Below are 288358 nucleotides of genomic sequence, written 5' to 3'. Positions count from 1 at the left end.
ATTACAGCACCGCCTTAATACCCCTCGTTCCAAATTTTAAGAAAAGTATTCAGAGAGGAAAGATGGCAATGCAGGCAATGCAATGCGTCATGAACCCCGAGGTATTCGTGGTCGCAGCAACCAGCAGTAGAGTAGGACAGTGTCCGGTTTGGGAAGAGGAAATCAGAAAGTACCTCAAAGGGAAAGGATGGCCCCTTTGGAGCGAATTCTGTAACAATGAGGAAACAGGACCCGGGAGTATAGGACATACTTGGTGGGAGAACCTGTCAGAAATTCATAGGAAAAGCTTGGGAAAACTCGCAAGCCGATGGCAATCGTGTCCTGTCTGACACAATTGCGAGGCATAGACGAGGTCATTCGGACGCTCCGCAGAGAGATAGAGGAGGCACATCGAATGAGTAAGGTCGATGTAAGCGAGATAAAAAAAGAGAACGTAGAACTAAGAAGGAGGTTAGCAGCAAAGGACGGAGAAGTGGATGATGCCAAGCGGGCACACCAGTCTTGTCTGGCGCATTTAAGCAGCTTCCAGACACTGTACGAATAGGCATATCAGGACACGCAATGTGCAGTCCTGGTAAGAGAGGAAACAGAGAAACAGGTAGAGGCATTGCAAAGGCAGTGTAGCGACCTGAAAGCAGCATTACAAGCACTCCATGCTACCACCATGGAGCACAGACAAAGCTCATTAGATCACGAAAAGTGCCGGAAGCAGATTGCAGAACTGCAGTCTCTACTTTCAGTTCAGAATGGATTCCAGAGCACCTTTGGATCCAAATTAGATGAGGAAGACGGCCCGGATTGGGAACAATTAAATGAGACCGTGCATAGATATGTTCAGGGAACATGTGCACAACGAAATCCCCAGAAGAGAAAAGCGCCCCAACCCCCCACAGAGCAGATAGTTCAGGCACCAATGAACCCAGTAACCACCCACCGCACCGTCACATCGGACGGAGACGCGGAATTGCTGTACACGACCCCCTTAACCGTGTCCCAATTACGGGATGCGTGCGAGAAAATCACACTGTTCCTCCCCACCTCAGACCCCCACCACTTCTTTGCGAGAGTAAAGCAGCAGGCGACCATGTATGGCCTGGATGAGCGTGAGAACATGAAGCTCACAGTTTTGAGTTTAGGCCCTTCAGTCGCAGCAGCCCTTCCCGACCCACAGAATGTAGGAGGAGGCACCCTTGCAGAAATGCATGCAGCGATCCAAGACGCGATCGGCTACAACAGAGGTGACCCCGTAGAAGGCCTGAATAAGTGCAGGCAGAAAAAGACGGAACACCCCACAGTGTTTGCTGGATGCCTGTGGATCCATTTCACAGCAGTTTTTAGCAGTTTAGAACGTGCCCATTTGTCCCAAGATGGTATGGCCAAATGGACCCGCACCCTTATCTCCCATGCCACAGAGGCAGGACAAAAAGCCTGTACGAATTATGATCCCTCAGAGGAAGCCCACAATGAGAAATGGGTTTTTAAAAGATTGTCCCGCGCCTGGGAGCAGTCTGTACAAAACAAACCCACAGTTAGGAAACCAGAAGAACAGCAGGAAGAGCATGCATCCAATTAGGACGCACCAGAACCTCGCATGGGTAAATGAGGGAAATAGCCCACAGCAGCCTAAATCCCAGGAATGCTACAATTGTGGACAGTTAGGACATCACGCACGAGAATGTCAAGCCCCCCTGAAACAGCAACGGAGTCAGCCCACAAATGCCCACCGAACCAGCAAAGACGCCAACAGCCCCCCCCCCCCCCCCCAGGGAACCATACCCAAGGGAACAATACACCAGAGAGCCTGCTCCACCTTATGTGCCCCAGGGGTCATGTTACAAGTATGGGCAGTCAGGACACTTCACCCGAGATTGCAGGAGACCCCCACCAGCTAGACTTGCCCCCAGATATGAAAGTGAACACCACCCACAGCAGCTACAGGGTCCCAGCTGCCCCATGCAAACTGTGAGCGCATACCCACCACTTCTTATGACAGCATTACCTCAGCAAGGCCACTTCATTTTTGTTTCGCTCCTCCTTCCACTCTTCTTCGGTCATGCTGAACTCCCTCCATATGCTAGTTACACCCCAGTCCAAATGTGATTTACGATATCCTGTATTCTGATGGAACCTGCACCATGTTTGATGTATGTTTGTTTGTTTAATGTACATGTTAAAAATTTTGTTTGTGAATTTAAAAGTTTTCATGGCCCCACGCCACACTCTTTTAATGCCCACTGGCTGTTAAAGGTACAAGTTTGTCCCAGAAAATAGTTCAGAGGAACCAGTCTGTTGGCTGACAACAATCATAACTACTCTCCTGATTCGAAAGTAATCACGAGAGGCAGCCCCCACGATGACCAATTCTTACCCGTCGCGGCCCATACGCACCTCATTTTGGCACACTTAGTTCAAAAAGTTTTGTTTTATTTTCAGGCAACACTTAGGTTGCCATCCCTATGCTATTTACATCCTCAAACATTTGGATGGTAAACCGCACAGCCTGTGAGACGGCTCGCACATGTTTCAGTATTTTTAAGTGTTTCTTGTCCTGAATATATGATTTTTTTAAAATGAGGGAGTCACACATGGTGACAAATTATAAAGGGAGAATTGGCACTAAAGGACAGACATACTAACAGACGAGATATTAAACCAAGATACTAACAGACACTATGCTTGATCCCACAGAACTCCAGAAGCCCCAGGAAAAGAAGAGAAGAGAAGGAAGAACAATGAGGACATCCTCCGTGTTGATCACCACCATTATAATATGTATCTGGTTGCACGCGAACGCGAGACCCCTGGTCCCCAACCCCTCCTAGCCGTTAATGATTCACTTCCCCATAGCACCCAGAGCCCAGTAACAAGTGACATCACACCATCTTGGTGTGACAGGTTTATAACCTGGTACTCCCTGTCCTACTTAATAGAATCCCTATTAGTGTTGGCGATACTCTGCAGCATCGTGCAGACTATCTGCATGAGGAAATGGAGAAGGAGAGCCTACCGCACTCGCAACCCGGTATATAGGATAAGATCCCCTATTTTCGGGTATGACCAGACCCCCGATCCCCGCGATCTATCATGAAGGACATTCGTTTGCGTTCCTTTTGTGAATAAAGAAATGTGTTTCATGAGCGATTGCACAATCCTGAGCTTGACTGCCAAGCAAGGAAAAATGTGAATAATGCTGCCATGTTTTTGTGTGTATTGTTTAAGCAGTTAGGATGATTGAATGTTTAGTAAGTGTACTTTATTGAGGATAGTTAGAGGTACCGTTTTTTAATTTTGTAATGCATGTCCCTGTTTTGACATAGCGCCACTTAGAATGTTAGTTAAACATTTTCTTGCATAGCTATGGGCAGTGTAGAGGCCACAGAAGAGTGCTCGCCGGGTCAGGGAATGAAGACAATGCAGTTATGTGATCCTTCACGATTCGCGTGAGGATCACAAGGAGGGTGTGTAGACACCTGAGTTGACCACTTCCCGACTTAAAATGGAGAACCTCAAAGGCTGAAGGGAAATTCAGCCAACACCCAGGCAAAGACTCGCAAATACATAAGTCATGTGCATTGACACCTGTAAGGAACCAGAACACCATAAGACCATAAGACATAGGAGTGGAAGTAAGGCCATTCGGCCCATCGAGTCCACTCCACCATTCAATCATGGCTGATTTCAACTCCATTTACCCGCTCTCTCTCCATAGCCCTTAATTCCTCGAGAAATCAAGAATTTATCAACTTCTGTCTTAAAGACACTCAACGTCCCGGCCTCCACCGCCCTCTGTGGCAATGAATTCCACAGACCCACCACTCTCTGGCTGAAGAAATTTCTCCTCATTTCTGCTCTAAAGTGACTCCCTTTTATTCTAAGGTTGTGTCCCCGGGTCCTAGTCTCCCCTGCCAATGGAAACAACTTCCCTACATCCACCCTATCTAAGCCATTCATTATTTTGTAAGTTTCTATTAAATCTCCCCTCAACCTCCTAAACTCCAATGAATATAATCCCAGGATCCTCAGACGTTCAACATGTGTTAGGCCTACCATTCCTGGGATCATCCGTGTGAATCTCCGCTGGACCCGCTCCAGTGCCAGTATGTCCTTCCTGAGGCGTGGGGCCCAAAATTGCTCACAGTATTCTAAATGGGGCCTAACTAATGCTTGAAAAGCTTCAGAAGTACATCCCTGCTTTATATTCCAAGCCTCTTGAGATTAATGACAACATTGCATTTGCTTTCTTAATTACGGACTCAACCTGCAAGTTTTCCTTTAGAGAGTCCTGGACTAGGACTCCCAAGTCCCTTTGCACTTCAGCATGATGAATTTTGTCACCGTTTAGAAAATAGTCCATGCCTCTATTCTTTTTTCCAAAGTGCAAGACCTCGCACTTGCCCACATTAAATTTCATGAGCCATTTCTTGGACCACTCTCCTAAACTGTCTAAATCTTTCTGCAGCCTCCCCACCTCCTCCATACTACCTGCCCCTCCACCTATCTTTGTATCATCGGCAAACTTAGCCAGAATGCCCCCAGTCCCGTCATCTAGATCGTTAATATATAAAGAGAACAGCTGTGGCCCAAACACTGAACCCTGCGGGACACCACTCGTCACCGGTTGCCATTCCGAAAAGAACCTTTTCCTTGTTCCCTTCTTGAACAGGGGGGTTACAACAGCGATTTTCCAATCCTCTGGGACTTTCCCTGACTCCAGTGACTTTTGAAAGGTCATAACTAACGCCTCCACTATTTCTTCAGCTATCTCCTTTAGAACTCAAGGATGTAGCCCATCTGGGTCCGGAGATTTATCAATTTTTAGACCTCTTAGTTTCTCTAGCACTTTCTCTTTTGTGATGGCTACCATATTCAACTCTGCCCCCTGACTCTCCGGAATTGTTGGGATGTTATTCATGTCTTCTACTGTGAAGGCTGACGCAAAGTACTTATTTAGTTCCTCAGCTATTTCCTTGTCTCCCATCACAAAATTACCAGCGTCATTTTGGAGCGGCCCAATGTCAACTTTTGCCTCCCGTTTGTTTTTAATGTATTTAAAGAAACTTTTACTATCATTCCTAATGTTACTGGCTAGCCTACCTTCATATTTGATCCTCTCTTTCCTTATTTCTCTCTTTGTTATCCTCTGTTTGTTTTTGTAGCCTTCCCAATCTTCTGACTTCCCACTACTCTTTGCCACATTATAGGCTTTCTCTTTTGCTTTGATGCATTCCCGAACTTCCTTTGTCAGCCATGGCTGCCTAATCCCCCCTCTGATAACCTTTCTTTTCTTTGGGATGAACCTCTGTACTGTGTCCTCAATTACTCCCAGAAACTCCTGCCATTGCTGTTCTACTATCTTTCCCACTAGGCTCTGCTCCCAGTCGATTTTCGTCAGTTCCTCCCTCATGCCCCTGTAGTTACCTTTATTTAACTGTACCACCTTTACATCTGATTCTACCTTCTTTCTTTCAAATTGGAGATTGAATACTACCATATTATGATCACTGCCTCCTAAGTGCTCCCTTACTTTAAGGTCTTTAATCAAGCCTGGCTCATTACATAACACTAAGTCCAGAATGGCCTGTTCCCTCGTGGGCTCCATCACAAGCTGTTCCAAAAAGCCCTCCTGTAAACATTCAATGAATTCCCTTTCCTTGGGTCCACTGGCATCATTATTTACCCAGTCCACCTGCATATTGAAGTCCCCCATGATCACTGTGACCTTGCCTTTCTGACATGCACTTTCTATTTCGTGGTGCATTTTGTGCCTCCGGTCCTGACCACTGTTAGGAGGCCTGTACATAACTCCCATTATGGTTTCAAGATACCTGGCGACTCTAGAGCAAAGGATATAAAACAGAGCCAATTGAACCAACCAAAAGTTAGCAACAGGTTGGCTCTTAATTTGTTGCCCGTTGTGTCTTCACTTAATTTGCTCTGTTTCTATCACCTTTGCTCTAGAGTCGCCAGGTATCTTTATGATACCGCCATGAGGTTCAAGTTCAAGTACTGATCAATAACTCAACACACCAATTAGCAAGATTCTAATCAAAACACATTTATTATACACAGTAAATCACTACTCATGCATATAACTCTACTTTCTAGACGTTCTCTATCGCTAAAAGGCCTATACTTTGCTTCGGAACTGGCCCACCAGGTCAGGGGAACAAATGGCCTTTCGTTCGATTCTGAGTCTGCAGGATTCAAACGCTGGTATGGACTGGTAGCTCGGAGCGCCTATCTCGTAGCGAGCGTTGACTGGAGACTTACTTGGTTGTTGCAGCAGCTAGGCAGGTCACTGTCAAGGGTTGGTTCGCGCTGCTGAGTGATCGTGCCAAGAAGATTTTAACCTGGGGGCTCTACTTTATCGTCCCCAGGGACTTCGCGCCATTCGGGGCGGACCCAATACCTGGTTCCAAGTGATTGGACTATGTTCCGATCACTTGGATCGATTTCTCCAATACTGGAGCCGTTCCCTGATTGCTGGGCGGTCCCTGAGTGTCCGTTGGCGTCCCTTTGTCTTGGCTCCTGCTGGCGCCGAGGAGTCTGGCTTTGCCTTATTCACCTTACATGTTTCAATTGTTCCCGGGGATCGCCCATTAGTATGCAGATGGCTATGAGTTTCAGTGCTGTCTGGGCTTCAGCAAGTTCTAATACACAGGAGACTTTGCACTTGCTAGTTTTTCCTGGCTTGGCTGAATTTCCTTGCATTCTTTACGGATCTCCATTTTAAGTCGGGAAGTGGCCAACCGAGGTGGCTACACACCCTCCTTGTGATCCCGAACGCGAAGCGTGAAGGATCACATGACTGTGTTGTCTTCACTTCCTGACCCAGCGAGCACTCTTTCCATGGCCTCTACACTGACCATAACTATGTATGAAATTTTTTTAACTAACAATTCTAAGTGGCACTATGTCTCAACAGGGACATGCATTACAACATAAAAAACCAGTACCTCTAACTATCCTCAATAAACCATCAAAAATAATCTACAACACTTTAAATGTACAAATAGCAGCAACACACGTTTGTCTGGCTTGGCAGTCAAGCACAGAGGTTTACATTCTTTATTGAACAAAAACAAACACCCATAAAGCGGATGCACTTTAATTCACGCGAGGGGTTGGGGGCCGAAAATAGGGGACCTAAACGTGTATACCGGGGTGTGAGAGCGGGAGGCTCTCCTTCGCCATTTTCTGAGTCTAAGTGTCTGCACGACACTGCAGATTATCGCCAGTACTAAGAGTGATTTTACAATGTACGATAGTGAATTCCAGGTTAGAAACTTGTCACACCAGGTCGGGGTGTCGGTAACTATCTTGGGGTTAACCATGTCAGGGTGTAGTGTATGGTAGGGGTGGGAATCATTCACGGCCAGTGTGGTAGGGTCAGGGGGGTAGCATCCTCGTGCAACTGAAGGGATCCTGCTAAGATCCAGGTGAGCATGAAGGTTGTCTTCACCTTTCCGTCTTTCTGTCTTCTTCTTTTTCTTCCTCTGGAGTTCCTGAGGTTCCGTAGTTCTATGGACACAAGCATAATATCTGTTACTATCTTGTGTAATATCTTGAATGTTAGCATGTCTATCTTTTAGTGCCAATTTCCCTTTATAATTGATCACCATGTGTGACTCCGTAATTTTTTGTAAAACAGAATATTCGGACAAGACATCTAAGAACATACTGCTGTACTGCGAGCCGTCTCGTAGCCTGTGTCATTTACCATCCTAGCATTTTAGGATGTAAATAGCAGAGGAAAGAAACCATTGGTTGCCAAAACCAAACAAAAGAATTTTGAACATAATGAGCCAGAAATGTGGTGCTTTTGGGCCACGGCGGGTAAGATTTGGATGGAATCCCTGGGTAGGACGGTGATCAATGCCGTATGTGCTCTACACGAGCATAGTTGACCAGAGGGGGGGTCCTCAGGCAGGGCGGGGACCAATGCCGTTTCTCCACTGCCTGAGCAACCGGCAAGAACGGGCAAAAATGTAGTCATCGTGGTGGGTTGCTGTAAAGGTTCTACCATCGAACCAGAAGAGCAGTTATGAACGGGGGCTGGCAAGCTCTCAGCCGTTTCTGCCGATAAGCGTGCTGGCACGTTTTCACAGGTTTCTGCCGAAAAATATGGCGTGTTGCTGTGGAACTTCCGAGTTTACAAACAACACTTAACAATAATACTAACAGACAAATGCTGCAGGTTCCATCAGAAAGGACACCCGTTTCTCCCAAACGGTTCCTTTTTAAAACTTCATCTGGACACCTCAGTTATCAGTTGCGAACAGGGTCGCAAAGGGGTTCTCGTTTTGGGAGTCAGACTCAAAGTCACCCTCTTCTCCCTGATGCCATACTCTGGAATGGATGAGGGTTGATGAAGCTGCAAGTGACTTAGGGTCTATCTCGTTGTTTCGGACGAGCCTGTATGAATTGGCACGGTGCCAAAAAGTAGTATCTAATTCTGTGGGGTTGGAGTCGTCATCGTAGGGCAGTAGTCTTTGGTGGGGTTTGTTGAGGAATGTGATCAGGAAGGGATCACTCGAATCGTGTTCAGATTTTTTTTTTTTTTTTTTTTTTTTTGGATTTCGGCGGCAGCGGTGCGCAGGGGTCTTCTTGGAGGTGAGTAGTGAATTTAAAACCACTTACCTTTACAGGAGCAGCCCTTTGGATTTCGGCGGCAGTGGTGCGCAGGGGCCTTCTTGGAGGTGAGTAGTGAATTTAAAACCACTTACCTTTACAGGAGCAGCCCTTTGGATTTCGGCGGCAGCGGTGCGCAGGGGCCTTCTTGGAGGTGAGTAGTGAATTTAAAACCACTTACCTTTACAGGAGCAGCCCTTTGGATTTCGGCGGCAGCGGTGCGCAGGGGCCCTCTGGGAGGTGAGTAGTGTATTTAAAAACCTTACCTTTACAGGAGCAGCCCTTTGGATTTCGGCGGGAACCGGAAGTTCGACCTCTGGCAAGTCCCCCCCCCCCCCCCCCCCCCCAACCAATAAATTCTGGTGGAGAGGAAACCCGAGACACTACACGTGTAGTGTCTCCCACCCGCCCTCCTCCTCTAACCTAATAATAAGACCCATTGGTGTAAGGTAAGTGCCATATTATATTATTATATTATTAGCATTGTGCAGGTCAAGGATTGGAGGTGGAGGAGCAGTCTCTGTCAGCGAGAGAACCTGAGAACATCTCAGAAGGTAAGTAAGTGATTTTTACTTTTATACCTGTTTTTCAAATTGTGTGTGTCGGGGGCAAACTGAAGTGACATCACAGAAAAGCTGTGACCTGAGTGGCTGGTTGGGATTCTAACCTAAATTTTTTTGAGTATTTGGGAACTAATTAAACATAATAACTTAATTATAATTTAGAGGATATCTAAGCCAGAGATCGGAGAATATTATAGTTAGCTATCGCATTTCTATTAGAAATCTAGTGCTAGGAAACAGATAGTTGACAGTAACTTTGAAATTTAAAAAAAAGTATTTAAAAAAAAAAAAAAAGACAAATTTTAATTTTAATTAATTGACGCAATGTCAGTTAGAGGGGTGCTGTGCTCTGACTGTGAGATGTGGCAGGTTCGGGAGGCTTCCAGCATCCCGGATGGCTTCATCTGCAGAAAGTGCACCCAACTGCAGCTCCTCACAGACCGCATGGTTCGGTTGGAGCAGCAATTGGATGCACTTAGGAGCATGCAGGTGGCGGAAAGCGTCATAGATTGCAGTTATGTAAGTGTGGTCACACCCAAGGTGCAGGCAGAGAAATGGGTGACCACCAGAAAGGGCAGGCAGTCAGTGCAGGAATCCCCTGTGGTTGTCCCCCTCTCGAACAGATATACCCCTTTGGATACTGTCGGGGGGGATAGCCTATCAGGGGAAAACAGCAGCAGCCAGAGCAGTGGCACCACGGCTGGCTCTGATGTTCAGAAGGGAGGGTCAAAGCGCAGAAGAGTAATAGTTATAGGGGACTCTATAGTCAGGGGCACAGATAGGCGCTTCTGTGGACGTGAAAGAGACTCCAGGATGGTATGTTGCCTCCCTGGTGCCAGGGTCCAGGATGTCTCCGAACGGGTAGAGGGAATCCTGAAGGGGGAGGGCAAACAGGCAGAGGTCGTTGTACATATTGGTACTAACGACATAGGCAGGAAGGGGCTTGAGGTCCTGCAGCAGGAGTTTAGGGAGCTAGGCAGAAAGTTAAAAGACAGGACCTCGAGGGTTGTAATCTCGGGATTACACCCTGTGCCACGTGCCAGTGAGGCTAGAAATAGGAAGATAGAGCAGACAAACACGTGGCTAAACAGCTGGTGTAGGAGGGAGGGTTTCTGTTATCTGGACCACTGGGAGCTCTTCCGGGGCAGGTGTGACCTGTATAAGATGGACGGGTTGCATCTAAACCGGAGAGGCATAAATATCCTGGCCGCGAGGTTTGCTAGTGTCACACGGGAGGGTTTAAACTAGTATGGCAGGGGGGTGGGCACGGGAGCAATAGGTCAGAAGGTGAGAGCATTGAGGGAGAACTAGGGAATAGGGACAGTGTGGCTCTGAGGCAGAGCAGACGGGGAGAAGTTGCTGAACACAGCGGGTCTGGTGGCCTGAAGTGCATATGTTTTAATGCAAGGAGCATTACGGGTAAGGCAGATGAACTTAGAGCTTGGATTACTACTTGGAACTATGATGTTGTTGCCATTACAGAGACCTGGTTGAGGGAAGGGCAGGATTGGCAGCTAAACGTTCCAGGATTTAGATGTTTCAGGCGGGATAGAGGGGGGTGTAAAAGGGGAGGCGGAGTTGCGCTACTTGTTCAGGAGAGTATCACAGCTATACAGCGAGAGGACACCTCAGAGGGCAGTGAGGCTATATGGGTAGAGATCAGGAATAAGAAGGGTGCAGTCACAATGTTGGGGGTATACTACAGGCCTCCCAACAGCCAGCGGGAGATAGAGGAGCAGATAGGTAGACAGATTTTGGAAAAGAGTAAAAACAACAGGGTTGTGGTGATGGGAGACTTCAACTTCCCCAATATTGACTGGGACTCACTTAGTGCCAGGGGCTTAGACGGGGCAGAGTTTGTAAGGAGCATCCAGGAGGGCTTCTTAAAACAATATGTAAACAGTCCAACTAGGGAAGGGGCGGTACTGGACCTGGTATTGGGGAATGAACCCGGCCAGGTGGTAGATGTTTCAGTAGGGGAGCATTTCGGTAACAGTGACCACAATTCAGTAAGTTTTAAAGTACTGGTGGACAAGGATAAGAGTGGTCCGAGGATGAATGTGCTAAATTGGGGGAAGGCTAATTATAACAATATTAGGCGGGAACTGAAGAACATAGATTGGGGGCGGATGTTTGAGGGCAAATCAACATCTGACATGTGGGAGGCTTTCAAGTGTCAGTTGAAAGGAATACAGGACAGGCATGTTCCTGTGAGGAAGAAAGATAAATACGGCAATTTTCGGGAACCTTGGATGACGAGTGATATTGTAGGCCTCGTCAAAAAGAAAAAGGAGGCATTTGTCAGGGCTAAAAGGCTGGGAACAGACGAAGCCTGTGTGGCATATAAGGAAAGTAGGAAGGAACTTAAGCAAGGAGTCAGGAGGGCTAGAAGGGGTCATGAAAAGTCATTGGCAAATAGGGTTAAGGAAAATCCCAAGGCTTTTTACACTTACATAAAAAGCAAGAGGGTAGCCAGGGAAAGGGTTGGCCCACTGAAGGATAGGCAAGGGAATCTATGTGTGGAGCCAGAGGAAATGGGCGAGGTACTAAATGAATACTTTGCATCAGTATTCACCAAAGAGAAGGAATTGGTAGATGTTGAGTCTGGAGAAGGGGGTGTAGATACCCTGGGTCACATTGTGATCCAAAAAGACGAGGTGTTGGGTGTCTTAAAAAATATTAAGGTAGATAAGTCCCCAGGGCCGGATGGGATCTACCCCAGAATACTGAAGGAGGCTGGAGAGGAAATTGCTGAGGCCTTGACAGAAATCTTTGGATCCTCGCTGTCTTCAGGGGATGTCCCGGAGGACTGGAGAATAGCCAATGTTGTTCCTCTGTTTAAGAAGGGTGGCAGGGATAATCCCGGGAACTACAGGCCGGTGAGCCTTACTTCAGTGGTAGGGAAATTACTGGAGAGAATTCTTCGAGACAGGATCTACTCCCATTTGGAAGCAAATGGACGTATTAGTGAGAGGCAGCACGGTTTTGTGAAGGGGAGGTCGTGTCTCACTAACTTGATAGAGTTTTTCGAGGAGGTCACTAAGATGATTGATGCAGGTAGGGCAGTAGATGTTGTCTATATGGACTTCAGTAAGGCCTTTGACAAGGTCCCTCATGGTAGACTAGTACAAAAGGTGAAGTCACACGGGATCAGGGGTGAACTGGCAAGGTGGATACAGAACTGGCTAGGCCATAGAAGGCAGAGGGTAGCAATGGAGGGATGCTTTTCTAATTGGAGGGCTGTGACCAGTGGTGTTCCACAGGGATCAGTGCTGGGACCTTTGCTCTTTGTAGTATATATAAATTATTTGGAGGAAAATGTAACTGGTCTGATTAGTAAGTTTGCAGACGACACAAAGGTTGGTGGAATTGCGGATAGCGATGAGGACTGTCTGAGGATACAGCAGGATTTGGATTGTCTGGAGACTTGGGCGGAGAGATGGCAGATGGAGTTTAACCTGGACAAATGTGAGGTAATGCATTTTGGAAGGGCTAATGCAGGTAGGGAATATACAGTGAATGGTAGAACCCTCAAGAGTATTGAAAGTCAAAGAGATCTAGGAGTACAGGTCCACAGATCACTGAAAGGGGCTACACAGGTGGAGAAGGTAGTCAAGAAGGCATACGGCATGCTTGCCTTCATTGGCCGGGGCATTGAGTATAAGAATTGGCAAGTCATGTTGCAGCTGTATAGAACCTTAGTTAGGCCACACTTGGAGTATAGTGTTCAATTCTGGTCGCCACACTACCAGAAGGATGTGGAGGCTTTAGAGAGGGTGCAGAAGAGATTTACCAGAATGTTGCCTGGTATGGAGGGCATAAGCTATGAGGAGCGATTGAATAAACTCGTTTTGTTCTCACTGGAACGAAGGAGGTTGAGGGGCGACCTGATAGAGGTATACAAAATTATGAGGGGCATAGACAGAGTGGATAGTCAGAGGCTTTTCCCCAGGGTAGAGGGGTCGATTACTAGGGGGCATAGGTTTAAGGTGAGAGGGGCAAAGTTTAGAGTAGATGTACGAGGCAAGTTTTTTATGCAGAGGGTAGTGGGTGCCTGGAACTCACTACCGGAGGAGGTAGTGGAGGCAGGGACGATAGGGACATTTAAGGGGCATCTTGACAAATATATGAATAGGATGGGAATAGAAGGATACGGACCCAGGAAGTGTAGAAGATTGTAGTTTAGCCGGGCAGTATGGTCGGCACGGGCTTGGAGGGCCGAAGGGCCTGTTCCTGTGCTGTACATTTCTTTGTTCTTTGTTCTTTGTTCGCTGGGTGTGGGTCCTATTGCATGGGGATAGTAGGGAGTGGTGCTGTGGCTATTGTCTGTGTCACAGTCGCTGTCTCTGCTGCTGCTGTCTGTGGGCGTTCCGGGGCGGAGTCTAGAGTTCGGTGATGGAGCCGAGGTCAAGTCTGTGGATGGGGTGGACGTGTTGGGGAAGGGTAGGGATACGTTGGCTGTGGGCGGGGTTTGGTCTGCTATGTCGAGCATGACGTGGTGTGTGTGGTTAGACTGCGAGCCATATGCCTTGAGCTGGTTAATATGGAACCACGCAGTCTTCCAGTTGGGGTACTTAATTTTATACATGGGCTTACTTTGTCCGCAACGGAGTACGGACCCGAATACCTTGGTGACAGGAACGTGCTGGGGTCGTAAATGGAGAGCATGACCTGCTGTCCTACATCAAACTCAGTCGCGTGCACTGTCTTGTCGAAACAGGCCTTGCTCTGTTTCCTCCTGGTGCCTAATCTTACTGCGGCTGCTAGCTGAGCAGTTTTTACATTATCAACTAGTTGTTTTACTGCGTTCACGTGTGTGAGGGCCGTCACTTCGGGGCTGGTCAAGTCAAGTCCTAATAAAAATTCTGTGCCTTTCATGGGGCGTCCGGTCATGAGATTGTGTGGGGTGTATCCTGTGGATGTTGAAACGGTGTTACGTAAAAACATTAATGCAAAAGGGAGGACTGAATCCCAAGTGGTGCTGTTTTGTTGGACCATTTTTGTGAGGGTTGCCTTTAGGGTCCGATTCATTCGCTCTACGATACCACTGGACTGGGGGTGGTATGCAATGTGGAATTTTGGGGTAGTGCCAAATATTGTGAGGACGTTCTTCATGACATGTCCCGTAAAATGGGAACCTTGGTCGGATTCAATGCTGCGGGAGAGTCCCCATCTTGTGAAGATGTAGTGGGTTAAAATCTTTGCGGTAGTCTTTGCCGTATTAGTCCTAGATGGGAATGCTTCTACCCATTTTGTAAATGTGTCTATCACAACTAACACGTACTTGTGACCATCCTGTTACAGGGCAATGGTCCTATAAAATCAATCTGGAGGTTAGTCCAGGGGCCATTTACGGGATGGGTGTGGCTGAGCTGAGCTTTCTTTGCATATGTGTCCGGATTGTATTGGGCACAGATAAGGCAATTTTCAACGTAGTGCGTGACGTCGTCCTTTAAATTCGGCCACCAACAGAGCTGCCTGAGGTGGGATGTAGTGGGGTCGATTCCCTGATGCCCATGACTATTATGGAACAATCAAATAAGCTGATTCCTGACCTGTTCAGGAACCACATAAAGGGTGACTTTTAGGATCACACCGTCATGTGTGGTCAGTGCATTTTTAAACCTCTCGTATGGGGCTGGAAAGCTTGTTTTAAAATCTTCCTGAGATTACTGTCTTGCTTCTGGGCCTGCACTAAATCCTCGATATCAGTCTGTGAGACCTGAACTGCATTCCCTGGGGCGCTTTCAGTGGGGGGTTCCAAAACTGTCCATGTCTGGAACCTGCTTTAGCCAGTGCATCGGCTTTTACATTTCCAGGTGGGGAGGAACGGTGGTGACTTCGGACTTTAACAATGCCGAATATCCTGTCCTGTGCTTTGTTTAAAATGTGCCGGAGCAATGGGGCTGAAGGGAGGTGTTTTCCGTCCGTGGAAACAAATACTCTTGCTTTCCACAGGGGTAGGAATTCTGTGAGGCTGTTACAGACATAGAGGCTGTCCGAGCATATGTCTGCTGGGCTAGGGAAGGAATCTGGGTGATCAAGGTGTACACAATGGCTGCCAGTTCTGCCGCCTGCGCGCCTAAGTGCCCTGGTAGTTTTAAGGAGATTTCTTCGAGGGCGCATCCCTGCGCATCCTCAACATAGATGCCGCAGCCTGTAATGCGCTTCCCATCCAATAAAGTGGAAGAACCATCCACATATATACTCAAAGGTGCGCACGTGTCTGTGTTCTGGGGGCTCTACCTTTCTTTTTGGGGGGTGTTTTTGCGATAAAGGGGCCTGTGTTGTGGTGCGGTGGGATGATTTCACATTCGTGGGGGGTGCCTGGGTACTGAAGGTTGTCGGCTAGGAAAGTGTGGGATTTGGTCCTTTTAAAAGTGATGTCCCGTCCCTGCAAAAGAAGAGTCCAGCTGGCTGCTCTAATCTAGCTTACTGTACCGTCCTTAAGTCATCCGTCTAGTAAAATTTGGGTGGGGGTGTGTTCCGTGAAGATTGTGATGGGGTTTAGTCCGGTGATGTTCGAAAAGTGTTGGATTGCCCAGAAAACTGCGAGCAGGTGCCTTTCACAGGCCGAAAATCCCTGCTCCACAGGATCTAAAACTCTGGAGGCGTAAGCCATACCTGTTCGTAACTGTTCGTGCCGTTCCTGGAGGAGTACGGCCGAAAGGGTGCGGTCTGTACTAGCTATCTCTATAGCATAGGGGGAAAGCAGGTCTGGAACCTGTAGTGCGGGGGCTGCAATGAGTGCGCGCTTTAAAACATCTACAGCATCCATTTGCTGTGGAAGCCATTCCCAAGGGGCTCCTTTCTTTCGGAGGTCTGAGAGGGGTGCTGCCTTGGTGGCGAAGCCGTCAATGTGGTTTTGGCAGCAGCCAACCAATTCTAAAAATGACCGGAGGGCTGAAACATTCTGAGGAAGGGGCAATTTGACAATCGAGTCAATTCTTTTATGCTCGATCTCACATTTACCATGCGTGATAATTGTTCCCAAATATACCACTTTGTCTTCCAGAATTTGGGCCTTCTTGGGGTTTACTTTGCATCCAATTTGCTGTAGGAGTTTCAGGAGTTCGGACAGAAGCTCGATGTGCTCTGCCTTGGTGTCTGTCTGCAGTAATAGGTCGTCCACATACTGGACCAGACATTCGGGGCAAGAAAATGTTGATAATCTATTTGCCAGCTGTCGGTGAAAAATGGAGGGGGAGTTGTGGAATCCTTGTGGAAGGCATGTCCACGTGTACTGCTGACTTTTAAAAGTGAAGGCAAATTTGTATTGGCACGCTTTTGCCAATGGAATGGACCAGAGTCCGTTACTGACAACCAAAACCGTAAAATATTGTGAGTTGTAAAATATTGTTTGAGCATGGTCTCGGGACTTGTGGCTACCGTGGGTGCTGCTGCGGGGGTGACTTTGTTGAGTTCCCGGTAATCGATGGTCAGGCGCCATGATCCATCGGGCTTTCTCACTGGCCAAATCGGGGCATTATTAGCAGAGGCTACCGATCTCAGTACGCCTTGTTCTAATAAGCTGTCAATAACCTTTGAGATTGCTCCCTCTGCCTCTTGGGGAAATCCGTATTGCTTCTGGGGTCTAGGGTCAGGTCCTATTATTTGAACCGAACCAGCCATCCTGCCAAAGTCATGTTTATGACTTGCAAATGCGGTCCTGTTCTTCTGTAGAACTGCCCTAACCTGTTTGTCTGCACTCATCGTGGTCGGGTCAAACAACAAAATCGCCGCCTGCGCTAATCTTGTTTGCATACTCACCTACTGTGAGCGTTGCAGGGGCTCTTGCTGACTTTGTCATTTTCCAGACACATTGATTAACTGGGTCAAATGAAAGGTTGTGGGAGTTCATGAAATCAATGCCCAAAATGTGTTCTGCTGTGTGGTCCAGATCGACCAGAACTATGGGGTGTTTTGTCGTAATGGTGCCAATTTCAATGGGTGCAGGGGCTGTGATGTGTCCCTGCTGTGAGATGCCTGTGATGTCACTGAGGGTGATTGTGGCTGTAGTGGGCCACGTGTGTTTTTGGAACATGGTGGAGGAATTAATTGTGGTGCGGGACCCTCCTGTGTCCCAGAGAAATTCGATGGGCTGACCCCGTATTTTCGCTGCAACGACTGGTCAGCCGGACCTATCCCAAAGGGTGTCACAGACCCAACTGGGGGAGCCCGAACACCGTCAGTCAGTTCCATTCAGGTGTGTCTGGTCTGAACGGGTGCTTACACTATGTATGGGCTTTGTCTTGTTATTATTCAGAGTGCCTGCCTGCTGGGCTCTCTGTGGCTTTCGTGGGGCATTGCACTCTCGTGCAAAATGTCCTAATTGTCCACAGTTGTAATGCTCCTGTGGTTTCTGTGGGGGCTGTTCCTGCCTCATTCACCCATGCGGGGTTCTGCTGCGCTTTAACTGCTTGGATATCTGCCTCTGCCTGCTGCTCTGCGGGTTTCCTAATTGCGGGTTTGTTTTGGACAGATTGCTCCCAGGTGCGGGACAACCTCTTTAAAACCCATTTTTCATTGTGTGCTTCTTCTGAGGGGTCATAATTGGTACAGGCTTTTTGTCCTTCCTCTGTGGCATGGGAGATAAGGGTGTGTCCCTATCTCTATCGCCTATACTTAAAGGCCTATACTTAGCTTCGGAACTGGGCCACCAGGTCAAGGGAACAAATGGCCTTTTGTTCGATTCTGAGTCTGCAGGATTCAAAAGCTGGTAAGGACTGGTAGCTAGGAGCGCCTATCTCGTAGCGTGCGTTGACTGGAGACTTACTTGGTTGATGCAGCAACTTCGGCAGTTCACTGTCAAGGGTTGGTTCGCGCTGCTGAGTGACGCTGCCAAGAAGACCGATTTGAACTTGGGGGATCTACTTTATTGTTCCCAGGGGCTTCGCGCCGTTCGGGGTGGACCCCGTATCTGGTTCCAAGTGATTGGACTATGTTCCGATCACTTGCATCGATTTCTCCAAAACTGGAGCCGTTCCCTGATCGCTGGGCGGTCCCTGAGTGTCCATTGCCCTTCCTTTGTCTTGGCTCCTGCTGGCGCCGAGGAGTCTGGCTTGGTGTTATTCACTTTACATGTTTCAATTGTTCCCGGTGATCGCTCATTAATATGCAGATGGCTGTTGGTTTCAGTGCTGTCTGGGTTTCTGCAAGTTCTAATACACAGGGGACTTTGCACTTGCTAGTTTTTCCTGGCTTGGCTGAATTTCCCTGCATTCTTTGTGGATTTCCATTTTAAGTCGGGAAGTGGCCAACCCAGGTGGCTACAGTATATATATATATAAGGATTCTGTGGTTTATCAAACACGCCCTGAGTAAAGATCAGTTACACATAACATTCATTACCAAGAACTTTACCCTGATTAACAAAACCTCTCCCACCATAATCTGAGGCCGAATGTCACACTGTTGCATTTAAATTGAATATGCGTGATGACAGTGATGCTGTAAGTAATCAACTATTTAATTATTTGTATGGTAACAATTGATACATTTTCCCAATTCTGCCATCTCCTTTTAAAGACGGAACAGAAATAGTAGATACTATAAATGGTGCAAGTTCCCGGACAGCAATTCCATTTTATTGCCCACCACGAATAAACTGTTATCAAGCAATATCAAGCAAAGAATGTTGTTTGGTTATGAAATGAACTGGCAGAGTGAAGCACCTGTTCACTCGGAACCATGACCTCATGATTCTTATCAGTACCATTCTTTCAGTCATTAACTAGTCTTGCTGTGGACCTTGATTCTGCATAGCTAAATATATATTTTGATAAGAGCTCGGAATCAAATATTTATCCGTGATCTGGATTGACATGGAGTCACATGACAATTATAATATATATATTATATATCGAAAAGACGATATATAAATGGATGAAAGATAACTTTATTTACAGGAGAAAGTACTTTGCCTATAAATCTGAATTAAAGAAGACAGACAGCTGTTTGTTCAAATACAAACATAATCCCAAAGCCGGCCTGTTGCAGTACTGCTCCCACAAAATTGGTACAGGTCAGTATAGCATCATAGAATTTACAGTGCAGAAGGAGGCCATTCGGCCCATTGAATTAACACCGGCCCCTGAAAGACCACCCTACCGAAGTTCATACCTCCATCCTATCCCCATAACCCAACAACCCCATCAAACCTTTGGACACTACAATGCAATTTAGCAAGACCAATCCACCAAACCCGCACATCTTTGGACTGTGGGAGGGAACAGGAGCACCCGGAGGAAACGCAAGGAGACACGGGACGAACGTGCAGACTACGCACAGACAGTGACCCAAAGCGGGAATTGATCCCGGGTCCCGGCGCTGTGAATCAACAGTGCTAACTACTGTGCCGCATCTCCTTGGAGCATATACCAGCATGTTTTTAAAAATAATTTTTTAAAAAATTTAGGTTACCCAATTATTTTTTCCAATTTAGCGTGGCCAATCCACCTACTCTGCACATTTTTGGGTTGTGGGGGCGAAACCCACGCAGACACGGGGAAAATGTACAAATTCCACACATACAGTGACCCAGAGCCGGGATCGAACCTGGGACCTCAGCGGCGTGAGGCAGTTGTGCTAACCAGAACAACAAAGAACAAAGAAATGTACAGCACAGGAACAGGCCCTTCGGCCCTCCAAGCCCGTGCCGACCATACTGCCCGACTAAACTACAATCTTCTACACTTCCTGGGTCCGTATCCTTCTATTCCCATCCTATTCATATATTTGTCAAGATGCCCCTTAAATGTCCCTATCGTCCCTGCTTCCACTACCTCCTCCGGTAGTGAGTTCCAGGCACCCACTACCCTCTGCGTAAAAAACTTGCCTCGTACATCTACTCTAAACCTTGCCCCTCTCACCTTAAACCTATGCCCCCTAGTAATTGACCCCTCTACCCAGGGGAAAAGCCTCTGACTATCCACTCTGTCTATGCCCCTCATAATTTTGTTTACCTCTATCAGGTCGCCCCTCAACCTCCTTCGTTCCAGTGAGAACAAACCGAGTTTATTCAATCGCTCCTCATAGCTTATGCCCTCCATACCAGGCAACATTCTGGTAAATCTCTTCTGCACCCTCTCTAAAGCCTCCACATCCTTCTGGTAGTGTGGCGACCAGAATTGAACACTATACTCCAAGTGTGGCCTAACTAAGGTTCTATACAGCTGCAACATGACTTGCCAATTCTTATACTCAATGCCCCGGCCAATGAAGGCAAGCATGCCGTATGCCTTCTTGACTACCTTCTCCACCTGTGTTGCCCCTTTCAATGACCTGTGGACCTGTACTCCTAGATCTCTTTGACTTTCAATACTCTTGAGGGTTCTACCATTCACTGTATATTCCCTACCTGCATTAGCCCTTCCAAAATGCATAACCTCACATTTGTCCAGATTAAACTCCATCTGCCATCTCTCCGCCCAAGTCTCCAGACAATCTAAATCCTGCTGTATCCTCAGACAGTCCTCATCGCTATCCGCAATTCCACCAACCTTTGTGTCGTCTGCAAACTTACTAATCAGACCAGTTACATTTTCCTCCAAATCATTTATATATACTACAAACAGCAAAGGTCCCAACACTGATCCCTGTGGAACACCACTGGTCACAGCCCTCCAATTAGAAAAGCATCCCTCCATTGCTACCCTCTGCCTTCTATAGCCTAGCCAGTTCTGTATCCACCTTGCCAGTTCACCCCTGATCCCGTGTGACTTCACCTTTTGTACTAGTCTACCATGAGGGACCTTGTCAAAGGCCTTACTGAAGTCCATATAGACAACATCTACTGCCCTACCTGCATCAATCATCTTAGTGACCTCCTCGAAAAACTCTATCAAGTTAGTGAGACACGACCTCCCCTTCACAAAACCGTGCTGCCTCTCACTAATATGTCCATTTGCTTCCAAATGGGAGTAGATCCTGTCTCGAAGAATTCTCTCCAGTAATTTCCCTACCACTGAAGTAAGGCTCACCGGCCTGTAGTTCCCGGGATTATCCTTGCTACCCTTCTTAAACAGAGGAACAACATTGGCTATTCTCCAGTCCTCCGAGACATCCCCTGAAGACAGCGAGGATCCAAAGATTTCTGTCAAGGCCTCAGCAATTTCCTCTCCAGCCTCCTTCAGTATTCTGGGGTAGATCCCATCAGGCCCTGGGGACTTATCTACCTTAATATTTTTTAAGACACCCAACACCTCGTCTTTTTGGATCACAATGTGACCCAGGCTATCTACACCCCCTTCTCCAGACTCAACATCTGCCAATTCCTTCTCTTTGGTGAATACTGATGCAAAGTATTCATTGAGTACCTCGCCCATTTCCTCTGGCTCCACACATAGATTCCCTTGCCTATCGTTCAGTGGGCCAACCCTTTCCCTGGCTACCCTCTTGCTTTTTATGTACGTGTAAAAAGCCTTGGGATTTTCCTTAACCCTATTTGCCAATGACTTTTCATGACCCCTTCTAGCCCTCCTGACTCCTTGCTTAAGTTCCTTCCCACTTTCCTTATATGCCACACAGGCTTCGTCTGTTCCCAGCCTTTTAGCCCTGACAAATGCCTCCTTTTTCTTTTTGACGAGGCCTACAATATCACTCGTCATCCAAGGTTCCCGAAAATTGCCGTATTTATCTTTCTTCCTCACAGGAACATGCCTGTCCTGTATTCCTTTCAACTGACACTTGAAAGCCTCCCACATGTCAGATGTTGATTTGCCCTCAAACATCCGCCCCCAATCTATGTTCTTCAGTTCCCGCCTAATATTGTTATAATTAGCCTTCCCCCAATTTAGCACATTCATCCTCGGACCACTCTTATCCTTGTCCACCAGTACTTTAAAACTTACTGAATTGTGGTCACTGTTACCGAAATGCTCCCCTACTGAAACATCTACCACCTGGCCGGGCTCATTCCCCAATACCAGGTCCAGTACCGCCCCTTCCCTAGTTGGACTGTTTACATATTGTTTTAAGAAGCCCTCCTGGATGCTCCTTACAAACTCCGCCCCGTCTAAGCCCCTGGCACTAAGTGAGTCCCAGTCAATATTGGGGAAGTTGAAGTCTCCCATCACCACAACCCTGTTGTTTTTACTCTTTTCCAAAATCTGTCTACCTATCTGCTCCTCTATCTCCCGCTGGCTGTTGGGAGGCCTGTAGTATACCCCCAACATTGTGACTGCACCCTTCTTATTCCTGATCTCTACCCATATAGCCTCACTGCCCTCTGAGGTGTCCTCTCGCAGTATAGCTGTGATATTCTCCCGAACAAGTAGCGCAACTCCGCCTCCCCTTTTACATCCCCCTCTATCCCGCCTGAAACATCTAAATCCTGGAACGTTTAGCTGCCAATCCTGCCCTTCCCTCAACCAGGTCTCTGTAATGGCAACAACATCATAGTTCCAAGTACTAATCCAAGCTCTAAGTTCATCTGCCTTACCCGTAATGCTCCTTGCATTAAAACATATGCACTTCAGGCCACCAGACCCGCTGTGTTCAGCAACTTCTCCCCGTCTGCTCTGCCTCAGAGCCACACTGTCCCTATTCCCTAGTTCTCCCTCAATGCTCTGACCTTCTGACCTATTGCTCCCGTGCCCACCCCCCTGCCATACTAGTTTAAACCCTCCCGTGTGACACTAGCAAACCTCGCGGCCAGGATATTTATGCCTCTCCGGTTTAGATGCAACCCGTCCATCTTATACAGGTCACACCTGCCCCGGAAGAGCTCCCAGTGGTCCAGATAACGGAAACCATCCCTCCTACACCAGCTGTTTAGCCACGTCTTTGTCTGCTCTATCTTCCTATTTCTAGCCTCACTGGCACGTGGCACAGGGAGTAATCCCGAGATTACAACCCTCGAGGTCCTGTCTTTTAACTTTCTGCCTAGCTCCCTGAACTCCTGCTGCAGGACCTCATGCCCCTTCCTGCCTATGTCGTTAGTACCAATATGTACAACGACCTCTGCCTGTTTGCCCTCCCCCTTCAGGATTCCCTCTACCCGTTCGGAGACATCCTGGACCCTGGCACCAGGGAGGCAACATACCATCCTGGAGTCTCTTTCACGTCCACAGAAGCGCCTATCTGTGCCCCTGACTATAGAGTCCCCTATTACTATTACTCTTCTGCGCTTTGACCCTCCCTTATGAACATCAGAGCCAGCCGTGGTGCCACTGCTCTGGCTGCTGCTGTTTTCTCCTGATAGGCTATCCCCCCCGACAGTATCCAAAGGGGTATATCTGTTCGAGAGGGGGACAACCACAGGGGATTCCTGCACTGACTGCCTGCCCTTTCTGGTGGTCACCCATTTCTCTGCCTGCACCTTGGGTGTGACCACATTTACATAACTGCGATCTATGACGCTTTCCGCCACCTGCATGCTCCTAAGTGCATCCAATTGCTGCTCCAACCGAACCATGCGGTCTGTGAGGAGCTGCAGTTGGGTGCACTTTCTGCAGATGAAGCCATCCGGGACGCTGGAAGCCTCCCGGACCTGCCACATCTCACAGTCAGAGCACAGCACCCCTCTAACTGACATTGCGTCAATTAATTAAAATTAAAATTTGTCTTTTTTTTTTTAATACTTTTTTTTTTAAATTGCAAAGTTACTGTCAACTATCTGTTTCCTAGCACTAGATTTCTAATAGAAATGCGATAGCTAACTATAATACTCTCCGATCTCTGGCTTAGATATCCTCTAAATTATAATTAAGTTATGATGTTTAATTAGTTCCCAAATACTCAAATTTTTTTAAAGTTTAGGTTAGAATCCCAACCAGCCACTCTGGCCACAGCTTTTCTGTGATGTCACTTCAGTTTCCCCCCGACACACACAATTTGAAAAAAGGTATAAAAGTAAAAATAAGTAAAAATCACTTACTTACCTTCTGAGTGTCTGAGATGTTCTCAGGTTCTCTCGCTGACAGAGACTGCTCCTCCACCTCCGAACCTTGACCTGCACAATGCTAATAATATAATATGGCACTTACCTTACACCAATGGGTCTTATTATTAGGTTAGAGGAGGAGGGCGGGTGGGAGACACTACACGTGTAGTGTCGCGGGTTTCCTCTCCACCAGAATTTATTGGTTGGGGGGGGGGGGCGGGGGGACTTGCCAGAGGTCGAACTTCCGGTTCCCGCCTTATATAAAAACAAATAAAACAGAAAAGAAGAACAGACACGGGACCAGGCAAGGCTTTTTAAATACACTACTCACCTCCAAGAAGGCCCCTGCGCACCGCTGCCGCCGAAATCCAAAGGGCTGCTCCTGTAAAGGTAAGGTTTTTAAATACACTACTCACCTCCCAGAAGGCCCCTGCGCACCGCTGCCGCCGAAATCCAAAGGGCTGCTCCTGTAAAGGTAAGGTTTTTAAATACACTACTCACCTCCCAGAAGGCCCCTGCGCACCGCTGCCGCCGAAACCCAAAGGGCTGCTCCTGTAAAGGTAAGGTTTTTAAATACACTACTCACCTCTCAGAAGGCCTCTCCACCAGAATTTATTGGTTGGGGGGGGGGGGCGGGGGGACTTGCCAGAGGTCGAACTTCCGGTTCCCGCCTTATATAAAAACAAATAAAACAGAAAAGAAGAACAGACACGGGACCAGGCAAGGCTTTTTAAATACACTACTCACCTCCAAGAAGGCCCCTGCGCACCGCTGCCGCCGAAATCCAAAGGGCTGCTCCTGTAAAGGTAAGGTTTTTAAATACACTACTCACCTCCCAGAAGGCCCCTGCGCACCGCTGCCGCCGAAATCCAAAGGGCTGCTCCTGTAAAGGTAAGGTTTTTAAATACACTACTCACCTCCCAGAAGGCCCCTGCGCACCGCTGCCGCCGAAACCCAAAGGGCTGCTCCTGTAAAGGTAAGGTTTTTAAATACACTACTCACCTCTCAGAAGGCCTCTCCACCAGAATTTATTGGTTGGGGGGGGGGCGGGGGGACTTGCCAGAGGTCGAACTTCCGGTTCCCGCCTTATATAAAAACAAATAAAACAGAAAAGAAGAACAGACACGGGACCAGGCAAGGCTTTTTAAATACACTACTCCCCTCCAAGAAGGCCCCTGCGCACCGCTGCCGCCGAAATCCAAAGGGCTGCTCCTGTAAAGGTAAGGTTTTTAAATACACTACTCACCTCCCAGAAGGCCCCTGCGCACCGCTGCCGCCGAAATCCAAAGGGCTGCTCCTGTAAAGGTAAGGTTTTTAAATACACTACTCACCTCCCAGAAGGCCCCTGCGCACCGCTGCCGCCGAAATCCAAAGGGCTGCTCCTGTAAAGGTAAGGTTTTTAAATACACTACTCACCTCCCAGAAGGCCCCTGCGCACCGCTGCCGCCGAAACCCAAAGGGCTGCTCCTGTAAAGGTAAGGTTTTTAAATACACTACTCACCTCTCAGAAGGCCTCTCCACCAGAATTTATTGGTTGGGGGGGGGGGCGGGGGGACTTGCCAGAGGTCGAACTTCCGGTTCCCGCCTTATATAAAAACAAATAAAACAGAAAAGAAGAACAGACACGGGACCAGGCAAGGCTTTTTAAATACACTACTCCCCTCCAAGAAGGCCCCTGCGCACCGCTGCCGCCGAAATCCAAAGGGCTGCTCCTGTAAAGGTAAGGTTTTTAAATACACTACTCACCTCCCAGAAGGCCCCTGCGCACCGCTGCCGCCGAAATCCAAAGGGCTGCTCCTGTAAAGGTAAGGTTTTTAAATACACTACTCACCTCCCAGAAGGCCCCTGCGCACCGCTGCCGCCGAAATCCAAAGGGCTGCTCCTGTAAAGGTAAGGTTTTTAAATACACTACTCACCTCCCAGAAGGCCTCTCCACCAGAATTTATTGGTTGGGGGGGGGGGGCGGGGGGACTTGCCAGAGGTCGAACTTCCGGTTCCCGCCTTATATAAAAACAAATAAAACAGAAAAGAAGAACAGACACGGGACCAGGCAAGGCTTTTTAAATACACTACTCCCCTCCAAGAAGGCCCCTGCGCACCGCTGCCGCCGAAATCCAAAGGGCTGCTCCTGTAAAGGTAAGGTTTTTAAATACACTACTCACCTCCCAGAAGGCCCCTGCGCACCGCTGCCGCCGAAATCCAAAGGGCTGCTCCTGTAAAGGTAAGGTTTTTAAATACACTACTCACCTCCCAGAAGGCCCCTGCGCACCGCTGCCGCCGAAATCCAAAGGGCTGCTCCTGTAAAGGTAAGGTTTTTAAATACACTACTCACCTCCCAGAAGGCCTCTCCACCAGAATTTATTGGTTGGGGGGGGGGGGCGGGGGGACTTGCCAGAGGTCGAACTTCCGGTTCCCGCCTTATATAAAAACAAATAAAACAGAAAAGAAGAACAGACACGGGACCAGGCAAGGCTTTTTAAATACACTACTCACCTCCAAGAAGGCCCCTGCGCACCGCTGCCGCCGAAATCCAAAGGGCTGCTCCTGTAAAGGTAAGGTTTTTAAATACACTACTCACCTCCCAGAAGGCCCCTGCGCACCGCTGCCGCCGAAATCCAAAGGGCTGCTCCTGTAAAGGTAAGGTTTTTAAATACACTACTCACCTCCCAGAAGGCCCCTGCGCACCGCTGCCGCCGAAACCCAAAGGGCTGCTCCTGTAAAGGTAAGGTTTTTAAATACACTACTCACCTCTCAGAAGGCCTCTCCACCAGAATTTATTGGTTGGGGGGGGGGCGGGGGGACTTGCCAGAGGTCGAACTTCCGGTTCCCGCCTTATATAAAAACAAATAAAACAGAAAAGAAGAACAGACACGGGACCAGGCAAGGCTTTTTAAATACACTACTCCCCTCCAAGAAGGCCCCTGCGCACCGCTGCCGCCGAAATCCAAAGGGCTGCTCCTGTAAAGGTAAGGTTTTTAAATACACTACTCACCTCCCAGAAGGCCCCTGCGCACCGCTGCCGCCGAAATCCAAAGGGCTGCTCCTGTAAAGGTAAGGTTTTTAAATACACTACTCACCTCCCAGAAGGCCCCTGCGCACCGCTGCCGCCGAAATCCAAAGGGCTGCTCCTGTAAAGGTAAGGTTTTTAAATACACTACTCACCTCCCAGAAGGCCTCTCCACCAGAATTTATTGGTTGGGGGGGGGGGGGCGGGGGGACTTGCCAGAGGTCGAACTTCCGGTTCCCGCCTTATATAAAAACAAATAAAACAGAAAAGAAGAACAGACACGGGACCAGGCAAGGCTTTTTAAATACACTACTCACCTCCAAGAAGGCCCCTGCGCACCGCTGCCGCCGAAATCCAAAGGGCTGCTCCTGTAAAGGTAAGGTTTTTAAATACACTACTCACCTCCCAGAAGGCCCCTGCGCACCGCTGCCGCCGAAATCCAAAGGGCTGCTCCTGTAAAGGTAAGGTTTTTTAATACACTACTCACCTCCCAGAAGGCCCCTGCGCACCGCTGCCGCCGAAATCCAACGGGCTGCTCCTGTAAAGGTAAGGTTTTTAAATACACTACTCACCTCCCAGAAGGCCCCTGCGCACCGCTGCCGCCGAAACCCAAAGGGCTGCTCCTGTAAAGGTAAGGTTTTTAAATACACTACTCACCTCTCAGAAGGCCTCTCCACCAGAATTTATTGGTTGGGGGGGGGCGGGGGGACTTGCCAGAGGTCGAACTTCCGGTTCCCGCCTTATATAAAAACAAATAAAACAGAAAAGAAGAACAGACACGGGACCAGGCAAGGCTTTTTAAATACACTACTCCCCTCCAAGAAGGCCCCTGCGCACCGCTGCCGCCGAAATCCAAAGGGCTGCTCCTGTAAAGGTAAGGTTTTTAAATACACTACTCACCTCCCAGAAGGCCCCTGCGCACCGCTGCCGCCGAAATCCAAAGGGCTGCTCCTGTAAAGGTAAGGTTTTTAAATACACTACTCACCTCCCAGAAGGCCTCTCCACCAGAATTTATTGGTTGGGGGGGGGGGGGCGGGGGGACTTGCCAGAGGTCGAACTTCCGGTTCCCGCCTTATATAAAAACAAATAAAACAGAAAAGAAGAACAGACACGGGACCAGGCAAGGCTTTTTAAATACACTACTCACCTCCAAGAAGGCCCCTGCGCACCGCTGCCGCCGAAATCCAAAGGGCTGCTCCTGTAAAGGTAAGGTTTTTAAATACACTACTCACCTCCCAGAAGGCCCCTGCGCACCGCTGCCGCCGAAATCCAAAGGGCTGCTCCTGTAAAGGTAAGGTTTTTTAATACACTACTCACCTCCCAGAAGGCCCCTGCGCACCGCTGCCGCCGAAATCCAACGGGCTGCTCCTGTAAAGGTAAGGTTTTTAAATACACTACTCACCACCCAGAAGGCCCCTGCGCACCGCTGCCGCCGAAATCCAAAGGGCTGCTCCTGTAAAGGTAAGGTTTTTAAATACACTACTCACCTCCCAGAAGGCCCCTGCGCACCGCTGCCGCCGAAATCCAAAGGGCTGCTCCTGTAAAGGTAAGGTTTTTAAATACACTACTCACCTCCCAGAAGGCCCCTGCGCACCGCTGCCGCCGAAATCCAAAGGGCTGCTCCTGTAAAGGTAAGGTTTTTAAATACACTACTCACCTCCCAGAAGGCCTCTCCACCAGAATTTATTGGTTGGGGGGGGGGGGGGCGGGGGGACTTGCCAGAGGTCGAACTTCCGGTTCCCGCCTTATATAAAAACAAATAAAACAGAAAAGAAGAACAGACACGGGACCAGGCAAGGCTTTTTAAATACACTACTCACCTCCAAGAAGGCCCCTGCGCACCGCTGCCGCCGAAATCCAAAGGGCTGCTCCTGTAAAGGTAAGGTTTTTAAATACACTACTCACCTCCCAGAAGGCCCCTGCGCACCGCTGCCGCCGAAATCCAAAGGGCTGCTCCTGTAAAGGTAAGGTTTTTTAATACACTACTCACCTCCCAGAAGGCCCCTGCGCACCGCTGCCGCCGAAATCCAACGGGCTGCTCCTGTAAAGGTAAGGTTTTTAAATACACTACTCACCTCCCAGAAGGCCCCTGCGCACCGCTGCCGCCGAAACCCAAAGGGCTGCTCCTGTAAAGGTAAGGTTTTTAAATACACTACTCACCTCTCAGAAGGCCTCTCCACCAGAATTTATTGGTTGGGGGGGGGGCGGGGGGACTTGCCAGAGGTCGAACTTCCGGTTCCCGCCTTATATAAAAACAAATAAAACAGAAAAGAAGAACAGACACGGGACCAGGCAAGGCTTTTTAAATACACTACTCCCCTCCAAGAAGGCCCCTGCGCACCGCTGCCGCCGAAATCCAAAGGGCTGCTCCTGTAAAGGTAAGGTTTTTAAATACACTACTCACCTCCCAGAAGGCCCCTGCGCACCGCTGCCGCCGAAATCCAAAGGGCTGCTCCTGTAAAGGTAAGGTTTTTAAATACACTACTCACCTCCCAGAAGGCCCCTGCGCACCGCTGCCGCCGAAATCCAAAGGGCTGCTCCTGTAAAGGTAAGGTTTTTAAATACACTACTCACCTCCCAGAAGGCCTCTCCACCAGAATTTATTGGTTGGGGGGGGGGGGGGCGGGGGGACTTGCCAGAGGTCGAACTTCCGGTTCCCGCCTTATATAAAAACAAATAAAACAGAAAAGAAGAACAGACACGGGACCAGGCAAGGCTTTTTAAATACACTACTCACCTCCAAGAAGGCCCCTGCGCACCGCTGCCGCCGAAATCCAAAGGGCTGCTCCTGTAAAGGTAAGGTTTTTAAATACACTACTCACCTCCCAGAAGGCCCCTGCGCACCGCTGCCGCCGAAATCCAAAGGGCTGCTCCTGTAAAGGTAAGGTTTTTTAATACACTACTCACCTCCCAGAAGGCCCCTGCGCACCGCTGCCGCCGAAATCCAACGGGCTGCTCCTGTAAAGGTAAGGTTTTTAAATACACTACTCACCACCCAGAAGGCCCCTGCGCACCGCTGCCGCCGAAATCCAAAGGGCTGCTCCTGTAAAGGTAAGGTTTTTAAATACACTACTCACCTCCCAGAAGGCCCCTGCGCACCGCTGCCGCCGAAATCCAAAGGGCTGCTCCTGTAAAGGTAAGGTTTTTAAATACACTACTCACCTCCCAGAAGGCCCCTGCGCACCGCTGCCGCCGAAATCCAAAGGGCTGCTCCTGTAAAGGTAAGGTTTTTAAATACACTACTCACCTCCCAGAAGGCCCCTGCGCACCGCTGCCGCCGAAATCCAAAGGGCTGCTCCTGTAAAGGTAAGGTTTTTAAATACACTACTCACCTCCAAGAAGGCCACCGTGCTGCCCATAGTTAATGAGTAACCCCAACAAGTTGCTATTATGGTCAGTCAACTGCTTCTGGCTCCGCCGACTGTACGTTGATGAAATTTCTACCTTGGCAGCAGGAATGAGCCGAAAGGAGCAATGGCTAGTAATGCTAGATTTATGGCTCTGTTCTCCCCTCTTGATCTTAATGTGCAGATTTCTCCCGAACAATTATACACTCTTATTAGTTCTTCTCGAGCTTATAAGCAGACTGCACAGTTTACATACCTTTTGATGGTATTTTGCCATCTACCATCAATCGGCTGGTCTGTGCATCAATCTGACGCTCTAGGTAACCACGCTAGATAGGATCACTCAGCTACTTGTTCTGCAGTTCAAGGATCACAGAATGCCGAAGGACAGTACCGCTGGTGAAGGGAAAAAGAACTCATTTTAATACTCCAGCTTGAGAAGCAGAAAATCAAAAGCTTAGCCAAAATATCAGCTGTGCGGCCTTTAAAAATAATGTTGCGTTCACTGTTGCAGCCGTCACCGCGTCGCCGCCCGCGGATTCCCCGGCGACGTGGGCTGATTTCAATGCGACGTCCCATTGACCAGTGTCTGTAGTAGTGAATCCGCCGCCAGGGACGGGTGAGCCGCCGAGAAACACGGGGCTGGGAGACAGGATAATCCAGCCAAATATCTAGGAAAACAGTTCATCATTGATTAGGCCAGCACGGTAGCACAAGTGGATAGCACTGTGGCTTCACAATGGTAGGGTCCCAGGTTCAATTCCCCACTGGGTCACTGTCTGTGCGGGGTCTGCACGTTCTCCCCGTGTGTGCATGGGTTTCCTCCAGGTCCTCTGGTTTCCTTCCACAGTCTAAAGATGTGCAGGTTAGGTGGATTGGCCATGCTAAATTTCCCTTAGGTTAGATGGGGTTGCAGGGTTATGGGGGTGGTTAAGTGGGGTGCTCTTTCCAAGAGCCAGTGCAGACTCGATGGGCTGAATGGCCTCCTTCTGCATTGTAAATTCTATGAAATTTACTCAAGGGACCTGGGGTGGATGGTGATGCTCACAGCAGTACCGTCCAATCATCGCCTGCACTGCTTTGTGGACTCCCTAGAATCCTGCCATTTTTGTGGTCTGGTGGGGTATGTGAGCCATGTCTGTGTTGAGTGTCCTTGCCTGCACTCCCTTTTCAGTTTCTTAACAAGTTGTTAAAGTTCTGTTTGCACTTCAGCCCCACGATCCTGATCTATGGTCACCCGGTGCGGAGAGAAGCGGGGAACTTGGCGGACCTCCTCGTGATCATGCTCCTGGGCCTGGGGAAACTTGCCATTAACAGTTTCAGGCAGCGGGCAACCGAGGGGACCCGACTGCCTGCCCTTCTTCCACAACTTCATTCACGGCAAGCTGTCCCTGGAGAGGGAGTGTCTGGTGTCCATGGGCAAACCCAAGGCCTTCTGTGCCTGGTGAGCACCGCAGGGGCTGGATTGCTTTATCGGGCCCTCATTACATTTTGATTTAATGTTTTTAAGTTTACGTTTCTTTGTTATTTTTGGGTAGTGGCCCCTTTTAATTTGTCCTTCAGTTAATTTGTGTCCTTCTAATAAACCCTAGAATACGACATGGGAGAACTAATTGTCCCCAGCCAATAGGAATCAGGCAGGCTATCTAAGTGGGAGAATATATTCGAGCTCTGGAAACTTCTACAAATCATAGCACCTTTAAGAACAATTTTTTACCTTGTTTTGCGGGATGTGGGTGTAGCTGGTTAAGCCCCCAGTTATTGCCCATCCCTTGTTACCCTTGAAATCATAGATTATCATAGAATTTACAGTGCAGAAGGAGGCCATTCAGCCCATCAAGTCTGCACCGGCTCTTGGAAAGAGCACCCTACCCAAGGTCAACACCTCCACCCTATCCCCATAACCCAGTAACCCCACCCAACACTAAGGGCAATTTTGGACACTAAGGGCAATTTATCATGGCCAATCCACCTAACCTGCACATCTTTGGACTGTGGGAGGAAACCGGAGCACCAGGAGGAAACCCATCACACACGGGGAGGATGTGCAGACTGCACACAGACAGTGACCCAAGCCGGAATCGAACCTGGGACCCTGGAGCTGTGAAGCTATTGTGCTATCCACAATGCTACCGTGCTGCCCCAAAATGGAGGTTGTGTGCTGCATTCGTGAACTGCTGGACTTCCTGTACTGTAGGTAGACCCACAGTGTTGTTCGGGGTGGAATTCCAGAATTTTAATCCAACTACAGTGAAGGAACGATGATATTTTTCGAAGTCAGGATATGGTGAGCGAACCTTTGTAAACTTGTAAAGTAAACTAAGAGAGTAAACTTTAAAAGGAGCAGTACAGCGAGGGCCAGAGGCAGAGTGCACTGGAGGCCAGGGAGAGAGGTCGAACCTGGTGGGGAGCAGCTGATCCAAGTGGCGGAAAAACATTTTATAAAGAATCCTGGGGTGTCATAAGGTTCCAATAAGTGACGGAGGCAAGAGGGAGCAGCTGATTGGGTCAGTGATGGCTGGCGTGTGAGAGGCAGGAGAGTTGGGGCACAAGTTGCAGTAGCACTGCAGTATCATCACCATAGTCCTGTTGTGAATAATGCCAGCCAGTACAGGCATTGGACACACGCTGTTGACCTTGCTTTGCATCATGAACCAGCTGTCCAGCCACCTGGGCTAACACACATTCAATTCCGTACCAGCTGAGGTTTCCATGTACCCTTCTCAACCTTCCCTCTCGCCTGAGGTATGGTGACCCTCAGGTTAAATCACCACCTGTCAGTTCTCCTCCTCAAAGGGAAAAGCAGCTGATGGTCACCTGGGTCTATGGCGACTTTCAGAATTGCAGGATAGAGTGACTATTTCCATGTGACGTCGCAGGTAAGTGACTGGCATGTGAGTATTTCCCTCATCGGGCAGCACGGTCGCATTGTGGTTAGCATAATTTCTTCACAGCTCCAGGGTCCCAGGTTCGAGTCACGGCTTGGATCACTGTCTGTGCGGAGTCTGCACATTCTCCCCGTGTGTGCGTGGGTTTCCTCCGGGTGCTCCGGTTTCCTCCCACAGTCCAAAGATGTGCAGGTTAGGTGGATTGGCCATGTTAAATTGTCCGTAGTGTCCAAACTTTGGCCTTAGTGTTGGGTGGGATTACTGGGTTATGGGGATAGGCTGGAAGTGTGGACCTTCGGTAGGGTGCTCTTTCCAAGAGCTGGTGAAGACTCGATGGGCCGAATGGCCTCCTTCTGCACTGTAAATTCTATCTACATTTCTGACTTTGGAAGTGAAGGTTAGGTCGGGAAACATAAATTGTGGGGTGCAAACACATGTTCCAAAAGCAAAAACTAGGTGAAATTCTAAATTAAATTAATTCTAATTAATTAAAATAGGCATGCAGGACCAGGCGATCTATTGTAGCTGCAACATGTGGGAACTGGCGGACCCCACTGTGGTTCAGAACGACCATGCCTGTCACAAATGTTGGTTGCTCCGGCGCAGAGTTGGTGAGCTGGAGTTTGAGCATTGGACATTGCGACACAGTTACCTGGATACAGTGTTTCAGGAGGCAGTCACACCCGATGGATTAACTGCCTTAAATGTTGTCAATGGCCAGGGACAAATGGGTATTACTGCAAATCAGCCAGGTGGAGGGATGCAAGAGCCTCAGCCCTTGTTCCCTGTCCAACATGTACGAGATAATTGCTCCCTGTGTGGACGAGAGAGGGGAATGCAGGGAGGATGAGCAAACTGACCACAGCACCGTGGTTCAGGGAGCCAGTCTAGTGGGGGGAGAAAAGACATATGTAGCCGTACTTGGGTTGGTATAGTCAGGGTAATAGACACTGTTCTCTGTAGCCAGGACCGAGAGTCTCAAAGGATGTGCTGCCTTCCCGATGCCAGGGTTTGGGACATCTGCTCTAGGCTGGAGAGGGATCTGTGATGGGAGGGGGAGGATCCAGTGATCACAGTCTATTTCGGCACCAACGGGGTATGTAGAATGAGGAAGGTGTTTCTGTGTTGGCAGTTTGTGGAATTAGGCACTAAATTAAAGAACAGAACTTCCAACGTTAAAATCTCTGGATTATTACCTGAGCCACATGCAAATTGGCAAAGGATACATAAAATTAGAGAGGTGGATTGGTGTCTCAAAGACAAGTGGCTTTCGGTTCGTGAGGCATTACTGGGGAATGCAGGTGTTCTACTGCTGGGGCGGCTACACCTGAATCATACTGGGGCCAGTGTACTTGTTGACTATAAAACTAGGGAAGTAGAGAGGTCTTTAAACTCAAGAGGGTGTTCACCCTCAAACTGTATCCAAAAATCTATCATGTTGTGGTTACTACTGAAAAAAATCATGCGAGATTTAATCCTGCATACTGATTGGACAAATAAAACCGACAATGGTAGCGTCGAAGAAGAATTTGTGAAGTACATCGGATTATTTTTTAAAGCAGTATATTGTGGAACCTCCCCACAAACGTGCTATTGTAGATTTGGTTTTGTGTAATGAAGAAGGATCAAAAAGGGATCTTGAGGGGCAGCATGGTGGCGCAGTGGTTAGCATTGCTGCCTCAAGGCGCTGAGGTCCCAGGTACGATCCCGGCTCTGGGTCACTGTCCGTGTGGAGTTTGCACATTCTCCCTGTGTTTGCGTGAGTTTCGCCCCCCACAACCCAAAGACGTGCAGGTTAGGTGGATTGAACATGCTAAATTGCCCCTTAATTGGAAAAAATGAATTAGGTACTCTAAATTTATTTTAAAGAATGGGATCTTGTAGTCGCCACATTACGATAGATTTCCAGATGCAGTTTGAGGGCCAACGCCATAAGTCCATAACAGTGACTTCAACTTAAATAAGGGCAATTATAATGGTATGAAGGATGAGTTGTTTAAGGTGAACTGGATAAACAAGCTAAGATACAGGTTAGTAGATTAGTAGTGGCAGATATTCAAGCAGCTGTTCCATAATGCTCAGCAGCAGTTTATCCCAATCAAAAAGAGGGATTCTCCGAGAAAGAGGCAAACGCCATGGTTAACAAAAGAGATCAAGAATAAATTGAAAAGCAGGGTATACAAAGTGGGAAGGGATAGTGGTAGACCAAAGGATAGTGAAGTTTTTAGGTGGAGAAGGAACAATCGATTTAACCTCAGATTCGTCCAGCAGATTCTTCAAATGCATCAATATCAAAAGGTTTATACTTGGCAGTACAGAGCAACGTCAAAGTTAAAATCAATGCAAACTGTTGTAAACACAATGAAATGGAAAAATGAATTAAAACCCCAGACAGAAATATAAATGGAAAAGCTAAATGGGAACCTGGAGTGAATCAGCCATCTGCATGTGCAAAGTGGTGTATTTGTTTCTCCAAACCCAGACCGAGGTCGGACCACAGCAAAGCCCCACAAAGTCCGAGGTCCAATCTCACCCCACCCTCCACAGGAAATGTAGTCACCCCAAACCCCACCAAGAGTTCACACTCCCCTCCCCCCAACAAAGGTGTTAACGCCCCCCCCCCCCACTCACCCAGTCTTTTAAACCCCATCTTTGTGACTTCTTGCCACAGAGAGCTGTGAGAACAGAGTCTGGTGTGTATTTAAAACTGAGATAGATAGTTTCTGGATCAGTAAGGGAATCCAGGGTTACGGGGAATGGGCAGGAACGTGGACTTGAGCAATGTCGTCGGAACAGCCACTTTGATTCACAGAAAATAAAGATATGGTAGCCCTTCGGCCCAGGGAGTCTGCACCGACACATGGAAAACAACTGGCCACCTACCTAATCCCATTTGTCAGCATTTGACCCATTGCCTTGAATGTTATGATCTGAAAAGTGCTCATCCAGGTACATTTTAATGAATGTGAGGCAGCCCACCCCAACACCTTCCTAGGCAATGTATTGCAGACCGTGACCACGATCTGGGCAAAAACATCGCATCAACATAAACCTCCTGCCTCTCACCTTGAACTTGTGTCCTCTCGCGACTGACCGTTCAACTAAGGGGAACTTCTACTCCTTGTCCAACCTGTCCATGCCCCTCATAATGTTGTATACCTTGATCAGGTTGTCCCTCCGTCTTATTCATCCAGCGAAAATACCCCAAGTCTATCCAATCTCTCTTCATAACTTAGATGTTCCATCTCAGGCAACATGCTGGTGAATCTCCTCTACACTCCCTCCACTGGAGTCAGATCCTTCCTATAATGTGGCAACTAGAATTGCACACAGTACTCCAGCTGTGGCCTCACCAAAGTTCTATACAACTCCAACATGACCTTCCTGCTTTTGTAACCTATGCCTCGATCGATGACGACAAGTGTCCCATATGCCTTTGTCACCACATTATTAACCTACCCTCCCACCTTCAGAGATCTGTGGACAAACATGACAAGGTCCCTTTTTTCTCAGAACTTCCCAGTGTCATGCCATTCATTTGACAGCATCAGGTTCAAGGGCCCGAGCGGCCTACTTCTGTTCCTATTTCTTATGGTCTCACCCATGCCCACCTTAGGTCCATTCCTAGTGCCATGTAAAGGGGCCTCTCCCGCTTCAAATCGACAAAACTAGACCTCAACTCTAAGCCTCAGTATGAGCTGCAATGTCATGAGATCTCCCCACATGAGTCAAAATTGAATAAAAAATCGACTAGGTAATAAGGCCTGGAGTGACAACCGACGCTTATTACCCCTCTGAGGAAGTTACAACCAAATGAGTCCACAAACAGACAATGGCTGTCCTGTAGGTGTGAAAACCTGAGCCTGATTTGAACACAGTAATTGATACAGATTCGTTGGATTTTTCAATAGTATTGCCACTCGCCTGAATTTGAAGATGACTTGGCATGAAATAAAACAGTGTCCACCTTTGCTCGCTACTAAAGGTATGGCAAGCAACTCTAAACACTGGGAATGGAACACCAGGATGGTCTCTGAGTAGCAGGATCAAAGCGGGTCTTTTAAAAATATGGGTGGATGGATGGACGGACGGAGGGGCGGACGGACGGATCGTCGGTTATGTCTCAGGGTTTAGAAAACTCCAATGTACATCATGGAGTTCACCTGACCTACAACTGTTTATGGAATTTAGTTCTGATGAGCACAAGGGACTGCTTTCATGTGTTATACCTTAAGTACTTTTAATCAAAAACAATCTTTATTCTACAAATTTAGTTAATATTTATCTAAACACACACATTAAGCATTTTTATCAACTAACGAGATAAATACCCCACACAGCTACGAAAATCTATGTATAACGCTTAATAAATTCCCCCCTTTAACTGTTCCAATTTATTCCCCCTTTAACTGTTCCAATTTAATAACAAGATCCCATAAACCAGTGCCCCCTTTCAAAGGTGTGTCCCAGCACACAACACTGAAGACCTGGTATGGATACTCCTGCTTCCTTTCCAAAACAGCAGGCTTGAATTCCGTCCAGAAAACAGTTATTTCTTTTCAAGTTATCAAGCACTCTGGAACATCAGCTTTTAAAATGAAGATAGAGAGACAGGACAAGACTTCTCTTTCTGAGTACAGCAGCCAAATGTGAAAACGAAAGCAAAAATTCAGAGCCACAAACAAGCCCCAAATGAAAGCGAAAGTAAAACCAATACCCAGAGTCACAGCCCATCTCCACCCACACAATGACGTCACTGAAGCCATGTGATAAGACAAAAACATTTCTTAAATGGGCACTCCCATGACTAAGACCCCTAGTTCTGAACTCCCCCGCCATTGGGAACATTCTTCCTGAATCTACCCTGTCTAATCCTGTTAGAATTTTATAAGATTCCCTGAGATCCCCTCTCACTCTTCTAAACTCAAATGAATACAATCCTAACCAACTTTGTCTCTCCTGATATGACAGTCCCACCATCCCTGGAATCAGCCTGGTAAACCTTTGCTGCACACCCTCCATAGCAAGAACATGCTTCCTCAGATAAGAACACCAAACTGCACACAATACTCCAGATGTGGTCTCACCAATGCCCTATATAATTGTAGTAAAGCATGCCTGTTCCTATACTCAAATCCTCTCACTATGAAGATCAATATGGCACTTGCCTCCTTTACAGCATGCTGTGCCTGCACGGTTACTTTCAGTGACTGATGCTCGAGGACACCAAGGTCTCTCTGAATATCTACCTCTCTCAATTTACACCCAATCAAATAATGATCTGCCTTCCTATTTTTGCTATCAAAGCGGATAACCTCACACTTATCCACATTATACTGCATCAGCCATGCATATGACCACTCACTCAGCGTGCCCAAGTCCCACTGAATCATCTCTGCATCTTCCTCACAGCTCACCCTCCCACCCAACTTTGTATCATCTGCCAATTTGGAGATAATACATTTAGTTCCCTCGACCAAATCATTAACATATACTTTGTCGTCCCGATATTCAGGACGACAAAGCATGTAATGAGGCAGTGGGGAAGGGAACACTGACAAAGGAGAGTATTTGCAGGCACGGAGATGGGTTGAAGTGTGTATACTTCAACGCAAGAAGCATCAGGAATAAGGTGGGTGAACTTAAGGCATGGATCGGTACTTGGGACTACGATGTGGTGGTCATCACGGAAACTTGGATAGAAGAGGGGCAGAAATGGTTGTTGGAGGTCCCTGGTTATAGATGTTTCAATAAGATTAGGGAGGGTGGTAAAAGAGGTGGGGGGGGTGGCATTATTAATTAAAGATAGTATAACAGCTGAAGAAAGGCAGTTCGAGGAGTATCAGCCTATTGAGGGAGTATGGATTGAAGTCAGAAATAGGAAAGGAGCAGTCACCTTGTTAGGAGTTTTCCATAGGCCCCCCAATAGTAGCAGAGATGTGGAGGAACAGATTGGGAAACAGATTTTGGAAAGGTGCAGAAGTCATAGGGTAGTAGTCATGGGCGACTTTAACTTCCCAAATATTGAGTGGAAACTCTTTAGATCAAATAGTTTGGATGGGGTGGTGTTTGTGCAGTGTGTCCAGGAAGCTTTTCTAACACAGTATGTAGATTGTCCAACCAGAGGAGGGGCAATATTGGATTTAGTACTGGGTAATGAACCAGGGCAAGTGATAGATTTGTTAGTGGGGGAGCATTTTGGAGATAGTGACCACAATTCTGTGACTTTCACTTTAGTAATGGAGAGGGATAGGTACGTGCAACAGGGCAAGGTTTACAATTGGGGGAAGGGTAAATACGATGTTGTCAGACAAGAATTGAAGTGCATAAGTTGGGAACATAGGCTGGCAGGGAAGGACACAAGTGAAATGTGGAACTTGTTCAAGGAACAGGTGCTACGTGTCCTTGATATGTATGTCCCTGTCAGGCAGGGAAGAGATGGTCGAGTGAGGGAACCATGGTTGACAAGAGAGGTTCAATGTCTTGTTAAGAGCAAAAAGGTGACTTATGTAAGGCTGAGGAAACAAGGTTCAGACAGGGCATTGGAGGGATACAAGATAGCCAGGAGGGAACTGAAGAAAGGGATTAGGAGAGCTAAGAGAGGGCATGAACAATCTTTGGCGGGTAGGATCAAGGAAAACCCCAAGGCCTTTTACACATATGTGAGAAATATGAGAATGACTAGAGCGAGGGTAGGTCCGATCAAGGACAGTAGCGGGAGATTGTGTATTGAGTCTGAAGAGATAGGCGAGGTCTTGAATGAGTACTTTTCTTCTGTATTTACAAATGAGAGGGGCGATATTGTTGGAGAGGACAGTGTGAAACAGATTGGTAAGCTCGAGGAAATACTTGTTAGGAAGGAAGATGTGTTGGGCATTTTGAAAAAATTGAGGATAGACAAGTCCCCCGGGCCTGACGGGATATATCCAAGGATTCTATGGGAAGCAAGAGATGAAATTGCAGAGCCGTTGGCAATTATGTTTTCGTCCTCACTGTCAACAGGGGTGGTACCAGGGGATTGGAGAGTGGCGAATGTCGTGCCCCTGTTCAAAAAAGGAACTAGGGATAACCCTGGGAATTACAGGCCAGTTAATCTTACTTCGGTGGTAGGCAAAGTAATGGAAAGGGTACTGAAGGATAGGATTTCTGAGCATCTGGAAAGACACTGCTTGATTAGGGATAGTCAGCACGGATTTTTGAGGACTAGGTCTTGCCTTACAAATCTTATTGAATTCTTTGAGGAGGTGACCAAGCATGTGGATGAAGGTAAAGCAGTGGATGTAGTGTACATGGATTTTAGTAAGGCATTTGATAAAGTTCCCCATGGTAGGCTTCTGCACAAAGTAAGGAGGCATGGGATAGTGGGAAATTTGGCCAGTTGGATAACGAACTGGCTAACCGATAGAAGTCAGAGAGTGGTGGTGGATGGCAAATATTCAGCCTGGATCCCAGTTACCAGTGGTGTACCGCAGGGATCAGTTCTGGGTCCTCTGCTGTTTGTGATTTTCATTAATGACTTGGATGAGGGAGTTGAAGGGTGGGTCAGTAAATTTGCAGACGATACGAAGATTGGTGGAGTTGTGGATAGTAAGGAGGGCTGTTGTCGGCTGCAAAGAGACATAGATAGGATGCAGAGCTGGGCTGAGAAGTGGCAGATGGAGTTTAACCCTGAAAAGTGTGAGGTTGTCCATTTTGGAAGGACAAATATGAATACGGAATACAGGGTTAACGGTAGAGTTCTTGGCATTGTGGAGGAGCAGAGAGACCTTGGGGTCTATGTTCATACATCTTTGAAAGTTGCCACTCAAGTGGATAGAGCTGTGAAGAAGGTCTCTGGTGTGCTCGCGTTCATTAACAGAGGGATTGAATTTAAGAGCCGTGAGGTGATGATGCAGCTGTACAAAACTTTGGTAAGGCCACATTTGGAGTACTGTGTACAGTTCTGGTCGCCTCATTTTAGGAAGGATGCGGAAGCTCTGGAAAAGGTGCAAAGAAGATTTACCAGGATGTTGCCTGGAATGGAGAGTAGGTCTTACGAGGAAAGGTTGAGGGTGCTAGGCCTTTTCTCATTAGAGCGGAGAAGGATGAGGGGCGACTTGATAGAGGTTTATAAGATGATCAGGGGAATAGATAGAGTAGACAGTCAGAGACTTTTTCCCCAGGTGGAACACACCATTACAAGGGGACATAAATTTAAGGTGAAAGGTGGAAGATATAGGAGGGATATCAGAGGTAGGTTCTTTACCCAGAGAGTAGTGGGGGCATGGAATGCACTGCCTGTGGAAGCAGTTGAGTCGGAAACATTAGTGACCTTCAAGCAGCTGTTGGATAGGTACATGGATTACGGGAAAATGATATAGTGTAGATTTATTTGTTCTTAAGGGCAGCACGGTAGCATTGTGGATAGCACAATTGCTTCACAGATCCATGGTCCCAGGTTCGATTTCGGCTTGGGTCATTGTCTGTGCGGAGTCTGCACGTCCTCCCCGTGTCTGCGTGGGTTTCCTCCGGGTGCTCCGGTTTCCTCCCACAGTCCAAAGATGTGCGGGTTAGGTGAATTGGCCAATGATAAATTGCCCTTAATGTCCAAATTGCCCTTGGTGTTGGGTGGAGGTGTTGAGTTTGGGTAGGGTGCTCTTTCCAAGAGCTGGTGCAGACTCAGGGGGCCGAATGGCCTCCTTCTGCACTGTAGATTCAATGATAATCTATGATTAATCTAGGACAAAGGTTCGGCACAACATCGTGGGCCGAAGGGTCTGTTCTGTGCTGTATTTTCTATGTTCTATGTTCTATATAATGTGAACAGCTGGGGTCCGAGCACAGATCCCTGTGGTACCCCACTGGTCACTGTCTGCTGTGGCGATATGCACATATGCATATCTGCATGAAACTATATAATTGTACCAATGAATAAAGTTGATCAGCAAAACATGTAGTGACAGTTATGGCCTCCTGCCAGTAGGTGGCGCCAGACACACATGGAGCCATCAGGTAACTGACAAGACGCAGGCAGTCGGCAGCAGAACGGACAATGGGACACTGGCATTTCACCGTAGCTCTCCAGTAACTAAGATAGAATTGTCTGTACATAGATTTGTTGGTTACCTGTGCACCTGTTTAATAATAAATACTTGTTATAGCTAAATACAAAAGTTCTATGCATGTCTTCATGATCAGGGGAGCCAAAGAACTGAGGGTAACTGCAGACAAGGCATTTCACGCTGAAGAATAGAAGAATGTGAACAAATGACTTCTCGACAACCTAGTGAACTACGGATTTGCGAGTTAACGCAACTCAATGGTGAAGTGTGAGATGGATGGTTTGAAGGCACCCTACCAACATCTTGTCTAAGGTAATCTGGACACAAATTGGCATGGTTTTAACAGCAGTTTGAACTCTATCTTTTGATCCGAGGCCAGCAGGCACTGCCTGATGCAAGGCATGTTGCATTGTTGCTATCGATAGCATGTCCTCAGGCACTTGAACTGTGTAGTTCCTTCAGTTTTGACAACAAAGAAGAGAGTTAGGATGAGGTGATTCAGCACTTTGATCCACATTGTTCTCCCAGAAAAAAATTAGAATTTTGATCGATACTTGGTCTGTTCCCGTGCCAAAAAACATAAGGAATCATTCGATAACTTTTGCGACACATTTAAGATTAAAGGCCAAGTCGTGCAATTTTGGACAGTTTCAGTCTTCAATGATCCGTGACCAAATTGTTTTTGGGATTTCGGATGTTGCTCTACGAGAACGATTGTTGAGGGAAGACAACCTGTTGAGAGAACATGGTTGGACGCCACCATCAGAATATGCCAGGCAAGTGAGTTATCTGAGCTGTGGATCAGCGCAGCCTTCTGTTCAGAAAATGTTGGGGCCAATCCTGCAAATGATGCTGGTGCCATAAGTGTTGTGACACAGTTTGAAAAGAAACATGACCTCAGTGCGGGTGGCCATTTTGAGTGCACCATTACACAGCTGCACAAAGAACATGGTCTCGGTATGTGTGGCTATTTTGAGCGCACCGCTACCCAACATCAAAAGAAATGTGGTCTCGATGCGGGTGGCCATTTTGGTCAACAAGCACCATCCGCCATTTTGTGCCACAAAATATGGCGGCAGACACTTGCCGCGGCGATGTACTGCTTTCAGAAAACATTTTCACAAATGTGGCAGAACGGGTCACTTTTCCTGCTGATGCACAGTTGTCCAGAGAAAAAGGAAGAGTCTAACCAAGGACAAAGGAGACAACAACTGGGCCGATGGGAATATTGTTTTGAACAGTGACTCAAACAGTTCAACCGGCTGAAACATGGAAGTGACGCTTCCAGTCTGCAGTCGCCATGAGGCGACTGCAGGGACTATTGAGGACAGATGGATGATACCCTTAATCCTCAATGGAATGTCCATCAATTGCAAACTCAATACGGGAGCAAGGGCCAACATAATCCTGTTCTCGGCGGGGCAGCGGCTAAAGGTCAAACCTCAAATCACTCCTGCAGAAATGCTTCTGAAAGACTACAATCGTCATCGGATCCCAACTTTGGGAGGATGCGAGCTTCATATCACCACCAAGGAGGCAATGTGCAGAATAATGTTCTCTGTAGTGGAGACAGAGCGTTAATCGCTCATTGGGATACAGGCATTTGAAGTGCTCGGGCTCATCAACAGGGTGTATACCGCAGCTTTCTTGGCACCCCCTGACATATCTTGGTGGAGTAGATCCTAAAGGCACATCGGGAGATATTTCAAGGGTTTGGCATGCTGCCCTTCACTTACCGCATACAGCTAAGAGAGGATGCAAGACGGGTAGTGCCTGCGCGACGGGTGCCTTCTCCACTGAGGGAGAAGCTTAGAGCTGCACCTTGGGTGCCATTAGGCACATAGAAGAGCCCACTGGCTGGGCCTACTCCATGGTATGCATCAAGAAACAGAATGGAGACCTGACAATTTCCATGGACCCCAAGGATCTTAACATGAACATGAAAAGTAGCACTACCACATCCCAAAGAGGGAGGAAATTGCATGCGAAATGGCTGGAGAAACATGCTTCAGCAAGCTGGATGCGTTGCAGGGTTTCTGGCAGCTCAAGCTCGATGAGGCGAGCACTTGACTGTGCACCTTTCACACTCCCTTCAGCCACTACTCCTTCCAGTGGATGCCGTCGGCATAATGCCTACGTCAGAAATCTTTCATCGAGCCATGCACCACATAGTGGAAGGACTGCCGGGTGTCCGTGTCTATGTCGACGACACTATGATCTAGGGGTGCACATGTGAGTAGCAAGGCTGTTTCAAGTCCTCCAAAGAGTCAGCAAGAATGGCCTCAAACTCAATCAGGTGAAATGCCAAGTCAGCATTGACACTATTACCTTTCTAGGAGATAGGCTATCATGAAAAGTTGTGCAACCGGATGATGAAAAAATGAAGGCGGACTTCCGGTTGCGGCGATGACCAGCTAAGCCGCACGTTTCGGCGGCTCCAGCTCCAACGGACCTTCGGGCTCTTTTAAGAGCCCCAACGGGAAATGTTTGGGCGACGAAACCCGGTGTGGGGTGAGTGAATAGGGAGTCCCCCCCAAACGAAAGAGGAAAATATTGGCGGCGGCGGCTGCAGCGCGAGGAATATTCGACGAAATGGACAGAAAGGGAGAAGACACAAGATAGTGGCGGAGAAAGCCCAGGCGACATGGGGGCCCGAGCAAGACGAATTCCTGAGACGGTGTGTGGAGCTACTAAAGAGGGAGGTGCTGACCCCGATGCTACAGGCAATTGAGGGGCTCAAGGAGGCACAAAGGACCCAGGAGACAGAGCTCCGCGTGGTGGAGCAGAAGGTGATGGATAATGAGGACGAGATGCTGGGCCTGGCGGTCAAAACACAGACGCACGAGGCACTCCATAAAAAGTGCATTGAAAGGATTGAGGCCCTAGAAAACAGAGTGCGAAGGAAGAACCTTCGGATGCTGGGTCTCCCTGAGGGAGTGGAAGGAGCGGACTGTGGAGCTTATGTAAGTACGATGCTAAGCTCATTGATGGGAGCTGAGGCCCCTACGGGCCCCTTGGAGGTGGAGTGGGCACATCGGATCCCGGCGAGAAGACCAAAAGCGGGAGAACCACCTCGGGCGACAATCGTGCGATTTCACCGCCTTAAAGATAGAGAAGAGGCCCTGAGATGGGCTAAAAAGGTGCGGAGTAGCAGATGGGAGAATGCAGTGGTACGGGTGTACCAGGATTGGAGTGCGGAGGTGGTGAGAAGGAGGGCGAGTTTTAACCAAGCCAAGGAGGTGTTACATAAAAAGAAGGTGAAGTTCAGGATGCTGCAGTCGGCACGACTATGGGTTACGTACCAGGAGAGACACCATTATTTTGATATGGCGGAAGAAGCATGGACCTTTATTAAAGAGGAGAAATTGGATCGGAACTGAGGGACTGATACTGTAGGGAATGTTATTGTTATTGTTATGGTTGATGTAAATAGAGAAGTAAATTGGGATGGGGGGAGACACTAGGAAATATGGGCGCCGGTGAGGGGGGAAAGAAGAGATGTAGGCGGAGAATGAGAAATGGGAGGGGGAGAGGAAAGGGAGCTGCGCCACAAGAGGCGGGTCAGATAAAGGGATGTTCCCGCGCCAGAAAGATTATGGCGGGAAGACAGGCGCAAGGCGGATGGGAGTTCCCCACACGGGGGGGGGTCAAGGAGTGAGCAGGAGTAGCCGGGGTCAGTTGAAGTCAGCTGACTTGCGGAAGTAATATGGGGGGAGCAATCACGCTAGAAAGGGATCTAGCGGGGGGGGGGGGGGGGGGATGAGGGGGGGGGACAACTGGGTTGCTGCTGCGGAAATCAAAAAGGAAATGGTTAAAGAGTGGGTGGACAGGGATTGAATGCGACGCCTGGGGAGCGAGTGGGAGCGCGGAGGCGGGGTACGGGACTGGCCTAGAGAAGGTGATGGCTAGTCGACACGGGAGGGGGGCAGGTAGCCCCCTAGTGAGGCTGATCACGTGGAACCTGAGAGGCCTGAATGGACCGATTAAAAGGGCCCGAGTGCTCGCGCACTTGAAAGGACTAAGGGCAGACGTGGCTATGCTCCAAGAGACGCACCTGAAGGTGGCGGACCAAGTTAGGTTAAGGAAAGGATGGGTGGGACAGGTGTTCCACTCAGGACTAGTTGCAAAGAATAGAGGGGTGGCCATACTGGTGGGGAAACGAGTAGCATTTGACGCAAAGAACATCGTAGCAGATAGCGGAGGTAGATATGTAATGGTGAGTGGCAGGCTGGAGGGAATGGAGGTCGTGTTGGTTAATGTATATGCCCCGAATTGGGACGATGCGGGATTTATGAGACGGATGTTGGGTCGTATACCGGACCTGGAGGTAGGAAACTTGATATTGGGAGGGGACTTCAACACCGTGCAGGGTTGGATAGATCCAGATCAAAGACCGGAAGAAGGCCGGCAGCGGCCAAGGTGCTCAAGGGGTTTATGGACCAAATGGGCGGAGTGGATCCATGGCGATTTCTTAGACCGAGGGCCAGGGAGTTCTCCTTCTTCTCCCATGTCCATAAAGTGTACTCCCGGATAGATTTTTTTGTTCTGGGAAGGTCGCTGATCTCAAGGGTGGAAGAAGCTGAGTATTCAGCCATAGCGGTTTCGGACCATGCCCCACACTGGGTGGACCTGGAACTAGGAGAGGAAAGGGAGCAGAGAGCACTCTGGCGATTAGATGTGGGATTGATGGCGGACGAGGGAGTGTGTGGAAGAGTGCGGGGGTGTATTGAGAGGTACCTGGAGGCCAATGACGACGGGGAGGTCCGTGTGGGAGTGGTATGGGAAGCAGTAAAAGCGGTGGTCAGAGGAGAGCTGATCTCCATTGGGGCCCACAAAGGGAAAACAGAGACCAAGGAAAGGGAAAGATTACTGGGGGAGATTTTAAGGGTGGACAGGGAATTTGCAGAGACCCCGGAGGAGGGACTGTACAGGGAGAGGAGACGACTCCAGACGGAGTTTGAGCTCTTGACCACCAGAAAGGCGGAGGTGCTGTGGAGGAAGGCACAGGGGAGGAGGTATGAATATGGGGAAAAGGCTAGTCGCCTGCTGGCTCATCAGTTGCGAAAGAGGACAGCGGCGAGGGAGATAGGGGAATTAGAGACGAAAAGGGAGCCACGATGCGAAGAGCAGGGAAGATAAACGAGGTGTTCAAGCCCTTTTATGAGGGACCGTATAGGTCCCAACCCCCAGAGGGAGAGGAGGGGATGCGGCAGTTCCTGGATCAATTGAGGTTCCCGAGGGTGGAGGAGCAGGAGGTGGAAGGCCTGGGGGCACCGATTGGGGTGGACGAGGTTATTAAGGGGCTGGGGAACATGCAAGCAGGGAAGGCTCCGGGACCAGACGGGTTCCCGGTGGAATTTGATAGAAAATGTGGACGTGTTGGCCCCGTTGTTGGTGAGGACGTTCAATGAGGCCAGGGAAGGAGGGACTTTACCCCCGACAATGTCGGAGGCGACGATATCGCTAATTCTGAAGAGGGATAAAGATCCGTTGCAGTGCGGGTCCGATAGACCTATTTCATTATTGAATGTGGACGCCAAATTGCTGGCAAAGGTACTGGCATCGAGGATAGAGGACTGTGTCCCGGGGGTGGTGCACGAAGACCAGACAATGTTCGTAAAGGGGAGACAACTGAATGTTAACGTGCAACGACTATTAGTGGTGATAATGATGCCCCCAGTGGAGGGGGAGGCAGAGATAGTGGCGGCAATGGATGCAGAGAAGGCATTTGATAGGGTGAAGTGGGAGTACCGATGGGAGGTGTTAAGGAGGTTTGGGTTCCGGAACGGGTTTATTAGCTGGGTCAAACTTCTTTATGGGGCCCCAATGGCAAGTGTAGTCACGGGTCGGCAAAGATCGGAGTATTTCCGACTATATAGGGGAACAAGACAGGGATGCCCGCTATCTCCACTGTTGTTCGTGTTGGCAATTGAACCTCTGGCCATGGCGTTGAGAGACTCCAGGAAATGGAGAGGGGTGATTAGAGGGGGAGAAGAACACCGAGTCTCACTATATGCGGATGACCTACTGTTGTATGTGTCGGACCCAGCGGGGGGGATGATAGAGGTCATGCAGATATTGAGGGAGTTCGGAGATTTCTCGGGATATAGGCTTCACATGGGGAAGAGTGAACTATTCGTGATACACCCAGGGGACCAGAGTAGAGAGATAGAAGGCCTGCCTCTAAGGAAAGGGGAAAGAAACTTCCGATACCTGGGGATTCAGATCGCTAGGAGCTGGGGAACCTTACACAGACTTAACCTGACACGATTGGTAGAACAAATGGAGGAGGACTTCAAGAGGTGGGACATGCAGCCTCTGTCGTTGGTGGGCAGAGTGCAGGCAATTAAGATGATGGTCCTCCCGAGGTTCTTATTTGTATTTCAATGTCTCCCTATACTAATCACTAAGACCTTTTTTTAAAAAATAGACAGGAGCATCACGAGCTTCGTGTGGGCAGGGAAAGTCCCGAGGGTGACGAATATGAGATAAAATAGTTACTTTCGAGATATTAGTTAATGTAATGTAGAAATAAGCCACTTTGATTCTGGTTAGTTCAGAGACAAAGGATGTTAGACCGCATGGGGAAAGCAGGAAGAGGTGTGTCTACGAGAGTGATGCTGGATTGATAGGGGCCAGAGGAAGGGATTGGAAGTGAGCCAATCAGAATAGATCAAACAGGTCAGGAGGGATATAGGCTGACCTATGGGCGTCGAGTATGTGAAACTTGATACCATTTGAATTGATTTGCAGAGATCCCTTTGTCTCTTTGTTCATTCGCTTTCTGGGATGTAGGAGACTGGATGTCTCTTATGTTTCTGTGAAATGAATCAAGCTTGCAAGCTGAATAAAATAACTAATGCTATACCTGCAAATCCATCTCGACTTTTATTGAGGCCAGACTGACGGATAAAGAAATTTGGGATTCAACATTTGGTGCCGAAAACCGGGATTTCTCAGGGCGATCCTGGTCCAACTGCGAAATCAGAATTAGACTGATTATGAACAGGAGGATGGGGAACAAGGGCCCTCAATGTAGAACTGGAAAATGACCGCGCATTGATTGTTCCCCTCTTCTTATCGTCTGATTAGTCTGGTCACTCCCGGTTGGCACAGAAAGACCGCCTCGACGAAATCACAGGTCAGTCTGGGGATTAGCATTTTAATTGATGGGATTTCATATTGTTAATTCGGCTGGGGTAGGCTATGTTGTTGATGGGGACATTTAAAACTATAAATGGTTCAACTTCATTTGTGAGTTAATTCGGCTGGGGTAGGCTATGTTGTTGATGGGGACATTTAAAACTATAAATGGTTCAACTTCATTTGTGAGTTAATTCGGTTGGGTTAGGTTATGGGAGGTCGGTGCGACATTTGAAATTGAAAATGGTTCACCTCCATGTGTGTGTGTGTTAAAAATATAGTTGATTAAGCTAAAATTGTCTCCTTGGACTGTAGTGGCGAAAAACGCAGTTCCGAGGACTAGTTGAGATTGTGGGGAATGCTGCATATTGGTTGAAGCAGAAGTCTCTCAAAGGGTTAACAGCAGCAGGCAAAATCAAAAGACAGACAGTGCTTCTCACTCAGGCTTTGAGATAACAGCAGCAGCCTGTAGTGTAATCGGATACCTTTCCTTTGAGTCAGTGAACACCAGCAAAGTTACGCTTTGAATTCATTAAAGGAAACCAGTGGGTTTCTCCACCTCTTTGATAAAAGTTATTATTTTCGAAAGCAATTGATTGAAATTGCCAGAATCTTAAGTTTTATTTACTTGAAATAATGTTTATCTCATTTTATCAGGAGATTAATAGAAACTTAAAGGAGGTCACGGACAGCATTTTTTTAAAAAAGTGTAAATCTGGAGATGATAGTTGATTTTGCCAACACTTATGTGAATGTAAAAGAAAAAAAAACTTGTTAAAAGAAAAATTGTTAAGATAAAGAAATAATTAAGTTGTAAATGTTCTACAAGTTTGTGTTAAGCAAATTGTAAATTTAGTTCTGAGTTGAGATCAGAGCTAAGCTTGCAAGTTGCAGTAATTCAATTTGAATTTTCAAACATTTTTAAGTTTAAAAAAAAAAGCGCAAGTAGAGACAGGAAAGACGCGGGTCAAACAAGAGATGAGCTACGTAGTTCAATGGCTGGCCTTGAATTGACAGAAAAAGAAAAATTCAATAATTTGGAAAAGTCATTACAAGTTCCGTCTGCACCTGTAGCAAGGTCTGCGCTCATTCCAGAACCACCAGCGTACAATAATATATACCCAGTCATTGCTCCCCAGATTCCAAATATGCCAGTAACTCAAGCCCTTTTGGGTGATAGTGTGGGTCCTGATTTACCAACTTCACGACCAGAAGAACAAAAGGAGCTCTGTCCCACAAGCCCAGTTAGCTCTAGGACAAGATCTCGGACAGCGAGAGAGGGGCTTGACCCTCACCAGAAACAATTAAGCATATCACCTAAGTCTCTCCAAACTAAGCAGAAACCACAAGGTTCGGGAACAAAGGAAGCTGAAACAGATTCTTTTGAAGAGAAAGAACTCCCCCTAGTGACAGGGAGAGACGTTGAAGTCTTGGAACAACCAGGGGAAATAGCTAGAGTGTCCCCTGGTGACATTCGGAGACAGTTACCGATTAGGAAGATGCGAAACCCTGACGCAGTGACTGTGGGAGCGAACCCCACGATAGACGTTTACTTCCCATGGACACCCAGTGAGATGATGGCTATTATGTCTACAATCCCAGATAGAAAAAATCTCCTGCTGCCTTCATGGATTCCTTGAGAACTACCATCTCAATTTATCAAGCTGATTTAAGGGACCTCTGGGCCCTAGTCCAGCAGATTTTAACCCCAGCAGAGTACTGCAATTATCTCAACCACCTGAATTATGCTAGTCATGCTGTACTTCAGCAGGCCTATGCGTTAGGCGACGATAGAAGGACACAGATCCTGAATGCGTTGAATAGCACATTTCAAAGGCCCATAAATCTTTCTGTTATCTTAGACCTAAAACCTAAGAAGACTGAAGAGCCAGAGGAAGTTCTGGAGCGTTTTAATGAAATCTACTGGGGGCAGTCAGGCGATTTGCTGTATCAAAATGGTCAGAATTCCCCTCAATATTGTGCTATGTTAATGCATTGCCTACCACCTTCTGTGGTTACTGCTGTGAAATGTAATAACATGAAGTGGACAGAGAACGGCCCTTCCCAGATGGCAAGGGCAGTCAGATTTTATTGGAAGGAGGGTGTAGGCCAAGAAGGAGGCTCAGTTACAAAGGTTAAGACTGAGTATGTAATGAAAAAGGATGATTGGCGATCCCAACAAGCGGCAGAAATGGTAGTTTACCAGCAGGAGCCCCAATATAGTGACTTTGGGTGGGTGGATCAGCGAAGAGGAGGATACCAAACCCACCCAAAGGGACCCTCACCCCCTTTTTATGGCCCACCAGAACTTATTGGTTGGGGGGGGGGGGGGGGGGGGGGGACTTGCCAGAGGTCGAACTTCCGGTTCCCGCCTTATATAAAAAAAAAATAAAACAGAAAAGAAGAACAGACACGGGACCAGGCAAGGGTTTTTAAATACACTACTCACCTCCCAGAAGGCCCCTGCGCACCGCTGCCGCCGAAATCCAAAGGGCAGCTCCTGTAAAGGTAAGGTTTTTAAATACACTACTCACCTCCCAGAAGGCCCCTGCGCACCGCTGCCGCCGAAATCCAAAGGGCTGCTCCTGTAAAGGTAAGGTTTTTAAATACACTACTCACCTCCCAGAAGGCCCCTGCGCACCGCTGCCGCCGAAATCCAAAGGGCTGCTCCTGTAAAGGTAAGGTTTTTAAATACACTACTCACCTCCCAGAAGGCCCCTGCGCACCGCTGCCGCCGAAATCCAAAGGGCTGCTCCTGTAAAGGTAAGGTTTTTAAATACACTACTCACCTCCCAGAAAGCCCCTGCGCACCGCTGCCGCCGAAATCCAAAGGGCTGCTCCTGTAAAGGTAAGGTTTTTAAATACACTACTAACCTCCCAGAAGGCCCCTGCGCACCGCTGCCGCCGAAATCCAAAGGGCTGCTCCTGTAAAGGTAAGGTTTTTAAATACACTACTCACCTCCCAGAAGGCCCCTGCGCACCGCTGCCGCCGAAATCCAAAGGGCTGCTCCTGTAAAGGTAAGGTTTTTAAATACACTACTCACCTCCCAGAAGGCCCCTGCGCACCGCTGCCGCCGAAATCCAAAGGGCTGCTCCTGTAAAGGTAAGGTTTTTAAATACACTACTCGCCTCCGAGAAGGCCCCTGCGCACCGCTGCCGCCGAAATCCAAAGGGCTGCTCCTGTAAAGGTAAGGTTTTTAAATACACTACTCACCTCCCAGAAGGCCCCTGCGCACCGCTGCCGCCGAAATCCAAAGGGCTGCTCCTGCAAAGGTAAGGTTTTTAAATACACTACTCACCTCCCAGAAGGCCCCTGCGCACCGCTGCCGCCGAAATCCAAAGGGCTGCTCCTGTAAAGGTAAGGTTTTTAAATACACTACTCACCTCCCAGAAGGCCCCTGCGCACCGCTGCCGCCGAAATCCAAAGGGCTGCTCCTGTAAAGGTAAGGTTTTTAAATACACTACTCACCTCCCAGAAGGCCCCTGCGCACCGCTGCCGCCGAAATCCAAAGGGCTGCTCCTGTAAAGGTAAGGTTTTTAAATACACTACTCACCTCCCAGAAGGCCCCTGCGCACCGCTGCCGCCGAAATCCAAAGGGCTGCTCCTGTAAAGGTAAGGTTTTTAAATACACTACTCACCTCCCAGAAGGCCCCTGCGCACCGCTGCCGCCGAAATCCAAAGAGCTGCTCCTGTAAAGGTAAGGTTTTTAAATACACTACTCACCTCCCAGAAGGCCCCTGCGCACCGCTTCCTACTGACCTCCTAACAGCCAGAGGGAGATAGGGGAGCAGATATGCAGACAGATGTTGGAAAGATGCATAAACGATAGGGTTGTTGTGGTGGATTATTTTACCCTTCCCTATATTGACTGGGACATAGTTACTGCGAGAGGCATGGATGGAGCAGAATTTGCAAGGAGAGTCCTGGAGGGTTTCCTGAAACAACATGTACATCACCCAACACGGGAATGGGCTATATTAGACCTGGGGCTCATAGATGAGCCCGGCCAGGTGATCGACGTTTCAAAGAACAACGAACAATGAAAATGACAGCACAGTAACAGGCCCTGCGCCCTCCCAGCCTGCGCCGATCCAGATCCTTTATCTAAACCTGTCACCTATTTTCCAAGAATCTGCTTCCCTCTGTTCCCCGCCCGTTCACATAACTGTCTAGATACATCTTAAATGATGCTATTGTGCCCGCCTCTACCAACTCCGCTGGCAAAGCGTTCCAGGCACCCATCACCCTCTGCGTAAAAAACTTTCCACGCACATCTCCCTTAAACTTCCCCCCTTTCACCTTGAAATCGTGACCCCTTCTAATTGACACCCCCACTCTTGGAAAAAGCGTGTTGCTATCCACCCTGACCATACCTCTCATAGTTTTGTCCCTCAATCAGGTCCCCCCTCAATCTCCGTCTTTCCAACGAAATCAATCCAAATCTACTCAACCTTTCTTCGTAGCTAGCTCCCTCCACACCAGGGAACATCCTGGTGAACCTCTCTGCACCCTCTCTAAAGCATCCACATCCTTCTGGTAATGTGGCCACCAGAACTGCACGCAGTATTCCAAATGTGGCCTAACCAAAGTCCAACACAACTGTAACATGACCTGCCGACTCATGTACTCAATACCCCGTCCGATGAAGGCAAGCATGCTGTATGCCTTCTTGACCACTCTATCGACCTTCGTTGCCACCTTCAGGGTACAATGGACCTGAACTCACAGATCTCTCTGTACATCAATTTTTTTCCCCAGGACTCTTCCATTGACCGTATAGTCCGCTCTTGAATTAGATCTTCCAAAATGCATTACCTCGCATTTGCCTGGATTGAACTCCATCTGCCATTTCTCTGCCCAACTCTCCAATCTATCTATATTTTGCTGTATTCTCTGACAGTCCTCCTCGCTATTTGCAACTACACCAATCTTAGTATCATCTGCAAACTTGATAATCAGATCACCTATACGTTCGTCCAGATCATTTATGTATATCACAAACAACAGTGGTCCGAGTACGGACCCTGTGGAACACCACTAGTCACCTTTCTCCATTTTGAGACACTCCCTTCCACCACTACTCTCTGTCTCCTGTTGCCCAGCCAGTTCTTTATCCATCGAGCTAGTACACCCTGAACCCCATACGACTTCAATTTTTGCATCAACGTGCCATGGGAAACTTTATCGAACGCCTTAGTGAAGTCCATGTATATGGCATATACAGCCCTTCCCTCATCAATTATCGTTGTCACTTCCTCAAAGAATCTATTAGGTTTGCAAAACATGACCTACCCTGCACAAAACCCTGCTGCCTATCACTGATAAGTCTATTTTCTTCCAAATGTGAATAGATCCTATCACTCAGTATCTTCTCCAACAGTTTGCCTACCACTGACGTCAAGCTCACAGGTCTATAATTCCCTGGATTATCCCTGCTACCCTTCTTAAACAAAGGGACAACATTAACAATTCTCCAGTCCTCTGGGACCTCACCCGTGCTCAAGGATGCTGCAACGATATCTATTAATACCCCAGCTTTTTCTTCCCTCGCATCCCTCAGTAACCTGGGATAGATCCCATCCGGACCTGGGGACTTGTCCACCTTAATGCCTTTTAGAATACCCAAAACTTCCCCCTTCCTTATGCCGACTTGACCTAGAGTATTTAAACATTCATCTTTAGCCTCAACATCCGTCATTTCCTTCTCCTTGGTGAATACCGATCCAAAGTACTCATTGAGAATCTCATCCATTTCCTCTGACTCCACGCATAAATTCCCTCTTTTGTCTTTGAGTGGGCCAATCCTTTCTCTAGTTACCCTCTTGCTCTTTATATACGAATAAAAGGCTTTGGGATGTTCCTTAACCCTGTTAGCCAAAGATATTTCATGACCCCTTTTAGACCTCTTTATTGCGCGTTTGAGATTTGTCCTACTTTCCCGATATTCTTCCAAAGCTTCATCAGATTTAAGTCGCCTAGATCTTATGTATGCTTCCCTTTTCATCTTAGCTAGTCTCACAATTCCACCCGTCATCCATGGTTCCCTAATCTTGCCGTTTCTATCCCTCATTTTCACAGGGACATGTCTGTCCTGCACTCTAATCAACCTTTCCTTAAATGACTCCCACATTTCAAATGTGGATTTACCCTTAAAGAGCTGCTCCCAATCCACATTCGCTAGCTCCTGCCGAATTTTGTTCTACTTAGCCTTTCCCTAATTTAGCACTCTTTCTTTAGGACCACTCTCGTCTTTGTCCATGAGTATTCTAAAACTTACGGAATTGTGATCGCTATTCCAAGAGTAATCACCGACTAAAACTTTAACCAGCTGGCCTGGATCATTCCCCAATACCAGGTCCAGTATGGCCCCTTCCCGAGTTGGACTATTTACTATTTCAGTCGGAGATCATTTCGGGAACAGTGATCATAAATTTAAGTTCTAAGCTGCTCATGGGAAAGGACCAGAGTGGTCCTTAGGTGAAGGTGTTAGACTAGAGGAACATTAAGGGCAGCACGGTAGGACAGTGGTTAGCATAATTGCTTCACAGCTCAAGGGTTCCAAGTTCGATTCCCAGCTCGGCTCACTGTCTGTGCGGAGTCTGCACTTCTACCTGCGTCTGCGTCGGTTTCCTCTAGGTGCTCCGGGTTCCTCCCATAGTCCAAAGATGTGTAGGTTAGGTGGATTGGCTATGCTAAATTACACTTAGTGTCCAAAAAGGTGGGTTGGGTGGGGTTAATGGGTTATAGGGATAGGTTGGAGGGGTGGCCTTGGGGAGTGCTGGTGCAGAATCGTTGGGCCGAATGGTCTTCTTCTGCACTGTAAATTCTATGATTATATAACGCTAATTACAACAGCTTTAGCCACGATCTGGAGAGTGTTGACTGGGCGAGGCTGTTTGAGGGTACATCAACATCCGACATGTGGGAGGCTTTCAAATGTCGGTTCATTAGAATTCAGGATCGGCATGTACCTCTGAGGATGAAAGATAAGGGTGGCAAGTGCAAGGAACCTTAGATTACAAGGGAGATTATGACACTTATAAAAAAGAAAAAGGAAGCATTTGTAAAGTCTAAAAGGCTAAGGACAGATGAAACCCTTGCAGAATAGGAGGGAACTTAAGGTGGGAATTAGGAATGCTTAAAGGGGTCATGAAATGTCGTTGGCAACAGGATTAAGGGAAATCCAAAGGCGTTTTATACATATGTAAAGAGCAAGAGGGTAGCCAGAGAAAGGGTTGATCCATTCAAGAATATTAACGGGAATCAATGCATGGAATGAAAAGAAATCAGAGAGATACTAAATTAATACTTTGCCTCAGTATCACCAAAGAGAAGGACTCGGTAGATGAGGAGTATAGTGTAGAATGTGTCGTTATTCTGAGTCGTGTTGTTATTAATAAAGAGGAGGTTTGGGACATCTTAATACGCATTAAAGTAGGTAAGTCCACCACAATAAGTCTCATTCTGATGGGACTGACCCCAGAAAACGGAAGGAGGCAAGGGAGTAAATTCTGGGGCCTTGGCAGTAATCTTTGTAACTTCATTGGCTACAGAGGAAGTTTCAGAGGACTGGAGTGTAGCCAATCTTGTTCCATTGTTTAAGAAGGGCAGCAGGGATAATGCAGGAAGTTACGTCAGTGGTCGGGAAATGTTTGGAAAAGTTTCTAAGAAATAGGATTTACTCATATTTGGAAAAAAATGGACTTATTAGTGATAGACAGCATGGTTTTGTGAAGGGGGATCGTGCCTCACTAATTTGATCGTTTTTTTCGTGAAAGCGATAAAGATGATAGATGAGGACAGGCGGTAGATGTTGTATACATGTTCAGTAACGACTTTTACAAGCCACCTCATGGTAGACTGGTACAAAAGGTGAAGTATCATGGATCAGAGGAGAGCTGGAAAGTTGGATACAGAACCGGCTTGGGCACAGCAGACAGAGGGTAACAGTAGTCGGGTGTTTTTCTGAATGGAAGGCTGTGACTAGCGGCGTTCAAACGGGATCAGTTTTTGGGCCTTTGCTGTTCGTGGTGCATAAAATGATTTTGAAGAAAATGGAGCTGGTCTGATTAGTGAATTCGCAGATGACACATAAATTGTTGTAGTTGCGGATAGTGAAGAGGATTGTCAGAGGATACAGCAGAGAGAAACTGGTTGGACTCTTGGGCGGAGAAATGGCAGGTGGGATTTAATCCGGACAACTGTGATGCAATGCACTCTGGAAGGTCCAATGCACGTAGGAATTACACAATAAATGGTAGAACTCTTTCGAAAACTGACTGGCAGAGGGATCTGGGCATACAAATCCATCGATTACTGAAAGTGGCAATGCATGTGGACAAGGTGGTCAAGAAGGCATGCGGCATGCTTGCCTTCATCAGGTGGGACATTGAATATAAAAATTGGCAATTCATGTTGCAGCTGTACAGGATCTTAGTTAGGCCTCATTTGGAATATTGTACACAATTCTCGTCGCCACAAGGCCAGAAGGATGTCGATGCTTTGTAGACGGTAAAAAAAACAGTTTACTAGGATGTTGCCTGGTATGACGAGCATTATCTAAGAGGAGAGGTTAGATAAACTCGGTCTGTTCTCAATGGAACGATGGATGTTGAGAGGCGACCTGATGCAGATCTACAAGATTGTGTGGCATGAACAGAATGGATAGCCATATGCTCTTTCCTAGGGTAGGAGAGTCAAGTACTAGGGGACACAGGTTAAAAGTGCGTGGGGAAAAGTTTAGAACTGATGTGCGAGGCAAGTGTTTTACACAGAGGGGGTAAATATATGGAGCACACTGCCTGGGGCGATGGTGGGAGCTGGTACGACAGCAGCATTTAAGGATGATCAAGCAAATATATGAATAGTATAGGAATGGAAGCATACGTATTCTGTAAGTGCATACGGTTTTAGTTTAGACAGGTACCATGGCACATTCTTGGAAGGCCGAAGGGCCTGCTCCTGTTCTGTATTGCTCGTTGTTCCTTTTTTTAACAAACATTTAATTGAGGCATTTATCGTTTTATAACAAAATATACAAAAACAAATGTAATCATAATTCAGTGCTTAACACACTCCTCCATCTGCCACTGTTCCCGCCTAAGCTAGACAAAAATACCCTAATTTACCCTACTCTGCCTTACTCCCTACCCGCCCCCCCTCCCCTCCCGCTTAATTGAATCTGCCAACAGTTTAATTTTCCACGAAGAAGTCGATAAATGGCTATCACCTCCGAACGAACCCTAACATTGACCCTCTCAGGACAAACTTAATGTTCTCAAGCCTGAGAAACCCTCCCATGTCACTAACCCATACGCCTGATTTCATGGGTTTCGCGTCCCTCCAGGTTGGTATTATCCGTCTCCGGGATACCAAGGAGGCAAAGGACAAAACGCCGGCCCCTCTCACCCCCTGGACTCCCGGGTCTTCTGACACTCCAAAAATCGCTACCGGTAGTCTCGGCACCACCCTTGCTTTTAGTATGTTTACATGACATGCACAAATCCCTGCCAGAATCCCCTGAGCTTCGGACATGCCCAAAACATGTGGACATGATTTGTGGGCCCTACTGCACTCCTCACATACCTGTCGTCCTCCCCAAAACATCTGCTCATCCGGGCCACCGTCATGTGTAGCCTGTGAATGAGCTTGAATTATATCAGGCTGAGCCTGGCACATGATGAGGTTGCGTTGACTCTGCTCAGCGCATCGTCCCATTGACCCGCCTCTAACTCCTTTCGCAGCTCATTTTCCCATTTAGGTTTTAGCTCACCGAGCTGGGTTTCCTCCCAATCCATAAGTTCTTTATAGATTTCCGATACCTCTCCCACTGCCATTCTAGAAACTAACTTGTCCTGTGTTGCCTGCGGCCATAGAAGCGGAAATGTCGAAATCTGCCTTCGCCCAAAATCCCTCACCTGCAGATACCGAATCCATTCCCTCCCGGTAATTCAAACTCCTCTTCCAGATCCTGCAAACAGGGAAAGCTACCATCAATAAACAGATCTCCCAGCCTCTCAATCCCTGCTCTCTGCCACCTCTGAAACCCCCCATCCATCCTCCCCAGAACAAACCGGTGATTACCACAAATTGGTCCCACACCGACGCTCCCTCCACTCCCATGTGCTTCCTCCACTGCTTCCAGACTCTCGGCCATCACTACCACTGGTATTGTGGAGTACCTGGCCGGCGAGAATGGCAGAGGTGCCGTTACCAATGCCCCCAAACATATGCCCTTACATGAGGCCGCCTTCACCCCCTGCCACACCAACCCCTCCCCCACTACCCATTTCCTAATTATGGCTATATTTGCCGCGCAGCAGCGGTTCCTATACCTCCCCCTCCTTGGCCCCGCTCCAACAGCACTTTCTTAACTCGCGGGTTCTTAACCGCCCACACAAACCCAGAGATCACCAAATTCACCCGCTTAACAAAGGCCTTTGGTACAAAAACAGGGAGGCACTGGAAAATAAACAAAAATCTCTGGAGAACAGTTATTTTTTTGGTCTGTACCCTTGCCGCCAGTGACAACGGGAGCATGGCCCACCTCCGAAAGTGCTCTTTAATTTATTCAACTAACCGGGCCAAATTTAAATTATGTAACTGCTCCCATCACGTAGAACCTGAATACCCAAGTCATCAAACCTCCCTCCCACCACTTTATGCAGCAACTCCCCCAGTCTTCTCTCCTGCCCTCTCGCCTAGATTACAAAAAATGCGTTCTTACCCATATTGAATGTGTACCCCAAGAACCGTCCAAATTCAACTAAAATCCGCATAATCTCCCACACCCTCCTAACGGTCAGAGATATACAGGTGTTGTTCGTCAACAGATAACTAGACACGGTGTTCCACCCCACCCACCCCACCCACCCCCAGTCTTGCCCCCTCTAAGCGCCATCCCCAATGGCTTTATAGTTGAGGCAAGCAAGTGGGGAGAGGGGACACCCGTGCCTTGTTCCCCGGTGCAGACTAATGTTATCCGAAATCACCCGGTTCGTCCACACGATCGCCACTGGTGCCTGGTACAATGATCAAATCCAGTCAATAAAGCTCTGCCCAAACCCAAACCGTCCCACAAATAATTCCATTCCTCTCTGTCAAAGGCATTTTCAACGTCCATAGTGACCACCACCTCCTCCTCCATCCCATCGGATGGCATCATGATTACATTCAAGAGCTTTCTAAAATTGGCCGTTAGCTGCCTGCCTTTAACAAACCCTGTCTGGTCTTCCCCTATCACCCCCGGAACACAATCCTTTATCCTCGAGACCAGAATTTTGGCCAGAAATTTGGCATCGACATTCAGTAGGGAGATTATTCTGTATGACCCACATTGCTCTCGGTTCTTCTTCCACTTCAGGACCAATGAGATCGAAGCCTGTGACATTGTTGGGGGAAGGACCTCCCACTCCCTAGCCTCATTAAATGCCCTCACCAGCAGTGGGCCCATCATCCCAGAAGAATTCTTGTAAAATTCCACTGGGTAGCCATCCAGTCCCGGGGCCTTACCCGACTGCATGGCTTACAATCCCTCTACGACTTCTACAATCCCGATCGGTGCTCCCAACCCCTTCAACAACCTTTCCTCCACCTTCGGAAACATCAACCCTTCCAAAAGCTGCCTCATCCCCTCCAGCCCAGCTGGGGGCTCTGACTCATACAGCAGACTGTAAAACACTTTGAACACCCCAGGCTCTCCCATGCTGGGTCCAAGACTATTTTGCTTCCTTTGCTGCGGCTGGCACCCTTCCTGTCTTTGAACTCGACCGATCCAACCTCGGATCAATGACCGTATTAAAGTCCCCCGATTCGTGTCCAGGTCCGGAGTCTTCCCCAACACCTGCATCATAAACTCCACATCGTCCCAGTTTGGTGCATAAATAGGACCATAAGACCATAAGACATAGGAGCAGAATTAGGCCACTCGGCCCATCGACATCCAGTAATACCACAGGCACCATCTCCAGCTTCCACCTCACCATAACATACCTACTCCGGGCAGCACGGTGGCGCAGTGGTAGCACTGCAGTCTCCCTGCACCGAGGTCCCAGGTTCGATCCCGGCCCGAGTCACTGTCCGTGTGGAGTTTGCACATTCTCCCCGTGTTTGCATGGGTTTCGCCACCACAACGCAAATATGTGCAAGGTAGGTGGATTGCACAGGCTAAATTGCCGCTTAGTTGGAAAAAATGTATTGGGTACTCTAAATTGAAATAAAAACATACCTACCCCGAGTCCGCCACTATATTCCCGACCGCAAATAACACCCGCTTATTGATCATTATTGCATCACCCCTAGTTTTAGAGTTCTGCCCTCTGTCCACTATTTCCCTGGCCGCCACCCTTTTCCTGAGCTGGTGTGCTAGCATCCTACTGGCCTTATCACCAGACTCATGTGTCGCCCTTCTCGCCTTCCTCAACTACCCCACCGCCTTCCTTCTGGATATCAGACCAAACTCCATCTGCAGCTTCTGCCGCTCCCCTTTCGGGTTTCAGAATACCTTCTGTCCACCTGGAGTATATCCCTAACCGGCCTATCCATGTCTGCCCGCTCCACCTTCTCCTTAAGGGCTTGAATCGAAATTAGCTCCCCCCCCCCCCCCCCCCCAAACCACTGCCTTCAGCACCTCCCACATCGTTGCTACCGACCCCCCCCCCCCCCCCTGTCATTTATCTCCAAATAATTCTTGAAGGCCTTCCTTCCCGCCGGCAACCCCCCCCCCCCCCCACCCCCCGACCCCCCCCCCCCCTCATCCGTTCACAGTCCTATATCCAATCTCCATTTCGGGTGCTGACCCCACTCCTTGCTCACACGTAATTCCTCCCAGTGTGGATATAGCCAAACAGATCAATCGCCGAATTTTCGGCATCTACCATCCCCGCCAACAAAGCCTGTTCAAAATGAAAAAAATCTATCCGAGAGTACACTTTCTGAACAAGGGGGAAAAACGAAAACTGCTTCACTCTTGATCGTCCGAACCTCCAAGGATCTACCCCTCCCAACTGATCCATAAACCATTTTAGTTCCTTCGCGGCAGCTGGCACCCTCCCTATCTTTCAACTCGACCGATCTAACCTCGGAAGAATGACCCTATTAAAGTCCAGCTATGCAAATCCAGGAATGGAGACTTCCCCAACACCTGCATCATAAAGTCCATATCGTCCCAGTTTGGTGCATAAATAAGACCATTAGACATAGGAGCAGAATTAGGCCACTCGGCCCACCGATATTCAGTAATACCACGGGCACCCTCTCCAGCTTCCAACTCACCATAACATACCTACCTCCGACCTCAAATCACACCCGCTTGTTGATCAATATCGCAAGCCCCCTTGTTGTACAGTCTAGCCACGAATGAAATCCCTTCCCAAGTTACCCCTTCCTCAGTCCAGTCTGATCCACTACCCTCAGGTGTGTCTCCTGTAGCGTTGCCACGTCCGCCTTCAAACCCTTCAAATGCACAAACGTGAGCGATCTTGACCGGCCCATTCAGCCCTCTCACGTTTCATGCCATCCGCTTGGTAGGGGGACACCCCCGCAACGCCCCCCCCCCCCCCAACACCTGACGATCAGCCATCATCCATTTTAGGCCAGCCTCCAGCCCACATCCTGCGACTCCTCAGGCCAGCCTTCGGGTGTATACAGTCATCGACCTTCAATTTGTCGCCAAGGGCGATTCCCTCCCCTGTCAGGAGAACAATATCCCCCTCCCCCCATAACAGCAAATTAACAATCCCAACCCCCCATAACAAACTGATCACCTGCTCATCCACCACTGCGCTTCCGTGAGAGAGACCCCCAGCTAGCCTGGTAGCCCCCGCCCACGGTGCCAAGCATCCTACTGATCTCCCTCTCCCCTCGCTCGAACATCCATATGCAAAACATAATAATTCCCAACAAACACAAAGAAGAAAATTCCACACACCATGCTCCATTTAGAATAAAGTTCACCCGCATACAAAACTGACAAATGGTCCAAATATTGGTGCAAAACAATACATGCAAAATCCAAAGGGGAAAGAAATTTAGCAGCATAGGTACTATTACGTATTACTCGCCCCAAGTTCAATGTCCGCCATCATCTGCCAGTCCCCTGTCCGTAGCAAAGTTCATCACCTCATTCGTCGATCCGAAATAAAGTACTTGACCTTCGTAAATTACCCACAAACGATAGAACATGCCGAACTTCACCCCTTCTTAAAGGGGGCCGATTTGACTTTATTGAAGCTCGCCCACTTTTGGCCAGTTCCGTACCCATGTCCTGGTAAATGGATAGCTCCTTATATTCCAATTTGCAGCTCCTCGTCTCCCTGACCCACCTCAAGAGCTGTTCCTTGTCCAGGAGCTGATACATTCGTACCACCATCTCCTTCAGTGGTGCATTCACACGCGGCTTCCTCATCAGCGCTCTGTGCACCCTCCAAGGGTCGAGTAAACGCACCTTCCCCCAGCAGATTCTCGAACATATGCACCACCGATCCCTCGCTGCCCTCCGGAAGGCCGAAGGTCCACAGGTTCTGCCTGCACGACCTGTTGTCCAAAGCCTCCAATTTCTCGCAGCCTTTTATGGTGGTCCCTCGTCAGCCACTTCTCCGCCGCCATCGCGGTTAGCTGGTCCTTGTGCTCAGCCACCGCCTCTTTCACCTTCTGGATCGACTGGCCCTGGGTGTCCAGTCTTTGCTCAACCCGGTCAATCCCCGTCTTAATCGGGTCCAGGTACTCTTGTCTCTGCTTGGAAAAGCTGCTCATTGACCACTGGGCCGGCATTCCCAGTCGCCGAGCCTCTGCCGTGTTTTTCTGTGCTGCAGACTCCACTCCCTTCTTTGCCGAACGATCTCTACTTTTCAGATCACTTCTTCTCCACGAAACCATACACTGATGGGTGATTCTTCTCCTCTCCCTCGCCAATCTCCTATTTTGCCGATCAAACCCCCCATAAGTCGGGTCAAAGGTCCCAAATGTCCACCACGAGCGGGAGTTACCAAATAAGCGACCACTCACTCCGTGGCCTCCACAGGACGCCTTGTTCTTTGTTGATTGTTCTTTGAGTTTCAACTGAGAAAGCTGGAGACTGTAGTAATTGGGAAGCGAAGGGCAAAGGAATCATGATTCTGAAGAAGAATTATTGGGTAATTCAATTGTGTTGTGTCTCTGGTACATGCGGGGATGGAATTTACCTCGAACCTGCCCAGAGTGACGTAAAATAATTAGTTTTCTGCACAATGGTAACAACGCGAAAGTTGATAGGTGAGTGATACAGTGATGGTAATGCGTCCGAATAGGCGTTGGCTGGATTCACTCCAGTTGGTCTTGGGCATTGCCTGGTATTTCTGTAGCCCGAATGTTGCTTGTTATTTGTCCGCTCAAGACTGAATATCGTCTAGTTCGTGCATTTGGGCATGTAATGCTTCAGTATCTATGGAGTCGCGCACAATGCTGAACATTGTGGAACCACCACCTCATATCCACACTTCTGACCTAATTGAGCAAGGAACATGATTGCTAAAGCAGCCGAAGGTGGTTGGCCCTAGGATATTACCCTGAGGAACAACTGTAATGATGTACTGGAACTGAGTTGATTGACCTTCAAACATCTGTGACTCCAACCAGCGAATGGTATTGCCTCTGATGACCAATGATTCCACTTTTGGTAGTGCTCTTTGTTGCCATACGTGGTCCAATTTGCATTTATATCAAAACAGCTACTCTTAATTTACCTCTGGATTTTAACTTTCTGTTCTTGTTTGCACCAAGGCTGAGCTGACTGAATCTGGCAGAGCCCAATGTTTTTTTAAGATTTGGGGTACCAAATTCATCTTTTCCAATTCAAGGGCAATTTAATGTGGCCAGCCCACCTACCCTGCTCAACTTTGGGTTGTAGGGGCGAAAACCACGCAAACACGGGGAGAATGTGCAAACTCCACACTGATAGTGACCCAGAGCCGGGATCGAAGCTGGGACCTCGGCGCCGTGAGGCAGCATTGTTACTCACTGCGTCACCGTTCTGCCCCTGGCAGAGCCCAACTTGAGCGTTCGTGAGTAGTGGCATGATGAAACTGTTAGTAACTCCTTCAATCAATTGCATGATGATCTGGAGTTCAAGATAGTGTGATAAAATGTTGGTTATGTTTTGTCGTTTTTTGTGTAGAGTATATGCAAGGGCAATTGCCCACTTTGTCCATTGGATGTCAATGATGTAGCTGTACTGGAAGAACTTGGCTTTCGCGTGGCACGTTCGGGTCACCCGTCTTCAGCATTATCGCAGGAGTATTGTCAGATGCAAAGCCTCTCCAGTATATTGTGGCCAGGGCCGTTTCTTGATATCAAGAGGGATGAATCAAACTCGTTGAAGACTGGCATCTGTGAAGCTGGGAGAATGCGGAATCGAAATGAATCATCAATTCAGAACATCTCTCTGATGATTGTTATGAATAGGTCGGCAACATGATTTTTGTTGCACTGATGTGCTGTGCTCCTCCACAATTCAAGTTCGGATATTTGTTGAGCTTCCTCCTCCAGTGAGTTGTTATTGCGACCACCACCATTCGCAGCTGTATGTGGCATGGTTGCAGAGTTTTGATCCGGTTCACCGGTTGTGGAAATGCTTGACTTTGTCTACTAATTTCTTGTTCGGCTGTTTGGTCTGCAAGAGTGTTGTCGCTTCACTGGGGTGACACCTTTTTTTCAGTCATGCCTGGTGTGTCTCCTTGCATGGCCTCCTGCACCTTTCACTCAATCATTGTTGATCCCCTAGCGTGGTGGTCATGGTAGAGTGAGGAATTAGTCAGGCCATGAGTCTACAGATTTTAGATGAGTGCAGTTATGTTGCTGCGGGCCCACAGCATCCTGTTGATACCCAGACTTGAACTGATAGATGTGTGCGAAGGCTACCCAACTTACCCTGGTGATAGGGCCACACGATACGATGGAGTGTATCATTGTTGTGAAGTCGAAACCTTGTCTCCAATGGGACACTGTAGTGTTTACTGTATGGGGATTGTCATGGAATTATCCATCTGCAGCACGAAGTTTGTGGAGGATGATGTCAAGTATGTTTTGGCCATTTGTTGGCTCCCTCAACACCTGCTGCAGTCGCAGTCCAGGCAGATGTCCTGCAGGAATCGGTTAGCTGGATCTGTTGTGGCACGTTCTAACCTCTCTTTGTGAATGGTATTGAAGTCCTCCACCCCGTGTACATGCCGTGTCACTGCCACAATCAGTTATTTCTCCAAATTGTGTTCAAGGTGGACCAGTACTGGTTAATCAGCAGAGGGACGACCACAGGGTTTCAAAATGCCCCTGAATCTCCAGCCGTATGTACACCTCTGTGGCGCGATGGCTGCTGGGTCTGTCCTGAGGTGGGGACAGTTAATACCAAGGTATGGTGAAGGTGGTGTCTGAGAGATTATCGGTACGGTATGATTGCGCGAGAGTGATTACAACAGGCTGTTGCTTGACTAGCCCGTAAGCAATCTCTCAATTTGTGCAGAAAATCCCAGATGTTACACGCGTCGACATTCATGGTCGACATGGCTGGGTATACTGTAATGGTTTCCGGTGCCTCTGTTGATGTTGGATGGTCCGCCCTGTGTCCAACCTTTTTGGATTCTTCCTCGCGATTGGTATAACGGTGTTGGATACAATTGATTGGCTTGCTAGTTCTGTCCTGAGGGCATTTAAGATCTGAACACATCGCTGTGTGTCTGGAATCATGCGTCGCTCAGACAAGGTAACGGCGGCAGGTTTCCTGACGTAAAGGATATTATTGAAGTGGAAGATCTTTTTACGAAAATCGACAATAGTTTAATTGTCATCATTAGATGTTTCATTAAGTTTAAAATCCACCACCTGCTGTAGTGGGATTCGAACCCAGATGCTCAGTGCAATATCAGTGGGATACCACGTTGTTACCGCCTCCCCAGAGTTAGCATTGGTTAAATGGGCTTTCGCAAACTTATAAATAGCAGTCTAAGGCAAGCCAATGTGATAAACAAATCGCCAGTGCCTTGTTTTACCTATCTGACATCTCTGCTGACGTTGACATTGTTTATCGCACCAATCTCCCGCAACGTCTCTCCACTGTCGATCAGACGATGATCAAAACATAAGCTCCTCATGCTAACGTGTTATCACAGATCCTGTTGAAATACGATAGTTCAATTTCAAGCAGCGGAAGGTTGAAGTACGTGCAGAAACCTTCGCCAAGATATGCCGGCTGGATGATCAACCTCCTTCAGAGCTGCCTAGCATCGCAGATGCCAGCTTTCAGTCAATTCCATTATCTACATGTGATATCAAAAGATGACTGAAGGCATTGAATCGTGAAGAAGCTGTTGATTATGAAAACATTCCGCCATTGGTATGATGGTGCATGGAAAATACGGAGACCATGTTGAGCCTTTGGCTAATAAGTGAAACGTACCATTCGCGCCATGCACGTGGAATCAATGATGAACAAGTGAAAAACCGACATGTGAGAACACAGCCACACCTCTTGACATTCAATGGCATGATCATTGCTGAATTCTGCCACTGTCAATTTCTCAAAATTTATCTCCCTCCGCTAAGCTTTTGTCCAACTTTCAGTCATTGCAACTCCTTCCCCTACGATCTTTCCATGCAAACACAATAGTTGCAAAACCTGTTGTTGATGGCATGGGCTGCTCGCCTTGCGGTCGTTTGCAGATATATTGCAAGACTGCCCTGAGCTAAGGAGAAGTTTAAAGTCCTGTGCAGTGATCTTCGCTGTCGTGGAATAGCACTTTTGAAATTCGGTATGCAGACCACCAGAAACATTTTTGTATGCGGCGGATCGCAGTGCGCTCAGATTTTGGACTGTATAAGTACAGATTTTCGAGGGCGTTACGGTGTTCTCCACCAGAACACCTGTCGACGGTCACAGAATCCGTGTGTACTTTTCCGCTAGACGTTTGCGTACCATGCATTTGAACATCAATTAATTCAAAGGACATAGAGTATTTCGTATGTCTGGCTTAAGACTAAGCTGGTCAATGCAAATTAAACAATGTAGTGGGATATGCAGAGAGCTATAGTTTTTATTCTGATATGGGATATTCAAAATGTGAGCCGCATTTGGGTTTTTGTGCCCGAGTAACTGGGTTTAAGGCACCAACTATTTCAGTTGGCGGGTGCGTGGTCAGACGCATGGCATCAGCTTCATTTTGATTGCAGCTGAAGTACTTTTGGGGTATCTATCTTCTCGGTACTCTTTGTTCTAACGCAAGACTACCCGTCAATCGAAACAAAAATCAAGAAAGTGACTCTGTGTACAGCATCACAAAAACACAAGAAACAGAAAAAATATATATCCTATATGACAGGTCGAAAGTGATCCGCAATTCTTTACCGCCTTGGCTGCTTCGGGGCTTCAATTCTCCTTCACGCCCCATAGCCATTTTCCTGAATACCCTGAGAGGTCTTGCGTCGTATCTGTTCAAGGCGTCAATATATTCCAAAGTTGGATCATTCAGTGCATCCACAGGTCCGGAATTCCAAGCTTTCACATCCGTTTTACTGAATTATTTTCTCTTAATGTAAGTGATTTGTCATTCATCCTGAAACTGCATTCCGCTTCCACCATCCCTACTTTGGAGTCCGCAGCAAGCAGTTATAATCTCTCAGCGTCTATCCAATCAAGATCGTTCAGCAAAGTGCAGGCTTGTTTCATGGAATAATAGAGTTTCATATAATCTCTACTGTGCAGCAAGAGGATATTTGGCCCATAGAGTCTACATCAACCCTCTGAAAGGGCACTTTGACTAGTGTCAGGCCCTCACCCAATCCCCAGTACCGCCACCTAACCGTTTGTATCGACAGGGGCAATTTTGCATGGGCAATCCATCTAACCTGCGCATCTTTGGGCTGTGAATGAAACTGGAGCATCCGGAGGAAACATAGGCAGACATGGGTAAAAAAGTGCAAACTGGACACCGACAGCCACCCGAGGCCGGAATTGACCTCGGCTCCCCAGCGCTGTGAGACAGTAGTGCTTATCACTTTGCCTCTCTGAAATCGCTTTCCGTTCTTCTAAACTAGGTTACATGCGCCAAATTTACCTAGCCTCACGTCATAGACCAATGAATTCATCACAGAAAACAATCTAATGAACCTTTGCTATAGAGCCTCCAATGCACCTACTTCCTTCCCGAGACATTGAGACCATAACCGCGCACAGCAAATGATGTAACACTTTAAGTAGGATTACTAGATTCGAGACATATTTCCTATTGTAGTTAATTCATCTTTCGAGCAATAAATTATTTGGTCGTGGGGCCTACATAACAGCCTTAAACATCTTAGGCACCTTATGTAGGCCCTTGATCATATTCACATGGCCTAAATATGATATATTTGAAAGAAGTGATAGGTACTGTTCCTGGCACGAAGATCATCCATCTGAATGTGTTTCAATACAGCGTCTATGTTATGCTCCTGTTCCTTGTTAACACTAATCAGTATATGATCAAGGTAACATTGAACCCCTGCAGGCCGCAAAGAATCTGGTCCATAGATCTTTGAAATAGCGTGCTTGATAAGGTTATTACAAGAGGCAATATTTCATAGTAGAATATCTCTTTTTCTGTTATTATGGTGAGCAGTCGTTCAGATTCATCTGCAGCCAAGCCTGCAATAGGTCGATAATGCTGAACCTCTGTCCTCCTGCTAAGCCTCGTTATCTATCTGCGCATAGATTTGAATTGAAGTGTGTTTTGAAATCTCCACAGATGCACATTGTTCCGTCCTCCTTCATTAAAGGCACAACCGTGGTTGTCTACTTATTACTAGGAGTAAGTTATAAAACACATGTATGTGCAAGTTTCATTTGCTCAGATAGTAACATTGAAAGCATCGCGTAGCATACTGCTCAAGCCTTTAAACTCCGTTGCATGATACATAATTAAACAGAATGATTGAATTACAGTGAGACGAAGGCCATTCTGTCCATCGAGTTTGCACCAACCTCTGAAAGAGCACTCTACCTAGGCCCACACACCCGCCTTATTCCCATAAACGGACCTAACCTTTACATCTCTGGACACAAAGGGGGAATTTATACATTGGACATTCACTTATCCTAGGGCTGCATGTTCGGTCTCACACACGCAATCCAAAGAAGTGCAACGTGGGTTGACTAGCCTCTCTAAATTTAAAAGTATATATATTGAGCAAATGCACGTCTTTGGACTTTGGGAGGAAACCGAAACACCTGGTGGAAACCCATGCAGACACAGGGAGAAAATCCAAACTGCACAGAGACAGTGATGCAAGGCCGGAATTGAACCCGCGTTGTTTGTTCTGTGAGGAAGCAGGCTTCGTTTATATTGTGAGGCAGCAGTGCTAACTACCATGCTACTATACCAACATGCCGCCCCGTACACTTGTATTTCTTTCATTGACAACATTGAATTCTTTACCCGTCAGTCTGGCCTCAATAAAACTCGAGATGTATTTTGTACGTATAGTATTATTTATTTCTAACCAACTTGAAAGGCTGACTCGCTTCACAGAGACTTAGAACATAAAAGCTGTCTCCTGCACCCCTCGGAAACGAATGAGGTCGGAGACAAAGAGATCTCTGCAAATACATTCAAATGGTATCATGTTTCACATCAACGATTCCCATAGGTCATCCTATACCTCTCCTGACCTGGCATACATCCTGATTGGCTCACCTCGCATTCCTTAAACCTGGGCCTCTTGTTACCCAGCATCCTTTTCCCCATCTTCCTTGCCATGCTTTTTGAATTCTGAATCCCTTTGTCCTTTGTCCTCTTTGAACTCACCACTATTCGATTGGCCCACATCTACATTACTGTAACTAATATTTGAACTAAGTATTTTATATCACACTCGTTTGTTCAGTTCCTCATTCCCTCCTTTTATCATTTCATGATAACCTATCAGTCCAACCCTTAGCTATGGCCGCTCGTTTAAGAGGATTCGTCGCTGCATTTCCAATTCCTGTTGCAGCACTCCGTCATCCGCTGCACCCTCGTGGATCCTAACAGCCAAGATTCTAGGGGCGTCTATCCGTTCTAGTGCACCCTTCATTTTACCCATCACGCATTTAAAGATGGCCAGGCCCACAAAGATGCAGCCGAGTGCCACTCCTAAATACATGGCCGTATTTATCAACCAGTCCTTCCTACCCCCCGAATCCCCAGTTACCCCAACAGCCAGGGTCCTGCATACCGTCCAGGTGATCCCGTATGCAATCCATAAATTTAGTGATGTTAGCGGTTAGGTCTTGAACTCCCATGATACACTTGCCCTGCACTATGGCGCATACCCCACCCTCACGGGCCAGTAGATAGTCAAGAGCATACCGGTTCTGCATTGCAAACAACCACAGCTGAGACAATTCCTTGGTTACTGCCCCGAGGGTTCCCAAGGTTTCGTATTCTTATCGCTGACCGCCAAGGAACCTCCCACACCTCTCAGTGTCAAGACGCTCAGAATTCCCCACCCGGCTGAGTGGCCCCGGTTGGGTGCGAGAACCTGCGTTTTTTTCCAGTTCTCGCATAATTCGGCTGAGACTGCTCGGCGTGCCAACTGATTGTGCAGCATCCACGCCGAGGGGCAGGGGACTGTGGTAGGGACTAGAGTCCCGATAGCATTTTGGCGGGGAAATGCGGGTGACAAAACTTTGGTCGCTATGCCATTAAAAAAAGTAGTATCCTTGCTCCGTGTACAGGCTCGCATCACAATCAGTATATCGGTTGGGTAGGGATCCCCCAGTAGCCCGGTTTATCCAACTTCGGAATGCCCATTCGGGCCTCCCAGCAATGCGGAAAACCCGAGTCCCAGCAGTGATGTGAGAGACATTCGCCCAACCACAAAGGAGCTGGAGGCCGGTGTTCAATGGAACGCAGGTGGTGTTGTAACAGCACAAATGGCCGGATGCCTGCGTGATATGACACCTCCTGTCCGTACAGGTGGGGTACAGACATGTATAGTCGTTTCTACCACTACCCGCAAACAGCCGTACATGTCACTGCTGAAACAATTCTCGTACGACCGGGAGTCGCTATTGGGAGTGGTGGGTATGTATGTACGTCCCCGCACCGTTGTAGCCTATCATACTGTGAGTGGGAATTATCCGAGGAAGGGAAAGGCAAATAGCCGATGGTACGGAACCTCGATGATAAGGAAGAATGACTTGCTCGGACAGTGTCTCGGTACGCTGACAATGAACCAGCAGCGGTGAAACAGAAAATAACCTAGACACCAATGCGGGTTTCGGGTAGCAGACAACCCGTCCCTGACCATACAAGCGGTGGTAGATCTGGTAGAAGAGATTCATACTACCCAGGTTTCCCTCATTCTGCGTCCTAAATGAATTTAGTATATCGCCTGATAATCCACATTCTAGTTGTACTCCCCTTCTCACACGCTCCTTCCTCTTTCTAGTCCCCCTCTCTCTCTCACAACCCCTTCCTACCCTCTCCGCACAGTCTAACTTTACCTTTGTGGCACCAATCTTAACACATCCAAAATCAAATTTACATGCACTCCAAAAACAAGGCAATGTCCATGCAATGTTCCCTTCCCATCGTCTGGACTGGGGCAATTGCTTCATGAGTCCTGCATTGTCCGTTAATCTGATGACCTTCCACGAGTCCATACCCTGTCCTCTTATATGGGGGCAGCGAAGGACGTCACCTCGGCATAAGTGAAATGTCCGTGTAGTTTGGGTAGGGTTACAGATGTAGATGATATTTTCATTTTCCATTTCCGCCGCCAATGTCACTCCAAATGAGGCGAGGCCGAAGATAACACAGGCGGCGCGTAGCCACCCCATCATGCTCCACACCTGTAAAACAGCGCTGGGGAAGGGAGGCAAGTTAATCTGTCCAAGAAAATGAGGTCCGTTATCAGAACTCGACTGAGCTGGTATGCCGTACCGGGGAATGACTTCCCGCATCAGAACTATAACCACAGTGGCAGCTTTATTATCGGTAGTCGGATACGCCTCAAGCCATCTGCTGAACACACCCACAATAACCAAAACATATTTGTAACATTGACAACATTGGTACCTTTCCAACTCAATGTAATCCATTTGGAGCGTCTCAAAAGGGACTACTGGGCAACGGGGTTTGCCTCATACCACAAGGGATACCTTTGCCGGTGTTATATTGCTGACAAATCAAACACCGATTACTGATACTCTGGGCCAGCCCCTGCATTTTAGGGTGCCATCAAGTGTCCAGCAACAAATCACTAATCCCCCGAGACCCACAATGAGTTGCAAAGTATACACATTCGATGACCCATAAACCCAGTACCTCAGACATACAAGTCAGATGTGCTGGCGTGGTCCATAAAGAATAAACAGAATCATATGTACAACCTAACCGTTTCCACATTTGTTTATCACTCTCAGGAGCGGCCTCCTGTAACCTTATGACGTCTTGGATGGTTGGCATTGGCTTGTCAGAGGCAGACCTATTTATAGTAGATCGTTTAGTCTGACTTAACATTTTAGGCATCATCACTTGCTAAATTTGCGCGGCTGTCCGCGCTGCACAATCTGCTCGTTCATTACCAAAGTCAACTGGGGTCTTACCGTTTGTATGGGCAGTGCATTTAATGACGGAAATCTGCGCAGGCATAAGGAGGGCCTGCAGTTGGTCATTAACTAAACCCCGGTGGGATATTCCTGCGCCGGCCGAGGTAAGGAATCCCCTATTCTTCCAGAGCTGTGGGTTGGCTGAAGTCGAGTGTTAATCGTTTCAGGGACCTCAAAATATTTTATGGAAGTGCCATCTGGCATGACTTGAAGTGCGTACTCTGTTGGATCTGGCTGATCCACTGCCCTCCTTACCATGGCCCCAGATCCTTGGCATGGTACTGGTCGTGGACCTGACGTGTAATATGAGGGCCTACAGAAGCTGACTGTGGCTATAAATGTGGTGGTATTGTAACAAAATCGGCTGTACCTTCTTTTCCCGTGACTGTGGCTGTAATCATGACTGGCCATTCGGTCCCAATTAACGGCCGGTATTTGTCCTCCATCTCCCTGTTATATCCGGTTCTGCATAGGCCAGGGTAACGTGGTGCAGTGAATGTTCAATGTATAACGTCCACCACTAGGGTGTGATAAAAATATAGCACTGTTGTCTCATCCTCCATGATTGGACCGTTACCCCTTCGTCTCCGTACTCTAACTGTAGCTGGAAGATACACAGTAAATCTCGGTCCGACAAGTTACAGTCCAATCCAGTAGTCACCTCAAACTGATGATCTGTAGACGCATTCTCATAAGTGACTGTCACAGGTTCAGTAGGGTAGGGTACTCACACACCTGTCCTTGGAACCCCGACAAATGTTGGGTGTGGTCGGATAGTGGTATTCGAAGTTCTGATTGCACCGAAGACATGGCTGCGCGAGTGTCGATTACAAATGGGTAATGTTAATCTCCTGTCTGCAGAGAGATAATAGGTTCCTTGTCCGATTGGAGAGTCCTTTTGACTAAATTAGTTCTTTCCGGAGAGAACACGTGCATAATTGACATGATTAATCTGCCTTAGGTTTTGAGAGGATAGCGATGACGAAGAAAGAGGAAGTTATAAAGCTGCTAAACGATAAAACGATAAAATGATTTTGGACAAACGGCAAAGAAAGTTAATGATTTAAGTCAGGAAATAATTCTTTTTAGCCAGATTCCCCGCAAATGGTGAATAAAAAGGAGATTTGTCAGAAAGAAAATCATGACCATTAGGTTGAACATACAAAAGGAAACCTAAGTATATAACCTGTATAGAACCTTAGTTAGGGCAGACTTGGAGTATAGTGTTCAATTCTGTTCGCCACACTACCAGAAGGATGTGGAGGCTTTAGAGAGGGTGGGGAAGAGATTTACCAGGATGTTACTGGTATGGCGGGCATTGAGGTATGGCATATGAGGAGAGGTTGCATAAACTCGGTTTGTTCTCACTGGAACGACGGAGGTTGTGGGGCGACCTGATAGAGGTCTGCAAAAGTATGAGGGGCATAGCCAGAGTGGATAGTCAGAGACTTCTTCCCAGGGTAGAGGGGTCAATTACTCGGGGGCATAGGTTTATGGCGCGAGGGGCAAGGTTTAGAGGAGATGTACGAGGCATTTTTTTTCCACAGAGGGTAGTGAGTGCCTGGAACTCGTTGCCTGAGGAGGTGGTGAAAGCAGGGATGATAGTGACGTTTAAGGGGCATCTTGACAAATAGATTAATAGCATGGGAATAGAGGGATACGGACCCCGGAAGTGTAGACGTTTTTAGTTCAGACGGGCAGCGTGGTCGGCACAGTGTTGGAGGGCCGATGGGGCTGTCCTGTGCTGTACGTTTCTTTGTTCTTTGTGCTTAAATGGAGAAAAGGGTTTGTTTGGAAGCTGCTCAACTCAGTGTTGAGTCAACAATCGTCTAAAATGCAGAGATTTAGATTTATTGCCACGTGTACATAGGTAGAATAAAAAGTATTCTGCGTAGAGTCCAGGCAGATCAGATCGTCCCATGCATGAAAAAAGAAACATAGGAAATCTGGTCAATACACAATGTAAACACATAGACATAGACATTGGGTGAACCATACGGAGTATAGTGCTGCAACAGTACAGAAGCTGCGTAGAGATCAGTTCAGTCGATAAGAGGGTTATTCAGGAGTCTTGTAACAACTGAAAATCAGCTGTTTCTTTATCTGTTAGTGCGTGTTCTCAGACTTTTCTATCTTATGCCCGATGGAAGAAGTTGGTAGAGAGAATAAGCCGGGGGAGAGGGGCATTAGATTATGCTGCCCACTTTCCAAAGCAGCGGAATGTGTCGACAAAGTCAATGGCTGGCAGGCGGATTCACAAGATGGACTAGTTTGCATTGTTCATTCTGATGTTCAAATTGACATTGAAGACTTTAAAACGTTCGTATCACTTAACTATCGACTATTCAACATTATTTCAAACAATACTTTTTCATTACTGGATGATACCAATTTGCAAGTCAAATTATTAACAGTTTTGTTATGATCGTATATGAACATTAAATCAAAAAAAAGGCCCAGAAGAACATAACCTAACCGCTAAATTAGCTCCCCTTCAGTTAATGACTTGGCATTCGTGGTAACATTCTTCTCTCTGAATCATCATTTGCTGAGTAACAATAGTTGACGCAGTAAGCAGAAATCTAAATTCCGTTGATGGACGCTGTGACAATAGTACACATTATATTTTGCTGCAATATAATTGTAAATTACCGAACTTGCTGCATAAACAGAAACAAATTGTCTTAATTCCATTTTGCTGCAGAAGATTTCAAAGGACCGAATATGAATATCTGCTGTTGCCCATAGAGCATTGATTTGACTACAGAGGCTTCAGTGACAGATGAAATATAAATCTGGTTATGAATGGAGTGCAATGAAGGGACCATGTAAAATCGCAAAACAGTGACAGAATCGGCACAGTCCGCGTGGATTTTCGGAAGTTAAATGGTGCTTGGCAAATTTGCAGGAATTCTGCGAGAATATAGCAATCTTATTTGATGGGGTAGAGCCGATGGATGTGGTTCATTTGGACTCTCAATCGTTTTAAACTACGTTAGATTGGAGGTTAGCATGTAAAATTGTGTTAGTGTGTTGTGATGGATAGACAAGAAGCGACGAATGGGACAAGACCAGTATTATCCGTATGACGGGCAGTGACCTAAGGGGTACCCCAGATATCTTTGCTTAGACCCCCATCAATACACAAGATATATATGTTTTTACTTCATCGGAGTTACAAAGCCAGAGCTCAGAGTGTGGGTCAGGGGCAAACCCCTAATCCAGCTCATTGTCTGCTCCAAAAAACAATTCAAATTGAATCCAATTCATGGCCCCCCCACAAGAGAGAGATACACGATCCATGCATTACACCTGGCCGCACGTTCATCTTAGCCAATAGGCCAAGATGCGATCTATTCACAATCTATGCTAATATTTTAGATCCTGCTAAATGCAATATCTCCAGATTTGCAGACAACATAAACTGGGTGGGAGGGTGAGCTGTGAGGAATTTGAAGACACGTTTCAGTTTTATTTGGTCAAGTTTAGTGAGCGAGAAACTACATGATGGATGCAGTATAATGTGCATAGATGCGAGGCTACCATTTTGCTCGCAAACACAGTAAGGCAGACTGTTCTCTCAATGCTACAAATTAAGAGAGGGTAACATTCAACTAGACCTGAGGGCCTTGTACGAAAGTCGTTGAAGGTGAACATATAGGTGGAGCAGGCCTTAAAGGAGGCAAATGGTCTGCTAGCCTTCATAGCGAGAGGATTGAAGTGCAGGAGCAGGGCAGTCTTGCTGAAATGATACAAGGCCATGGTGAGGCCACACCAGGAATATTGTATGGAGTTTTGGTCTCCTTATGTGAGGAAGCATATTCCTGCAATGGAGCTAGTGCAGAGAATGTTTACCAGACGGATTTTCGGGATAGTGGGACTGACGTGTGAAGGCAGATTACGTCGGTTAGGATTTTATTTGCTCAAGTTCAAAATAATTACGTAATTATCTCACAGAAACCTATAAAGTTCTAACAGAACTAGGCAGGGTAGACACAAAATGTTCCCGCTGGTGGGAGTGTCCCGAACCGTATTCTAAGGATTAGCGGTGAACATATTAGGACTGCGTGAAAGAGCAATGTATTCACCCAGATATTGGTACGTCTGTGGATTTCGCTACGATATGAAACAGTTACATTCAAAAGATTTTATGCTTACCTGACGGAGGTAGTTATGGACTTTCGGCTAAAGGGACCAAAGAATTTTTGGACAAAGTGGGAACCTGTTACTGAAATGGATGGTCAGCCTGATCTAATTTCACGTGGAACCGGCTCGCTGGGCCAAATGACCCAGATTTGCTCCGAGTTTCTGTTTCCGCATTATAAAACATGTCCACGTTTTATACCTTCAATGTTATGTTCATTAAACAGAATTTCGGCAATTCTGCACTCTTAATTGCCGAATATGAAGGAGACTGAACACCAAATAGCGAAAGCATGATTTTAATAACGAAGTCGCATTTACTTTATTCAATTGCAGATGAAATACTGTTCCGCATTTCACGAATGTATTCGGATCTATACACGTTTAATCAAGAAAGTAAATGTGTGGACGTTACGTGTAATACGCCTCTGAACCTGTATTTATTCCCCTATAGCACATCCCAACAATTAGTTCAGCAAATCTTCTGATTCTACTAAGTAATATCAACAAAATAAAATTAAAGCATTTTCTTAAAACACATTAAAAGTCATTCATTTTGTAATTATAGTCTAAACATCCGTTGGATACAGCGAATTAAGACTCCTCTTTCCATCTGTCGAAAATTGATTGTGCATCCACCTGGAATAAAAATGGTATCACCTTCAATCGTGAATCTTGAACGAGTCTATTCTACCATTTATTCCATTGTAACAATGTTCTATTCACCACGATTAGTCAAAGCCCACTGTGTATTACACTTCGCATACAGGAGACGGACGAAGCTGACAAGACAGGTTTTTTGCTGGTCGAATATAAACCTTTTCCTGAACAACTGCCGTCCATATGGTGTCGTGAATTCCAAGATCTGTGGTGTTGAGAAGATGGCGGTAAGCAGTCTTCTCAAGCACTGCATCAAACTTCTTGAAATATCACCAACACTGTTGTTCATAGATTTTGATGTTGCCTCCGTGAACGAACAGCGATACATTCAATGTTATGATGGTTTGTGATTTGGGGTGCATACCGACGACGATGATGTTCCCAGGCATTTGCTGCCCTTGTCCTTAACAGCACAAAATCAAGTTGGAACAAACTAAGGTAGAAAGGGGAGTGGATAAGGGCAGCTGTCCGAAGGAATTTTGACATGTAGATTAGCATACCTGTGAGGAAAGCAAATGTTTACCTATGTGATTTGGAGAAACCAATCGGATATAGAAGAGATAACCGCAAGTGGAGAGATAAGGACGTTGACAAATGAACCCGAAGCCTTGTCCGCATGGCGGGTAATATCAAAAGAATAGGGTACATTTATAGCCACAACAATAACCGGGGAAAGGGCATAGTAACAACTAAAATCCAAACGACAACTTACTGCGGAATCAAGCTCAGTGGGCATTCAGTTCATATCCAGAAGTCGTAAAAGATGAAAAAGCCTCCTCTGAAATTTTACCAAACGTGGTTAGATAACCTGTGCGTAATAACTATCTACTCGACTGAGCTCATGGAGTTATGTAATATTGCATGTTGTTTGGAACAAACGTGCTCCTCAGAGTTCAGGAAACGTAGGCAATTGGGATTCAAGGGGTGACTTCATGTAATACTCTGTGTATACAGTCATCGATTTAATTAAGTGCTGTAATATAGAATTGTCCTTCTTGTTTCTCGGTAACGTTGACAAATATGCTTTATCAATTGATCACACAACGACTGGATGATTCCTCACTGTTTTGCATATCTTCACTCACAGTACACCAAATTGAATATATCCACCACTATGAACCAATTATCCAAATAAATGCCCTTCGTGGATGTGGGACAATGTCGCATTTGACAGCAGTAGGGTTTTAACATAGAGTAGTTGGTTTGGAAGGTGTTGGCGAAGGACATACACACACATTCAATTTCGCAACAAAATGTTGTTTTAAAATTTCCTCTTGAGCTCATTAGGCCAAATTTGCAAGAATATAATATAAAAAGGAACTAACAATTTGTGAAGACGAAGCTGTTTCTTATGCAAGATGATTACGATTTATCGTCGTGATGCCATGGAACAGTTATGTGGCAAACCAAGTTCAAATTGAAATCAGGCAAGTCAAACGTAATTCGTAACAACCTTTGTGAATGACTCACTCAATGGTTGCCACCGAGCCTCTCTTTAATTGACAAAGGCGCAATCCCTCGAAATTCTTTTCTCTTTGAAAGTGCAGGGCACTGTTCCCAAATGCATGTTACTTATAGCACGCACACCGGAAGCTGAACGAATAGAATTAAATTCTATGTCAGTGTAATTTTAGAACACTAGGGATTTTTTACGTGTGATGTCAGATCAAGGAATCCCGTCTCATTTTGGGCACTATCTTATGATTTGCGTAAGCAGGGCAGTCTAAATACAATCAGTAGTTTGCCTTTTGCAAACGGCCGAATGAATGTGCTGTTTGAGAGGATGGAACCGTCCTTGGAATGTCTAGCATAACACGTATCACGCCAGCACTGTTAATCATCTGCCACATTATTCATTTATGTGATGGTAAAGCGACATTTTGGCTTCCACGTTAACTTCCGTTTAGATGGGGATAACATTCATGTCCCAATTACATAGTTACATAGTTACATTCAATCTATTGATGTGTTTTTCGAGAGACGTCAGCTATCCAGTGTAATCTGAGCTATTCTGTTGATTTTCTGAATTAAATAGCCAGTCATGCATTCGTCCGATGTATACTGTGAAAAGTGAAGCTCAGCCTCGACTTTCCGAGTTGCAAATCCGCAACTTCTCTGTAACTGCCATATTACATAAACATGAGGATGTCAAAAAACTCACCCGTACTTATGGCGGAACAACATATGTAGTCAGTGGAACTGCCGCGCACTATAGCAGCACAGCCTTGCTCGAACATAAGTTACAAAAAAGTTTGCGACCCTTCAAAAAGAAACCAACTCACTTCTTCTGGATATAATATGTTCGATCCTCACGGTTTTATGTCTCCACGTACACACGGACTGCGAGAAACACTGCAACCTACTCCGTTTTAATTACTACATTATCTGTGACTGGGTTTTCACAAGGTGAACTGGCCCAATGGTTATTTTATTTGCAACAACTGGTTCTGTTCAGATGTTCCACATACATGGCGACAGACGGTTTCACCTTTGCGAAGAGCAAACAGGTTCTGCATCTCGGTCGTAATGAAGTATCCATGTTTTCGTTTGAATATGGAATCTTACGCACGAATGCACGATTTAAGGATGACATCGAAATTTGCACTTATTTGGACGGGACATAATTGTTTGAATCTGTGCTGGTTTAAATTATGATTGCCAGTGTGAACAAAGATGTCCAGGCAATGCACAGATTTCAACAAAATCAATATTTGGAGTGCACCCTTTGCCATGTTCACTTCCTTCGGCAACACCTTCAGCAATTAGCCGACCTACCGAGATTGAATTGAGAAAAATAGCTTGGCAGCTAACTGTTTCCTTGATCATTCTCCACACAATGCCTCTACAAATCAGAATAGTTCCCAGCCAATCCTTTCTCTCGCATTATAAATTGTGGTTCGCTTTAGATTTCGCGGTTTTGTGTATCTCCACAGAATAATGCAAGACGAGATGATTGGCAGTATACAGACTTTTTATGGGCCGATTTCACATTCTATATTCATTTCTGGGTGTCTTGCTTATTATTCTGATGACAATAGAAAATCTATCCTGGAAATGCGACGTATTGTATCTGTTTCCATCCTATCAACGATTTACATAATTTTCAAAATCTTGATTAGTTCGTACTACGTTCGTTATTTTCATGTACAGGTAGCTTTTACAACACATGAGTCTGATCTACAGGCGTTCTGTAAATGTCGAAAAGCGAGTTTTTTACGTGTTAGATATATCTTCCCTACTTTCCAATAAACTTGGGAATATATGGCGAAAACCTTAGGGATTTTTGCCTTAGGATAAGAAGATATATTCTTTATCTATACCCACCTAGACAAATTAAGTGAAAACCATGTGACTCCCCGCCATCGTTCCTGTAAAAAAACACATTAATATCTTTGTGATGAGACCCTCCGATTGTGGTTCAGTGATTTTCAGCTGCAGCTGAGAGCCGACAGCATCTGAAGACTTCCATGTTTTGAACTGCTAGATCTGCTCTGAATTCTTCCCTTATTGTACGTTGAGACTAACACACAGTGCAAACAAAAGGTTCCATAAGGCGTGGACAAGCTGTTCCAGCTGGTCACTTCTAAAAACAAAGTGTGTCATGGGAGCATGCAACTTCCACAGATAGATTAATAAGCACTAGGTTATTCATTTTTCATATTTTGTTGCTTCCTGTCCACTTGTTAAACGTCAGACTGGGAAATATGACCTTCAGAATTAAGCCAGTGGCGCTGCTCCTTCACTACGGTCATGTCCGACATGGACGTCTCCTGCTCAGAAGAATGTCTGTGATTTCATGCGAGAAATCTCGTTCTAAGAGTTGTTAAACAGGCTGGAGAACGAACAATATGTAATTGGAGGCAGTAGTGGAGTGGTTAGGTTATTCGACGAGTTGTCTAGAAGCCCAGCATAATGCTTTGGGAGCGTGGCCTCAAATTTCACGATGTTGCACCTTAAATTCAATTAGTAAATCTGGAATTGAAAGGATCTCTTTCACGTTGACGAGAAAACTAAAGGCGTTTTTGGTAAAAATCCACGTAGTTCGCTGAGGTCTGTAAGAGAAGGAAATCTGTCTCCTTACCTAATTTCGCCTTTACGTGACATCCAATCTTCAGTACAGTGGTTCACTCTTAAGTGCCCTCAGAAAAGTCCGACAATGCACTTCTATTTAAGGGCAATCAGAAATGGACAACAAATTCTGGCATTGTCAGTGGCTCCCAAATCGGAGGAAACATTTTGTTTTTAAATCGCATGAAGACGTTCCAGAGCTGGTAATCAGCAGAACCTTTCGTCTCTGGTGTCTAACCTGGTAACGGGAGATTTCCTGGTGTCCAGAACCAATTTTTACCATTTGCCACGCTACTGTTATTGCTCTCCAATCATTTATGTTTGGTCTGGAGTGCATACGGCAGGGGGCATAACACCCAATTAAAACGGAGGACGTTTGTACATTAACTGCAAGATATGTTTCCTGAGATGGCTGTCATTTGCTTCTCGAACAGCATGGAGATCAGTGAGGATTGCCTTGATGACCATTTTAGATAATGATATCAATTGTGGTACAGTTGCTCTGACGTAAACAAAGAGGAATGTGCTGTGCCTTTTGACGTTTCACCTGTCAGTTTGCCTTTTGGATGTTGAGGGAACAAAATGCTTGGCCAGGTCAATTCAGTTTGTCGCCAGACCATAATTCAAGATTGGAAATTTGATTAAGTAAAGAGATGTTCAGACTCAAGCCAAAACAAAAAGTACACAATATAATGAAAAATAGCAGATGTGTCCAACGACAAAACCTAGTGTGGTAAACCATATTAAGGTCATAGATGAAAGATTGCCACTTCGCAGATGAAACGGTGAATAGATAGTTGGAACTTGACAAACGCAGATATGTACAAACCTTTATTTGACAAAGTCACAAGTGGATGTGATATACAGCTACGTGCAGAAGTGCAGGTGGACAGTTAGACTCATGAAACACAGAAAAGTAGAAGAAAGGCCATGGAGAAGTCGGAATGAGCGACAACCCTGCGACGTTACGGGAACAAACAAGGCAGAACAAGGAAGATGCCGAGCTTGAGGCTAGGAGAAAGGCAAAGCTTGAATCCGAACCTTGTTCACGCCCCATCAACGTGGTTGGGTGGTGATCCCTCCACTCAGGTTTACTAGAAAGGTATCATCTGTCTGTTTCATTCTTGAAGACGTACATTACTCTTGAAGCATGTTATCAGTGGTGTTTTCTGTTATCTATCTATACAGTGTGAAAATACATTATTCTTGTCATAGTAGCATTGGACGTTCAAATTGATTGATAAAGTGGTGATTTGATTTGAAGCAAGAAAGTTGTTGTGTGTCATTTGACTTGATGGTGTCTCGATCAACAAGTTGAATTGAGATTCAAATATATAACGATCAGTTTCGAACCACATGTAGTCGCGACGTTGTCACGAGGACAAAGTTACTTCCGTAAAGGACAGTTTTTTCCAATTTCGAGGAACATGAGTTGGACAGGTTTTATATTTTTCTTTTGTTTTGAGCAATCTGCTTTCTCATTTAAATTATTCCAATTTTTGGTAGCATTGTATGTTACGTGTTTGGAAAGTTAATGATCAGTTGAGCAACATTGCCCCGATGGATCCGTTCGTGTGAACCAAATCACCACAAAATAATAAACTTTCCAATCAAAATGATGGTATGATTAGTTAACATGACGACACTTACTTTTGTCAGCATTGAATTAACAAATGGTTAATGCATACTCACCGAAGTTCTTTCAGATTCACGTCATTCCGACTGAGTTGCTTCAAGGCAGGAATAGATATGTCAGTCAGCTTGTTAGCCTGCTCGCCATTCGGGCCATCGTTACTCAGGTCCAGTTGCATCAATGAACGATTTACTCTGAGAGCATCGACCAGATGTTCCACGCAATCATCTGTAAGACTGTTAGATTTCAACCTGTTGTGAAGAAAAATATATTCTGTCATTGTATGAACGACGGGCCTCCTACAAATTACATATTTTTACCAATTAATTCCTTCGAAATTCAAAAGCCGCAGGGCTAACCTGCACACGCGCATAATTCATTTTGTTTTGTGTCTAAATATTTGCCATCACACTCGTAATTAAAACTGATTCTTATTAATTCTTACTGTGGTGTTGTTAAATAAATCTTACAGAGTCCGCACTCTCGATCCGCTATCGAATACTAAAAAGGAACAACTACTCACTCCAATATTTGTATCTTACAATCCTTTTTCTTCAGAACATCAGACAGCCGTATCGCTCCCACATCTCCGATTCTATTTTCATTCAGTCTAATCATAAATAAACATAATCAACGTTTTTGGTCTGGAAAATTGGAAAGCACCTTGCTTTCTTAATGGAGAAAGAGCAGAAATTACTTCTGTCAATTGATTTTTAAACCGTCGAATTCAGTAACATAGATTGCGGCGGATTCCGGGACATTGAGTAAATCTGAGGAGGAGATAGACAGATGTTTAAATAATAATCAGTTGAGAAGGGGCAGGGAAGTAGATTTGATGCCGGGATGAGATTATCCATGGTCGTATTGAATGGTCGAGCAGATCGATGCAGCTGAATTGCCCAATCCTGCTCCGAGTTCTCATGTTCTTAACATGGAGTAATGCATAACCAGAGAATCTTCGGAGGTAAGTAGCATGTATAACTGTAGGCCCATTGCTCGCCTGTAAGCCAATATAGTACCTGTCATTTCTCACATTAAATAATTAACCTGATATTGGTCGACGGGATACATCACACGATGTGAATCAGATGATTCTGAAAAACTATATTGGACAGATAAATGATGCAGACAGCTGTAACAATTGTACTTAAACCAATATTCGATCACTTCCCTCCCCCTTTCCCACCACCGTCCTCACTTTTTATAGTAACTTTCTGCAAAATTGCACTGAAAGAAAATATTTACTGATTTGAAACCGCACATGGGAATCCATACCTAACAGTTCTAGTTGAAAATATTCAGCTTAACACCGTAGTTATCAGTTCATTAAATGCGTTTTGATGGTGTTGGGGTGGGGGTGAGGGGGCGGGCGGGCGGTGGACTAGGGAGTGATTGCGATTTATTTGAAATGACACATGGAGTAATCCAGAAACCCAACCTCGTTCGCTGGGGATAAGCGTTCAAATCTCATCACAGCAGCTTGCCGAAATTAGATTGAATGTCATGATTCTGCATTATTAAGCAGTAATGGATATCATGAAATTTCCATCAGATGTCTTGAAAACGCCCATCGACTTCACTGATGCACTTTAGAGATTGAAATCTAGGGGCTTCCCCTTCCACAGTAACATGGTTGATTTCAAAAATCCCTTCGTTACAAATGAAATTAGGGATGGCAACCAAATTCTGGCCTTGCCAGCGATGCATACGTCTCTTGAATAAAGAATGTCAAATAGTATAACAACATGCATTTTTTGTTTAATATTCTAGTAAAAAACGCATAAGTTTAAGTAGCTGAGGTATAATACATTAACTCGGGGAATTCGGTTAGAGGTGCAAATGAAATCTGTTAGGGGTTGTTGCTGATTGGCTCTTGTTCAAAACAGGGTGATGTCCGAATGGGTGAGCAAATACGAGAACTGTCAGGAGAAAGACGGGGAGGTGAATCAAAGTGGGGGGCGGGGGGGGGGGGGACAGAGCTGCCAATGTTTTAATAATAGTGAGGAGTTATAACCAAGGATAATCGTTGGTAATTGATAGGCCATATTGTGAGTTCTTACTTTCCTCTCGAAACTCGTACCATGGTTCAAGTTGGAACCCAAGAAATATAAATTGGCAAAACAAATATGAAGCTTACTTTAATAAATGGAAGTTAATTTGGGGTAATGTAAAATGTCAAAAGTCATTATGACGATTCACATAGAACACATCTAGAGACATTATTAAAAATGAATGGTACATTCGAGGTTCCCAGTCAATTTTCTCAGAAGATAACAAAATTGCTTCTTAGATAATAACTAGCTGTAAAGTGTTGTTCCTTGTTTTGGATTCAAGATGGCGCCGGAGCGAGGCGTCGTTTTGCAAGCTGTGCCCAGAATACCCTCTAATTATGTCTTTTACTCTCGTTCTACGCTTCTAAAACTTCATTCTAACTCTTTTAAACTCTCTAAAAATTTTCTTATTCAATTACTCACAGACTTTAGGACTCTGAAGACATCTGAAACTGACGATCTGAAATTGACTTGGAGCAGCCGACCACGTGTGAGCAGCTGCCGGATCTGCAGTCCCAGGCTTGGGAATCCCACGGCAGCGGCTGCCAGAGACCAGGAAAATGCCCAAGAAGCCAGGCCCTTCACTCTACAAGCTTCCAGAGACTGGAAAACACCACAGAAGCGGAGACCTCCACTCTGGTGCTCTCCAACGACCAGACCAGCATCGCAGCAGCTGCAGACCTCCGCCGCCCCCCTCCCCACCCCAAGCTCCCAACCCCTCTGACACGGAGAGCTTCAACCTCCCGCAGGCCCCAAGCCCTCCTTCCATCTCCCCTCTACATTCGCCCCACACTCCTAAAACTCACACCCGCAGCCTAACAATCACTAATACTGCTCTTTTAAATTGACTTCCAGGTCTCGAGATCCTCCGTCCTCTGAAGGAAGACCGCGATCTGGAAAGGACGCTGCGGACGCCAACACACGGACCCAGCCATCGCCTCACCCGTAACCGCGATCCCAGAGATGTCATCCACTTACCGACCTTCACCCCATCCACGCCGGAGCGTGGCCTGGACATCCACTGACCTGTGAAGACGAACCGCAGCCTGACAGCACCCCGGAACGCTCGACCGCGCAGACCCACCTACCGACGCAGGAACAGCAAGCAAGGTAACAAATCCTTCATCCACACACCGACCACACGTTTTCCTGGTCTCTGGCAGCCGCTGTCATGGGATCCCCAGGCGTGGGACCTCACTGAATTCAACTATTCCCTTAACACTGCATACTCTCACCGTGGCCTAGGTTCGACAAGAAGCAGTCACTCCAGGAAACATGGAAAACGTGCAGGCCTGCAGGTGAGAGTGAAACAACGCGGCCCCAAAGCCCCTCTGCCTAGCTTACTCCTAGCTAATGTCCAATCTCTAGAAAACAAGCTAGACGAACTTAAAGCCAGACTCACTTTTCAAAGAGAACTAAGGGACTGCTGTGTGCTCTGCTTCACGGAGACATGGCTCACTCCTGCTTCAGCGGACTGTGCCCTACAACCAGAGGGCTTCACAATCCACCGAATCGACCATAGGGCGGCCTCAGGCAAGATAAGGGGAGGTTGGGTCTCCCCCCTAATCAACACCTCCGGGTGCCGAGATGCAGCAACACTGGCGAGTTTCTGCTCACCGGACGTGGATTACCTCACGCTAAAATGCCATCACTTCTACCTTCCGCGGGAGTTCAGCTCCGTTATCCTGACGGCCGTTTACATCCCACCCCATGCGAATGTGAAAATCGCAATGGCCGGAATATTCAACACCACAAATAGCCTTGAAACTAAACATCCCGAGGACTTGTTCATTGTAGCTGGGGACGTCAATCAGATAAAGCTCAAGAGCATACTACCAAGTTACCACCAACACGTCACCTGCTCCACCAGAGGCCCAAACACCCTGGACCACTGCTACATAAATATCAAACATGCCTACCGCTCTATCGCCCGCCCAACCTTTGGCAAATCTAACCACAAGGCTGTGCTCCTGCTGATAAGCAAAATCTGAAGTGGGAGAATCCGTCGAAGAAAGTTGTGCATTGTTGCTCTGAGGAATCGGATGATCTCCTACGGGACTGCTTAGAGTCAGTGGACTGGTCAGTATTTAAAACTCTGTGAGTAGCCTGAACGTGTACGCCACTACAGCAACTGACTTCATTATTAAGTGTGTAGAAGACTGTGTGCCAAAGAAGCAAATCCACGAGTTTCCCAACTAGAAACACTGGATGAACAGTGATACCCACTGCTTACTGAAGTCTAGGTCTGAGGCGTTCAAGTCAGGCGACCCTGACCACTGCAAGAAAGCCAGATCAGATCGAAAGACATCCACCAAAGAGGCCAAAAGACAGTACTGGACAAAGCTCGAGTCCCAGGCTAGCCACATGAATCCCCGCCATCGATGGCAAGGTCTGCAAGACATAACATGCTACAAGGTGAAGGTGTGCAAAATTGTCGGCTCCAACGCACACCTCCCTGATGAGCTCAACGCATTCTATGGCCGCTTTGAGCAAGATGTCAGAAGAGCGAGCCCTCCACCCCAGAAGCCGTGGATGAACCTGTATCTGAGATCACCACTGCAGACGTCACAGCAACCTTCTCGAAGATCAACCCACGGAAAGCCATTGGCCAGGAAGGGGTACCCGGACGAGTACTCAGGTCTTGCGTGAATCAGCTAGCGGGGGTATTCGCCGACATCTTCAACCTCTCTCTACAACAATCTGAGGTCCCTATCTGCTTCAAGAAGACGACCATCATCCCTGTACCAAAAAAAATGTCAAGCAGTGTGCCTTAATGACTATCATCCAGTGGCTCTGGCAACCATCATCATGAAGTGCTTCTAAAGGTTAGTCGTGGCACAAATCAACTCCAGCCTCCCAGATTGCCTTGATCCACGACAGTTTGCCGACCGCCACAACAGGTTCACAGTAGATGCCATCTCACTGGCCCTGCACTCTACCCTGGAACACCTAGATAACAAAGACACCTATGTCAGACTCTTATTTATCGACTACAGCTCAGCAGTCAACACCATCATTCCGACAAAACTCATCTCCAAACTCCGTGGCCTTGGCCTCGGCTCCTCCCTCTGCGACTGGATCCTGATCTTTCTAACCCACAGACCACAGTCAATAAAGATAGGCAACAACACCTCCTCCACGATCATCCTCAACACCGGTGCCCCACAAGGCTGTGTCCTCAGCCCCCTACTATACTCCTTATACACTTATGACTGTGTGGCCAAATTCCCCTCCAACTCGATCTTCAAATTTGCTGATGAAACCACCTTAGTGGGTCGGATTTCAAACAATGATGAGACAGAGTATATGAATGAGATAGAGAATTTGGTGAACTGATGCGACGACAATAATCTCTCCCTCAATGTCAACAAAACGAAGGAGATTATCATCTACTTTGGGAAGTGTAGTGCAGAACATGCCCCTGTCTAAATCAATGGGAACGAAGTAGAAAGTTTCGAGAGCTTCAAGTGTTTAGGTGTACAGGTCACCAACAGCCTGTCTTGCTCCCCCCATGCCGACACTATAGTGAAGAAAGCCCACCAACGACTGTACTTTCTCACAAGACTGAGGAAATTTGGCATGTCAGCTACGACCCTCACCAACATCTACAGATGCACCATAGAAAGCATTCTTTCTGGTTGTATCACAGCTTGGTGTGGAGCCTCCTCGCGCCAAGACCGCAGGAAACTACAAAAGGTCGTGAATGTAGCCCAGTCAATCACGCAAACCAGCCTCCCATCCATTGACTCTATCTGTAATTCCCGCTGCCTCAGAAAGGCAGCCAGCATAATTAAGGACCCCACGCACCCCGGACATATTCTCTTCCACCTCCTTTCGTCAGGAAAAAGATACCAAAGTTTGAGGTCACGTACCAACCGACTCAAGAACAGCTTCATCCCTACTGCCATCAGACTTTTGAATGGACCTACCTCGTATTAAGTTGATCTTTACTCTACACCTTGCTATAACTGTAACATTATATTCTGCAGTATCTCCTTCCTTCCTTATGTACGGTATGCATTGTTTGTACAGCATGCAAGAAACAATACTTTTCACTGTATACCAATACACGTGACAACAATAAATCAAATAAAATAAAATAAAATCCTTTAAATTAATTCTGCCTGTCGGGACGTCACATCAAGGTGTGTAAGGTAGAATACTCGCAATAAGCAAGAGACTGCTCAAATATGAGTATGTCCAACCGAGGCGGGTTAAAGTGCATGGGTGTCGGAGAGTGCAATGAAAACAACCACAATGCAAGCTTGACACAAAATGTCTCATATGGGAAAACGTACCATTGAATCCGTGAGCTTGAATGGCCAAGAGTGTAGTACTATCACAGGCCGGGGTTTATGGACCCCAAAGTATATCATGGAGTTCACCTGACCTACAACTTTAAATAGATTTTGCTTATGGGGAGCACACGGGCCCACTCTACAGGTGTGATGCAACAGAGTTCTAAAGTACATTTCAAACAATACAATGTTTAGTCTATGGATCCAGTTAGCATTTTATAAACACACAGTAAACATCTTAGCAACTATCAACTCAAATATTCCCCCAAAGAATACAGTAATCTCTAAGTAACCTTTAATATTTCCCAGCAACATCCATAAGGCAAATGCCCGCTTTAACAAAGACAGCAGATTTAAATCCTCTGCTGAGAGCAGTTATCACGTTTTAATTAGCAAGTGATCTGGAGACATTCTTTTCATACAGAGAGCGATCAAAATTGCACCTTGTTTGGCTGGATGCAGCTCCAACTGTGAAAATGGAAACTAAACACAGACAGTAGCTGCCAGCTCAAAAACGAAAGTAAAAACAGACAGACAACCCAGCTCCACCCACACTCTGGCATCACTGTAGCTATTTGATAAACACCCATTTCTTAAAGGTACTCTCACATGACAGTTCCTATCTACGGCCACTTCTCGCACACTATATCCCAATTCGAGGAATAATTTTCGTGCTTCAGATAGAATGATAATAACCTCATGACAGATTTCTGAAGTTGTCACATCATCGACAGTAAGCTTTGTGACCATGTGTTGCCGGACATCTGAAACAGCAGAAACCGGCTGATCGTGCAAGAATCTTCGGGGTGTGATCAATTCTCAAGGTGGTAATCAGATCTGGAGACTGCAATCATTGCGTAGTTTAGAACAGTATGGCAGTGAGCGAGGGACAGCCGTGATACGAAACACTCGACAGGAGACGTTTGATGGAGCAGGAGATGATGGATGGTGCAGAATAAAGAGCGAAAATTCAGTCATTCTGCTCGTAGTTTCATACTGGAACAAAGTACCATTTCTGATTCAGTCATCATGAAAACGGCATGAACTGTTATCTCATGGTACCAGGCTGGAGATCGTCAAATAGATGGCGCAAAACATTCTTGAGGGGCGAGAGTGGCGGGGAAGGGTGAGGCAAAATCAATTGTGCACAGTAATTGTGCACTACATCATGAAACCGTTGATATTAAAGTCCAACGCCATTTTTTAAGGAGCTAGCTAGCAATGTAAAAAACAAGATTTAATAATGACTTGGAATTTTCTGGATTGCTTTCCTTTCACAAGTAAATGGCAGACTTGAGACATGGCGCAGCAGTGAGGTATCCGACATTTTTGTATCACTGGGATCCAATCTTATGAAACAGTCATGGCATGCACCGAAATAATATTCGGACCGAGGCACTCACAGTGGAGACGATTAATATCCATTGGGAAACTTTGGACTGAATTTGCATCGGGAAGAGCACCGTCACATAGAAGTGAAAGAGAGGAAACAATGGAGTAAAGGTACCAGATTGTTGCAGTGTACTAAGTAAGGAAAAGGGATGCACAGGCAAAACTATCAGAAACACGAAGGCAGTTTCACAATGCGTGTATACTAACACACACAAATTGTTATTGTTCAATTCGAGCAACAAGAAACTACGTGGAAATATTATGCACTGACAATGCTGGTAATAGTGGCCAAACATATGATGAATATAGCAATAAATATTGGTTGGATGTTCACTCACGTTACAGACGCCAATAAAGTGGTGGGGTAATAGCATGGATCTCAGAAGCCATGTGGTTCTGTGTTGCGAAAAGAGGAAATTTGGGACCTACGTTCCGACGCACCAAAAAGTATCGCTCGACTGAAGGTATTATCAAGAATACCAAGAACAGTACAGCAAACGAACAGGCCCGTCGGTCCTCCAAGCCTGGGCAGAGCATGATATCTGTCTAAAGTAAAACCCTCTGCACTTCCAGGCTCAGTATCCCTCCATTCCCATTCTATTCGTCTGTTTGCAAGACGCCTCTTAAACATTACTGTGCTGTCAGCTTCCACAGCCTCCCTCGGAAGTGTGTTCAGGGCACTCACTACCTTCGGTGAAAAAACCTGTCTCGCATATGTCTTCCAAACTTTTCCCCTTGCACACGTAATCTATGTCCCCGAGAAATTGATTTTTTTATCCTGGGAAAAAGCAGCTGGGCTACTCATAATGTTGTAAACCTCTATCAGGTCGCCCCTCAATCATCGTCAATCCAGTGAAAGCAGTCCCAATACATCCAACCTCTTCTCATACCATTCGCAATAAAGTGGATGAACTAATTACGCAAATAGATGTGAATGGGCATGAGATTGTAGGGATCATGGAGACACGGCTGCAAGCGGACCAGGGTTGGGAACAGCGTCTCCAAGAGTATTCATTATTTAGGAAGGAGAGAAATAAATGAAAATGCAGTGGAGTGGCAGTGTTGGTTAAAGAGGAAATCAACTAAATACGGTGGATGGATATTAGCTCTGACAGTGGGGAATATGTATGCGTAGAGTTGAGTAACACCAAGGGGCAAAAAACATCAGTAGGCGTCGTGCATAGACCTCCGACTCCAGGGGTGATATTGAAAATGACATTAAACAGGAAATTAGAGATGCATGCGACAAAGGAGCATTGGAAATTATGGATGATTTTAAACTGCATATAGATTGGGCAAATCAAATTACCCACCATATCATAGAGGAGGAATTCCTGGACTGTAGCGAGATGGTTTTTTGGACCAACACGTTGGGGAATCAACCAGAGAGCAGGCCACCCGAGACTGGTCACTGCGTAGTGAGAGCCTACAAAGTTCTCACAGGATTAGAGAGGGTAGATGCAGTTAAGATTTTCCGATGGTGGGTGTGTCCAGAACCGAGGGTACGGGATAAAACATTTAGGTCAGAGATGGGAAGGCATTTATTCATCCAGGGAGTGATCGACCTGTGTAATTCGTTAGGCAGGAAATAGTTGAGGCCAAAATATTGTATGGTTTTAAGAAGACATAGCCCGTGGGGAAAAGGAAATCAAAGGATAAGGGGGAAAAGTGGTGTTATGTTATTGAGTTGGATGATAAGCCACGATCAGAATGGATATTAGAGCAGGCTCGACGGGCTTAATAGCATCCTCCTGCTCTTATGTTCTGTATTTCTATAGCCAATTTCCTCCGAACAAGGCACATCTGTACCCTGTCCGAAGCCTCCACACCCTTTTGGTAGTTGGCCAACAGAATTGTATGCAATATTCATTGTGTGGCCTAACTATGGCTATGTCCAGCTGTATTCCAAGTTTGGCCGAACTTAAGTTCTGTACAGGTGGAACCGTGGACATTTTTGTCACAAATTAGGAGGGTAAGAAGAATGATGCGCAGGTAAACAAACACAGTGGTGCTATAGAGATTACTTTTATTTTCAAATATTGATTCAAATCATGTCATGATTAAACGTGTGACCACGTAATCATTTTTGAAATGTATTCCGGAGAACTTCTTCAACCAATACACTTTTTGTAAAATTAAAGATGTGGCTTTACTGAATCTGGCGCTGGGAGGTGGTGGGGCGAAAGCGAAATACAAGTTGATGATGCAGCGTTTTGTAAAAACGTTTATTGCATTATCAGGCTTCAATTATAAAACGTGAGAATGAAACACGCTAAAACATAAACAAAGGCCAAAGGAAGAACAAAGAAACGTACAGCTCTGGAACAGGTCATTCGGCCCTCCCGACCTGCGTCGACCATGCTGGCCATCAAACCTAAAACCGTCTACACTTTCAGGGTCCATATCCCTTTATCCCCACCCTATTCATATATTTGTCAAGACGGCGCTCACTATTGTACCTGCTTCCACCACCTTTTCCAGCAGCAAGATCCGGTCACCCACTACCGTCTGTGTAAAAAACTTCCCTCGCCCATCTCCTCTATTTTTTTCCTTGACACCACAAACATTTGTCCGCAAGTAATTGACTCTTCCACCCTGGGAAAAAGCGTCTGACTATCCAATCTGACCACACTCCTCATAATTTTGTAGACTTCTAACAGGCCGCTGCTCAATCTCTGTCGTTCCAGTGAGAACGGACAAACGGAGGTTATTCAAACTCTCCTCATAGCTAATGTCTCCAAGCAAGGAAACATCCTAACAACCATATTCTGTACCTTCCCCTGAGCATCCGCATTCTCCTGGTAGTGTGCCGACCAGAATTGAACGCCATATTCCAAGTGTGATCACGCCAAGGTTCTATACAGCTGCAGCATGACTCGCCACTTTTTATACTCAGTGCCCCGGCCGTTGAAGGCAAGCATGCCGCATGACTTCTTGACTCCTTTCGCTACCTGCGTTGTGACTTTCCGTGACCTGTGCAACTGTACACCCAGACCCCGCTGTCTGTCAATACCCTTAAGGGTTCTGCCATTTACTGTCTATTTTCCACTTGCATTATATCTTCCAAAACGCATTACCTCACATTTGTCCGGATTAAGCTCCATCTGCCATCTATCCGCCCAAGTCTCCAACCGATCTATAACCTGCTGCATTCTCTGACAGTCCCCATCACTATCCACAATTCCACTAACCTGTATGTTGTCCGCAAACCTACTAATCAGGCCAGTTACATTTTCCACAAAATAATCAATCTATAGTACAAGCTAGGGCTGGTTTAGCACAGTGGGCTAAACAGCTGGCTTGAAATGCAGAACAAGGCCAGCAGCAGGGGTTCTATTCCCGTACCGACCTCCCGATCAGGCGCAGGAATGTGGCGACTAGCGTTTTGTTTTTACAGTATCTTCATTGAAGCCTACTTGTAATATTAAGCGACTTTCATTAATAACATCAAAGGTCCCAGCACTGATCCGTGTGAAACACCACTAGCCACAGCCCTCCATTCAGAAAAGCATTCTTCCACTGCCACCCTCTGTCTTCCATGACTGAGCGAGTTCTGTATCCATCTTGCCAGTTCACCTCTGATCCCGTATGACTTCACCTTCTGTGCCGGTCTGCCATGAGCACCCTTGTCAAGACCTTACTGAGGTCCATGCCGACAACATCCACTGCCCTATCTTCAACAATCGTCTTCGTCACTTCTTCGAAAAACGGAATCAAGTTAGTGAGACACTACGTCCCCTTCGCAGACCATGCTACCTCTCACTAATACGTCCATTTGCTTCCAAATGGGAATAAATTCTGTCTCGAATAATCCTCTCCAATAATTTCCTTACCACTGACAAAAGGCCCACCTGACTGTAACTTTCTGGGTTATCCTTGCTGCCCATCTTAAATAAAGGACCATCATTAGCTATACTCCAGTCCTCTGGGACACCAACTGCAGCTAGTCAGGTACAAAGATTTTTCTCAAGGTCCCAGGAATTTCCTCCCTCGCCACCCTCAGTATTCTCAGGTAGATCCTAGCAGGTCGTGGGGACTTATCTATCTGAATTTTTAAATGACTGTCAACGCCTCCTCATTTTTGATCTCAGTGTGATCCTGAATACCTATACACCCTTCCCCAGACTCAGCATTCAGCACTTCTTCTCTTTGATGAATACTGATGCAAAGCATTCTTTCAGTCTCTCACCCATTTCCTCTGCTTCTATATATATATTCCCCCTCCCGTCTCTTTGTGTGGGCCAATCATTTCCCTAGTTAACTTCTTGCCCTTTATAGACGTGTAAAAGCCTTGAGACTTTCCTTAATGCTGTTTCTCAGTTACCTATTGTGACCCCCTTTAGCCCTTCTGACTCCTTGCTTCCGTTCCTTCCTACTTTCCTTATATTCCTCACGGGCTTCGTCTTTTGGCGGCCTTATAGTCTTACAAATGCTTCAGTTTTCTTTTGGACTGGGTTCACAATATCTCTCGTTAACAAAGCTGCCCGAAACTTGCCATATGTATTCTTCTTCGTCGCAGAACTATGCCAGTCCTGAATTCTTATCAACTGACATTTCAAAGCCCTCCGCATGCCAGATGTTTATTCTCCGTCAAACATTCATCCCCTAACTAGATTCTTGAGTTCCGGTCAAATTTCCGTAATTAGCCTTCTCCTAATTTAGCACCTTCACCCGAGGACGGCTCTTATATTTATCAAACAGTACGTTAAAACTTACAGAATAATGGTGATTGTTCCCAGAATGCTCCCCTACTGAAACTTTGCCCACCTAGCCGAGCTCTTTCTCCAATACCAGATCCAGTACGGCCTCTTCCCAAGTTGGGCTATGTACATATTGTTTCAAGTATCCCTCCTGGATACTCCTTCCCAACTCTGTCCCATTCAAGCACCTAGCACGAAGTGAGTCTCAGTCAATATAGGGGAAGTTAAAATTACCCACCGCAACAATCCTGCTGCTTTTACACCTTTACAAAATCTGTTTGAATGTCTGCTCCTCTCCCTCCCGTTGGCTAATGCGAGGCTTATAGAAAACCCCCAATATTGTGACGACACCCGTCCTCTTGCTGAGCTCTCCCTTCGCTGCATGAGTCCCCTAAGGTGTCCTACCGCAATGCAGTTGTGATAATCTCCTCAACCAGTAGTGCAACTCAGCCAACCCTTTTAAAACCCCTTTATTCCTACTTAAACATCTAATGACTGTTTTTATGCCAATCCTGTCCCTCCCTCAAACAAGTCTCTGCAATGGCAACAACATTATTGTTCCAAGTACTAATCCATGCTCTAGGTTCAACTGCCTTACCTGTTATATTTCCGCACTGAAACAAATGCAATTGAGACCACCAGTCCCGCTATGTTTTGCAACATCTCACTGCCTGCCCTTCCGCGGAGTCTCTATTCTCTAGTTCCCCCTTGGTTATTTCACCTTCTAACTTCTTGCTACGGTTTCCACTTCCCGCCACAATAGTTTAAAACCTCCTATATGACACTAGTAAGCGTCGTGGCCGGGATATATATGCCCCTGCAGGTCAGATGCAACTCGTCCTTCTTGTACAGGTCCCACCTGCCCCGGAAGAGATCCCAATGGTCCACATATCTGAAACCCTTCCTCTTACACCAGCTGTTAAGCGATGTGTTCAACTGTACTACCTTCCTATTTGTAGCCTCACTAGCACGTGGCACAGGAAGTAATCCCGAGATTACAACCAAAGAGGTCCTTCTCCTAACTGTCTACCTAGCTCCTTGAGCGCCTGCCACAGGACCTCGTCGCTATCCCTCCCTATGCCGTTAGTACCAATATGCACCACGACCTCTGGCTATTGAACCTCCCCCTTCTGAATGCCCCCTGCCAGTTCAGAGATATCCTGGATACTATCACTAAGGAGGGAACATATCACCCTGGAGACTCTTTCATTCCACAGAAGCGTCAATCTGTGCCCTGACTGTAGAGCCCCCTATATCTATTGCTCTTCTGTGCTTTGTACTACATTCATTAAAAACAGCTAGCCATGGCGCCACTGCTCTGGCTACTGCTGGCGTTTTCCCCAATGAGGTGTAACTCTGACATGGGCATACTAGGAGTGGGATTACACAAGGTTGAAATGCAATTGCAAATCAGCATGATTGTTGGTGTTGTACAAGAAAAAAGGGTGAATTTTGCGATGTACATTGTTTAGTTGCAAGTTTGGAACATTGCACCAAACAGTAAAGTTAATGAACAGAGATTGGAGTACATTTAATAACGAGGTGGATCGAAAACAAATTCCGAAACAACAATAGTACCCATGATATATATCACGTGCAAGAAGCAAGTAAGTCTGTGCCACATTAAATAGCCTGTCAAGCGGGTTGCAGCAGAAAATACAACTGCAAGATAAGAAACAGGCTCAATGAGGCTCAACCGAAGGGACAACACATCCAATGTCTACGATCATATTCATAGTCAAGAGCAATTAAGATCTGTAGTGCGCAATATTAGGAAAATCAAGTGGATGATATAATATTGGAGATAAAAGCCAAGGTTAGAAAATATAATGAAGAATTTGCATCTGCATTACCGAAGTAAGAATAGGAAAAATACCGGCCGAAGCCGAGACGGTCGCGATAATGGGCTGGTGAAAACTGATAGGATGTTTATGCTGGAATAAATGTTTTTTTATATAGTTAGTAAATATACAGACCGGAAAAGCTTGCATCCAGCAAAGGAAGGAAAAATTCAGTGTGCACTGCCCTAGGGCGTTCCAATAATCTTGTAATTTTCCAGCAATAAATTGCTGGCAAAATGATTGGAGAGTGTCAGTTGTGACACTTGTTTTCAAACGCTAATAACGTTCCTAGAATTGTAGGTCTTCCAATGCAACAAGAATGGTGTGTGTTCCATTTCAAATATTGCTCAATGGAAAAACGAACGCTACAAACAACCATTTTCAGCTGCATCCTCTATGAAATGTCTTCAATTATAAGATCAAAATTGGGGCTATTCGTTGACGATCATACTATGTGCAAAACCATTATCGACTTGTCAGATACTGAAGCATTCCATATCCAAAATCAGTAGGAAATGATCAGAAACTAATCTTGGGCAGAGAAATCGAAATAAATATTCGCACCATATAAGCGCGAGCCGGCGAGAATATTGTCATTGCCGCTTGATATTCAATGATACCATCACAATTGAATCCCCTAGTATGATCATCATTTTTTTTACAATTAAGGTACAATCCATCTACCCTGACCATCGTTGGGTTGTGGGGACGAGTCACAGGCAGACACGGAGACAATGTGCAAAGACGACACGGACAGTAACCCAGGGTCGGGAATGAACCTGGTACCCGGTACCGTGAAGCAGCCGTACGAATCACTGCGCCACGGTGTTGTCTGTAGATTATCATCACCCTGAGGGTTACCATTGACCTGAAACTAAACCGAACTTGACATAGAAATATATTGACCACAAGAGCAGCTCAAAGGACATGCGTCCGGCGGCGAGTTAATCAGGTCCTGGTTCCTTAAATCTTGACCACTATGTGCAAGTCTGAAGTCAGAAATGTGCTCCACTACTCCTGATGAGTGCTATTTCAAGAACACTCAAGAATCCTGACAGCAATCAGGACAAAGCATCCGGCGTCAACACCATTTCACTCCCTGCATCACAGATAAAAAGCGGGAGCACTGTATTATCTACAAGAAGCAAAACAACGGCGTACCAAGGTTCCTTCGACAACACCTTCCAAACCCAGGAATGCTAGCTTCCAGAACGGCAAAGACAGGCAGGAGGCAGCGGGGAACACCACAATTTTGCAAGATGGACTCATTCGGACTTGGAAATTTATTGCCATTCATTCGTTATTGCTGTTCCAAAATCCGCATCTCCATCCCAAATAGCACTGTGGCTGCAACGAAACCACATGGACTGCAGTAATTCAGGAAAGCAACTTAACAACACATCGCCCATAGAAATTCAGAATGAGTAAGGAATGAAAAGCTGATTCAGGGAAATAAATTAATGTTACCCAAACTTTATAAAAGTCATCTCGGAAAGCTGGTCGAAGAAAAAAGAGCAGTGTATAGGAGAACCATTTTCTGTGGTGGAGGTACTGAGGGAGCGGATGGCGCTCATTGACAAATAACAGTGAACCATGGTAGGTAGTGTGTTTTCAACAATCTGCGATATGCTACACAGGGACAAAAAGCATGTTTTTGGTCTCGAACAAAGGGATGTGCGTGTTTATGCGCGCAATTGTGCAAATCTGAAAGGTCATGTTGGGAGCACAAAGTATATAGCAGCTTGGGTTTCATAAGGTGATATATTTGCAGAAAACTAGTTACGCCATGCTAAAAGAAAGGAAATAAGTTGGGTAGGAAGCAGATATAATAATACATTAGAACGTTTTAAATTGTTAGTCTTTAATAAGAGACGTCTGCGCTGAGTCACATCAACATTTGTTGTCCACTCATAATTAACACTGAGACGAAACTAGTGAGTCGTCTCCATTAGTCATTGCAGTAGATTTCGTGTGCATATAATCACAATATCTTTTGGCAGGATGTTCCAGAATTTTTATTCACTTATAGCGAAATAAAGGAGATCTGCTCGAAGTCAAAATGCAATTTGGCTTGGAGGGGACCTTGCAATTGGTGTTCTGCTGGAGTTATCCAACAAGCGGCAGAGGTGGTGGGTGTGGAGAATTCTGTGAATGGATACTCAGTGCGTAGCTTCACTGTATAGTGCCAGTAAAATATATGCAAGCGCCCAGGATATTAGTTCCCTTATTTGGTGATTTTCTAGGTGCAGGGATGATTAATGGACATGGATCGTTAAGTAGAACACCAGAATTCAAAAGTTGCAGGAGAGAACATTCTGATAGTTTCAGCTTGTTTGAAGAATACCTGCGAACTAGTCGCCACCAGCGAGAGAGATGGGACGGGAAACGGTTTGATTGGTTGCCTGGTTTCCAATGAATTTTCCAAAAGGATGTACTCTGCCAGGTACCAGGTGATGATTTGACTCTATCCCAGTGCAATTATTTTCTAAATCCAAAGGAGCTTCAACTTGTCTCCTGGCAGTACAAAGCTGCGATCTTTCTCTCCCTGTCTCCAGAGAGGCTGTATTCCTGGTGCTGCAGAGAACTAAAATGAATGAACCTACTGGAAAGTCATGACATCTGTAAACAAATCCAAGACATTTCTCTCTCTTTCTCCAGAAAAGGTATGAGTGCTGTATTTCTGACACTACAGACATCAGAATGAATCTACAATCAAATCTACGAACCGAGGATGGAGAGGAGTAAGGTGCTAGACACAACCATCTGAAACAAAAACTCTTTCCGTTTTACTTCTTTCTCTCTATCTGACTTTCGTGTGTGTGTTAAAGTGGGGATTGAGGAAATAGATAATAGGTAAATAGTTGCATTTACTGCAGATTTTATTCTTGTTCTTTACATAAATAAACAGTGATTGTGTTTAAACTTACCAACCTGGTGAATATAAATATTGGGCTGCCTAGGGCCAACAACTTCTTGCATTTTTCATGGAATTATTGGTTAATTCACTTGTGTTGTAACTCCTAGTCTAGTGGGGCTCGAATTGACCATGTTCTAGCCCAGCGTATCATTACATAATTTGTGGGTTCGGGTCCTGGATGTTTCGAACGGTAGATGGCGAATTGTGGGTTACAATATGAATAAAACGGAGGCAGCAGGCTTGTCGTGATATCACAGGATAGCTCTGGAAGTTGGGTTTTCTTCTGGTAAATATCTTGTTTAAAAGAGCTTCGAAGACACAAGACAGTCAAATGGGCAGGGGACTATTATAGCTATAGCAGCTAGAGTTCGGAAAGTGGAGTTAATTGGCACAATTGCTCAACATTTAAACTCTAAGATATGCTCGGAGCACTGGAGAGCCCACGAAGTAGTGTAGCATCAAGGACAGTTTCTGGTGGGGAAATTGAGCTGGGGAGACTGTGGCTGCAGTTCGAGCACGAAACAAAGATGCAGAAAAAGATGGAGTGAAGCAACAACAAATGGAGACGCAGCAACAATGAAATGGCGATGAAAATGGCGAAGTTGGAAATAGAGAGGAAATACAAGAGAGAAAGAGTTCCGAGATAAAGCACAGGGAATTAGAGGGGTGCTGACAGATATTAGAGGGAAATTAATCTTGGAATGGTACCCATTGGCGATATGCTTACATTTATAAAGACCACCCCAATACGAAAAGGAGGAGTAGCCACGTTTTTAAAATGTTTTTGAGTAAATATAAACTCACATGGTTTGGCCAAAAGAAAAGTAGACGTTACCCATGCAGAACAAATTGACGGAAGTGTGTGTGTGTATGTGTGTGGGAGGGGGGAGGATGGACAAAGGAAACCGGTCAGGTAGGATGTTTAAAAATTATGACGAGGTAAAAATGGCTGTGCTGGTTGTATATGAAGAGGTTCCCGAAGTACACAGGTACAAATTTCGGAGTTTAAGAAGACAACCGGGATAGGCTGTGCCGAATTCAAAAGTGTTAAGCAGAACAATGTTGATAGATGGAGCGGAGCATTCGGAGTAGCAACTACGGATGAGGCTCTGAGAGAGGTAATTCTTCAGAGGAATTTAAGAATGTGCTACATTCTGTGATAAGAATCCGTTTTGAACACCACAGTGTGAAGGCTGCTAGGCAGTCAGCAATCATGGCTGACAATTGTGAGCAAATCCATCAATCTAAACCTTTGTTTTATCATCTGATAATTTTGAGAAGTGAAAGGAAGGGAGGCAGCCAAGGTAACGTATGAGTTCCTGGGAATATTTCGAGATATCCCCCTTAGACCAGGAAGGAAGGCACTGAGGGTGGAGGTGAGACAGGGAAGCCTAGGTAGCTCCATTGAAACGAGTGAAACGAGATGGGACACGTTCGTGCAGCACGTTGGAATTTGCAAGGAAACCCATGGGACTTGTAGGGGTTCATAAGGAGGATTTCGAAAAGTGAGCAAAAGTGGAGAATACTACAGGGCACACTTTAGCTTTAACTGTACACAGGGTACCTGAAATAAAAACTGCATTGGGAGCAGGCGTAACGAAAGAGGAGAGGTATATATGTTTTTTGTCAAAGGGAAGATTACTCCATCTTCAGAAACTGTTGCAGCAAAACCCATAAGTACCTGAAGGGACATAGGGGCTACTCAAACCGCTTTACTGAATAAATATTTGATTCTCCTTCCAGAGAGCTCAATGAAAGCAAATGTACTCGTGAATGGATAGGTGGAGATTATATCCGTGTTCATTGTATAAAGTACAGTTGGAGTGTCACTTAGTGCCGAGTTCAGTCGCTGTCAGGGTGGTTAATAAATTGTTTGTGGACAGAATAATTTTACATTTGAGGAATGATTTGACAAGGAGCAAAGGTGATAACTTCACCCATGATTACGGACAGTCCGAGGGGACAATTGGAAATGGCACATGAGATACTGACGCTCGAATATGTGGGAGTTGGGAAAACACATTGGGCAGTAAATGACTCAAATAAATAATTGTTGATAGACGTCTATCATATATCAAATGACAATGGCAGCAAATCTGATTCTGCTGAAAATAATTAAATTATCTCGACGAGAATAATTCCGCACAGAAATTGTCAGAGACAAAATCTCGTGGAGAACCATATTCTGACAATCCTAAGATTGAAAGTGATAGTAAAAATCGGAGTCCAACCCTAACAGCAATATAAGCAATGAAGAGTCAGAAGTGAGTTCAGAACCTCATTTCGATTCTGTGGATTAAGTAACGATAAACAACTGCTACCGAATAGACCTGTCACTAACACATCTGATCAAACAGCAAGAAGTCCTTCCAAACCTAGAAAAGAAGACAGCAAATCGCAAGAATAAATTACTTCACTAAATTTAAAATGTTACAGCCTCTTGAAGTAAAACCTTTTCCATTCCCTTGATGTGCAAACAGCTTTAAATAGAGTTTCCTCAGGCTCTACCTGCAGCTGCAGCTTGTTAATTAGTTAATTAGATCACTGGATTAAGCCATTTTTCAGAGCCTAGAGTCAGACAGTATAAAAGTGGACAATATTACAGTGCTGACTACGTTTGCACTTGAGTGCTGACTTTGGGCTGCATTAGAGTGCTAAAGTGGGAGTTCAGTGACTGAGGAGGGGGAAAGGTGTTCCTTTCATTTCCCACATTTCCACAAAGGGTGTGAGGGGAGCCGAGAGTTTACAAAGAGTGCAGCTGACTGGGAGCAGAGTCAGAGGGCGGAGTTCCAGATAGTTCAGTGGGCAGAATGTCAGCTACATTCTGTAAGGTGTAAGGTAAGAGTTTTTTTTTAAGGGGGCAGCAAAATGTATTTGTATCATTCAGCAGGATCATCAATTTTGGAGGGTTCACTTGAGGGAGTAGCAGCAGTATACATTTTCTGAAGGGCCTAACGGGTGTTTAATCTTTACTTATTTTGTTCTCCTTTTAAACCTCTTTGGGAATTCAGATAAGAGGGTATGGAAGCTAGAGCCATTGCATACTCCTCCTGTAGGATGTGGGTGGTAAGGGACACCACTGGTGTCGCCACTGACTACACCTGCGGGAAGTGCACCCAATTCCAGGTCCTCGAAGGTCGAGTTAAGGAACTGGAGCTGGAGCTGGATGAACCTCGGAACATCCAGGAGGCGGGGGTGGGGGGATAGAGGAGTTACACGGAGGTAGCCACAACCAAGGTTCAGGACAAGAGTAGGTGGGTTACAGTCAGGGGAAGGAAAGGGAACGGGCAGAGAGTAGAGGGATCCCCTGTGGCCACCCCTTTCAAAACACTGTTTTGGATGCTGTTGGGGGTGGGGGGGGGCTGCTAACAGAGGAAGGCCATGGCGACCAGGCCTCTTGCACTGAGCCTGACTCTGTGGCTCAGAAAGGAAGGGCGGAGAATAGGAATGCGATAGTAATAGGGGACTCAATGGTCAGGCCAATGGAGAGGCGATTCTGTGGTCGCCAACGAGATTCCCGGAAACTATGTTGCCTCCCCTGTGCCAGGATCAGGGATGTCCCGGATCGAGTCTACAGCATTCTTATGGGGGTGGGGAGCAACCAGAATTCGTGGTGCACATCGGCACCAACGACATAGCTAAGAAAAGGGATGAGGATCTAAAAAGTGATTTCTGAGAGTTTGGTTGGAAGCTAAAGAGCAGGACAAGCAGAGTAATAATCTCAGGATTTCTACCGATGCCACGTGTTAGGTAGTGAGGCAAGGAACAGAGAGCGAGTGCACTTGGCTACAGGACTTGTGCAGGAGGGAAGGCTTCTGATATGTAGATCATTGGGATACCTTTTGGGGAAAGTGGGACCTGTTCATGAAGGACGGTTGCACCTAAACTAGAGGGACACCAATATCCTGAGCGGGAGGTTTGCTAGAGTTCTTTGGGAGGGTTTAAATTATTTTCACAGGGGGAACCAGAGCTATGGATCAGAGAGTAGTGTAGCTGTTGAACAGGCAGAAGTAGTATGCAGTGAAACTGTGAGGAAGGACAGACATTTGATTGGGCAAAGTTGCAATCAGTGGGATAGGTTAAAATGTATCTGTTTCAATGCAAGGAGTGTCAGGAATAAGGGAGATGAACGTAGAGCATGGATCAGTACTTGGAACTACGATGTTATGGCCATTACGGAGACATGGATTTCACAGGGGGAGGAATGGTTGGCAACTGTTCCCGGGTATCGATGGTTTAAGAAGAATAGGGAAGGTGGTAAAAGAGGGGGGAGTGGCACTGTTAATGAGGGAGTGCATCACAGCTGCAGAAAACGAGTTAGCGGACGAGGGTTAGTCTACTGAGTCAGTATGGGTGTAAGTCAGAAACAAGGAAAGAACAGTCATTTTATTGAGAGTTTTCTACAGACCCCCTAATAGTAGCAGACAGATAGAGGAACAGAGGAAGAGTAGAGGAGAGAGTGTAGAGGAACAGATTGGGCGGCAGATATTGGAAAGGTGCAGAAGTAACAGAGTTGTTATCATGGATGACTTCAACTTTCCTAATATTGACTGGAACCTCTTTAGTTCAAATGATTTGGATGGAGCATATTTTGTCAGGTGTGTCCAGGAAGATTCCTGACACAATATGTAGATAGGCCGACTAAGGGGGGAGGCCATATTGAATTTGGTGCTTGACAACGATTCACGCCAGGTGTCACATGACACGGTGGAATGCATTTCGGTGACAGTGACCACAACACCTTGACCTTTACCACAGTCATGGAGAGGGATTGGAACGGACAGTATGGGAATGTATTTAATTGGGTGAGGGGAAATTATACTGCTGTTAGGCAGGAGCTGAGGAGCATAAATTGGGAACAGTTGTTCTCAGAGAAATGCGCAACAGTACTATGGGGGTTGTTTAAGGAGCACTTGCTGTGAGTGCTGGGTAGTTTTGTCCCACAGAGTCAAGGAAGGAATGATAAGGTGAAGGAGCCTTGGATGACAAGAGAAGTTTACCTTCTAGTCAAGAGGAAGGCAGAAGCTTATGTAAGGTTGAGGAAGCATAGATCTGGCACGACGCTAGAAGATTACAGGGTAGCCAGGAAGGAACCCAAAATTGGACTTAGGAGAGCTACAAGGGGAATTAAAAAGCCTTGGCGGGAAGGATTAGGGAAACGCCCAAGGCGTTCTACACTTATGTGAGAAATGAGAGGATGGTCCGAGCGAGATTAGGGCCGATCAGGGATACTGAATGGAACTTGTGGCCAGAGTCTGAGGATGTGTGTGTGTGTGTGTGTGTGTGTGTGTATGGGGGGGGGGGGGGGGGGGAAATGAATATTTTGCTTCATATTCACTGGAGAGAGGGACCTTGTTGCTCGTGAGAACCGCGTGAACCTGGTTGATAGACTCGAACAGGTTGATATTAAGAAGGAGGATGTGCTGGAAATTTTGAAAAGCATCAGGATGTATATGTCCCCTGTAGATAGTTTTCGCACAGAGTTATGTTAAGGAAAATAAAGGTGTTTGTTAGAAGAAGCAGAACTTTTGACTCTTTATACAACAGCAGCTAAACGGTGAGCAGTGGTGGCAGACGGTGGTTGCTGTGCAAATGTGAAGGGAAGAAATATACAACTTTTCCAGTCAAACCAAGGAGTGGGTGAGAAAAAAAATATATATAATGGCTGAACCTAGGATAAAGGTAGCCGGATATGACTATTCCCCCTTGTTTTCTGAAAGGGGATCGTACAACCAATGGAGAAATGCAGTTTTTATGTGGACTAAGGTAACTGCCTTGCGAAAGAGGAAACAAGGAATGACATTGGCTCTTTCTCTACCTTATGAGAGTAAAATCCGAAGCAAAGTGTTTTCTGAGCTGGAATTAGAAGAGTTAGACTCAGAAGAAGGTCTGGAGACTCTATTACGTTATATGGATAAGATTTATCAAAAGGATGACTTGTTAAGTGCGTGTGAAGCCTGGTCCGATTTTGGTAGATTCCGGAAAACAGAGGATATCGCCATTGAAGACAATATAATGGAATATATCAGACTATATAAAAGGCTGCAGAAACACAACCTGGAATTTCCACAGTCTATGTTGGCATTTAAATTACTGGACCGTGCTAGAGTGAGCAACATGTAGAGGCTGCTGGTTTTGGCAGAAGTTAAGTTTGCGGATAAGGATACCTTATTCGAACAGATGACAGAGGCCTTTAAAAAGTCTCAGGGGAAACATTCCATTCCTATGGCTCTGATGAACCAAATGCGTCTGTCTGCAATAAAGCAGATTATGGAAATTACATTACTGACAGGATGGCGAAATCGTACACGTTGCAAGCGTATGGAAGGAGATCGGAACCCGGACATTATGAGGACAGAAACCCATTTCGAACCTATAATAGGAGGAGGGACATGAAAAATGGAAATAGGAAGAAGAACGCCAGAAATGCCCGGGGTATGATAAATCGATGTTCTCGGTGTGAGTCACAATACCATTATGCTTTTAGCTGTCCAACACGTTATTGTAGAGTGTTTGAAGCGACACATGACACGGAAGAGTCAGAAGAGGAAAAAGATAGTGACCAGAAAGAAGGCATTGTCCTACTAACAAACAGTTTTACTCCGGTAATGAGGGTGTTGGTTGCAGAATCCTTCAATTGTGCTGTATTGGACAGTGGATGCACATCTACTGTGTGTGGAATTGACTGGTTAAAATGTTACCTGGACTCTTTGAATGCTGAAAATCGTAACAAGGTTAAGGAATTCGAAAGTTCCTCAAGTTTCAGGTTTGGGATGATAATACTCTGAAGTCATGAAAAGAGTGGTGATCCCTTGCAATATTGCCGGGGTGAATCTTTTCATTAACACGCATGTTGTACCAAGTGAGATAACTTTGCTTCTGAGCAGGCCGTCAATGAAGAAAGCACACATGAAACTGGATATCGAACAGGATAAGGCAACAGTTTTTGAAAAGACGGTGGACTTACAATTTACCCAGTCGGGACACTATTCCATTACTGACAAATAATATTTGAGGTGCAGTTGTTAACGATGTGTTAAAGGCAGTTGGAAATTGGACATCAGCTGAAAAAAGCTTGTTGGATGAATACTGCGTCGGCAATTTGTGCATCCGTCTCCTCGGAGGCTGAAAAAATTATTAAAGGATGCAGGGCTAAGGGATGAAGACTATACTAAGCTGATAGAACAGGTTAGTGATCGCTGTGAAGTTTGTAGGAAGCACAGAAGGACACCATCGCGACCGATAGTAAACCTACCTTTGCGCAGGGATTTTAACGACATTGTGGCCATGGACCTTAAGATCTGGGATAAAGCTAACAATACATTTATTTTGCATTTCGTAGATTTAGCAACCACATTCAGTCAATCAACTATTCTACGAAGTAAAGAAAAGAGAATAATTCTGGATCAAATCGTGGAAAATGGATGGAGACAGGAATGGGCCCACAGGATAATGGGGAGAATTTGCTGATGATGAGTTTAGGGATATGTGTGAAAACGTGAATGTCACAGTTATGTATACGGCTGCGGAAAGTCCATTTACTGATGGTGTGTGTGAAAGAAACCGTGCTGTAATAGATGACATTACTACGGAAACGTTTGGCAGATAGACCGAACTGCAAGTTAAATTTAGCTTTAGCGTGGGCAGTACATGCAAATAATTCATTGCAGATGGTCGGGGGCTATAGTCCCTATCAATTAGTGTTTGGTAGCAATCCTAAAATTCCGACCATTTTCGATGAGTAGCTTCCAGCTTTCGAAGGGACTACAATTATCTCTGTCTTTGCTGAGCATTTAAATGCATTACATAGCAGTAGAAAAGCGTTTTTGGAAGCAGAAGTCTCCGAAAGAATTCGCAGAGCTTTCAGGAATAATTTACGGCCATCAAATACCGTTTTTCAGCGAGGAGACATATTATACTATAAGGGAGACAATTTTATTGAATGGAGAATCTCAGGGAAGATCATAGGCATAGATAGCATAACAATTATTTTGCAACATGGCAATCAAAGTGTTAAGGTACATTTATCAAGGATAATGAGCACAGATTGCAAATTTTGAAATTTAGTCGGACCAGACGGACATGACGACGAACCAGGGTCATATGGTATGCACGTGTTGTAGAACTATGAGTGCCAGTTAACTGATACAGACAGGGTTTCTGTCGAGGAACACAACACTTCTGATGAATTAGAACAGACCAGTTTTCCGAAAGGACAACTGACAAAAGTTGGTACAAAAGTAACATACTTGTCTGAACGGTTTAGTCAATGGAAGGATGCAACTGTTATTAGTCGAGCAGGAGAGGCCACTGTAAAGTATAAACATTGGTTGAATGTACAGAATTTAGGTGAGGGTGTCAAGTCAGTGGATTGGGAACATGACGTTCAGAAATTGAGGGCACAGAAACGCAGTGTCAGTTCAGATAATACATTGGATAGTGAACAGGTTCGCAGGAATAGGCCGAGAACAATTGAAAGAACACCCCAGAGCAGAAGGGAAAGATCAAGCAGTAGCAGTACAGAACAAGACACCAGGCAGGATAGAGGGTGTAGTTTATCAAGGTCTCGGAACATAGGTAAGACTATAAATATTACTAGGAGTAGAAGCCAACATGCATGTGAGATTTTGGTTGCTTCCAATAAATTAGATGAAAAAGTTATAAAAGATGCCAAACAGCAAGAACTGCATAGTTGGAGTGAGTTTGGTGTATACTTGGAAGTGCCGTATGGGGGCCAAATAACTCTATCCCACAGAGGGGTTTGCACGGAAAAAGTTCTTCCGGATGGAACTCATAAGGCAAAGGCAAGGTTTGTGGCAAGGGCATTTGAAGAAAACGTAGAAGATCAGGATTTAATGGTAGATTCACCTACGGCAGGGAAAGTTATTTTAAAGATCTTCTTGGCTGTATTACAATGGCATGGGAATGAAAATCTATAGATATAAAAGCTGCATTTTTCCAGTGGCATCAGCTTCAGAGAGACATTTTTCGCCGTCCTCCTAAAGAGGCAGCTCACACAAAAGGGTAATCTGAAAGTTGAACAAATGTGTATATCGATTAAATGATGCATCTAGAGCTTGGTATTTTTCGATAAGGTCAGTTTTCTTAAAGTTAGGCTGTTGCGAGTTGAAAGCAATTCCGGCAATGTTTCACTGGCACTATAAAGGAAAATGTTCTGGCATCTTTATGATGCATGCCGATGACTTTTTGTGAGTTGGGACTAGCGATTTCGAAGCTATTGTAATCTCCGGTTTGAGGAAATAATTCAGGGTTGGAAGTCAGGCTTCCGGTGCAGTCAAATATATTGGACTGGAAATCGGACATACGACGTTAGGGCGACTTTACGTCAGCAATCTTATTTGGAGAGCGTCAGCCCAATAGCAATCGTGGTCGGGTTTCACAAAAACATGCAGTGGTTTCAAAGATGGAAAAAGAGCAATTGCGAAGCTTAATTGGCCAACTTAATTGCTGAGGTCGACAGGCTAGACCGGATGTTAGTTTTGATGTCTTAGACTTGAGTACAAAAATGAATGATCCCAATGTGGAAGACATAATAAGAGAAAATAAAGCGTTAGTCAAACTAAAAATGCCAGGAGTGGGGTTTGAGGCTCCCGGTGTTACGTTACCTTAGGCAAATGAAACTCTTAGTTTATAGTGATGTGTCCTATGCAAATATACGTGATGGGGTTTCAAGCGCAGGAGGTTTTCTTATTTTCCGTTTGGGGAACAATGGTAAATGTTGTGTGGGAATCAAAGAAAATAAGGAGAGTGGCCAAAAGTGCTTTGGCTGCTGAGCCGTTAAGCCTTGTAGAGGCGGTGGATATGGCATTTTATATATCTCAGATATTGACAGAAACTTTGGGATTATGGGATTTGGGTAACATACCGATTGAGTGTCACATTGACAATAAATCCCTGTGGGAAAATATGCACTCTAAAAAAAGTGTCAATGAGAAAAGTTTAATGATAGACATCGCAAATTTAAAGCAGATGTTGGACAGAGGGGAGACAGTAAAATTAAATGGGTTGACAGTAGCTATCAATTGTCCGACTGTTTTACGAAAAGAGGGGCTAGCTCACAGAAACGTTTGGATATTGTTAATGAAGGGCGCCTGTTTCTGTAACTTTGTTTTTTTCCCCTTCCAAATCTGAAAAAAATAAGGGGGGAAATTGCGTGTGTTTTGGGGTTCCTTGTAATTTTTTTTTCAACAAATTTGTTTTTTTTTTCCAAGGAAGGGGAGATTGTTAAGGAATGGGTTAAGAGGCATTCCAATTACATGTCGCATTTATGTTAAGTATCCAATAACTGACACTGATTATGTAAAGATACTTCTGGTGGCCTTTGGGGCATGTGATGTGATGATAGAGCTTTTGTACAGAGTTGTGTTAAAGAAAATAAAGGTGTTTGTGAGAACGAGCAGAACTTTTGACTCTTTATACAACAGCAGCTAAACGTCTAACATTGGATACAGAATTGGCTGGCCGAAAGAAGACAGCGAATCGCAGTGGATGAAAAGTATTCCGCCTGGAGGTCCGTGACCAGTGGTGGCCCGCAGGGATCTGTTCTGGGGGCTCTGCTCTTTGTGGCTTTTGTAAATGACTTTTTTGAGGCAGTGGAAGGGTGGGTTAGGAAGTTTGCCGATGACACTAAGTTTGGTGGAGTTATACATAGCGTTGTGGGCTGTGGCAAGATACAGCAGGACATTGACAGAACGCAGAGCTGGCCTGAGAAGTGGCAGGTGGATTTCAACCTAGATAAATGTGAAGTGATTAATTTTGGAAGGTCGAATTTGAATGCTGAATACAGGGTTGAAGTCAGGATTCTCGGAAGTGTGGAGGAACAGAGGGATCTTGGGATCCACGTGGATAGATCCCTCAACGATGCCACGCAGGTTTATAGGGTTGTTAAGAAGGCGGATGGTGTGCTGGCTTTCATTTACAGGGGATTTAGTTTAAAGAGTCGCGGTGTTTTGCTGCAGCTTCATAAAACACTGTTTAGATCACTCTTGGAATATTGTGTCAAGTTCTGGTCATCTCATTATAGGAAGGATATAGGAAGGGCAAAGTTTATAATTGGGGGAGGGGTAATTATGATGCAATTAGGCAAGAATTAGGGAGCATAAGATGGGAACAGAAGCTGTCAGGGAAAGGCACAAATGAAAAGTGGAGCTTGTTCAAGGAACAAATACTGCGTGTCCATGATATGTATGTCCCTGTCACGCAGGGAGGAAATGGCCGTGTGAGGGAACCATGGTTCACAAAAGAGGTTGAATGTCTTGTCAAGAGGAAAAAGGAAGAGTATGTAAGGATGAGAAAACAAGGTTCAGTTGGGTCGCTTGAGAGTTACAAGTTAGCAAGGAATGAGCTAAAAAGAAAAGGGCTTAGGAGAGCTAGGAGGGGGCATGAGAAGTCCTTGGCGGGTCGGATCAAAGAAAACCCCAAGGCGTTTTACTCTTATGTGAGAAATAAAACAATGACCAGGGTGAGGGTAGGGCCGGTCAAGGACAGTAGTGGGAACGTGTGCATGGAGTCAGAAGAAATAGGAGAGGTGTTGAATGAATACTTTTCTTTGGTGTTCATCAAGGAGAGGGACCATGTTTTTGAGGATGAGGGTGTGATACAGGCGGGTAGGCTGGAGGAGGTAGATGTTCTGAGGAAGGATGTATTAGAAATTTTGAAAAACCTGAGGGTCGACAAGTCCCCTGGGCCAGATGGGATATATCCAAGGATTCTTTGGGAGGCAAGGAATGAGATTGCAGAGCCTTATGCTTTGATATTTCGGTCCTCACTGTCCACGGTGATAGTGCCAGAGGACTGGAGAGTGGCGAATGTTGTTCCTCTGTTCAAGAAAGGGAATAGGAATGACCCTGGTAATTATAGGCCAGTAGTCTTACTTCGGTGGTCGGTAAGTTAACGGAAAAGGTCCTGAAGGATAAAATGTATGACCATTTGGAAAGATGCAGCTTAATCCAGGATAGTCAACACGGATTCGTGAAGGGTAATTCTTGCCTCACAAATTTGATTGAATTCCTTGAGGAGGTAACTAAGTGTGAAGATGAAGGTAGAGCAGTTGATGTCGTATACATGGATTTTAGTAAGGCGTTCGATAAGGTTCCCCATGCTCGGCTCATGAAGAAAGTAAGGAGGTCTGGGATAGAGGGAAATTTGGCCAAATGGATAAATAACTGGCTATCACATAGAAGGTGGTGGATGGACAATTTTCAGACTGGGGACCAGTTACCAGCGGTTTACCACAGGGATTAGTGCTGGGTCCTCTGCGATTTGTGATTTTTATCAACGACTTGGAGGAGGGGGCTGAAGGGTGGGTCAGTAAATTTGCTGATGACACCAAGATTGGTGGAGTAGTGGATGAGATGGAGGGCTGTTGTAGGCTGCAAAGAGACATTGATAGGACGCAGAGCTGGCAGATGGAGTTTAACCCTGATAATTGCGAGATCATTCATTTTGGTAGAAAAAATTAGAATGCGGATTACAGGGTCAACGGCAGGGTTCTGAGCAATGTGGAAGGAACAGAGAGATCTTGGGGTTCATGTCCACAGATCTCTGAAGGTTGCCACTCAAGTGGATAGAGCCGTGAAGAAGGCTTATAGTGTGTTAGCGTTTATTAACAGGAGGCTTGAGTTTAAGAGCCGCAGTGTTATTCTGCAACTATACATGATACTGGTGAGACCACATTTGGAGTATTGTGTGCAGTTCTGGTCACCTCATTATAGGAAGGGTGTGGAAGCATTGGAAAGGATGCAGAGTAGGTTTACCAGGATGCTGCCCGGATTGCAGGATAGGTCTTATGAGGAAAGGTTGAGGGAGCTAAGGCTTTTCTCTTTGGAGCGGAGGAGGATGAGAGGCGACTTAATAGAGGGTTAAAAGATAATGAAGGGGATAGATAGAATGGACATTCAGAGACCGTTTCCTCGGGTGAATGTAGCTGTTACAAGGGGGCATAACTATAAGATTCAGGGTGGGAGATATCGGAGGGATGTCAGAGGTAGGTTCTTTACTCAGAGGGTTGTTAGGGTGTTGAATGGACTGCCTTATCTGATAGTGGAATCGGACACTTCAGGAAGTTTCAAGCGGTTATTGGATAGGCATATGGAGCACACTAGAATGACAGGGAGTGGGATAGCTTGATCTTGGTTTCGGGCAATGCTCGGTACAACATCGAGGGCAGAAGGGCCTGTTCTGTGCTGTAGTGTTCTATGTTCTATGTTGTAGATGCTTTGCAGAAGGTGCAGAGAGATTGACCAGGGTGCTACCTGGACTGGAGGGCATGTCGTATGAATAAAGGTTGAGGGAGAAAGGAATTTTCTCACTGGAGCGAAGAAGTAAGAGAGGTGAATTGATAGAGGTGAACAAGGTGATGAGAGGCATGGATAGAGTGGATAGCCAGAGACTTTTACCCAGGGCGGAAATGCCTGTCACGAGGGGACATAATTTTAAGGTGATTGGAGGAAGGTATAGGGGAGATGTCAGAAGTAGATCCTTTACACAGAGACTGGTTGGTGCCTGGAATGCACTCCCAGAGGAGGTGGTGGTGTCAGAGTCATAAGCGATATTTAAGTGACTCTTGGACAGGCACATGGTCAGCAGTAAATTGAAGGGATAGATGCTAGGTTGATCTTAGATTAGGATAAATGGTCGGCACAACATCGTTGACCGAAGGGCCTGTACTGTACTGTACTGTTCCATGGTCTATATTCTATATTCTATGATTAACCCACAACCTTTTAACGATCCACAATGCCTCCTCAATATAAAGGGAAACAAATAGCAAGGGACAAGCATAAATAATAATCATACAGTGCCTTCAGTGCAGAAAGAGGCTATTCGGCCCAGCAAGTCTGCACAGATCCTTCAAACGGGCACTCTATCCATCTCTACTCACCCAACCACCGTTACCAAACCCAGTAACCCCACAACATAGGCTGCAGATCCCTGGACAGTAACGGGCAATTTGGCTAATCTACCTTACCCGTACACCTTTGGACATGAGTTGAAACCGGAGCACCTGGAAGAAACCCACGTAGACAGGGGAAGAATGTGAAAACTCCACACAGACAGTGACCTAAGACCGGAATTGAACCCAGATGATGGCGCCGTGAGGCAGCAGTGCTAGCCACTGAGCGACAGTATCAACCCAGATTAATTGTTTATAAAAAAACAAGAGGAAGGTGGATATGGAACTAAGTAGTGATTCTGCAACCACATCTGTTCAGATAAAAGAGAAAGTTCAAATAATCAATAATGTGAAATCCTTTGATCCTGAAAGTAAAGGTAACAATTGCAATCTGGAAAGCACAAACTGGTTCAGTCCGTCTTACTTAATGGAGGCACGGGCTGTCATTGCGATAACTCTGATAGGAGGTCAACGGTATTTAAAAAAAAAGAATGGTGCAACCAACTCTGCAAAAATTGAACCCGAAGCATGATTTCTCACTGACTGAATTCATGTGAAGAAAAATAGACAAGGTTAAAGCTGGAGGGCTGAAGATTGCTTATTGATCAATCGTGAACAAAATATTTCGCTCAGCGTTTGTCAAGGTACTTGTCGTTGTGCTGCCAATTATCTTCTAAATTGGGATTAATTTTCATTCAGCACTCAGATATGACTCGTTGCATTACAGAAGAGAAATGAATTAAGAACAAACTCACTTAGGAAGTTAGTTCTGATTTGGACAGTCAAATTCCTGACAAGGGGAAGCAAGTGGTCTTTGATTTTGAAGATAAGGATGAAAACAAGGCGCGGATTGCAGTCATTAGCGGAATCTCTAAGTCCACTGTTGGGGAGGCACGGTGGCGCAGTGGTTAGCACTGCTACCTCACGGCGCTCGAGTCCCGGGTTTGATCCCAGCCCCGGGTCACTGTCCATGTGATGTTTACACATTCTCCCCGTATCTGCGTGGGTCTCACCGCCACAACATCCTGATGTGCAGGGTAGGTGGATTGGCCAAGCTAAATTGTCCCTTGATTGGAATAAAAGAACTGGAGTCTCTAATATATAATAAAAAAAGAACTCGTCGTGCACATCGATCAACAGAATAATAGCAGAGAAAAAACATAATGAAGACAAGGAAAAAGTATAGACAGAGTTATAGGGAATTGCAATAGACACTACGTTAACTAATCAAGGTGCAGACATAAGCAACTCTGTTAAAATAAAGCCACACCCGCCTCGACTATAAAAACGAAATACATAAATGTAGGGCATGTTGCAGAAAGAAGTGAAAACCCAGTGGTCCAGAGAACGACAAGTAGAGTTTGAGAGATTGAAGATCATGGCAGTTAGAAAACCACTGCTGGCCACCCCTGACTTTTCAAGGCCATTTAAAAGGGCTACAGATACCAGTGACCGTGGGTGTAGGGCTATTGCTACTACAAGGTGACGATGCAGGAACAGAAAACTAGTGGGGTAACTTTCGAAAGAAACTAAGTCTGCGCCAAATAATGCATTCCACCATTGAAAAGGAACCCTTAGCCTTGCTACAGCCCCTCAGCACTTTGAATTAAATATCCGATATGGAAATAAGCAAAACATACCTTATGCAGGCCCTAATCCATTTGTGGTTCTAGAGACAACCCGGAATGCAGGATCATTCCTTTGGATTTTATTATTACGACAGTTTAATGTTAAAATTGTATGCATTCCAGCAAAGGTTAATGTGATTACGGATGCATTCTCATGGGTTGAAGAGCTGAATTGTTACCAATGTAGAGACTGGGAAGGGAAATTACAAAATGGGGATGGATGGGTTGGCTATGTGGTGTGATTTATATCTTGCATAGCTCGTATTAAAACGTCCGGTATGTAAGGGTCCTTCCTGTTTATTCCAGCATTTCCCCTTTCATTTCTTTTGCCGTTGGCATTTTTATCCATGGGTGATTAATGGACAAGTATCTTTAACTCAAGCAGCAGAATTCAGAAATTACAGGAGAGAGCAGTCTGCTAGTTTCTGCTTCTTTGACCATTAGCTGCAGATGCGTCGGAACCAGAGATCAATGGGATGACCTCAGCTTGATTGACTGGCTGTTGGTCAATGGAGCTATCTAAAAGACTGTACTCTGGCCGGTAATAGGTGATGATTGTATCCTATAATCGGTTATGGGGATCTGGTGGAGGTGTTGACCTTGGGTAGGGTGCTCTTTCCAAGAGCCGGTGCAGTCTCGATGGGCCGAATGGCCTCCTTCTGCACTGTAAATTCTGTGTTAATCTATGTTAATAACAGTGGGTTGATTTACAGAGTCCCAAGGAGTTTCGGTTTGACTTCTGGCAGCCTTTATCCTGAGTCGCAGGAAACAAGATGAATGAACCTACAGTCAAATTTTACAGTCTGCCATCAAAGACAACCCGTTAGTATTCTATCTTCCTCCTCAAAAGCTGCGAAGTGCTGTATTTCCGAAACTACATAGACCCAAATGCATCTAGAATAAAAACTGAAATGAAAGCATCTCTTGAAGATGATTAAGGTCTGGAAGCAGCCATCTGAAAAAATGGCTATTTTTCCCCCTTTTACGAATATTTGTTTACCCCTTTCTTCCCCTGTGCGCGTGCCTGCCTTGTAGAGAGTGGGGTAAGTTAATGTGGGGAGATTCGAATTAGATAATAGCTAACCAGTTGTATTTACTCCGTATTTCGGTATAGTTCCTGCTACAAATAGAAAAAGTGTTTAAACTTACAAAAGCGGTGACGGTCGGTATTGAGCAGCCAGGGGACAAAGACGTCGGGCATTTCTATAAGTATTATTTATAATTCACTTGCGTTCTAACTCCGGGTTACGTAGGACGGTAATCTACTGTGCACTAGCCCAGAGTTTAGTAACACATGCTCCTGTCAATATATGTTGATTAACGGAGAATGAGGTGACGATGAAGCGGATTGCTCAGACCTGAACAGTGCCGATTTTCTTGCATGTTGTTTTGCTGCACTACCGGAGAACCAATGTTCTGCTGGCTGCAGCATCCTGGAAGGCTAACAGGTTTTCGAGGGACTGTAGGTGAGTTCGCCACCTGCTAGGTTTCCCTTGCAGCCACAGTATTCATATGGGAGATCCATTTCCTTTTTTTGTCAAATGTAGATAGTAGAATGTAGATAGACTGAATATTCAGCGATGACACTTCCACTGAATTGTTGGCGTTCGTATGCAGCCTGCTTACTTGAATGTTCCCATGCAAGATAGTTTTAACAGAGTCATGTTGGAACATTGGCGGCTGATTCCTTGGAATGTGACAAATAGAGTGAAGATATGAAAAAGTTCGAAAAATCATTACAGATTTCCATCAGGCAAATACAGGGAAAAATATTCCCCTGTCAGATTATAAAGGATCAAAGAAAGACAGGTTCCGGAGTTTGACCCAAGTATGCAGCGGGGATGTGAGAATGAAATGCTTCCGACAACAAGTGACTATGACCTGGAACTCAATGTCCCCGAGGTTAATAGTAGACAGTGACTGATCTCAGATCGACGTTGAATACGAATCTGAGGGCAATAAACAACAATGGAAATAGCTCAGAGCGGACAGAAGGAACCGAATCGATCGCTGTTTAAGTGTCTGTATGGAAATCATGGAAAAGGCCAACCTCTTCAGTTCTTCAATTAACTTATGCGCATAATTTGAGATGACTAAATCTCAATTTAATTGTGACGTTGTGATTCAAAATAATTAGGCCGTAATTGTGATTTACACGGATTGAATATATTTTTTTGAAATAGGATTGGATTTATACCTGAAAGCGAGAAAATGTTATTGCTGTGCCTAAACTCACATAAGTTTGGCAATTGATAACACTTTCAATGCGCTGACAAGTGAACGATTGTGGATTGTCCTGTTTCCATGCAGTAGGAGTCTGTGATCCATAAAATGCATGCTTTGCTAGTACAATGCAACGTAATTTGAGTAAAGCAAAGGGGAGTACATCTCCCTACTAAATCCAGACATGCATGAGGCGGAGCCAGATATAAGTTGCAAGATGTGATGTTGTCAACATTCAACTTCGTATATTTAACGACACAAAATTGTGTGTACAGATACTATCCGGAAATGCACTTGATGCTTGTCAAATTTTCTATTCAACAAGGATTGGCATGGGATAAAATATCCCACAAGTCAGATTAACATGTTAGTAAAACAGGCCATTTTACACTACTTTTTTTTTAATGTTCCGCTTGAGGGGCAATTTAGTGTGGCCAATCAACCTACCGTGCGCATCTTTGGGTTATGGGGATGAGACCGACGGAGACACCGGTAGAATTTGCAAACACTATATCGACACTGACCGGGAGCCGGGATCCAACCAGAATCCATGGCACCGTGACGCAGCAGTGATAATCACTGTGCCACCCTACTTTACACTTCTGATGAATTACCTGAGTATTTTTAGTTTATGTAGCACAAGTTCCAGTTCGTAGATGCCCTCCTTTTGAATACCACAAGAACTGAGATTGAGCTCTTCAATCTGATCAACGTCCATTAATTGTCTTGACAGGACCGCACAGTCATATAGTTGGAGCTGACATTCTGTGAATTTCATTATCTTCAACGGAGACAAAGTGTCCATTGTCAAATGTTTGTCTCCAAGTTCAAGAACATAATGCAATATTCTTAAGAGCATGTTTTGGCTTTGGCTACCTTCCAAGTTATGAGCGACGCCTTTGCATTTATCTTTGAGCCAACTTGATACCTGCACGTGTGTTTCAGGAAGCGATTCACTCAATTTATTCCCAGGCAGATCAACTGAATACCTTGCCAACAGGCTAACAAGAAAGCATGATATTACTTTAAATCTGTTGTCAGTGCACCAATTTTGGAGCAATTCTATCAGCCCTTTTTCTGGTGCATTTCGAAATTTAGCACGTGCTGCCGCAAAGTCCTGCATGACGGAGTGCGTGAATGCGTACACAAATGTGCAAGGTTCTTTACCTGGAATCGCTCTCATAAATACCGAGATTAAGCTGGAATATTCAAGGTTGTGATTTTTGAGCTGCCCTGATTTAAACAGAACAATATTGTTGCAAATTCCCTCGTAAGCTAAATCCCCCAATTTTAGCAAGTCGCTGTGTGAGTCCATTGTAGCACCTTCGCTTCTCTGTGAAAGGCTGGTGAAGTAAGCGGAGAACACCTGTGCGGAGGGTATGAATTGTAGTGCCGTAGCAACTTTCGGTATGTGTGTTTCTACTAACGAACAAAGGACTGAACAGAATAAAGGATTATAGCACATGGTGTACAACATTTCATTATGCTCAAAGTATTTCATTATACCTGCAGCACGCTGTTTATCATCAAAATATTGCAGAAAAAAATCTCCCATCTGCTTGGAGTTGAAACCCAGAATTTCGGCTGTTAGATGTACACGAGCCTGAGCTAACGTTTCCAGTTTCCAAGGTCGGCTTGTTACCAGCACTGAGCATCCTTTCAGCAATTGCCCCTTCATAAGGGAGCGTACAATGTCAGATATTTCACATGAGCACTCAGGGTGGTTGCAATTAATTTGCTGATCTGTATCTCTTTCTGTGTCAGTGAAGGAGATCGTTGGCTCAATTTGGTCGAAATCATCAAATATGAATAATATATTTTCTGGTTGTTTCCAAAGTTTTTCCAATTGGTTTTCGAAACTTGGGAAGGAATCAAGAATCAGAGAATTCAGGCATGTGCTTTCATGCATTTGATTCAACTGTCGTACTTTAAAAGGAAAAACATATTTAAATTGTTGGTAGATTTTCCCGATGGACCAGTCGTAGATTATTTTCTGTAGCATGGTACTTTTTCCAATTCCGACTTCCCCAATTACGGCAGTGGTGGTAGAATTTTGCCTTTCAGTGGAACTGTTGTTCAGTAACTCAGTGAGATTTATTTCTTTGAGGTTGTTCTCCAAGGAAAGCTTTTGTAATTCTTCACGTTCCCTGCCTCGGGCTCTCAGTTGATTTTCCACAAGGCTTCGCACACGCAAAGAAGACACTTTCGTAATATTTATATAGTTTTCACACGGCAATAATTTTCTCATTGTTTTCGGTCTTGCGGTTTTCACTATTATCATCTTGTTCTTCATGCGAAGTCTGTTCTGGTGCATTCGTCCTATCTCTGAAATAAACACGAATAACGTTACTGGTGTAGGCATGTCAATTCAGAACACACACATTAACGAAACCATTCCAAAGATTAAAGACATAAACTTTTCGAGCAACAAATTTCAATAAAATGTTTAACAAAGGAGACTTCAAAACGGAATCAGCAGAATCATAGAACTATAAAATCACTACAGCGCATAAAGACTCCATTCTGCCCATCGACTCTGTACTGACCCTCTAAAAGAGCACGCTACCTGGTTTAACTCCCCCGGAACCCCGAGACCCTGCAACCCCACCTATCCTTTTGTCACTAAGGGGCAATTTAGCCCCTAATCCACTTAACCTTCACTACCTTTGAGTGTGGGACGAAACCAGAGCTCCGTAGGAAACCAATGAAGACACGGGGAGAAGTGGAAACTTCAGACAGTTACCCAAGGTGAGAATTGAACTCGGAACCTGCCGCTGTGAGGCAGCAGTGCTAACCACTTTGCCGTCCCGACACGGTCTGGAACAAGATACAAACGTTAATATTGGCATTCAGTACCATGAGGAAGCAGGGTGCCAATTTAAACTATATTCCTTCAAAATCTATGGAACAACGTATTTGTGCGTGCATAATGCAGGCACATGCAGCCATCTGCATTGGAATAAGAGGTCACCATGTTGTCACATTATTGCAATACAATGGGATCTGAATACATTAAGGAGATTGGCAAACTTGCATTTTACCCTGAAGACTGTGTGGGATTATTACATATTAAAAACTCTCTGAAATGAATAATTTTTGCAATCGCTTTCAAATTAGTGTTGGCACATTCTGTAAGGGATGGAATTTCCCAACGTGTATTACTCCTAGAAAGGAAGCTATGGATGAACGTATAGACACACAACATCATGGTTGCCCAAGGATTATATATAAAAAAGAAAATGCTGAAAATAGTTAACAATGTTTTGCATGTTCTACGTGGAAAGAACAATTTCTGCTCTTTGACCTCTCATTACAACAGCTAAAGGTTTTAACTTAAATAGCTTTGAAGATGTGAAAAGAGGAAGGATAACTATAATCAAAAGTGGCGTCTGTGCGAGGAGTGTAGAAGATAACAAATAACAAGACGCGTCCATCTGAATGTCAAGGCTAGTGTATTGCATGAAGTTAGCAAACAGAATATATTGTGAAAGAAAGGTGACTGGCAGGATAGAAGCAATCTTAATACAAGACATTTTAGGCCGAAAAGAAAGAAAACGATAAGGTAGCAATAAATAAAATAGGGGCAGATATTATAGATTTAACATGGTGAACAGGGCATTGAATTCAAAAAAACTGTTGTTCGAAGTCGAAGCATGAATGACTTCTCGTTTCTTTACAGGGTGGCGCAGGAACACTTCAGAATATTCCACAAGCCAAAGTCTTAAAAGCTCAGAATGTGAGTAGTGGACAAAAATGAAACTGCCAGGCGATTAAACATTAGCATTGTTTTCCCGACAGAATGGTGATATATTACAATGCGGTCAGAAACCTGTATTTTCTTCTCTTTATCGCTGCGGAGACCACAAATCGAGCAATAAATTATTCTAAGTTAATAAAAAATAAGAGCAAGCCGTACTTTCGCGAGAATCGTGTGTTTTGGGACTCGTGGCATAAAGGAAGCTGATAACATGGCTGTAATTGCATCTGCGAGCATTGTACGGCAAGGTGCTAGGTAGTGGTACGTGAGCTGGATTGCGGCATCGTTCAACAATATAATAGTGATAGCACTGAAAATACTGAATGTATCACTGGCAGTTTTTTCCTTCCGCAACGTTGTGGGGAGCTGTGTTTTTAAACCCCGCTTGTGTAGGTACCCCTACACACAGTTAGGTATGGAGTTCAATGCCATGATTCAGTGAGAGAGAACGAAAAGCGATATGTTTCCAGGTCAGGGTGGAGAGTGGCTTGGAGGTCCGGGACGTTCCATTTGGCAATATTCCAATTAGACTGCCGCCATCCTTCTAGATGACAGTGGTCCGGGGTTTGGAAGGAGCTGAACCTTTATGATTTCCTGCAATGTAACTTGCTAATATTATACACTGCTACCACCTTTCGTCAGTGGTGCAGAGCGTACATTTTTTATGTACGGCGTAGCAGTCAAGACGGCTACTTTTTCCTGGATAATGTCACGTTGAATCAGTGCGCATGGGTCTGCACTCATCCAGGCAATTGGTCAGTATTGCATTAATCTCGTGACCTCTGCGTTTCAGATGCTGGACAGGTACTGGGCAGTAAAGAGGCAATTTACTCTCTGTAGAATGCCCAACCTCAGCCACTTCTTATAGACAAACAATGCCTAGTGCAGTTAGGTTTATTGTCAGTGTAATCATCCAATATGTCGACAGTGCACGAACCAATGATGGAAATGCCATTGGAAGTTAAGGGCTTGTTTTTATAAGTTCGCTTGTTGGAGACGGTTATTGGCCTGGCATGTGTGAGGCACGGGAGTTACTTTTCACTTGTCACATTAAATTCTGGATATTGTCTGGGTACTGCTACATTTTTGCATTTACCGTTCCTGTGCCTGAGGCGTTGCGAGTGTTGCTGAGTATTGTTCTGTTTTCGAAGAACAGCCCATTTCTGACCTTATGATGGAAGTTACGCCATTAATGAGCCAGCGGAAAATCGTTCTGCCCAGAACACGAGAGCTACAAACTCCTTAAGTGATGTTTGCGAATGGAGATGATTGACCTCCAACAACTGGAAATATCTTGTTTGCGTCAAATATGAGTCCAATCCGCGGGACCTTACCTCAATTCCCATTGACTGTAAGGTTTTCCAGGGCTCTTTAATGCCACTCTCGGTTAACCGTTGTGTTGATGTCAAGAATAGTGACTCTCAACTCACTTCTGGTACCTGAATATTTTGTGCATGTTTGAACCAAATGTGTTCTTCTCCGCAGACATTGCCTGACCAGCTTTGTACATGTCAGCCATTTCTGCTTTTATTATAATGAGACCAAAGGCTGCTGAATACGATCTATTCCAAATGCAAAATAAATGGTTCAGGCCTGAAAGAGGCAAATGTTCAATTAGCAGAGGACCTCGCAAGTGTGGGAAGAAACTGGAAATACATAGAAAAACAATACAACACGATAAGCAGAAATGAGGAAAGTGGAAGAGGCAAGTTATGAGGAGTGAACATCAGCACATTATCTTGTAGACTTTATATTGTGTTAAAAGTGTGTTTATGAAGGTGGCTTTGCATAACATTCGAGACCATTGAGGGGCGCTCGTCCAAGAGAAGATTCTGCTGAAAGGTATGTTAGTTGGTGGGGCTGTGGACAATGAATAGAGAGGAAAGGGGGAGGAAGTCTCAGAAATTTTGCTTTCTGCATCTACTAGTTAGATATTGATGGAGAAAAACGCGAGGGCATTGCCGTGGTTTACATGTTGTTCTTGCTGTTGGAACTTCACTTGAGATAACGAACATGTACTATCGTTCTTCGCCATGAAAACACCTACACCATATGGGTAGTGGGTCCTATTTATGTGGTATTAAAAGGTAGGCAATAAATGCTTTCTGGAAACGATTTCCACATGTCTTGAAAAAGCAAGAAACCGAGTCCTTCAATTTACAATGCGGGACAATATGGGCAGTGGAAAACAAATACATTGCGGCGTACATATCACGCCAAAGTAGTCGACATACATGAAGTACCACTCCAAAATAATCCAGGTAGAATGATGAAAATGAAGACGTGCATAATAACCGGCGGAGCATTCGGGATATTCTCAGTCAAATATGTAGATTTGGAAGTGATGAAAGAAGGCGAACATCAGGACTGAAGTTCTGAAAGAAGAGCTCAACATAGCGCCAAGATAGAATTTCACGGGACTTGATTTTAGACAGCTTCATCCTAGAGTGTCAAGCAATCCTGATCACAGGTGACACGTTTAAGGGACATCTATGCTAGTTATTAAGCTTGTGAAGTCCGCAGACCGGAATAATGCACCTCTCACACCACAAGAACGTTTGCCAAAGATCCGGGGCGGGGTCAGAAGCCAGTTGTTCACTCTCAAATTGTTAAATGACAGGAAGGAAGGTGAGGGAGTTGTCGTTCAGGGCTGCCCTTTGCCGATAACAAAGCGGCTACTCTTCCAGTGAACGCCATCCTTTTCAACTTGTCCACTCCAGCCCTTAAACGCCTGCACACGCCTACCACTGACTCGCCGAAACCCTCTAAGCCGCAGATTCCGGACTTATTTGCTCGGGTATTGCGTTTATTCCGATCCTCACTTCAGCTGCACTACTGCCACTATCAGGACTGATGGAGTACACGGTCAATAGGATTCGTGAGCATTTGCAGAGGTTGGCATCGATGCCTGCGGTGCATAATTCCCATTCGATGTTCATTGAATAATTGGCGAGAAGTCATTTGTGTTCCCTTGGGACAGCAGCCACCGCATCCCTTGGACGCAGCAAAAAGGCCAGACCTATCGCTAATTGGCGGAGTGGATGGAAATTGGCAGCAGTAAGAGCAACAGAGCCAACTGAGAAAAGTAAGGGCACAGAGGGGCATTTGCACATGGTATCCTTCACAACGTAATGACGATGAAAATATATTTGATGAAGAGCTGGATCAACCAAGGATGAAATGGTGATGTGAAGCTGGACAACTCTCAGACAACGAGTTGTCAGGAAGGGATAGTCAACCAAAGCAGATGATTTAGTTAGTTGGTCCGGGGGAGTTTTGGTTCCTAACGTTCAATCAAATTAATTGCGTAAAATTTTGTTTCAACTTAAATAAATACATACATACATACGTACATACATAAATAAATATATAAATAAATAACGAAAGAAATAAAGAAGGAAGGAAAGGAAGAAAGAAAGAAAGACAGAAAGAATGACAGAAAGGATCAAGATTATAGATTTGCACCGTGCAATCTCAATAGAAGGGTTAAGAGGGTTAAGGGTTAACAAAATACTAGCTTGCGTAAATAAGGCCCCGAGCTAACGTAATTTTTCTTTTCAACGAGTAACTAGCTTAATCAAGAAGGACATCACAGACGGAGAATTCTGACTGGCGATATCCTCCTCGTGTACAATGGGTAAAATGAGGGACACATCCAGCGCCCCAGGTAACCATGTGTGCAGAAGGTGTGTCCAAATTTAGCTTCTAGCTATAAGGGGTTCGGAGCTGGAGTTGCAGGTGGACTCTTTGTGGAACATCCGCGATACTGAGGAAGTCGTGGCAGCACATTTAGCAAGGGGGTCACATCGCAGGTGAGAATTGCACAGACAGAAATGGAATGGCTGGCCATTTGGGACAGTGAAATAATCAGAAAGGCAACGCAGAAGATCCCTTTTGTCACCTTTCTCTAATGTATATACCGCTTTTGATGCTGTTGAGGGAACGGCTTCTCGGGGAAAGCAACAGCAGCCAAATGCACAGCACCGTGGGTAGTTCTTCTGGGAAGATGGGTGGGCGAAAAACAAGTGATAGGGGTATAGTCATAGGGAATTCAATAGAAACGGCACAGACAGGCGCTGCTGTGGTCGCAAACATGAATGAAGGATGGTATGTTGCCTCCCTGGGGCCAGGGGCCAGGATCTTTCGGAGCGGCTACAGGAACGTCTGGGAATGTAAGGTTAACCGCTAGTGTCCCTGGCACACATTGGTCCCAACGACATAGGTAAACTAAAGGATGAGGACCTTTCAGCCTAGTACCTGAATTTAGGAGGTAAACTAAAATACAGGACATCAAATGAAGTAATCGAAGGATTACTCCCAGTTCAACGCTCCAAAGAGAGCAGGAATAGGAGGATATATCAGATGAGTGACTGGACAGGCAGGTGATTTAGCCACGAGGGATTCAAATTCGCGAGGCACTGGGACTGATTCTAGGGCATGTGGCACCTATACAAACCTGACGGTTTGCACTCAGGCAGAACTGGGACCAATATCCTAGCGGGGGCTTTTGCTTGTTATGTTGGGTCGTTTATAAACTAGTGCCGCACGGCAGTGCGGTGCAAGGAGTAGGATAAGGTAGGTCCAAGTCACATTATCAAAACGGAGAAGATGCAACGGTAGACCTGGAATTACATGAGAAGCGACGTTTTAAAAGTGTCCAGCAAGGAAAATGGTAGGTTTAAACTGCTTGTACTTCAATGCAAGGAGTATTACAACAAGGTAGAGGAGTTAAGAGCACAGGTGGACACGTAGCAACAGGATACCATGGATATAACGGAAACCTGGCTAAAGGAGGGGTAATATTCGCAGTTCAATATCTCTGGAGACAGAGTTGTCAGACAGGACAGAGGGGGAGATAACAAAGAAAGGGATGAAGCACTAATGGCTAAGGAATCAATTCCAGTTGTGAGAAGGAATGATATACGAAACGGGTCAACAAACAAGACTTTATAGTTTGAACTTAGAAATATAAAAGAGGCAGTCACAGTACTGTGAGTATACTATGAACCTCAAAATTGTGGCAGCACGGTGGCGCAGTGGTTAGCATTGCTGCCTCACGACTCCGAGGTTCGATCCCGGTTCTGGATCAATGTCCATGTGGAGTTTGCACATTCTCGCCCAGTTTGCGTGGGTTTCGCCCCCACAGCCCAAAGATAGGGTAGGTCGAATGGACACGCTAAATTGCCCCTTAATTGGAAATATATATAATTTGGTACCCTAAATTCATTTTTAAAACAATTGTGAAAGGGAGATAATAGCAAATGTGTCGGAAACCGTTTCCTGTAACAACAAAGGGACAATAATAGTGGGAGACTTTAACTATGCCAATGTCAACTGGGAATCAAACAATATAAGGGAAACTGAGGGAGAAAGATTCATGCAGCGTGCCAAGGAAAATGTCTTCACTTAATTCGTGACAAACCCAACGAGAGCAGATGCAATTCTAGACCTAGCCTTGGAGAACGAAGAAGGGCACCTGGGTTAAGTGACAATTGGGTGACCAGATCAGGTAGAGTGATCACAATATAGTTAGATTCAGTGTTACCATGGAAAAGGACAGAGATAATGCAGGAGTAAAAATCTTGACTGGGGAAGGCAAACTTTGGAGAATTGTGACAAGGTGGACCGATCAGCACAGCTCAAGGATAAATCTGTGGAAAACTATTGGGAATGACTAAAAGGTGAGATCCTAAAGGTGCATAGTAGACATATACCTTCCAAAACTAGGAGTGGTACTGACAAATCTAGAACACCCTGGTTGTCTCAGGAATACAAGGGAAGATCAAACAAAAAAAGAAAGTGTACGATAGACGTAACGAACTAAGGCCTGTAAATAGCCTAGACGAGTATAGAAAGTGCAGGAACGAAGTTAAAAAGGAAATAAGAAAGTCAAAGAGAGGGCATGTAAAAAGATTAGCAAGTAAAGTTACCAAAACCCCAACGATGTTTTGCCAATGCGTTAATGAAATGAAAATGAAAATCGCTTATTGTCACAAGTAGGCTTCAAGTGAAGTTACTGTGAAAAGCCCCTAGTCGCCACATTCCGGCGCCTATTCGGGGACGCAGGTATGGGAATTGAACTTGCGCTGCTGGTCTGCCTTAGTCTGCTTTAAAAGCCAACTATTTAGCCCTGTGCTACATCAGCCCCATATTAATGATAAAACATTAGTTAAGGATAACGTGGGAGCTATCAGCGATGGTGAGAGGAAGTTATGTGTTGATGCGGAGGCTTTGGGAAGAGTTTTAAATTAATATTTTGTCTCCGTGTTTACAAAGGAAATAGGTAATGCAGATACAGTAGGCCAGGAGGAAAATTGCGATATACTGACTCGGTTAATCGTAAAGTGCTCGAGGATTGAAATCCTTGAAAGTTGATAAATCGTCAGTGTCAGGTGGATTGTTTCGCAGGCTACAGAAGGAGGTCAGAAGGAGATAATATATGCTCAGGTGATGATTTCCCAACCGTCACTAGACACATGGGTGGTGCCGGAGGACAGGGGAAATGTAAATGTGGTTCAATTGTTGAAAAAGGGATAGTTGGAAATGCCGAACAACTGCAGGCCAGTTCCTCTTAAGTCAGTGGTGGGGAAATTAGTAGCATCAATGCTGAGACATAGGATGAACTTACATAGAAAGGCATGTACTCGTCTCGAACTGTCAACATGGATTTGTTAAAGAATGTATTCCCTCACAAATTTGATTTAAAAACTTTGAGAAAGTGACAAGAACGGTTCGTAGAAGGTAGTGCAGTGGATGTGGTGTACATGGATTTGAGCAAGGCGTTTGGCAACGTGCCATATGGCAGATTGCTTAATAATTTCAAAGTACATGGGATACAGGGAAATGTTGCAAACTGGATAGAAAGTTGGCCTCGTAACAAGTCGATGGCTGCCCTTGCAATTGGAACATTGTTTCAAGTGTGTTTCACAGGACTCGATGTTTGGTCACTTACTGTTTGTGTTCTATATTAATGATTTGGACGTCAACGTGGTGACCATTATTGGGAAATTTGCAAGTGACATAAAAGTTTGCCGAGCGGTGGACAGCGTAGATAGTAGCTATGATCTTTGGAACGATATTGATGGATTGGTGTAGTGTGCGGTAAAGTGGATGATGGCAGTTAAAACAGAGAAGTGTGAGATCATACATTAAGGGAGGTTGAACAGTAATATGGGAATAAAAGGCAATATATTAAGAGGAGTAGATGAATTGAGAGGTCTTGGCGTACAGGTAAACAGGTCCCCTAAAGCCATCAGTTCAAGTGGACAAGTTTGTTAAGAAAGCACATGGAACGTATTTTTCATTGCCAGAGGTATAGAATATAAAAGTAAGGATATGATGTTAGAATTGTGTAAAATGCTGTGAGGCCACACTGGAATATTGTGGGCAGTTCTGGTCACCAAATTACAGGAAGGACGTTGTTACTCTGGACAGAGTGCAGAGGAGATGTACAAGAATGTTGCCAGGCTGGATATTGTGGCTACGAGGAGAGATTGGATAGGTTCGAGTTATTTACCTTGCAACAAAGAAAGCTGAGGGGTGACTTAATTGCGGTGTACAAAATTATGAGGGGAAGAGATAAGGTGGACAGGATAAAATTGTTTCTCTTGGTGGAGAATTATAGAACCAGGGCACCTGGATTCAAGATACGTGGCAGAAGGTATAGAGGGGACATGAGAAAAATAACTTGTTTACGCTGAGGGTAGTGGGAGTCTGGAAATCGCTGCCTGGGTTGGTGGTGTTGCAAGAGACCCTAAAACTCTTTCAAAAGGGACATGCATCTGCACGTTAAGTGCTCTAAGCTACAAGGTTCTGGACTAGGTGCAGGAATGTGTGATTAGAAATGCAGCTGGGTGTCCTGGCGCTGGCACAGACAATATGGACCGAATGTCCTCCTTCTGTGCTGTAACTTTGCTATGATTCTGTGATTTTAGGATTACTGCACAAAGCGGCTGCGAATTCGCAATGTGGCGTTTCATTCCTCATTTTGCAATGCCAACCTGAAGTGACAATGTTGGTTCATTTACAGAGACACGTAATGCAGCCGTATAGGAGGGGTGAGATGTTTCTGGTTTGCTCCTTCTGCAGCAAATATTTCTGCCTTTATATCTTCAGCTGAGGTTACTTGAGACGGACCGAAACGTACCGAGGTTCGTCCACGTTTCCGAGCAGGACCAATTTCTATAGTTTTTTGTCAGAGTTCCTTCACATATCACACTGAAACCTGATACATGGAGAGGAGAAGGTGAGAGTGTGCCATCAGCCTCCCAAATGCTGAGGAAATATGAGGCAGATTTTCAGTAGGCATTTCTGCTAGACCATGAAACCATATGACGTAGAACCAAAAGAAGGTAATTCGGCCGATTGAGACTGCTCGGCCATTCAATGAGATCATGGCTGATCTGATCTAAGCTCCACTTTCTCTCCTTATTCCCATAGCCCATGATTTATTGACTGAATAAATATCTTTCTGTCTCAGCGTTGTATCGTTAACGATCCAGCCTCTACACCTCTCTGCGGTAACGAATTTCACACATTCACTTCTCTCTGAGGGAAAAGAATCCCACCAAATCTCTGTCCGAAATGGGCAGCTCTTTCCGATTTGATTATGACCGCTGGTCCTCGAAATTCGAAAGAGAGGAAACAACCTCTCGGCATTTATAATGTGAAGCCCATCTCAGCATCCTACATGCCTCTCTCCAATCACCTCTCATTCTTCTAAAGATCAATATCGCTAGGCCCAATGACTCAATCTCTCCTCATAAGTAAATCCCTCCATACTCGAGATCAACCGAGTGGACCTTCGGTGGACTGCCTTTCACAGAAAACGTAAATTTTCATTTTGTTTTAAAATTAACACATGAAGAAAGCTTGTTAGAGAAAAAAAAAGCTGATCAATGTGCAATTACATTTTCGGCTTTTCAAACAGGTATGAAGCTCAATAGAAACTACGCCGTAATAACAGAATCAGTAGCACAAGGACAGGTATTGTCTTCTTTAGCCTTACTCAATATCCACAATGGTACATGTTACATACGATGTATGGGTTTTCTCAGTGTGATTGAAGGGCAATTGGTAGATTAGGGGAAGGATTGGTGTAGTATCAACGGCAGAAGGAACTAAATAAGAACGCAATGCAGAAGGAAGATTAGACGTTTGGGCATCAAATGGAATGAAATAAATTGTTCAGCAAGAATGCAAATGATCGAATAGACATTGGCAAAAATTAACAGCTGTTGAACATCTAGTTATATGAGAGGTGGAGGAAGGACGGCCTCGACGTTATGCCATAGTGCTAACGCAATGGGTCAGGAAACAGTTTATGCTCCAGAAATGACTTGCACCTGAAGACGGTGGGGGACAAAAATCATCCCGGGAAAGCCAACTCCTTTTTTAGTTCGTAATTATTGAAAATTGATAATAGGTGGCGAACGGGGATGGCAAGGGAGTTAACACAGTTTTTTTTACATCAGAAAGCAGGTATTTATTTGGATGGGGGCGGGGGGGGGGGGATTATTTAATGTCTTTTTCCAATTAACATGCAGAAGTAAAGATTGTTTCTTCCAATCGTTGGAGGACGGGATCCTGCTGTCCTGCATTCACGAATACAATTTTGTTCATGATGCCTTGCTTTGGGTCCTTAAGGTTTTATTTTATCCAACTGGGCAGAGATCCTCCTATTTTATGAGTATCATTTTCCAACAAACTCTGTTGTAGGGCTTGCTAAACATTTTCGTAAAATGGATATGGTGAAACTCCACTAATTACCTTTTCATGTTACTTCCTGAAACATCAATTAAATTACCCACTCATGTCTGCCTTCACAAAATTCTCTCTCGTGATACACTCTAACCCTCCAAGTTGTGGTTTATTCTGTCCAACTGAATCATTATACAAAATGTGTCTGTTCTTGCTCGGAATAATTTTACACATTGCTTAAATCTGTGTTCCTCCCAAATGCTCGAACATCACACCATGATCTAGGAAATCTAAAAACTGCTGTATACCCATTCGCACTTAATATAGCCCGCTAAGGCTTAAACCAGGGGACCAGGATATTCAGTCAATCTGAAATTAATTTGTGTTTGCAATGCCTTCGGTGAATCAATTTTCACCCGATCGATTGCTTTATAAATTATCGCTCTGGAGGTGAAACAACAGATGGATGGGATGGCAGATGGCTGGAAGGAAAGATGGAGGAACCGGTGGACGGATGCATGTGCAGTGGGACAGATGGATGGAGTGACAATGAAACAGAGGGGAAGTAGTGCTGATGCTTTGGAATACACTGTCTGGAAGAGAGGCAGAGTAGGTATACTTGAAATCGTTTACAAGCTACCTGGATGAACATTTGGCACGTCATAACATTCAGGGCTATCGGCCAATTACTTTTAAATTGCTTTAGCTAGGTAGGGTAGGTAATTTTGACGTGTTCGTGCAGCCTCGATGTGCCGAAAATGTATTTTCTATGATGCGGTGACTCTGTAATGGCGCCTTTGTTAAATGCATGCAGCACCAAATCAATGAAGTAACGGCAGAAATTGTGGTGAATGGATATTATTCGATAGCTGCGAGTGTAAATTAATAGTTTTTGTACACGCGGGTGGATCTGCATTAGAGTCAGTACGCGTGTGTAAATGCTTAACCGAATGCATTTTTCACACCCTCCATGACGACAGCTCGCCAGAGCCTGCCAGCAAGTTGCTTACGTGTCACAACGTATCTTCCACTAGTTAGAAGATAACAGACAAGCTTTGGGGTGAAAAGTTCAAGAAGACAAGATTGAAAATTACATAATGTCCTGTGCAATGACCAAACGTATAAAATAGCTAGAACTATCAGTTCAGCTAGAATATATGATTGTTTTTAAATAAATTTAGAGTGCCAATTCATTTTTTGCAAATAAGTAGCAATTTAGAACGGCAATCCACCTACCCTGCACATCTTTGGGTTATGGGGCGAAACTTACGCAAACACGGGGAGAATGTGCAAACTCGACACGTGCAGTGACCCAGAGCCTCGATTGAAGCTGGAACCTCGAGGCCGTGAGGCAACAGTGCTAACCACTGCGCCACCGTGCTTCCCAGCTAGAATATATTGTAAAAGACATGGCAACAAACATTTGGAAAGCATTAACGGCATTTAACAAATCAGCATGGGTTTATGAAAGTCAAGTGATGCTCAACAGATCTACTGGAGGTTTATTTTGAAAAGGTAACTGGTAGATAGATCCCAGAATACCAATGCATGTGTTGTGTTTCGAGTTTTACAAGACGTTTGACAAAGTCGCTCAAAGGAACTTCATGGGAACAAATTAGGCAGCCGGGCTGGGGACAACGTATTAGCAACGATAGAAATACGTTGACAGATAGGAAACAGACACTGGGAATCATTGGGCATTTTCTGCAGAGCAGGCACTCACGAGTGGCTAGCACAGGAATCGGTTCTTGTGCCCAGATATTCACATTATATATAAATGACATGGGTGAGGGATCCAATTGAAACATTTCGAAACTTTTGGACGTCAAAAAGCAGAACAGAATCGTGAATTGTGAGAAGCATGCAAGGAGGCATCAGAGCGGTTGAGAAAAATTGAGTGAGTGGGCAAACATATGGCAGATACGTACAATGTGGCTAAATGTTCAATTGCACACTATGGCGTGGAAAACAGAAAGGAAGAGTATTATTTAAATGATAATATTTTGTGACGCATGGATGCACGAAGGAATATCAGTGTCCCTGCAAACCAGTCGGTGGAAATGGAGAGGCATGTGCAGCTTTCAATTTGCAACGCAAATGATGTGTTGGCCTCATGCAGAAGCATCAATTCAGAATAGGAATGTCATACTACAGTTATACATGGCCTTGGTGAAACAACAGCTGGCTATTTCGTGCAATTTTTCTCCCAATCCTACTAGAGGACATGGTTGTCGCAGTGGGACTGCAGCGAAAGTCCACTAGTCTGATGTCGGGGTAGCCTGCACTGCCTTACAAGGTGAAAAGTGTCTCACTTTCCTTGCATGCACTGGAAATTAGAAGGATAGAAGAACTATTTGAAAGCAGAACATTCTAACATGGTTGGACAGACGAGATGCAAGGAGAATGTTTTTTTGTCTGGCTGGGTAATCTAGACCCAAAGAATACAGTCTCATAATTTAATGCTGAGATGAGGAAGAACGTCACCACGCAAAATATAGTGAACCTTTCAATTTTTCTACCACAGATGGTTTTGAAGGCCAAGTCATTGACAACATTCAGCAGCCATCAAAGAGGTAATAAGAAAAAAAAAGAGAGTGTAATCTTTGGAACGGGATTCTTAACGACTGTGCCTAACAGAAGACAGACTTCTTTCTAAATGCAACTGGTTCTTTGACTTGTATGTGTAAGTGGAACGTGTGCTCAATTTCCGTGAAAAGTGTTTTTTTTTATGGGAACTAGTGTTAAGGTTGCGAAGCTGCATTTAATCTGGCAGTATTAGTTTGAAGTTTAAAAGTTTAAATATTGTTTTATTTTCTTTTGTTTTCATAAAGTTTGTTTATAAAATTAAAACATGAAAGAAATGGATCTTGTTTTTACAATTTAGTGATCAAGTGGTATGGGGAGAAATCAGGAACGTGGAATTGAGTTAGAGAATCAGCCTTGATCAATGGTCCTCTCCTGTGCCAACTTTCTTTGTTTTGTATGTGCAGCCTGCATCTGTTTCTTAGTGGAAAGAGTAGTATTAGCATATTTGCCGTGTGATTGCGGTATTGTAGCTGTGTTCAAGCTGCGAGCTGTACTGGAGGAGCATCATCCTCCACACGGTTCAAGCTTGAATTATAATAAAACACATGTAACCTGTCCCTGTGTCTCGTGTGCTTAGTTGGACGAAGTCCAGAACAGAAAATGTACGTAGTCAGCAGGATACTCGGAACGGAATGGCTCTGAAAGCAGGATGGGTGTCGTCGGTTACCACTCATATGTAGTGAAAAAAGCTTTCGCCAGGACGGTAGAGTCGAGTGTTGCAAGAATCTTAACGGAGGACTGCGGACAGGAGGCCTATGGTTAGGAAGCAGCTCCATGTTGGCGGGTTAGGGGTGCCGAAACTATGTCGGTAGGCCATACCATTATCATGAGAAGCTAAATCTGCGCAGACAGGACAGCTGGCTAAAAGGTAACATTTGAAGAAGTTGGTAAGAGCAGCGCAGGTGCGAAAAAAGTGTTCAGAGATAGGCAGTAATGGAACGTCATCAGGAAAAGAGGAAGAGAACACCATGACGCTCAACTGGAGAGCCATGTTGAAGAGGCTTACAGAAGAACACTCCAGCTTCTATAGAAGGAGAAGCATGCATCGCAATGGCTTTGGCACATGCTTGAATGCGGAGCCAAGGACATCAGGAGCACAAGATAACATGGGAGCTATAGAAGAATGTGTCGTAAACTACGAGTGTACCCTGGACGTATTTTTGAAAGGGGCTCAGAAAGGAAACAACGTATTACAGAATGTCTGGAACAACTTAGCCTACATAAGAACTAGGAGCAGGAGTAGGCCATCTGGCCCCTCGAGCCTGCTCCACCATTCAATGAGATCATGGTTGATCTTTTGTGGACTCAGCTCCACTTTCCGGCCCGAACACCAGGACTCTTAATCCCTTTATTCTTCAAAAAACTATCTATCTTTATCTTAAAAACATTTAATGAAGGAGTCTCAGCTGCTTCACTGGGCAAGGAATTCCATAGATTCACAACACTTTGGGTGAAGAAGTTCCTGCTAAACTAAGTCCTAAATCCACTTCCCCTTATTTTGATGCTATGCCCCCTAGTTCTGCTTTCACCCGCCAGTGGAAACAACCTGCCCGCATCCATCCTATCTATTCCCTTCATAATCTTATATGTTTCTATAAGATCCCCACTCATCCTTCTAAATTCCAACGAGTACAGTCGCAGTGTACTCAACCTCTCCTCGTAATCCAACCCCTTCAGCTCTGGGATTAACCTAGTGAATCCCCTCTGCACACCCTCCAGTGCCAGTACGTCCTTTCTCAAGTAAGGAGACCACAACTGAACACAACACTCCAGGTGTGGCCTCACTAACACCTTGTACAATTGCAGCAGAATCTCCCTAGTTTTAAACTCCATCCCTCTAGCAATGAAGGACAAAATTCCATTTTGCTTTCTTAATCACCTGTTGCACCTGTAAACCAACTTTTTGCGACTCATGCACTAGCACACCCAGGTCTCGCTGCACAACAGCATGTTTTAATATTTTATCATTTAAATAATAATCCCTTTTGCTGTTATTCCTACCAAAATGGATAACCTCACATTTGTCAACATTGTATTCCATCTGCCAGACCCTAGCCCATTCACTTAGCCTATCCAAATCCCTCTGCAGACTTCTAGTATCCTCTGCACTTTTTGCTTTACCACTTATCTTAGTGTCGTCTGCAAACTTGGACACATTGCCCTTGATCCCCAACTCCAAATCATCTATGTAAATTGTGAACAGTTGTGGGCCCAACACTGATTCCTGAGGGACACCACTAGCTACTGATTGCCAACCACAGAAACACCCATTAATCCCCACTCTTTGCTTTCTATTAATTAATCAATCCTCTATCCATGCTACTACTTTCCCCTTCATGCCATGCATCTTTATCTCATGCAACAACCTTTTGTGTGGCACCTTTTCAAAGGCTTTCTGGAAATCCATATATACCACATCCATTGCCCCCCCCCCCCCCCCCGTTATCTACTGCACTGTTAATGTCCTCAAAAAATTCCACTAAATTAGTTAGGCACGACCTACCCTTTATGAACCCATGCTGCGTCTGCCCAATGGGACAATTTCCATCCAGATGCCTCGCTATTACTTCCTTGATGATAGATTCCAGCATCTTCCCTACTACCGAAGTTAAGCTCACTGGCCTATAATTGCCCGCTTTCTGCCTACCTCCTTTTTTAAACAGTGTTGTCACGTTTGCCAGTTTCCAATCCGCCGGACCACCTCAGAGCCGAGTGAATTTTGGTAAATTATCACTAGTGCATTTGCAATTGCCCTAGCCATCTCTTTTAGCACTCTGGGATGCATTCCATCAGGGCCAGGTAATTTGTCTACCTTTAGCCCCATTAGCTTGCCCATCACTACCTCCTTGGTGATAACAATCCTCTCAAGGTCCTCACCTGTCATAGCCTCATTTCCATCAGTCACTGGCATTTTTTTGTGTCTTCCACTGCGAAGACCGACCCAAAAAACCTGTTCAGTTCCTCAGCCATTTCCTCATCTCCCATTATTAAATCTCCCTTCTCATCCTCTAAAGGACCAATATTTACCTTAGCCACTCTTTTTTGTTTTATGCATTTGTAGAAACGTTTACTATCTGTTTTTATATTCTGAGCAAGTTTACTCTCACAATCTATCTTACTCTTCTTTATAGCTTTTTTAGTAGCTTTCTGTTGCCCCCTAAAGATTTCCTAGTCCTCTCGTCTCCCACTGATCTTTGCTACTTTGTATGTTTTTTCCTTCAATTTGATAATCTCCCGTATTTCCTTAGATATCCACGGTCGGTTTTCCCTCTTTTTACCGACCTTCCTTTTTGTTGGTATAAACCTTTGCTGAGCACTGTGAAAAATCACTTGGAAGGTTCTCCACTGTTCCTCAACTGTTTCACGACAAAGTCTTTGCTCCCAGTCTACCTTAGCTAGTTCTTCTCTCATCCCATGTAATCTCCTTTGTTTAAGCACAAAACACTAGTGCTTGATTCTACCTTCTCACCCTCCATCTGTATTTTCAATTCCACCATATTGTGATCGCTCCTTCCGAGAGGATCCCTAACTATGAGATCCTTAATCAATCCTGTCTCATTACACAGGACCAGATCTAGGACCGCTTGTTCCCTCGTAGGTTCCATTACATACTGTTCTAGGAAACTATCGCGGATACATTCTATAAACTCCTCCTCAAGGCTGCCTTGACCGACCTGGTTAAACCAATCAACATGTAGATTAAAATCCCCCATGATAACTGCTGTACCATTTCTACATGCATCTGTTATTTCTTTGTTCATTGCCTGCCCCACCATAATGTTACTATTTGGTGGCCTATAGATTACTCCTATCAGTGACTTTTTCGCCTTACTATTCCTGATTTCCACCCAAATGGATTCAACCTTATCCTCCATAGCACCGATATCATCCCTTACTGTTGCCCGGATGTCATCCTTAAATAACCACCTCCCTTATCATCCACTCTGTCCTTCCGAAAAGTTTGATACCCTCGGAGATTTAACTCCCAGTCGTGACCATCCTTTAACCATGCTTCAGTAATGGCCACTAAATCATAGTCATTCACGATGATTTGCGCCATCAACTCATTTACCTTATTCCGAATATAACGAGCATTCAGGTAAAGTACACTTATGTTGGCTTTTTTACCTCTGTTCTGAATCTTAACACCTCGATCAGTAACCTCTCCTAAGTTATATTTCCTCTTAACCTTTCTCCTAATTTTCCTTGTCGTTGAACCCATATCTTCATGTAACAACTTGCCGCGTCGCTTACCATTAATGTTTTCACTTCCCGTTTTATTTCTTTTAGTATTCCTGGTCCTATTCACTGAGCTCCTCTCAGTCACTGTACCTTGTACTGTCGCCCTTTTTGATTTTTGACTATGGCTTCTCTGCCTTACACTTTCCCCCTTACTGCCTTTTATTTCTGTCCCTGTTTTACTACCTTCCAACTTCCTGCATCGGTTCCCATCCCCCTGCCACATTAGTTTAAACTCTCCCCAACAGCTCAGTGCACATATGTGCATCTTCCAACTGAGTAAAAGTGCAAAGAGCTAAGAGAACTGATAGATATGCAGCAGAATGGAACTGATTGCTGACAAGAGAGCACGACTGTCCCGAACAATCAGTTACCTTGGGAACAGGAGGTACATGATCGGGTGCATTGTGCGAAGAAAAAAAGGTTCAGACCGTAGACGAGAACAAAGCGTTGATTTAGTCTGAAACTACCAGACCAAGTGAGAGGTTAGAAGAAAATTTGTCCAGTTGGGGCTTCAGGGAGTTAATTCAGGAACGATCTTTCACCTCCCCTGAAACAGACCACTCCCGTGATTTGCTAAAATCGAACAACCTGAGACACAGTTTAGTCATCAGAGAGCAGTCGTAGTTGCTACTTACGAAGGTAATACTTTAGAAATCGTTACCCTACTCTTCCGCCTCTGCCGTGTTAAAAAGACTGCCGGTGTGTGACTTTAGGCATGACGCCTTTACCGTCATTTTTCATAGTCCTTTCCACAATCGCGTGTGTCTCGTTCAAGGAATGCCGTATAGTCGAGTCAAGGTGTTGTTCGCAAGCATCATAGATTCAAATAATTAGTTTGGAAAGGGAAATTACATATTTTAGTTTGAGCTGCTGTGAGTATGCAGTACGAATTTATTTTATTTTATTTAAAATAAATTCGTACTGCACGAGCATTCGAAATGATTGTGTTTGAGTTTGAAGTTCATCTGTATAAATTTACAGTTGCGATGGTCAGTTTGTCGTTATAATAGACAGATAAGCCTGTAGTGTGGTCGCAATCCAATTAGAACATTAATAAACATTTGAGTTTGAATAGAATATTGATATTCGGTTGACACCATATTTCACAACGTATTTGTTTCAGCTTTGACTAAGTAAAATATATTGTTAAATGACATTGGTTTAAATGGGCAAAGCACGTTAACAAAACGGATGACCTTTCGGCAGAAGTGAAGACATTAGAACAAAATAATGTTATTTTTAAACAATTGCGTGCCTAGTTTTTTCCCAATGTAGGAAGAAATCAGCATGGCCAATCCACCTACCCAGCACATCTTTGGGTTGTGGGGGCGAAACCAATGCAAACACGGGGAGAATGCTCAAACTCCGCACGCACAATGACCCAAAGCCGGGATCGAACCTGGGATCTTGGTGCCGTGAAGCAGCAATGCTAGCCACTGCGCAACCATGCTGCCCCGCAGGAGAGTATAGATGAGACCATTGAGGTGACAGCTTTCTCTTGCAGATATTTGTGTCTTTACCTTTGAAATTTTTCAGCGATCTGAATTTGATGAACTGGTCAATACCTGAGACATTGAGGTATTGTGGGAAATAGGCAAGTAACTTGAAACGAAGACCCACTGGGACCTTTGGTCTCTTGAAAAGATTCTGGAAGACGTACTGAATTGGGCATCCTTTTAAGGAACTGGAAATCAGCAAGATAAAGTTGATTGGTACAATATACAGCACAATCCCTCTAGACCTGATAAACCTTATGCAAATGCAGATACATGACTTGTGGAATTGGATAGAGTGCTATGTGCTCCCACCACGCATGCCAAAAGAGCACCGCCGGAATAGCAAGTGCAGTAGGAAAAACACGGCAGACTAAATTCAACAGATGGAAAATGTGTGAAGGTGATTTATAAAAATATTATTCCAACACAGGATTAAAGAAGGAATTGGAACACCAACCTGAAAATTCGGAAGTGTTTTTTTAAACTTGTGAATTAGTTAACAGACGAAAATCCATAATGTAGCTACACTGATAAATACAACTATGTCAGTGGCTTACGAAACAGAGTCACATGAAATGGTTAGTATGCTCTAAAGAGTAAGACGACTTTTAATGTAATGATCGAGGAACTGATACATATTCCGTAGAGAAAGTAACTATATGGGTCCAATTAAAGAAACAGTAAAACAGATTGGAAAGGGAAAAACTAAGTTTTCGGAGAAATTATACTTAATAAGAATGAACTATCAGATTGAAATGGAGAACAGAGAGCAGGAAAATATTTTGAGTCAGTGCAGTTGTATACAGAAGCATGATGTTGCAGAGATTTCTCTGCGTAGTTCACTCCATTCTTGAATCATGAATAAGCGATTGCAACCTTACCCTAGCTCACCAATGGTGAGTTGGAAGAAGGCTTTCGATAAGATCTCATTTAGCAGAATAATGTGTAAAGCTAATACGCACGGGGTTAGGGGGTAGTGTCTTTGGACGGATGGACGACTGGTTAGGAGACAGAAAGCAAAACGTTTGCATAAATGCGTCTTTTTCCGATTCGTATCCAGTGACTAGTGGGGTACCACAGGGATCTATGCTGGGACCCCAACTGTTCCCAATATATATTAATGATATGGAAGAGGAACTAAATGTATTATCTCCAAATTTGCATATTATACAAAGTTGGGTGAGAGGGTGAAGTGTGAGGAGGATGCAGAGATGCTTCAGCAGTATTTGCACAGGATATTGAGTGGGCACTTGCATGGCAGATGCAGTATAATGTGAGTAATTGTGAGGCTATCCGCTTCAGTAGCAAAATTAACAAGGCAGATTATTATTTGAATGGGTGTAAATTGAGAATGGTGGATGATCAGCTAGATCTTGGTGCCGTCGTGCAACAGTCCTGAAAGTAAGTGCGCAGGTACAGCAGGCAGTAAAGACGCCAAATTGCATGTTGGCCTTCATAGCGAGAGAATTTCAGTATAGGAGTTGACATGTTTTACTGCAATTATAGAAAGCATTGGTGAATCCAGACCTGGAGTATTGTGTGCAGTTTTGGTGTCCTTACCTTAGGAAGGGTATTCTTGCTTTGGAGGGAGTTCAGCGAAGGTTAACCAGGCGGACTGCTGTGATGGCGGGACTGTCATATGAAGAGAGCCTAAATCGGTTAGGATTATATTCATTTGTGTTAAGAAAAGTGAGGGGATCGATTTGAAACCTTCAAAGTTTTTACAGGATGAAATAGGGTATATTCAGAAATAATGTTCCCGATGGTGAGCAGTCCAGAGCTGGGGGCATAGTTTGAGGATAAAATGTAAACCTTTTAGGACTGAGGTGAGGAGAAATTACTTTACCTAGAGAGTGGTGGATCTGTGGAATTTGCTACCACAAAAAGTAGTTGAGAACAAAATGTTGTATAATTCCAAGAAGGAATTAGACATAGCTCTGAGGGGTAAAGGGATCAAGGGATATGGGGAGGGGGGGGGGGGAAGGCGGGATCAGGGTATTGAACTTGATGATCAGCCATGATCATAATAAATGGGGGAGCATGTTCTAAGGGACGGATGGCCTCCTCCTGCTTCTATTTTCTATGTCTCTATGCACACCTCAACAGAGCAATTACCGAGACTTGGTTAGAAGTTGATAAAAACTGGGAACAAAACATTCAGTGGTGTGTGAATTTTCAAAGAGAAAGGCCAGACAAGGGGGTGTTTGGGTAAATTTGTTAGTACGTGATTAAATAACGATAGCAAGAAAATATCTTGGATCGCAAGTTGTTTAACCATGTGGGTTGAAGTAAGAAATGACGAACGGAAAAGCAACTGCTGAGTGTAATTCATATTCCCGCTAATAGTAGATCTCCTGTACAACAGAGAATAGATTCGGAGATAATGAGGATATGTAACAAATTATATTAATCATGGGTGAATATAATCTTCATTTTGACTGGGAAAATCGGACTTGCAGAGGCAACCATGATGAGTAATTAATCGAGTGTACACGGGACACTTTCCTCGTATAATATGTTCGAGCCAAGTGGATCTGGTTATGTGTCATGAGATAGGTTTAATAAACAATTTCAGGCTAAAAGATTCCTGAGTCAACAGTAACGATCAAAAATGGCAGACCTGTTAAAATAATTAAAGAGTCACAAAATATATATATCCCAGTCATGAAGAACAATCCTTGGAACGGATTAATTCACACATTTTAGCCAAGTAAGTGAAGAATGATATTACAGTGAAAGGAGAAACATATGATATGGCAACAATTAGATGCAATTGCTGTGGATTGGGAAAACAAACGAAAGCAACATTTTTTTTTTAGAAAATAAACAAGGAGCAGAAAAAATATGAGCGTATGCTAGCTTGTACTACACAAATTAAAAGTCAATTTCTTTCAATTACTTTTTTTTAAAGAGAGATACGTTGAAGGAAACATAGTCCACTTCGAAACGGAGACAGGAGAGCTAATAATGGAGAAACAGAAAATGGCAGAGGCGCTTAATAAATCTTTTGCACTAGTCTTCACGTTGGAAGAGTTGAATGGCATTAAATAGATACTAAATAATCAAACGGCAAAAGGGAGGAGGAAATAAATACAATAGCTATCACTAGAACAGAAATGTGCTCGAGAATCAAATAGGTCTAAAGGCGTCTAAATTCTTGCTTCTGATGGGTTGCATGTTTGGATATTAAAGAAAGTAGCTACAGAAATAGGGAATGTAATCGTTACAATCTTTCAAGAATCATTAAACTCTGGAAAAATTCCAGAGGATTGTATTATGGGCCAGGGATAGCGAACACCAAAGTATATCATGGAGTTCACCCGGCCCACAGCTTTTAATAGATTTTGGTTATGGGGCCCACTTTACAGGTGTGATGCAACAGATATCTAAAGTATTTTTAAACAAAACGAATGTTTATTCTATGAATCCAGTTAACATGTTATAAACACACAGCAAAAACCTTATCAACTACCAACACTGATACTCTGCCCCCACAGATACAGTACTCTATAGGTAACCCTTAATAACTTTCGTAACAACATCCATAAGTTAAAGACCCTTTTTAACAAAGGCAGTACGTTTGCATTCCTTACAACAGGTATTACTTTGAAATCGTCAAGTCATTTGGAGACAGTCTTTAACATGCAGAGGGAGACAAACTACACCTATTTGATTTGAATGCAGCTCTCCAACTGAAAACGAAACTGAAACTCATAGCCAAAACGAAAGTAAAAAGCAGAGCCAGAGCCCAGCTCCACCCACACACTGGCATCACTTCAGCCACTTGAGAAGACAAACATTTTTTAAAGTGGCATTCCCATGACAATTGGAATACCGCCAATTCTGCACTCTTATTCACAAAGAGAGGGAGACGACAAATCGATAACTATCGACTTATTATCTTAACAGCCATCATTGGACTAACAATGGTGTCCGTTATAATGGGTGCAATTGCCGAATACTTAGGAATACGACATATAATCAAGCAGAGTCACCATAGTTCCATGAAGGAAACATCATACCTGAATCAATTCGCATTATTTGAGCTGATAACGAACTGGCTAGGTGGCAGTTGATTTAATATGCTTGACCTTGCAAACCAGGGTTCAATAAGGTACCACATGGCTGTTTAATAACGTATTGGGTTAATATATTCACATAGATCGAGAGTGGGCTATGTTGGAGAAGGTTGAGTGTTAGGATAAGAGGGGTGTTTTTCGTATGGCATCCTGTAAATAGTGAAGAGTCATGGGCAGCAGTGCTGGGAGCACAATCTTTTACCATATATATATAGAAATGATGTTGGACAGGGAAGTGAACGTACAATTGTCAAGTCACATAAATAGCTAATGACTAGCTAAGGCCTATTTAGATGAGCGGGACAAACCTTGGCAGATTGAATGTGATGCAGGTAAATGTAAATTTATAACAGAAAGAATAAAGGAGCTGAATATTATTTAAACAGAATTGAGTACAGGCAACTGCAGCACAGAGGGCTGAGGAGGTTTTCGTGCATAAATCACAAACAGTTGCATGTCAGTTCAGCAGGAAATAGAAAATGAAAATGAAAGAGCGGCCTTAACGGAGCATATATACAGGAAGTTAGGCTAAAACAATACAAGACACTAATTAAGCTGGACTTGGAATACGGAAACAGATTTGATTCCATTACCTCAGCAAACATAAAATAGCATAGGAGGCAGTCCAGATAAATTTCACTATGTTGATCACAGTCATAAGGCGGGTTTGAGTAGGCTCTGCCTGTACTCAATGGAGTTTCGATGAATGCGATCCGACCTTATGAATACATAGAGGATCATCAGGCGATGTTGCACCCTAGATGCTAAGTGTCCTTGTGGGGAGTGTAGGGAAAGAGGGCATACTCTCAGTGGCAAGGGCCGCCCATATTTGACAGAGATACGGAGTAATTTCCTCTCTCAGAGAGGAGACAATCTGCCGAATGTATTATCGCAGAGAGTTGCAGAGAATGGGTCATTAACATGCTCAAGTTTGAGATGGACACATTTTTAATCAGCAATTAAATAAATGGCTGTTACGAGATAGCCGAAAGTGGAGTTGAGGATTATCATATTAAATCAGGAATGATATCATTGAATAGCTGCGTAGATTAGATGAGCGAAATAAACGAATTCTGCACTTAAGTCTTAGGATCTGAGAATATGAACGGGCGTAAATGCGTTGTGTTTCATCTATCCAAACCCCAGACATTTACCCCATGCGATTTGAATTCATTGATGTGGATCCTGGGAATATGATATATTTTCTTCCTCTGCCAATTTTTGTTCCGAGAGATAAAATCTATTGCACTGCCCTTTTCGTTTTAGGATACTCTGGATACGACCGGGGTGGGTGGGGGTGGGGGGGGGGGGTGGGGGGGGGGGGGGTGGGGGTGGGGGGCTCGTGTTTATGGATTTTGGAGCTTATTACTGGATGGTAATTCATTGAACACTTTTAACTGTGTAAATGCTCATTAAATGGTTGAGGTAATCTACAAACTATTTGGTTGAATGAAGTGCAACTTAAGGCTATCTGTGAGTATTTTTATTTTGTAGCATTCCACACTATATCGGAAACGTGGCAGCTACTTGTCGGTTTCCACAGTTATTTATTTTGCCATTTGTTCATGGGGATTGCGTTTAACATAATGGACCTGCAAGACACAGTGCAATCTGATTATGTTTTAATACGTCCTCCTTAAGATAAAGTAACATTTTGGAAAAGAGGATCGTGGGCATATCAAGCACAGCTGCTCAGAGAAATGCGTATGCCGTATTCTTTGGAACAGGAAATCAAACAATTGCTTTCAAAATAAATAAACAATGCCCACATTGACAGAGTACCAAACAGTGAAACAAAACTGATTTGTTTTCTAACTTGTACAGGACACTGCAGGTACTGCTGTGCAGAAGCACGTAACCGGATGAAAGGTTTTCTTGAGAAAAGGGGTGCTTCGACTAAATATTTTTCTATGTGTAAATACTGACACACGTGTGCATTTTGGAGATGTATGGAAAACGCGCAGCTCAATGTCTTTCTGGTTGAAATTAGATCTTGAAGTCACTTTGTTGAGATAATTATTCTGTTCGAGAGCTGGAAGTAACGTTTGCCTTGTCTTTTGATGCTATTCATCTTGTGTGTGTGCACTAACCTGGAAGTTTGCAATTAGTGGCAAAATAATGATTATTCAATCAGCAATTTTGCATTTTAACATGAGGATGAAAAATATGATCCTTATAATCGTCCAGCTGAATATGCCAGGATACCTCAACACATGAAATGTTTTGATATTAAGTCAGAAATTTAAATCAAAATGAATGAGATGGACAGACTGAGGCAAGACTGAGAAGGAAGAACTGTGTACGACAGAGAGAATGCAAAAAAGGATACCATTGAATTTACTTGAGAGAGAAATAATTGAGGATTATTGCACAAACAGAGAAACCTTGACTTACGCGGCCAGCGTGTGCCCACGAAATATGAAAATAACACAGAAATGCTTCCAGGTTTCGATTTGGCAGCGACTGCCCCTACGTAGATATTTTCGATTAATACTGTGTCCTTTGCAAAATAGATGCCAGGAAATACTATAGTTGAGGTCAGTTAAGAGTTGGATTATCTATAATGTGGAAGGCGTTCCTCCAGCGTAGCATTGCAGGACTAGTGATCTCTTCCAGACGAACAGTCTGGTTGACGGCGGTGGCTACTTCTCTTGTAATTACCTATGTCGTAGTGCCAGACACTTCCAACGCCGTTGGAAATTGATGCAATAAACATAGTCAGGATATTGTGGTATTGTTAAAGAAAATCAAATTGTATTTCTCTGTTGGCATGAATCTATGAAGGCTGCAAGCTTCTGCTAAAATTAACATTTCCACGAAAGTGATGTCCAGCAATTAAGTAAAACAGACTGTTAAATATAAAATGGGCAATGCAGCTTTGGACTTAATTCAATAACTTAGTTGTATGGAGTTGAATAGTAAGCCAGGTGAATTTTACAGAAGAGAAAAATCACACATTTTTGCTAATGTAATGATAAAACAAAGGAAATGAATTTTGCTGCATGTTCGTGGCATTATTCTAATCAATTCCAAGATGAGAGAGCTGCGAGGAAGTATAAATATTCTTCAACGTAAATTCAAAATCATAACACTATGAAATAGTCGATTTTGCGAGAAGCATACCAGTCCGAATTGGAACAGAATTGGAGGATTAAAATGTGAAAACAGTTAAAGATTCTGAAATATCTAACCGACGAGAAAAGGTGCTTGTTTGAACATTGAATTGGTGTCCACGAGGCTGTAAAATGGTGAAAAGGGTTTTACTCGAAAAAAATGCACTGCACGGATTTACAGCAGAGGAAAAATTAAACAGTGTCTTCTGGAAAATATAAATAATGCCATCATGGAAAACCAACTGAAAGGTAAGTGAGATCCGCTACTTGTTTAATTCAATTGTCCTCCATGTCAATCCAATTGTTATGGCTTTTTAAAAGATCTTCATCATCCTGAACGGTCAACGAGGATTTTGGGATCGATATCTCAGGACACTCTCTCTATAAAATGCAGATACTATTGACGATGTGGTATCTGACTTCAAATAAGAGAAAACAACATTTCTAAATCAACACTAGACTCTGGGGTGGTCCCGGCGGATTGGAAATTAGCAAACGTGACACCACTGTTTAAAAAAGGAGGTAGGCAGAAAGCGGGTAATTATAGGCCAGTGACCTTAACTTCGGTAGTATGGAAGGTGCTGGAATCTATCATCATGGAAGAAATAGCGAGGCATCTGGATGGAAATTGTCCCATTGGGCAGGCGCAGCATGGGTTCATAAAGGGCAGGTCGTGCCTAACTAATTTAGTGGAATTTTTGAGGACATTAACAGTGCGGTAGATAACGGGGAGCCAATGGATGTGGTATATCTGGATTTCCAGAAAGCATTTGACAAGGTGCCACACAAAAGGTTGTTGCATAAGATAAAGATGCATGGCATTAAGAGGAAAGTAGTAGCATGGATAGAGGATTGGTTAATTACTAGAAAGCAAAGAGTGGGGATTAATGGGTGTTTATCTGGTTGGCAATCAGTAGCTAGTGGTGTCCCTCAGGGATCAGTGTTGGGCCCACAACTGTTCACAATTTACATAGATGATTTGGAGTTGGGGACCAAGGGCAATGTGTCCAAGTATGTAGACGACACTAAGATAAGTGGTAAAGCAAAAAGTGCAGAGGATACTGGAAGTCTGCAGAGGGATTTGGATAGGCTAAGTGAATGGGCTAGGGCCTGGCAGATGGAATACAATGTTGACAAATGTGAGGTTATCCATTTTGGTAGGAATAACAGCAAAAGGGATTATTATTTAAATGATAAAATATTGAAACACGCTGCTGTGCAGAGAGACCTGGGTGTGCTAGTGCATGAGTCGCAAAAAGTTGGTTTACAGGTGCAACAGGTGATTAAGAAGGCAAATGTAATTTTGTCCTTCATTGCTAGAGGGATGGAGTTTAAGACTAGGGAGGTTATTCTGCAATTGTATCAGGTGTTAGTGAGGCCACACCTGGAGTATTGTGTTCAGTTTTGGTCTCCTTACTTGAGAAAGGACGTACAGGCACTGGAGGGTGTGCAGAGGAGATTCACTAGGTTAATCCCAGAGCTGAAGGGGTTGGATTACGAGGAGAGGTTCAGTAGACTGGGATTGTACTCCTTGGAATTTAGAAGGATGAGGGGGGGGGGGGGGGTCTTATAGAAACATATAAGATTATGAAGGGAATAGATAGAATAGATGCTGGCAGGTTGTTTCCACTGGCGGGTGAAAGCAGAACTAGGGGGCATAGCCTCAAAATAAGGGGAAGTAGATTTAGGACTGAGTTTAGGAGGAACTTCTTCACCCAAAGGGTTGTGTATCTATGGAATTCCTTGTCCAGTGAAGCAGTAGAGGCTCCTTCATTAAATGTTTTAAAGATAAAGATAGATAGTTTTTTGAAGAATATAGGGATTAAGGGTTATGGTGTTCGGGCCGGAAAGTGGAGCTGAGTCCACAAAAGATCAACCATGATCTCATTGAATGGTGGAGCAGGCTCGAGGGGCCAGATGGCCTACTCCTTCTCCTAGTTCTTATGTTCTTATGTTCTAAAGAATGCAAAGCACAAAGATAGGCAGCATTTTTCTTGAATGCTATATCCCAGTTGCCAACAACTGGAATTCAGATAGTCAGCTACAAATTTACAATGTCGTCATTGGTCGGTCTAACCAGACAAAATTTATTGTCGCAGATTTGTGCCCATTAATAATATATCCTGGCGCCCATAAGGCAAAGAATCGATATCCGTTTTAGCGTATTCAAGCACATAAATAAGCTAATGAAGTGCAGTGTGTACTCAAAGCGAAACAGATCTTTTGACGAGATTGAAAGAAAATGAATCTGTCAATGTTGGAACATCGCTACTTTTACGACAGAGCTGCTGAATTTGGTGCATTTGAGTGCTATAGTGAGAGTTTGGTGACTGGGGGAGTATAAGGCTTCATGTTTATCTAAAGTCTAGTCTTTCTTTTATTTAGTTAATTAACTTAAAAGTTGCTGTTTGTTTTAAAATAAGGTGAATTTCCAATCAGCTTTAAACAAAGCTTCCACTTGCAGGCACTTGCAGCTGGAGCTTGTTAATTAGTTAATTGGATTAGGCCAGTTTTCAGGCTAGATTCACGGTATAAAGGTTATCCCCTACAGTGCAGACTTTGTTTGCACTGAGTACTGAATTTGGTGCATTTGAGTGCTATAGTCAGAGTTTGGCGACTGAGGGAGTGCTGAATTTGGTGCATTTCAGTGCTATAGTGAGAGCTTGGTGACTGAGGGAGTGCTGAATTTGGTGCATTTGCGTGCTCTAGTGAGAGCTTGGTGACTGAGGGAGTGCTGAATTTGGTGCATTTGAGTGCTCTAGTGAGAGTTTGGTGACTGGGGGAGTTAGATGAGGAGGGAGTAAAGTGCTCCTTTCATTTTGTTTCCTACATTTCCGCAAAGAGTGAGAAGAGAGCCAGGAGTTTACAGAGAGTGCAGCTGAATGGGAGCGGAGTCGGAGGGTGGAGATCCAGTTGGTCCACAGGGCAGCTATACTCTGTAAGGTAAGAGGGGGTGGAGGCTAGTCCAGTTGCATGTTCCTCCTGTAGGATGTGGGTGGTGAGGGATACCACCGGTGTCCCCGCTGACTATACCTGCGGGAAGTGCAACCAACTCCAGCTCCTCAAAGACCGTGTTAGGGACCTGGAGATGAAACTGGATGAACTTCGGATAAACCGGGAGGCAGAGGGGGTGATAGAGAAGAATTACAGGGAGGTAACCACACCAAAGGTGCAGGATAAGAATAGCTGGGTTACAGTCAGGGGAAAAAAACAAACAGGCAGACAGTGCAGGGATCCCTCGTGGCCGTTCCCCTTCAAAACAAGTATACCGTTTTGGATGCTGTTAGGGGGATGACCTACCGGGGGAAGGCCCTAGCGGCCCTGTCTCTGGCACTGAGTCTGGCTCTGGGGCTCAGAAGGGAAGAGGGGAGAATAGAAAAGCAATAGTTGTAGGCGATTCAATGGTTAGTGGAATAGATAGGAGATTCTGTGGTCGCGAGCGAGACTCCCGGAAGGTATGTTGCCTCCCGGGTGCCCGGGCCAGGGATGTCTCGGATCGTGTCTTCAGGATCCTTAAAGGGTAGGGGGAGCAGCCAGAAGCCGTGGTGCACATTGGTGCCAACGACGTAGGTAGGAAAATGGGTATGGAGGTAATAAACGACTTTAGGGAGTTAGGCTGGAAGTTAAAAGCCAGGACAGACAGAATTGTCGTCTCTGGTTTGTTGCCGGTGCCACGTGATAGCGAGGCTAGGAATAGGGAGGGAGTGTAGCTGAACACGTGGCTGGAGGAATGGTGTAGGAGGGAGGGCTTCAGGTATTTGGATAATTGGAGCGCATTCTGGGGAAAGTGGGACCTGTACAAGCAGGACGGGTTGCATCTGAACCAAAGGGGCACCAATATCCTGGGAGGGAGGTTTTCTAGTACTCTTCGGGAGGGTTTAAACTAATTTGGCAGGGGAATGGGAACCGGATTTGTAGTCCAGCAACTAAGGTAGCCGATATTCAGGACGCCAAAGCGTGTAATGATGCACTGGGGAAGGGAACACTGACAAAGGAGAGTACTTGCAGGCACGGAGATGGGTTAAAGTGTGTATACTTCAACGCAAGAAGCATCAGAAATAAGGTGGGTGAACTTAAGGCTTGGATCGGTACTTGGGACTACGATGTGGTGGCCATCACGGAAACTTGGATAGAAGAGGGGCAGAAATGGTTGTTGTAGGTCCCTGGTTATAGATGTTTCAATAAGATTAGGGAGGGTGGTAAAAGAGGTGGGGAGTGGCATTGTTAATTAGAGATAGTATAACAGCTGCAGAAAGACAGTTCGAAGAGTATCAGCCTATTGAGGGAGTATGGGTTGAAGTCACAAATAGGAAAGGAGCAGTCACCTTGTTAGGAGTTTTCTATAGGCCCCCCCCAATAGTAGCAGAGGTGTGGAGGAACAGATTGGGAAACAGATTTTGGAAAGGTGCAGAAGTCACAGGGTAGACTGGTTAGATATATCTGACGGGATATATCCAAGGATTCTATGGGAAGCAACTTCCCAAACATTGAGTGGAAACTCTTTCGATCAAATAGTTTGGGTGGGGTGGTGTTTGTGCAGTGTGTCCAGGAGGATTTCTAACACAGTATGTAGATTGCCTGACCAGAGGAGTGGCAATATTGGATTTAGTACTTGGTAATGAACAAGGGCAAGTGATAGATTTGTTAGTGGGGGAGCATTTTGGAGATAGTGACCACAATTCTGTGACTTTCACTTTAGTCATGGAGAGGGATAGGTGCGTGCAACAGGGCAAGGTTTACAATTCGGGGAAGGGTAAATACGATGTTGTCAGACAAGAATTGAAGTGCATAAGTTGGGAACATAGGCTGTTAGGGAAGGACACAAGTGAAATGTGGAACTTGTTCAAGGAACAGGTACGACGTGTCCATGATTATGTATGTCCCTGTCAGGCAGGGAAGAGATGGTCGAGTGATGGAACCATGGTTGACAAGTTGGGTTGAATGTCAAGAGAGGCCGAGGAAACAAGGTCTAGACAGAGCGTTGGAGGGATAAAAGATAGCCAGTAGGGAACTGAAGAAAGGGATTAGGAGAGCTAAAAGAGGCCATGAACAATCTTTGGCGGGTAGGATCAAGGAAAACACCAAGGCTTTTTACACATATGTGAGAAATATGAGAATGACTAGAGCGGGGCGGGGAGGGGGGGCGGGGGGCGGTCCGATCAAGGAGAGTAGCGGGAGATTGTGTATTGAGTCTGAAGAGATAGAAGAGGCCTTGAACGAGTGTTTTTCTTCTGTATTTACAAATGAGAGGGGCCATATTGTTGGAGAGGACAGTGTGAAACAGATTGGTAAGCTCGAGGAAATACTTGTTAGGAAGGAAGATGTGTTGGGCATTTTGAAAAACTTGAGGATAGACAAGTCCCCCGGGCCTGACGGGATATATCCAAGGATTATATGGGAAGCAAGAGATGAAATTGCAGAGCCATTGGCAATTATCTTTTCGTCCTCACTGTCAAGACGGGTGGTACCAGGGGATTGGAGAGTGGCGAATGTCGTGCCCCTGTTCAAAAAAAAGGGAATAGGGATAACTCTGGGAATTACAGGCCTGTTAGGGTTACTTCGGTGGTAGGCAAAGTCATGGAAAGGGTACTGAAGGACAGGATTTCTGAGCATCTGGAAAGACACTGCTTGATTAGGGATAGTCAGAACGGATTTGTGAGGGGTAGGTCTTGCCTTACAAGTCTTATTGAATTCCTTTGAGGAGGTGACCAAGCATGTGGACAAGGTAAAGCAGTGGATGTAGTGTACATGGATTTTAGTAAGGCATTTGAGAAGGTTTCCCATGGTAGGCTCCTGCAGAAAGTAAGGAGGCATGGGATAGTGGGAAATTTGGACAGTTGAATAACGAACTGACTAAGCAATAGAAGTCAGAGAGTGGTGGTGGATGGCAAATATTCAGCCTGGATCCCAGTTACCAGTGGCGTACCGCAGGGATCAGTTCCGGGTCCTCTGCTGTTTGTGATTTTCATTAATGACTTGGATGAGGAAGTTGAAGGGTGGGTCAGTAAATTTGCAGATGATACGAAGATTGGTGGAGTTGTGGATAGTGAGGAGGGATGTTGTCGGCTGCAAAGAGACATAGATAGGATGCAGAGCTGGGCTGAGAAGTGGCAGATGGAGTTTAACCTTGAAAAGTGTGAGGTTGTCCATTTTGGAAGGACAAATATGAATGCGGAATACTGGGTTAACGGTAGAGTTCTTCGCAATGTGGAGGAGCAGAGTGATCTTGGGGTCTATGTTCATACATCTTTGAAAGTTCCCACTCAAGTGGATAGAGCTGTGAAGAAGGCCCATGGCGTGCTAGCGTTCATTAATAGAGGGATTGAATTTAAGAGCCGTGAGGTGATGATGCAGCTGTACAAAACTTTGGTAAGGCCACATTTGGAGTGCAGTGTACAGTTCTGGTCGCCTCATTTTAGGAAGGATGTGGAAGCTTTGGAAAAGGTGCAAAGGAGATTTACCAGGATGTTGCCTGGAATGGAGAGAAGGTCTTACGAGGAAAGGTTGAGGGTGCTAGGCCTTTTCTCATTAGAACGGAGAAGGATGAGGAGCGACTTGATAGAGGTTTATAAGATGACCAGGGGAATAGATAGAGTAGACAGTGTAGAGACTTTTTCCCCGGGTGGAACAAACCATTACAAGGGGACATAATTGTTTGGTGAATGGTGGAAGATATAGGGGGGATGTCAGAGGTAGGTTCTTTACCCAGAGAGTAGTGGGGGCATGGAATGCACTGCCTGTGGTAGTTGAGTCGGAAACACTAGGGACCTTCAAGCAGCTATTGGATAGGTACATGGATTACGGTAAAATGATAGAGTGTAGATTTATTTGTTCTTCAGGGTGGCACGGTGGCATTGTGGATGGCACGGTTGCTTTGCAGCTCCAGTGTCCTAGGTTTGGTTCCGGCCTGGGTCGCTGTCTGTGCGGAGTCTGCACATCCTCCCCGTGGCTGCGTGGGTTTCCTCCGAGTGCTCCGGTTTCCTCCCGCGGTCCGGGGGTGTGCAGGTTGGGTGGATTGGCCATGGTGGATTGCCCTTGGTGCCCGGGATTGCCCTTGGTGTTGGGTGGAGGTGTTGACTTTGGGTGGGGTGCTCTTTCCGGGGGCCGGTGCGGACTCGGTGGGCCGAGTGGCCTCCTTCTGCACTTTAAATTCAATGATAATCTATGAATAATCTGGGAAAAAGGTTCGGCACATCATCGTGGGCCGAAGGGCCTGTTCTGTGCTGTATTTTTCTATGTTCTACGAAATCAGATAAGGTAGACTTTAAAATTTAATTTTCACATTCACGTTGTTGCTACGAGTAAACCTTGCAATGTCGCCAAGGCAAACTATTTAAATGCAAAATGAGAGAAAGAAGTGATATTCTTACTGTACTATATCCAGAAGATTATTGTTTGAAGTGTTTACAATGTTATATTTTTGAAAGTGCCTAAAACAATACAATTGATTGCTAAGAGAGTGTCTCATTTGCAGGGGAGATGAACGTTGCTGGTGGGATTCACACATTAAATTGTAAGGGTTAGGGGAGGGATTTTATAAGGCCACAAAACGTTTTAAAGGGGAATTGCATGAACGACGTAGTCTGCTGGTGAGCGCCAAGTTACTCTGGACTTATTCTTGTAATGTTACGCATGGACGGGAAGAATGGTGAACACTAACACCGGCTGGGTGACATGCCCAGATTGTAAAGGCAAAAGTCATCGTCTTTTTTATTTTAGTGTCGGCTGTTAGTAATGTTTGTGCTATATAGATTTGAATTGCTTTCTTGCAAGAAATGCTCCAGACCGTTGGGAAATTCAGCTCTTTTAAATCTTACCGATTTCCCCGACAACATAGGATGTGATTTTGCAAGATGGCGCCGGAGCGTGGCGAAACTCTATAAGCTCACTCACACAGATCATCCCCTACATGTCTTATAATCGTACTTATTTTTTGAGATATAATTCTAGTACTAATACTATCTCTAACGTTTATCCTTTATGGTCCCTTGCAGGTCGGAGGATCCTCCATGGGTCTAGCCAAATGACCCGACGCGAACCGGCAGGACTAAGACGACGACCCAACCCTGGCCTGGATCTGGGTGTGGATCAGGCCCGACCTCGCATCGGACTCGACACGGCCCTCGGAGCGCCCGACTCGGCCTGGGAATCGACGTCAGCTTTCGTAGCCCCGATACTGCCGCTGGAATGGCCGACCCGGCCCCGACCACGGAACCCGGCCTGATTCAACCCGGAGAGCCCCAGCAGGGACCCAACCCGGAGAGATGCCAAGCGTCCCGACATCCTGGCAGATGGAGGAAAGGAATAGAATCCATGCGGAGGCCCCATCAGGTCTCCTCCAAAGCTCAGTTCCAGGAGCGCCCGGCCAGACCTTTAACGCTGGAACCGAACACGGGACCAGATCCAAAATGACCCAGGAAGACGCTGCCAGCGACGCAAAACGTAGGAGACCCCACGCGAGGGCCCAAAAGTTGCGAAAGGTTCATCCGTACTCACGGATCCCCGGGGCCCGACCGGATCATGAAAATGTACCCCCAGCGACCCAAAACTCGCTACACGTGCCCAGTACTCCATCAGATGCAACCCCAAAATCGAAACCAGCAGGGTGGACCCATGCAGATGCAACTACCGACCTTCCACAAGGTCAGAATTCTCCCAGCAGATCCCAGGACCATACAGAAGCAGCTGCCGACCGAGGAAGTATGGGGAACGTGACAGTCAGACAGAGACTGAAACAACATGGGTTCTAGTGTCCTCTCCCAGCATACTCGTAGCTAACGTCCACATGTTCGAATTACCTCTCAGAGGGATGTAAGGGGCTGAAGTCTACTTTGTTTCGCAGAGACATGGCTCACACCTGCCTCACCAAAGTGTTCCACACATTTTAACTGCGTCTCAATGCACAGTGTCTTCAGGCAAAGCGAAGGATGTAGGGGTTTGCCTCCTCATCAACTCTACCTGGTGCTTGAACTTGGCTGCCCTGGTGAACGACGACCTGGAACACCTGACCATGAAGTGTCACCCATACTACATTCCACGGGAGTACACTTCTGCCATTATCACGGTGGTCTACATCCCATCTCAGGTGGACGTGACGAAGGCACTTGATGAATTGTACACCACTATAAATAGCAGTGAAACAGAATACCCAGAGGCCTTGTATATTGTGGCTGGGGATTTAACCAGGCCATCTCCAATTGTGCACTGCCAATATTCCACTAGCACATCTCCTGTCCCACCAGGGACGCCAACAGCCTCGACCACTGCTATACAAACATCAAGGATGTCTACCGATACATTCCCCGGACCCAGTTTCGGAAAATCGGACCATAAGATGGTGCTTCATCTCCCGGTTAACAAACAGAAAATTAAGCAGGAGAATCTGGGGAAGACCTGGCCGTGCAGTGCTGTTCCGAAGCAACAGAAAAGCTCCTACTTGTCGCTTGGAGTCAGTGGACTGGTCATATTATGGAACCTAAACGAGTCAAAGACTTCATCAGCAAGGGTATAGAAGACTGCATGCAAACGAACGTACTACGTATTTTCCCAACCGGAATCCATGGATCAACCGGGAGATTCTATTGAAGCCCAGGTCTGAGGGGTTCAAGACAGGCGACCCTGACCTATACAAGAAATCCAGACTTCCACAGTCATCAGGAATACCAAGAGACAATACCAGAATAAGCCAGACTCACAGGCCAAAACCATGGACTCTCGTCGGTTGTGGCAAGGGTGAAACAACATAACGGGCAACAAAGCAAAGCGAAGTAGGATATCCGGCGGTAGCACCACCCCTCCCCCTCTCCCCAATGACCCCAATGCATTATGTGCTCGGTTAGATGATGAAGCCAGCAAACCATTGTCAACTGCCGCAGCAGCCTCGGACTGACCCATACCAACCATTATAGCTTCTGAAGTCAGATCGACTGTCTTGAAAGTGAACTCTCAGAACGCGGCAGGTACTAACTGGGTCCCTGACCATGCTCTCAGATTCGGCAACGACCAACTGGCATGTGAGTTCACGGACATCTCCCACATCGCCCTGCGCTGCTTCGAGGTTCCCATCTGTTTCGAGAAGACCAACATCATTCCGGTGCCAAATCAGAACCTGGCAACGTCCCTCAATACCTAACACTCGGTGGTCTTGACATCTATCATTATGAAGTGCATCGAGAGATTGGTCCATACTCCCAGAATGCCTTGATACACTGTAATTCGCAACTTGCCACAACTGGTTCACAGCAGACCCCATCTCCATGGCCCTAGACTCATCCCTGAACAATAAGGACTCATACATCAGACTCCTGTTAATTGTCTACAGCTCTGTCTTCAACACCATAATCCCAGCTAAGATCATATCATAGCTCCAAAACCTAGGACTTGGATACTCCATCTGCAATTGAATGCTCGACACATAGACCTCATGACACATAGACCGCAATCAGAAAGAATATACCAGCAGTACCTCTTCCGCGGTAGTCCTCACTACCAGCGCCCCACAAGGCTACCTTCTTAGTCCCCCTACTGTACTCCCTATACATACACGACTGTGTGGCAGAATCTGGCTCCAACTCCAACTACAAGTTTCCTAATGACACGACCATAGTGGGTCGGGACTCAAACAACAACGAGTAAGAGTACAGGAGGGAGATAGAGAATCTAGTGGAGTGGTATAACGGCATAAATCTCTCCCTTAATGTTAGCAACAGTAAAGAGCTGGCCATTGTCTTCAGGAAGCAAAGTATCATACACATCCCTGTTTTCATCAATGCTGCCGGGGTGGTGATGGTTGACAACTTTAAATTCCAAAGTGTGATATCATCAACTAGGCCCCCCCCCCCCCACGCCCCCCCCCCCCTCTTCCCCCCCCCCCCCCAACCCGGGTTAATCACACTTCGAACGTCTTCCACCGTGCAGGGCATACACAATTCTCAGAACACGCACTAATAGGTTCAAGAGCACATTCCTCACTGCTGCGAACAGACTCCTGAGTGACTCTCTTACAGACTGATCTGATATCTTCACACATCTTCTGTACTGATTTGTACTGTACTACGAATGTTCAACTGTTTCCTGTACCTATGTATTTACGTTGTGTATTTATAGATTTCCTTTGTGTTGTTCATGAATGAAATGATTGTCTGGACGGTACGCAGAACAATACCTTTCAATGTACCTCGGTACATGTGTCAATGAAACAAATCCAACGTTCACAGGAATTTCAACCCTATCAGGGTCCCGCCAGATCAATATGAAAATGAACCATGCACCAGGGTCGTTCCAGCTGCGTGCAGGATTTTACAATTTGGCAAGATATTGCATCATGGCCATGCGATTCCCAATCTTAACATTCCATTTTGTTGAAATGCACAATGCAACTGGATTGATACAACTGCACGAGAATTCTAAGTGGGCAACCAGAATCTGAAAAATCTGTATTTGCATTGACAGCGCATCGATGTAATTTTTAATATTGTTTCAGGGTCATATCCCGTACATCCACCAATTTAGCGTCAATCGTGTTATTGCCTGTTGAGTGTGGAGTAGTACCATTCAGACATTACAATGTCGAGGAGAATAGGCATGCTGTGGAGATGTCGGTGTTGGACTGGGGTGCGCACAGGTGAAAGTCCAACAGTGAAACAAACCTGCTGGTCTTTAACCTGGAGGAGAATTGGGGAATTGGATGAAAATTAGCAATCCTACTAATATCAAAATGACAGCTTTATGTTGAAGTACTTAAACACATAATGAAATCCGAGAATATTGGAGAGGGCATCATTTACAATTCCCCCTGTACATTGAATTTACAGAAAAGATGCTTAGATTGATCATATAAGTGAAATGCGCTGAGAAATACCATTTCTAAAGTGGATTTAAAAGATTACCTTCAATTATTAATTACAATACATCGAACATTCAATTGCACACCATTGAAGGAGCATGCGTTTCGTTTCTTCCTGAAATTATTTATCACGTACCGTTTATTTCTTCTCCAAAGTAATGTATTTCAGTCAATACAACTTTAGGCTCTCTGGGGTTCTGCAGTCGAAGAAATATTTTGAAGAATGTTCTGATTTCCCGGGATCCCTTTTGCAACAGGATATCGAAAACGAGCTGGCACGCCTCTTTTCTCCGATCCCGTTCAGCAAGGTTCCTGATTTCCTGAAGATCAAACACATTTGTGATTATAAACGCGATGCAGGATGTCCGAGAGAACTCTCTTTCTCACTTCCTTCCTCTAATTTCGGGATTCAGGGGCAGCGAATATTCTTACGAAACATGAGCAAAGTGCTAAGCTTTAAGGACTCTCATAGTGGAAGAAAGACGAATGGAGGTTTGGTAAAAACACGAACATTGCCTGAAAGTGATAGGTCTGAGCTGCTAAAGGTTTATGATAATCGAGGAGGTGACATGTAGACGTTGTTTGAAACAAATAAATCCAGCAGGATTGTTTGTTGGAGCCTTTATATTGTTATTAGGATTTTAGTACTGGAGGGGAACATGAAAAATGGAATCGGGGCTCAAAAGACGTTAACCTCTACCACTGTATTTAGAAAAAGAGTATGAGTGAATTCACAGGACTACCAATAAGTGTTTAACAACAATAACACAATCAGTAAGCATGAAACGTTTGACAATGGTGAAATATTCATTCACTCCCAATTCTCTTAACAAGCATATGCAGAAGTTAAGGAGAAAACAGTTTGCAAAATATATCTTATGCTAAAAGATTTTCAGTAGATTGTCAGTCCCTGTTACCCAGAACACTAACTATGGAATGAAGTCTTACAACACCAGGTTAAAATCCAACAGGTTTGTTTCAAACACTAGTTTTCGGAGCACTGCTCCTTCCTCAGGTGAGGGTCTGCGCAGACTCGATGGGCCGAATGGCCTCCTTCTGCACTGTAGGGATTCTATGACTTCTATAATTTCAGACCTTCTTTGTAACTCGTCGCAATTTCGAATTATGCATGTATTTCAATTGTTTAATTATTATCCATCAGTGACGTTGACACAGCAGCAATATTACTTTGATCAGTTCTTTGTTCAACTGGATCTCTATTTAAAAGGCATTCTCATTCACAGGAACAACTTTGGAAGTGGGACGGTGCATACCATCCATCTTCTTCTGAATTTACCTTAATTTATCTCCTCACTGAATAATTTCATTATTGTTTTGACGACAATCTTCCAATAGTTCGCTTGTTTGGCTGTTTACTGCATCTTGCACTGATGCCTAAAGTTAATTAAGTTTAACCTTCGAGATCAACCTTTGCTAAGTGTGTTTTTTTACATCTTCATCCCTTATACTGTTCAAAGAACCCCTACAGTGCAGAAGAAGGCAAATAGGCCCAGCAAGGCTGCACCGACCCTCTGAAAGGGTACTCTACCTTGGCTTATTCCCCGCTCTATCCCTTTAAACCCCTGCATTGATCATGCCCACACCACCGAACCAGAGCATCTTTCGACACAAATGGGGAATTTAACATTGCCAATCCACCTGATCTGCACTTTGTAACTACGTCAGGAAACCGGAGCACCTGAAGGAAACACACGCAGACATGGGAAGATTGTGCAAACTCCACACAGCCACCTTAGGCTGGAATCGATCGCGGTCCTTGATTCTGAGTGGCAGCAGTTCCATAGTACTCACATCGTGCTCATTCTGTCAACCTCTAAGCACAATAGAGACACAGTTTGAACTGAAACCAGATCCTCAATATATGTAGAGACCTAAGTTTAAAATGCATCCATCCAGAATTCCACCCTTTCTTATCCAGAAGGACTGAATAGAAATCATTTAAATCGACAAATTATTTCTAACATCCCACAGTACACATCGATCACCTTTGCTCCTGAAATACTGGAGATAAAACCACAGAGATTCATCAACAGAATTTTCGCCAAATGAAATGATAAAGATGTGGATGAAATTCCGAATTGTTCTTAGCTTGAAATAAGCTCTCGGAGAATCCATTGCTCGTTTTACCGGCCGATGATGTTTCTATCTAGCTCAATGAACGTTTAATTCCTTGCATGTTTCGAAGTAATTAATTGTTATAGTAGCAATGACTTATCAGTCCCTCCTCCATGTTCTATGTATGAATGCTATCTCTCCATCTCGAAACACATTTAGTTTGTGAAATGTATTGTACTTTGAAACGTTAATGAAATATGCCACTGGTAATTAATTATGTTATCCTTCAGTCAATCTCCCTACAATTTTGGACGTTTTCGTTGTATATTTACAACAGGTTTGTTTGGAATCACTAGCTTTCGGAGCGCAGCTCCTTCAACACGCTCACCTGATGAAGGAGCTGCACTCCGAAAACTAGTGATTCCAACAAACCTCTTGGACATTAACCTGATGTTGTAAGACTTCGTACTGTGCCCAACGCCGACATCGTCGCTATATTTACGACCTGTTATTGTTTCATTATATATAATTAGGCGAAAACATGCTTTCAGCACGTTTACATCTTCGTGTTATGATTTGCCTACGAGCAGCGGTAACACGAACATAGAAAGATAAAATAAGATGCAATTTGCACAGCAATAAGTAAAAATCGACCTTGCGACAGCAATTGTGTACACAAAAGAGCGGAAGAGATTTTCTCAGTGAACACATTAACAGACACGTATTTATTATCAGTTATGCATTGCATATTCATGAAAATAGCTTATCTAGACAATTGGGAAATCAATGAGATGTACCCGTGATATTTTCGAGTGACAAGGAATTTGATAGAGGCAAAGACCGAATACGCATCATCATGGATGTGTTGCTGCAATTATAGAGGGCTTTAGTGAGGCCAAGCCTGGAAATTGTATGCAGTTTTGGTCTCCTTATCTGAGGAAGAATGTTCTAGATTTCGAGGAAGCGCAGTGAAGGTTTACCAGACTGATTCCTAGGATGGCAGTACTTACGTATGAAGAGCGATTGAATTGGTTAGCATTGCATTCTCTGGAGTTCAGGTGAATGAGGCGGGATCGCATACGAACTAATACAATTCAAACAGCAATTGTTAGGGTAGATGCAGGCAGAATGGTCCAGATGGTAGGTGTGTCCAGAACCAGGGTTCAGAGTCTGAAGATACGGGGTAGACCGTTTAGGACAGAGATTAGGAGAAATGTATTCATTCAGAGAGTAGTGAGCCTGTGAAACACGTTACCATAGGAATAGTTGAGTCAAAGAACCAAGAACAAAAGAACAAAGAAAAGTACAGCGCAGGAACAGGCCCTTCGGCCCTCCAAGCCTGTGCCGTCCATGCTACCCGTCAAAACTAAAATCTTCTGTACTTCCGGGGTCCGTATCCCTCTATTCCCATCCTATTCATGTATTTGTCAAGATGCGTTTAACGTCACTATCGTCCCTTCTTCCACAACCTCCTCCGGCAGCGAGTTCCACGCACCTACTACCATCTGTGTAAAGAATTTGCCTCGTACATCTCCTCTAAACCTTGTCCCTCGCACCTTAAACCTACGCCCCCTAGTAATTGACCACTCTACCTTGGGAAAAAGCGTCTGACTATCCACTCTGCCTAAGCCCCTCATGATTTTGTAGACCGCTATCAGGTCACCCCTCAACCTCCGTCGTTCCAGTGAGAACAAACCACGTTTATTCAACCTCTCCTCATAGCGAATGCCCTCCATACCAGTCAACATCCTGGTAAATCTCTTCTGCCTCTAAAGCCTCCACATCCTTCTGGTATTGTGGCGACCAGAATTGAACACTATACTCCAAGTGTGGCCGTACTAAGGTTCTGTACAGCTGCAACATGACTTGTTAATTTTTATACTCAATGCCCCGGCCAATGAAGGCAAGCATTCCGTATGCCTTTTTGACTACCTTCTCCACCTGTGTTGCCCTTTTCAGTGACCTGTGGACCTGTACTCACCTAGATCTCTCTGACTGTCAATACTCTTGAGGATCTACCATTCACTGTATATTCCCTACCTGCATTAGATCTTCCAAAATGCTTTACCGCACATTGTCCAGATTAAACTCCATCTGCCATCTCTCTGCCCCCGTCTCCAAACGATTTGAATCCTGCTGTATCCTCTGACAGTTCTCATCACTATCCGCAATTCCACAAACCTTTGTGTCATCTGCAAACTTACTAATTGGCTGAAAGAGTGGTGTGGGAAAGAGGGGTTCCTTTTCATGGGACACTGGCATCAGTTTTGGGACAGGGGGGACCTATACCGTTGTGATGGTGTCCACCTGAACCGAGCTGGGACCAGTGTTCTGGCGAAAAGAGTAAATAGGGTGGTCAATAGGACTTTAAACTAGAGATTGGGGGAGGGGGGGGGGAGGGAAAGTCAGGGAATTAAGAGGTGAAGTAATCAGTGGGAAGCGTAGCTGCTTAGGAATACAAAAAAGCACGAAAAGACAAAACTCAGGACAGGTTACGATAGTCCCAATCCCACGAAATAAGACACAGTGTATGGAAAGGCTCAGTAAATCAAGGTCCACCACACTAAGAAAACAAAAAGGGACGGTCAATAGAGAATTAAAGGTGCTATATTTAAATGCGTGCAGTGTACGGAGCAAGGTAGATGAGCTTGTGGCTGGCAGGTATGATGTGGTAGGCATCACAGAGACGTGGTTTCAGGGGGTTCAGGACTGGCATTTAAACATCCAGGGATTCACAAATTATCGAAAAGACAGAGAGGTGGGCAGAGGGGGCGGGGTTGCCTTGTTAATTAGGAATGAAATTAAATCAATAGCACGAAACGACATAGGGTCAGATGATGTGGAGTCTGTGTGGGTAGAGCTGAGGAACCACAAATGCAAAAAAAACATAATGGGAGTTATGTACAGGCCTCCTAACAGTGGTCAGGATCGGGGGCACAAAATGCACCACGAAATAGAAATTGCATGTCAGAAAGGCAAAGTCACAGTGATTCTGGGGGATTCCAATATGCAGGTGGACTGGGTAAATAAAACTGCCAGTGGACCCAAGGACAGGGAATTCATTGAATATTTACAGGAGGGCTTTTTGGAACAGCTTGTGATGGAGCCCACGAGGGAACAGGCCATTCTGGACTTAGTGTTATGTACTGAGCCAGACTTGATTAAAGATCTTAAAGTAAGGGAACACTTAGGAGGCAGTGATCATAATATGGTAGAATTCAATCTCCAATTTGAAAGAAAGAAGGTAGAATCAGATGTAAAGGTGTTACAGTTAAATAAAGGTAACTACAGGGGCATGAGGGAGGAACTGACGAAAATCGACTGGGAGCAGAGCCCAGTGGGAAAGACAGTAGAACAGCAATGGCAGGAGTTTCTGGGAGTAATTGAGGACACAGTAAAGAGGTTCATCCCAAAGAAAAGAAAGGTTATCAGAGGGGGGATTAGGCAGCCATGGCTGACAAAGGAAGTTAGGGAATGCATCAAAGAAAAAGAGAAAGCCTATAATGTGGCAAAGAGTAGTGGGAAGTCAGAAGATTGGGAAGTCTACAAAAACAAACAGAGGATCACAAAGAGAGAAATAAGGAAAGAGAGGATCAAATATGAAGGTAGGCTAGCCAGTAACATTAGGAATGATAGTAAAAGTTTCTTTAAATACATTAAAAACAAACGGGAGGCAAAAGTAGACATTGGGCCGCTCCAAAATGGCGCTGGTAATCCAGTGATGGGAGACAAGGAAATAGCTGAGGAACTAAATAAGTACGTTGCGTCAGTCTTCACAGTAGAAGACATGAGTAATATCCCAACAATTCCGGAGAGTCAGGGGGTAGAGTTGAATATGGTAGCCATCACAAAGGAGAAAGTGCTGGAGAAACTAATAGGTCTGAAAATTGATAAATTTCCGGGCCCAGATGGGCTACATCCTAGAGTTCTAAAGGAGATAGCTGAAGAAATAGTGGAGGCGTTAGTTATGATCTTTCAAAAGTCACTGGAGTCAGGGAAAGTCCCAGAGGATTGGAAAATCGCTGTTGTAACCCCCCTATTCAAGAAGGGAACAAGGAAAAAGATGGAAAATTATAGGCCAAATAGCCTAACCTCGGTTGTTGGCAAGATTCTAGAATCCATTGTTAAGGATGAGATTTCTAAATTCTTGGAAGTGCAGGGTCGGATTACGACAAGTCAGCATGGATTTAGTAAGGGGAGGTAGTGCCTGACAAACCTGTTAGAGTTCTTTGAAGAGATAACAAATAGGTTAGACCAAGGAGAGCCAATGGATGTTATCTATCTTGACTTCCAAAAGGCCTTTGATAAGGTGCCTCACGGGAGACTGCTGAGTAAAATAAGGGCCCATGATATTCGAGGCAAGGTACTAGCATGGATTGACGATTGGCTGTCAGGCAGAAGGCAGAGAGTTGGGATAAAAGGTTCTTTTTCGGAATGGCAACCGGTGACGAGTGGTGGCCCGCAGGGTTCAGTGTTTGGGCCACAGCTGTTCTCTTTATATATTAACGATCTAGATGACGGGACTGGGGGCATTCTGGCTAAGTTTGCCGATGATACAAAGATAGGTGGAGGGGCAGGTAGTATGGAGGAGGTGGGGAGGCTGCAGAAAGATTTAGACAGTTTAGGAGAGTAGTCCAAGAAATGGCTGATGAAATTCAACGTGGGCAAGTGCGAGGTCTTGCACTTTGGAAAAAGGAATAGAGGCATGGGCTGTTTTCTAAACGGTGACAAAATTCATAATGCTGAAGTGCAAAGGGACTTGGGAGTTCTAGTCCAGGACTCTCTAAAGGTAAACTTGCAGGTTGAGTCCGTAATTAAGAAAGCAAATGCAATGTTGTCATTCATCTCAAGAGGCTTGGAATATAAATGCAGGGATGTACTTCTGAAGCTTAATAAACCATTAGTTAGGCCCCATTTAGAATACTGTGAGCAATTTTGGGCCCCACACCTCAGGAAGGACATACTGGCACTGGAGGGGTCCAGCGGACATTCACACGGATGATCCCAGGAATGGTAGGCCTAACATACGATGAACGTCTGAGGATCCTGGGATTATATTCATTGGAGTTTAGGAGGTTGAGGGGAGATCTAATAGAAACTTACAAGATAATGAATGGCTTAGATAGGGTGGATGTAGGGAAGTTGTTTCCATTAGCAGGGGAGACTAGGACCTGGGGGCACAGCCTTAGAATAAAAGGGAGTCACTTTAGAACAGAGATGAGGAGCAATTTCTTCAGCCAGAGAGTGGTGGGTCTGTGGAATTCATTGCCATAGAGGGCGGTGGAGGCCGGGACGTTGAGTGTCTTTAAGACAGAAGTTGATAAATTCTTGATTTCCCGAGGAATTAAGGGCTGTGGAGAGAGAGCGGGTAAATGGAGTTGAAATCAGCCATGATTGAATGGTGGAGTGGACTCGATGGGCCGAATGGCCTGACTTCCGCTCCGATGTCTTATGGTCTTATGGTCTAATCAGATCAGTTACTTTTTACTCCAAATCATTTATATATACTATGAACAGCAAAGGTCCCAGTACTGATCCCTGAGGAACACCACTCGTCTCAGCCCTCTAATCAGAAACGCACCCTTCCATTGCTACTCTCTGCCGACTATAACCTAGCCAGTTCTGTATCCATCTTGCCAGCTCACCCCTGATCCCGTGTGCCTTCACCTTTTGTGCCAGTCTGCCATGAGGGACCTTGTCAAAGGCCTTACTGAAGTCCTCTAGACAACATCCACTGCCCTACCTGCATCAATCACATTTGTGACCTCCTCGAAAAACTCTATCAAGTTTGTGAGACACGGCCTCCCCGTTACAAAACCGTGCTGCCTCTCGCTAACACGTCCACTTGCTTCCAAGTGGGAGTATATCCTGTCTCGAAGAATTCCCTTTAGTAATTTCCCTACCACTGACGTCAGGCTCATCGGCCTGTAGTTCCCTGGATTATCCTTGCTACCCTTCGTAAACAAAGGAACAACATTGGCTGTTCTCCAGTCCTCCGGAACATCACCTGAAGACAGTGTGGATCCAAAGATTTCTGTCAAGGCCTCAGCAATTTCCTCTCTAGCCTCCTTCAGTATTCTGGGGTAGATCCCATCAGGCCCTGGGGACTTATCTATCTAATTATTTCTCAAGACGGCTAACACCTCCTCTTTTTGGATCTCAATGTGACCCAGGCTATCTACACACCCTTCTCCAGACTCAACATCCATCAATTCCTTCTCTTTGATGAATACTGATGGAAAGTATTCATTTAGTACCTCACCCATTTCCTCTGGCTCCACAAATAGATTCCCATGCCTTTCTTTCAGTGGGCCAACCCTTTCCCTCGCTCCCCTCCGGCTTTTTATGTACGTGTAAAAAGTCTTGGGATTATCCTTATCCCTATTTGCCAATCACTTTTCGTGACCCCTTTTAGCCCTCCTGATTCCTTCCTTAAGTTCCTTCCTACTTTCGTTTTGGTAGTCCAAAATGCTATATGGTTTCAAGAAGCAGTTAGATACAGCACTTACCGCGAATGGGAGCAAATGATAAGGGGGGGGGGGGGGGGGGGGAGCGCGGTTAAGCGTTTAATTTGGATAATCATCAATGATCATCATGAATTGCGAAACGAGCTTGAAGAGCCGAACGGCCTCCTGTTCCTATATTTTTCTATGTATTTTTCTAAGTTTGCTATGCTTGATTTTATCATAGAATTTACAGTGCAGAAGGAGGCCATTCGGCCCATCGAGTCTGCACTGGCTCTTGGGAACAGCACCCTACTCAAGGTCAACACCTCCACCCTATCCCCATAACCCAGTAACCCCACCCAACACTAAGGGCAATTTTGGACACTAAGGGCAATTTGCCATGGCCAATCCACCTAACCTGCACATCTTTGGACTGTGGGAGGGAACCGGAGCACCCGGAGTAAACCCACGCACACACGGGGAGGATGTGCAGACTCCGCACAGACAGTGACCCAAGCCGGAATCGAACCTGGGACCTTGGAGCTGTGAAGCAAATGTGCTATCCACAACGCTACCGTGCTTCCCCAGATGGACGTTGTTCTGAGGGTAGTTGTCTGTAAGTAGAGCTCTGAAGAACAGTCATATCAACTCGGAAGGTTAGCTCTTTTTCGCTCTCGACAAATTTTGCTTGAACTGATGAGTTATTCCATCAGGTTTTGTTTCTGTTTATGGAATGTAAGCTACTTGAACTCAGGAAATACCTCTTACCGTTTGATTTGTTCTGAAGGCCTAGCAAAATTTAAATAATATGCAAGAATACATTTTTTGGAATGAAAAACATATTCATAAATCATGCCCTGTATTTTGCAGCAGAAATTACGTTTACGGGTTTTGTACCAGTATCAGTGAAACATCTTGGTGGACGGTATTCGCTGATTAATCTATCGAGGCTCAACCTTGATTAATTAGAGCAACACTGACTATTCAAAATTCAAAACAATGCTTGCAATTAGCTGTGAGTCGCCATTAAATCGGCTAGTGTCCATGGCACGACTCTGCTAATCAGAGTTTAATAACCAACCGATAAAAACTCCATTCTCAGACACTGAAACGAAACTGTTGCTTTGAACGACTTGTATTCGTTCAAAATGTCCGGACGAGTGCAAGCAGAGAAGCTTCGACAAATTACAACATTTTTTTCACCAAATTTTAATAGCGCTGGCGGTCAATTACTTCGAAAGGTCAAAGATCCCTTTGCATCATTTCACTTTGTGGAATCAGGGAGAAGATAAACAAGTGGGCAGAATTGGTTATAGATGAGTAGCAGGAAGGTGGGTCCTGTCGATTTGAAGGATCGGTGGATTTAGAGTGCGTTGGTGTTGGAATGTTTGGAGGGTATCGGTATTTCAGTCACGGGTTAAGTAGCTGGGAGCTGAGGAGTCATTGATCGCGAGAGGGAGAGGGGGATGGTAAGAAGATGGGTTATCCGGGGATTGGCAACGTGGTTGGAGCGTACGTATTTTATCCCGAAGATTTAAGTGGTTCTGATCCCTCCAATCTTTCATGTTCTATTCTTTCCAAAAGAATATCGTAAATTTCTGACATCCCGGATTTTTTTAAAGGCATTAACTGCAAACACATTTTCCATGAGATATCGTAACATCCTGGCGAATTTCCGTATCGTACTGGGACGTCCTCAATGTTGCAGAGCATTTCATCTCACACTTGCACATGTGGCACCTGCAGAGCGAACTGGTTACCAACCTTTTTAAGATAAGTAACCCGACTTTTCTACGAAAGCTTTTTACCCTTCTGGAGTAAGCGTGTCATAATTGCCGCTAACGAATAATTTTCATTCGCTATTTGCAGGGAACATTCGGTTTATTCTTCGGCGATCACATGCTAATGAGTAGGATTGTCAACATAAGAAATTCATGGTTGTACCATGTACATAGGTTATTGGACTTCGTGTATGACTGATGAGTCTCACCAAGGAGTGGCATATTGACTGCACATTGGCAGAATTTTCTGGGAGGTGAGACCGGTCATAGGACTATAGATCCTTGCCTTCAGGTGTCATCGAAGAACTACGTCCCTTCAATAACGACGTCCCTCCAAGTAGATCTCTATTCAGCAAGGTTCTCCCAGGCATTAACATTTATGTTGCATTTATTGAGGTAGTGCTTCAGGTGGGCCGTTAAAGCGCGTCTTTCCCCTCCCTCCTCTTGTTCGGAAGCCCTCTTTGAGATGGCCAAAGAAGATTTTCCACGGCAGTCGGGACGCTGACACCCTGAGCACATGGCCGGCCTGGAGGTGGTTTTTGGATGATCATGGCCTCAATATTCTTGTACTTGGTCCAAGGGTGTTGATGTTAATATGCCCGTTCTCCCAGCTGATACGAAGAAGCTGTCTCAGTGTTCATGGCACCTGCTGAGTGCCTTGAGGTGGCGTGTGTTCATAGTTGAAGTTCCTGAACCGTGTAGAAGAATTGGGATGACGACCACCTTATCCACGAGGATCATGCTGCCAGCATAGATGTCGCAGGAGACAAAGATTTTCGACTTTAGGAGTCCGAAGTAGTCGCTGGTGGATGCATATAATGTTGGACTTCCACATCATTGTGAGCTTCCGAGGTGAGGTGACTCTCCAGATACGGGAAATTGTTCACGTTTTTTTAGGATTTCTTTGTTAATCCTGATGAAGGGAGAAGTCACACTCTCTTTATGCACGAGTGGCGTCCATTATGGCAGTATTAGAGACGAGGGTTTGGGCTCTAAATCAGCATGACCAAGGGCTGGGGTAATTTGTGCAGTCGCTGGCCGAGGGCCAGGATATGGTTGCCGGCTCGCAGCAGCCAGGTGCACAGCCACCGTGAAATTGCAGCGTGCGTTCTGGACGTGCCCCAGTCACAGCGGGAAATCGCTGAAAAAGCCGCCGGCGTTGCCCAGGCGCAGTCAACGTGACGCAGACAGAGAGGGAGGTGGCGCAGTCAATGGTTGATGTGGTACAGTCCAAGACGGCGTGGGTCCACTCGCTTCGCTCCATGGCCGCGAGCATGCAGACCCTGATCGAGGACAGAGTGGGTATACAGGTTTCCCAGCGGCGCCAGGTGGATTGGCAGCATCAGTGGCTATCTCTGCTCGCAACCCCGTCCCGTGGTGTCGCCCTGGGGCCGTCATCGCCCCGAGTGAGGTGGTGATGGGGCTCGTGCCAGTGGCTCCCGCAGGATAGGCGCCCGAACACCGCAGCACCTCGGACACACGGCCACTTGTCCCTTTCACATCAGGTGGGCAGTGGACAGAACAGGGTGGCATCACGCCACCAGGGACAAGAGCAGCTCCCAGCCCCATCCATAGAACATAGAACGATACAGCGCAGTACAGGCCCTTCGGCCCACGATGTTGCACCGAAACAAAAGGCATCTAACCTACACTATGCCATTATCATCCATATGCTTATCCAATAAACTTTTAAATGCCCTCAATGTTGGCGAGTTCACTACTGTTGCAGGTAGGGCATTCCACGGCCTCACCACTCTTGGCGTAAAGAATCTACCTCTGACCTCTGTCCTCTATCTATTACCCCTCAGTTTAAAGCTATGTCCCCTCGTGCCAGCCATTTCCATCCGCGGGAGAAGGCTCTCACTGTCCACCCTGTCCACTGTCCACCCCTGATCATTTTGTATGCCTCTATTAAGTCTCCTCTTAATCTTCTTCTCTCCAACGAAAACAACCTCAAGTCCATCAGCCTTTCCTCATAAGATTTTCTCTCCATACCAGGCAACATCCTGGTAAATCTCCTCTGCACCCGCTCCAAAGCCTCCACGTCCTTCCTATAATGCGGTGACCAGAACTGTATGCAATACTCCAAATGCGGCCGTACCAGAGTTTTGTACAGCTGCAACATGACCTCCTGACTCCGGAACTCAATCCCTCTACCAATAAAGGCCAACACTCCATAGGCCTTCTTCACAACCCTATCAACCTGGGTGGCAACTTTCAGGGATCTATGTACATGGACACCTAGATCCCTGTGCTCATCCACACTTAAAGAACTTTACCATTAGCCAAATATTCCGCATTCCTGTTATTCCTTCCAAAGTGAATCACCTCACACTTCTCTACATTAAACTCCACCTCTCAGCCCAGCTCTGCAGCTTATCTATGTCCCTCTATAATCTGCTACATCCTTCCACACTGTCGCCAACACCACCGACTTTAGTGTCATCTGCAAATTTACTCACCCACCCTTCTGCGCCTTCCTCTAGGTCATTGATAAAAATTACAAACAGTAACGGCCCCAGAACAGATCCTTGCGTACGCCACTTGTAACTGAACTCCATTCTGAACATTTCCCATCAACCACCACCCTCTGTCTTCGTTCAGCTAGCCAATTCCTGATCCACATCTCTAAATCACCCTCAATCCCCAGCCTCCGTATTTTCTGCAATAGCCTACCGTGGGGAACCTTATCAAATGCTTTACTGAAATCCATATACACCACATCAACTGCTCTACCCTCGTCTACCTGTTCAGTCACCTTCTCAAAGAACTCGATAAGGTTTGTGAGGCATGACCTACCCTTTACAAAGCCATGCTGACTATCCCTGATCATATTATTCCTATCTAGATGATTATAAATCTTGTCTCTTATAATCCCCTCCAAGACTTTACCCACTACAGACGTGAGGCTCACCGGGCGATAGTTGCCGGGGTTGTCTCTGTTCCCCTTTTTGAACAAAGGGACCACATTTACTATCCTCCAGTCCTCTGGCACTATTTCTGTAGCCAATGATGACATAAAAATCAAAGCCAAAGGTCCAGCAATCTCTTCCCTGGCCTCCCAGAGAATCCTAGGATAAATCCCATCAGGCCCCGGGGACTTATCTATTTTCAGCCTGTCCAGAATTGCCAACACCTCTTCCCTACGTACCTCAATGCCATCTATTCTAACAGCCTGGGTCTCAGCATTCTCCTCCACAACATTATCTTTTTCCTGAGTGAATACTAACGAAAAATATTCATTTAGTATCTCGCCTATCTCTTCAGACTCCACACAACTTCCCATCCCTGTCCTTGACTGGTCTTACTCTTACCCTAGTCATTCGCTTATTCCTGACATACCTATAGAAAGCTTTTGGGTTTTCCTTGATCCTACCTGCCAAATACTTCTCATGTCCCCTCCTTGCTCATCTTAGCTCTCTCTTTAGATCCTTCCTCGCTACCTTGTAACTATCTATCGCCCCAACTGAAACTTCACACCTCATCTTCACATAGGCCTCCTTCTTCCTCTTAACAAGAGATTCCACTTCTTTGGTAAACCACGGTTCCCTCGCTCTACGCCTTCCTCCCTGCCTGACCGGTACGTACTTATCAAGAACACGCAGTAGCTGATCCTTGAACAAGCTCCACTTATCCAGTGTGCCCAACACTTGCAGCCTACTTCTCCAACCTATCCCACCCCCCCCCCAAGTCACGTCTAATGGCATCATAATTGCCCTTCCCCCAGCTATAACTCTTGCCCTGCGGTGTATACTTATCCCTTTCCATCACTAACGTAAACGTCACCGAATTGTGGTCACTGTCCCCAAAGTGCTCTCCTACCTCCAAATCCAACACCTTGCCAGGTTCATTACCCAAAACCAAATCCAACGTGGCCTTGCCTCTTGTTGGCCTGTCAACATATTGTGTCAGGAAACCCTCCTGCACATACTGTACAAAAAACGACCCATCTAATGTACTCGAACTATATCTTTTCCAGTCAATATTTGGAAAGTTGAAGTCTCCCATAATAACTACCCTGTTACTTTCGCTCTTTTCCAGGATCACCCCCGCCATCCTTTCCTCTACATCCCTAGAACTATTTGGAGGCCTATAGAAAACTGCCAACAGGGTAACCTCTCCTTTCCTGTTTCTAACCTCAGCCCATACTACCTCGGAAGATGAGTCCCCATCTAGCATCCTCTCCGCCACCGTAATACTGCTCTTGACTAGCAGCGCCACACCTCCCCCTCTTTTGCCTCATTCTCTGAGCTTACTAAAACAGCTAAACCCCGGAACCTGCAACATCCATTCCTGTCCCTGCTCTATCCATGTCTCCGAAATGGCCACAACATCGAAGTCCCAGGTACCAACCCATGCTGCCAGTTCCCCTACCTTATTTCGTATACTCCTGGCATTGAAGTAGACACACTTCAAACCACCTACCTGAACACTGGCCCCCTCCTGTGACGTCACATCTGTGCTCCTGACCTCTATACTCTCATTCTCCCGTACCCTAAAACTACAATCCGGGTTCCCATGCCCCTGCTGCGTTAATTTAACCCCCCCTCCCCAAAGAGCACTAACAAACCTCCCACCCCCCCCCCCACACCCCCAGGATATTTGTGCCCCTCAGGTTCAGATGTAGACCATCCTGTCTGTAGAGGCCCCACCTTCCCCAGAAAGAGCCCCAGTTATCCAGAAATCTGAATTCCTCCCGCCTGCACCATCCCTGTAGCCACGTGTTTAATTGCTCTCTCTCCCTATTCCTCATCTCATTATCACGTGGCACGGGCAACAACCCAGAGATAACAACTCTATTTGTTCTAGTACTGAGCTTCCATCCTAGCTCCCTGAAATCCTGCCTGACATCCTTATCCCCTTTCCTGCCTCTGTCGTTAGTGCCAATGTGGACCACGACTTGGGGCTGCTCCCCCTCCCCCTTAAGGACCCGGAAAACACGATCCGAGACATCACGTACCCTTGCACCTGGGAGGCAACATACCAAACATGAGTCTCTCACGCTCCCACAAAATCCCCTATCTGTGCCCCTGACTATCGAGTCCCCAATTACTAATGCTCTGCTCCTCTCCCCCGTTCCCTTCTGAGCAACAGGGACAGACTCCGTGCCAGAGGCCCGTACCCCATGGCTAACCGCTGGTAAGTCCCCCCCCCCCCCCCCACAAGTATCCAAAGCGGTGTACTTGTTTCTCAGGGGAACGACCGCAGGGGATCCCTGCACTGACTGCTTCTTCCCAGTCCCTCTTACAGTTACCCATCTATCTCCAATCTTTGGTGTAACTAATTCCCTGAAACTGCTATCTATGACCCCCTCTGCCTCCCGAATGATCCGAAGTTCTTCCAACTCCAGCTCCAGTTCCCTAACTCGGTCTTGGAGGAGCTGGAGATGGCAGCACTTCCTGCAGGTAAAATCAGCAGGGACACTAACGGCATCCCTTACCTCAAACATCCTGTTGGAGGAACATTGCACTCCCTTCCTTGCCATCCCTCTAACTTTCAACCAAGATCTGGCTAACAACTAAATTAAAAAAATAATAATAATAATAATACAATATGGTACTTACCTCACACCAATGGGTTTTATTATTAGGTTAGAGGAGGAGGGCGGATGGGAGACACTACACGTGTAGTGTCTAGGGTTTCCTCTCCACCAGAATTTATTGGTGAGGGACTTCCCAGAAGTCCGCGGGTCGAACTTTCTGTACCCGCCTTAAAAAATAATTGTTTTTTTAAAAATACAACAGCAGCAAACAGCAACAGAAACGGGACCAGGTAAGTGTCTACTAAAATACTCACCCACCAGCAACCCCCGCACTCCGCTCCCGCTGAAACTCCAAGAGATGCTCCTGTAAGGTAAGTTATTTTAAACTTCAATTCTCACCCACCAGCAGCCCCCGCACTCCGCTCCGCTGAAACTCCAAGAGATGCTCCTGTAAGGTAAGTTATTTTAAATCCAGGCCCGGTCATCGCAGAAGACGACCACCAACGGTAGTGGGGACAGGACTCACAGGGCGGGAATCACAGCAGGCGCCTCTATTCCTCAAGGACCGGCTGTGTATCCACCTGGGCGTAGCGTTAAGGACTATAAGGGCTGATAGTTATGTCGGCACGGGTGCAGGCAAAGCTAGGGCACGTATCTATAAATATTTGTGCATATTAAATAAATGTTAACACTGTTACAACCTGCCTCGGTGCTCTGTTAGATGGCTGTCAGGAGTGGGCTGGTCTGTGCTGGTCAGAGAGGGGTGCGATGGCGGTGGCTTGGGCTCCCACCCGCTTCGCTGACCAAACCCATCACTGTCACCTTAAGGATCCAATGGGACTGTGGTATAATGGCCAGCTCGCATGGGAACTGCTACCGTGGGCAGGGCTCTGATATTGTCAAACGATACTAAAAAGAATCAATACAAAAAGGAATAAAACGCTAAGTAAAAACATAAATGGAAAGCAAAGTACCAGGTTATTACATGAAGATATGGGTTCAGTGATAAGGAAAATTATGAGAAATGGAAAAATAACTTAGGAGACGTTACTGATAGAGCTGTTAATATTTTAATACGAAGGCACAAAAGACAACATAAGGGTACTTTACCTGAATGCTCGTACTATTCGGAATAAGGTAAATGGGTTGATGGCGCAAAGCATCGTGAATGACTATGATTTAGTGGCCATTACTAAAACGTGGTTAAAGGATGTTCACGACTGGGAGTTAAAATCCAAGGATATCAAACTATTCGGACGGACAGAGTGGATGCTAAGGGAAGTGGTGTAGCTCTGTTATTTAGGGATGACATCTGGGCAGTAGCGAGGGTGCAATGGAGGATCAGGTAGAATCCATTTGTGCGGAAATCAGGAATAGTAAGGTGAAAAGGTCACTGATAGAAGTGGTCCATAGGCCACCAGATATAACATTACGGTGGGGCAGGCAATAAACAAAGAAACGACTGATGCATGTAGAAATGTACAGCAGTTATCATGGGGGATTTTAATCTACATGTCCATTGGTTTAACCAGGTCAGTCAAAGCAGCCTTGAGGAGGGGATTATAGAATGTATCCGTGATAGTTTCCTAGAACAGTATGTAATAGAACCTACGAGGGAACAAGCGATCATAGATCTGGTCCTGTGTAATGAGGCAGGATTGTTTAATGATCTCATAGGGCTCCTATCGGAAGGAGTGATCACGATATGGTGCAATTTAAAATGCAGATGGAGGGTGAGAAGGTAAAATGAAACACTAGTGTTTTGTGCTTAAACAAAGGAGATTACAATGGGCTGAGAGAAGAGCTGGCTAAGGGGATTGGGACCAAAGACTTTCTGGTGAAACAGTTGAGGAACAGTGGAGAGCCTTCCAAGCGATTTTTCACTGTGCTCAGCAAACGTGTATACAGCCAAAAAAGAAGGACGGTAGAAAGAGGGAAAATAGACCGTGAATATCGAAGGAAATAAGGGATAGTATCAAATTGAAGGAAAAAGCATACAAAGTGGCAAACATTAGTGGGAGACTAGAGGATTTGGAAATCTTTAGGGGGCAACAGAAAGCTACTGAAAGACCTATATAGAAGAGGAAAGTAGATTATGAGCGTAAACTTGCTCAGAATATAAAACAGATCGTAAAACTTCCTACAAATATATAAAACAAAAAGGAGTGGCTAAGGTAAACATTGGCCCTTTAGAGGATGAGAACGGAGATTTAATAATGGAAGATGAGGAAATGGCTGAGGAACTGTACAGGTCTTTGGGGTCGATATTCACAGTGGAAGACACAAATAACATGCTCGCGACTGATGGAACCAAGGCAATGATAGGTGAGGATCTTGAGACGTTTGTTATCACTAAGGAGGTAGTGATGGGCAAGTTAATGGGGCTAAAGGTAGACCAGTCTCCTGGCCTTGATGGAGTGCATCTCAGAGTACCTAAAGTGATGGCTAGAGAAATTACAAATGCACGCGTGATAATTCACCAAAATTCACTAGACTCTGGGGTGGTCCCGGCAGATTGGAAAATAGCAAACGTGACACCATTGTTTTTAAAAGGAGGTAGGCAGAAAGCGGGTAATTATAGGCCAGTTAGCTTAACTTTGGTAGTAAGGAAGTTGCTGGAATCTATCATTAAGGAAGAAATAGCGAGGCATTTGGATGGAAATTGTCCCATTGGACAGATGCAGTATAAGTTCATAAAGGGCACGTCGTGCCTAACTTCTTTCGTGGAATATTTTGAGAACATTACCAGTGCGGTAGATAACGAGGATCCAATGGAAGTGCTGTATCTGGATTTTCAGAAACCTTTTACAAGGTGCCACACAAAAGGTTGCTGCATTAGATAAGGGTGCAAGGCGTTAAGGGCAAAGTAGTAGTATGGACAGAGGATTGGTTAATTAATAGAAAGCAAAGAGTGGGGATTAATGGTTTTTTCTCTGGTTGGCAATCAGTGCCTAGTGGTGTCCCTCAGGGATCAGTTTTAGGCCCACAATTGTTCACAATTTAGATAGATGATTTGGAGTTGGGGACGACACGAAGATGAGTGGTAAAATAAAACGTGCAGAGGATACTGGAAGTCTGCAGAGGGATTCCGATAGTTACGTAAATGGGCTAGGGTCTGGCAGATGGAATAGAATGTTGACAAATGTGAGGCTATCCATTTTGGTAGGAATGCAAGGAAAAGGGATTTTTATCTAAATGATAAAATATTAAAGCATGCTGCTGTGCAGTGGGACCTGTATGTCCTAGTGCATGAGTCACAAAAAGTTGGTTTAAAGGTGCAACAGATGATTAAGGAGGCGAACGCAGTTTTGTCCTTCATTGCTAGAGGGATGGAGTTTATGACTAGAGAGGTGATGCTGCAAATGTATAAGGTGTTAGTGAGGCCACACTTGGAATATTGTGTTGAGGTTTGATCTCCTTACCTGAGAAAGGATGTACTGGAGCTGAGGATGTGCAGAGGAGATTTACTCCGTTAATCCCAGAGTTGAGGGGGTTGCATTACGAGGAGTGGTTGACTAGTCTAGCACTGTACTCGTTGGAATTTAGAATAATGCGGAGCGGATCTTATAGAAACATGTAAAATTATGAAGAGAATAGATAGGATAGATGTGGGGAGGTTGTTTCCACTGGTGGGTGAAAGCAGAACTAGGGGGCAAAGCTCAAATTAAGGGGAAGTAGATTTAGGACTGAGCTCAGGAGGAATTTTCTTCACCCAAAGGATTGTGACTCAGTTGAGGTTCCTTCATTCAATGTTTTCAAGATAAAGATAGATAGGTTTTTGAAGAATAATGGAAGAAAGTGTTATGGTATTCAAGTGGGAATGTGTTGCCGAGGCCACAGAAGATCAGCCGTCATCTCATTGGAAGGTGGAGCTGGCTCGAAGGGCCAGATAGCCTACTCCTGCTGCTAGTTCTTATGATCTTATGTTCTTATGATGGAGAGTACCCGAGATCATCATAGAGTCGATTGTCATCACCCTCCATCCCATGGAACAGACTGGATGTTACTGCCAACTGCCAAGGGGCTGCAATCTGTAGTGCGGCAGGCATGTATCATGGAGGGGTTGCAAGCAGCAGGAGCGAGGGTGTGAGGCTAGGATTCTGAGTCCTTTCCCCTGGCCTTTTCCCCTCTCCCTTTGTCAGTGATCCCTGGAGAAAAATCAGATCGTCCAGGGCTTTTTGGCGCACACATCGTGCGGCATCCAATGCCTGCTTGCGCCCCATGTCTTGCCCATCCACGTGCTCCTCCTCGTCAGTCAAGGATTGGTGTTCACCCTCTTCCTGCAGCACGTCACCCTTCTGCTGCGTCGCCATGATGCGTGCGACAATTTCAGTGTCATACTGGAGTACCCCTCCACAGCGGTCCATTTATGGACGCATCATCCAGAGGCCAAAGAACGGCTGGATCACGCTCTTGTCTCTGCATAGATAGTGTTATAGCTGGTCCGGGCATCAGTAAGTGTCCTCCAGATAGGTGTCATCAGCCACGACCGTAGTGGATAACCCATCACCAAGGAGCCAGATATCAGCGCAGATGTCCATGATGCGTATCTGATGTTCACTTAGTAGCTGCGCATTCATTGAGTGGAAACCATTTTGGTTAATGTAGATCGTTCTGTCACCTGCAGGTGCTCATTGAGGGACAAGCATCCCATCGATAATTCCCAGGACGAGGGGCATCTGAGCGATTGCAAGCGAACCCGCTGACCGGGTATCCTTGATATGTTGGTGCACATTGAAATGGACGTATTGTGCTGACCGGGCATACAGGGCCTCCGCAATGGTGCAGACGCACCTTTCAGTAAGCCCTGTCAGATCTTAGCAAGGCCTCCATTTGATGCCTCAAAGGACCGCGTAGAGTAAAAGCTCAGGGCGACCATTACCTTGACTGTCACTGGGAGCCATTGTCCTCAGCCACGTGCACCATGATCTGGCAGATACATAGCACTGTCTCCCTGCTCAGCAGGAGTCTCGATGGCATGCCCGCTCCGGTAACTCCTCGAATGACAGTCGCTGCCGGTAAATGTGGTACCTCCTTTGCGCTTTACCCTTCTCGGCCTGTTGGGTAGGTGACTGTCCATGCTGGTTGGCTGTCTCATGTTCCTCTGGGGTAGGCTCCGCTGCTTCAGGGTCCGCTCTGTAGCTTCCACGTCCCCCAACAGTGCCAGATCATTCAGTCGCAGGGCATCTCCCAGGGCTGGGGTGGCTAGCAGAAAAGCCACCATTGCCAGTAGAATTACAAGCTACATGGTCTGCCGACATGTTAGCATGATGCGTACCCCCGTGCCCAACCAGGTCCGCTGGGCTACCTGGTTGGCCCGGTTGGCACTGCGGGCTCTGCCCATATGTCTCCATCCCCATCTCTGCATCCGTGCACCGACGATGGCCTACGTCATTATGTCCTTTTGCCCTGGCACCGGTCCCTGCTCCCAGAGGTATCGTCGGCTGGCGCTTCCCTTGACAACGGAAGGTTCCACGGCTTGCACCTGGCGCACCTTAGGGACTATTATTGGCGGAGTCCCGGATGTCCCACCGGCGGGTGGAAGTCTGTTGGGTGGTGGTGGGGGGGGGGGGGGGGGGGGAGACTATGGCGAAGGCTATGCTGTGGGGGTAGCGACACCCGTGCGGCTGCTTTTGCTCTGCTGAACCATGGATCATTGAGGTTTGTCAGTGGGGTGGGCACCAAGATGGCGGCTTTGCAGGGCACGGCTAGTGGCCCGGGACTGGTCACTGCCCAGTCCCAAGGGTTTTCGCCCTGGCCAGTCAGCCCGCCCTCAATCAGTCCCGCTACCGCTGCCCTGGCTGGGCCAACCCCCCCTCCTCCCACTCCAGCCAGCCCAGCCAGTATCAAGACCGGGAGCCAAGAGTCGCGCCTTTCCGTGCCCTACCAGCTCTCTCTTTCTCTCATCAGCCCCGACGTTTCACGATTTTTCAAAGCACAAGTTAAACACGCCTTGGGTACTTCGACCGATCGGACGTTGAGAATTGCGGCCGCGGACCATACCGGGTCGGGCCTGCTAATGATATGCAATGGCGTTTACTGCAGTGCAACCTGTAACGCACCTGCAGTTAACTTTGCATTGACGCCACAGTTGAGGTGACGGAGAATTGCGATTTGGCGTCAAATCGATACCCGCCACGATTTTGGTGTGCAGCCAATTCTTCGCCCAATCACTTTTCCCGATTTCGGCTTCGGACGCTGCAGACTCCCGCCAAAGTCCTTCTTATTGTTTTATTCAATGTAGATGGAGTCATGATTTTTAGAACACATTGCCAATTAATGTTCTTCCCTTTAGCTGAACTATCTTGTCTTCTGGCAACATTGGGCCAGCATTCTTTGTGTTAGCGATCACCCTGAGAAAATTTTCAAAAAGTATTCCGCAATTGCCCTGTGTCTGTAGTAGAAAATATATTCTTTGAACCTAATCAGCCAGAACAAGACAGTTGCCAATACTTTTCAATTTACATTCCTATATCAGGTGATTAAATTTCCTATTAAATTTAATGTCATTATATTTACGTACTCTCTTTGGTAGTAAAATGTTATTCTTCAATTCGCTTTTCAATGTATTGCATTTGTTCCCCACCTCGGGTGATTTAATCACGTTACAGACATGAAATGATCAATTTACTTAATTCGACATGTCATCGATCTCCAACATCGTCCAGCAATCCATTGTTGTGCTCTAATTGCTATTACCCTTTGTAGGAATGCCCTGGACTTTAACTGTAATGTGTCATTCTTAAATAAATCATTGACAAATTGTATCAATTGAACTCAGGTTTTCACCGCTCTCATCCTCCTTAAGTTATCCAAGTTCCAAGCTAAATTGCGTCACGACGATATATATTGTCTCTTTGCCATCTTTGACTTGAAAATTTAAGATGCAAAGACCTAGCTAATGAAAGCGCTTGGTCATTGATACATCATCTAATATCCTTAGTTGGCCCAAGTATCACCAATTGTTCATTAAATTAATTTATGGAATGTGGGTATCACTGGCTAGGTCAGCATTTATTGACCATCCCTAAGTGAGCTTGGGAAGATGGTGGAAAGCCACCTCCTTGAATCGCAGGTCTCAGCAGTGTAGGTACACAGATGTTGGATAGGGAGTTCCATATGTTTTACACAGTGAGAATGAAGGAACAATGCTATAGTCCCAGGTCAGGGTGGTGAGGGACTTTGCATTGAGTTTTAAAGTTGCTTACTTACATCCGGCTTTAGTCAGATAATCTATCTATCTATTCATGATTCTGTTTATGGTTAATGATTCCCCCCCCCCCCCCCCGCCCCCCCCCCCCAAGAAGTTGTTCAGGGGGATTCAGCGATGGTCATTGCTTTGAATATAAGAGGGAAATGGTTGGATTCGCATTTGTTGGAGATAGTCATTGCATGGTTCTTTTATGGGGCAAATTGTCCTTGGCACATTTCAGCATTGTCCTTTTTATTCTCAAGTGCTTGCGACATTTTAGCATGACGCCTTCAGAATTTGAGGAGGAGTAAATGGTGCTAAATATTGTGCACTCATCAGTGCACCTCTCTACTTATCACCATATGCCAGAAGAATGATCAATGATGAATCAGTTGAAGATGGTTGAATTAGAGAACAACCCCGTCAGCGTCATCATAAGCATTATACTTTTAAATTCTAACAATATCAGAGACTAGTCAGTGTATTAGTAATGCTGCAATAGGGACAACTGGTTCAAATCCCACCACGGCAGCTGGTATAATTTAAACTCAGAGCAGTCTATAAATCTAATTGTAGAAGTCAATATTTTCTTGCTTCTTTGACTGTGGTAAAGACTCAACAATAGATTGTTATAGTAAAATAACAAGGCTTTTTTTACGAAAATACCTCATGCAGTTTTGGCTGAAACTTGAGGTCGGAGAGCAGTTACTACCACTGCTGATTCCTACTCAAGTCTGCGCTTTTACAGAAAATCAGTTCAGTATTTATACATTATCATTATCAAGATTCTGTGACTACAACTTAGTCAGGAATTCGATCGGAAGTAGAAACGGAAGCAATGTCATAAACCTGCTGACCTGTTGATGTTCTCGGACTCTTTGTCTCATCCCTCATAACATTATCTTGTCCTTTGATAGAAGATTGAAAGGTCGGAGGAGACTCATCCATTGCTTATCTTGTCTTATTCATACCGCCCTGGGTTATGACGAGTTAGCCTTATCAGAAATTAGGAGGTCAGGCATTTTGGAATAGCTTGACCTTCTCTGATCTTATTCATGCTTTAGGTTATGTCGAGTCAGCCGTATTAGTTTTACAAAGGGGTCTGGTACATTGAAATGGCTAGGTCAGCTTTTCTTACATGGGACCGAATAGTTGACCAGTTTTCCCATCATGCCATTACTTAATTCGTACACCATCACATAATGAGTGTGTATCATGAAACAATACTGATTATCTCTCATGTGGTTAATTAATTTTCTTCAAGGAATGGAATCTGGTCGCCTCACCAGGTCTGACCTTCATATGACACCAGGCAGATATCAATGATGGAAACTTTTAACTACATTGGAATTGACCTTAAACGCCAATTTAAACGTCAGTTTGTGACTGGATATAACCTAAAAGAAACCTCATGGACCTCAGAGCTCTGGGGACGCCAACAAAAAATCCTGACCAGTTACTCTGCAAAGTTCTCCTTGCTAACATTTTACGACTATCCCACAGACTAATCAATATGCAGCCTGATGTACTGACAACGAATTAAACAATCAGAAGTGAGGTGATGGGAGGATTCTCACTAATGAACCTGGGCCGTTTGATTTCTCGTAGCGTCAGGTCAAACACAGGCACGGAATTAAATGCCTGTTGATTGTCACTTATCTATTTTTGATAAGTAATTAGTGCTCCTCTAGATAAATCCATGAGATTGGGAATGGCATCAGAATTCAATGTCCATCATAAAAGCTCATTCGGTAGCAGCACAGCCGACGTCTCCCTTAGTCCAATAGGACAATTTTTCTGACACTGTGGCAGTTTGTGAGGAAATCAGGAGGGCACAAAAATCTACATGATCGAGTTCTCGGCAATCGACCTGCCGCAGGTCCATCTATCCATGAAAGCTGTTGGAGTGACAAGACTACAGTCCTTATGGCAACAAAGTCTTATTTCATATCATTAATGGTATATGGGTGTGAATATCTGGGCCAACATATATTGCCCATCGTTAATTAGCGCTAAATTAAGCACTTTGTCTCGCTATTTCAGAGAGCGTTAAAGAGTCAGAGGCTGCCAGTTATCTGGATTCACATGTAGTCCAGACCACGTAAGATCAGCAGATGTCCTTTTAGTAAAGGATATTGCTGATGGATGTTTTCACGATATGAGAATTTTAATTCCATATTTTATTTTTATCAGATTCAAATTGAACCATCTGCCCAGGTGGCATTCAAGCCCATATCCCTAGAGATTTACACTGCGCCTTTCATGACTCTTCTAGAGAAAGTACCATTGCACGAATGCCTCCCAGGTAACGTTGTCCCCTTGTTGATAAGTCCAAACCTCATGCTATATGGCCTAGTTATGGTGTTAAACAGGATTAGATTGAGTTCACAGTTGACCACAAATGTGTGAAGAATGTAAGAAAAAAACGGATTGAACATTTACAATCTAGAGAAGTGCACCACCTGCGTATGTAATCTCCCTTGGAAGTGCGACTCCTCTTCGATAGACCTGTAACCAACGTCTAGGTAGATATATATAATGGTTGGGATTCACTGTTTCCACCCACAGCGCGCCCCGGTTCGCCAATTTCCTGCCGGGGTAGGTGGCTTCAATGGGAAATCCCTTTTACCAGAGGCGGGTGTCGTGAATCACGCCCCCAGGGAACGGCGCCCCGGCAGGAAACAACGGGTTGGGTGACCGGCGAGCCCACAGAAAATATATTTTGAGAATTCTGGCTGCTGTGTCTGATTAGTTCTGGTTACTTAAGAATGCTCCTGCGTTGGCTAGCCTTTGCTGGTTCCAATGTTTTATGTTTCGTTATCTGAAGAAATAATGTGGTGGAACAGATTTCGTTCTGCTGTGAGCAAAATTATTGTGGTTGTCACGGGAAGAAGGTTATTTCGCCGATATTTAGGCTCCATTGACTGTGGTAATGAACTTCCACGCTGTGTACGAGAGAGCCTTGCAACATTGATAAATACACCAACAAAATGAAAGAACGAATTAAGTTGCCTGAAATAAATCTCACCGAAGTCCGATACATGTTCTTTGCATTGGCAACGATTCTATTTTGCTTCACTACTCAAGTTAAACCAGTACAACATAGTACTGGCGATGCTCATTTTGTATAAGGAAGACATTCAATCTGTGGGCAAACATTTTATCCATGTCACATTAAAGGATCCACAAACATCCATCACCTACCTCATTCTCTGTGTGGGTAAATGCTGTTTCATCGAAAAGCATCTGACTAACTTCCTTCACGCAATTTACAATTGTATGTTCCAATCTTTTCCGCTCGACATTAATAATTCTGTTTAGCTGAATATCAGTGTAGCTCACGAAATTCAATAGCATATTGAGATATGAAATTTCTGTCAAGGTATAAATGAAGGCTTTTTAAAATTTCGGTCCCGTCAACAAATAATTGTTACTCTTAACCAATTGCATTGACAATAAAAAATGTATACTTTCAAACTGAAAAGACGACTCACCTTTGCAAAGGATATATTCAGTTTGAGCTCTTCACCTTCTTGGATGATAAGACTAGACAATCGAATATATCAGTAATTTAAATGTGTTAGAATATTAAAGTAAAACAGAGAGGAGCCCATTGAATGAAACTCCGAGCAATTCAGTTTGAAATTTGTGACTGCTGATCATAGCTGACTAACTGACTCAATGGAGAACAGTTAAACGCTATAGATGTAGCGTGGACGTAACTGAGGGTACGGAAAGAGTACTTTTACCACGAGGAATGTGAAATATGTAAGCGTTCACAACTGCGTACGTAGGGCACACTAACTCCAGATAATTGGAACGAGGGGAGGATCTTTAGTCAAACTGAATATCGTTGGTAGTCTATAGATTAGAGCAATCAGTGCCTCACATTCATTCAGGAAAGCAAACAAGATGCATCATCAATAATTAAGTATTAACATGGATGTGTGTGCTCAGTAAATACACCTATATATGGTTTGAGATTTTAATCCGATATCGCGGCTGCTTCGTGCTCTCATCCGCCGCTGAAAACAGTCATGAATTGTTGTTTCAATTCCGACCTATCTCTTATATTGACATGGACCAACACCTAAATCTCCCTCCCCTTCCCTAATTTCGCTCTTCATCACAAGTCTCCCAACATTGCCTCGAATACACTTCATCAGACAATGCTTTCTTAAATGGCTCTAAACTAATTTCGAAGGTTCTACATCACTACGTATCTGTTCCGATTATTCTGTCTTCCAGAAAGTTGCTGCTGACATGGTTTTGTTTCTCCTCAGCTGCGGAGACCGCAGCGCGCTCCCATTCCGCTCGTCCGCCACAGCCGTTTCTGCAGCAACATCCAAACGCTCACCCAAACACATTTCATTCAAGCATATATTATGCATATATCATTCAGCGGTTCTGATTTCACCTTCAATGCTGTTTCTCAGAAATTAATATAAATGCACAACATTTGCTTCCTGTTTAAACCACCCGTTCCCAACTAATTAAACCAAGTGCAACTTGAACAATAATCAAACGCCAATACTCAATAGGTGAGTTCATTTTGGAGTCGTCGCTCTCTGAATGGTTTCCTGCGAACTTCAGGCGTCTGCTGTTTGGCACTAGTTTCAACCTTCAGCGAATCGGACTTTGCACGAACATTGCTGGCGGTTGTTTTGACAGTTGTCGACATTTTAACTGGAAGTTGCCTTTCTGCTTGGTGAAATTGATCAGTTGTTTTTTTCAACTGGTTCTGTTGGTGTCTGGGTTTGAGGAAGGTTCAGGATAGGACCTTGTACAGTTCAATTCCCAGTAACTGTAGCATCTAGCACTGATGTATCAGTTCTCAGGACGAACAGTTGGTCAACCTGTGTACACCAGATGCCATCAACATGGGAAAGTAGGTACTTAACCAATTCCAGTCTGTGCAATGATCGTGGCAGTAACCGATTGCCATCCTGTACAGGAGTTCCTAGCCAGAAAGTCTTGTCATCATTGGACGACACGGAGCAGGATTCCCCCTCCCGCCGCGTCCGTTTCCTTGAGCGGCACGCGCCAGCCTGCAGTGAGATCCTCCGTCCCGGCAGTCGGCTAATGGGGTTTTCCAATGTCGCCACCCCCACACCATTGGGAATTCCGCGGGCGTCAGTGCGAAACAGCGCATCTCGCCGAAGGAGAATCCAGCTCACCGTTAGATCTGACCTGGTTCTTTCCTTTAAACTATGCCTTTAATCTTTGGAGGACTCAAAAAGTCGAATGCCGAATGTAATTATCACTTCATCAAGAGTGGTGCTCGATGGATTTTTTTTGATTTGGGTAGCGGTGTTTCAATACATTAGTAGGAATTAATTTCGACATTTGGTGAATTCCCTTTGTTCTCTGGTTGTATTTTACTCGGTGTCTCCATAAAACATTCTGTTCGTCCATTTGGAGGAGCTGATATGGTAGGGATAAGACCAGAAGACCATAAGACATAGGAGCGGAAGTAACGCCATTCGGCCCATCGAGTCCACTCCACCATTCAATCATGGCTGATTTCAACTCCATTTACCCGCTCTCTCTCCATAGCCCTTAATTCCTCGAGAAATCAAGAATTTATCAACTTCTGTCTTAAAGACACTCAACGTCCCGGCCTCCACCGCCCTCTATGGCAATGAATTCCACAGACCCACCACTCTCTGGCTGAAGAAATTGCTCCTCATCTCTGTTCTAAAGTGACTCCCTTTTATTCTAAGGCTGTGCCCCCAGGTCCTAGTCTCCCCTGCTAATGGAAACAACTTCCCTACATCCACCCTATCTAAGCCATTTATTATCTTGTAAGTTTCTATTAGATCTCCCCTCAACCTCCTAAACTCCAATGAATATAATCCCAGGATCCTCAGACATTCATCGTATGTTAGGCCTACCATTCCTGGGATCATCCGTGTGAATGTCCGCTGGACCCACTCCAGTGCCAGGAAGTCCTTCCTGAGGTGTGGGGCCCAAAGTTGCTCACAGTATTCTAAATGGGGCCTAACTAATGCTTTATAAAGCTTCAGAAGTACATCCCTGCATTTATATTCCAAGCCTCTTGAGATGAATGACAACATTGCATTTGCTTTCTTAATTACGGACTCAACCTGCAAGTTTACCTTTAGAGAATCCTGGGCTAGGACTCCCAAGTCCCTTAGCACTTCAGCATTATGAATTTTGTCACCGTTTAGAAAATAGTCCATGCCTCTATTCCTTTTTCCAAAGTGCAAGACCTCGCACTTGCCCACGTTGAATTTCATCAGCCATTTCTTGGACTACTCTCCTAAACTGTCTAAATCTTTCTGCAGCCTCCCCACCTCCTCCATACTACCTGCCCCTCCACATTTCTTTGTATCATCGGCAAACTTAGCCAGAATGCCCCCAGTCCCGTCATCTAGATCGTTAATATATAAAGAGAACAGCTGTGGCCCCAACACTGAACCCTGCGGGCCACCACTCGTCACCGGTTGCCATTCCGAAAAAGAACCTTTTATCCCAACTCTCTGCCTTCTGCCTGACAGCCAATCGTCAATCCATATTAGTACCTTGCATCGAATACCATGGGCCCTTATTTTACTCTAATATGTTGTATACCGTTCTCTTTTAGCAACTTTCAAGTTATTGGGAGATCTGCTGAGGTCAGGTATCTCTGACTAATTGTTAAAGATATGCACATTACTAAACCTTCTCCGAACCCCTCGATCGTCTTTTCAGAAGTCAGTGACTTCATTATGGTGCGTCCTGGTTACTTTGAATCCGTATTTAATGTTACTAGTGTTTGGCGTCCCGCCGAACATCCCAAAAATGTTCACATTGTCAGACTATGAGGGAAAACTGCTAAATGTCAGGACTAGTAGCACTACCCAGTAACTTTCTTTCACGTTAAAAATTGATTCAATTAAAGCACTGAAGCAATCACATTAGCAACACGATATTAGCTTTCCAATTAACAGGCAATACAGTTTCCAAGTAAAAGAGGGAGAAAAAGCCTGTCCCTTTCATCCTATACATTCCAATTAATCACATTGATACAGTTCAAATGCCATGTAGAAATAAAGTTAGCAATCACGGTTACGTGTGTATCTGTGCAGATCTTTGGAGCAAGACCTTTCAGGAAAACATGCATATTCTTCCATCTTGTTAGGCTAAATCGTACTGGAAATTGTCTACCCGTTCGAAGTATAAGATACTCCAGCTCAAAAAACTTGTTGATATATATTTTTTTAGTACTAAACAAAGAAGCACATGCGAATACAACGAAGGCTTGATTTTTGATACTTATTAATGCGAGCGGAAATGAATCCAAAACAATCGGTCAACACTGGGGTTTCCCCCAAACGTCAAACAGTGTAGTACGCGAGCGGGGAGTAACTGCAAGACAAGTCGTGCGCCTCTCAGCTAAACATAACAAAATATCCATTCTTTATACAATTCGAACAGTTACACAGACCACCTAGTCTGGATACAATCCAGGCACAACAATTGGTCTTTACTGGGCAGCATGAGGCTTCGTTATCAGTTCACAAAAATGGATGCCCTTCAAGATGTTTTACAGACTCTGTTATCCATTGTCCTTGGGTCATCTTGCCCTCTTGCCACCTCATAAACTAAGACTTTCGCAACTTCTTTGCAGGTAGGTACTGCAGGCAACATTCCTTAATGGCAGCTGATTGGCACTACTGATAAGGAATCTCCTGCTGAATAAGCCGTTTCTGTGTTCTCCCCCTTTGCGCTCAGGAATGTTGGAACCCTTAGATCTTAGATTTTATTACCTGGCAGAAAGTAATCAAATTGTTCCATATAGGTGCTCTATCGCTCTGCATTTTCCACCAACTGTGCCACGCCGCCCAAATCTTCCCCCTTTTCTTTCTCATGGTGGGTCGTTCGTAAGCAGAGTACGCGACGTGTTTTCAGCAGAACAAGTTGCATTATCTTTTGAACACAAGGCACAACACGAACTTCAACCTGTTGCTTACATACCCCCGGAATTCTGATCTATCCTTCAAACGCCGTTTTATCACATTGCAGGGTGATTCTTACTCACGTCCACAAAGCCTGTTCTGTTCGAGCACGTGGAGAGCTTTTCTTCAAAGTCCTTTTTCTCGACTTTTCCAACGATGTTTTTTTAAAATAGAATGTACAGTGCAGAAGGATGCCATTCTGCCCATCGAGCCTGCACCGGCTCTTTGAAAGAGCACCCTACCCAAGCCCACACCTCCACCCTATCCCCATAACCCAGTAAACCAACCCAATACTAAGGGCAATTGCGGACACAAAAGACAATTTAGCATTACCAATCCACCTAACCTGCACATCTTTGGACTGTGGGAGGAAAGCGGAGCACCCGGAGGAAACCCACGCACACACGGGGAGAACGTGCAGACTCCGCACAGTGAACCAAGCCGGGAATCGAACCTGGGACCCTGGAGCTGTGAAGCAATTGTGCTAACCACCATGCTACCATGCTGCCCTGTTTCCGCCTCCCCGCTGGCTGGAAGGTGCTTTCTGCATCCTCGCCGCCAGTTTCTGTGTTGCTTCCGCAGGTTTGATGCTCGGAGGCACAGAGGCGGACAAACTAAAGAAGCATAAGGAACTAAGTGTGTTCAGTACAGGGGGCAGGCTGCTTCTTTACCCTGCTCAATTCACATGCTTTCGATCCATGGTGTCACTTTCTGCGACGTCATGGCACCATTTCTTAACCATTATAATGTGCCCAGTGCAGTTTTAGTACTTCTTTGCAGAAACCAGCATAACTGCATTGCCCAGACGATTAACTACTCCAGATCAAGAAGAGGGTCAATTACAGACAACAACTTATTATTATGTGGTGTGCCCGCTCCTGTGTATAGTCCTGAAGCGGGGTAAATAAGATCGTCTGTAACTCAGCCTTGATTCAGCATAACTTCACATCTTCCGCTGATTTCGATTTCTTTGATTCCTTTTGATTTATATTATTTTTTTAAATTATTTAAATTATGTCTTCTTCTCCGGCAGTCCTTCAGGTTCCAAGATGACTTGCTTCCAGTCGGCGGAGATGGGTGTGTTCCTTGTTGGCCGAATGTCCAATCTTGGATCAACAGACTGTGGCATATATTTAGCAAGTGGTGTTTGATGAGGTCGGATGGACACGCTAGATTGTGTCTTCTCGGTTTGCTATTAATGCTTGACCTCTTCGAGCTCCACCCTGCGATACTTGAGGTGACTGGTGCCTTCGCAGTTGTTTCTGCTACAGTTTGTGCGTCCTGAGGCAAATGATTCCCACGTGTCGATTGGGATGTTGCATTTATTTAGGGCGGCTTCCACAGTGTCCTTGTAGCGTTTCCTCCTCGCTCCTGGTGGCCGCTTGTCATTGCGAACCTCGGAGTAGAGCACTTGTTTCGAGAGTCACGTGGTGGTCATGCGGGCTATCTGACCCACCCATTGCAGCGCGTCGAACGAGACCAGTGCCTCGATACTGGGCAGATTAGCCTAGTAGAGGATGCTCACATTAGTGCACCTATCCTGCCAGTGGATGTGTACCCTTTTTAGGTGTCAACTTTGGTGATTTCTTTCCACGATTCGAGGTGTCTGCTGTAGCTCGTCAATGTTTCTGGAGCATTTAATATGACTGGGACCGCGGCTGTTCAATAGTCCATGAGCTTGGTGCTGGATCTGAGGCCTCGGTCTTCGAACACTGTTCCACAAGCGTCCACAAATTGCACTGATGCATTTGGGTCGATGCTGGATTTCATTTTTAATGTTTGCTCGCACCAAGAGGAGGCTGCCAAGTATGGGAATTGATACAAATTATGCAACGGCTCACCATATGGGTCCACAATGCAGCGTCACTGGTTAGGTGAAAATCTATTGTCCATCCCTTGTTGCCCTTCAGGACGTGTTGGTTAGCTGCATTCTTGAACTGCTACTGTCCCTGAGGTGCAGGTAGACACACAGGGAGTTATTTAGGGAGATCCAAGGATGTTGACACAGCGACAGTGAAGGTACGGTGATATATTTCCAAAACGTGGTGGTGAATGATTTAGAGAGGAACCCTAGGTGATGTGGCTCCCAGGTATCAGCTGCTCCTGGCCTTCAGATGCTAGTTGTTGTGTGTTTGGAACGTGCTGCCATAGGAAACTTGATGAATTACTTAAATGCATGTTGTAAATGGTACAGATGGCTGTCAATTTTCGTCAGTGGTGGAGGGATTGAATGTTTGTGGAAGTGGTAGCAATTAAGTGGGCTGCTGAGCATTGTTAAGTAATCTGCAAACACCCCTACTTCTGACCTTAAAATGGAAGAGAGGTCACTGATGAAGCAGCTGAAGATGATTGGGCCTCGGACACTATCGCGAGGAACACCTGCAGTGATGTCTTGTTTTAACAGTATAATTATCACTTTCGTCACATTATTACTTAGCTGTCCCTTCTGACGACCAAATATAAGCGATATAATGGCATGGACCACGTTAGCTTTTCGGGGTGTCATTATTTTCAACCATTTGGTATGTTGTCCTATTGTCGACGGCCACCAGTTTCAAGGTTGAGATCTGTACTGATTTCTCCCCAAATATTTAATTTAAGAAATGTCTTTGTAATTTCATGTTTCAGCCTTATTGATTTATTATGCAATCAGCCTTTGTGATGCCGACAATCTTTAATATTTGGTTCTCTATTGCTGCTTTGCTGTTCAGTTAAGAGACCCGATATTCATGAGAAGGACACTATAATTTTGCATGCAGCTTCTCTTGCCTCGGAAAGTTAAAGTGCAGGATTCTACGCTCCCCCACCGCATGGTGCTCGGCGGCAGGTCGTTCTCTGGTTTCGGGATTCACTATTGTTGCGGTTGTCAAAGGGATTTCCCATTGATGCCACTCCACGCCGACGGGAAACCCGCCGGTAAGGGTGGGCTGCCGGCGGGAACAGTGAATCGCCACAAATTCCCAGTTGTGGTCATGAAGAACATTATCCAGTTTCAAAACCTATCTGAATTTTGTACTCAACGGGCTGAGTTTCCACCCACCCCCACCCCTGCCAATGTTTCACGGCGACGCGGCATTTCCTGGCGGTGGGATTCTCTACTCCAGCCTCTTCCCAATGGGCGTTTCCATTGAAACCACCCCACGCAGCTGCGAAATCCGCGGCGATGGAGTGCCGGCTGAACCGAGAACCCCAACGGCAGGTGAATTCCGGCCATAGGTATCATTATGGCCTCCAAACTGCGCAGACCTGTGCATGATACTTCTGCATTCGCAGCTTCTAATAATGCTTTTTTTAACGAACATTGTCAGATCCTAATCATCAATCTGAAAGACAACCAATTACCTTATTTCATGCCATTTAGTCATTGATTTCATATCCAATTATCACAGGTTGCCCCGCTGCTTAAGTTTTAATTTTGTGTATCATAACTTTATTTATACCTTTTAAAAAGAGTATATACAATTCACATGAAGAGAAATAAATTATAACCTTGAATCTTCACATTACGTGAACACAACGTGAGTTTCACAGGTATGTGCTCATTCTCCTTAAGTAACTGTACACGTTTAACTGGTTATTATTTTTCTGCCTGAATTAACTTCAGCAATCTGTACCGGCACTTAACGTTAAATAAACACAAATTGCTAGTTATCCAGTTGGGCTTCATATCGCTCATTGTTGATAATAGTAATCACCCAGCCTATCACTTTACACTTCCTATGCATTTGCAGTGGAATATTTGTGAGTTCGTTACTATGTTTATTACTAGTCTTCGTTTCCTCGTCCCTCCGCTCTCAAACCGTTTGTAGTTTGCCGTGTTTTGTCTTAAATATTTCACCTGGAATTATATTTCCGTTTTCTCCCCGCAGTTGTGCGTAATCTCTTTCCGGTTTATACTTCCGTTTCGTCAAATAAAAGGTTTCAAAGATACTGACTCCTGCCACAAATATTACAGCGGATATACTTCCTGCCAGCGGTGCTGTACAGTTTTCGTCCATTTCTGCGGTATATTCAATCACTGTAAGGCAAGCAGAAACAGGTTTTGAGCTGCCACAGTTAACGTATGTATTGAAAGTTAAAACATTCTGGACCTTGCTAAATTATTTCAAACTGCACATACTATATTTTATTTCAATTGAATTTATACAAAACTTAACAATCTGCATTTCCAGATACTCTGTCGTGTATGTTGCTTTCATTATATTTGACATCCCGGTACCTTGAGGCAGCAGTGCCAACCACTGCGCCAGCGTGCCACCCACCATTGTAAATGTGAATGGTGTCACATTTGTTTGTGTTACGTTATTCAAATATGAGTGCGTTAATAATATTTGACAAGCATAAATGCTGCCTCCACGGTTTTCTTCAGTTAATTTGGATACAAGGGGCGGGATTCTCCACTCCCACGCCAAAGTGGCCACGCCGTCGTGAACGCCGTCGAGGTTCACGACGACGTGGAACGGCCCCGTTCCCGACCAATTCAGGCCCTGACAATGGGCCAGGATCGGGGCCGCGTCATCTACACGCGCCAGGCCTTGTCGTCTGCCAACCCGAGCATGCGTGGGTGTCGTCCTCTCTAAATCCACCCCGCAAGAAGATGGGGGATGGATCTTGCGGGGCCGCGGAAGGAAGGAGGTCCTCCTCCAGAGAGGACGGCCCGACGATCGGTGGGCATCGATCGCGGGCCACCCCACATTCCAGGCAAAACCCGGTGCAGGATCCCCCCTCGGCCCCCCACAGGCAGCTCCCCCCCCCCCCCACCCAGCGTTCACGCACTGCCCACGACTGCAGCGACAGGTGTGGATGGCGCTGGGGGGGGAACCCACAGTTTTGGCCTGGCCGCTCGGCCCATCCGGGCCTCAGAATAGCGGGGGTGCCGGAGAATCGCCATTTTGGGTGTCCCCGGCGATTCTCTGGCCTGCGGCCGTTCCCGCCGCTTGGGAGAATCGCGGGAGGGCGTCGGACCGGCGTGCCCGGAAATTTTGGCGGCCCAGGCGATTCTCCCAACCGTCGTGGGAGTGGAGAATCGCACCCAAGGTTCCATGAGTGCGCGAGGAAGCGTAACGAGGATTTCGAACAAGCTTTGGCAGTGGATTTCAACCCATCCTGCGTCAGGCATTCTGCGTCTCCTGGAAGTTTATCAGTATTTTGTATCTTTAAGTTTACAGTAAACGTGCTAGTCTGGTATTTTATCTTTAATCATAATTTACCCTGCGTGTTCCTGATAGGCTCATAACTGACCCATCGTCAGTGTTCATCATTCGCATGCTGTGTAAAGAATTGGTGAAAATTAAGATTAAAAATGAATCAGGGACATAAAGCAAAAGGGGGACATTGGTAAAGGTGCCTTCTGAAGGGGTTTTGACCACTGAAATAACATACTAGTGACATATTGATGTTTACGTATTGCTACTAGCGGAAAATGATTGGATAACTTCAAAGTTGAAATATAAGCAAACTGGCACATACGCAAGGTCGGACTCGATGGGTTGGGTGATACTAAAGGAAAATAATGATATCTACACAGCACAATAACTGCATAAAGTGGCAATGTAGCAGCAGCTATCATCACTGCCACACCGAGCTGTGCAAACACAATCCTGAAAAAAGCTATTGCTGTATAGGCAACGAAAATCCATAAGTTCGAACCAAGAAGATGCCGCATTTTCTGACACTATAAAAGGTTTTCCCAGATGAGGAGAAATAAACTTCCCGTGGTAATTAACTCCTGGATTTAGATCATAGATTTATATAATATTGGATGTTGTTTAGGAACAGCGGTCGTCTCGGGGATCAGGAAACCAAGGTAGTCGGGAACAAAGAGGTGAATCATGTAAGACTGTGTAGCCAGCAATGGTGTCACGTGCACTGTTGTAGTTCATAGACTTTTTTTGTGTGTTTTTCTTTTCAGTTAATAGATATTCTTTATCAATTGATCAAAAAAACGACTGGACGATTCTTCCCTAGTTTTCATTTCCTTCCTCAGAATATACCAAACTGAAAATGTACTGATGTTCCAAACACCCTTCTGAGTATTGGGACACCCTTACATTAAGCATCAGCGGGGTTCTTAACAGCTGCCAGATGATTCCGGGGGCGGTATTCTCCACTTCCACGCCGAAGTGGCCGCACCGTCGTGAACGCCGTCGAGCTTCATGACGGCGCGGAACGGCCCCGGTCCCGACCGATTCAGGCCCAGATAATGGGCCAGGATCGGGGCCGTGTCATCTACACGTGCCAGGCCTTGTCGCCCGCGTAAAAGCGGCGCCGTATAGATGACGCGGCCGACGTCGCATAACGGGCGTCATCTGCGCATGCGCGGTTGCCGTACTCTGTAAGTCCGCACCGCAACAAGATGGGGGACGGATCTTGCGGAGCCATGGAAGGAAGGAGGTCCTCCTTCAGAGAGGACAGCCCGACGATCGGTGGGCACCAATCGCGGGCCACCCCACATTCCAGGTGAAGCCCCCCTCGCCCCCCCCCCCCACCCCGCCCCCCCCCCCCCCCAGGCCGTCGTCCCCCCCCCCCCCCAGCGTTCACGCACCGTTCACGACGGCAGCGACCATGTGTGGACGGCGCCGGGGGGAACCCGCCTTTTTGGCCTGTCTGCTCGGCCCTTCCGATCCTCAGAATAGCGGGGGTGCCGTAGAATCGCCATTTTGGGTGTCTCCGGCGATTCTCCAGCCTGCGGCCCGCGAAACTCGACCGGGCCATTCTCGCCGCTTGGGAGAATCGCGGGAGGGCGTCGGACCGGCGTCCCCGGAAATTCTGGCGGCCCAGGCGATTCTCCCAACCGGCGTGGGAGTGGCGAATCGCGCCCCGGATTCCTCCCTATGTTAGCTGCAATTCTCCTTCCATGCTCACCATCTTCCAGGTTTATTTTCCTGTTCGCTTATCCACCAAAACCTGTTTTATTTGGCCTAGTTCTCGCTTGGAGAGACACCCTCTTATGAATTGTTCAGTCATATTTTCTTTCTGGCTGTTCTGTATGAATGTAAGAGCAAAGAGCAGGAGTAGAGCATTCGACCTTCCGGCATTCTCGTGATTTTACAAGTTTATGGCTGATCTGGGGGCGGAATTCGCCGGCGTGCTCGGCGCTGCGCCGGTCGTGGTACGGGCTGGTGCGCGGCATTCTCCGTGGTGGATAGGCCGAGCGGCCGTCAACAAAAAGCCGAGTCCAACTGTGCCGTTCTAACATCCTCTGAGCCGGCAGGACCACGCGTTGAAGGGTTGGCCTGTGGGGGTAGGGGGGGTCCAACGGGGGCGGGGGGTGGTGTCCAACCCCCAGGGGGGCCTCCGTAGTGGCCTGAAACACGTTCGGGGCCCACCGATCGGCGGGCTGGCCTCTCTGCCCCCCCTCCTTTCCACCGCGCCGGCTCATGTAACCCTGCGCCATTTGGCATTGCGGCCGCCACAGGGAAGAATGCCACTATGCATGCACTCGTTGGCTCCGGTCCAACTGCGCATGAGTGGACATCGCGGCGCTGAGTTCAGGCTGTATCGTTTTTATCACAAACTTGTCAAGTAACTACCCAGTCTGCATATTTTCGAATGACATATGAAACAATGCATGACAACTGAAAAAAATATGTTTCGCCATATAACTTGCTCTCGATGCGCATTGTTCATTTAGCTTGCCACGTTCTTTGATACTCTAAAGGAACGCAGTTAGATTATTTTTAAAATTAAAACTTGAGCTTTTTCATTGGTTATTTCTCTTGCCAATACAAAACTTTGCAGCTTTGTGTTCAATATTCCACAATTACTTTGCAAAAGTGCTGTTGTATTGAACACTGATTTGCATTTATAATCGCCTTACAATAAATTCCACGTCAAAGACTAACTAGAGTTATGCTGTTTGTAGCCATGGCTATCAGACTCTGGGGTTCAATGCTGCAAACCAACCCCTCTGAATAAAACTACAGAATATATGTACACATCTTCCTGAAATGATCAATCGTTACTCTGATGCACGTACATTTGGATTATTTATTTTAGCTGTTCACTGCATGTGCTGAAATGAATTAGCGTTTTAAATACGTAATCTATGTCCTTCTACGTGATTTTTACCCAACCTTGTCGATGCAAAGCAATACTTACACCGATGCTCGGCGATTACCATACTCTAGTGCATTAGCGCACAGTAATTGTACTCCTTAAATCCATTTCTTACCTTGTGCTAAAGCGTTCAATGCAGGTTCAAGATATTCTGTGTAAATTAGTGTTGTGAATTGTTTCTAAACGAACACGTACTAACTAAAGGTCAGTCACAGCACCGAGCCATAAAGATGACCTTCAATCTGCTCTGAAAAACCACTCCTTGTACACAGGCAACTGCTATTGATATCGACCTGAGTGACTCTTCCAACTAAACGTTTCTGATTTTTTTTCATCCTTGTAAAAGTATTATATCGTTCGGATGAAATATGCAATGTTGACATACTCACTTTAATCTCCAGTTCAATCGATTTATTAACCAGCCCGTGGAGTTGGAACCGATTCCGAACTTCACAGATACTGCATTAGACATCGTAAAAGTTGTTTATTAACTTCACATTATAAGATGCTGATAGCATGGGACAAAGGTTGCTCTTGGCGGATTTTAGAGAATAAAACGTCCACGATTAAGTTGACAGTGAACTACTCAATTGACAGGTTACATGAGTTTATTTGATGTATTTGCATTTCTCCTTCTATTTTAATCAGGTGGTTTCAAACGTTGAAAAATTGACACACTTTGGCGATGGACGAAATGTGCAGAAGTTCAGTTCGCCTATTCAATCCAGTGTTCGATTCAATATTGTCAGGACCAATATGTAGCTTCACTTTGCTTATCACTAGATTTCTTTCCATGGGAATCCTTACCTATGTTTCTGAGCTTCCAATATCGTTGTTATGACCATGACAAAAACAAACATTTTTGGAAGAAGGAGTCCAGCGTTCCGGGTTATCTCGGTACGCTGGGCAGCACGGTAGCATTGTGGATAGCACAATTGCTTCACAGTGCCAGGGTCCCAGGTTCGATTCCAGCTTGGGCCACTGTCTGTGCGGAGTCTGCACATCCTCCCCGTGTGTGCGTGGGTTTCCTCCGGGTGCTCCGGTTTCCTCCCACAGTCCAAAGATATACAGGTTACGTGGATTGGCCATGATAAATTGCCCTTAGTGTCCAAAATTGCCCTTAGTGTCGGGTGGGGTTATTGGGTTAGGGTGGAGGTGTTGACCTTGGGTAGGGTGCTCTTTCCAAGAGCCGGTGCAGACTCGATGGGCCGAATGGCCTCCTTCTGCACTGTAAATTCTACGATAATTTTTCCGGGATGTTGCTGCTTTTTACTCACTGTGTAAGATATAGATCTACTCTTAATGACCTGCTCCATTATTCTGAATGGCCCTGATGAAAAGGTAGATCAACTGGGTTAGATCAATAGCACTGCGTGGACCATCCAATGACCCCGATATGTCGCTTCCATGTTGAAGAGGCTGCTACCTCTTATGGAGACCACCTCATTTACTTCAAATGCGCTTGCGGTGGTCGACTAGTGATCGTTCCATTGTGGTCATCTTGCCTGGACTCAACGCTCCCTGCAAAATTGAAGAAAATTAGGCTCAGTCTTTTCCTCAAACAATGGGCCATGATTAGCTCCAGTGGGGCAACTCTTGCCGTGGAGTGCGGGGCACCCCTATGTCACAACATACACCATGACATTTCGATATCCAAGGAGGACGACGACACTTTTCTTACTCTGACTTTGAAGATCTGCACAGTGCACTTCATTAACCGGTTCGACGATGGCTGGCAAGGTGCCCATTTCTACTGTCTGATCCCCATGGAAGGCATAACTTGATTGAATTCCGCACTGGTAAAAAAAGGTACCATTGCCCGAAAACGGGTCCTTGGTTACACATTAAACACAAACACACTGGCATAACAGTTAGATTGTCGCAAAGGATTTGGATGTCTTCATTCGCTATACATCCATCTACTAAGATTCTCCCTCCACCTACAAAAGTAATCTGATCCCCATGATAGGCCCAGGAAAGTCGACATATACCATCACCAAGGCCTACCGGGACATTCCCAGGGTTGCAGAGGGACGGCAGTGAGCATCCTCCGCTGCTATTGACACTGGTAGACATATTCGACCATGCTGCCAATGTCGGCATCGGTGGCGCACCACCATCCAAAGATCAATGTCGGCATCGATGGCGCACCACCATGGAAAGATCAATGCCAAAATCTTCGTTCTAGTTATGCCCAGGTGAGCAATATGGAATTCGTCCAATAGCAACCGTCTACTGGGGCCTGGAGTAACGACACGTGAACAGCACAGGAGCAGACCTCGTCGCAGTTCAACTGATGTCTCCTGGTCAAACAAGGTTTCAATATTTCTGAAACAGGACTAGCCATAACAGCGTTCAAAACCATATGCTTGATTTTGACATGATACGGCCATTGTGCGTTCTCGGCCTGATTTGCCTTATCAACACGGACAGCACCTCCAAGAAGTTTAAATTTATCACGACTTCTTCGGGCACTAGTGTGCACGTGGACGTTACGGAAATGAGAGGTGCATCAACGCATGAGTGCCTCATATCTGGGTCCAAGGCCTATGCTCCACGGTGCATTCATATGCTGAAAGTAGCAACTCACTGTGTTGTATTTAGGCAGAGGCAATAGTTAAAATGGTCTTTTCTTCATTCAATAATCCTAGCGAGTCCTTCTGATCCAACACCAAATTAAAATGCCATTCATATTGGTAAAATCTAGGAAGTTTGAACATGACCGGTAGCCCCTCTTTTTCAACTTGAGAGTATGCGTTCTATGTCTCGGAGAGGGTCGGGTATACATAAATGATGCGCCTGTCTCTCCATCAGTCAATTGATGAGAACGAACATCTCAAATCCACATGGAGATATATCTCAGATAAAGACAAGTTATATTTGAGGGTCAAAATGGACCAGTAAACTAGCGGACTGAAGATGCTTTTATCTTCACTGAAGCTCTTGAAGAGCCTTTTGAAAGCCATTTCTGGTGTTTTGTCAAGAAAGCATCGAACGGTGCAAACAAGATGCCCAGATTCGGTAGAAATCAACCATTATGGCTAATCATCCAAAGAAGGACATCAATGCCATCGTGTTTTTGAGGGGCACACTTCTTTAATGTTTTTACCTTCTCATCAAATGGGTGCAACCCGTTTTTGTAGACCCTGCAGCCCAAATAGGTCATCTCGTTGGGCTGGAATCGTCACTTCTACCGTTTGCAGCGCACGCCAATGTTCATGAATATTCGTAGCACCTCTTCCAAGTTTACTAAGTTTTCCTCTCCAGAGGATCCATTATCAGGCCGTCATCTAAATAACCTGCAACTTTCGGCTGCCCCTGCAACAAACTTTCCATGGCAAAATTGCAAAATTGCGCACGCCCATGATACCCCGAAAGATAAACACTTATATTCATACAAACCTTTTCACGTATCAAACAAAGAACAAAGAACAAAGAAATGTACAGAACAGGAACAGGCCCGTCGGCCATCCAAACGCGTGCCGACCATGCTGCCCGACTAAACTACAATCTTCTACACTTCCTGGGTCAGTATCCCTCTATTCCCATCCTATTCATGTATTTGTCAAGATGCCCCTTAAATGTCACTATCGTTCCTGCTTCCACCACCTCTTCCGGTAGCGAGTTCCAGGCACCCACTACCCTCTGTGTAAAAAAACTTGCCTCGTACATCTACTCTAAATCTTGCCCCTCTCACCATAAACCTATGCTCCCCTAGTAATTGACCCTTCTACCCTGGGGAAAAGCCTCTGACTATCCACTCTGTCTATGCCCCTCATAATTTTGTAGACCTCTATCAGGTCGCCCCTCAACCTCCGTCGTTCCAGGGAGAACAAACCGAGTTCATTCAACCGCTCCTCATAGCTAATGCCCTCCATACCAGGCAACATTCTGGTAAATCTCTTCTGCACCCTCTCTAAAGCCTCCACATCCTTCTGGTAGTGTGGCGACCAGAATTGAACACTATACTCCATGTGTGGCCTAACTAAGGTTCTATACAGCTGCAACATGACTTGCCAATTCTTATACTCAACGCCCCGGCCAATGAAGGGAAGCATGCCGTATGCCTTCTTGACTACCTTGTCCACCTGTGTTGCCCCTTTCAGTGACCTGTGGACCTGTACACCTAAGTCTCTCTGACTTTCAATACTCTTGAGGGTTCTACCATTCACTGTATATTCCCTACCTGCATTAGACCTTCCAAAATGCATTACCTCACATTTTTCCGGATTAAACTCCATCTGCCATCTCTCCGCCCAAGTCTCCAAACAATCTAAATCCTGCTGTATCCTCTGACAGTCCTCATCACTATCCGCAATTCCACTAACCTTCGTGTCATCTGCAAACTTACTAATCAGACCAGTTACATTTTACTACAAATCATTTATATATACTGCAAACAGCAAAGGTCCCATCACTGATCCCTGCGGAACACCACTGGTCACAGCCCTCCAATTAGAAAAGCATCCTTCCATTGCTACTGTCTGCCTTCTATGACCTAGCCAGTTCTGTATCCACCTTGCCAGCTCACCCCTGATCCCGTGTGACTTCAACTTTTGTACTAGTCTACCATGAGGGACCTTGTCAAAGGCTTTACTGAAGTCCATATAGACAACATCCACTGCCCTACCTTCATCAATCATCTTTGTGACCTCCTCGAAAAACTATATCAAGTTAGTAAGACACGACCTCCCCTTCACAAAACCATGCTGCTGCTCACTAATACGCCCATTTGCTTCCAAATGGGAGTAGATCCTGTCTCGAAGAATTATCTCCAGTAATTTCCCTACCACTGAAGTAAGGCTGACCGGCCTGTAGTTCTCTGGATTATCCTTGCTACCCTTCTTAAACAGAGGAACAACATTGGCTATTCTCCAGTCCTCCGGGACATCGCTTGAAGACAGTGAGGATCTAAAGAGCTCTGTCAAGTCCTGAGCAATTCCTCTCCAGCCTCCTTCAGTATTCTGGGGTAGATCCCAAATGGTCCTGGGGACTTATCTAACTTTATATTTTTTAAGACGCCCAGCACCTCGTCTTTTTGGATCTCAATGTGACCCTGGCTATCTACACACCCTTCTGCAGACTCAACTCTACCAATTCCTTCTCTTTGGTGAACACTGATGCAAAGTATTCATTTAGTACCTCGACCATTTCCTCTGGCTCCACACATAGATTCCCTTGTCTATCTTTCAGTGGGCCAACCCTTTCTCTGGCTACCCTCTTGTTTTTTATATACGTGTAAAAAGCCTTGGGATTTTCCTTAACCCTATTTGCGAATTACTTTTCGTGACCCTTTCTAGCCCTCCTGACTCCTTGCTTAAGTTCCTTCCTACTTTCCTTATATTCCAAACAGGCTTTGTCTGTTCCCAGCCTTTTAGCCCTGACAAATGCCTCCTTTTTATTTTTGGCGAGGCCTACAATATCTCTCATTATCCAAGGTTCACGAAAATTTCCGTATTTATCCGTCTTCCTCACAGGAACATGGCGGTCCTGAATTCCTTTCACTGACACTTGAAAGCCTCCCACATGTCAGATGTTCATTTGCCCTCAACCATCCGTCCCCAATCTAGGTTCTTCAGTTCCCGCCTAAGATTGTTATAATTAGCCATCCCCCAATTTAGCACATTCACCCTAGGACCACTCTTATCCTTGCAAACCAGCACTTTAAAACTTACTGAATTGTGGTCACTGTGCCCGAAATTCTCCCCTCCTGAAACTTCTACCCACTGGCCGGACACATTCCCCAATACCAGGTCCAGTACCGCCCTTCCCTAGTTGGACTGTCTACATATTGTTTTAAGAAGCCCTCCTGGATGCTCCTTACAAACTCCGCCCCACATAAGTCCCTGGCACTAAGTGAGTCCCAGTCAATATTGGGGAAATTGAAGTCTCCCATCACCACAATCCTGTTGTTTTTACTTTTTTCCAAAATCTGTCTACCTATCTGCTCCTCTATCTCCCGCTGGCTGTTGGGAGGCCTGTAGTAAACCCCCAACATTGTGACTGCACCCTTTTTATTCCTGATCTCTACCCATATAGCCTCACTACCCTCTGAGGTGTCCTCCCGTAGTACAGCTGTGATATCCTCCCTAACCAGTAGCGCAACTCCGCCACCCCTTTTACATCCCCCTCTATCCCGCCTGAAACATCTAAATCCTGGAACGTTTAGCTGCCAATCCTGCCCTTCCCTCAACCAGGTCTCTATAATGGCAACAACACCATAGTTCCAAGTACTAATCCAAGCTCTAAGTTCATCTGCCTTACCCGTAATACTTCTTGCATTAAAACATATGCACTTCAGGCCACCAGAACCGCTGTGTTCAGCAACTTCTCCCTGTCTGCTCTGCCTCAGAGCCACACTGTCCCTATTCCCTAGTTTTCCCTCAATGCTCTCACCTTCTGACCTATTGCTCCCGTGCCCACCCCCCTGCCATACTAGTTTAAACCCTCCTGTGTGACACTAGCAAACCTCGCGGCCAGGATATTTATGCCTCTCCAGTATCGTTGAACACATAATCGCGGATGCTTCGTCCATGTCCAGTTGCACGTAAATATGGCTGATCCCCAGTTTATTGAACGTAAAAAAAACCACAAGTGTTGCATTCATGTCTTTAGTGGTAAGTATGGGTTACCAATCGACTTTTCATGCTTGATTGACAGTTAGTTCATATCCCCGCAAATTTGGACAATCTTATCTGGCTTGAGGACGTGTAAAATGCTTGAGTTCCAAAGTTAGATCTTTTTAAATCTAACTTTCCTTTTTCAACATCGATCTCTAGCTGCATCTCAGACAATAATTCTACGGTGTTACAGCAAGACATCCCTACTCCTGTACTTGAGTCCTTTCGCTATGAAGGCCAATATAGTGTTTGACTTCTTTACCGCCTGCTGTGCCCACATGCTTGCCTTCAGTGACTGGTGCGAGGACACCCAGGTCTCGTTGCACATTCCCATCTCGTAATGTGTAGCCATTCAGACAACAGTCTGCCTTCTCGTTTTTGCGACCAAAGTGGATACCACCCATTTCTCACAATTGTACTGCATCTGCCATTCACTTCCCCACTTATTCACGTTGCCTAAATCACACTGAAGGATCCCTGCATCCTCATCACAGCTCATCCTCCAATCCTACTTGGTATCATCTGCAAATTTGGAGATTTACATTTTGATCCCTCATCTAAATTATTAATATATATTGTGAATAGCTGGGTTCCTATCAACGGTCCCTGTTGTACCCCACTAGTCACTGACTGCCCATTTGACAAAGACCCGTTATTTCCTACTCTTTGTTTCCTGTCTTCCAAACTGTTTTCGATCCAATACAATGCAGTGCCCCTAACCCCATGCAGTTTAATTTCACGCACACAGCTCTTATGTGGGACTTTGTCAAAAGACTTCCGAAAGTCCACGTATACTACATCTACACACCTCCCCTCCTCAACTCTACTAGTTACACGCTCTAAAAATTCATGTTGATTTGTCAAGCATGTTTTGTGAGGGCCACGAAGACTCTCGCATGTATTTGCAGAGTCTAGCAGAAAGTACGTTTATTTACGAGAGTTCCCAAACAGGGCCCGTAGTTCATACTGCTTCCCTCTCTGGTCAGTACCACGCTGGTCATCTCTAATTATACAGCTGTGCTGCTAATGATTGACCCAGCCCCCTCCCCACCCACTCATTGGGGAGCGAATATTCATCAAGAACCATGGGGCAACCAATTGTCCCCCGCCACTGGAACCCTGGTAGGTTATAACATCCCCCCCCCCCCCCAGAGTCCGAGGCATCCGCCGAAGTCCCTGGCAAAGGAAGGCGTTGGACTCTTTTGACATCAAGCTGGTCGTCATGCATATTACGCATTGGATTGGGTAACGTATAAGGACGAGGAGAACAGCGTTTCCGAGACGAACGCTTCAACTGTTGCATATCTGTGTGACATCGCACATAATGAGCCAAAACATTTCAGGATCATGGTGGGTTAGTAACACAGACGAGACAACTGCTGGCTCCCTCCTGAATAGCGGTTTCTTGTGGCCGACCCCAAGCCCAGATGTGATTCTTCTTCAACAAAAGTTGTAACGGGGCTTCCAGATTGGGGAGAAATTTCCCGTAGTAATTTACGAGGCCGAGAAAAGAACAACGACCTGATGTCCATTCGGATTTTGGATTGCGTGCACCACGATGGGGTGCAAGCCTTTGCGGTCCACCTGATAACAAAGCGGATTACTTCCTTCGCCTGAAAGATGTATTTTGTGCAACGTGGACTCTAACCTTTGTGAAGTTCTTAAGCACAACCTCAAAATTATCTAAATGCTTTCGCTCCCAAACTCCCATAATCAAGACGTCGTCTAAATAAACTGCAACACGTGGCAACCCTCGCAAGATGTTCTCCATTACACATAAAAATAGCACAGGCAGAGGACATTCCAAAAGGCAATCGTGCACAGTCGTACAGGCAATTGTGCGTATTTATAGTCACATACTGGAGGTGGGATAATGTCGGTAGGCAGGATCCCACTCCAGCTGCAGATAGGTGTGACTCATATCCAACTTTGTGAACGAGAATCCGCATGCTAGTTTTGTGTAATGATCCTTTATGTGGCCATGGGGCATTAGTCTAGCCGGGAAGCTGTGTTTACCGTTAGTTTATCGCCGCTTCATAAATTAACCGTGTCATGTGGCTTCATTACTAGTGACCGGCGCGGTCGAATTGGCGAAATAATAATAATAATCGTCATTGTCACAAGTAGGCTTACATTAACACCGGAATGAAATTATTGTGAGAAGTCCTAGCTGCCCCATTCCAACGCCTGTTCGGGTACACAGAGGGATAATTCCGAATGCCCAATTCACCTAACAAACATATTTTGGGACTTGTGCCAGGAAACCTGAGATTCCGGAAGAAACCCACGCAGACAGCGGGAGAACGTGTAGACTCCACACAGAGAGTGACACAAGCCGGGAATCGAACCTGGGACCCTGGACCTGTGAAGCAACAGTGCTAACTATTCTGCTACTGTGCTGCCCACAAAAAGAAAGGCCTGGTAATACCCAGGGGCCTACAAACGAGTTACTTCTGGTTCCACTTTCTCCAGAAAGGCATACGGAATTGGGCACGCACGGAAATACCGCGGGTCAACCTGAATTTGTATTACGGTCCCTATTATCTTCTCCAAATCGGGCTGAAACACTTCTGGGTATCTTTCTAATACCTCAGTCGAACCGCCAGAATACGTTTGAAGAATGTGCTGCGATTGCAGCCACAAATGGAGCAATAAGTCCCGACCCAACAGACTGGGCCCTTGGCACTACGATGAGCTGGAGACACCCTATGTGGCGTCTGTACGCGACAGGGGTAATCGTAGTCCAAGCAATGTCGAATCTTCCCCCGAATGGGTGGCCTAACTGGTTTTTATGAAGCGGCGATCAGTCAACACAAGGTTCTGTACACTCCGCTTGATGTGGCCACACGTCTTCTGGACGACCACGAGGACCGCTGCACCGGTGACCAACTCCATTTCAGTTGGGTGACCATTTACACATACCATCACTTTAATGGGGGTTACTCGGCTGGATGTCACACAATGCTGTTGCAGGCAACCTCCCGCCGTCCCCTCATTCTTGTGTGTATCATCCTCGGGTTCAGCCAAATGAAAAGTACGGGCTCTGGATTGGCCCCAGGTTGTGCTGGAGCAACAGGGCTTCTGACACAGCCATGCCCAGCATCCGCGCCGGGGTCGGCGCCCACACTCCCTGCACTTATACAGCTCCACATCCATGGGCTCTGAGAAGGCTCTCTGCAGGAAGGAACTTCCGACGGTCACCGGTGTGTGCCCTTCTAGCGCCCCGTCCAAGGAATGACGGTGGGGCGGAGAGGCGTATTCCTACGGAAGGGGCCGTGCCTCAGAGCGTGCACCACTATTTCCTGCAACTCCTGTACTCACCGTTCTATGCTTTCTCGGGACAACGCTATCCGGATGGCCTGCTGAAAAGTCACTATTGGCTCGGCTAACAGTTTATTTTGGGTGTCGACGTTGTTGAACCCACAAACCAGCCAGTCTCATACCACGTCTGACAAAATATCATCATATTCTCAGTACTCCGCAATTCTGCACAGCAAGGGATTCCCCAAGGGTCCTTCCTGCGGTTTTAAACCAGTAACATTGGACTATCACGCACACCGGGTTAGATTAAAATATTGTCCGACCAAAGTCATGACTGCATCAAACGTTTTACTGGCAGGTGCGGTTGGGTATGTAAGGTTTCTTATCATTCCAAATTTATGACCGCCACAGGCGCTTCGCAAAAAAGCCACAAGCCGTTCGTTTTCGGTGATCTTATTCACCCGGAAGTAGTAACACATTCTTTGTACGTATTGGTTCCAACTCTCCATCACGCGTCCATAACCTTCCAACGTGAATCCAACAAAAAGGCCAATGTGGTGGCGTGGACTATTATCCAATTATAACCCTCATCGCCAATGTTCTAAGGGCCATGAATATTCCAGCATGAGGGGAGCTCATATTGCTCAGATACCAATGAGCAACCAATTGTCCCCAGCCAATAAGATCCGCACCAGGTATAACAGCATCATTTCCCCATCATAAATCCATGCTGACTCTGTCCGATCCTGTCCTTAATTTCTAAGTTATCTGTTATAAAATCTTTGATTATGGATTCTAGACATTTTCCCACTGCTGACTTTAGGCTTACTGGTCGGTCATTCTCTGCTTTCACTCTACCTATCTTTTTAAATACTGGAGTTAAATTATCTACCTTCCAATCTGCTAGAACTGTTCCAGAGTATATAGAATCTTGGAAGATGACCACCAAATGCGTTCATTACTTCGAGAGCCACTTCCTTAAGTACTCAGGGATACCGATTATCAGGCCGCGGGGATTTATCAGCCTTAAATCCCATCAATTTCCCCAACACCATTTATCTACTAATAGTGATCATCTTCAGCTCTTCCGTCTCACTAAACCCTGCGTTAGCCGACATTCCTAGTATTTGATAGTGCCCACATTTGTCAGGACAGGACCAAAGTATGTGTTTAGTTGCTCAGCCATCTATTTGTCCCCTATTATACATTCCCCTGTTTCTGACTGTAAGACACTTCCACTTGTCTTCACCAATCTTTTCCTCTTGACGCACCAGTCATTGACCTCCTGTTGTTTGAAAGAACAATCTTATGGCTGAAAGAATGTAACAACTACATTTTATTTGTTAATCAATGAGAAGCGCACAGGAATTAGAATGTTTCATGTTTATCTACGAATGTATGTTGTTCTGTAGCTACATGGACGTAATCCAATACTGTAATCTTTTTGTGCAAATCAAGGTAAAGACAATGTGAGCAATGTACCAATCCAGGTATCCCCAAGGACTTTCACGATTCCATAAATTAAATGCTCTGGGTATGTACTGATTCACAATTTAACAGGAACAAATTCTCCACAGCATGAAGGGAGAGATTACCTCATACATAAAATGCATTATCCCAGAGACAGTTTCCTGAAAATATATTATATTATTCTTGTTGTTATTGGTGTCATTTGTAAGTGAATATAGCAATTTTAGAAGCATTTAGATGAACACTTGAATCGCCATCGCATTCAAGGCTGCCGACCAAGGGCTGTAAAAATGGGTTAGAAAGTAGCTTAATCGCCGACGCAGACACTACAGGCCAAAGGTCCTCTTCCTGCGCTGTAAATCTGTATTATTCCGAGACGTATAAGCATGTGTCTTAATTTTCGCTCGTTTTACTTTGTGCCTGATTGTATTACACGCTGATCTAGTGGACAAGAGTATACGGGAAATCGATGAGTGAAATTATTTTGTTCAGTCAAATGTCTTGAATTGCCTATATTATTTTAATCTATTGCCCCAGGTGATGGCAAAGCTATGTTTGCACTTCTCATAAGTTCCGATTATCGAGTTCCTGGTATTGGAGCAACATCGTGTCGGCCTGAACCAGACCTCAGTGCAAACAAACAGAGTGAAGGCGTAATATCTATTATTATGAGCATTTTTCATTGTAGAATTGCACTGAGCTTTGATCACATCAGAACATAAGAACTAGGAGCAGGAGTAAGCCACCTGGCCCCTCGAGCCTGCTCCACCATTCAATGAGATCATGGCTGATCTTTTGTGGACTCAGCTCCACATTCCGGCCCGAACACCATAACCCATAATCCCTTTATTCTTCAAAAAAACTATCTATCTTTATCTTAAAAACAATTAATGGAGGAGCCTCTACTGCTTCACTGGGCAAGGAATTCCATAGATTCACAACCCTTTGGGTGAAGAAGTTCCTCCTAAACTCAGTCCTAAATCTACTTCCCCTTATTTTGAGGCTATGCCCCCTCGTTCTGCTTTCACCCGCCAGTGGAAACAAACTGTCCGCATCTATCCTATCTATTCCCTTCATAATCTTATATGTTTCTATAAGTTCCCCCTCATCCTTCCAAATTCCAACGAGTACAGTCCCAGTCTACTCAACCTATCCTCGTAATCCAACCCCTTCAGTTCTGGGATTAATCTAGTGAATCAACTCTGCACACCCTCCAGTGCCAGTACGTCCTTTCTCAAGAAAGGAGACCAAAACTGAACACAATACCCCAGGTTTGGCCTCACTAACACCTTACACAATTGCAGCAGAACCTCCCTAGTCTTAAACTCCATCCCTCTAGCAATGAAGGACAAAATTCCATTTGCCTTCTTAATCACCTGTTGCACCTGAAAACCAACTTTTTGCGACTCATGCACGAGCACACCCAGGTCTCTCTGCACAGCAGCATGTTTTAATATTTTATCATTTAAATAATAATCCCTTTTGCTGTTATTCCTACCAAAATGGATAACCTCACATTTGTCAACATTGTATTCCATCTGCCAGACCCTAGCCCATTCACTTAGCCTATCCAAATCCCTCTGCAGACTTCCAGTATCCTCTGCACTTTTTGCTTTACCGCTTATCTTAATGTCGTCTGCAAACTTGGACACATTGCCCTTACTCCCCAACTCCAAATCATCTATGTAAATTGTGAACAGTTGTGGGCCCAACACTGATCCCTGAGGGACACCACTAGCTACTGATTGCTAAGCCGAGAAACACCCATTAATCCCCACTCTTTGCTTTCTATTAATTAACCAATCCTCTATCCAAGCTACTACTTTACCCTTAATGCCATGCATCTTTATCTTATACAGCAACCTTTTGTGTGGCACCTTGTCAAAGGCTTTCTCGAAATCCAGCTATACCACATCCATTGGCTCCCCGTTATCTACCGCACTGTTAATGTCCTCAAACAATTCCACTAAATTAATTAGGCACGACCTGCCCTTTATGAACTCATGCTGCGTCTGTCCAATGGGACAATTTCCATCCAGATGCCTCGCTATTTCTTCCTTGATGATAGATTCCAGCATCTTCCCTACTACCCGAAGTTAAGCTCACTGGCCTATAATTACCCGCTTTCTGCCTACCTCCTTTTTTAAGCAGTGGTGTCACGTTTGCTGATTTCCAATCCGCCGGGACCACCCCAGAGTCTAGTGAATTTTGGTAAATTATCACTAGTGCATTTGCAATTTCCCTAGCCATCTCTTTTAGCACTCTGGGATGCATTCCATCAGGTCCAGGAGAATTTTCATCTTTCGCCTCATTTTCATCAGTCACTGGCATGTTGTTTGTGTCTTCCACTGTGAAGACCGACCCAAAAAACCTGTTCAGTTCCTCAACCATTTCCTCATCTCCCATTACTAAATCTCCCTTCTCATCCCCTAAAGGACCAATATTTACCTTAGCCACTCTTTTTTGTTTTATGTATTTGTAGAAACTTTTACTATCTGTTTTTATATTCTGAGCAAGTTTACTCTCATAACCTATCTTACTCTTCTTTATAGCTTTTTTAGTAGCTTTCTGTTGCCCCCTAAAGATTTCCCAGTCCTCTAGCCTCCCACTGATCTTTGCTACTTTGTATGTTTTTTCCTTCAATTTGATACTCTCCCTTATTTCCTTAGATATCCACGGTCGATTTTCCCTCTTGTTACGGTCCTTCCTTTTTGTTGGTATAAACCTTTGCTGAGCACTGTGAAAAATCACTTGGAAGGTTCTCCACTGTTTCTCAACTGTTTCACTATAAAGTCTTTGCTCCCAGTCTACCTTAGCTGGTTCTTCTCTCATCCATTGTAATCTCCTTTGTTTAAGCACAAAACACGAGTGCTTGATATTACCTTCTCACCCTCCATCTGTATTTTAAATTCCACCATATTGAGATCGCTCCTTCCGAGAGGATCCCTAACTATGAGATCCTGAATCAATCCTGTCTCATTACACAGGACCAGATCTAGGACCGCTTGTTCCCTTGTATGTTCCATTACATACTGTTCGAGGAAACTATCACGGATACATTCAATAAACTCCTCCTCAAGGCTGCCTTGACCGACCTGGTTAAACCAATCAACATGTAGATTAAAATCCCCCATGATAACTGCTGTACCATTTCTAAATAGAGTGTTTTTTCATAGTGTATTTTCTTAGAATTTACAGTGCAGATGGAGGCCATTCGGCCCATCGAGTCTGCAGCGGCTCTTGGAAAGAGCACCCTACCCAAGGTCAACACCTCCACCCTATCCCCATAACCCAGTAACCCCACCCAACACTAAGGGCAATTTTGGACACTAAGGGCAATTTATCATGGCCAATCCACCTAACCTGCAGATCTTTGGACTGTGGGAGGAAATCAGATCACCCGGAGGAAACCCACGCACACACGGTGAGGATGTTCAGACACCGCACAGATAGTGACCCAAGCCGGAATCGAACCTGGGACCCTGGAGCTGTGAAGCAATTGTGCTATCCACAAGGCTGCCGTGCTGCCCCACATGCATCTGTTATTTCTTTGTTGATTGCCTGCCCCACCATAATGTTACTATTTGGTGGCCTATAGATTACTCCTATCAGTGACTTTTTCGCCTTACTATTCCTGATTTCCACCCAAATTGATTCAACCTTATCCTCCATAGCACCGATGTCATCCCTTACTGTTGCCCGGATGTCATCCTTAAATAACAGAGCTACACCACCTCCCTTACCAGCCACTCTGTCCTTCCGAAAGGTTTGATACCCTCGGATATTTAACTCCCAGTCGTGACCATCCTTTAACCATGTTTCAGTAATGGCCACTAAATCATAGTCATTCACGATGATTTGCGCCATCAACTCATTTACCTTATTCGGAATACTACGAGCATTCAGGTAAAGTACACTTATGTTGGCTTTTTTTACCTCTGTTCTGAATCTTAACACCTCGATCAGTAACCTCTCCTAAGTTATATTTCCTCTTAACATTTCTCCTAATTTTCCTTGTCGTCGAACCCATATCTTCCTGTAACAACCTGCCGCGTGGCTTACCATTAATGTTTTCACTTCCCATTTTATTTCTTTTAGTATTCCTGGTCCTATTCACTGAGCTCCCCTCCGTCACTGTACCTTGCACCGTCGCCCTTTTTGATTTTTGACTATGGCTTCTCTGCCTTACACTTTCCCCCTTACTGCCTTGTATTTCTGTCCCTGTTTTACTACCTTCCAACTTCCTGCTTCGGTTCCCATCCCCCTGCCACATTAGTTTAAACTCTCCCCAACAGCTCTAGCAAACACCCCCCCCCCCCCCCTAGGACATCGGTTCCAGTCCTGCCCCGGTGCAGACCGCCCGGTTGTACTGGTCCCACCTCCCCCAGAACCGGTTCCAATGTCCCAGGAATTTGAATCCCTCCCTCTTGCACCATCTCTCGAGCCACTTATTCATCCTCTCTGTCCTGACATTCCTACTCTGACTAGCTCGTGGCACTGGTAGCAATCCTGAGATTACTACCTTTGAGGTCCTACTTTTTAGTTTAACTCCTAGCTCCCTAGATTCAGCTTGTAGGACCTCGTCCCGTGTTTTACCTATATCATTGGTGCCTATGTGCACCACGACAGCTGGCTGTTCACACTCCCTCCCCCAGAATGTCCTGCAGCCGCTCCGAGACATCCTTGACCCTTGCACCAGGGAGGCAACATACCATCCTGGAGTCTCGATTGCGTCCGCAGAACCGCCTGTCTATTCCCCTTACAATTGAGTCCGCTATCACTATAGCCCTGCCATTCTTCTTCCTGTCCAGCTGCGCAGCAGAGCCAGCCACGGTGCCATGAACCTGGCTGCTGCTTCCTTCCCCTGGTGAGCCATCTCCCTCAACAGTATCCAAAGCGGTATATCTGTTTTGCAGGGAGATGACCGCAGAGGACACCTGCACAGCCTTCCTACTTTTGCTCTGTCTTTTGGTCACCCATTTACTATCTCCCTCAATACCTTTCACCTGCGGTGTGACCAACTCGCTAAACGTGCTATCCACGACGTCCTCAGCATCGCGGACGCTCCAAAGTGAGTCCATCCGCAGCTCCAGAGCCGTCAAGCGGTCTAACAGGAGCTGCAACTGGACACACTTCTTGCACGTGAAGGAGCCAGAGACAGTGGACGTGTCCCTGAGCTCCCACGTCGCACAGGAGGAGCATGACACGGGTCTGAGATCTCCTGCCATGTCTTAAACCTTCGGTTAACTTCAACAATTACAATTACCCCCAAATAAATTTAAATAAATAAATAAACAACGAAGAAAAAAAAATATATACCAATGAAAAGAAACAGAAAAACAGAAACACTACTTACCAGTCACTTGCCAGGAATAAAAAGCACTTCCTCCCCACCCAGCTTCGAATTCCCACCTCGATTCAAATTCGCAAACTCACTCTTTGCTGTCTCACTCTTGGCTGTCTTCTCCCTGGCTCACTGGGAGAACTCACTGGGAGTGAGTGTACAAGTGGCTCTTTTTAAACTGTCCTGAATTGACTCCCCTCCCCCACCTGTTTTTAGATCAAAGTAGATTAAAGTGACTGATACTTAACTGCCAGCCAGTTATGTGAGTGTGTGGGGCAGCCCTTGTTAACCGACACTGAACAATACTAGCTTAATTTAAATTTATTTAAACTCCTGAAATTTAACAGGAGCTGCCTTACTGATTCAATTCAATTCAATTCAATTCCCACCTCGATTCAAATTCCCAAACTCACTCTTTGCTGTCTCACCCCTGGCTGTCTTCTCCCTGGCTCACTGGGAGAACTCACTGGGAGTGAGTTTACAAGTGGCTCTTTTTAAACTGTCCTGAATTGACTCGCCTCCCCCACCTGCTTTTAGATCAAATTTGTAGATCACGAACTGCATTTGACCACCTCACACAAGTCAGTGAAATACCTGACTCTAGCTACCATTTAATAATTGCCGTATCTATAGCTGTACAATTGCACTGTATGTGGGCGACTAACCCACCAGCTGGTAAAGGTTTTATGCCAGACTCCGTGAAAGCTATAATTGATTGGGCTGGGCGTGCATTCTGCTTTTTAGATTTATTATATATGACCAGATGTAACACAAACGTTTGACACGCTCTGAAGCAGGCGCTGCGAATAATCGAATGGTAATTTTCAGCACTTTTTCTTTGCCTCTTTAAAGTTAAACTGGGCGGCATGGACTGGTTGGGCCGAAGGGCCTGTTCCCATGCTGTAAACTTCTATGATTCTCTGGTGGCGATTGCGATCCTATCCCGGAGTAAATGTGGCCTCTCCATCTGCACCACTCGCTACCTTGTGGCAATGGCATGAGCAGATCTCCTGGTCATTATCACTGAAATCATACTATGGCGAATTGTTTATTATTATTCTCCGGGATCATTCCTGTACATCACCCCTGTGTGTAGTGCTATCACTGTCTTGCGTTGTGCAGCTGCAGACCTATCTGTCTGGTTTACTGTCACGTTTTCGTTTGATCGATTTGTTGCCATTTGTTGCCAGAAGCTGAAAACAAATTATTGCACAGAGAAAACTGCGGCCGCAGTTCTACAAACAACCAGCATTTTTCTTTCTATAAAAAAAGTACCTTTCTACTTAATGCTTCTACCGGGAGAGATAATAAAAAATGTTCCGTTGTTCTGTTATATAAATCCGCGCTATTTTATTGAGCTGGCGTGGATAGGTTTCGATTGGTTAGATACAGATTTAAACCCTTTGCTCCCATTCGCTTTAATTCTATTGCTCAATACTCTTACAGTCAGGCACATTTTAGTTGTCAGTCGAGTCCGTAAGGGACTGAGGAGCCAGCGAAAGAGAGAGAATCACAGTGACCCACAAATGGAGAACAGAAGGAAGCCTGTGATTTTACTCTTTACCATATCCGGTTGCTTCATCCTTTTGTGGTTGGTGTATGTTTTACGTTTCTCATATTATAACATTTCAGGGGCAAATCACAGAAAATTTAACAATTCCGAATTTACATTTCAACAAGTTGGATTTGTGTTGCGAAATTTAAGTTGCTGCACAAACACATTTATTTATGGGGCAACTCAGTCCAAATTTCGCGAACAGGTCAAGAGCGCAGTGAAATATACTGTTACAGCAATTATTCAATTAACTAATAGACAAAACAATTGAGCGCTGTTTAGACGTGGTTCTTGACAATAATATTGATTGTCAAAACTTGTGGGTTTGGGGGTAGAGGTAGGTAGAGTTGGTGGGTGATTGGTAACAGCCACTATGTTTAGGACAAATAATTGTTTCTCTGTCCATAGATAAGTTGACACATGGCATTGGCTCAGCATGTCAGGGGTAGGCGGTCACCATGGGTGGATTGAAAGGAAGCATACAGGAGAAGTATAAGATTAATGAGCTATGACCGAAGGGGACATGTTGGTAACAGGTGGGTGAGGACAATTGACGGAATCGCTGTATTTCCACGCCATAGTACAGTGGGCCGAAGGCAAGACGAAACCTTTAGAGGACCGGCAGTAAATTAGCAGCAAGTATCAGGCAGGCCAAAGAGCATCCAACCAAGTGTAAGATGTGAGCTTTGGAAGACCAGATTAAATGGTGTACATAGAGCGGCCGTACGTCAGCGCAAGCAGAGTGCCCCAGTAGGATTGCAGGCGAAAGGACTGCTCCCATTCCCTGCACCTCAGATGGTTCAGTTCCCAACTTCTCACATGTTGAAATAATTTAAAGTAATAAATGTGGTCTTACAAAACGGAAATTCTTCAGATGCAGTAAATCTTCTTTTGTGAAATGGTAACGTTGTAATTAATATTCCTGAAAGCATTTTACGCCTATTCGCACCACATAAGCCCTCCCCCCCCCCCCCCCCCCACCACCACCACCGCCCCACCCCCCCCCCCCCCCCCACCCACCCAATCACCCAATCACAGTGGGAGCTGATTGCGGAATCAGATTTGGTCACATCCAGGTCCATTGGTTGGGCAGGGTGAGAGACAAAAGAGAGGTTCAGCACAGAACCCCAGAGCCGGGTGCCTCAACTTTGTGGATTGTGACCTGCTATATGATTCTCTCTGTAACAACTGTTTCAGGCGGAAACAGACTCGTCACACACTTGGAATATTGAAATCCAAGTTGCGTTTCTGGTTACGTCTGCAGCATCACCAAGGCCCCTCTCTGTGACATCATCCACCTAGTTTCCTGCCTACGCTCATCTGTGACTGGAACCAGCATTTCAGCCTTTCTTACCTCTCGACTTGACTACTCCAATTTACTGCTGTTTGATCTCCCGCATTCTGACTTCCAGAAACTGGAGATCATCTAAAAGGCTACTGCCCGTGTCTTTATTCACACCCAGTCTCGTTTACCCCTTATCGCTGTGCTCACTCACTTAAACTGGCTAACTAAGTTGAGAAGTGATTGAATATGACCATAATACCATGTGGAAATAATCACGAACAAGATCCAAGAGAAACCTTTCACGTGAGCTGAAAATCTAGGAAACATTCTTCAAAATGCTGAAGGCTGCCGCAATTTAGAGAATATGATGATGCTACGCTTCTTCCGCATTCTCTGAAGTATTGTACATGCATTGTTCGTTTTTCCTGTCGTTCCCTGAGGAGCTAAAACCTTCAGCCAAAAGCGCCGCCTCGAAGAGACTTGAAACCTGGACCATCAGATTAAACGTCTGGCGCTCTACCCACTGAGCTATCAAGGCCCTCAAAGCTAATTTCACTGCCTTATGCATTTTGCGTTTGAACCTCTTGCGGTCCCCAGCGCATTCCCCACACAGACAGACTGGCAGACCCTCTTTGTCTTCATTTTACAAATGTCCTAACCTATATAAAGTACTCACTCCTTACCAGTGGCGTGCATGTGGCAACTTTTGTTAACCAAGCATCTGCATTGAGACTTCAAAGCTTTGAAGATTGCATATCTTTCAGTGAGATTTTGGTGGAAAGCTACAAAGACACAAAAATTAATTTTGAGTGTGGTTTTGGGTTTCAACTGGCGTTTGTTGTGGCAGAGTGTTGTCACAAGTATGCGTATTCGGTCAAGTTGCAAATTGTATGAACCACAAAATATCGGGGTGTCAATATATCTGTCAACACAAAGTCTTCGTCAAAAAAGCTCCATCTTTTATGCCTCCCAACTCGTTCCTGCTAACGTGCAGCGACATCAATCATTCAATTTGAAGGTAAATTACTGTGGTTACCGGAATCTCACATAAAAACAGAAAATCTGGGAAAGCTCAGCAGATCTCAGGATATCTGTGAGAGAGAGAACCGAGCAAAAGTTTCGAGTCTGGATGACTCTTCGTCAGAGCAATTCATTCAATCATTCAATCATCGAATGCTTGGCCACAGTTATCGCTGCAAACCATTCGAAATGTTCCTCCTGCATTTCCAGAGGTGTTTTTTTTCCATACACTAACGGGACATGGGCGTAGCTGGTTAGGCCAGCATTTATTGCCTATCCCTAGTTACCATTCAGAAGGTAGTGGCGAGTTGCCTTCTTGAAACGCTACAGTCCATGCGGTGTGCCCACTGTGCTGTTAGATAGTGTGTTCCTGGATGTAGCCCCTGCGACAGTGAAGGAACTGCTATATACTACTCAGTCAGGGTGATGAGTAATTTGGCGGGGAAGCTCCCGGTGGTGGGGTTCACAGGTATCTGCTGCTATTGTCTTTCTGGATGACAGTGGTCGTAGGTTTGGAAGGTGCTGTCTAAGGAACCTTGGTGAGTTACTGCAGTGCACCTGATAGATCCTACATACGGCTGCCAGAATTCGTCGGTGGTGGAGAGTTTGAATTTATGTGGAAGGGGGAGCAATCAAGGGGGTGCTTTGTACTGGATGCTGTGAACGCCTTGACTGTTGTTGGAGCTGCACTTATCCAGGGAAGGGGAGAGTATTCTATTGTACTCCTGACTTGTGCCTTGTAGATGGTGCCGCGTGCTTTCGGGGTCAGATGTTGAGTTACTCGCCGTAGGATTCTGAGCCATTGCCTGGTAGCCAGTATTAATTTGGCTAGTCCAGTTCAGTTTCTGGTCAATGGTTACCCTCAAGGTGTTGATCGTGGGGTATTCAGCCTTGGTAATGCCATCGAATGTCAAGGGGCAGAGGTTAGATCTTCTCTTGTAGGAGATGGTCATTGCCTGCCACTGTGTGGCGCGAACGTAGCTTGCCACGTGGTAGCCTAAGCCTGGATATTGTCCAAGTCTTGTTGCATAGGGTATAGACTGCTTCATTATCTACGGAGTCGTCAGTGGTGCTGAACATTATGCAGTTATCCGCATGTATTCCCACTTCTGACCTTATGTTTGAAAGTAGGTCATTGATCAAACAGCTGAAGATGGTTGGGCCGAGGTCACTGCCGCGAGGAACCCCTGCATTGACGTCCAAGAGCTGAGATAATTGACCTCCAGAAACCACAACCATCTTCATTAGTGTCAGGTATGACTCCAACCAGCGAAGAGTTTCACAGTAACTTGATTGAAGCCTACTTGTGACAATAAGCGATTTTAATTTCATTTTCATTTTTGGGGCCAGCAGAATGGGGGAACCGGCACCGGTCCCGATTCCGTATGGGAAAATTGATTGTCGGCCCCGGTGCCTTGATTCCCATTGACTCCAATTTAGCGAGCGCTGCTTGATGTCATACTCGGTCAAATGCTGCCTTGATGTTAAGGGAGGTCACTCTCACCTCACCTTTAGCATTCAGTTGTTTTGTCCATGTTTGAACCAAGGCTATAATGAGGTCAAGGGCTGCGTCACCCTGAAGTAACCAAAATTGAGCGTCCGGGAGCAGGTTACTGCTGAGTAGTGCCTCATGATAGCACTGTTTTTTTAAAAAATATTTTATTGAAAATTTTTGGTCAACCAACACAGTACATTGTGCATCCTTTACACAATATTATAACAACACAAATAACAATGACCTATTTTATAAACAAAACAAAAACAAAAAAAATGAATAAATAATAAATAACAAAAATGAAAACTAACCCTAATTGGCAACTGCCTTATCACAAGTAACACTCTCCAAAAATATAATTTAACAGTCCAATATATAATTATCTGTAGCAACGACCTATACATATTATACAGTATATATTAACAACCCTGAGAGTCCTTCTGGTTCCTCCTCCTCACCCCTCCTCCTCCCCCCCCCCCCCCCCGATCCTGGGCTACTGCTGCTGCCTTCTTTTTTCCATTCCATCTATCTTTCTGCGAGGTAGTCGACGAACGGTTGCCACCGCCTGGTGAACCCTTGAGCCGACCCCCTTAGAACGAACTTAATCCGCTCTAGCTTTATAACCCCTGCCATGTCATTTATCCAGGTCTCCACCCCGGGGGCTTGGCTTCTTTCCACATTAGCAATATCCTGCGCCGGGCTACTAGGGACGCAAAGGCCAAAACATCGGCCTCTCTCGCCTCCTGCACTCCCGGCTCTTGTGCAACCCCAAATATAGCCAACCCCGAGCTTGGTTCGACCCGGACCCCCACTACTTTTGAAAGCACCTTTGTCACCCCCATCCAAAACCCCTGTAGTGCCGGGCATGACCAAAACATATGGGTATGATTCGCTGGGCTTCTCGAGCACCTCGCACACCTATCCTCCACCCCAAAAACTTTACTGAGCCGTGCTCCAGTCATATGCGCCCTGTGTAATACCTTAAACTGAATCAGGCTTAGCCTGGCACACGAGGATGACGAGTTTACCCTGCTTAGGGCATCTGCCCACAGCCCCTCCTCGATCTCCTCCGCCAGCTCTTCTTCCCATTTCCCTTTTAGTTCTTCTACCATAGTCTCCCCTTCGTCCCTCATTTCCCTATATATATCTGACACCTTACCATCCCCCACCTATGTCTTTGAGATCACTCTGTCCTGCACCTCTTGTGTCGGGAGCTGCGGGAATTCCCTCACCTGTTGTCTCGCAAAAGCCCTCAGTTGCATATATACCTGAATGCATTCCCTTGGGGCAACCCATATTTCTCGGTCAGCGCTCCCCGACTCGCGAACTTCCCATCCGCAAACAGATCTTTCAGTTGCGTTATTCCTGCTCTTTTCCACATTCCATATCCCCCATCCATTCCCCCCCGGGGCAAACCTATGGCTGTTTCTTATCGGGGACCCCCCCCCCCCCCCAAGGCTCCAGTCTTTCCCCTATGCCGTCTCCACTGTCCCCAAATCTTCAGTGTAGCCACCACCACCGGGCTTGTGGTGTAGTTCCTCGGTGAGAACGGCAATGGGGCTGTCACCATAGCCTGTAGGCTAGTCCCCCTACAGGACGCCCTCTCTAATCTCTTCCACGCCGCTCCCTCCTCCTCTCCCATCCACTTACTCACCATTGAAATATTAGCGGCCCAATAATACTCACTTAGGCTCGGTAGTGCCAGCCCCCCCCCCCCCCCCCCCCCCCCGCTATCCATGCTACGCTGTAAGAATCCCTTCCTCACTCTCGGGGTCTTCCCGGCCCACACAAAACCCATGATGCTCTTTTCAATCCTTTTTTAAAAAGCCTTCGTGATCACCACCGGGAGGCACTGAAACACAAAGAGGAATCTCGGGAGGACCACCATCTTAACCGCCTGCACCCTCCCTGCCAGTGACAGGGATACCATATCCCATCTCTTCAAATCCTCCTCCATTTGTTCCACCAACCGCGTTAAATTTAACCTATGCAATGTGCCCCAATTCTTGGCTACCTGGATCCCCAGGTAACGAAAGTCCCTTGTAACCTTCCTCAACGGTAGGTCCTCTATTTCTCTACTCTGCTCCCCTGGATGCACCACAAACAACTCACTTTTCCCCATGTTCAATTTATACCCTGAAAAATCCCCAAACTCCCCAAGTATCCGCATTATTTCTGGCATCCCCTCCGCCGGGTCTGCCACGTATAGTAGCAAATCGTCCGCATACAAAGATACCCGGTGTTCTTCTCCTCTTCCAAGTACTCCCCTCCACTTCTTGGAACCCCTCAACGCTATCGCCAGGGGCTCAATCGCCAGTGCAAACAATAATGGGGACAGAGGGCATCCCTGCCTTGTCCCTCTATGGAGCCGAAAATATGAAGATCCCCGTCCATTCGTGACCACGCTCGCCATCGGGGCCCTATACAACAGCTGCACCCATCTAACATACCCCTCTCCAAAACCAAATCTCCTCAACACCTCCCACAAATAATCCCACTCCACTCTATCAAATGCTTTCTCGGCATCCATCGCCACTACTATCTCCGTTTCCCCCTCTGGTGGGGCCATCATCATTACCCCTAACAGCCTCCGTATATTCGTGTTCAGCTATCTCCCCTTCACAAACCCAGTTTGGTCCTCGTGGACCACCCCCGGGACACATTCCTCCATTCTCATTGCCATTACCTTGGCTAGGATCTTGGCATCTACATTTTGGAGGGAAATAGGTCGATAGGACCCGCATTGTAGTGGGTCCTTTTCCTTCTTTAAGAGAAGTGATATCGTTGCTTCAGACATAGTCGGGGGCAGTTGTCCCCTTTCCTTTGCCTCATTAAAGGTCCTCGTCAATACCGGGGCGAGCAAGTCCACATATTTTCTATAGAATTCGACTGTGAATCCATCCGGTCCCGGGGCCTTTCCCGCCTGCATGCTCCTAATTCCTTTCACCGCTTCTTCTACCTCGATCTGTGCACCCAGTCCCACCCTTTCCTGCTCTTCCACCTTGGGACATTCCAGCCGATCCAAAAAGCCCATCATTCTCTCCCTCCCATCCGGGGGTTGCGCTTCATATAATTTTTTTATAAAATGTCTTGAACACTCCTTTCACTCTCTCCGCTCCCCGCTCCATCTCTCCTTCCTCATCCCTCACTCCCCCTATTTCCCTCGCTGCTCCCCTTTTCCTCAATTGGTGTGCCAGCAACCTGCTCGCCTTCTCCCCATATTCGTACTGTACACCCTGTGCCTTCCTCCATTGTGCCTCTGCAGTGCCCGTAGTCAGCAAGTCAAATTCTACATGTAGCCTTTGCCTTTCCCTGTACAGTCCCTCCTCCGGTGCTTCCGCATATTGTCTGTCCACCCTCAAAAGTTCCTGCAGCAACCGCTCCCGTTCCTTACTCTCCTGCTTCCCTTTATGTGCCCTTATTGATATCAGCTCCCCTCTAACCACAGCCTTCAACGCTTCCCAGACCACTCCCACCTGGACCTCCCCATTATCATTGAGTTCCAAGTACTTTTCAATGCACCCCCTCACCCTTAGTCACACCCCCTCATCTGCCATTAGTCCCATGTCCATTCTCCAGGGTGGGCGCCCTCCTGTTTCCTCCCCTATCTCCAAGTCCACCCAGTGTGGAGCGTGATCCGAAATGGCTATAGCCGTATACTCCGTTCCCCTCACCTTCGGGATCAACGCCCTTCCCAGCACAAAAAAGTCTATTCGCAAGTAGACTTTATAGACATAGGAGAAAAACGAGAACTCCTTACTCCTAGGTCTGCTAAATCTCCACGGGTCTACACCTCCCATCTGCTCCATAAAATCTTTAAGTACCTTGGCTGCTGCCGGCCTCCTTCCAGTCCTGGACTTCGACCTACCCAGCCCTGGTTCCAACACCGTATTAAAATCTCCCCCCATTATCAGCTTTCCCATCTCTAGGTCCGGAATGCGTCCTCGCATCCGCCTCACAAAATTGGCATCATCACAGTTCGGGGCATATACGTTTACCAAAACCACCGTCTCCCTCTGTAGTTTGCCACTCACCATCACGTATCTGCCCCCGTTATCCGCCACTATAGTCTTTGCCTCGAGCATTACCCGCTTCCCCACTAATATAGCCACCCCCCTGTTTTTCACATCTCGCCCCGAATGGAACACCTGCCCCACCCATCCTTTGCGTAGCCTAACCTGGTCTATCAGTTTCAGGTGCGTTTCCTGTAACATAACCACATCTGCCTTAAGTTTCTTAAGGTGTGCGAGTACCCGTGCCCTCTTTATCGGCCCGTTCAGCCCTCTCACGTTCCACGTGATCAGCCGGGTTGGGGGGACTTCCTACCTCCCCCCTTGTTGATTAGCCATCCCCTTTTTCCAGCTCCTCACCCGGTTCCCACGCAGCTGTATCTCCCCAAGTCGGTGCCCCCCACCCATCCCCTCCCATACCAGCTCCCCCTCTCCCCAGTAGCAGCAACCCAGTAATTCCCCCCCCCTCTAGATCCCCCGCTAGCGTAATTACTCCCCCCATGTTGCTCCCAGAAGTCAGCAAACTCTGGCTGACCTCGGCTTCCCCCCGTGACCTCGGCTCGCACCTTGCGACGCCCCCTCCTTCCTGCTTCTCTATTCCCGCCATGATTATCATAGCGCGGGAACCAAGCCCGCGCTTCTCCCTTGGCCCCGCCCCCAATGGTCAACGCCCCATCTCCTCCACCTCCCCTCCTCCCCCCATCACCACCTGTGGAAGAGAGAAATGTTACCACATCGCAGGATTAGTACATAAAACTCCTCTTTCCCCCTTTTTAACCCCCCTCTTCGCCCCCCACATTCGCCCCACCACTTTGTTCAAACGTTCTTTTTAATAACCAGCTCATTCCAGTTTTTCTTCCACAATAAAAGTCCACGCTTCATCCGCCGTCTCAAAGTAGTGGTGCCTCCCTCGATATGTGACCCACAGTCTTGCCGGTTGCAGCATTCCAAATTTTATCTTCTTTTTATGAAGCACCGCCTTGGCCCGATTAAAACTCGCCCTCCTTCTCGCCACCTCCGCACTCCAGTCTTGATAAACGCGGATCACCGCGTTCTCCCATTTACTGCTCCGAGTTTTCTTTGCCCATCTAAGGACCATTTCTCTATCCTTAAAACGGAGGAATCTCACCACTCTGGCTCTGGGAATTTCTCCTGCTCTCGGTCCTCGCGCCATCACTCGGTATGCTCCCTCCACCTCCAACGGACCCGCCGGGGCCTCCGCTCCCATTAACGAGTGCAGCATCGTGCTTACATATGCCCCGACGTCCGCTCCCTCCGCACCTTCAGGAAGATCAAGAATCCTCAGGTTGTTCCTCCTTGTGTTGTTCTCCAGTGCCTCCAACCTTTCCACACATCGTTTCTGATGTGCCTCATGCGTCTCCGTCTTCACCACCAGGCCCTGTATGTCGTCCTCATTCTCGGCTGCCTTTGCCTTCACGACCCGAAGCTCCCGCTCCTGGGTCTTTTGTTCCTCCTTTAGCCCTTCGATCGCCTGTAGTATCGGGGCCAACAGCTCTTTCTTCATTTCCTTTTTGAGCTCTTCCACACAGCATTTCAAGAACTCTTGTTGTTCAGGGCCCCATGTTAAACTGCCACCTTCCGACGCCATCTTGGTTTTTGCTTGCCTTCCTTGCCGCTGTTCTAAAGGATCCACTGCAATCCGGCCACTTTCTCCTCCTTTTTTCATCCGTATCCAGGGGGGATTCCCTTCTGGTTTACCGCACAGTGTTTTTAGCCGTCAAAATTGCCGTTGGGGCTCCGATCAAGAGCCCAAAAGTCCGTTTCACCGGGAGCTGCCGAAACGTGCGACTCAGCTGGTCATCGCCGCACCCGGAAGTCATGATAGCACTGTTGATTACTCCTTCCATCACTTTGCTGATGGTGGACAGTAGACTGATAGGGCGGTAACTAGCTGTGTTGGATTTGTCCTGTGTTTTGTTTACAGGATACACATGTACAAGTATCCACATTGCCGGGTAAATGACGGTGTCGTAGCTGTGCTGGGCAACTCGGCTAGGAGTGCGGCAAGTTCTGGAGCACAAGTCTTCAGTACTTTTGCTGGAATATTGTCAGGGCCCATAGCCTTTGAAGTATCCAGTGCCTTCAGCCGTTTCTTGATATCACGTGGAGGGAAGCATATTGACTGCAGATTGACATCTGTAAACCTGGGGTCCTCTGGAAGAGACCGAGACGGATCATCCACTCGGCACTTCCGGCTGAAGATTGCTCCGAATGCCTCAGCCTTGTCGTTTGCACATAAGTGCTGGGCTCCTCAATCATTGAAGATGGAGATATTTGTGGAGCCTCTTCGTGCAGTGAGTTGCTTAATTGTCCACCGCCATTCATGGCTGGATGTGGCAGGACTGCAGACTATGTTCACAGTGAAATTGCGTAGCTTTGTCTTTTAACTGCTGCTTAAGCTATTTGGCACACTAGCTGTCCTGTGTTGTAACTTTACCAGGATGACATGGCATGCCCTCCTGAACTGTTCATTGAAACAGGCTTGGTCCCCTCGGTTGGTGGTAATGTTAGAGTGGACGATATATCGGGCCATGAGTTTGCAGATTGGGGTGGAATACCAGTCTACTGCTGATGATGGCCCACAGCACCTCAGAAAGCCCAGTCTTGAGTTTCTAGATCTGTTCCAAATCTATCCCTTTTAGCACGGTGGTAGTGCCACACAACACGATGGAGGATAAACTCAATGTGAAGACAAACAAGGACTGTGCGGTGGTCACCTACCGATTGCGTCATGGGCAGATGCATTTGCAGCAGGCAGTTTGGTAAGGATGAGGTCAAGTATGTTTTCCCCTCTTGTTGGTTCCCTCACCACCTTCTGCAGCTAAGTCCTTTCGAACCCGCCCAACTCCGTATCTGGTGGTACTTGTTTACATACATTGAAGTTCCCCACCCAGAGCATATTCTGCTCCCTTTCCACCCGCAGTGCTTCCTCGGAGTGCTGTCCAAGGTGGAGGAGCACTGATTTATCAGCTGATGTTGGTAATCAGCAGGGGACTTCCCTGGGGCCAGAGTCGATGTCTAAGACTCCCAAGACAACTCCCTTCCGACTCCGACTGTATATACCTCTGCTAGAATGACGATATGGTGGCGCCTGTAAGGTGTGAAGACAACTCTCCCAAGATTGGCACAAAGGGGTTGAAAGAGGCCACATTGCATTGCTGTGGGCATGAGGTCACATGTAGGTCAGATCAGGTAAGGATAGGCGATTTCGTTCCCTAACGGGCAGTTTGCAGTTGTGCCAGATGGTATTTTATGATAAACGACAACGGCTTTTAATTCCAGCTATTTAATTGAGTTTAAAGTGCATCACCTGCCGTGGTGGGATTCGAACCCTGGTCCGCAAATCATTATCCTGGGTCTCAGGATTACCAGTCCAGCGACGAAACCAGAGTGCCCCCGTGGGTAAATATATAAATTATATCTTTCAATGAAAGGAAAATACTGCAGATGCCGCCAATATGTAATAAAAACAGAAAATGCCGGAAATAACTCTCAGAAAGTCTGATAATATCTGTGGGGAGATGGTTAAGGTTTCGTGTGTCTCTTCTCCGGAACTAACGCAAGCAGGAACCTTGTCTCTCCACGTATCTTTTCACCATCTGCAAACATGGAAAGAGTGCCCTCAGTTCCTTTTTTCGGACCGTTATTGTATATTGTGAATAGTTGTGGCCCCAAAACTGACCCCTGTGGAACAGCACGAGTCACGTCTGCCATCATGCCAACGACCACAGGCGCCGGAATGTGGCGACCAGGGGCTTATCGCAGTAACTTCATTGAAGCCTACTTGTGACAATAAGTGATTTTCATTTTCATTTAATTTCATTTCTTCTGCACCCCTCACTTCTTAAACAAGAGTGTTACATTAGCCATCTTCCAATTATATGGGACCCTCCCTGACTCCAGGGATTCCTGAAAGATCACAAGCAATGCCGCCACAATCTCCTCAAAAATTTGTTTCAGATCATGGAACCAACATGGTGAAGCCAGGCCGTGTTCAACAGAGCCAAGGCGGCCCAATTTCACAGAAAAGTATGGTTCAGGACATTGTCCCGGCAGGACTCTGGAGACATATGGCAACAACGAGGACTACTTCAACTCGCTGAGAGAAGCAGATTCATTCATGAATAAAAACGGGTTGGAAAGACAGCAGAAATGAACGCACATGACCCACTAAAAATATTCTATTAGTTTATTTATAATTTTTACCTGGATTGTCTTTGGCGCTCGCTGATAAGATCACCTGCAAGCCGTGAGGTTAGGAGTGAGAGAGGAGGAGGGGGGGGGGGGTAAGGCAAAGATACACCGAAGCGAGATGGAGGGGGGAGGAACAGAACGGGCGAAGGAGAGGAGGAAACGCTGCAGGGGGTGACCCGATGGTGACCATATGAACACATGGAAGTAAGCAGAGGGGGTGAGGTGTCCGTGGAGCAGCTGCAGAGAGGGCGGCAGCGCCTGTCAGAAAGTAGTGGCAGGGCAGAACAAAATGGCGGGCAGAAGAGGGGAGAAGGACAAAGGAGGAATAGGCGCGGGGGCGGGGGGGGGGGGGGGGGGCACAGGGGCGCGGCGGGTGCGGAGGGCTAGGTGATCGCAGAGGGTGATGAGAATCAACGGGGGATCGGGAAACAGGTATTGGATGGGAAGGGAAGAATGCTGCTGTCAGCAGTTCGCATCGGGGGACTGCAAAACCAGAAAAGACAACGGCGGCCATCTTGGCTGGCCCCCAGAGAAAGGGAAACCCTGGACTGCACATCCATGCATGTCTCACCCCACAGAAAGGGGGAACAGAAACCCCTCATCAAGATAGCCACTTGGAACATCACGGGATCTAGCAGCTCAGTTATAACATCCAGAGTCTTCGTCCACCTGAAAAACCTGAGGACCAGTGTAGTCTTCCTCAAGAAACACACCTTTAGGTTTAGGTTTATTGTCACGTGTACCGATGTACAGTGAAAAGTATTGTTCTGCGTACAGTCCCGACACATCCTCCCATGCACAAAAATAATACATAGGAGATTCGATAGATTCACAACGGAAATACATAGGCACAGACATCGGGTGAAGGTGTGGTGAAGAGTGTGGTACTACTCAGTAGAGAAGATGCGTGGAGTAATCAGTTCTGTCCATAAGAGGCTCATTCAGGAGTCTGGTAACAGCCGAGAATAAGCTATTTTTGAATCTTTCAATGTCTGTTCTCAGACCATTATATCTCCTACCCGATCGAAGAGGTTTGAACATGAAGGGGAGGGGAGGGGTGCTTATGCTGCCCACTTTCCCAAGGTAGCGGGAGCTGTAGACAGAGTCAATGGATGGGAGGAATGTTCACGTGATAGGCTGCGCTGTGTTCACGACACTCTGTCGTTTCTTGGGCCAAGCGGTTGCAGTGCCAGCCTGTGATGCAGCCAGATAGATGCGTTATGTGGTGCATCTATAATAATTGAAAATTGGTAAGAGTCAATGTGGACATGCCGAATTTCCTTAGTTACCATGAAAAAGTATAGGTGCTGTTGTGCTTTCCTGGTCGCAGTGGCAACGTGGATGCACCAGGACATAGTGTTCGTGATTATGCACACCTATGAACCTGAAACTATCAACAATCTCCACCTCGGCAACACTGATGCACACAGGTGTGTACGATACTTTGCTTCCTGAAGTCAATGACTAGCTCATTAGTTTTTGCGGAGAAGGACTGACTGAGGGTAATAAAGAGCTGGATGGGCCAGAAGTACAAAACATGCTATGGGCAGAGGGCTGGTGGGGTGGACATACTCTTCAGTAATAGTACAGCCTTTATACCAACGAATACGGTGATGGTCCCGGGGAGATAGGATAAAATGGTCAGCGGAGTCCTGTAAGGTGCACCAGTTGTACTTGTGAGTATATACGCCCCTAACCCGGACGACGCAGACTTTATCAAAAGAGCATAACAGAAATCCCAGACTGAGATTTCCACCAACAGAACATGAGGACACTTCGATTGCGTTCATGACCCACAGAGGCACAAATCCATCACCAAATCGGGGAACCAATCTGCCTTGGCAAGGGGAGCGAATGCCTTTGTGGAGCAGATGGGGGTAGGGGCCAGTGGACCCATGGAGGTTCACACACCCGAGGTAGAATGGCTTCTCCTTCTATAACAAATTCACAAATTATACTCCGCGTTGACCTCTTCGTAGAAGGGGAATCGGTACTTCCAGGGTTGGTGGGAGTGGAATATTCCGCGACAGTAATCTACGTCCATTCTCCAGACCATGTGAGGTTAGAAACGGGCCGGGCCTAACGTCCCCCATGGAGGCTGAACTCAGCCCTCCCCGCCAACAAGACATTCTACCTTGAGCCATTTCTGGACATGTAACCTGTAACAGGAATGGGGACGTCCCACCGTCCACATTCTGGGAGGTACTGAAGGCGGTGGTAAGGGGAGAGGTAATAGTATACCAGGCACTCAGCGAAAGGAAGGAGAGGACGGCTGGGCAACAGCTGATTTAGTCCATATTGGAGGTTGATCGGCAGTACTCCACTGCCACGACCGCAGAACTACAGGCGGAAAGGAAACGTTTATAAGAATTTGAGATGCTCTCCAACAGGAAAGCAGTTCACCAACTCGGCAAGATATGGGGACCTTTTATGAACAGGTGAAAAGGCCAGCCCCCTGCTGACTCACCGGCTGTGAAAGCAGATAGCCGAGTGGGAAGTAGTGCGGGTGAAAGACGGGAAACTAGTCACTGCAAACTGGTCACAACATCAGACAAGATTAATGAGGCCTTCGCGACTTTCTACCACGAGCTGTCCATCTCCTAGTGATTCGGAGATCAAATCATTCCTCGACGGGCTCGAAATAACAATTGTGGGACAGGAAAACGAAACAGCGTCTGGAGGCCCCACAAGAACTTGGAAAAGTTACGGAGAATATCAACTTCATGCAGTCGGAGAAGGCATCGGTTCCGGGTGGATTCGGATGTTTAATGACTCGCTATCGAGAGGGATCCTGCCACCCACGCTGGAACAGGCCTCCATGTCACTGATCACTAAAAAAGGCAATGACCCAATGGAGTGCAGTTCATACAGACACATCACACTCTTGAACACTGACATTAAAGCTCTGGAGAATGCCCTGAAGTGGCCACTGGAGAATTGCATGCCAGAAGTAGCGGTGGACGATCAGATGAACTTTGTCAAGGGCAGACAACTAACGGTGAACATCAGATGCCTGCTCAACGTCATCGTGTCTCTGCCTGGGAGGTGACACCAGGATTGATCATCTCCCTCGACGCAGAGAAGGTTTTCGACAGAGTCGAGCGGTGGTACATCATAGAGGTTTTAGAATGGTATAGCTTTGAGCCAGGCGGGTCGCCTAGTGTGTGAAACTACTGTACAGTGTTCCCATGGCAAGCGTACAGACGAACGTCACCAGCTCCGAATACTTCCTGCTGCATAGAGGCAGGAGGTATGCATGCCCGCTGTCCCCACTGCTATTTGCCCTGGCAATCGAGCCATTGGCTATAGACCTTAGAGCTGCGAAGGGGTAGAGCGGCATGCAGAGGGGAGACAGGGAACCCAGATTCTCACATTATGCGGATTACCTGCTCCACTATTTCTCAAATTCCTTAGCCATCATGGGAAGAATAATAGAAATCCTAAGGATATTCGGAGCCTTCTCAGGCTACAACCACAACCTGAGGAAGAGCGAAATCTTCCCCGTGATTCCACGAGGGAGGGTCGAACCAGATATGGGACGTTGCCATTCAAGCTGACCCAAACCAAATTGAGACACCTGGGGATGCAAATAGCCCACGACTGGACACGGATCGACAAATGGAACCTTTTGAGTGTGGTAGAGGAGGTAAGGAGGGACCTGTGGAGGTAGCAGTCGCTCCCAACATCCCTGCCGAGAGAGTGCAAATGATCAAGTGAACGTGTTGACATCCGGGTGACGTCATGTATAGTCGGGACGCATTCATAGCTGCTCCAGCCAAGGTCACGTTTTATGGCTTTTTTGTCCTTTTTTTCTGCGTTTCTGGGTCCTAAGTTGAGGAGAAAACTCAACTCATAAATGGCTCAGCAGGAAAGCCGGTCGGAGGAGTATGAAGGAGTGAAATGGTCGCCGCCGCACACATCACACCGTGTTGACTGACGCAAGAATTGGGAAAAAATGGTGAGTGGATTGATAAGCAGTTTGAGCTGCAGGGCCAAGCATTAAAACAATCGTTCTAAACTATTATTGAAGAAGCCTTGGCTCTGATCCGTCAGAAGTTGTTTTCAACCTCAAACGAGGTGAGGACTTAGGGCGAAACGCTCGAGGGGGTGCAAGGGAACTTGTCAGGTTTCGACGATCGGTTTGCCTCGATGGAGGCAGAGTTGTCGGTGGTGGCAAACAACAAAAACCTGAAATGTAAAGTGGAGGACCAGGAAGACAGGTCACGGCGGCTGACGCTGACGTTGCTTGACCTGCCCGAGGGCGTGGGGGGTTGTAACCCAATATTTTCCGGAGATGTTCTGTATGCTCGTTTGAGGAGAGGAAGTGATCGCCCTTGTAGAATTCTAGAGTGCACATTGAGCGCTCAGACCGAAACAAAGGTCAAATGAGCCACCGCGGGCGGTTATAGTCTTCCACAATTATAAGATGAAAGAAAGGATCTTGTAATGGGAAAAGAGGGCTCGACACGTCGACTGGGACAGGCGCACGGTCTGAATTTATCAGGATGTTGGAGTTCAGCTGGCGAGAAGAGTTACGTTCAGCAGGACGAAACAGGTGCTTTACAAGAAGGTCAAGAGGTTTGGACCTATGCAAATGGCACATTTAAGGGTGACAATGAACTTGAAGGACTATTGTATCGACATTTTGCTGGAGCAAACAGCCCTCCGTTGGAGAATTTGAATCCAGTGTAATGAGACATATCTTGAACTCCATTTATGAAGAGATTGGTTGTATGATGTGGATATGTTAGTGTTACTCTTATTTTACCACCGTTTCATTTTTGTCCTGGTGAGGGAAGGGAGTTTGTAACTACGGGATTTGGTAGGTGCTGCTTGCTTATTCTTGGCGCTGCGTCAGATAGTTTTGTTGGATTTATTGGGGTACGGATATGGCTGGGGGTGAAAGGGGACATATTGGTTGATGTTAGACGGGAATTATTATGGGGACATTGTTCGGTAGCTGATACCTTCCAATAGGGACAGGGGAGCTAGAAATTGGCAGTGGTGTGGGGAAGAGGGTGGGGCCTATTCTGACATGTTGGGTTGGATGCAATACGCCTAGCTATAGTTTTGTGCCTGTGCTTTGGGAGGATGGGGGGGGTGATATGGTGCCACTAAATTCGTAGGCCTGGAAGGGGGTGGGAGCAATGGGGTGCTGGGGGGACTGGCAGTGAACAGAGACTTATCTTTATCACACCCTCTGGGGGAGACTGGCGGCCATATTTGATGGGCCTGGGACCCTGGAATTTGGGTCGTGATATTGCACTACGGGGAATATGGCTGACTCAGTGGGAAGAGGGGTTGAAATTTCCAACTAGATTAATCATCTAGGGTTAGGGTTAGGTGCCTGGGAGTATAGAGGAGGCGATCGCTGTGAAGACAGCAAGAGTTTGTTTTCCCATTTAAAAGGACTGGAGGGCAGCACAGTGGCGCAGTGGTAGCACTGTAGTCTCACGGCGCCGAGGTCCCAGGTTCGATCCCGGCTCTGGGTCACTGTCCGTGTGGAGTTTGCACATTCTCCCCGTGTCTGCGAGGGTTTCGCCCCCACAACCCAAAGATGTGCAGGGTAGGTGGATTGACCACGCTAAATTGCCCCTTAAATTGGAAAAAATGAATTGGGTACTCTCATTTTTAAAAATGTTTTTAAAGGACTGGAGCTGATGTGGTGTTCCAGCAAGAAGCTGACCTGCGGGCACGGGACTAGATCATGTTATGGAAGGCCTGGGAGAATCAAGCTTTTTACTCAGGCGTTGACGTAGGAGAGACGGACGGGCGATTCTCATTGGCAACAAGGTTCGTTTGGAGGCAAGAGCTCATCTTGGCTGATCCAGGGGCTCGATGTGTGTTAGTCACTGGCGGACTGAAGGGGGGGAAAGTATAAGCGCAGAATTGGGACAATGACAATTTTATGAAACAGTTGCTGGCTAACATTCCACAACTGGCCACACGGCAGATAATTATAGCAGGGGTGGTCGGGGAGGGGGGTGGGGGGGACTGCATTTCTGTTTTAACTCCAAAGATGGAGTGTTCGGGCTAAATCACTGATCCTTTTGGGGAGAGCGAAGATCCTTACAGCATTTATGGATGAGGAAGGAGGTGTAGGTATGTGGCGGTTTATGTATCCGGGGGTTAAAGAGTTTTCATTATTTTCCACAGTACGGGAGGCTTAATTACGTATTGATTTTTTTCGCTCTGAGTAGGGTCTGGTTACCTGGGATGAAGAGTGTGGAATGCTTGGCTGTGGCTACTTTTGACCATGCGCTACACCTGGTGCATTTACAGTTGGAAGGGGGGTCAAGCTTAATGCGTAGGCTGGAAGTTAGAAGTGGCTCTGTTATCAGGTTCAGGGTTCAGTGGGCATATTTTAGGGCTTTTAAACACTACATCCAATTGAATGAAAATTGGATGGTTTCTCCATCTGCGCTGTGCGAGGCCTTTAAAGTTATCATTAGGGGCGGGATCATCTCATATGGTCACATTTGGATCGGGTGAACAGACGGGCGTGTCAGGAGGTAGCAGACGAAATTATAGATGTGAATAAGGAATAGATGAATGATCCAACGCCATAGCTTTGTGTTGGGGGCAGTAATGGATCCGCCGCTAGAACTGGAGGATGCCCGCTGGGCTTCGAGTAAGATGCAAGCAACGTAGAACAGGACCCGATCAGTTCCCGATAGAATTGTACAAGATGTTCACGAACCAGTTGGCGCCATTGTTTCTGAGGATGTTTAGCGATTTGCACCGGGTTCCCATCTCAAGGCGATTGGAGGAGCACATATCTACCTTCTTCTGAGGAAGGAAAAGGACGCCACAAAGTGTGTGTTGTATTGTCCAGTCTCTCTGCTTCACATGCACGCAAACTGTTGGCTAAAGTCCTAGTGCCGAGGCTAGAGTATTGCCCCGAGAAGTAATGGAGAAAGATCAAACGAGGTTTGAAAGGGGCAAACCTATCTTCTGATGCAAGACGACTTAGTTCTTGCGCCGGCGGAGAGACCAGAACTGATGTCTATTGTGTCTCTCGACCCAAAAGCGCTTTCGACAGGGTCGAATGGATCTACTTTTTCGCTGTATGGAAAGGTTTGTGGTTGGTCCTTGGTTTCTGCCCTGGGACGAGCATATGAAGCACCAACTGCAAGCATTTGAACGAACAATTTGAATTTTAAGTTGTTTCGGCTGTACACGGGGACGAGACAGGGATGTTTGTGCCCCTGCTGTTGTCTGTGCTGGCAATCAAACCATTAGCGATAGCTTTTAGGGCCTCGGAGAAGTGGAAAGCAATTGTGAGGTGTGGAGTACAGCATACGCGGCCGACCTACTAATATAAATTAAGAATCTAGAGTTGGCATGGGAGTGATAATGGTAGTATTGCAGAATCTCGGTCCTTTCCAGGATATACATCTTGGGACGAGTGAGTGTTTTGTAGTTCGCCTCCCGAGGGAAGATGTGGGGTCAAGGAGAGTCCCCTTTCATCTGGCGGAAAATGTTTTTTGCTATTTAGGGGTTCAGGTGGTCCGGACTGGACGCAAGTCCGCAATTTGATTTTCACAAGCTTGGGCAGCATATGCAGTACGGACTTACAAAGATGAGAGATCGTTCCACTATTGCTGACCGGTCATGTTCAATCTATTCTAATAGACATCTTGCCGTTGTTTGAGTCATTTCAATGACTCCAAGTTTTTTCTGCAAAGTCCCGTTTCTTTACGGCGTGGAGCGGCTCATAATGGAATTTATATGGACCAGAGGAACATCTAGGATCCAGAGAGGGGTCTAACAGAGGGAACGGCATGTGGGAGGGTTGGCACTGCCGCATTTGTTACATAATTATTGGGCGGACAATGTGGAGAAAGTGGATTTGGCTTCAGGAAGTTAGCTGGGCATAGGTCGAGTCTGGGTTATGTAGTGGACCAGGTCTGGAAGCCTTGCTAACGCCATCCTTATCCACTTTCACCAGCGAAATATTCTGGGAAACTGTTTGTAATCTCGACATTAAAAATATGGTGGCAGCTTCGTCAGAATTTGAAGGTGAGGGCGACGTCAAAGTGGACCCGAAGCTGTTGGAGTCAATTATTTGAGGAAGCGAAATTGGATGTTTAACTTAGTAGATAGAAAGAGAAGAGACTGAAGAGGATGAGGAATTTATCTTGGATGGAGAGTTTGCGAGCTGGGACGCATTGAAGGAAAAGGCAGATTTGGGGCATCGGATAGGTTCAGATATTTTCTGGTGCGAGACCTTGTCACGCGATAGCTTCCGACTTAACTGGAGGCAACACCGTCCAATTTTCTGGAGACTTCCTCTGCTGTGTGAGTTCGTAAGCAGGTAGCACATTTGTGTTATTTAGACGGATAATGGAGGTAGAGCATGTTTCGGTTGATGAGGTAAAGACCAGATGGGAGGAGGAACTAGAGCCTAATTTAGAGGAAGAGTAATGGCGTGAGTACTTCCGTGAGGTAAATGCTACTTCATCCTGCTCGAGACGAAGCCTATTACAACGTAAGACCGTGTTTAGGACACACCAAACCAAGGTCAGGATGAGTACACTCTTCTGGGAAGTTGATCATAAGTGGCAGCTGTTCTAGAGAGGGAATATTCACCATATGCTCATGTTCTGGTCCTGCCCCAAATCCTATTTTTCTGCATCATGTCGGCAATACTGAAGATTGATTTCGAAGCCTGTTCATTAATCTCTACATTTGAAATGTCAGATTAACCAGAACTGACAACAGTGTCAGTGATGGATGCTCTGGCATTCGCATCGCTGGTGGCACCGCAACAAATACTGCGAAGCTGGAGACAGGCCGCCACCCAGTGCTCTTGCTACGTGATCTAATGTAATTCTTGAACCTTGAGAATTTGAAGTTTACAATAGGAAGGCCGACTGATGCGTGCTGTCACAGACGGCGGCCGCTTATTTTACAATTTAAAGTATTGGTCACTGTTAGCTGTTAACGGAGGGGTGGGGCGGACGAGCTAAAGGTTTACTGTTCTCGGCAATATTATAGTTGTTGAAGTTCATATTACTATTGCTGCTTGTTTTTTCTTTTTGATTTATGTGTGGGTACTGTTGCAGTATGTTATGGTTTCTCCTTTGCTGTCATAACAAGTTACAAATTCAATAAAAATGTATGCTTTGAAAAAGATGAACGTGTTGCCTCGGAACCGCTCCCTTTTCAGATCCCTCCCGATCTTCATCACAAAAGCCTTCTTGCCCAAAGTAAATAAATTAACCATGGCGACTGTGTGTGTATGTATGTGTGTCTGTGGGGGGCGGGGGGGCGAGAGAACACAATGATCAGAATGAGGGTACTACAGGGAAGGAGATATATGGGAATACCTGTTACTCCCGAATCTCCTAATCTAAAACGTGCCCGCTATGGAACAGAGAGTACAAGATTGTGTCAAAGAGCCGAGGGTGGAGAGCGAAAATGGAGGAGAGTTTCTGTAGGACTATGTCCCTCCAATCGATAGCCACAGCCTCATTCCCATTTCTCTCAGCCATGTATTCAGGAAGCCTAATGTTATTTACCACTCTGAGAACGTGGAACGTGGAACGTCTGTCTGTTCGCAATGTCCAAAGTTTCTAGGCAACGGTAGCTGTGTAACATATATGCAGGACTACTGGAGGAGGCAAAGTCACCACTGGATGGGAAACGGGATAAATGGGAGGAAAACTGAGCACGAGGATGGGGGGGGGGGGGTGGGTGGGTGGAGGCTCTGGATCTAGCCACTGCACAGAGCAAACTCCACCTCCTCATGTGCAGGGCTGAGCCCAACACAATTAAAGGTAATGAACACGGTGCACTTAACCAGAACATACATGACAGGTTCTTCCCATAGGTGGACGACAAATGTGAATGTTGTCAGGGGTGCCCGGTCAACCACACCCACATGTTCTGGACAATTTCTTAAATTGGAAAAAATAAAATTCACCATTCGGAAATAGGAGCAAGGCTTCCACAGCATGTGAAGGCTCTTCACCAGCCTATTAGAAGATCTGTTTGTGTCCAGCAACAAATATTTGGTCTGTGTGTGTGTGGGGCGGGGGGGGGGGGGGGGGGGATAGGAGGGAGGGGGGGGAAGACCAAAACGGACGACAGATGAGGAAAATAAAGCTGAATAAGAGTGGACGGGGGGAAAGGGGGGGGGAGGAGATTGGCGAGGAGGAAAAGGTGGTCAGTGGGGACAGGACATCAAGCAAATATAGGGCAATAAGGAAGTCAGAAGGGACATATCGTGGGACGCGCCTGGACACGACTACAACAGCAACGCTGAGGCATGCCTGTTGACGCAAAACACGCCCGCTAGTTTGTTCAAATGGCAGCTGGCAGCGTGTACATACGTAAAACAGTAGGGTTGCGGTAACTAGCAACCGGGAGTCACAAACGTCCCCACTCCCCGACATTTATTACACTTCGATGTATAACTGTTTGTTGTGTGTATTTTATTTTTGTGCACCTATTTCGCAGATTCCTCTTTCTTGTGTAGTATTCCTGGTGAATGTTATTACAAACAATTGTAAAAGTAGTAAACATATTTTCACAAAGGTTTCCGAATAAAGTCTGCTTCTTTATACATTTCCAAATCCAGAATTCCCTGTTTCCTCGTCGCCTCTACCATATGCTGCCCCAGACAAATCAGCTCATAGACATCCGAAACATTTATTTCCTTGGGATTGGATACCAAACTGATGTTCCCAGTCCACTTGCATACTGCAGTCCTCCATAATTATTGAAATATGTCTGATAGGCACAAACTACTCGCTCCGTACCTGTGACGTGTGATGTGACACCTGTTGTTTCCAAGGGCATTAAAAATTGTGGATTGTATTTATTTCGGTGAGATATTAAGTTGCAGAAATTGGAGCGGAAATCTTCAAAGGCGCAGAGGAGCTTTTAAGAGTGAGTAAACAACTTCAAATAGATTTTGATGCGGCAGAGTGTGAACGCCAGTCATTGCGAGTAAAGTTCTGAATGTTACGAATCACAAATTGTGGGGTTGGTAATACACCTGTCAGTCAAACGTCTGTATAGAAAAATTCCAACATTCCCTCCTCCCAACTTTGTTCTGTATCACACACAGTGACACAATCCAGTTACTTTTCAATAATGAAGGAAATTATACAAAATTATAGGTTCGACATGAAGCTCCAAAGATAACGTCGATCACTTATGCACAAAATCACAGTTGTCTCTATGATGGACGACTTTTAGCTAAACCCATGCATTCGCCAGATGGGCAAAGGCAGAGGTCAGGCGCAAATTCAGGATCCCTATTTTTTGAATAGATCCTTTCAGCAATAGTCACGGTGTCGAATCGTGGAACACCTGTACAATACATATTTTGAGTTGTATCCCTCTATTTTACTGTAAACACTATTATTCATACCTTCGGGGGCCATTTGACGTTCAGAATTGTGAAATTTCATTCGAAAAAGAACATAGATTTTGCTGAGCATCTTTCGGAAGATGGGAACGTTCAGACTGCTCGAGGAATGCAAATCCTTACATCTCGCTGGGAACCTGAAGCTTTGTATATGCAAATAGCGGACATCCGACATCCAGCATGAGAGCGATGAGTAATAAATACTGGCCTAGCCACCGACGTCCACGTCCCATGTACGAATAAAAAAAAGTTTTTAAAAAAACAAATGTTACTTCTCCACCTACTGAATTTTGAAAAATATTTGATCTCAGTGCGGAAGTTTGACATAAAAGAGAAAATATTGGAAATCTGGCAGAATCTGTGGAGTGAAACCGAATTTACCTTCTGAGCCTTGCGAATCTTCTTCTGGGTTTTCAGACCTGCTGCGATGTTCAAGCATTTTCAGCATTTATTTCAGGATCTCCAGAATCCAGACTGATCTGATTTTCTATTAGTAAGTAACTGTGATCATGATTGTCAATAACATTGAACCTTTAAATCAGGCATTGTGACATGATTTGTATTCGATTTGTATCGTTCGACCTGTTATTCAATCAGCCCTATGGCGGTGAGATTGACAGAGTCCCTTTCTATCTTACAGTCAATGTGATTTGAAGGCTGTGGTTTCTGTAAGTTCCTGTCCGCTGCACTGAGTTGGAGTGAAATGGAAACCCCTTCTTTATCTCCTGCTCTGTTTCAATGGTAGATTAAAACATATTTCTGGAAGGTGAGAGGAGAGTGGGACTGAACACTTTTGCTATACGAGCCTGTGGAACTGACCGCTCTCTGTGGCTCTGTGAGTGATAATGCAGCTGCTATGTTTGAGAAGGAGGAGTGTGGATAGTCTCTTGTATCTCAGGAGAGTGAAAAGAAGAATACAAGGCAATGCCTGTGAAGGATGGGAGGACAGGATTCAATGAGACAAGCGACAAAAATGGTCCAAGGCTAGAAGGAGAGATAATATGATCAGTAAATAAACAAAGATGGAGAATAAATTGCAGGATCCTGAATCGCTGCCGCCCGAAAACAAAACAAAACAGAATATACCAGGTATTTGCAGAATTGAATTGGCCAATTATCAGCACCAAGGATGCAAACAGTCCTCACTTGTATTGTGGTTTATATGTAGAACATAGACATTGTCAAATAAAGCTCTGATGGAGCGCCACACGGGCATCAAAAGTTAATTCCGCTTCTCCCTACGCAGATGGTGTAAAACGGGTTGAGTTTTCCAAACACTTAGTGCACATAAAGATTGTGTGTTAGTCACGGAGAGTCAGGAACGGTCAGTTGAACAGAGATGCTCAATCTGCCGTTTCGAAGTTCCGAGACAACACTAAGTTAGAAGCCAGAAGCGGGATTGCAATACGTACGCAGGGAAGATGTGCTGAACCTTTCTCATTGAATGCCCAAAGCCCATCGGGTGCATCATTGCCCATTAATGACATCACACTTGCAAAGAGGATAAGGCCACAGAGGTAGTGCAGAGGAGATAACTAGAATAATACAAGAGATGAGGGACTACAGTTATGTGGAAAGAGTAGGAAGGTGGAATGTTCCACACCCAGCAGAGCAAGTTAAGAGGAGGTTTAATAACCTTGTTTCTTTTAGAGAAACAAAGAAAAATACAACACAGGAACAGGCTCTTCGGCCCTCCAAGCGTGCGTCGGTCATGATGCCCTAACTAAAAAAAAAACGTCTGCCTTACTCGGACTATATCCGTCTATTTGCTCCCTATTCATGTACTCATCCTGATGCTTCTTTAATGTTGCTAATGTGCCTGCGTCCACCAAATCCTCGGGCAACGTGTTATCGGTACCTACCACTCTCTGCTTGAAAAACCTACGCCTCACATGTCCCTTAAACGTCCTTCCTCTCACCCTAAACCTGTGTCCTTGTATATTGACACTTCCACCCTTGGAAAAAGCCTCTGACAATCCGTCCTGTCTATGCCTCTCAGAATTTTGGAGACCTCTATCAGGTCTCCCCTCAGCCTCCATTTTTCCAGTGAATACAATCCTAGCTTATTCAACCCCTCCTCATAGCAAACACCCTAGATACCAGGCCACAACCTGGAGAAACGTGTTTGCACTCTCTCCAAAGCTTCCACACCTTCTGAAAATGTGGCGACCAGAAGTGCACAACATACGCCAAATCCGGCCTAACTAACTATTTAAATAACTGCAATATGATTTCCAGACTCCTGTATTCAATTCCCCGGCTGATGAATGCAAACATAGCATATGCCATCTTATTCACCGTGGACACCTCTGTTGCCTGCTTTGGGGTACTGTGCACCTGTACACCCAGATCCCTCTGTATGCCAATATACCTAACGGTTCTGCCATTTATAGCATTATTCATACTCGATTTCATCCTCTGAAATTCATCACCTCGCATTCATCTGGATTAAACTCCATCTGTCATTTCTGTGCCCAAGTCTCCAACCTATCTATATCATATTGTAACATCCGACAGTCATCGGAACTATATACTACAAACAGCAGAGGTCCCAGCACTGATCCCTGCAGAACACCACTAGCTACAGATCTCCATTCAGAAAAACACCCTTCCACCGCTACTCTCTCTGACTCGGTAACTTCATTGAAGCCTACTTGTAACAATAAGCGAGTTTTATTATTATTATTCTATAACCAATCCAGTTCTGTATCCATCTACCCAGCCTACCAGAAAACCACTGATTTTAGTTTGTGCACCAGTCTTCCCTGTGCGAACTTGTTAAACGCCTTACTAAAGTCCATATAAACTTGATCCACAGCCCTTCCCTCATCAATTGTCTTTGTCACCTCTTCAAAAAATGCAATCAAGTTTGTGAGACATGAAATTTACTGCACAAAACTATACTGCCTGTCACAAGCTAGTCCATGCTCCTCGAAATGTATATATATCCTGTCCCTCAGTATCTTTTCCACCACCACTGCTGTCAGGCTCACTGGCCTATAATTTGCTGAAGTATCCTTGCCTCCTTTCGTAAACAAGATAGTAACATTGGAGACTCTCCAGTCCTTTGGAACCTCGCCTGTGGTCAAAGAAAATGCGAAGATAGATGTTCAGGGCCAACTATTTCTCCCTTGCCTCCTCCAGAATCCGGGGATAATTCGTATCCTATCCGGCCCCGGGTCTTGACGGCTTTAACGCAAGTTAGGACACGCAACACTTCCTCCTTTGATATATTGATGTTCGCAAGAGCGTTCACACACCTATCCCTCAACATCCATCATGTCCTTCTCCCTGATGATTGCTGATACAAAGTACTCATTAAGTAATAGGATAGACCTATGTGTGCTTCATTTTTCGTTTTGACTCAGCTTACAATTCCTCTTGTCATCCATTACTCCGAAACCTGCCATTTCTACCCTTAATTTTGGCGGGAACATGCCTGTTCTGCACGTCAAGCAACTGGCCTTTAAAGGCCTCCTATATGGCGGCACGGTGGCGCAGTGATTAGCACTGCTTCCTCTCAGCGCCAGGGACACGGATTCGATTCCCACTTTGGGTGACTGTCAATTGAGTTTGCACTTTCTCCCATATAGCGTGAGTTTTCTCCAGGTTCTCTTGTTTCCTTGCACAGTCCAAAGAAGTGCAGGTTAGGTGGATTGGACATGTTAAATTACCCCTTAGGGTGCGGTTACAGGGGGGGGGGGGGCGATATGACCTAAGTCAGGTGGTGTTTAAAAGGTTCGGTGCAGTCTCGGTGGCCCGAAAACATCTTTCTGTGCTGTAGGGATACTCTGATTCTGTGTCAGGTGTGGATTTGCCTTGAAATAGTCGCTCCAACCCACATCCCCCAGTTTCTGTCTATTTCGATGTCATTGGCCCTAACCCAATTAAGTACCTTCACCCGCAGGCAACACTTGCCCTTGTACATGACGACACGAAACCGTAAAGAATTATGGTCGCTCAGCCCAAAATGCTCCCCTATTGAAACATCAATCACCTGGCCTAGCTCATTCCCCATTCCCCGTTACGGCGAGAAGTTTAAAGGAAGGACAGGACTGGCAGCATAAGATTGCGGGATATTGTTGTTTTAGACGGGACAGAAGGGGAAACATTGCTGATTAGTGCGCAGATCATTGCCGAGTTGCGGGAGGACACATTGGATGGACCTTGCAGTGAGGCATTATGGGTGAAGGTCATGAATCAGAAGGGTGAAATCACTATGTTGGGAGTATTGCCCCCTCCCTGCTTGGGTTGTCAACATACTTTATCAAAAAGCCCTCCTGGACTCATCCAAGCCCCTGGCTTTCATGATTTCCAGTCAATATGAGGGAAGGTAAAGTCAACTACTCCCAACAAAGTGATTAATGCCGAGCTTAAAAGTTTTCACTGCTCGCAAATCTACCTAACCTGCACATCTTTGGACTATGGAAGGAAACCGGAGCACCCGGAGTACACCAATGCAGACATGGGGAGAACGTACAGACTCCACACAGACAGTGACCCAGCGGTGAATCGGACACGGGGCACAGGAGCTGTGAACCAACTGTGCTAACCACTGTGCTACACTGGTGCCCCTTTACACCGCACTTCCCTTTCGCTGTAGCCTCCTCCAGTCCAACTAGCTTTCCAGATGTCAGCTCTTCGCTCATTTTGTCAATTCGCGATTGTAATCTCTACATCATTGACAGTCGTGTTTTTAGCTGACCTGTTCTAAAGTTCTGGACTCCGCCCCTAAACCTTTCCACATTTCTATAATGATTCACTGAAATTAATGTCAGCATTTTCTATTTGCAAGACATTACCTTCCTTCGTACTTCACCGAGGCAGTGCACTTACCTAAGACAGACTGGTTGCCTATGATTCATGAGCGACATTTCTACATGGGCCGAGAGATTCGAAAAAGGCTAAAATATGAAATTAATGAATTCATTATCCCGGACAATTACCTGACAGTTTGTGCCGACCATTTAATCCATGCTAAAAGCTGCATTTATCCAGATGTGGTGAGCGAAAGGCTAAGGTGTTGCACATGAATATTGTACATTGGGTTGCCTGTGAACGTGCAAACACAGCTCCCAGCTCCATGATTAAAATCAGTCCCATCTTCGATCAGCTCTTTACTTGGAAATGTATTACATTCAATGCCTTGTCGCAAAGCATGGTGTTGCTAACTTTTGCCTTAGTTTAATTGCTCTGTTTTATTACCTTTGCTCTTGAGTCGCCAGGTTTCTTTCTGATACCGACACGTGGTTCAAGTCCGAGTAATGATCAATAATCCAATACACCACTTAGTAAGTTTTAAATCAAAGCACATTTATTATACACAGTAATCACTACTCACGCATAAATTCTACGTCTAAGCTATTTCTACGACTAACAGGCCAATACTTAACTGGGAACTGACCCATCAGGTCAGGGAAATGAATGGCCTTTCGGTCGGCTTCTGAGCCTGCGGGTTTCAAAGTACAGATTGGTAGCTAGGAGCGCCTATCTCATAGCGAGCGTTGATGTAAGACTTACTCTATTTCAGCGATGGCTGGACCGGTCACTGTCAAGGGTTGGTTCGCGTTGCTGAGTGACCCGATCAAGAAGATAAGCAGAGGGCCGATTTGAACTTGGACCTGATTCTTATAGCCCCCAGGGGCTTCCCGTCTTTCGGGGCGAACCCTGTACCTGGTTCCAAGTGATTGGGCTTTGTCCCAATCACTTGGTTCGATTTTCTCTAATGCTGGAGCGATTCCCTGATCGATGGGCGGTCTTGAGGTGGTCGTTCACCTCCCATTGTGTAGGGGCATTTGCTGGCGCAATGGAGTCTGGTTAGGCTTTATGTTTCTAAATGTTGCTCATTGTTCCCGGGGATTGCTCATTAATATGCAGATGGCTGGTGTTTTGTTATGCTGATGGTGCCGGTATCGATCTTGTCTGGCCTTTCCAGAGGTAAATACACACTCAACCCGCAGCTACTTGTTTGTGTCCTGTTGGCTGGCTTTCCCATCAGCCTTTGCCGTTCGCCATTTTAAATCGGGAGTTAGCCATTCTAAATAGGGAGTTAGCCATTTTAACTGTCTACAATGGAAACACAAATAATCGATCCGGATGAATTAGATAATGGTGACTTGTTAGGAAAGGAACATTTTAAAAAAGGGTGATCAAAAAACTCAGAAAACAGGTCAAAACTGTAATCAACATAAAAAACATCGAAATTCCGACCAGGAGAAGGCTGTTCAGTCATTCGGCCTTCGAGTCTTGTACAGGTTTCAACGTAGATATTCAACATGGTTGAATATGTCAGCGCCACAGTCTCGCTCTCTGCCACACTGTTGACGCCTTTCCAATATAAAAATCTCTCTGTTTCTGAAATGCATTCAGTGATTTGTCCTCCACAGCCTTCTGTGGTAAACAATTTCATAGGTTCACTACCATCTGGTGAAAGAATCTATCTTAAAGACCTTAGAGTCACGGATGTTTACAGCATGGAAACAGGCCCTTTGGCCCAACTTGCACATGCCACCCAGTTCTTGAGGCTCAGCTAGTCCGAATTACCCGAATTTGACCCATAGCCCTCTATACCCAGCTTTGCCATGTCACTGTAATTGCTTTTTAAAAGACAAAATTGTAACCGCCTCTACTACTGCCTCTGGAAGCTCGTTCCAGATACTCACCATCCTCTGTGTGAAAGAAGTGCGCCTCTGGACCCTTTTGTATCTCTCCCCTCTTACCTTAAACAAATCCCTCTAGATTTAGACCCCCCTACCGTTGAAAAAAGATGTTGACCATCTACCTCATCTTTGCCCCTAATTATTTTATAGACCTCTGGAAGTGCACCCTTAAGCCTCCTACGCTCCAAGTGAAAAGGTTGCAGCCTATCCTGCCTCTTCTTATAACCCTTAATGCCGGAAACATTGCACGTGTTGATGATACCTCAAACAAATGGCGGATATATTTGTACAATCCTCTGTGGGCGTTGAAGGAAAAATGCGTCCACAATGCCGCATTTAGTTCCAACTGGAGGAACACATGGCGCCTGTCGAGATTTGTTGATGAGTGTTCCAGGTTAAATTAACGTACAGGTCATCTACCTATAACGTGGGGTATCAGTCCAACCAGGATGCACTGTTCATCATCACCTTACATTCGCCTCAGAGGTGGACTGACCTGTCTGGTTTCAAAATCAGGGCCACTGGGGCTGCCCATTCCGTGAACGTGGCCGATCAAGTTCTGATGCCCAAGTTCTCTCACCATCGGAATATGCTGTCTACATTTGTAAGTATGGCACGTGGGACTCGTTGAGCCCCGAATATTTATTTTCCGCCACCCCATCAACATAAATGTTTGTTCTGGCTCCTTCTACGTTTCCTAGGCCCTCTCGGGAAACATACATAGAACATAGAACATAGAACAATACAGCGCAGTACAGGCCCTTCGGCCCACGATGTTGCACCGAAACAAAAGCCATCTAACCTACACTATGCCATTATCATCCATATGTTTATCCAATAAACTTTTAAATGCCCTCAATGTTGGCGAGTTCACTACTGTAGCAGGTAGGGCATTCCACGGCCTCACTACTCTTTGCGTAAAGAACCTACCTCTGACCTTTGTCCTATATCTATTACCCCTCAGTTTAAAGTTATGTCCCCTCGTGCCAGCCATTTCCATCCGCGGGAGAAGGCTCTCACTGTCCACCCTATCCAACCCCCTGATCATTTTGTATGCCTCTATTAAGTCTCCTCTTAACCTTCTTCTCCCCAACGAAAACAACCTCAAGTCCATCAGACTTTCCTCATAAGATTTTCCCTCCATACCAGGCAACATCCTGGTAAATCTCCTCTGCACCCGCTCCAAAGCCTCCACGTCCTTCCTATAATGCGGTGACCAGAACTGTACTCAATACTCCAAATGCGGCCGTACCAGAGTTCTGTACAGCTGCAACATGACCTCCCGACTCCGGAACTCAATCCCTCTACCAATAAAGGCCAACACTCCATAGGCCTTCTTCACAACCGTATCAACCTGGGTGGCAACTTTCAGGGATCTATGTTCATGGACACCGAGATCCCTCTGCTCATCCACACTTTCAAGAACTTTACCATTAGCCAAATATTCCGCATTCCTGTTATTCCTTCCAAAGTGAATCACCTCACACTTCTCTACATTAAACTCCATTTGCCACCTCTCAGCCCAGCTCTGCAGCTTATCTATATCCCTCTGTAACCTGCTACATCCTTCCACACTATCGACAACACCACCGACTTTAGTATCGTCTGCAAATTTACTCACCCACCCTTCTGCGCCTTCCTCTAGGTCATTGATAAAAATGACAAACAACAACGGCCCCAGAACAGATCCTTGTGGTACTCCACTTGTGACTGTACTCCATTCTGAACATTTCCCATCAACCACCACCCTCTGTCTTCTTTCAGCTAGCCAATTTCTGATCCACATCTCTAAATCACCCTCAATCCCCAGCCTCCGTATTTTCTGCAATAGCCTACCGTGGGGAACCTTATCAAACGCTTTGCTGGAATCCATATACACCACATCAACTGCTCTACCCTCATCTACCTGTTCAGTCACCTTCTCAAAGAACTCAATAAGGTTTGTGAGGCATGACCTACCCTTCACAAAGCCATGCTGACTATCCCTGATCATATTATTCCTATCTAGATGATTATAAATCTTGTCTCTTATAATCCCCTCCAAGACTTTACCCACTACAGACGTGAGGCTCACCGGTCTACAGTTGCCGAGGTTGTCTCTGCTACCCTTTTTGAACAAAGGGACCACATTTGCTGTCCTCCAGTCCTCTGGCACTATTCCTGTAGCCAATGATGACATAAAAATCAAAGCCAAAGGTCCAGCAATCTCTTCCATGGCCTCCCAGAGAATCCTAGGATAAATCCCATCAGGTCCCGGGGACTTATCTATTTTGAGCCTGTCCAGAATTGCCAACACCTCTTCCCTACGTACCTCAATTGCCATCTATTCTATTAACCTGCGGCTCAGCATTCTCCTCCACAGCATTATCTTTTTCCTGAGTGAATACTGACGAAAAATATTCATTTAGTATCTCGCCTATCTCTTCAGACTCCACACACAATTTCCCATCCCTGTCCTTGACTGGTCCTACTCTTTCCCTAGTCATTCGCTTATTTCTGACATACCGATAGAAAGCTTTTGGGTTTTCCTTGATCCTTCCTGCCAAATACTTCTCATGTCCCCTCCTTGCTCGTCTTCGCTCTCTCTTTAGATCCTTCCTCGCTACCTTGTAACTATCCATCGCCCCAACCGAAACTTCACACCTCATCTTCACATAGGCCTCCTTCTTCCTCTTAACAAGAGATTCCACTTCCTTGGTAAACCACGGTTCCCTCGCTCGACGCCTTCCTCCCTGCCTGACCGGTACATACTTATCAAGAACACGCAGTAGCTGATCCTTGAACAAGCCCCACTTATCCAGTGTGCCCAACACTTGCAGCCTACTTCTCCACCTTATCCGCCCCCCCCCCCCAAGTCACGTCTAATCGCATCATAATTGCCCTTCCCCCACATATAACTCTTGCCCTGCAGTGTATACTTATCCCTTTCCATCATTAACGTAAACGTCACCGAATTGTGGTCACTGTCCCCAAAGTGCTCTCCTACCTCCAAATCCAACACCTGGCCTGGTTCATTACCCAAAACCAAATGCAACGTGGCCTCGCCTCTTGTTGGCCTGTCAACATATTGTGTCAGGAAACCCTCCTGCACAGACTGTACAAAAAACGACCCATCTATTGTACTCGAACTATATCTTTTCCAGTCAATATTTGGAAAGTTAAAGTCTCCCATAATAACTACCCTGTTACTTTCGCTCTTATCCAGAATCATCTTCGCTATCCTTTCCTCTACATCCCTAGAACTATTAGGAGGCCTATAAAAAACTCCCAACAGGGTGACCTCTCCTTTCATGTTTCTAACTTCAGCCCATACTCCCTCAGAAGAAGAGTCCCCATCTAGCATCCTCTCCGCCACCGTAATACTGCTCTTGACTAGCAGCGCCACACCTCCCCCTCTTTTGCCTCCTTCTCTGAGCTTACTAAAACACCTAAACCCCGGAACCTGCAACATCCATTCCTGTCCCTGCTCTATCCATGTCTCCGAAATTGCCACAACATCGAAGTCCCAGGTACCAACCCATGCTGCCAGTTCCCCTACCTTGTTTCGTATACTCCTGGCATTGAAGTAGACACACTTCAAACCACCTACCTGAACACTGGCCCCCTCCTGCGACGTCAAATCTGTGCACCTGACCTCTATACTCTCATTCTCCCTTACCCTAAAACTACAATCCAGGTTCCCATGCCCCTACTGCATTAGTTTAAACCCCCACCCCCCCCCCCCAAAGAGCACTAACAAATCTCCCCCCCCCCAGGATATTTGTGCCCCTCAGGTTCAGATGTAGACCATCCTGTCTGTAGAGGTCCCACCTGCCCCAGAAAGAGCCCCAGTTATCCAGAAATCTGAATCCCTCCCGCCTGCACCATCCCTGTAGCCCCGTGTTTAAATGCTCTCTCTCCCTATTCCTCATCTCACTATCACGTGGCACGGGCAACAACACAGAGATAACAACTCTGTTTGTTCTAGTTCTGAGCTTCCATCCTAGCTCCCTGAAAGCCTGCCTGACATCCGTGTCCCCTTTCCTACCTATGTCGTTAGTGCCAATGTGGACCACGACTTGGGGCTGCTCCCCCTCCCCCCTAAGGACCCGGAAAACACGATCCGAGACATCACGTACCCTTGCACCTGGGAGGCAACATACCAAACGTGAGTCTCTCACTCTCCCACAAAATCTCCTATCTGTGCCCCTGACTATAGAGTCCCCAATTACTAATGCTCTGCTCCTCTCCCCCTTCCCTTCTGAGCAACAGGGACAGACTCCGTGCCAGAGGCCCGTACCCCATGGCTTACCCCTGGTAAGTCGTCCCCCCCACAAGTATCCAAAGCGGTATACTTGTTTCTCAGGGGAACGACCGCAGGGGATCCCTGCACTGACTGCTTTTTCCCAGTCCCTCTTACAGTTACCCACCTATCTCCAATCTTTGGTGTAACTAATTCTCTGAAGCTGCTATCTATGACCCCTTCTGCCTCCCGAATGATCCGAAGTTCTTCCAACTCCAGCTCCAGTTCCCTAACTCGGTCTTGGAGGAGCTGGAGATGGCAGCACTTCCTGCAGGTAAAATCAGCAGGGACACTAACTGCATCCCTCACCTCAAACATCCTGCAGGAGGAACATTGCACTCCCTTCCCTGCCATTCCTCTAACTTTCTACCAGGATCTGGCTAACAACTAAATTAAATTTTTTATAAAAAATAATAATAATATAATAAAATATGGTACTTACCTCAGACCAATGGGTTTTATTATTAGGTTAGAGGATGAGGGCGGGTGGGAGACACTACACGTGCAGTGTCTCGGGTTTCCTCTCCACCAGAATTTATTGGTGAGGGTCTTCCCAGACGTCCGCGGGTCGACTTCCTGTTCCCGCCTAAAACACTAATTAAAAAAAAAAAAATTCTCAGCTCCTGCTGAAATTGACTAACCAGCCAGCTCCACTCCCGCCGAAATCGACTGGCCTGCCCCTGCAAAGACAAGTGCTTTTAAAGGACAGACCTACCTCCCAGCAGCCACTTCCGCACTGCTCCGGCTGAAACTGACTCACCAGCTGTTCTCCCGCCGAAATCGACTGGCCTGCCCCTGCAAAGACAAGTGCTTTTAAAGGACAGACTTACCTCCCAGCAGCCACTTCCGCACTGCTCCCGCTGAAACTGACTCACCAGCTGTTCTCCCGCCGAAATCGACTGGCCTGCCCCTGCAAAGACAAATGCTTTTAAAACTTCAGATACTTTCCGAGGAATTTGTTCCGAGGACCTGTGAACATCCACATGATTTGTTGCCAGCCCACGTGGCGTCTCTGCAACCAATTATGGCCTAGAAAACTGGGTCCTAATACTTCCAGCTTCAGAGAGGAACAAGACAGGGCTGCCCCCTGTCCCCACTCTTGTTCGAGCTAGCGATCAAAACCCTGGCGATAACCCTCCGGACGCAAAATACTGGAAGGGAATCCGGAGAGGAGACAGAGAGCACGGGGAACCCGAGAATTCCTAAGCCGACACTGCAAAGAGGGAACGTCTACCGAACCTACAATACTACCACTGGGCAGCAACGGCAGAAAAAGTGAGGGGATGGGTACAAAAACCCGACGCAGATTGGGCACAAATGGAGGAGGCATCCTGTAAAGAAACAACCCTCTGGGCCCTGGCCACAGCAGCACTCCCATCCTGCTCAACAAGGTACACAACGAGCCCAGTGGTAGCGGCCTCGCTGAGAACGTGGACCCAGTTGAGACAACACTTCGGGATAACCAAAATGTGCCTTATGGCCGCCATCTGCGACAATCACAGATCCCCCCCCCCCCCGCCCCCCCCCCCCCCCCCCCCCCAGCCATGCTAGATACCACCTTCAAAATATGGAGGCGGGACGGGAGCACACTGACGATCGGGGACGTAGGGCAGAGACTGATGACACTGGACGAACTGGCGAGGAAGTGGAAACTGGCAAGAGGACAGGAATTGAGACACATCCAACTAAAGCACTTCCTCCGCAAAGAGGCAGTAGGGTACCCCGGGGCCCCAGAAAGCACACTACCAGAGGACCTGATAGGAACAAGCAGCAAGAAGGGGTGGGGGCATGTGGGAAAATATACAGACAGCTACTGGACAGAGCCCGAACACCACTGGATGGGACCAGACAAAAATGGGAGGACGAACTGGGGACAGAGGTAGGATGGGGACTCATGAGCGAAGCACTGAGCCGGGTGAGCGCCACCTCCTCCTGTGCAAGGCTCAGCTTAATGCAGCTCAAACTGGTGCACAGAGCGCACCTGACCAGAACCCGAATGAACAGGTTCTTCCCGAGGTGGAGGATAAATGTGTACGGTGCCAGAGGGGTCCGGTCAACCACACCCACATGCTTTGGGCTTGCCCCAAGCTTGCTGGGTTCTCGACAGCCTTCTCCGAGGCAATGTCTAAAGTTGTGGGGGTGAGGGTGAAGCCATGCCCAATAGTGACAATCTTCAGGGTATCGGAGCAGCCAGAGCTGCACATGGGGAAGGGAGCCAACGCCCTTGTTTTTGCTTCCCTAATCGCACGCCGGAGAATCCTGCTCGGCTGGCGATCGGCAGCACCACCCAAAGCTGCAGACTGGCTCGCTGACCTCTCGGAATTTCTCCACCTGGACAAGATAAAGTGCGCCTTTCGAGGGTCAGAGGAAGGGTTCCTGGATACTTGGGGGCAGTTGTCGGCCTGTTCCAAAACCTGTTCGAGGCCAGCAACGAGGAGTTATCCAGGGGGAAAAAAAGATGAAGAACCAAAGGAATGCGCAACCCGGGAGGGGTGGGGGGGGGGGGGGTGGTGGAGGAGAAAAATGGGGAAAACACACGAGAAGAGGAAGGGTGCTGAAACCACTGGGAGGGGAAGAAGGAAGCGGGGGGGGGTATCATAGACCGATTCAGAGGGCAGCAAGATATACGTACAGTTAGTCAAATGAAGGACAAAACAAACCTCTCTATAAAATAAAGCAAATTAGCGCGGTCAAGAAAAATGTAGTGTATATAAGTAACAACTGTTTATAAATATGAGAAAAGCCAATAAAAAGATTTTCCAAAAAAAAGAAAACTGAGTCCTGGTCCTTGCATCTCTTTCAGGATGGCCTGACTTTATGCTGTCCGTTGGTGGCTAAGATCAGCATCGTACTTATAATGGTCAGCAGCTCCCATGTTTCTGCTGCCAGCTGGGCATTGGTAGCACTGAAACCCACAGGTAATATTCCCATACAGAACATGACCTCGCTAAAGATTTCGCATTGTGGTCCGCCACGTAGATAAGACTCTGATAATGGCGATATCGATCCCCTGCAGGCGATCAGAAGTATTACATTCTTTCGGGCGTCCCCACTGATACCATCTGCCTAGAAGTACTTCCGCATCCGCGCCATATACTGGGCTCAGTTTTTTACACCTGCGGGAAGTGCCTCTAGCCTCCAGAAAAAAGGCATTTTTAACATTCCCTTTCTGGAGTATGCCGGTGCTATCAGACCGTCCAGTATCACACTTGCTGTTTGTTCCCTTGTCGCCAGTATAAAACTCAGGCTGTCCGAGAGAAGAAGTTGAATTGTACTATTATCACAATGAAGGTCCCGGGATCATGACAGTACGATTTCCCGTGACCTCCACGGAATATGAACTTCCCTTTTAAGACTGGCAGGCCTTCCGCTTTAATCGTCGAGTGGGTGTCCCCTTTTACAACGCGAGCACCAGTTGTATAAAAACCCGATCTAGCTGCAGGTCGGGTAAGGAGATCTTAGGGGAGTGGAGGAGTATTGTAAGAGTGTCGAAATATACCTTGTTCTGTAATTTCTACTTCAATCTATGCGTTCTCCTTATCGCTGATTCAACACCACGCATCTTCCAGGCGTTGGCAGGCTCCACGAATCACCAGCGAAATGCAACTCTTAGGAAAGCAGCAACCTTTTCATGTAGGTACTGATGATTGGGGGCAATATGTTGAACGCATGGACTATTTTTTTCGAACGAATTATATTACTGCTAATGCACGGAAAACTGTTATATTACTGCGGAGGGCTCACCTACAGTGTGATAAAGAACTTGACTCACTCCCCAGAATCCTAGTAGTTCACCACCCGATAGGAGAGCATTTCGAACCGAAACCACTTATCATCGTATGCCGTTCCGGTTCCACTAAGCTGCTCAGTCCCAAGCCGAGTCGGTGACTGATTTACTGACCCACCTCCGAAAATAGGCTGACACGTGCGAATTCGGAGTGATACAGACTGAGACCTTCAGGGACCGTTTGGTGTGTGGACTCCGCAATGCGGCCACAGAACAGAAATTACTAGCTGAGGCCCAGCTGGACATGCAACACGGGGTGGCGATAGCCACCTCCAGTCTAGGACATCCAGGCACTGACAGTGCTCGGTCTGGGACGAATCACAAGCAATTATCACACTCGGCGAGATCTGAGGTGCTGGCAGCTGCCAACAGGACACATATCGGAAGAACACGGACCAGGGTAATAGAGACCGGGGACGCTACCGGATGTTGCCCCCGAGAAGGAAGAACAGGAATATGACAAGCAGCCAGCAGGGCCGCAGCAGGCCGTAGAAACCAGAGAGACAGGAGGCCATGCGAGGATCGACCCGCACGCATACCCGCTATGTGTGATCACTCCTTACATTACATACCTTAATACGTGGAAGATGCAGACAGCAGTTACAAGTGTGGCTCCGCCAAGAGTAGCACCGATCTGGATCTCCCTGCGGATTAAAGGACACCCAATCTGCATGGAACTCGACACTGAAACAACAGTGTTGTTAGTCAATCACCGTACATTCGACCTCATTCGTTCTGGCCTTCAATCGCAGACCCTTTTGTACACAACGCAAGGCTTGCCACTTATATGGACACACCGCTGGTAAAAGCGGGCACTTAAACGTTTCCAGTTGAGTAAGGTCAACAATCTGCAAACCTTCCTCTGGTGGAGGTCCACGGGAACGGTGAGAGCTTGTTGGGCGTGACTGGCTAAGCCACTTGCGGTTAGATTGTCAGTGGGTGTGTCACATGCACCCACATGTCGCCGAGCGAGTTCTCTCTATGATTCTATCGGTATAACAGGATGGCTTCGGCACCATAAAAAGAGCTGCGGCCCGATTAAATGTGGACCCCATCTGCGCCCGGTCTGTATCATATACTTCACGACACAAATTCCTCTCAAACCTGGCCACCACTTTAGTTCCCCTCCACTGTCTGTTGAAAAAGGGAAAAACTGCGAGTGGGGCGGAGAGCACCAAGTGGCTTTCGTCAATGTGAAAGAATAACTCTCCTCATCAACACTGCTAACCCACTTCCACCGATTCCGGTCACTCCTGTTGATCTGCGCGGCTTATCCAAATGGCATCGGGGCCGTGCTGACCCATGAAATGAACGATGGATCTGAATTTCCCATCACATCAGCCTCATGAACGTTGAATGCAGAAATGCGGTCTGACTATATCGAGAAGGTGGGTTTAGCTGTCGTATCCGGGGTTAACAAATTCCATCAATATGTCTACGGTCATCGCTTCACTTTTCTCACTGATCACACGCCCCTCCTACGGGTATTCAATGAGGATCGGGCGACTTTCTCCCATCGCATCCGCCCGCATCCAGCGATGGGCATATGACGATGTGTTGGAACACTGCTCCGGGACCGAGATTTTCCACACCGATGCGTCCAGTCGTCAGCCTTTGCTGACCTGGCCACCTATACCAGCGACCGCATTCGATGTCATTGCCACGCTCTATTTTATGGACTCGCTACCGGTCACACCATCCCGCATCCAGGGTGGACCCAGACTGATCCTCAGCACCCTCACATCCATCTATGGTGCAGTTTGGGCTCGGCACAGAGCTCTACCTAAAGGCCGAGGGGACAAAGATGCCGGAACGTAGTACAGACGATGCCATGCTCCTTTGGGGCCTCGCGTGGTGGTCCTCAAACATGGGCGCAGCTCCCTCCTACCGCGCTCCGAGTCTTCGTCCTCGTCAATGCCGACAAAGTGAATGGAGATGCTCAAGGTACAGGCCACGATGGCCCGCACCACCACAGCAAATCTCCGTCACATTTCCTACACGAAGAGCAAACCTGAGTTGTTCGTATCGGTCAATGCTACGGCGTTTACGAGTGTAGAATTTGCGCCATTCACGACAGCCAACATATCCTTCATGTCAGGATTGCTCCAGCTTCGAATTGGTTGGCCAGTGAACACGTTTAAGCTCGGCATTAAAAAAAACAGCCTCCAGGATCCTGGAGACCAGCTTAACGAGGTTCTTATTCCGGACAGTACCGCATGCCACAATGGACATCGCAACAGCCAATATGTTGATGGTTTACTGCCTCTGTACCTGGTTGGGTCTCATTCTCACGGATATTGGCAACAATGTCCGCCGCATTCAGGGCCGATCCAGGGCCACTGGGCACAGGCCACTGGGCCGGTCCGCACCGGGAGATGCAGAACACCTCCGCCACTTCAGTGGTGGGGGCCGCTTGGATCCTGGACGCCGTGTTCAACGCCATAACAGGCTTACTTGGAATCACTAGCTTTAGAAGCACAGCTTCTTCATCCGGTGAGTGATTCCACTCACCCGATGAAGGATCTGCGCTCCGAAATCTAGTGATTCCAAATAAGCCTGTTGGACTTTAACCTGGTATTGTAGGACTTCCTCCTGTGCCCGCCCCAGCCCAACGCTGGCATCTCACATCATAGTGCAAGCAGGTCCGATTTCTTTCCAAATCTGCGCATCTGGCTGCGTGTCTAATCAACATGCGGACCATCTCCAAAGCCACGATCCCGATACTCCCACCGTACCGGCCATTGATTCAGGCGTCTCATCTTCTCGTCTTCTTCACTGTCTCGACCACCCCTGTTATCGCCAACGCCGCCCGGCTCCGTTGGTTGCCGATGATACAGCGATGATTTTTGATGACAATGAGATTCCGGCGAAGAATCAGCTAGATCTGACACGGAAGCCGAAATGGACATTCGACCGGCACAGGAGGTGTCCGGCGGGCTCCCGAGCCAAGCTGGCATTGCCGCGGCTGCCCAGACGCTTGTCATGTCAACACCACTCCAGGGTGCGATGTATGCCTCTTGACGGCGCAAGGTTAGTGCCTGAACGCCACCCACAGACGAAACGATCGAACGACCGGGAGCACTGATCTATAGATATGTACTTTGCTCCGGACTTCGTGGGGGCGGGGGGGGGGGGGGGGGGGGGGGGGGGGGGAGAGGGGGGCGGGGGGGGGGGCGGGATCTGGGGGGGTGGGGGGGGCGGGGGGCGTTGAGTGTTATAACCCAATGTAGGTCCCGGGAACAGGACTATAGGGTTTCCTGTGACCTCTCCGAGATATGAACTTCCCCTTTAATACTGGCAGGCCTTCCCCTTCAAGTGGATGCGCGAACCACTTTACAAGGAGAGCCCTAGTTGTATAAAAAAAACGGGTCTTGCTGCAGATTGGGGAAGGCGCGGGAGGGAATGGAGGAGTATTGTAATTGTATCGAAATTGACATTATTGCGTATTTCTACTTTCGTCTAAGCATTCTGCACACCGCAGATTCAACAAAGTACATTCACTTAGTTAACGTAGTGTAAAGGCCACGACCGAGCTTACAAGTCCAGGTCCCAGGCGGGACTACCAGAAGTGTCGGTCACATTCAGGCCGGATTTTACAGGGCGAGTTTAAGAGCCCGAGCGTTGCAGGTCTCGGCGCACCAGCTTACATTCTCCGAGTCTCAAGGTGAGATCGATCATGGTATCCTCCTGGATCTCGTGAGCGCTATTTTAAGAAACCGATTCGATCCAACCTCCCCTCATAGTACAGCCTTTTCATTCCAGCCGACAGTCTGGTGAGCATTCGCTGTAGTGGGCCAAGTCAAATCATGGTTCCTTGTTCAACAAAAACTTGTTTTCCTATATCTGTTTTTTAATTTAGAGTACCCAATTTTCATTTTTTTTCCAATTAAGGGGCAATGTAGTGTGGACAATTCACCTAGCGTGCATGTCATTGGGTTGCGGGAGTGAATCCCACGCAAACACAGGGAGAAGGTGTAACTCCACACGGACAGTGACCCAGAGCCAGGATCGAACCTGGGGCATCGGCGCCTGAGGGCAACAGTGCTAACTACTGCGCCACCGTGCTGCCCCTTGCTTTCCTATACCGCCTTTAAGAGAGCTATTCTGGCATTTCGCGTTTGAATTGCATCAGTTTCTGAATGGAAGACTATTTATGATTAACACAGTAATGCTCAAAATTGACTTTCTGTGCATCTACTCTGATTGAAAAATAACTTTCCGCTTCAAATCAAAATGTAGTCAGCAGCATTGTGAATCACATTTCTATCCAGCAAAATCTCACCGAGGTGACTTTTGAGCTCGTGTAGTCGTGGTCGACTGTTTGAGGCAATGGACCAGAAATCCACTGAGGCCTCATTGCGCAGGTTCGAAACATGCCCATTAGCTGTTTTTCACATTTTCATTCAGATTCAAGTTTCGTTTTTCATATTTCTTATTCAAATTTCACAACATTCCTTTCGGCCGAATTGGGCCTGACGCGGGATGGCATTGCACACTTTTCGGCAACAGTCATTTTTCTCATCTTTATATACGAAATGTCTGCGAGAAATATAGCAAATAATCAGCCAGATTAGTGGCAATTTTATTTCTGACTCTCTCTACTTCTATCTAATCATATGTTCAATTATACCTGCAGCCGTCTGTCTCTTCAGATGTGTGTGTGCCCGCTTGTCATTATACAAATGCATTGTTATTCTTTATTGTCCCAGCGTTGTTTTTGCTCATTTTGTGTCCGTAGGATGCATCCTTGTCTTCAAATACCTTTCCAATTCCCTTTTTAGATTATTCATGAAGTTAATTTCTAGCACCTTTTCAGTTGACCGTTGCAGATACCATCAAGCCTGAGTGAAAATAATGGCTCTGCTTCCATCGTCTCTTTTTCTTATCGTCATGACTTTTAATTCACGACACCCGAGTTATTTACTTGCACGCAGAGGGAATCGTTTCCACTTTTACTCTCTCCAAATCTCACATTATATGGAAGATCACCATGGGTCATCTGTTAATCGTTTACGTTTCAAGAACAACAACATGAACTGCCCGGACAACTCCCTACAAATGAAGAGTTTAATCCTTTAAACCGGCCAGTAAGAGTCATTTGTCCCCTTTGTAAAGTCCTTGTGGAAGAGTGGTGACCAGCATGAACCACGAGTCTCCCAATTAATGTCGAACCACAAGTCTGAATATTCCAACAAAATCCGGTGATTTTATGAACCATTTCTTGACATTACAAACGGAAATAACAAACATGGCTTTCGAACAGCATTGTGAACTTTGTGTATATTGAGATCCAATTTTCTCTGCCCACTTACACTTTTCCAAAATCTCGCATTTGCAGCGTAATGACTTTTCAATTTAATTCTCCCAAAATTCGTAATTTAAATTCCTACTTCTTGTATTGAATAATGTCTATTTTGAAACCTGCTCTTACGTGTTGCCTTATTTTCTGACTCCTTTCAAAGCGGATCCTTCTTTCCAAGGAGGTATTTTCTGCGTCACTCTCAACCAATGAGGAGATTGAATTATTGACGTCTATTATATTCTCTATCTGACATTTCGAATAATTGTGTATTTCTCTCTGCTCCCATCTCTCTGTGTGATTATAATAAATTTTCCTTTCGGTTTGATTAATTAACTCAGGACTATTCCCACATCCAGGGATCACTTCAGTGTTCCATGATGTCTACTTTGAAGATATTTAGCGCTCACAACTCTCTGGGATAGAGAATTTCAGCGTTACACAAACTTCTGAATGAAGAAATGCTTCCTCATCGCACATTGGTGTATACACTCATGCTTCTCAATCTGAACCCAGGAATGAATCTCAGGGCAATGCTCGAATTTTAATATCAAAATCTGCACTTTGGAACATGCTGGGAATACTCAACAGGTCAATCGGTACCTTTAAGTCACTGCCCTGAAGCATTAATTATGCTTATCTCCACAGATACCTGCATTACCTGCTGGGAATGTATTGTGGACAATGTTTTGCAAATGCAAAATCTGAAACATTAGCAAAAATAAGAAGCTGTACCATTTTCCAGCAGAGTTTGGCAATATTCTGAACCTTTTTCTAAAGCTATTAACTTGCTCATATTAAAGAGGAACGAAATAAGCTCTCTTATCTTGCATGGAACTCACATGGAACACATTGGGCGGAATGCTGTTCCAAAAGTTAATAATACGTTTGATGCCATCCAGTATCAGGAACTTGCTTGACCATCACCCATCACCAGTACGTTCAACTTACACTGCCAACACCACTGTTACATTTAGACAACATTTTAACAACTTGCGAAGGCCATTTTAGCAAAACCTTCAAAATGTGAGACCACTAATATTTAGCGAAAGAGGATATTAGGACAAGATCAATGAGGACCTATATATAAGTTTGCTGAGACAGCTCCTGGAGCGTTGTGTGCAGGTTTGGTCCCCTTATCTCAGAAAGGAAATTATAGTCATAGATTGAGTGCAACAAACGTTTACCAGACTTGTTCCAGGGATGGGGGACAGTCTTATGCAGGGAGACTGGGCAAATTGGCCTGTAATTTTAGAACATCGAAGGTTAATAGATGATCAGATCTAAGCCAGCAAAATACTGAAAGGGATAAGACTGGTAAAATATTTCCCTTGGTTGGAAAGTCTACAGCAGTGGATTTGCTTCATAAATAAGAGGATTCCACTTAGTACCGAGATGAGGAGACATTTCTTTATCCAGAGGATTGTGAGTTTTTGGAGTTACCTCCCCCAGAGACCTGTGCAGGTTCAGTCGTTGTTATGTTTCAGGCAAATATTGAAAAAATTCTGATTGACAATAATGGAAAGGTTTATCGGGATAGTGGGTATGAAAGGCATTGAAGAGTCCTATCAGCTATGATCGCATTGAATGGTGGAGCAGGATAGACTGGTTATCTGGCCCACTCCTATTCCTCTGTTCCTACACTTTAGTCGGACAGTGGTGGGAAATGCAGCCACCACCTGAAAGATTCCCTCCAGGCCACACGCTGCGAGACGTACAAAGGCAGCTGATGCATGGGGCCACCACCACTTAGAAGTTCCACTCCAAATGACTTAGCACCCGACTTGAAAATATGTCAGCGTTGCCTCACTGTCGCAGGGTCAAAGTCCTGGAACATCCTCGCAAATACCACAGTAGCGTACTGAGACCACAGGGACTGCAGATGTCCAAGAAGGCACTCGCCACCAACTTCTCAAGGGCAATTAGGAATGGGCAACAAACGGCGGTCTAGCCAACGAAGTCCACATCCTGTAAAAATGAATTTGTAAGATGAAATCCCCCTTTAAATATAATTGGGACTAATGTGGCTATCTGTTCGAGGCTATCTATGAGTTTGTGAAAATTCCTATGCTTTCCCTCCAGTACCCTGTGCAGTTCAGCCTACATTTCCACGAGCAAGCCTTTGGTCATAGCCTTCCTTTCCATATCTATCTTTAACTCAGCTGGATGATCTGATTAAACTCATTGGATTCTAACTGTGGGTGTTAGGCATTAAACATTCCCCATTTCGGATTGAGGATTAAGTCGTAGCTCTAGATCCTTGGAGACACAATGTTTGTCTTTTTGCGAACTCCCCTCGTCCCTCTCTAAATCTGAAAGTATCTGACGGCAACGCTTCAGGTAAATCTTCCTCAAGGAAGTAATTCGGCCGTTCGGGCCCGCTCCGCCATTCAATGGGCGGCACGGTTGCACAATGGTTAGCACTGTTGCTTCACAACGCCTGGTTCAATTCTCGGCTTGGGTTTCTGGCTGTGCTGAATTCTTTCTGAATCAACCCTGTCTAATCTAACATTAGAATTGTATAAGTTTGCGTGAGATCACCTCTGACTCTTCTAAACTCCAAAAAACATAATCCTAACCGACTTAGTCTCTCCTCATATGATAGTCCCGCCAGCCCAGGAATCCGTGCACTCCCTCTATGGCAAGAACATCCTTCCTCAGATAAGGGCACCAAAATGCCTTATAAAATGGCAGAAAAATATCCTTATTACTTTACTCAAATCTTCTCATTATAAAGGCCAACAACCCATGTACCTTCTCTACCACCTGCTGTACCTGCGCGCATACTTTCAGCAACTGATGCACAAGGACACCAAGGTCTCGCTGAGTATCCACCTCTCTCAATTTACACTCATTAATAATAATCTGCTTTCCTATTTTTGCTGCTTAACAAACCTTTTTCAAGGTAATCATGCTGAAAGAGAATTATCTCTTGGCTGGTTAGCAACTGAATATAGAACATGGAATGCCTACAGTGCAGAAGGAGGCCCTTCAGCCAATCCAGACTACCCCGACCATGCGAAAATCCTACCGCCCTATCCCCGTAATCCAACTGACACTAAGTGGCAATTTAGCATTGTCAATCCACCTAGACTCCACATCTTTGGATTGTGGGAGAAAACCGCAGCAGCCGGAGGAAACCCACAGGAAGAAAGTGCAAACTCCACACAGACAGTCACCCAAGGCCAGAATTGAAACCCGGTCACTGGCGTTGTGAGGCAGCAGTTCTGACCGCTAGGCCAGTTGAACCCAGGTTGTTCCCGGTCAACGGGCAATAACCATAAGAGATGGACTACAAATGCCAGCCTAGCTAGCGACGTCCATTGCACCAATGAATAACAATATCACAGCCGTTGCACATTCTTCCCGTGTTTGCATGGGGTTTGCTCCCACACAATGAAAGATGTGCAGTCTAGGTGCATTGGCAATATTAATTGCCACTTAATAAAAAAGAATATCACACACAGACATGACTTAAATGTGGCTGACAAATTCGGGGACAAATGCTTTTAGGCTGGTTCGTTCTGAGTTGACCCCATGTAAATGCCGGCTATTCCGGTTGGAACTGACGCGGTTTTATTTTTCGTGATCGATAGGTGGGAAATAAAATCTGGCCCAGCCAATACACCCAAGATTGATTAAAACAAAAGGTTCTGTCTTTCGCTACTTTGCCCACTTGCTCGAAACACCTAAAGTGGTCAACTGACAGCCGTGCGGAAACACCGTGATCTTGCAACTCCGCGTAATCGGCCCAAATTGAAAATACAAATGATTGCATTATCGTAAGCGCCGTTGCAAGCGCCGTCGCAATTAAGTTCCACACACTTTAATTGAAACAGATTTTGAAACATTTCGACAACGTATGTGTAATATATACTGTGCATGAGCGACATGCCCACATCTTGTGGAAGTGAATCGACAATAAGAGTTGTACAAAATGTCAGCCGAGAATGTTTGCAGCTTGAGATTTCATTTTAGCAGAATACTTTCAATTGCTGAGCAACGTTGTGAAGATCGAGACATTCTCACAGCTCTGGGAAAAACATATCATTACAACACACTGACAACCAAGATGCCCGCCTTCACCTCCATCTTGTTTCATTTGGATTGGAGTTGATTGGATTTGTTTATTGTCACGTGTACCGAGGTACAGTGAAAAGTATTTTTCTGCGAGAAGCTCAACAGATCATTAAGTACATGGGAAGAAAAGGGAATAAAAGAAAATACATAATAGGGCAACACAAGGTATGCAATGTAAATACATAAGCACCGGCATCGGATGAAGGATGCACGGTGTAGTGTTAATGAGGTCAGTCCATAAGAGGGAAATTTAGGAGTCTGGTAACAGCGGGGAAGAAGCTGTTTTTGAGTCTGTTCGTGCAGTTATCAGACTTCTGTATCTCCTGCCCGATGGAAGACGTTAGAAGAGTGAGTAAACCGGGTGGGAGTGGTCTTTGATTAGGCTGCCCGCTTTCCCCAGGCAGCTGCAAGTGTAAATGGAGTCAATGGATGGGGGGGGGGGGAGGCAGTTTCGATTGATGGACTGAGCGGTGTTCACGATTCTCTGAAGTTTCTTGCTGTCCTGGGCCGGGCAGTTGCCATACCAGGCTGTGATGCAGCCAGATAGGATGCTTTCTATGGTGCATCTGTAAAAGTTGGTAAGGGTTAATGTGGACATGCCAAATTATAGGTATAGGCGCTGTTGTGCTTTCTTGGTGGTAGCGTCGACGTGGGTGGACCAGGACAGATTTTTTGAGATGTGCACCCCTAAGAATTTGAAACTGCAAACATCTCCACCTCGGCCCCATTGATGCTGGCAGGTGTGTGTACAGTAGTTTGCTTGCTGAAGTCAATGACCAGCTCTTTAGTTTTGCTGGCACTGAGGGAGAGATTGTTGCGCTGCACCGTTCCACTAGGTTCTCTATCTCCCTCCTGTATTCTGACTCATCGTTATTCGTGATCCGGCCCACTATGGTCGTATCATCAGCAAACTTGTAGTTGGAATTGGAACCAAATTTTGCCACGCAATTGTGTGTGTACAGGGAGTAGAGTAGGGGGCTAAGTACGCAGCCTTGCAGTCCCCCTATATTGAGGACTCTTGTGAAGGAGGTGTTGTTGTTCATTCTTACTGATTGTGGTCTGTTGGACAGAAAATCGAGGATCCAGTTGCAGAGTGGGGAGCCTAGTCCTAGGTTTTGGAGCTTTGATATGAGCGTGGCTGAGATCATGGTATTGAAGACGGAGCTGTAGTCAATAAATAGGTGTCTGATGTAGGAGTCGAGATGCTCTAGGGATGAGTGTAGGACCAGGGAAATGGCATCTGCTGTGGACCAGTTGCGACGATATGCGAATTGCAGTGGATCAAGGTGTTCTGGGAGTATGGAGGTGATGTGCTTCATGATCAACCTCTCGAAGCACTTCATTACGACTGAAGTCAGGGCCACCGCATGGTAGTCATTGAGGCACGTTGCCTGGTTCTTCTTTGGCACCGGTGTAATGGGGGTCTTCTTGAAGCAAATGGGGACTTCGGAGTGGAGCAGGGACAGGTTAAAGATGTCCGTGAATACCTCTGAAAGCTGGTCCATGGAGGCTCTGAGTGCACGACAAGGACCCCGTCCGGGCCCATCGCCTTCAGAGGGTTCACTTTCAGGAAGGCCGATCTGAATACGGAAGCTGTGATGGTGGGTGTGGGTGAGTTATGGGCTGCTGGGGCACTCGGCAGCGGATTGTTGGTTTCCTGCTCGAACCAAGCATAGAATGCATTAAGTTCATCGGGGAGTGGTGAGCTGCTGCCGGAGATACTTCTCGGCTTCGCTTTGTAGCCCGTTATGTTGTTTCGTCCTTGCCACAATCACCAAGAGTCTGTCTGTGAACCTAGCTTCCTTTGATATTCGCTCTTGGCATCTCGGATGGCTTTGTGGAGGTCTTACCTGGATTTCGCACATAGCTCAGGGTCGCCTGACTTAAATGCCTCAGGTCTGTCCTTCAGTAGGGAGTCAATATCGTGATTAAGCCGTGGTTTCCGGTTGGGGAACGTAGGTACTGCTTTCTTTGGCACGCAGTCATCCACACATTTGCTGATGAAGTCTGTGACGGTGGTGGCATACTCATGTAAGTTGGTCACTGAGTTCTTAAATACGGACCAGTCCACTGTCTCCAAGCAGTCACGTAAGAGCTCTTCTGTTTCCTTGGACAAGCACTGCACGACCTTCTTAGCTGGATTCTCGTACTTGAGTTTCTGCTTGAATGCAGGGTGAAGGAGCACCGTCTTATCGTCTGATTTCCCAAAATGCGGTCGGGAGATGGAACGGTAGGTGCCCTTAATTTTTGAGTAGCAGTGGTCAAGAGTGTTGTCGCCCCTGGTGGGACAGGAGATGTGCTGGTGGAATTCTGGCAGTACACTCTTGAGGTTGACCTTGTTGAAGTCTCCGGCCACGATGAACAAGGCCTCTGGATGCTCTGTTTCGTAGTTGTTTATATTGCATTTTATTTTGCTGATTTCGGTGTGTCCCGTTCCTTTGATCAGTCCTTCACGATACCATTGCCTGGTTGCTAGGCAAACATTCATATCCTGATCTAAGCACACTGTGTTTCATTTGAAATCTTTTATTGCAAGCAAACGGAATTAGAGGAGTGAAGGTGTTTTACCACAGTTGCATTAAGTTTTGATTTGACCAGGCCTTGAATGTTGTTTGCACTTTTGTTCTCCGTGTTTCAGGAAGGATGCACGTTCATTACAGGTGGCACAGCGGAGCTTTACTGATTTGGCCCTCCAGTGCGGGTCTGGCGATGGCAAGAAGCTAAATAACTTGGGCTTTTATACTCTGGAGTTTAGAAATATGAGAGGCAATCTAATTGAAACACATATGATTCTGAAGGAGATTGATTTGTTAGACTGAGCTGAGAGATTGATTCTTTTGGCGGCGAAAGTTAAAATACGAAGGCAGAGCCTCAGAATAAGGAAGGAAATAATTTCTGACTGCTTTAAAGAGACATTACTTCACGGAAGGAGCTGTGAATAATTGTGATTTTTCTAACCCAGGTTCTCCACAGTTTAATATATTTTAGACTAGAAGACAGCACGATTTTGTATCTCAGAGAACCGCGGGAGCGGGCAGGAGAATGGAGATGACGCCCCAGATGAGCCACGATAGTATTGATTGGCGGAACATGTTGGTTGAGCTTCTCCTGCTGCTATTTCTTGTGTTGCTGTATCATTTCTAATATCAGCAACGCTCCATTTGGTATTGATCTCATGAAACACTTTTTCATTTAATCTGTCCTGTCATTGCCCTATCACAGTCCTTCACTTTTGTAATCTAGTTAGTCTCTTCATCCTGCTCTTTATGTCAGAGGGTACATTTCCCCACCTTGAATCATCGATATTTGTTTTCTTCACAAAAGAGCGATATTTCGTCCAAAGTCATAATATTATTCGAAGGGCAAACTTCTTAACACATAACATTAACTCAAAAATGGAACCATCTCAAACAGGTGGAATTGAATGAGGAAATGCAATGTTGTAGTAGAATAGGGATGGATTAGGACTTCAATTATGCTCTCTTTCTTGATGGTTACAGAGGGTACTCCTGACCTACCAATGTACACATTTCATCTTAATACACAATTATCCATTCTCCGCATTTTTAAACAGCAGAAAAATTACGCTGAGATGCAGCAAAAGGCAAACTACAGTTATATTAAACTTTTCAGAAGATCCTGCAAATGTCCGGATCTGCAGAGAATCATCTCTCGAGGCAAACACCAGTGTAAAATTTCATATCAATGAGCTACTGGAGAAATTGACATTTCCGGCACAGTTTCGAAATGCCTGCGCGTTCAACTGAACTTTTGAAGTTGTTCATAATCGGAAACAAAAATATATCACCTCCCAGCAGGTCATAGTATGTAATATTTGGGGATGAGTGTGGTTGCAAGAATACTTCAGAATTTCGATACCATCCAGTATCCGGAAGGTACTTCATTTGGTAACGTCGTTAAACAAGATATAATCCGGCCTGCCCCCTGCAAACTAATCCATCCGCATCCACTTGCATCACCCAAAGCCATCATAAACTTCGACAATGCACTCTACACAGGACACACTGACAGCAGTGAATAGGGGCTACAAATGCACTGTTGTAACTCACAAAGGCCCCTTAGACAACACCATCCAGACACACGTGCTCGAGCACCAAGAATGACAATGGTAGAAACCGTATGGGGTAACTAGAACGTGCAAGTTCCCTTCCAAGCCACACTCTGCACTGACTGGGAGCTGTATCAACATTCCTTCACTGTCACTGGGTGAGAAATCCAAAAATTCCTCTTAACATCACAGTCGATGTATCTACACCACAGTGACAGCAGCGGCTGAAGCTGGTGGCTCACCAGAGACTTATCAAAGATAATTGAAGAAGCATAATAAACGACAGCCTTACCATCGAAGGCCTCAATGAAGAAAACTAACGAAAAGTGTTTTCCTATTTATTCAAACTCTCGCGTGACAATTATCCCCTGGGACGATGGCAGTCTAAGTTGAAAGTAAACCAGAACGACACCATCACTGTGACCTACACATTGAGAGATTGAATAATATCTTCCCATGTTACAGGGAGAACAATGTTCAGAGAAGATTCAGTTTGTATACAAGCGGAGAATAACATTCGTTGGGAGTGATTGTGGTTGATTGAGGCGCCTTTATGTTCTTAACTTCTGAACTCAATCTCGTGGAGTGACACGTCGCATCCCTTTTTGTGAAAGGGTTTATCGCAGATCAAGATGAAAGAGCAGATGATATTGTAGCTCCCTAATCGATAGAATCACCCCAAAACTGTTATCATTCTGGTAACCGCCAAACCCGTTTGTTCATTGGGGTGGACTCAAGAGGTAATGATACTGAAACATGATTAGATTACAGATGTTTTAGACATTTTGTATTATTTACAAGCAAGTATTTGAAATTCCATTGCCTCAGGCGATACCCTGGTGTACAAGGAAAATGCTTCCATTAAGACTTCAAACATCACTCTGTCAGCAATGCGCGGTGACAGCGATGAGTAGCATCTTCAGTATTGCTGCCATGTCTGGAGTGCCACTGCACAATTTAGAGCTGTGCCTAATAGGGCGAGGACATAGTTTTATAAGCAGAGCGATGATAATCCGCAGGAAAATGCAGTCGTTGCATTCAAAAGCGATTTGGATAGGACCTGGAGGGGGGCGGCAGCTGAGAAAATGTTTAGTTTCGAGGCAAAGTTAATTATTCTTGCCTGGACGGCAGGCCGAATTGCTTCCTTCTATCCTTCCATCTCAGACACTTCCCTTCCCTTCCTTGATCTTTCTGTCTCCATTTCCGGCAATAGACTATCCACTAATATCCACTACAAGCCCACTGACTCCCACAGCTATCTGGACTACAGATCTTCGCACCCTACACCCTGTAAGGACTCCATACCTTCCTCTCAACTCCTTCGCCTCCGTCGCATTTGTTCCGATGATGCCATTTTCCAAAATGGTGCTTCGAAAATGGGTTCGTTCTTCCTCAACCGTGATTTCCCACCTAGAGTTGTGGACAGGGCCCTCAACAGTGTGCGGTCCATCCCCCGCGCCACTACACTCGCCCCCTCCACTCCCTCCAAGAACAAGGATAGAGTCCCCCTCCTTCTCACATTTCATCCCACCAGCCTCCTTTTACAAAGCATAATCCTCCGCCATTTTCGCCAACTCCAGCGTGATGCCACCACCAAACACATCTTCCCTTCACTCCCTCTGTCAGCATTCCTCAGAGACCGTTCCCTCTGAGGCAATCTCGTCCACTCCTCCACCATATCCAGTACCTCTCCTATCACGCATGGCACCTTCCCATGCAATCACAGAAGGTGTAACACCTGCCCCTTTAACTCTTCCATGCTTACCATCCCAGGCCCCAAACACTCATTCCAGGTTAAGCAGCGTTTCACTTGCATCTCTTCCAATTTGGTCTACTGCATTCGCTGCTCCCAATGTGGTCTCCTCAATATCGGAGAGACCAAACGCAGACTGGGTGATCGCTTTGCTTAGCATCTTCAGTCTGTGTGCATTCAGGACCCTGATCTTCCTATTGCTTGCCATTTTAACAAAAGACCCTGCTGCCATGCCCACATGTCTGTTCTAAGCCTGCTGCAATGTTCCAGTGAAGTGCAACGCAAACTGGAGGAACAGCATGTCATCTTCCGGTTAGGCACGCTACAGCCTTCCGGCCTGAACATCGAATTGAACAACTTCAGCTGATCAGCTCTACCCCACCTCGACCCGTTTGTTTTTATTTCATTTTAACTGTCTTTTCTTTTTTTCTTTCTTAATGTAGATTTAATCCCCCCCCCACCCCCCAACCCTATCCACCTTTCTTTCACCATTCTTCCCTTTGGTTCCCGCTTCCCCTCCCCCCACATCTACAGTTCATCTTCTGATGTTAGTTTCCCTGCTGTTTGACATTTCACATATTTTGTATTCTCTGGGGTCTGCCATTAGCAGACTTTCCCCTTGGTTTCTGTGGCCATTAGCACCCGGTTTCACCGGGTTTCTGTGACTATGACTCATCTTTCATTCTCGCTCCACAGTATAAATATTTCCCACTTTCTCTGTCTGTTAGCTTTGACAAAGAGTCATCGGACTCGAAACGTTACCTCTTTACTCTCCCTACAGATGCTGCCAGACTTGCTGAGAATTTCCAGCATTTTCTGTTTCGTAAGCACGTCATCGTTCAGTCTCAGGATACAGCACCAATGAGTATGCCAATATATGGATCATAGAATCACAGAAGAATACAGTGCAGAAAAGGCCCTTCGGCCCATCGAGTCTGCACCGTCACATGACAGGCACCTGATCTGCCAGTCCTAATCCTATTTGCCAGCATTTTGCCGATAGCCTCGAATGTAAAGATGTGCCAAGTGCTTAGCCATGCACCTTTTAAAGGATGAGAGGCAACTCGCCTCTACCACCCAACCAAGCAGTGCGTTCCGGACTGTCATCAACCTTTGGGAAAAACGTTTTTCCTCAAATCCCCGCTGTGCCTCCCGCCTCTCACCTTGAACTTGTGTACCCTCGTACAACTAAGTTCAACTAAGAGAAACAGCTTCTCCCCATCCACCCTGTCCATGCCCCTCATAAACATGTACACCTCGATTATGTTGTTCCCCAGTCTTCTCCGGTCCAGCGAAAACAACACAAGCCTATCCAATCTCTCATCACAACTCATATATTTCATACCAGGCAACATCCTGGTGAATCGCCTATGCAGTCACCCCAGAGCAACCGCATCCTTTCTATAACCTGGCGACCACAACTGCAAACAGTTCTCCAGCTGTGACCTCACCAATGTTCTATATAATTCCAACATGACTTCCTTGCTTTTGTAATCTATGCCACGATTAATAAAGGAAGATGCCCCATAAGTCTTTCTCTCAACATGCCCTCTGCCTTCAGAGATCGATTTACAAACACGTGAATGTATCTTTGTTCCTCAGGCTTCTCAGTGTGCTGCCATGCGTTGAATATTCCTTTGTGAAATTGCTCGTTCCAAAGTGTCACATCTCACACGTTTAAGGATTACATTCCATCCGCCACTGTTCTGTCCATCTGACCATCCCGTCTATTTGTTCCTGTAACGCAAGACTCTGAGCCTCATTGTAAACCACCCGGCCTATCTTTGTGTCATCAGAAAACGTATGATCCTACCCACTACACAGTCATCCAATTAATTTATATAAATTACGAATAATAGGGGACCCAGCGAGATTCCTGTGGTACGCCACTGGACACTGAATTCCAATCACTAAAGCAGTCGTCTGTAACAACTCTTTACTTCCGACAGCACAGACAGCTTTGAATCCACCTTAACAAGTCCCCCTGTATCCCATGTGTCATTGCCTTCTTTAGACGGCTTCCATGTGGGTTCTAGTCAAATGCTTTGCTGAAATCCATGTAAACTACATCAACTGCACGACGCTCATCTGCACACTGAGTCACGTGCTCAAAGAATTCAATCACATTTGTTGGGCAGGACTCCAGGATAGGTTGGAGTCACCAATGCCAGGTTACGCAATTTTACGAGACAGGGGCTTACCTTTGCTAACGAGAGCTTCAGAGTATCGAAATTATATCTGCATCAGCTGACCTAACGACGTCCCGAAGCAATTTACACCATCTGAAAGGCACAAGTCAGGGGTGCCATTGATTTTGCAACTTATCTGAATGACGGAATCAAATCCGTTCCAAAACTATTCAACATTAATCACACCATCCAAGAGAAAATAGCGCGCCTGTTTGGGTCTTCATAATCTCCTTGAACATTAGCTGTTTATGCCACAGTGCTGCGTGGTTGCAGTGAGAACCCTCTATGACGGTCTTCTCTAGGATGTTCTGCAACAAGAACCGATAGATATCTACGAAATTATGAGAGGCATAGACAGTGTAGATTATCAGAGTATTTTTCCAAAGTTGGAAGTGTCACTTACAAGGGGCCACAGGTTCATGGTGAGAGGAGGAAAGATTAAGGGAGGTGCGGGATAAACTTTTCACGCAGAGTGGTGGGTGCCTTGGCCAGGCATCGACAAGATGTCGCGGAAGCAGGCACATTTAACAGGCATCCGGATGGGTACGTGAATAGGGAGAAAATAGACGGATACGGACTGAATAAGGGCAGAAGGTTTTTTTGTTCATTTAGAGCAGCACGATCAGCACAGGCTCGGGGAGCCGGGAGCGTCTGTTCCTGTGCTGTGCATTTTTGTTCTTTGTCCTTTGTTAACACGACACAGCAAATCATCGCTTCAACTTTTGACGATCAGATGAGAAAGGGGAGCGGTTTGGTGTGTACACAAACAGCTGAAAAAACCCTTCACCATCCTCCAAGGACCATATCTTCCAGAATTGGAGATAACTATCGCATTCCAACTACAATAAAGGACGAGCAAAAAATCCGATGATGTCATAGGCGATTGCACCTCATGACCTGAACAAAAACAAACAAAAAGAGGCTGGGTGAATGTAGGATCGGCAAACAGAAACATGGATAAACACTTATAACCGATAAACAGACAAGACGCAGATTGGGCACTTACAAATTGAACACCTTTAAGTGGGGAAGTCACATCATGGACTACACAGATCATACTTAGATGAACAGAGTGTTTGCCGAAGACATCAACCATTCGGGCCATTGTTTTGGTGTCAGCTCTCAGTCACATCAAGTCGGTTGATTCCATTTGTTCGCACTGCTTCGAAACACTGTATTTATTTTCTCTTTATCCAATTCGCTTTTGAACCAATGGTTATATTCGCTTTCAGGAACACTCGCAGGCATTGCGGCACAAAAACTAACCATTTGTTCTGATTAAACGTGTTCCACCTCGTGCCATTGGCTCTTATTACGATTGCCTCTTACGCCAATTCTCTAAAATGTGTGTGCTCTTGTGCACTCTCCAACAATCAGATTATGTTCTCTCGATGTTTACTTTCGAGACACATCATTATAAGGAACACTTTGATATATTGTCCTTCCCTTCCCTTCTCTCATCTAAACGAGGTGTTTACCAATCAATTCACCAGCTGTTATACATTCCTGTAACATTTTTTTAATGGTTTCACCAAGGGGGGGGGGTACTTTATTAGTTAAGGAAGTGGGCATTGGAATTGGGAACTGGCATGTGTTAGTGCTTTCGAGGATAGAACTTATTTGGCAACTGTTCAGAAATAATAGTGGTGTTTTTATTCTGCAGGCTACCAAGGAGTGGAAAATTCAGAAAAGAAAAATGTTTAATGAAATTCCACAATAGTTTCAATGTCAGACTACAAATATCCAAATATTGAAAGAAGTCTCACAGCATCAGCAGGTGAAGCAGACTCACCCGAGGAAGGAGCAGCTCTCCGAAAGCTTGTGATTTCAAATAATCCACTGGACTTTAACCTGTTATTGTGAGACGTCCTACTGTGCCCACCCTTGTCCAGCGCCGGCACCTCAACATCATGGCTCTCCAAATATAGACATTGACTTTGATCATGTAAAGGGGAAAGAGGGGGAAGAATTTCTAAAATTTGGGTGGGAGGACGGTCTGCCTCTGTATGTTTGTTTTCCGTTGAAGAAAGGGCTTTTCCGAACCTGGTGCTGGGGAATAATTCAGAACAAATTGATCAAACATCAATAGAGGACAGAGATCATACTATTCTTAGATTTTTACAGCTACAACAAGCACTAATTTATGAGCTGTGATTAAATGCTTTTTTCTATATACCCCTTGTCCATGTAAGCCAGCATTCGGTGGAAGTTGCAGGGTACAGGACCTTCCGATGTGTGTGATCGCCGTTTGGACCAAAAATCTAAGTAGGACATTCTTGAACATTTAAAGGAGAGGTTTTCAGTAGTTTGTTGAAATTCACAATAATTAATTTAATTGGACACGGAAGTGTTACTTTCCTGACTGGTTTCACGTCTTGAATTGTATTTTTCGATGAAATGAGAGAGAAAATTGTGAGTCTAATCCGAATGTTGACTTGTCCATGGATATTGAAAAGACTTTTGATGCAATAGCTGAATGTTCTGTAAATTATCAGTAAAATTCTTATTCTTGAACTTTCATCCTCAGCGTGTTCATACAGTGGGACGCCGATTATTTAATTAGGTATTGTTCAGTTTGATTCTAAAGGTCTCCCTCAAATTAAATGTATGAGGCAGAGGATAATTATTTGTTGACTTAAGGGGTTCGTGATCAATCTGTGATTGGTCTAGGTGGCACAGAAGCATGCAAAATAGAAGCAGGAGTAGACCATTGGCCGTTCAAGCCCGCATCGCCATTCAACATGAGCATGGCTGATCGTCCAACTTCGTACCCTTCACCCGATTTTTTCCCATATCCTTTTATCCATTTAGTCCCGACAGCTATTTCTAACTCCTTCTTGAAAACATGAACTGCTTCCTGCCGTAACAAATTGCACAGGTTTATCCATCTCTGGGTGAAGAAATGTCGCCTCATCCCAGACCTAAAAATCTTACACCGTGTCCTTAGTCTATGACAGCTAGTTCTGGACACCGCGAACACTGTGAACATCCTTCCTGCCTCTACCCTGGCTAGTCCTGTTAGAATGTTATAGATTTCTATGGGATCCCGTCTCGTTCGTTTGAACTCCAGCGAATATTGTCTTAACCGCTTCAACTTCTACACATATGTCAGTCACGCCATCCCAAGAATCAGTGTCATAAACGTTATATGCACTGCCTCTATAACAGGAATATCCTTCAACACGTCAGGAGATCAACCTGCACACAATATTCCAAGCATGGTATCACAGAAGTCCTGTATAACTGCAGCAAGACATCGCTGCGTCTGGACTGAAACTTGCTGAACCTGCATGCTTACATTCAGCGACTGGTGCATGACGACATCCCGATTTCGTTGCACATTCCCATCTGGCCATTGGAATAATATTTCTCATAACAATAGCCCTTTATATATGACTATATTGGCTCAATCCCATTATTTACACAATCTGTTTTGTTTAAAATTCCGCAATACACAACCGATCTTCTTCAGTCATGTTTAATCATCGATCTCTGCACATTGTTCACGGCCACTTTTATCTCTCATCAGTTGGCATGTTTTATTGTGACTGTATTTCAAAAGGGAAGACGGCACCGACAAACCCATGGCTACTGAGGCTGCAAAATATTGCATCGCTTTGCATGCCAGAAAGATTGGTTCGTTTAGAAACCTGTTTTTTGCAGAGTGTGGTGAAAGCATCTTGACCTTGCGTTATTATTATTGATGAATTGTAGCATTTGCAAAATACACTTCATTAAAAGTAGAGGGAGCAACCGACATCTGTACTGCTGCTGTGGACAACTCAAGTCGTGATATTCGGTTTACAGAAATAAGTCACCTTTAAAACCTTTCCCCTGAGTCTTTCCCTCACTTTAAAAGCTCGTCTGCACGAAAACTTTAGGTATTGTTTAAACGTCAAGCCAGATGCGCCGATCCCGGCAGAAATTCCAACAGGAAATAGAAATGCGGTAAATTCAGCTCCATCGAGTAACAAATTCTGGAACGGCTCGGGCCGCCAGTTCAAATTATCAATTCAACATCTAAGTTTTATTGAATGTCGTGAAGAATGTTATATCATATACATCAGAACCGTCTCTTCAAAATGCATCATTATGGGTCTTAAGGATATACCAGAAAAATGTAATCTCCACATTTTATTCTAGCCTTGTACCATGATGGTTGCATTTCCTCTGCAAGCCCATTATCACGCATGCAGTGGGGGGGGGGGGGGGGGGGGGCACGACCTTGCACCTGTTTTTCCGGGGGCTCATATCCGGGCATCTCTATTTCACGATCCTGAATTCTCAAATTCTCGAATCGCAGTCGAACCCACCTGTTTGGCCATTGAACAAAACTAAAATTCTATTTAACTTAAACGAGTCTGGACAGGAACAAGGTGTCACATTGACTCACCCTCTGCTTGAGAACCCGCAATGCCCCCCGCTCGGGCACGAACTCAACAAATGTGAGATGAGGTTCCTTGACACTCAGACACTCTGTTATGCACTTTCGCACAGTTATCCACAAACTCCCGCGTCTGCTGGTGAAATGAAGCTCCTGTCCTGTCATGTTTATCTAAACATATTGCTTCAATCGATTATTTCGTTATTCAATCAATTTAACCAGTTACTGTACTTATATAAATTCATCGGTTTAATTGATTAACGTTAGTCATATAGTAAAGCGGGTGCGAATCCGCCACGAAGGCACACTTGGACCAAAACCTGGACATTTGCAGTCTGTTGACGAGTTTCGATTGCTCATATATCTTGAAGTTCTTTGGCACATATATTAGCTAAAAGGTGTAATCGCAACCAAAGACATATCACCCATGATCGAATGGTGGTGCAGATTCGATAGACGTAATGGACCAATTCTGCTCATATAAACTATGGTTTTATAAACTTATGGAGTGTGCTACACTGCAAAACAGCGATTATAGCGTCTCCCCATGCGCATATCTAGATTGAGAGGTTCAGGTTGGATCTGAGAAGCGTGATCTCGCGTTGTGAAGTCAGAGCTGCAGCAGTTGGGGAACTGACCCAGCCGCCCGGATACACAGCGCTGTTTCTGCAGGACATTCGGGGCAGAATAGAGAAACCCATGGATATAATGAGCTCTGTTCAAGTCAGGTCTACAGTGGCACTGCTAAAATGATCAGCGATTCTTGAGTTTTGGTGCAAAGGATCTCCCTCAATATTACTGCCCAGAAATCCTCCAGGAAAGTAGAGATTTGTGAAGTTAAACTGGAGCAGGATAAATCATTTTTTTGTCTTCTTATGTACCTGGGCTACTTTGAGAAATTTCCCCGGATTCCACGTTGTGTACGCATAACGCCAGGGCGAGAAGAGACAAACATGCATATTAGAAACCAATGTAGAATACAGAAGCCGATCCATAGTAATAAGAAGGATATAAAATGTACAGCAGCCATGTTATCGGGAGGGTCTCTCATACTGCGCAGTTGTGCACAAATCATTAAACATTTCAAACAAGGGGGGCTCATACACAGTAATACAGTGTCACGGACGACGCAAATGTATGGTTTTGTTTTGTACTCAGCAAGCTGAGCGAATGGATAATATACAATATTATAGAGAGACGACGAAATTGTCTCAAGAACAAAGGATTCTCACTGGCAGAACATGACGAGTAGCCTTCTCTCTGAAGCCGCCAGATACCTATTCCCCACTGATGCTGCTATTTCTGCTCAGTGACAGTGCTGGATACAGACCCTGCGGCCCGCTATGCATGTGCGCAACTACTTGAAATGGATGACCAGGTTAATCACACAATCCAACATTTCCTCGTAAAGCTAGAGATTGTTCCACTTTTAAAGTAAAAATCGATTTGTTCTTTGAAAAGACACATTGGGCCTGTTTTCAACATCCATTGTTGTGTGCTTCGGGTCATGTTCAATGCAGCAAAGGGAAAGCTATTTTTTATTTAAATACATAGATCTCGTGTCATTTAGCCGAGGTAGATCATATTTAGCCAGATGTCTATTCATCACGAAATCGTGTTAAGCATTGCCGGAGAATTTAACATAATAAAAAAACATAGGCTCAGATGGAAATGTGTCGCCCAACTTCCTTATTATTGCCAATATACCTGATTAGTTTCATTTGGAAGCAATTCATTAATTTCCATTTGAATGGCAGTATGATACAGTTTACAACCATTTGCTGTGAAAATAATACCTTGCCCTTGGACACTCAAAACTTTTATCACTACAAATAGAGACAGATTTTGAACAGTAAGGATATAAACAGTAATGAAGAAGGGGGATGGAGATCGGGGGTCAACATCAAAGCACCCGTAATCTTATTGAATCGCCGAACACGATGGGTGGCGTATCACTCCCCACTTTTTGGTTAGTTTTCTGCTACTTTTATATTCATTTCCATATCATTTCGGTCCAGTTACACCTAGCCTTGGAAGCGAAGTTCATAGATTTCATAGAAGTAACAGTGCAGAAGGAGGCCATTCGGCACATCGAGTCTGCAGCGGCTCTTGGAAAGAGCACCCTACCCGTCCATTTTTCCACCCTACCCCAATACCCCAGTAACCCCACCCAGACCTAAGAATAATTTTGGACACTAAGGGCAATTTAGCATGGCCAATCCTTCTCAGCTGCACACTTTTGGATTGTGGGAGGAAATCGGAGTACCCGGAGGAAACCCACGCACACACGTGGAGAACGTGCAGACTCCGCACAGACAGTGACCCAAGCGGGAATCGAACCTGGAACCCTGGAGGTGTGAAGCAATTGTGCTAACCACTATGCCACCGTGCTGCCCTAAGTTGTATTATGCAGTGATGGGTTAAAAACTCGCTGCTTCAACAGTTGCAGAAATTTGCCTTTTTTTTTGTTTTTAAATAGAGAAAGCAAGGGATACCAGACTCCACAATGCACTTACTTTCGTCATCACAGCTCCTTCAATGTGAAGTTCAATTCGTTTCCCATTTCCCCCGTTTTCTAATTTGAATGGGATACCGTCTATCATCTTCCCTGTAAGAGGAATCTCCATTCCATTCTTCCCCTTGAAACACTTCGTAAGGTAGACTCAAAATCACCATCTGAGGAGCATTAAAGGAGCGGGCTTGGCTTGGGGTGTGCTCTATGTATGGTGTATAGTGGAAAAGTTGTTCTGACTTGTGGATTTGTTCATAAAGTCATCGGCATCTTTTTGCGTAAGTGAAGAAGAAGCAAAATATGCAAATCGCATCTCTGATCCTTTCGCCCCATTGCCAACAGCTGGATCCCCGTGTAATTCTCCGTCATTGGACTCAGGGTATCGATTCTTAGTTTCTCCAAGGCGACGTCAGAAGATCATGAAATCTTTTGAAGCGGAATTTCTCTGCAGTCCGAGGCTGCATCAGACGTCCGGTGCTGTCCAACTGTGACATTGAATAGAACGACATCTTTCCTCACAATAGCCCATTGGGTTATGTTGTGGTCACCTGTCAGGAAATATGAGAAACTGAGTCTAATGCCTCAACCTAAGGAAAATACATTGCTGCCCTGTCCTGGAAGTTGAATCAGGGTAATACGTGAGCGGCCTGGTTGTCTCGTGTGGAAAGGGTGGTAAACCTAAGCTTGTCTCAGCTGAAGTTTAGAAGAGTAAGATCTGCTTTGATTGAAATATTTCAGATGCTGCCGAATCTGTTCAGGAAGGTTGTGGAGAGGGTATTTCCTCTTGACAGAGAATCTGGAACTAGGGTGTGACTGTTTAATAATAAAGGGTCGCCCATTTCAGACAGAGCTGAGGATTTTTTTGCACTGGCGTTGTTAATCACGTGGACAAATAATGCAGATTAGAGCAAAAGGAAACGAGCACAGATAAAATTGAAAGTGCATTGCGTTACTCTTCTGTTCCTTTGCTGACCGGGTGAATTAAAAAATATTTCTCTGAGCGCTGTCTCTGCAGGATATCTCTTTGGACTGAAGACTATACCCGATGAAAGCAGAACGTGTACTGTAGATCTGTGGTCTTAGAAATTCTATCTATCTACTTATCTATCTATTTATCTATCTATCTATATATCTTTCTATCTATCTATCTATCTGTCTATCTATCTATCTATCCATCTATCTATCTATCTATCTATCTACCTGGCCAACTCCTGTTCCTAATTTGTCTGTTTATATATATATCTACAGTTCTATTCCTATATTTAACTTACTATTTCTACTCCTTACACGAAAAATTTCCTCGCCCTCTCAAAACAACATGGGAAATTACAGTAAAGCATTTGTGTTTATCTCAGAAAAAATATCGATACAATTATTGCAACACCCTTCTGCCACTGTCACCCTATTCTTCTGTACTTTTCCCCATTCCTCCATATTTCTGTCGCTCTTTGTCAGTGCGCAGTGAATCATAGAATCATAGAAGTTTACAGCATGGAAACAGGCCCTTCGGCCCAACCAGTCCATGCCGCCCAGTTTTTACCATTAAGCTAGTCCCAGTTGCCCGCACTTGGCCCATAACCCTCTATACTCATCTTAGCCATGAAACTATCTAAATGCTTTTTAAAAGACACAATTGTACCCGCCTCTACTACTACCTCTGGCAGCCCATTCCAGACACTCACTACCCTCTGTGAAGAAATTGTCCCTCTGGGCCCTTCTGAATCTCTCCCCTCTCACCTTAAACCTATGCCCTCTAGTTTTAGACTCCCCTACCTATGGGAAAAGATGTTGACTATCTACCTTACCTATGCCCCTCATTATTTTATAAACCTCTATAAGATCACCCCTAAGCCTCCTACGCTCCAGGGAAAAAAGTCCCAGTCTATCCAGCCTCTCCTTATAACTCAAACCATCAAGTCCCGGCAACATCCTAGTAAATCTTTTCTGCACTCTTTCTAGTTTAATAATATCCTTTCTATAATAGGGTGACCAGAACTGCACACAGTATTCCAAGTGTGACCGCACCAATGTCTTGTACAACTTCAACAAGACGTCCCAACTCCTTTATTCAATGTTCTGACCAATGAAACCAAGCATGTCGAATGCCTTCTTCACCACCCTGTACACCTGCGACTCCACCTTCAAGGAGCTATGAACCTGTACTCCTAGATCTCTTTGTTCTATAACTCTCCCCAACTCTATACCACTAACTGAGTAGGTCCTGGCCTGATTCGATCTGCCAAAATGCATCACCTCACATTTATCTAAATTAAACTCCATCTGCCATTCGTCGGCCCACTGGCCTAATTAATCAAGATCCCGTTGCAATCCTAGATAACCTTTTTCACTATCCACTGTGCCACCAATCTTGGTGTCATCTGCAAACTTACGAACCATGCCTCCTAAATTCTCATCCAAATCATTAATATAAATCACAAATAACCGGGACCCAGCACCGATCCCTGAGGCACACCACTGGTCACAGGCCTCCAGTTTGAAAAACAACCCTCTACAACCACCCTCTGTCTTCTGTCGTCCAGCCAATTTTGAATCCAATTGGCAACCTCACCCTGGATCCCGTGAGCTTTAACCTTCTGCAACAACCTACCATGCGGTACCTTGTCAAAGGCTTTGCTAAAGTCCATGTAGACAACGTCTACTGCACTGCCCTCATCTACCTTCTTGGTCACCCCCTCAAAAAACTCAATCAAATTTGTGGGACATGATTTTCCACGCACAAAGCCACGCTGACTGCCCCGAATCAGTCCTTGCCTCTCTAAATGCTTGTAGATCCTGTCTCTCAGAATACCTTCTAGCAACTACAGACGTTAGGCTCGCCGGTCTGTAGTTCCCAGGCTTTTCCCTGCTGCCCTTCTTAAACAAGGGCACAACATTCGCCACTCTCCAATCTTCAGGCACCTCACCTGTGGCTGCTGATGATTCAAATATCTCTGTTAGGGGACCCGCAATTTCCTCCCTAGCCTTCCACAACATCCTGGGATACATTTCATCAGGTCCCGGGGATTTATCTACTTTGATGCGCTTTAAGACTTCTAGCACCTCCTCCTCTGTAATATGCACACTTCTCAAGACATCACTATTTATTTCCCTTAGTTTCCTAACATCCATGCCTTTCTCCACCATGAATACCGATGAGAAATATTCATTCAGGATCTCACCCAACTCTTGTGGCTCTGCACATAAATGTCCTTGTTGATCCTTAAGAGGCCCTACTCTGTCCCTAGTTACTCTTTTCCCCTTTATGTATTTGTAGAAGCTCTTTGGATTCTCCTTTGCATTATTTGCCAAAGCAATTTCATGTCCCCTTTTTGCCCTCCTGATTTCCCTCTTAACTCTATTTCGACACTCTCGATACTCTTCAAGGGATCCACTTGATCCCAGTTGCTTATGTACGTCATATGCCTCCTTCTTCTTTTTAACCAGCGTCTCAATATCTCGAGTCATCCAGGGTTCCCTACTTCTACCAGCCTTGCCCTTCACTCTAAAGGGAATGTGCTTGCCCTGCACCCTGGTTAACACATTTTTAAAAGCCTCCCATTTACCAGCCGTCCCTTTGCCTGCCAACAGTCTCCCCCAATCTACCCCTGAAAGTTCCTGCTTGATACCATCAAAATTGGCCTTGCCCCAATTAAGATTTTTAACTCTTGGGCCAGACCTATCATTCTCCATAGCTATCTTAAAACTAATGGAGTTATGGGCCTTTTTGGATTTCGGCGGCAGCGGTGCGCAGGGGCCTTCTGGGAGGTGAGTAGTGAGTTTAAAAGCTCTTACCTTTACAGGAGAAGCCCTTTGGATTTCAGCGGCAGCGGTGCGCAGGGGCCTTCTGGGAGGTGAGTAGTGAGTTTAAAAGCTCTTACCTTTACAGGAGCAGCCCTTTGGATTTCGGCGGCAGCGGTGCGCAGGGGCCTTCTGGGAGGTGAGTAGTGAGTTTAAAAGCTCTTACCTTTACAGGAGCAGCCCTTTGGATTTCGGCGGCAGCGGTGCGCAGGGGCCTTCTGGGAGGTGAGTAGTGAGTTTAAAAGCTCTTACCTTTACAGGAGAAGCCCTTTGGATTTCAGCGGCAGCGGTGCGCAGGGGCCTTCTGGGAGGTGAGTAGTGAGTTTAAAAGCTCTTACCTTTACAGGAGCAGCCCTTTGGATTTCGGCGGCAGCGGTGCGCAGGGGCCTTCTGGGAGGTGAGTAGTGAGTTTAAAAGCTCTTACCTTTACAGGAGCAGCCCTTTGGATTTCGGCGGCAGCGGTGCGCAGGGGCCTTCTGGGAGGTGAGTAGTGAGTTTAAAAACCCTTACCTTTACAGGAGCAGCCCTTTGGATTTCGGCGGCAGGGGTGCGCAGGGGCCTTCTGGGAGGTGAGTAGTGAGTTTAAAAGCTCTTACCTTTACAGGAGCTGCCCTTTGGATTTCGGCGGCAGCGGTGCGCAGGGGCCTTCTGGGAGGTGAGTAGTGAGTTTATAAGCTCTTACCTTTACAGGAGCAGCCCTTTGGATTTCGGCGGCAGCGGTGCGCAGGGGCCTTCTGGGAGGTGAGTAGTGAGTTTAAAAACCCTTACCTTTACAGGAGCAGCCCTTTGGATTTCGGCGGCAGCGGTGCGCAGGGGCCTTCTGGGAGGTGAGTAGTGAGTTTAAAAGCTCTTACCTTTACAGGAGCAGCCCTTTGGATTTCGGCGGCAGCGGTGCGCAGGGGCCTTCTGGGAGGTGAGTAGTGAGTTTAAAAGCTCTTACCTTTACAGGAGCAGCCCTTTGGATTTCGGCGGCAGCGGTGCGCAGGGGCCTTCTGGGAGGTGAGTAGTGAGTTTAAAAGCTCTTACCTTTACAGGAGCAGCCCTTTGGATTTCGGCGGCAGCGGTGCGCAGGGGCCTTCTGGGAGGTGAGTAGTGAGTTTAAAAGCTCTTACCTTTACAGGAGCAGCCCTTTGGATTTCGGCGGCAGCGATGCGCAGGGGCCTTCTGGGAGGTGAGTAGTGAGTTTAAAAGCTCTTACCTTTACAGGAGCAGCCCTTTGGATTTCGGTGGCAGCGGTGCGCAGGGGCCTTCTGGGAGGTGAGTAGTGAGTTTAAAAGGCCTTACCTGGTCCCGTGTCTGTTCTTCTTTTCTGTTTTATTTGTTTTTATATAAGGCGGGAACCGGAAGTTCGACCTCTGGCAAGTCCCCCCCCCCAACCAATAAATTCTGGTGGAGAGGAAACCCGAGACACTACACGTGTAGTGTCTCCCACCCGCCCTCCTCCTCTAACCTAATAATAAGACCCATTGGTGTAAGGTAAGTGCCATATTATGTTATTATATTATTAGCATTGTGCAGGTCAAGGATCGGAGGTGGAGGAGCAGTCTCTGTCAGCGAGAGAACCTGAGAACATCTCAGACACTCAGAAGGTAAGTAAGTGATTTTTACTTTTATACCTTTTTTCAAATTGTGTGTGTCGGGGGGAAACAAGTGACATCACAGAAAAGCTGTGACCTGAGTGGCTGGTTGGGATTCTAACCTAAATTAAAAAAAAAAAAAATGAGTATTTGGGAACTAATTAAACATAATAACTTAATTATAATTTAGAGGATATCTAAGCCAGAGATCGGAGAATATTATAGTTAGCTATCGCATTTCTATTAGAAATCTAGTGCTAGGAAACAGATAGTTGACAGTAACTTTGCAATTTTTAAAAAAAAAGTATTTAAAAAAAAAAAAGACAAATTTTAATTTTAATTAATTGACACAATGTCAGTTAGAGGGGTGCTGTGCTCTGACTGTGAGATGTGGCAGGTCCGGGAGGCTTCCAGCGTCCCGGATGGCTTCATCTGCAGAAAGTGCACCCAACTGCAGCTCCTCACAGACCGCATGGTTCGGTTGGAGCAGCAATTGGATGCACTTAGGAGCATGCAGGTGGCGGAAAGCGTCATAGATCGCAGTTATGTAAATGTGGTCACACCCAAGGTGCAGGCAGAGAAATGGGTGACCACCAGAAAGGGCAGGCAGTCAGTGCAGGAATCCCCTGTGGTTGTCACCCTCTCGAACAGATATACCCCTTTGGATACTGTCGGGGGGGGATAGCCTATCAGGGGAAAACAGCAGCAGCCAGAGCAGTGGCACCACGGCTGGCTCTGATGTTCAGAAGGGAGGGTCAAAGCGCAGAAGAGTAATAGTAATAGGGGACTCTATAGTCAGGGGCACAGATAGGCGCTTCTGTGGACGTGAAAGAGACTCCAGGATGGTATGTTGCCTCCCTGGTGCCAGGGTCCAGGATGTCTCCGAACGGGTAGAGGGAATCCTGAAGGGGGAGGGCAAACAGGCAGAGGTCGTTGTACATATTGGTACTAACGACATAGGCAGGAAGGGGCATGAGGTCCTGCAGCAGGAGTTCAGGGAGCAAGGCAGAAAGTTAAAAGACAGGACCTCGAGGGTTGTAATCTCGGGATTACTCCCTGTGCCACGTGCCAGTGAGGCTAGAAATAGGAAGATAGAGCAGACAAACACGTGGCTAAACAGCTGGTGTAGGAGGGAGGGTTTCCGTTATCTGGACCACTGGGAGCTCTTCCGGGGCAGGTGTGACCTGTATAAGATGGACGGGTTGCATCTAAACCGGAGAGGCATAAATATCCTGGCCGCGAGGTTTGCTAGTGTCACACGGGAGGGTTTAAACTAGTATGGCAGGGGGGTGGGCACGGGAGCAATAGGTCAGAAGGTGAGAGCATTGAGGGAGAACTAGGGAATAGGGACAGTGTGGCTCTGAGGCAGAGCAGACGGGGAGAAGTTGCTGAACACAGCGGGTCTGGTGGCCTGAAGTGCATATGTTTTAATGCAAGGAGCATTACGGGTAAGGCAGATGAACTTAGAGCTTGGATTACTACTTGGAACTATGATGTTGTTGCCATTACAGAGACCTGGTTGAGGGAAGGGCAGGATTGGCAGCTAAACGTTCCAGGATTTAGATGTTTCAGGCGGGAGAGAGGGGGATGTAAAAGGGGAGGCGGAGTTGCGCTACTTGTTCGGGAGAATATCACAGCTTTTCTGCGAGAGGACACCTCCGAGGGCAGTGAGGCTATATGGGTAGAAATCAGGAATAAGAAGGGTGCAGTCACAATGTTGGGGGTATACTACAGGCCTCCCAACAGCCAGCGGGAGATGGAGGAGCAGATAGGTAGACAGATTTTGGAAAAGAGTAAAAACAACAGGGTTGTGGTGATGGGAGACTTCAACTTCCCCAATATTGACTGGGACTCACTTAGTGCCAGGGGCTTAGACGGGGCGGAGTTTGTAAGGAGCATCCAGGAGGGCTTCTTAAAACAATATGTAAACAGTCCAACTAGGGAAGGGGCGGTACTGGACCTGGTATTGGGGAATGAGCCCGGCCAGGTGGTAGATGTTTCAGTAGGGGAGCATTTCGGTAACAGTGACCACAATTCAGTAAGTTTTAAAGTACTGGTGGTCAAGGATAAGAGTGGTCCGAGGATGAATGTGCTAAATTGGGGGAAGGCTAATTATAACAATATTAGGCGGGAACTGAAGAACATAGATTGGGGGCGGATGTTTGAGGGCAAATCAACATCTGACATGTGGGAGGCTTTCAAGTGTCAGTTGAAAGGAATACAGGACAGGCATGTTCCTGTGAGGAACAAAGATAAATACAGCAATTTTCGGGAACCTTGGATGACGAGTGATATTGTAGGCCTCGTCAAGAAGAAAAAGGAGGCATTTGTCAGGGCTAAAAGGCTGGGAACAGACGAAGCCTGTGTGGCATATAAGGAAAGTAGGAAGGAACTTAAGCAAGGAGTCAGGAGGGCTAGAAGGGGTCATGAAAAGTCATTGGCAAATAGGGTTAAGGAAAATCCCAAGGCTTTTTACACGTACATAAAAAGCAAGAGGGTAGCCAGGGAAAGGGTTGGCCCACTGAAGGATAGGCAAGGGAATCTATGTGTGGAGCCAGAGGAAATGGGCGAGGTACTAAATGAATACTTTGCATCAGTATTCACCAAAGAGAAGGAATTGGTAGATGTTGAGTCTGGAGAAGGGGGTGTAGATAGCCTGGGTCACATTGTGATCCAAAAAGACGAAGTGTTGGGTGTCTTAAAAAATATTAAGGTAGATAAGTCCCCAGGGCCGGATGGGATCTACCCCAGAATACTGAAGGAGACTGGAGAGGAAATTGCTGAGGCCTTGACAGAAATCTTTGGATCCTCGCTGTCTTCAGGGGATGTCCCGGAGGACTGGAGAATAGCCAATGTTGTTCCTCTGTTTAAGAAGGGTAGCAAGGATAATCCCGGGAACTACAGGCCGGTGAGCCTGACTTCAGTGGTAGGG

At 45.8% G+C, this 288358-nt stretch overlaps 1 protein-coding gene across 3 annotated transcripts; it reads right to left on the bottom strand.

Annotated features, from left to right (window-relative positions):
- Positions 1-78526: 78526 nt before the first annotated feature.
- On the bottom strand, positions 78527-199655 carry LOC140410174 (NACHT, LRR and PYD domains-containing protein 12-like). 3 transcript variants are annotated; one of them, XM_072498153.1, is made up of 9 exons: positions 199498-199636; positions 198189-198308; positions 195163-195342; positions 186568-186737; positions 160523-160706; positions 120184-121894; positions 85128-85214; positions 84664-84855; positions 78527-78882 (listed from the first exon to the last, which is right to left on the bottom strand). In XM_072498153.1, the coding sequence occupies exons 3-9, from the start codon at positions 195320-195322 to the stop codon at positions 78813-78815; spliced, it is 2574 nt and encodes an 857-aa protein (XP_072354254.1). In that variant the 5' UTR covers positions 195323-195342; positions 198189-198308; positions 199498-199636; the 3' UTR covers positions 78527-78812. The 3 variants fall into 3 exon arrangements, with proteins under 3 accessions (XP_072354254.1, XP_072354253.1, XP_072354255.1); XM_072498152.1 differs by lacking the exon at positions 198189-198308 and having other exon boundaries at positions 199498-199654; XM_072498154.1 differs by lacking the exons at positions 78527-78882; positions 198189-198308 and adding an exon at positions 78891-79403 and having other exon boundaries at positions 199498-199655.
- Positions 199656-288358: the final 88703 nt, after the last annotated feature.

Source organism: Scyliorhinus torazame, chromosome 4 (genome assembly GCF_047496885.1).
Source record: "Scyliorhinus torazame isolate Kashiwa2021f chromosome 4, sScyTor2.1, whole genome shotgun sequence".
Lineage (NCBI taxonomy): Eukaryota > Metazoa > Chordata > Chondrichthyes > Carcharhiniformes > Scyliorhinidae > Scyliorhinus > Scyliorhinus torazame.
Note: the sequence above shows the minus strand (reverse complement) of the source record. Positions and strands in the feature narration are given on the sequence as shown.

Excerpts from the sequence above, each read along its gene's own strand:
- LOC140410174 (XM_072498152.1), bottom strand. The coding sequence starts at position 195,322 with ATGGACGAAAACTGTACAGCACCGCTGGCAGGAAGTATATCCGCTGTA. Across the intron at positions 186,738-195,162 it reads AAACGGAAATATAATTCCAG|AAATTTCATATCTCAATATG; the intron begins GTGAAATATTTA and ends ATACCTTGACAG. Across the intron at positions 121,895-160,522 it reads CTTTGGAGAAGAAATAAACG|AGATAGGACGAATGCACCAG; the intron begins GTACGTGATAAA and ends TGTTTATTTCAG.